Source organism: Talpa occidentalis, unplaced genomic scaffold, assembly GCF_014898055.3.
Source record: "Talpa occidentalis isolate TD23 unplaced genomic scaffold, MPIMG_talOcc4v2.1 talOcc4.16, whole genome shotgun sequence".
NCBI classification, from domain to species: Eukaryota; Metazoa; Chordata; class Mammalia; order Eulipotyphla; family Talpidae; genus Talpa; species Talpa occidentalis.
In genome coordinates this window covers 69722109-69965805 of record NW_023601653.1, presented here as the reverse complement: position 1 = coordinate 69965805, position 243697 = coordinate 69722109, and the positions used below count along the sequence as shown (strand labels likewise).

General features: G+C 49.5%; 15 protein-coding genes, 2 long non-coding RNA genes and 3 other non-coding genes across 66 annotated transcripts; 8 read left to right on the top strand and 12 right to left on the bottom strand.

Annotated features, from left to right (window-relative positions):
* Positions 1-2048: 2048 nt before the first annotated feature.
* On the bottom strand, positions 2049-25251 carry SCNN1A (sodium channel epithelial 1 subunit alpha). The gene is given in 13 exon segments (XM_037514500.2): positions 2049-3464; positions 3810-3885; positions 4026-4081; positions 4183-4240; positions 4369-4447; positions 6985-7102; positions 7312-7413; positions 7858-8021; positions 8362-8465; positions 12704-12894; positions 14063-14202; positions 14205-14320; positions 24669-25251. Coding segments are annotated over 13 exon segments (2007 nt in total). The 5' UTR covers positions 25091-25251; the 3' UTR covers positions 2049-3083.
* Positions 25252-25715: 464 nt separating this feature from the next.
* LOC129145995 (uncharacterized) lies at positions 25716-31516 on the top strand. The gene is made up of 3 exons (XR_008552278.1): positions 25716-25753; positions 28973-29093; positions 31434-31516. It is a non-coding gene; the product is annotated as an uncharacterized LOC129145995 (long non-coding RNA).
* Positions 31517-33146: 1630 nt separating this feature from the next.
* On the top strand, positions 33147-39697 carry LTBR (lymphotoxin beta receptor). Its single transcript, XM_037514501.2, has 10 exons — positions 33147-33426; positions 33563-33659; positions 33885-34010; positions 34088-34240; positions 34580-34676; positions 34803-34894; positions 37274-37381; positions 37686-37711; positions 38224-38443; positions 38764-39697. The coding sequence occupies exons 1-10, from the start codon at positions 33331-33333 to the stop codon at positions 39003-39005; spliced, it is 1257 nt and encodes a 418-aa protein (XP_037370398.1). The 5' UTR covers positions 33147-33330; the 3' UTR covers positions 39006-39697.
* Positions 39698-73144: 33447 nt separating this feature from the next.
* CD27 (CD27 molecule) lies at positions 73145-76384 on the top strand. Its single transcript, XM_054696784.1, has 6 exons — positions 73145-73280; positions 73447-73578; positions 75530-75709; positions 75883-75966; positions 76184-76321; positions 76377-76384. The coding sequence occupies exons 1-6, from the start codon at positions 73145-73147 to the stop codon at positions 76382-76384; spliced, it is 678 nt and encodes a 225-aa protein (XP_054552759.1).
* A 750-nt stretch (positions 76385-77134) lies between these two features.
* On the top strand, positions 77135-83109 carry TAPBPL (TAP binding protein like). 2 transcript variants are annotated; one of them, XM_037514498.1, is made up of 7 exons: positions 77135-77523; positions 78527-78742; positions 78857-79129; positions 80063-80401; positions 80959-81261; positions 82450-82542; positions 82723-83109. In XM_037514498.1, exons 1-6 carry the CDS (start codon positions 77460-77462, stop codon positions 82539-82541), a joined length of 1287 nt encoding a protein of 428 aa, XP_037370395.1. In that variant the 5' UTR covers positions 77135-77459; the 3' UTR covers position 82542; positions 82723-83109. The 2 variants fall into 2 exon arrangements, with proteins under 2 accessions (XP_037370395.1, XP_037370394.1); XM_037514497.1 differs by having other exon boundaries at positions 78524-78742.
* Positions 77973-90410, bottom strand: VAMP1 (vesicle associated membrane protein 1). The gene is made up of 5 exons (XM_037514499.2): positions 90263-90410; positions 87418-87544; positions 87057-87215; positions 86331-86382; positions 77973-80017 (listed from the first exon to the last, which is right to left on the bottom strand). Coding segments are annotated over exons 1-5 (516 nt in total). The 5' UTR covers positions 90265-90410; the 3' UTR covers positions 77973-79841.
* A 519-nt stretch (positions 90411-90929) lies between these two features.
* On the top strand, positions 90930-122468 carry NCAPD2 (non-SMC condensin I complex subunit D2). Of its 9 annotated transcripts, none has more exons than XM_037514495.2 (32): positions 90930-90944; positions 99420-99566; positions 104072-104147; positions 104609-104667; positions 105120-105295; positions 105576-105718; positions 106752-106879; positions 106952-107075; positions 107240-107387; positions 108667-108864; positions 109167-109301; positions 109383-109470; positions 109855-110035; positions 112134-112258; positions 112592-112831; positions 113407-113581; positions 114105-114189; positions 116105-116238; positions 116556-116688; positions 116784-116868; positions 116943-117110; positions 117405-117574; positions 118572-118683; positions 118757-118880; positions 118960-119115; positions 119495-119672; positions 119757-119851; positions 120332-120412; positions 120561-120744; positions 121463-121589; positions 121697-121852; positions 122062-122468. In XM_037514495.2, exons 2-32 carry the CDS (start codon positions 99440-99442, stop codon positions 122145-122147), a joined length of 4197 nt encoding a protein of 1398 aa, XP_037370392.1. In that variant the 5' UTR covers positions 90930-90944; positions 99420-99439; the 3' UTR covers positions 122148-122468. The 9 variants fall into 9 exon arrangements, with proteins under 9 accessions (XP_037370392.1, XP_037370387.1, XP_037370386.1 ...); XM_037514490.2 differs by lacking the exon at positions 90930-90944 and adding an exon at positions 97967-98165; XM_037514489.2 differs by lacking the exon at positions 90930-90944 and adding an exon at positions 97967-98168.
* MRPL51 (mitochondrial ribosomal protein L51) lies at positions 96693-97901 on the bottom strand. Its single transcript, XM_037514496.2, has 3 exons — positions 97662-97901; positions 97469-97579; positions 96693-97033 (listed from the first exon to the last, which is right to left on the bottom strand). Exons 1-3 carry the CDS (start codon positions 97738-97740, stop codon positions 96837-96839), a joined length of 387 nt encoding a protein of 128 aa, XP_037370393.1. The 5' UTR covers positions 97741-97901; the 3' UTR covers positions 96693-96836.
* Positions 104714-105043, top strand: LOC119248529 (small nucleolar RNA U85). Its single transcript, XR_005125959.1, has one exon. It is a non-coding gene; the product is annotated as a small nucleolar RNA U85 (small nucleolar RNA).
* Positions 122469-124751: 2283 nt separating the features above from the next.
* GAPDH (glyceraldehyde-3-phosphate dehydrogenase) lies at positions 124752-128616 on the top strand. Its single transcript, XM_037514485.2, has 10 exons — positions 124752-124812; positions 125044-125082; positions 126692-126791; positions 126872-126978; positions 127088-127376; positions 127546-127697; positions 127780-127858; positions 127967-128050; positions 128136-128233; positions 128323-128616. Exons 2-10 carry the CDS (start codon positions 125060-125062, stop codon positions 128390-128392), a joined length of 1002 nt encoding a protein of 333 aa, XP_037370382.1. The 5' UTR covers positions 124752-124812; positions 125044-125059; the 3' UTR covers positions 128393-128616.
* IFFO1 (intermediate filament family orphan 1) lies at positions 127898-140634 on the bottom strand. The gene is given in 10 exon segments (XM_054696494.1): positions 127898-130403; positions 130724-130854; positions 133793-133888; positions 134128-134248; positions 134362-134519; positions 135417-135557; positions 136243-136338; positions 136432-136492; positions 139811-140426; positions 140429-140634. Coding segments are annotated over 10 exon segments (1689 nt in total). The 5' UTR covers positions 140589-140634; the 3' UTR covers positions 127898-130294.
* A 456-nt stretch (positions 140635-141090) lies between these two features.
* On the bottom strand, positions 141091-152641 carry NOP2 (NOP2 nucleolar protein). Its single transcript, XM_037514483.2, has 16 exons — positions 152559-152641; positions 152166-152275; positions 150904-150949; positions 150641-150729; positions 150234-150466; positions 147697-147752; positions 147444-147589; positions 147141-147340; positions 146904-146993; positions 144753-144840; positions 144536-144676; positions 143840-143979; positions 143607-143696; positions 143357-143479; positions 143017-143245; positions 141091-141900 (listed from the first exon to the last, which is right to left on the bottom strand). The coding sequence occupies exons 2-16, from the start codon at positions 152269-152271 to the stop codon at positions 141233-141235; spliced, it is 2445 nt and encodes an 814-aa protein (XP_037370380.1). The 5' UTR covers positions 152272-152275; positions 152559-152641; the 3' UTR covers positions 141091-141232.
* A 922-nt stretch (positions 152642-153563) lies between these two features.
* CHD4 (chromodomain helicase DNA binding protein 4) lies at positions 153564-182488 on the bottom strand. 7 transcript variants are annotated; one of them, XM_037514482.2, is made up of 40 exons: positions 182408-182488; positions 181367-181544; positions 177756-177877; positions 177336-177551; positions 177007-177125; positions 176647-176888; positions 176341-176468; positions 175957-176092; positions 175646-175824; positions 175221-175460; positions 174358-174561; positions 174035-174240; positions 173568-173699; positions 173392-173488; positions 172372-172563; positions 171694-171894; positions 171397-171534; positions 170759-170880; positions 170451-170624; positions 170003-170144; positions 169788-169919; positions 169558-169675; positions 167924-168048; positions 167344-167581; positions 167004-167179; positions 162074-162254; positions 161903-161989; positions 161727-161815; positions 161507-161640; positions 161012-161156; positions 160733-160898; positions 160368-160465; positions 160133-160262; positions 159786-159857; positions 159345-159482; positions 158998-159106; positions 158754-158886; positions 155252-155447; positions 154359-154522; positions 153564-154184 (listed from the first exon to the last, which is right to left on the bottom strand). In XM_037514482.2, the coding sequence occupies exons 2-40, from the start codon at positions 181464-181466 to the stop codon at positions 154167-154169; spliced, it is 5739 nt and encodes a 1912-aa protein (XP_037370379.1). In that variant the 5' UTR covers positions 181467-181544; positions 182408-182488; the 3' UTR covers positions 153564-154166. The 7 variants fall into 7 exon arrangements, with proteins under 7 accessions (XP_037370379.1, XP_054552462.1, XP_054552463.1 ...); XM_054696487.1 differs by having other exon boundaries at positions 155249-155447; positions 182408-182462; XM_054696488.1 differs by having other exon boundaries at positions 155249-155447; positions 162074-162251; positions 182408-182462.
* Positions 160555-160694, bottom strand: LOC119248512 (small Cajal body-specific RNA 11). Its single transcript, XR_005125944.1, has one exon. It is a non-coding gene; the product is annotated as a small Cajal body-specific RNA 11 (non-coding RNA).
* On the bottom strand, positions 174875-174937 carry LOC119248570 (U7 small nuclear RNA). Its single transcript, XR_005125984.1, has one exon. It is a non-coding gene; the product is annotated as a U7 small nuclear RNA (small nuclear RNA).
* LOC119247786 (uncharacterized) lies at positions 181618-184594 on the top strand. The gene is made up of 3 exons (XR_005125828.2): positions 181618-181779; positions 184135-184223; positions 184429-184594. It is a non-coding gene; the product is annotated as an uncharacterized LOC119247786 (long non-coding RNA).
* An 8082-nt stretch (positions 184595-192676) lies between these two features.
* LPAR5 (lysophosphatidic acid receptor 5) lies at positions 192677-202499 on the bottom strand. The gene is made up of 2 exons (XM_037515339.2): positions 202376-202499; positions 192677-194700 (listed from the first exon to the last, which is right to left on the bottom strand). The coding sequence occupies exon 2, from the start codon at positions 194484-194486 to the stop codon at positions 193350-193352; it is 1137 nt and encodes a 378-aa protein (XP_037371236.1). The 5' UTR covers positions 194487-194700; positions 202376-202499; the 3' UTR covers positions 192677-193349.
* Positions 202500-204755: 2256 nt separating this feature from the next.
* On the bottom strand, positions 204756-213374 carry ACRBP (acrosin binding protein). The gene is made up of 10 exons (XM_037514480.2): positions 213252-213374; positions 212719-212937; positions 212523-212617; positions 211894-212011; positions 209984-210458; positions 209368-209500; positions 207030-207209; positions 206723-206890; positions 205645-205728; positions 204756-205113 (listed from the first exon to the last, which is right to left on the bottom strand). Exons 1-10 carry the CDS (start codon positions 213292-213294, stop codon positions 204991-204993), a joined length of 1638 nt encoding a protein of 545 aa, XP_037370377.1. The 5' UTR covers positions 213295-213374; the 3' UTR covers positions 204756-204990.
* An 863-nt stretch (positions 213375-214237) lies between these two features.
* On the bottom strand, positions 214238-220739 carry ING4 (inhibitor of growth family member 4). 8 transcript variants are annotated; one of them, XM_037514477.2, is made up of 9 exons: positions 220648-220686; positions 218998-219154; positions 218074-218145; positions 216260-216426; positions 215966-216080; positions 215700-215808; positions 215291-215438; positions 214999-215060; positions 214238-214887 (listed from the first exon to the last, which is right to left on the bottom strand). In XM_037514477.2, the coding sequence occupies exons 3-9, from the start codon at positions 218099-218101 to the stop codon at positions 214848-214850; spliced, it is 669 nt and encodes a 222-aa protein (XP_037370374.1). In that variant the 5' UTR covers positions 218102-218145; positions 218998-219154; positions 220648-220686; the 3' UTR covers positions 214238-214847. The 8 variants fall into 8 exon arrangements, with proteins under 8 accessions (XP_037370374.1, XP_054552460.1, XP_037370375.1 ...); XM_054696485.1 differs by lacking the exon at positions 220648-220686 and adding an exon at positions 220535-220603; XM_037514478.2 differs by lacking the exon at positions 220648-220686 and adding an exon at positions 220540-220603.
* Positions 220740-220829: 90 nt separating this feature from the next.
* ZNF384 (zinc finger protein 384) lies at positions 220830-242052 on the bottom strand. 25 transcript variants are annotated; one of them, XM_054696471.1, is made up of 13 exons: positions 241842-242015; positions 241573-241628; positions 240639-240698; positions 234838-234908; positions 233658-233895; positions 233379-233426; positions 232845-233178; positions 231917-232009; positions 228202-228426; positions 227320-227502; positions 225789-225867; positions 224874-225032; positions 220830-224341 (listed from the first exon to the last, which is right to left on the bottom strand). In XM_054696471.1, exons 4-13 carry the CDS (start codon positions 234901-234903, stop codon positions 223973-223975), a joined length of 1794 nt encoding a protein of 597 aa, XP_054552446.1. In that variant the 5' UTR covers positions 234904-234908; positions 240639-240698; positions 241573-241628; positions 241842-242015; the 3' UTR covers positions 220830-223972. The 25 variants fall into 25 exon arrangements, with proteins under 25 accessions (XP_054552446.1, XP_054552445.1, XP_054552444.1 ...); XM_054696470.1 differs by lacking the exon at positions 241573-241628 and having other exon boundaries at positions 241842-242052; XM_054696469.1 differs by lacking the exons at positions 241573-241628; positions 241842-242015 and adding an exon at positions 241179-241379.
* Positions 242053-243697: the final 1645 nt, after the last annotated feature.

The window sequence follows — 243697 nt, the reverse complement described above, 5'->3', positions numbered from 1 at the left end:
TAAAGATTTATTTTATTTATTTATACATGCACTGGGTACAGTCAGAAGCGCGGGAGGGTGAGAGAATTCACCAGAGCCAGAGCGGGGAGCAGAGCAGGCAGAAGGACCGAAGTACACTGCTGAGGGGAGCAGCGGGCGGCAGGAGAGGTCTGCGTGCCATGTGGGACCCTCCTCCGGTGGCCGGGGAGCAGCCGGGGATCGAACCGGCGCCGCAGGGGCTGCGGGCAGCTTCACAACCCAGCGCTCAACCGCTGCGCCACCGGGGAGGCCCGTGACCAGGGATTTTTAATAGTCCGGCACAAAAGGAGAAATTCTTTCATGGGGGGGGCGGTGGTTCAAGTAACTATTATTCAGTAAGTTTAAAGTTTGGAGAAATATTAAATTGTTCAGTAAATTTGTTTTAAAAAAGGTAGTGAAAGGTGAGTAGATGCAGGAATATGAAGAGTTAACTGGTCTCAGAGGAGGTGAGAATATGACTATCATCTCTCAGCGGGAAGAAGAAATATGCTGAGAGGGAGAGAAACAGGAGGTGGGCAAACTGGGAGATGATGGGATTGGTGATCAGGGTTTGTGGAACAAAGGATAAAGGGCAAAGAGCTTGAGAGAATAGACCCCCACTCCCCATCACATCACACACACACACACACACACACACACACACACACACACAGCCACACTGAGCAGCTTGGGGCACTGGCCTCCAAGTCGGAGTGGCGTGGGTTCTGGTTCCAGCCCCACGTGTCTCAGGAGTCACATCGCAGGTCTCACAAGCCAGGAGGGTCATATCAAGAGACCTGGGTTCCAGACTGTGTAAGAATGATGAACTCGGGCAAGCCCCCTTCACCCGCGAACCTCCACGAGGAAAATGAAGCAACTGAAAAGCTTCTCCTTAGCACCCTAACTCCTAACCCTGGGGCCCGAGTATCTGAGGGGTGGAGAGAAGACAATTTCTCAGGGTCAAAATCACAGGCCAGGAGTGAGCGTGGGGAGGCGGGGAGGCAGTGTGACCGGCCTCTGTCATCCACAAGGGGTCCAGCTTGGTCCAGCAGGCCCTGCCAGCCCCAGGCAGAGGGGTGGGGGCCGGGAAGGAGGTGAGCAAGGCGGAGGCTGAGCTGTGGCCGGAGAACAGCAGAGCAGATGAGAGGAAGGCTGAACCTGAGGGACGTGGCCAGGGGACTGTTGTGACATCATTTTCCCTTCATCAGCTTGTGTGAGAAAGGGAAGTCAGAAGTTTGCACACCCGTTCCAGGCTGTGACCTTTGTTTCTGGTTTTTTTTTGTGGGGGGGGGGGCAGGGAGGCTGTAATTAAGGGAGTAGGTGGCAGCAGCAGGGGAAGCCTCCTTAAAGATGAGAAACGGTAACTTCTGAGTTCCAGGTCTGATGCTGGGGTGGGGGGAACTGGGGGACAGAAAACTGGCTTCCACTTGGACACCCCTCAACTTCTCCTTTGTTAAACTTGGGGGGATTCCCTCTGCTTCTCTCTCTCTTTCTCTCTCTCTCTCTCTCTGATGATTATGATGGAGAATGAGAATATATTTAAGACCCCGAGGTTCCTGGAGAAACTGGCCTGAGTCTCCTCTCCCCCCCCCCACTCCAGTGCCATTGATGGGAAGGGAAGTAGGCAGATGGAGAGGTTAGGGTGCAGTTGGTGGTGAGTGGTCTCCAGTGTGGTCTCCAGTGGAGGGGAACTGAGGATGGTAACTCAAGCCGGGACAGAAAAGGAGGTTCAGACATTGGACAGGGGTGTCCTCCCACACACTGCACAGGTCTTCTGAGGGAAACTGCACCTTGTCTTTATGCTTCACCCTGTCATGGTGATGGGCACATGACATAGCAAAGGTTCATCAGCACCAGCAGGAAGGAGCTAGCAGCACAGTTGTCTCTCCTGAGGCTCCTGAAGAATGTCAGTTCCATAATGAAGTCAAGGAGTATGGGAGCCTGGCCCCTCTCCTAGCCCAGAATCTCCCCAAAGCTTAGGCAGTGACTTGTATCCACTGCCCATCCCCTTCATTGTGGCCCCATCCAGCTCTCCAGACAGTCCTCTATGTGACAAACATTTATTGAGCAACTGCCTACTTGTTCCAAGTGGGACACTGGGCTAGACCCTGAGGATACAAAAATGAACAAGGCTCAGTCCCTAATCACAAGGAATTCACAGTCTAGTCGGGGAGAGGACACAAATGAGCAAGAAAAGTGACTGCTACATCAGTGCTCCAACAGATGTTACCCAGTGCTGAAGGAATCCAGGGGAGGGAGAGTCATCAGTTCTACAGAAAACAAGATATGGCATAAACCCTCACATAAGTGGTGGTGCCTGAGGAGGGTTCTAAGGGATGCATAGGAGTTTGCCAGTAGATGGTAGGGGAAGCTTCCAGCCTAAGAAAATAGGTTGAGAAAATATGCTTGGCAGAGGCCAATGTGTCATGAAGGATAGAGGGCAGAGCTGCTAGGGTGTGGCTCTGTGGGGTCATGGGGCAGGTGACACAGGATGAGTCCTGGGGCTGAGTATAGTCATACCTTTACTACGTTATCTGCTCCAGCCCCTGCCCTGGAGAGTTAGGGAAGTGGAATTGACATGAACTAAACAAGATGGCTTTTGGGTGAGGTTCCCCACCCAAGTTCAAGCAGAACAAATGTATGTGTCACGGGAAACAGTGTGACCAGGCCAGTGGGGCTGGCTGCGATCACTCTTGGGCGGGAAACCTGTCCCTGCCTTTGTGTGTCCTTGTTTATGTTTTGTGCTCGACTATCTCATGTCTCCTAAGCAAGCTCCTTGTCACAGCTCCAAGTCTGGCTTGCCTGATCTGAGGGAAAAGGAGAGTTGTCTGCGCTTGGATAAGGAAACCAGAGTGTTCTAGAGGCAGGACCAGGTTGCAGGGGGAAGAAGCCAGGACAGTTCTGGGCAGCTTCCCTGGCCCCGGTTCTGCTGGCCATTTCTATAATCTCTTGTCCATCCTGCTCCCTTCCCCACACCAGAGGCAACTGGACTCTGAGAGAAGCCCAAAACATTCTTTAATCCTGCCAAGGCTGGTCCCGCCCTCCCAGGAGATGCCTGCCTGGGGGAGAAGACATTCTCCCCCTCCTCAGAGCCCCTCTCCAGCAGAGGCAGAAGAGTTGGGGTCCACCAAGCCTGGAGGCGTTGGGCGGGGCCCCAGGGTGGCATAGGCAGGTGGAGGGGCTGTCAAGGCCAGGGTTGTCGCAGGGCCTGGTGGGACTGAGGAGGGCGAGGAGGGATGGGGGCAGAAACGGGAGGGGAGAGAGGAAGTTGGGGTGGAGGCCACCTCCCGGGCACCCCTGCCTCCTCGGCCTGGAGACCAGTATCGGCTGCGGAACCTCCGGAGCAGCATGAGGAATGTGATGACCAGAAGGTCGAAGATAAGCTCAGCCATCTCCACCACAGACAGCACGGAGGAGCCAAACCACAGGCTCCACTGGCTGCCCAGATTGGAGAGGAGGGTGACCATCTGTGAGGGGAGAAAAGCACACTGACCATTTGGGCGGGGAGCTCCGGGTGGGCTCCAGCAGGAGAGCCCATTCCTCTGTACTGGCCACCTCATTCATTTGTTCCCTCGCTGTGTTACCCCCCCACCCCCGACTCTTATCCAAGGCATGCCCGCCTGCACACCCTTCCCTGTGCCCCCAAACTTTATTCCCTCGCATCCTTCTTCCAACCCTCTCAAGCTCACCCTTGCTTCTGGGCTCCTTTCCTTGGTCTCCTGCATTCCAGGCCCAGGCACCTCTACCCCCTAATTTTCCCTGACAGCTAAGACCCTCCAAAAGAATCACAGTCTCAGGGAGCCAGGACATACTGTGACTGAAGGCGACTCGGAATTGGTTTTGTAGTTCAGCTCCTTGAAGAAGATGTTGAGTTTGGCAACTCCATTTCTTTGGGGCGTGGGTGGGAGGGGATAGGAATGACAGAGGATTATCTTCCGGGACTCGCAAATACCTTCCAATCAATGGTACCCACTCCTCTTTCCTTCCCATGGATCCCTTTCCGAGGGGCAGGACAGGGCAGCACTGACCTCTTGTTGTTGATGGTGTAATTGTTCTGTCGGGAGAGCATCTGGAAAACCCAGTCCTAGAAGGAATGGGGGTGTTAATGGGGCCACCCCCATCCTCCTCATGCTTACAGGGCTGGGCACGGTCTCATGGCCCTGACTACTGCCTCCCTCGCTTTACCTGGGATGTCACCGAGGGCCATCGCGCATATCCCGCAGAGAGCTGGTAGCTGGTCACACTGGAGGTACAGAAAGGTGCTCAGTGATAGGGTGAGGCTCTCCCACTCAAGGCTCCTCTGAGTATCCTGTTTTCTACCCAACCAGACAGTCAACAGCCCAACATGCGCCCCAGAAAGAGGACACTCACCTGCAAGGCTTCCGGCACTTGGTGAAACAGCCCAGGCGGTCCGAGGAGAAGGCATCTTGGAGCTTATAGTAGCAGTAACCTGTGGGTAGAGAGAATGCGTATTTTCCTAGGACCCCTCAACTTTCTCTAACCCACATCTAAGAGGTTCCCTGAGCACCCACTTTCCAAGAGCATCATGTGCATTAAAGCAATGCCTCCTATATAACAGCCCCAAAAAATGTTTCAGAAATTTAGCTAAGTCAGATAAAACATTAACAACTCATGCCTCTACATTATGCCTCTGTAAAGATGTAGGCCAGGGGCCTCCTTGGTGGCTCAAGGGATTAAGACGCAACCTATGACACTATCCACAGCCACAACAGCATGAGTTCGATCCCCGGCCAGGGAGCGACCCACCTGGAGCAGTAGACCTCTCCTGTCTCACCCGCTGCTCCCCTCAGCAGTGCATTTCAGTAGATCTGCCTGTTCTGCTCCCCACTCTGTCTCTGGTGAATCATCACCCCACGCACTTCTGGTCTACACCCCAGTTCTTCTACAAATAAATAAATCTTTCAAAGAAAGAAAAGCGGGGCCTCCCTGGTGGCACAAGGGGTTCAGTCTCAGCACTATGAAGCTATGTGCAGCCACTGCAGCACAATTTAGATCCCTGGCCAGGGAGCTACCCACACGGGTGCAGCAGACCTGTCCTGTCTCGCCCACTGCTCCCCTCAGCAGTGTATTTCAGTCATTCTGCCTGTTCTGTACCTCAGTCTGTCTCTGGTGAATCCTTTCACCACCCCCACCCCCAGCACCTCTGGCCTACACCCCAGTTCTTGTATGCATAAATAAAGCTTTTAAAAAAGAAAGAAAACACAGGCCAAGTAAAGGAAGGCAATCCTAAAGGATCACAGACCAAATGATTCTGTTTATATGCAATGCTCAGAATAGGCAAGTGTATAGAGACAGACAGCAAAGAATGCCAGGATGGGGGCAGGGTAGGGAGAGGCCCATGGGGCAGGGAACAGGACGTTTAGATGAATACATAGGTACAAAGTTTCTCCTTAGAGTGATAAAAATTTCTAAATTTGGTTGTGGCGATTGTTGCGTAATTCTATGTCTACTAACAACTACACTAAACTAAACTGAATTGTGCACGCTAAGTGGGTACCTTCTCCGGGCTAGGAATTATCTCTATAAAGTTGCTAAAAAGAGGGAGAGAATGGGTTTATGGAGCCTCCTCCTCCACTGTTTCCCAAGTTCTGAGGTTAGTTTGTCATTCTTGCTCTTTTAGTCACCCCCTCCAGAAGTCTCTCATCTCAGGGCTGGGGACCTGTAGGAAGACCTGGAGGCTGCTGAGCAGCAAGCAGTCCTAAGACACAAGGCAGACTGTGTTTAGCCGAGTTCCTCTCCCTCATCCTACAGCTTCTCAGCAGTCAGTATTCTTAGTCTCCTCTCACGGATCTTCAAACACACAACCACTTAGTAATCATTGTCGTGGGGAGCAGTGAGCCAGGAGCCCCTGATTGTCTCGGGACAGGACATCTTCTGGCTGGGCCCCCACTTGTTCATCCGTGAAGGGAGGAGGTGGGGCCTGGAACCGGATCTTCCCTCCAGCTCTGACGCATCAGCATCCTCCAAGGCTAGAGACACAGGACACGGGGCAATGGTGGGCGAGGGGGCAGGCCCGGGGAAGAAAGTAAGCAGGAGGTCAGTGCGGCCAGAGCTGGGACAAGGGTGGACACTGAATTCTGGGGACTGCAGTACCCCCAACCTGGTCCTCCAGCAAAGGTAAGCCCACCCCCTACTGTGGAGAGATGGGCCCAGGGAGCCCAGGGAGGAGGACCCCAATGGTGCCAGACAAAAGCATATGCACCCCAAAACCAACACTCTAATTTCTCTAGTTCCTTGTTTGAGATTTTCTTCCTCTCTCAGCTTCCTAGGGTAAAGCCTTCCTGATGAATAACTCAGCTGTATTGAAAAGGAAAAGAGGTCTGTCTACTCCTAGACAAGACCAGGGAAGAGATTCCAGGGTTCTCCAGTGTTTTCTGACTATGCCCTTCCCTAGGGAAACAATTCTTAAATAAGCAATTCCAGGATATGGATTTGGTTTACAAATGACAAGCCTACAACTATTGGAGGGTAATAGTACCTGTACTAGAAAACATACATAAAATGGAAGATTTTAGGGAATGAAACAGACACATAAAACTTCTAGTATGTTCTTCCTGCATCCAGCGCCTCAGGAGCAAGCGGGGAAGGGCCCATCAGAGCCTCTGAAGCCTCTGAAGCCTCAGCAGGCCCAGTGCGGAACCAGGGAAACTCCTCATGTGCTCTTCCTTCCTTAAGCTGAAGTTAGCTTTCAACAGGGCTGTTCCATTATAGACACACAGAAGCCAAAACAGAGAGAGAAACTCTGAGGGAGGAACAGAGAGAGAGGAGAGAGACAGGCAGTGAGAGGAAAACTGAGGCAGTGTCTCAAATAGGTAAACAAGAGAGGGAGGAAAAATGATTCCTTCGGGGGGAACCAGCCCCCACCTCCACCCCAAACAGGAGGCCTCGAGAGCTTGGAGGGCTTGGAAAAGTCCTAGCTCAGACAAGAGCCGGGGTGGGGGAGGCAGGAAGGCCCAGGAGTCGCACCCCAGGAGTCGTGCCTCCTGTAGTCACAGAACTCCACACCGTCAGGCCGAGGGTAGAAGATGTAGGCGCAGCCGCACTCCTTGATCATGCTCTCCTGGAAGCAGGAGTGAATGCACACCTGGAGGGGTGGGCGGTGAAGGGCAAAGAGGGTCAGACTGCCTGCCTGAAACAGCCCTGACAGGGCAGAGGAGAGCAGGGAATGCAAACAGCCCACAGTCCACCTCCACTCCTCTCTGCAGTGGTCTCCCCACCCCACACCCTCTGACTCTGCCCGATTCACAGTGCAGGCCTGGGAGGCGGTGCCCCATCAACTGGTGTGGCCCTCACCTGTTGCGTGTACTTGGAAGACTTGTAAAGGTTCTTCACAGGGACGTCACTGCCATCCTTAGTGCAGTCACCATAATCGCCCCCAAGTCTGTCCAGGGCTTCCTGCAAACCCCACAGACACAAAGAAGTCAGAGTTCAGTGCAAGCAGCCCAGCCTCTTCCTGAGTCCTGTCTTCTGTCTGGTCCCAAGTTGTGTCTCTCACCAGCCAGTCACCCCATCTGCCTCCCATTTCAAAACAAGCTCCCAGTGGCCCTCAATGCCTCAGTGCTACTTTCAAGGCCCCAAAAATCTGGACACAGCCTGCCCTGGATGCTTGTCCTGAATCCATTCTCAGCCCTCTCTCTCACTCCAGGTCCACTCCTCTGGGCCCAGCTTCCTAGTGCACATTCTGCCAAACCCTGCTCCTGAAGACCTCCTCATATTCAAGTACCACCACCCCCCCTCCCCACACCTGACCTTCCTCCACAGGCTTTTGGAGGCTAAGTCCACCGCCCTGCCCCTCTCCAATCTGAGGGTCTCCTCCCAGACTTGCAGTCAGCTCCTTGCCTTCCTCATGCTGATGGAGGTCTCCACACCAGGCCGCAAGTTAAAGCCGCCATCATCCATAAAGGCAGGCTCATCCTGGCCGTGCACCATGACCCTGGCCCCGGTCACCGTGGACAGCAGCGGGATGAAGTCGTTCTGCTCTGTGCGCACTGTCAGAGACAGACCTGGAGGCACAGAGGGAGTGGAGGAAGATGGAGCATTAGGGATGGAAACCCACTCCACACCTTGCTCTGTCTCTGATACTCCAAGGGGAGCAAGGCCAGGAAGACCTATAGACCAATCTGGCACCTGCCCCCCCCCAGTTGGATTCTGGAAGGGAGGCAGGAAGAACTGGGACAGGATTCCTATCACACCCGGAATGGACTTTAGGGTGCCTTTCTGGGTTAAAACAGGCATGAAGTGGTGAGGCACAGAGGGGCAGAGCATCTCGGGAATGCAAGCTCATGGTGGGCACATGCAGGTGGACAGGGCCAGCAGGGACAAAGGAAACATGGGCTTGCTCACCATTGTTGATTCCAGGCATGGATGACATCCAGAGGTTGGAGTTATTTTTGTCATTGAAAGTGTAGCAGTTGCCATACATTGGGTGGTGGAACTGAGAGTAATTCCTTATCAGAGAGAGAGCAAGAGTAGGGTCAGAGAAGAGAGTGTAATCACACAGGGAGAACAAAACTTTCACAATAGTTCATTTCCTGACCACCTAGGGGCTCTGTCCACACTCCCACCAATTGCCTACGTGGGCATCTTCCCCACATCACAGAAGAGGAAGCCAGGGCTCAGAGAGGTCAAACAGTTGCCCAAGGTCACACAAACAGTGAGGACAAAATTTCAGCTCCTGGCCCAGGCTCCTCCCACCAGGCCACATGACCTCACTGGCTTGGTGGCCTCTCTCCTTGTGTTGTGTTATGAAGACTCTTGCAATGTCCCCAGCTTCTCATGTATCTAAATCTTAGTTCTCCATTTAGATTGTGATCTTTTTACGGCCAGGCCACATCTCATGTACCTCTATATCATCTCTGGGTGAATTGCACAGATCTTGGCATATGGCAGATATAGGTGGTTGTTATAAATGGTTAATGAGTGGATTAAACAAATGCAGACATGGAAGGGAACAGGGCTAGAGGAGAGAGTGAGTTGGTGCTGAGATGGAGCCGAGAGGAAGAAGGTCAGGTCTCAAGGCAGGGACAAGACCATGTGCATCAGCAGGTCTCCCACCAGCAGGCCACAAGCTGGGCTGTGCAGGTTTTGAAACGGAGAGAAAGAATCACAGAGGCAGTTGCTGAAACAGGAATGCACTTTGTCATAAGTTCCCAAACAGAGAGGCTGTGTAGGGTTGTAGCGAGAGCCCAGACGGGAACCAAAGGGATCTGTGTTCTTAATACTCTGCCTCTTAAAGCTGGTAATGGGAGCAGGGACAGGAGAGAGAAGGGAGAGAAGGAACATGGGGTTTTTAGCCTGTGAGAGGCAGAGGAGGGATGGAAGGAAGCAGGAGGGAGAGGAAGGCTGGCTAGAGATTAGGAGTAGGCCTCTGCTTGTCTGATTTTTTTTTTTTAAAGATTTATTTATTTATGCATACAAGAGCTGGGGTACAGGCCAGAGATGCGGGGGGTGAGAGGATTCACCAGAGACAGAGTGAGTAACAGAACAGGCAGGCTGACTGAAACACATAGCTGAGGGGAGCAGCAGGCAAGTTAGGAGAGGTCTGCTGTGCCATGTGGGTAGCTCCCTGGCCGGCTGGGGATCGAACTCATGCTGCAGAGGCTGCGGATTGCTTCATAGTGTGTTGCTTAACCCCTTGTGCCACCAGGGAGGCTCTGCTTGTCTGATCTTAAGCAAGTCATTTTTTTTCTGTACTTATTCTCCCCTGCGAAAAATAAGGAGATTGGCGGTGCATGATTCCACTGGAATAGTCCTCAAAGAACAAATTGTTCTTCTCAAAGAACAAAGGCACAGAGGTGTGAAATATCAGTGCACATTCTAGAAGTTGCCAGGAAGCCTGCATTCAAGAAAGGATGGAAGAAGGGCTGCAGAAGCGACACAGGCCAGTCCCGAAGGGCCTGTGTGCCTGGCTCAGGGGGACAAGTATAATACAGTGGATACCCCCCATGGGCTGTACGGGGCAGGTGGAGTCAGTGGGCTAGATGGAGCAACAGGGATGAATCACAAAAACAGAGCTTAGGGGAAAGGAGATCTAGACCACAATACATGTATGCACACATGACCTACACATTTTGCAAAAACACAAGGTTAGGCGCATCACGAGAATACATGAGTAATGGCATGACATGAGGTGATGGGTAAGCACACAGACTCCAAGCTAGAGTCCTTCTAGTTAGAGCTAGAATCCTAGCTCTAACAAGTGTGCGCAGGGGGCTCGACCACATTTTCTAATCTCTCTGGGCTGGAGCTTCCTCACCTGTAAGTGGGGATAACAGTGAGGACTGGCCCCTCATAATGTGGGGCTAGTGAGGATTCAGTTACACTTAGGACAGTACTGAGCACTTAATACAAGCAATGTATGTTTGCTATTATAATTATAGGGATTCATTATGATGACCAAGATCAAAAAGACAATAAGGAGTAGAGGTTGTGATGAGTTTGCAGCTTTCACACACTGCTGTAGGGAATATAGATGGTACAGTCACTTGGAAAACAGCAGGGCAGTTCCTCAAAATAGTAAATATAGAATTACCATGTGACGTAGCAATTCCACTTCTAGGTACATACTAAAGAGAAACGAAAATCTACATGTGAACAAAAACCTGCACAGGAATGTTCACAGCAGCTTTGTGCATGATCGCCAAAAAGTGGAAACAACACAAATGTCCATCAACAAAGGAAACAATGGCACAACAAAATGTGGCATGGCTATACGATGGAATAGTATTTAGCCGTGAAAAAGAAGCACTGACACACACTGCAACCTTGAAAACATGGTAAGTGAAAGAAGCCAGATACAAAAGATCCCATATTGTATGATTCTACTTCTATGAAATGTCCACAGCAGGTACTCCACAGAGGCAGAAAGAAGGTGATTAGTGGAGATGGGGAAGGAGGAGGAAATGACTGCTAGTGAGCAGAGGGTTTCTTTGGGGTGGTGAAGAACATTTTCTAAAGTTAGAGATGATAGTTGCAGTTGCACAGTTCTGTGTATATAAAAACCACTGAATTGTACATATTAACAGGATGACTTTTATGGTATGTGAGTTATATCTCAATAAAGCTGTTATTGAAAATTCTAGAGAGAAGGGAAAAGGATTTGGAGGGGGGAAATGAGGGATGGAGTCATGATATAGAACTTCAGCTGGATCCTAAAGGTCATAAGGGCGTCCAGGGAGAGTAAACAGGACAAACTGGAATACTTAAGTCCAAAAAGTGAAGTAAGAAGAGTAAAGCATAAAGAAAGCTTCCTGCAGTTGCAGAATGAAAGCAGGATTTGGGGGTGGCGGGGGTTATAATAACCCAGACAAGAAATGATAAGGCTCTGAGCTAAGGAAATGACCTAAGTGTCAAGATGAACTCTGGACTTTCCGTTGGTGGGGACAGAGGAGCAGGAGGCACGCTAAAGGAGATGGGTGGGAAGGTGACAGGGAGACTTGGTGGCAAGTGTGGGCAGACCCAGGCTCAGGTACTGCTGTGTCTCACCTCCCAGCTGGCATCCTCTGTCCTCAAACAAACAAACTCCAGAGACAAGAACAAAACTAACTGTGGGCTGGGCAGAGCATGTGTACCAGGTGAGGAGTGGGGGTAGGAGCAGGTGACACCTGGCACCACTGTCATTCTGCAGTGACATTGGAGGGAAGGGCGCTCTGCAGAGTGGAGAGGCTGCCTTCTTCCTCAGCGTTCCTCAGCTAGGCAGAGGAAGCCGACAGCGCCTGAAAATTGAGGCACAGAAGTAGGGAGGGGAGGGCAGGCATCAGAGGCGATGGAAGGGGACCCCCCCCCTTACTCCTAATCTCCTAGTCCTCAGAGACCTCAGAGCCATCATGTCCTGTATGCAAGGACTTTATGGCAGGGGTCATAACAGAAAGGATGCCTGGTGGGCACTGCAGTAGAGTGGAGAGGGGCCCTTCACTAGGGTGGCCCAGTGACCTGGGACAATCATTCCACCTGCTTGAATGCCAGAGTCAGAGCCCCATTATTCAATGGCAGTTGACAACCTGCCTTCACACTTTTCTCATGCACCTTGCAAAACTCTTGAGGTGGGTATTATCATCATCTTTATTACTTGAGTAAAGTGCCAAAAGGGCAAGGATTATACACACACACACACACACACACACACTCACACACACACATACATTCCCCTCCTTTGGTGTATCCCAAAACTGTGACCAGCAAAGCCTAGATAGTCAAAAATATTGGTTGAATAAACATTGAATGAATCTCATTTTTTACCCTATTTTACATAGAAATAACCTCACAGAGTGAAATGCCCCTGGAAGGGATGGAGCAGAGCCAGAGCAGGAACTCAGGCTTCATCCCTTGCTTAATCCAAGCCATTTCCACCATCACTGCCCACCTGGCCTGTGAAGGTGGAGTATGGAACCAGATGACTTTCCAGGCACTTCTGGATTAGATGACAAAGAGCAGCCCACCCTCCTCAGGGTATGTGCAGGTAACTGGCTGGTTTTCTTTCAGATGCAGCCTTGCAGTGAGCAGCAAGCCCTGCAGGCTGATTGCTGGGGCAGAGGTTTGGACCCAGGTCCATGCTTCCCCCTCCTACCAGGTTATTTAGTCAACAAGCATTTCCTAGGTACGGGCTGGCCCAGGGAAAGAGTCTCCACCTCACCCCCCACCCCGCTCCTCCTCCCCAGGAGCACAAAGTCAGGCAGGATGGACTCACGCCTGGTTGCAGGATTCCTGGTTGAAGCGGCAGGTGTAGATGAAGTTGCCCAGTGCATCCTCCTCCAGGGTGGGAGAGGTAGCTGACAGCCGCGACAGAATGTTGATGTAGTGGAAGCGGTACCACTCCCTCACCGCGTCCACCCCTGATGAGTACGTCTGGTAGAAGCAGTCCGATTTGTTCTGGTTGCACTGGACACAGAGACCAGAAACTCAGAGGGCCAGCAGCAGGGACCCTCAACAGGGCAGTGCCAAGGAATCAATGGTCTGTGGTCCCCGGGATTGATAGACAGGCATGGGAGCCAGAAGTTAGGGAGATCAGAAGGCAGAAGGAAGCAGACATACCGAGAGAGAGGACCAGGACAGCAGACCAGAGAGTAAGGAATTAAGGGAGCAGCGGGGAGGAAACCAGAAGCTGTGAAACAGCGGTTTCTGCTGGAGGGCAGGGACGCTTCTCTCCCTTCCACTGAAAAGCAATCAAGGTTTGTCCCAGCAACAGAGCTGGAACTAGAATTCCTGTGTCCTGGAATTCTAGGACACTAAAGGGGGCCTTTGACACTAAAGGGGGCCTTTTCTTTTCCGGGGTGGGGGGCTGTTTTGTATGACTCTTTTTATTTATTTTTATTTTTTTTTAAATTCACCTAACCACACAAGAGCTGGGGTACAGGCCAGAGGTGTGGGGGATGAGAGGATTCACCAGAGACAGAGCAGGGAACAGAACAGGCAGACGGACTGAAACACACTGCTGAGGGGAGCGGCAGGAGAGGTCTGCTGCGCCATGTGGGTATCTCCCTGTCTGGCCCGGGGATGGAACCCGAGCTGCCGAGGCTGCAGACAGCTTCATAGGTTGCGTCTTCACCCCTTGTGCCACAGGGAGGCCCTGTATGAATCTTTTTAAAGGGGGGGTTTCTTCTTCCCTCGGATTCTCTCCCATTTCCTCTAATCTCCCTTTTATTTCTATAAACTTTTTTTTTAATTCTCCTTTTTACTGTCTCCTTACTCCGTGTCTTTGGCTGGCAGAGTCTCGGTTCCCCGTGACACCGGAGGGGAGGGTCCCAACGGAGCCCCCCAGTGGGAGACGAATTCAGAAAAGCGCATTTGCTGCCACTGGAGACTTGACTCCCCTGGGCTTCGCCGCTCTCACAGAGGGGAGCCCCCAAGCTGCGGATGCTATTTAATTTGGGCGCCAAGGTCCGTGCGAATAGCGCGGCTGCAGAGTCGGGGTGGGGAGAGGGAGCCCCGCCCGAGTGTGGGCGTCACCAGGCTTGGGCGCGCGCGGGCGCGGGGTGTCTGGGGGGCGGGGAGTGGGAGGGCGGAGGGGCGGGGAGTGGGGGCGGGGGGGCCCCGGGGCGGGGCTCACCATCTGGAAGCCGATCTTCCAGTCCTTCCTGTTCACTTGCGGGCCGTTGTCGCGCACGCTGGAGGCGGCGCTGCGGGCGCGGCGCGGCGGGGGCGGGGCCGGCAGGCGCTGCAGGGGGTGCGGCAGGGGGGCGCGGAGCCCCGGCGGGCGCGGGGATGGGCCCCCAGGGTGCTGGAGGAGTTGTACTTGTAGAGGTCGAAGAGCGTCTGCTCCGTGATGCGGTCCAGCTCCTCCAGCTCCTCTTTGACTTCCTTGTACCTGGGAGGGCGATGCGAAGAGGGGCGCGCTGGGGGGTGGCCTTGCGCGCTGGGGGTGGCCTCGCGCGCTGGGGGTGGCCTCGCACGGGCCCCTGCCCCTCCCGGCCTCAGGGTCCTCACGGTCACCGGGGAGGTGGATCATGACGGAGAGAGCGGCGGGGAGGGGCGCTGGTGTCTGCGGGCGATGGGGGGGGGCGGGGGAGGGGAGATGACAGGCGTGCCCGCGGGGACGTGGGGCGACGGGGAGCCCCGTGGGGATGCCGTCCATTGCCGTCTGTTTGTCGTCAGGGAGAGGTGAGAGGCGCCCGTCAGTGAGCCGCACCCCGCCCACTCGGCCTGGCCGCGGAGGGAACCCGGAACTTGTCTGTCTTTTCCCGAGGTCTGAGGGGGGCACGGGGTGGGGGGGGGTGGGGGGTTGGTGAGAAGCTTGGGCTAGACCTCGGCGGCGGTGTGAGGCCCACCGCCCGGCCCGCCTGATCCCCTCTGGCACATTCTCTCTCTCTCTTTTTTTTTTTTAAGATTTATTTATTTATGCATACAAGAGCTGGGGTACAGGCCAGAGATGAGGGGTGAGTGGATTCACCAGAGACAGAGCGGGGAGTAGAACAGGCAGACTGACTGAAATACACTGCTGAGGGCAGCAGTGGCCCAGACAGGAGAGGTCTGCTGTGCCATGTGGGTAGCTCCCTGGCCGGCTGGGATCCATAAAACTGTGCTGCCCAGGCTGTGGATTGCCTCATAGCGCCGTGCTTAACCCCTTGCGCCACCAGGGAAGCCCTCCTCTGGCACATTCTTAATCAGACATTCTCAACAGCACTTCTTGGATGGCCAGAGGATCTGTACAATTACCTGTGCTCCGCACTCCACTTTCTCTCCGGTTGAGTTTCGGGTGGGGCTCAAACACCCTAAGTTAAACACTGCTCAGTTTATCACATTCCTTCTGAACATAGGCGCTACTGCAGACTCCATTGTGAGAGCTCAAAACACCCTTAGGGACAAAATCCACCAAAACAAAACAAACTCGCCTAAAACTAATAAACAGTGTTGCAGGGCACAAAACAAATGTGCAAAAATGAATGTGTATTTTTACATATTAGCAAGAAAATATTGGAAATTGTGTTTTGTGAACTACAAAAACAGCACCCTGCGAAATACCACATCAAATACTAGGAATAAATCTAATGAAAAACAGCCAAGACCTCTGTCTGCAAACCCTCCTGGCACAAAGGCCAAAATAAGAAGTTATGTATGTTCATGGATCAGAAGTTCAAATAGTTCAGATTTATCCCAAATTGATGTTTAGATTCAACACAATCCCTATGAGAATTTTTTTTAAAGATTGATTTGTTATTTATGCATACAATAAATGGGATGCAGGCCAGAGGTGAGGGAGTGAGAGGATTCACCAGAGACAGAGTGGGGAGCAGAACAGGAAGAATGACTGGAATACACTGCTGAGGGGAGCTGCAGGTGAGATAGGATAGGTCAGGTCTGCTGCGCCATGTGGGTCACCTCCCTGACAGGGATCAAACTCATGCTACAGTGGCTTCAGATAGCTTCATAGTGCTGAGACTTAACCCCTGTGCCACCAGGGAGGCCCCCTATGAATTCAGCAGACATTTTTAAAGAAATTGACAGGTTGATTCAAAGATTTATATGAAGATGGGGGAAAAAAAAAAACCAATAATCTAGAATGGCCCAAATAAGCTTGGAATAGAAGAGCAAAGCTGGAGTACTTATTCTACCTGACATTAAGACTTTCTATAAAGCCACAAGAATCAAAACAGTGTAGTATAGTGTAAGGACAGACAATAAATCAATGGAACAGACTAGAATCCAGAAATAAATTCACCCATATATAGTCAACTGATTTTTGGTCAAGGTACTAATTCCATTCAATGGGGAAAATAATTTTTTTAAACTTGATGCTGGAATATCTAGATACTGAATGGAGGGAAAAAAGAACCTCAACCCCTACCTTTGACTACATACAAAAATTATATCGACATGGATCACAGACCTAAACACAAAATTCAGAACCATTAAGATTCCAGATCTTCAGGATGTTGGAGTAAGCCAAATTTCTTGGAATAAATAATATCTAAGGAAAAACTCATACTGAAATATAAAAACTTCATATAAATCAAAAAGAAAAAGATAAATTGGGCCTCCCCGGTGGTGCAGCGGTTGAGCGCTGGGTTGCGAAGCTGCCCGCAGCCTCTGCAGCACCGGTTCGATCCCCGGCTGCTCCCCGGCCACCAAAAGAGGGTCCCACATGGCGCGCAGGCCTCTCCTGCCGCCCGCTGCTCCCCTCAGCAGTGTACTTCTGTCCTTTTGCCTGCTCTGCTCCTCGCTCTGGCTCTGGTGAATTCTCTCACCCTCCCGCACTTCTGACTGTACCCAGTGCTTGTATAAATAAATAAAAATAAATCTTTTTTAAAAAAAAAAAAAGATAAGTTGTTTCAAAAATGAACCCAGAAATATACTAGAGGACACCAACATAGTCCTCAGAGAAATGAAAATTAAAACTATAATGAAGTACCATTTAAACATCCATTAAGCTAAAAGATAGTCAAATGTGGAGGGGTGGAGAGAAGAAACCAGAATTGCTGCTGGAGTGAGTTTAAAATGGTACAACTAAGTCAGAGGACCAGTTGGTAGTTGTATGAATATCTACTTTATAGCCCAGCAATCTAACCGATGACAATTTTACCCAATTCCACTCCTAACTACTTACCTAAGAGTAATGAAATATAAAGGTTTGGGGCCTCCCTTGTGGCACAAGGGGTTAAGACGCAACCTATGGAGCTGTCTGCAGTCACTGCAGCACAAGTTCAATCCCCAGCCAGTGGTAGGGAAGCAACCCACATGGTGCTGTAGACCTTTCCTGACTCACCCGCTGCTCCCCTCAGCAGTGTACTTCAGTCAATCTGTCTGTTGTATTCTCACTCTGTCTCTGGTGAGTCCTCTCACCCCCCACAGCTCTGGCCTGCATCCCAGTTCTTATATGCTAAATAAATAAATCATAAAAAAAAAGAAAGAAAGAAAGCATAAAGACTTGTACATGAATGTTCCATAGCAGCTTTCGTCACAATAGCCAAAAGACTGGAAGCAACACAAATGTCCATCAATACCACTCAACAATAAAAAGTGAACAAGACAAGCTTAAAATGGGAGAATTTCAGAAACATTAAGTTAAGCAAAATAAGTTAGACCCACTTATTGAACAAGTTGAATTACCAGAAAATTCAACTTGTTTGATCCCATTTATATGAAATCTAAGAACAGATAAAATTAATCGACGCTGATAGAAATCAGAAAATGCTTATGGGAGGACAGTAAGTGGGAATTCAAAGAGGTATCAAGTAACGGAAATGTTCAGTGTCTTGATAGTCAAACTCAATAAACACCTAAGATTTCTGCATTTCATTACATGCAAATTATATCTCAATTAAAGAAAGAGTTGCATATGGTGCTGGACCCCACTCACCAGAGATTCAAGATTGAGTGGATCTGCAGTGGGGTCCAGTCAAGGTTGTCTTTAGAAGCGCCCCGGGGGTCCTAATGTACAGATAGCTACATGGACTATAGTCTAGTCCGATCTTCATTGTGTTCCTCCACAATCTCCATTTCTATCCCTTTCTTAAAAGTCTAGCTAGCTGGGCCCTGTCAGCTCTACCTCTCCCTTCTCTTCTCATAGGAGAAAATGCAACTCAGGTTGAAAGTGCATGTTTGACATTTGGGGAGACTTGCTTGTTACTGGTAATTAAAAGAACAGCAATAATAGCCAGCATTTATTGAGCAGTTACTATGAGCCAGGCTCGGTGGTATTAGAATATACATTATTTAATTTCCTCTCGAGGGTAATTCAGCATGCTAATACCCACTGTCATATTAGACACTAATACCATTGTCGTTACCTCTTCTAGGTGAAAAACCTGAAATAAGGTGACTTATCAAGGTCACAGGTTAGGGAACAGGTCAGAAAGCATTGTGACCTCCACACTCCCTTCCATTCGGTGCCCGCTACCTCCAGCTATTTTAGGAGGTTGGTGTGGGTGCCTAGAAAGAGCACCAGAGCCAGAGTCCCCTGAATAAGAGTCCTGGGGTTCTGGCCTCACACATTCTATACATGTAACATTAGTAAGTAACCCATCTTCAGTTTCCTCATCTTTAAAATGGATATAACACTAGATCTGCCTACTCCCATGAAGTTCTTCAAGAGTTAAATGAGAAAATACACGAAACACAAAGCATCGAATGTCAGAAAGACACAGATAAGAACCTGCAGGCCAGGAAACTGAAGTGACTTCCTCGTGGTCACATAGGAAGAATCTAAGTCTAAGTGGCTGGATTTATTTCCACAGCAGGAGCTACACATCTCTGGCTGGGCCTCCCTTTCCACCACTTCCCCCAAACAGTCTCAAGTGCCTCTGTGCCTTCTTCTGCCTTCTACACCACCCTCATTCACAAACCAGTTCCAAGCTATGTCACTTCTCCAGCACATCACCTGCTGTCCCCTAGGCCAGCCTCTCCCTCAGGGGTCCTCATCACTCCCTCCTGCCTCTCCCTGAAAGGTTCAGGTGAGCCCCCTATCACTCCCCTTCTGTGACAAGGTCCCAGGAAAGGCCAGGCTCCAGACAGAACTCCCTCACTCTTTTCTCTTCCCGTTTCTGGCTTAAGGCAGGAAGAAGTATTCCCTTTTGGTTTCCCTTTCCCTGCCTTCAGTTGACACCTACAGTAAGAGAACTGACCACTGAGTAAAACACACTAATGATACCAGATCTCGTCCTGGAAATAGGAGGGCCCTAGCAAGAGGGTCTGGCCAGGGGTAAAGAATGCCTGCAAGGGGCTTCAGCAAGACAGTCTGGCCCTTCTAACCCTGACCACCTGCCCTACTCTTGGTAGCCTCCTCTATAAGAGCCCACACCCAGCTACTCAGAAACCCCTACGAGAGTTTTCTTTTTTTTTCTTTAAAGATTTATTTATTTATTTATTTATTTATACAAGCACTGGGTACAGTCAGAAGCGCGGGAGGGTGAGAGAATTCACCAGAGCCAGAGCGGGGAGCAGAGCAGGCAGAAGGACCGAAGTACACTGCTGAGGGGAGCAGCGGGCGGCAGGAGAGGTCTGCGCGCCATGCGGGACCCTCCTCTGGTGGCCGGGGAGCAGCCGGGGATCGAACCGGCACTGCAGAGGCAGCGGGCAGCTTCGCAACCCACCGCTCAACCGCTGCGCCACTGGGGAGGCCCCCTATGAGGGTATTCTTAACCAGCATTCTGGAAGTACTAGGCAGAGCTGGGCACCAGAAACTCATCAGCTTCCTCCCCTGCCAGTGTGCATCTGGAAACCTAGCCTTCTTCCTCCTTCCTGCAGGGACCACTTAGAAGCCTTGACTTCCCTTCCTTTCACCTCAGTCCCAGCCCTGTCTCCTCCAACCTGTACACACACAGCCCCAGCGGCGCGCCCCCTCCCCTGGGCCCTATGCACTCAGCCTACACCATAATGTACCCACAGCCAGATTCCTCGCCAGCAGCCCCTGTATAGTCAGTGGTACTGACCTCTCAGGAATTTTATCCTGACTGCGATATTTTTTGTTGTTGTTGTTGTTTTGTTTTGTTTTAGATTTGTTTATTTATACAAGCACCAGGTACAGTCAGAAGCACGGGAGGGTGAGAGAATTCACCAGAGACAGAGCGGGGAACAGAACAGGCAGACTGACAAAGTACACTGCTGAGGGGAGCAGCGGGCGGCAAGAGAGGTCTGCGTGCCATGCGGGACCCTCGCTGGGGGCCGGGGATTCAACTGGCGCTGCAGAGGCTGCAGGTAGCTTCACAGCCCAGCGCTCAACCGCTGTGCCACCAGGGGAGGCCCCTGACTGCAATGTTTTAAGAGCCACAAATGTTCACAAACAAATGATCGGAAGACAGACAGACGGTCAGGGTGGTAATAGCTTTAGAAATCATTTCATCCAAGGAAAATTTGCTGGAACTAAGTTCTAATCCACTTAGCAGATCACATCCGAGCTCGCCACTGTTCACGTAGTTAACCTTAGAGACGCTGCTCTCTTCTGGACCTGTCTCACCATCTATAAAATGGAAGTATTCGTAGTGCTGCTGCATGAGATTGTTATGAAGGTTCAATGTGTTATTGTGTGAAAAGCACTGAGAAAAACAGCTGGCAGAGTAGGTACTGTATAACTGCGGCTGTTGGTATTATTATTATTACTTTATCGGAAAAGAAAGCGAAGCTGACACAAGATAACATAGCCCACTACTTATCTACCGCATGACTTTGTGGTCTTAACCAAAAGTGGAGGCTGAGACCAGATTTTAGCTCTGACTCCTCCACTGAACAGCTGAGTGACCTTTGCAAGCCTCTATGCTTCTTACCTAAACCGCTTGTTAGAAGAATCAAAATGTCATAGTGGACTTTGCAAACCACCACAGTTACTGGGTCGTAGGTGCTTCCTATTTGCCCCTTGGGCAAAGGAGATATCTTTAGGGTTATTTCAAAAACACAGAAGCCAGGCTGGAGCCCAAGCGTTGTGAGGTAAACTACAGCTTTACCTCAGGAAGCATTCTCTCTCTTTTTTTTTTTTTTAAGATTTATTTATTTATGCATACAAGAACTGGGGTGTAGGCTAGAGGTGCAGGGTGGTGATAAGAGGATTCACCAGAGAAAGAGTGGGAAACAGAACAGGCAGACTGACTGAAATACACTGTTGAGGGGAGCAGCGTGCGAGACAGGACATGTCTCCTGAGCCATGTGGGTAGCTCCCTGGCTGGGATCGAAACTCATGTTGTCATGGCTGGCAATAGATAGCTTGATAGTGCTGTGTCTTTAAGCCCTGTGCCACCAGGGAGGTCCCTCAGGAAGCATTTTCTAACAGCGATGCCACAGAGGGAGGGGGTTCCTGACAGGAGGAGTCCATCACTGGGAGGGGTATTCCGCCCTAAGAGCCTGGGCTTTCTGTCCTTGCCAGGCCGCCCACAGAGCCTGTTTCCGGTTCCTGAAGGAAGCCGGTCTCCCTGCCAGTGTTAGGGATGGACAGCCTAGCTCAGAGTCCCCTCTTTGGGGACTTACTCTTCTCCTCCTCCCATTCCTGCTGCCAGGTTCCCTGCTCTGCCAGGAAGGAAGAAACCATGACCTGCTTCATTGTTTAAGAATTTAGGGCTGTTTTCTGTGGATATGGCTATGACCAGCCCTCTCCCTTGGATGCAAAAGCCCTTTGTTGCCCAGAAAGAAAGACCCAACCTTCACAATGGGTTCTTGGCACTTCCCTGCTGCGTATAAGGTCTTCAGCCCTGTCCCCTTCCTGAAGTTACAAAACAACCTGAGACCCACCCCACCCCACCTCCTCCTTTTTCTCCCTCCCCCTCTGCTGGGTCTGTCAGCAGGTAAGCAGCCCTGGCCTGACTTTATCTCTCCAGATATCTCCAGAGTTCCTCTGTCTGTCCACTGATTCCCTCCCTTCCTTGCTCCTCCTGCAGGGCTTCTTCATCTCACCTCGGCTTCCTGCACTGGCTGGTGGTCTCCAGCAGTTACACTTGTCACCCCCCACCAGGCTGCATTAGCCTGTTCACCCACCTCTGCCCTTGAGCAGAAGTCACCAGCCCTGGACCCCTCCCTCCAGCACTCTGGACAGGTACCCCTTCCACTTCCTGCTGCTCTTCTCTATGGGCCCCTACTAGCTGCCAACCCTGATGCTTTGCCTGGCCCCTTCTGACAGCTGAGGGAAGAATGAGTTTTGGGATCAAACACATTTGCTTTGTGACTCAGCTGCTAACCTGGGTAAACTTGGGCAAGTCACTTAACCTCTCTGCGTCTCAGTCTCCTCACCTCTAAAATGGAGGTGATAGGGCCTCTCTGCTGGCACAGGCAGTTGAGCGTCGCCGCACTGTGAAGCTGTCAGCAGCCTCTGCAGCGTGGGTTCGATCCCAGCCGGCCGGCAAGAATCCCACATAGCAAAGCAGACCTCTCCTGTCTTGCCCGCTGCTCCCCTCAGTGGTGTATTTCTTCAGTCTGCCTGTTCTGTTCCCCGCTCTGTCTCTGGTGAATCCTCTCACCCTCCCTCTCACAGAGATCTTCAGTGAGGATTAAGTAATTTAATACAAAAATTTCATTTATATTTATGGTAATTTGTAAAAATGTTGGGCACATGTTAAATATTCAGTGTTACTTATGGTGGTTGTAATTTTTATTATTTCCTGTGTGACCTTGCTTTAATTATTTCACCTCAGTTTCCTCTTCTGCACAATGGAAATAATAATCCCCACCTCCATGGACTTTAGGATTAAATGGAGCATGTTTATAAAGCACCCAGTGCAGTCAGGCACATCACAGGTGTTCAAGATTCTTCCCCGGTGCTGGGGAGCCTCCTTGGCTCCTGTCCTTCTGGGAGCTCTCCCCTCCACCCCCAAATCCTGCAGCAGCCTTCACATAGGAGGACTGCTTTCTATGTGGACTCCTGTCTCCCAAGCTGCAGACCCCCACCCCCCACCCCCCACTCCCGGAGCCAGGAGCTTTAGTTTCCATTTCCAGGAGCATTTTTCCTGGACTGTCCAGGGACTGTCTAAGACTGCAGAAACTATGCAGGTCCCAACCTATTCACCCCTACCCTCTCCATCTCTCACCCACATCTTCCAGCCACAAATATTTACTGAGCCTGCTCTCCTCCCTATGGTCCCTCCCACCTGCCTGCTCTCTGCTCCCTGCTGGGCCAGCACCTCTCCTTCTACCACAACCCCCAGGGAAAGACTAGAGCAGGGCAGCCATGGAGGTCAAGAGGAAGAGGAGAGAAACAAAGCACACAAGCACCAGGAAAACAGAAATGAGGGTAGGAATCAAAGAGAGCCCAGGGATGAGATACAAACATCTGATTGGAAATTTTCCTTCCTGTTCTACATCTTGGGTATTCAGTGGATGGAGGAGTGTGTGATCAGGCAAGCAGGGTGAGTCACAGCTCAGTCACTATCTCTGTGACCTTGAGACTTGTCTCCCTTTCCTTCAGTTTCCTCAAGTGCAAAATTGGGATAATGATCCCGCCTGGCAGGATTGTTGTGAGCACTAGTGGAGATGCCTGCAGAGTACTTAGCAGGGTCCAGTGCAGAAAGCAGCTTCTTAGTAAATGGCCCCTTAGCTTGTACATTACACGGAGATTGAGCAATTATTTTGGGGGGTAGTTTTTTTCTCTTCAAGGCAGTTTGTCCCAAACCCTGGTTTGTCCACAACACACCTCTGAACACAATAGGAAATGTGGTCTCCACCCCGCCAATATTTGACTAGTCCCAACCATCCATAACCACACAAACAAACACGCAATAGGTTTGCTCACGCACACTCATACAATCACACATGTGATATGCACTCATAAATCTCACACTCCTTGAAGCAGACTATAACTCACACAATTTTTATTATACTTATCACGGAGTGCTGCAGTTATTTGTTTCTATGCCTATCTCTTGCATCTCATTTTATATTTTATCTTTCATTCCCTAGCAAAGTGACTGGCCTTCAATAGCGATAGTATGAATGATGAACCAGCCCACCTGCCAGGTGCCTAGCACTGTGTCTGGCTTACCGCAGGTGTTCTGTGCCTGAGTGAACACACATAAAAGTTACGCGTACACACCCATTCTGCCTCCCTTTCTTCTCCATGGTTACCACGCTCTCTGGCTTCTGGATCACAAACTGGCAAAGAGCAGTGATGAAACCCAAAACTTCAGGACACACCCAAGCACTTAAAAGTCAAGCACCTGGGCAAGCGAACTGGGCAGCCTGGCAGGGGTCCCCCTGCTTTGTATTCTGTCCATTTCTCCTTCTGGTTCTGTAACTCCACGCCCAGCTTGAGGCTCAGGGATTGCTCTGTCAACCCCCACTTTGCTTTCTCCAAAACAGCCCCTGCGTTCCCACCATCCACAGCCCGGGGCACTGCCAAGACCTCACCTGTCCACCAGATTCTTCTCTTGCATGCGGGGGCTATTCTTTGCCCTCCTCTGGTTCCAGGAAAGGGAATGAGAGGGTTTCAACCCTGCCCTTTTGGAAGTCATCAGCATCTCACCTCCCAGGCACTCCCGGCCACACCCTCCCACTCCGGCAGGAAGAAGCTGACAGGAGAGGAGGGCATTACCAGTCCACAACCACACTCTGGATAAGCCTGGGGCACTAGGAAGCCTCCTCTGGGCAAAGCTCAAGTCTGGGCTCCCTATCTTGCCCAAAGGGACGTCGGACTGGGTCTTTAGGGGAACACCTTGCATCACCTCCTGCCCCTGGGCCTGAGGGTCTGCCCACCCATGGACACCTTGGTGCCCGGGTATCTCCTGAGTGGCAGAGAGACCACTCACCTGTAGGGATTGAGGGTGCAGACTGTCACGGCCGGGAAGACAAGCTTGTCGGAGTTGAGGTTGATGTTGAGGCTGACGGGGTAGCTGAAGTACTCTCCGAACAGCAGGCCGAACTGCCAGTACATCATGCCGAAGGTGCAGAGCCAGAGCACAGCCCAGAAGGCCGTCTTCATGCGGTTGTGCTGGGAGCACACCAGGCGGATGGCGCCATGGATGGTGGTGTTGTTGCAGAAGAACTGGAAGAGCTCTCGGTAGGAGCGGTGGAACTCAATCAGGGCCTCCTCCTCTTCCGTGGGCTGCCGGGGGGCCTCCGGTTCGGGGCCCAGCCCCTGCTCCTCTCGCTTGTCTCCCTTCATGAGCCCTGGGGTGAGAGCAGGAGGAGGAGGGTCAGGGCCCCGACTCCGGGCAGCCTTCTCTATCATCACCCGGACCCCAGAACAAGGCTGCTCCTGGCCATGCCCACATCCTTCCCGAGGCCACTTGGTCCACTTGGTGCGCTCCTCCCTCCCTCTGCCTTCCTGGGAGGCAGCTGGCCTGCCCAGTCAAGGTTAGAAGAGCTGGGGCTGGGCTCGCCCGGAGCGGTCACCCCTCTGCTTCTCTGATAAGGTCACCTTTTCGTGCCCAGGACCTCCCTTTCTGTCCTGGCAAGCAGTTAGTGTCTGCCTGGCTTAGACAGTGTCTCTCTGGTTTTCTTCCTCCAGGATGTCAGTCAGTGTCTTGGTCTTTCTCCTTTCCTTGCTCTTCTCAGCCCTCTCCTTCCTTCCCTGTCTCCTCTCAGATCTGCCCCTCTTCCTCTTCCTTCCCGCCTCTCCCCGCTCAGCCGGGGCTCTCTCCAGCCTCCGACCCTGGCCTGGGACTGTGTCGCGACTCCCTCACCGTCCCAGGGACCGCTGGGCTCCAGGAGACCTGGGCTCCTCCCGCTCCTGCTCCCGGCTCCGGGGAGTGCTGGACTGGGACTGGTTCCTTTCCAGTTGAATCTGGCAGCCGAGCCTCTCCTCCCCCTCACCTGACAGGTGCAGGGAGCCCGCCCGCCCGCCGGCCAGGGATGGGAGCCGCAGAAGGCCTCATTAGCATCTCAATTAAAGGTGAGCAGGGCAAGGGGAGGGGCTGAGGAGGAGTCTGAGCTGTAAGGTCTCCCCAGGGAGGAGGGCTCCTCAGGGCAAGTGACCTGGAAGTAGGGGCTGGAAGAGCAGGGCCCGGGAGCAGCACTGAGCTGACAGGCAAGGAGACTGGGAGGCAGAGCTCACAACCAAGGAGAAGAGCTGGAGGGCAGAGCAAGAAACAAGGGCCAGCCAGCATGAGTGAGAGCAGGTAGGGAGAGCAGGACTACAGAGAGACAGAAAAGGGGAGGTGGCTGGAGGACTGCGTGCAGGTATGGGGGGAGGGTAGAGAGGAGGATGAAGAGTAGGGAGTCTCAGCTCCCACGGAATCTCCCTTCCGGGCAGGTGAGCAGCTGAGGTCTCCTCCTGAGGCACCCCAGGTCTCCCTCACCCTCAGGTATTGAAGGGCTATCAGTTGGGCTCCTCTCTGTTCACCAAAGAGAGAACACCCGGCACTGGGGGTCTAAGCACCCCTTCTGCCTCTCCTTCCTATTCTATCCTTTTCCCTCCTGACTCCTCCTCAACACCACCCCTACCTTGTTCAGGCCAGGAAGAGGCCCAGGTGAAGCTGGGGGCTAGGCGGGGCCCTGGGACATTCTGTTCTTTTTTACACCGTTGACTGCCAGGCCAGGAATGTGTAATGTCCCCTGTGCGGTCACGAGGTTGCAGGAATGTGGGCACCAAGAGGCAGCACAGGACCAGGCAGGGCACTTGGGCACAGACCTGGATCCCCAGGAGCCTCTGAGGCAGCTGGGGTGCTGCGGTGGCTGAGGATAGCTTCATAGGGTGGGATATGGGCAGCACTGGGTGCCCAGGGCAAAGAGGGTAGGCATAGTCAAGTCTGCAACAGTCCTGGGAAGTGGGAGAAACTCTCTGTTAAGAGACTGGATTTTAACTCCAAAGCCTGGGCCCCAAATGTAATCCAGCAAGTGGAGAGAGAGAGCCTGAGCACCGCGTGAACTTGTGGGGGAAGACAGGCCTGAGATCATAGAAGATAAGGATTCCAATGGTGGAGATAAGAGCCAATTGCCGGGGGAGCCTGAGGTGGGGCGGGGGAGAGGCACGGGCCTGAGATACTCAGGAAGACTTCACGGGAAAGGAACAAGGAGGTTAGCAGGAAAGACAGGCTTGGGGTGCAACCCCTCTGTGGCTTTCACTCCCTGCTGCCTCGTGTTATTCTGGGGTCCACCAGCATTACAAAACCCAGCCACTGCTCTCGGGCCCTGCAGGGGACACCTCCCCTGGGAAGGGAAAGGCTAACTTTCTTCATTTTACAACTGAAGAAACTGGCCCCTCCCAAAGAAAAGCCAGTTTTCTGAGAACTCAAAACAAAAGAACAGCAGAGTTAAAAACAGGATTTGGAATTCTTCTCCTCTGGGGTTATCTATTTAGGGCTTTTGCCCTTTGCTTCCCCATACAAACCAGCCACAGCTTCATGGGGAAATCTGAGCTCCCCTGTATCAGCATCTTAAAAATCAGGAAGATTCACAGAGTCTTCAGGTTCATCAGCTATTGGGGTTCTGGATTATCTCCCTGGTCCTGCACTGAGCCCCCCTTCCATGGGACCCCGACTCCCTACAGGCTCCATTTCCTCCTTAAACTGGAGACTCTCCAACCTACAAATGGGGTATCCAGCTCCTTGTCTAATGGCAAAGGTTCTGAGGCACCTTCCTGCCCTTTCTGTTAGTTAGTGCCCAGCTTGGCACTAACTGGTGGGCAGCTTGGCACACACTTTCCATGTCCAGAGCTCAGTGTGAAGCTGAAGGGCTGGGCTGGGCTGAGCCAGGCCTCCACAGCAGTGTGGATGCAGAGAGAGACCACAAGGGCCAGAGCAAGCTAGTGGTGTGAGAAAAACAGAAATCTGAGACCTACACTTTTGTCATAACTCCATTTAGAAATATTATCTTTTGAAGTGCAGAAATACATTTTGGTCATACACGCAATATAATTTCTCAACAATACGGAGGGATACAGAACAAGAAAAGCCCCCCTTTGTCCCATTCCTTCCCTTCAGCCTAGGGGGGTGGTGAAGGGACAGCATTCTGTGTGTCCATATATCTTCTTGTGCTTTTATAGATTATAGCATTACATGTATTTTAAAAAACCAAAATGTGTCTTTTTTTTTTTTTTTTTTTTTTTTTACACAAATGGGACCATGTTACTCTGACTTCTATTTTGGCTTTTAAATTGTAAGACTTTGGGACCTCCCTGGTGGCGCACGGGGTTAAGCACAGCACTATGAAGCTATCTGCAGCCGGGGCAACACGAGTTCAATCCCTGCCTGGCCAGGGAGGTGACCCACATGGTGCAGCAGACCTCTCCTGGCTCACCCGCTGCTCCCCTCAGCAGTGTGTTTCAGTAGATCTGCCTGTTCTGTTCCCCACTCTGTCTCTGGTGAATCCTCTTGCCCCCCAACACCTCTGGCCTGTACCCCAGTTCCTGTATACATACATACATACATACATACATACATACATACATACATACGTGGTAAGACTTTGAAAAGGGCACTTTCCATATGTTATAAGCCAATGTTATTTCAATTAAAAATTTGTTTAATATCTGAATTTTAAAAACTGACCCAAAAAAAAGGTATTGGCCTTCTCTGGGTCCAGTGGGCTCTTGCCCTTCTGCAAAACAAAAGAGCAGGAGGTAACAGGGAAGGCAGTCCTGATGGTCCAATGAACCTTTCCTGCCCACTTGGCATCCCATCCCTGGCTTATTTCAGGGGGCACCTGAGGCCCCAGAGGGCCTCAGTGACTTGCCCACAGCCACCCAAGAATTCAGGCAGGGCCTGACTGAGAACTGAGCCTCCCCTTTCCAAGCTCAGGGCCACTCCCCTGACTTCCAGAGAAGTGGAGTCTTGCTGTTTGGGGAATCTGGCCTGGAAGCTCCCACCAGTCTCCCCTAGAGCCCCACCCCTTCCTTCCCACCCAGACTGCTTTCCCCCTTCAACCCCAACCTTCCTCTAGCCTGTGGTATGACCGAAAATATGCTAAGGCTGAAAAGAGAGAAGTGGAACTAGAGGGACTGTCATGGATGTGGGTGATGGGTTCAACAGGACCTTCTGTCTCATTCTCTGGGGAGCAGGAGATGATGGAGCCATCCACTCTCTCTGCCACACTTCTAGTGAGCCTTGCTTAGAACTTGATCGCAGTATTCACCGCTGTATAGTATTGTTATTGTGTGTGTGTGTGTACGTAGGCACGCATCATATTGTGACTTCTCGGAGGACAGCACTAGACTCATTCATCATGGTGGCCCCTGTGTCTAAGGTCACTATTTGTTCACCCACTCCACAGAAGACAACAGAATTACCATCTGGGTAAGAACCAAGATTTTTCCTTGACGGAGATAACATGGTCTGCGAAAACATTCCCCCATGTCAATTTCTGTCTGCTTTCCTATGATTACCCATAATTTGTGGCCTATTCCTTTATCTAAATTTCTTTCACCCTTCCCAATTCACTCTCTCTAGGGTAACAATGAGTCACTCAGTTAAAGGCAAGTCTACTTAGAGCAAATTGCCCCTCTATACTGGAGTATCCATTGTGGAGAACAAGTGTTTATCTGCATTTGTACAGTATGAATATCTCTTCAACCCAAAATTATGTACCAGAAAACCCCTCCCTGCCGCTCTTAGCCCAGTCTCCTGGCAGGATGCTTGGGAGTTCACACAGGAGTTCATTTCTTCGGGTTAAGGCCTATTTCTCAACCTTGGCACTATTGACATTTGGATAATGTCAATTATTCTTTGTTATGGGGGATTTCTTGTGTATTGATGGATGGTTGGCAGCATCCCTGGCCTTGACCCACCAGATGTCAATAGTGCCTGAATTGTGACAATCAAAAATGCCTCCAGATATTTCCAAATGTCTTCAAAGGGCAAAATCACCCCAGTTAAGATGACTGAGTCAAGGGATCATCCCTAGTGAAAATGCGATGGCATTTTCAGATGGCATCATCAGTCATTACACCTCACCTGGGTTTACCAGGCCCTTCCTAAAACTCCACTGACAAGCGCAGTATGGACAAGAGGAGAAAAAAAAAAGGTATTCCCACGAATCCCCTCTTGGGTTCTTCATGGGCCCTTGGAAAGAAGGTTATTTCAGCAATCCCCTCTGAAGGAGCCCAGAAGAGCCCCATTTCCACACAAGCTGGAGTGTATGGGGCACTGAGCACAGATCTGGTGTTGCTCAGTGGAAACCAGTATAACTTCAACGAAACTTGAACACACAATGAAAGAAGCAAAAGCAATGCCCTACCTCAGAAGAATTCATGGATTCCCTATACCTGTGTCTCTTGATTCTCCTGGAGATGGTTGGGTAGGCATTATAATAACCACTTTTAAAAAAAGATTTATTTATGTATAAATAAACCTGGATACAGGCCGGAGGTGTGGGGGGTGAGAGGATTCACCAGAGACAGACTGTGGAACAGAACAGGCAGACTGACTGAAGTACACAGCTGAGGGGAGCAGCGGGCAAGTCAGGAGAGGTCTGCTGTGCCACGTGGGTCACCTCCCTGGCCAGGGGATAGAACTGGTGCTGCAGTGGCTGAGGATAGCTTCATTGTGCTGCACCTTAACCCCTTACACCACCAAGGAGGCCCCAATAACCACTTATTAATAGGATTTGTCAACTATGATCCAGTCAGCAAATACTCTTGTCTTTCAAATGGAAGCCATTTAACAAAGGGAATCAGTACATAGGTGATGGAAGAGCTGAGACCCCAATAAGAGACAGTGAGGCAACCCAGAAAATGGCGACTGATGGAAGAGCTGAGACCCCAATAAGAGACAGTGAGGCAACCCAGAAAATGGCGACGAAGAAAGCAGCTAGTTCAAGGACTCATAATGTAGCATTACAGACCCAGAACCTCCAGAGCAATTTGGCAGGAACTCAGAGTTGGGGCTGCCTGGTAGGACATGGGATTATAGAAGGATGGAAGGAAGAAACACAATCAACTGCAGGCGATGTCATATAGCAGAGAGATGGGGATAAAGAGCTTGGATTCTTTCCTCCTCTCATCCACCCGTTAGAACCTACCCTGAGCCAGAGAGAAAAGGAATCTGGAAAATGTAGTTTCCAGTGGTAATCCGGAACAAATGGAGGGAAGCGTGGAGAAGGAATGGGCAAGCAAACCAACACTTAGTTGGCACACAGAAAAAAAGAGGTCCAAAGAGGTGAAGTGAGGGGGCCAGGATTAAAGCCCAGATCTTACGGCTTTTTCTGTAGGGCCCAGAGAGTCCTGAAGGCAGAAGTGGCAGCATGAGACTGGCAGCAGAATGAAGGGGATAGTTCAACCAGTTCTGACCTGTGAGGCAGGGGGTTTTACTAGAAAGGGCATACAGGAACCTTTTGGGGGTGCAGCAAATGTTCTGAAGAACTACGTGGGAATATACGAGTGAAAATTAATTGATCTGTATTGATAAAATGAGTGTATTTTCTGCACTTCATTGTTTATACACATTACACCTCAATTTAAGAAATCGATTCCTCTCCTTTAAAGTAAAATCAGGAAATAGCTTCCAATGAAATGAAATGTGTCTGGGATTTGCTTCAAGGGGCCATTTAAACAGTGGAAGAGGGTGTATGGAATAGAAAGGAATCCTGAGTTGAAGCTGGGAGTTCACCATATGATCTTTTTTCTTTTGTGTATGTAGGTATGTGAATTTCCATAATAAATAAGAAAAGGAAGAGAGAAAAAAGAATCTAAGGACAATATACATTCATACCTTTGTGCTGTTAGGAGCTCAGTGGTGAGTCCAGGCCCAGCCTCCAATTCCCTTGTCTTGGAAAGAGCTGCAGCCCTAGCACGCACACATTTCTGATATTTCTTCCCTTCTGAGCAGCCTTGAACCACTGAATAAACATTTGCCAGAGGAAGGTCCTACGCCTGCACCTGGACAGAAGAGTGAAACGTCTAGAGCCCAGGCAAGCCCATGTGGCCTGTATGAGCCCTCCTCCCCAGATGAGCCATTCCACCTGACTTCCCAGCTCCTCCAAGAGCCTGTCCAGCCAGTTAGACCAACCAGGGTAAAGATGAGCACTGAACAGGAGCCTGCAGGAAGCAGGGCAGGGACAGTGCCGAGAACTCTCTCAAGAGAGTAAGTCAACCTCTTATGCCAGGAGAGGCACCCCTGAGTCACCGGGAGACAGAGTGAGCCAAGACCTGGAAATCAGGAGCCCTGGACTCTGGGCTGGATTTTCCATGGCCTGGCTATATGATGTAAGCAAAACATCATTGCATCATTCATTTATTCCATAACCATGTACTGGGCAAATGGCATGTGCCAAACTTTGTGCAAAGCACTGGGAAACCAGACGTAAAGATTTAGTCTGGGTCACTGCAGAGCTCACAGCCAGGCAGAGCCACAGACAATAGGCAGCGTGTTACTGAGTGTGTGCAGCCTGTAGTGCAGGTGCTTCCAGGGTCCAAGTGAAACTCAGGGACAAGTAGAGTTCACCAGGAGCACAAAGACTTGGAGACCCGAGATCCTGACATTAAGGGGTGGGGGCAGGCAACTGCAAATCACTTGGAGGAGGGTGGAGGGGTCTGGTCTATTGATGATTTGAAGGGAAATGGTGGGAAGAAATGGAGCAGGGACCAGACTAGTCCTTGAAATCAATCCTGGTCTCCACCCAGGATGCTGCCTCCAGTTCAAGGGGATTCAAAGACTCAGTCAGGGCAAGGAAGGCTGTCGACCTTGCCCCTACTCAGCAAGAATTCTGTCGGTATGCCCTCCACACTCTCTCCCTAGAAGGTAGCTTCCCTAAGGACAGGGGAGCAGGGGTTGCTGCTCTGGCATGTCCTGTGGACAACCTAGACCCGCTCGTGTGTGGATGGGGTTGGATCAGGGGAGAGGAGCAATGGCTGGCTTGTTATTTCTTTGTACTTCATCTTAAAAAGTCACACAGCAGGGCAGGAACACAGGAGTCCAGATTGTCAATAGGGCATCTGGCTCCCAGATGCCGTGTCTGGCTCTCTGTCCATGTCTGTCTGTGGGTCTCTGTACTTTCCATATTTGCCAGACCCCTTCATTTCTCAAGCTGGCGCCCTGCTGTACACTGCTCTGTGCCCAGTTCTATCAGCACTGCCCCAGCTGAGCTCTCAGGGGCCCATCTGAGGACTGTCCACTGATTCTGCAGCCCCTTTCCCACCAGCTGGGCCTGGCCTGTCCCTGCAAGCCCTCCTCTCCCCGGCGGCTTCTGAAGAAGGGAGGAGGCCTGGTTCCGGCCCTGCTGCCCTCACGTGCTTTCCCGGCTGCCCCCTCCCGCCCAGTAGGGGCAGCCAAGCCTGTTCCTCTTCCCGATTGCGACAACAGGCCTTAGCTCCCAGCGCTCCCTGTCCCCGCCCAGCGGCAGGCTCTCCACTCCCACTTCCTGAGCCTGGCGCTGGAGCCCTGGAGGCCAGGCCCGGCCGCTGCGGGCCCCCGGGGGCACTTCGGCCCTTTGTTCAGTCCCAGCCCTTGGGCTCCGGAGGCTGCTGCCACCATTGCCCAGGACATCCAGGGCCCCATCTTCCTCCCAGGCCTGCACCCATCTGATTGACTGGCCGCCATGCGCCTCCCCGGGGCTGCCTCCCCCTGCGGCCTGGCCTGGGGGCCACTGGTACTGGGCCTCTGCAGTCTGCTGGCAGCATCCCCAACCCGGCTGGTGAGGAAAGGGCCATGCAGAGGGGTGGGGGTGGTCTTGGGCAGGGAAGAGGAGTCTGGGCAGCCCTCTCTAGTCCCTCTGCCCTTTCATGCTGACTTCTAAATAATTCCCACCCCACCACCGTCTCCCCTTGAAGGTGCCCCCATACCACATGGAGAACCAAACCTGCCAGGACCAAGAAAAGGAGTACTACATGACCAAGCATCGGGTCTGCTGCTCCCGCTGCAAACCAGGTTAGAGGCAAAGGCTAGAGGCAAAGGCTAGAGGGAGCAGGGCTCCAGGGTGGGAGTACCAGTCCACCGGCATGCCTCAGACACCACCTCCCAGAGACTGAGAAACACTGGCTCTCCCGCATTTGTTGGCACTGGGAGGACAGGCCCAGGGTCACACAACCAGCAGCAGACCTGAGGGTGGAACCCAGGCCTCCTGACACCCCTCTGCGGGTTCACGTTTTGCAGGAACGTATGTCTCTGCTGAATGTAACCTCAACAAGGACACAACTTGCACCACATGCCCTGAACATTCCTACAACGAGCATTGGAACCATCTCTTCATCTGCCAGATGTGCCGGCCCTGTGATCCTGGTGAGTGGGACGGGCCAGGGCAGGGCTGGGGTCTCCTGGGCACAGCCCCTCCACTGAGCTCTCCAGTCTCCCCCCAGTGCTGGGCTTCGAGGAGATCCTGCCTTGCACTAGCAAACAGAAAACTCAGTGCCGCTGCCAGCCAGGAATGACCTGCTCTTTCCTGAACCATGAGTGTACACACTGCGAGCCACTCCCAGACTGTGAACCTGGCACTGAAACCCAGCTGAAAGGTCAGAGGTCACTGAGGGGCAGAGGGGGCTCTTGAATGGGGCCAGGAGCATGGTATTGTGTCCATGGTGAGCCCCCAGGCTGTCCTCTTTGTTATGCCTCTTCTCACACCATGTGACACTCCCGGGAAGGATGGGGGGCGGTGAATAGATTTGGGACAGGTGAGGGGCTCCAGAGGGGGCCTCCTTTCTGCACTAGGGAAGCCAGGATAAAGGAGAGATGAGGAAAGATGTGAGCCACAGAATGGAGGGGGCCATCAGTGGGCATAGAGGAAGCTCACCAAGGAGCAAAGGATTCTCTTTGCCTACTCACCCTGGCTCACCTCACTTTTTTCTTGCCAGATGATGTTGGAGAAGCTACCGGCTACTGTGTAGCCTGTAAGGCAGGATATTTCCAGAATACCACCTCCCGCGGTGCCCGCTGCAGGCCCCACACCAGGTCAGTGCGCCCCTGCCCACATCCCCTCCCACTGCTGAAAGCCCGCCCCACGTGCTTGGTTCCCTGGGCTCTGCCGGTCACTTCCAGCCCCAGGCCCACTTAAGCTGGGTTCCCTCCGTTCCACAGATGTGAGGACCAGGGCCTGGTGGAAGCAGCCCCAGGCACCGCCCAGGCTGACACCAGCTGCAGAAATGCACCAGAACCACCTGAGATGACAGGTGAGGGGCCAGGGCTGAAGGACTCATCTGGGAAAATGCCTGTTTTTATTTTTTTTTTTTTATTTTTTTAAAGATTTATTTATTTATTATTTATACAAGCACTGGGTACAGTCTGAAGTGCGGGAGGGTGAGAGAACACACCAGAGCCAGAGCGGGGAGCAGAGTAGGCAGAAGGACCGAAGTACACTGCTGAGGGGAGCAGCGGGGGGCAGGAGAGGTCTGCACGCCATGTGGGACCCTCCTCCGGTGGCCGGGGAGCAGCTGGGGGATCGAACAGGCGCTGCAGAGGCTGTGGGCAGCTTCGCAACCCAGCGCTCAACCACTGCGCCACCGGGGAGGCCCAACCTGTTTTTATTTTTTAAGATTTATTTATTTATGCATACAAGAGCCTGGTGCAGGCCAGAGGTGCAGGGGTGGGGGGTGGTGAGAGGATTCACCAGAGACAGAAAGAGGAGCAGAACAGGTGGATCTACTGAGATACACTGCTGAGGGGAGCAGCGGGCAAGACAGGAGAGGTCTGCTGCACCATGTGTGTCACCTCCCTGGCCTGGGGATCAAACTGGTGTTGCAGTGGCTGTGGATAGCTTCATAGTGCTGTGACTTAACCCCTTGTACCACCAGGGAGGCCCCTGGGAAAATGCTTTAATTCCACCCATCTCAAAATCTTCCTTCCATCTCAGAATTGGAGTAAGAAGAAAAGTTCCTTAAAGAGAAATTGGAGTATCCCTATGCTAGTTTACTTACACACACACACACACACACACACATACACACGGACGCTTCTTTATAACTTACACATTATTATGTGTAACACTCCACACCGAGGTGTAATTGTAACTGATATCGCTGTCATCATTCTGGACATGCCACCATCACATAATCCATGTAATAGACCACTGTATTAGATAACACACTCTGTCCTTAAGAAATGATTCCACGTTTGATGCTTTCTTTTTTTTCCTTTTTCGAGGTGTTATTGTTTTCCTTACCTAATAGACAATTATAGGATATTTGTAATGATGGTACTTGTCATTAATCACAGCAAACTTTATTGTATTGTCTTTTTCAATGGCCAAATATTTATAATCATAGCTTCCATTTATTGAGAGCTAGCGTGTCATGCACTCTGCGAACACGTTGCCTACGCTAAGCTATTTAATCCTCTTAATGATCCTATGAGGGAGTACCGTTAGTATCCTCACTGATTAGGTGAGGAAACTGAGGCTCAGGAGGGGGATGTGACTTGCCCAAGATCACCCACGTGGTAATCGGTATTATTAATGTAACAGAGGCATTGCCATTAAAACAGAGGTTTTTCCTGCCCCACCTAATGAGGGGTGTAGCTGAGCAGCCAGGTCGTGGGGTACCCCGACCTGGGGTACCAGACTGTCCACTGACATTAAGACCTATCCTCAGGTCTTTCTTACTCCAAATGTATGCCACAATACATGTGCCTTAGAGATTAGAAAATTCAGATAAGCAAACAACTCACCCCACAGAACTTTGACCTACTGTATCCATTCTTAACATCTTTTAATAAAGCCCTAGACATTTTTCTATGTCTCAAAGTCCATAGCTATGATTTTTCCCTAAAAGTGGAGTCATTTGAATATGTGATAACCTGATCTTTCTTCCTACTATATTATGCTTTTGCATGTCCTCATTCATTTGTAATTAATGACAAGTAACATTTTAGAAGGTATGAGAAGCTTTTTTATATATATAAAAAAGCTGGAAAGGTGAAATGACTTCAAAAATCACACAGCTGGACAAAAATCACACAGCTGGACAAAAATCACACAGCTCGAACCCATGTGTCCGAGACTCCAGGCCCAAGTTCTTGCCATGCCTCGTCGTCTGTATTCCTGTCAGCCACAGAGTCACGTGCAAACCTCCTGGGAGGAACAGGTCCAAGTCCTCCTGACTTTCCTCAGGTGTGTTTAGTGGCCAATGGACACTGTGGACTCCTTGCAATTGATGACAGACTGAGGCCCATAGAAGGACAGAAATTACCTACCTAGACACACAGGAGTCTGAGAAACTCTCAGCCTTTCTTTCTCTCCTCTCCTGGAACCTGACCTGAGCAACTCCCACCCTCCCATGCAGCCAAGACAGAGTTCAGAAGCAAGGCTCCCCTGTAAACAGCCCTGCAGGTCAGAAGGGCAATCCCAGCTCTTACCAGTGCCTCTCTGTAAGGTGGTCAAGTACACAGAAATGTGGCTCTCCCATGGCCTGAGTCACCTGTGGCAAGTGTCCCTAGGTTTGCCCCAAGGGACTGCCATAGGGTGAGAGGGGAAAGCTGCTGGAAAGCTGGACCCTAACTTCCTTGCCTTCCACCCTTCTCTGGGTGCCATGTCCCTCCCATCTCTGTCCTGGCAGGAACCATGCTGCTGCTGGCCATCCTGCTGCCCCTGGCCTTCTTCGTGCTGCTCACCATTGTCTTCACCTGCATCTGGAAGAGCCACCCCTCTCTCTGCAGAAAGCTGGGTAGGGAGGAGCAGGAGACCCTCTGTCCCTCCCTGGATGGGGGGGTAGGAGAGGGAGGGAATACTCAACTTCCTCAGTGTCAACCCTTCTGCCCCTCCACACCCTCGAGACTCCCCATGCTTGTCCCCAACACAAACATCATCTCCATCCAGCCCCCCATTCTGAGGCTGGAGCTAAGGGTTCCTTTGGGAAATCCCAGGTTGGGAAGCAACACATTGTGGTGGGGTGTGGAGGTCAGGGTAATGTGGGTTGACACTTGAAGGGTCTGCCAGAGGCCCTACACCCATTGCCTTTTCCATTGCAGGATCTCTGCTCAAGAGGCATCCAGAGGTAATGGGGAAGGCTGAGAAGGCAGCGAGGAGGGTCAGAGGATAGGTGGGCAAGGTGGGGGGAGCAAGGAAAGCATGTGTAGGCTTCGACATTCATGAATGCATTCAATTCATCATTATGGAGCAGACCACAAGCCAGGTATTGTGCAAGGCAGTGGATACGGCAGAGAGCAAAACAAAGCCTCTACCCTCCTGTGTGTACAAACATATATCAAGTGTTGATCTTTGCTAAATGAAGCAGACTGGGTGGGGGCAGTGACTGATAGTGGAACACAATGGGCTTAGACAGAGAGGGCCTTACCGATAAGCTGACATTTAAGCTGAAAAATAAACAAGGGAGCTAGCCACAGGGATTTCTGGGGAATGTGCTTTAAGAGACGGAACATCAGGTGCAAAGGCCCTGAGGCAGACAGCATGGTCAGGAGTAGAGTCGGGCGAAGAGTTGTCTAAGCATGGGGTAGAGTATGGAAATTAAAGAAAGATGAGTCTGAGGCCCACTGCTCTCTCCCACAGCAGGTGGAAGCTGATGGAAGCTGGGAGCCTCCAAGGATCAACCCACATTTCCCTGACCTGGTAGAGCCACTTCTGCCCCTGTCCGGAGATTTGTCCCTGGCCTTGACCAGGCACCCAGCAGCCTCAGTTGTGGAGAAGGAGGTGCTACAGCAGCAAAGTCCTCTGGTACAGGCCGGGGAGATGGAGGCTGAGCCTCCAGAGCAAGGCCAACTGGCCCACGGTAAGCTGGGGCAGATGGAAGGGAGAAGGGGTGGGGCAGGGCAGGGAGAGAAAATGACAGGCAGGGAGAGAGTGTGAGCCAGACAAAAGACAAAAGACTAAAACAGAGGCAAGACTTTGAGACTCCAGACAGCTAGCCAGGGCATCGCAGTAACAGGGAAGGGAAGAGACAAAAAGCTAGAAACAAAAATGAAGGTGGAATACCAGAAACTAATAGCAAATGGGAGCAGGGACAAAGATCGGGGGCCTGATGTTGGGGGCACAGACTTCCTTCCCCAGTAGTGCCTCTCAGCCCCTCTCACTCTGCCACCCCTCTCACAGGTACAAACGGTATTCACGTCACTGGCGGGTCTGTGACTGTCACTGGTAACATCTACATCTACAATGGGCCAGTCCTGGGGGGAGGACGGGGCCCCGGTGACCCCACAGCTGCTCCGGAGCCTCCATACCCCATCCCGGAAGAGGGTGCCCCTGGCCCTCCAGGGCTCTCTACACCCTTCCAGGAAGATGGCAAAGCTTGGCACCTGGCGGAGACAGAAACCCGGGGGTGCCATGCCCTCTAACAGGACCAAGGACCCAATTTGTCACCCATGTCTGATGGTGTCTGGGAAAAGCCAGGAGAAGGGAGATTCAAGAGCACCCTCTCCCCAAGCTGCCCCACCCACACAGGATTGACAGAGGACCTGGGTAGGCCCGAGGGGCAGAGCCCTAGGGGGCCAGGCCTCTGACACCTCTCTGAGAGCAAGACTGGCACTGGCTGGGAACGGGGCCGAAGAAGGACTCTCACCACTGCCTGAGCAAGTCGGAGACTTCAATGCAGACACCCCTGCTCACTGGGGCTGTGCCAGCTCCGCTTAGGCACAGGTGGGGCCTGTAGCCCTCACTGCTGCCCACACGGCACTCTGCACCCTAAGCCTGCCACAGAAGAGAGCCGGCCACACGGTCCCTTGTGAGGACATCACTGGGACTTCTAAGGGATTCGTGGTGCTCATCCCCAAGCTTTGGAGGCCCTCGGAGGGCCCGCATTTTACAAGGACTGAGGTAGTCCCTCTATAACGTTGGCATTGCGTGAAGGAACCCCGCCCCATCCCAGAGTCGAAAGGGTTTCTGGACAGACTGGGAGTTTGGTTTGGGATTCTAGGGATAAGGGGGAGTTGCGGAGGGGGAGGAAAATAGTAAGTGTATTTATCAAGTGTAACCACATGCAAATAAAGAAGAGACTGAGATCTAGACTATTTTCTTGGGATTTATATAGAAATACTATTCCATTGGGACAGTGACTGAGGCAAAGGTCAGAATATACTGTAACCCCACACAGGTATTTTTATGTGGGACTGAAGATGTAATTCAGGTGAATTACACTAGCCAGGAATCACTGCAGCATCAAGATGGTGTTCTAAATGCCTCACAGATTTAACTGATAAAATCCTTACAACAACCCCACAGGGTAGATAATTACTAATCCCATTTAACAAGGGAGGAAACTGAGGCCCAGCAAGGGTAAACTCGCCCACTTCTGCTTCCAATGGCAAAGCTGGGATCTGCATCCAGTGGGCCTGGCTCCAGTGGTCTCTGGAGTGATCATCACCTGTCACACCCTGCAGAATGTCTCTGAATGGGTGTCCTGGCTGGCTTCTTTGGTACCCAGGCCTCCCCTTGGAGTCTCAGCCAGCTCACAAGCCCCAACCACAGTGGCTGGAGGAGAAACCACCTTCTACTCCAAATGTGAGAGGCCAAGTTCACATCCACAAGTGAGCAGAGGCCCAGACCCACCATCCCACTCAGAAGGAACACTCACCACTTTTTTTTTTGAAGATTGATTTATTTATGCGTACAAAAACTGGGGTACAGGCCAGAGGTGTGGGGGGTGAGAGGATCCACTAGAAACAGAGTGGGGAACAGAACAGGCGGATTGACTGAAATACACTGCTGAGGGGAGAAGCAGGTGAGACAGGGGAGGTCTGCTGCACCATGTGGGTTGCTCCCTGGACAGGGATCGATTTCATGCTGCAGTGGCTGCAGATTGCTTCAAAGGTTGTGTCTTAATCCCTTGAGCCACCAGGGAGGCCCCCACCCACCACTTTTTACTTTGTTTGTTTTTGTTTTATTTTATCCCCCCCCCCTAAAAAAAGACATTAAATCTTCCCAGGGGTTCTCAGGAGTCAATGTTTGCTGCCCCTGCCCCCCCCCCCCCCCCCCTACCCCCCTGCAGAATTTTTCTACCATCCTGCTCACTAGAGGCTGCCTGGGCTGGAAGGATTTAGAGGGAGCAGCTGCCAGCTGGCTGCTCCTTCCATAAAAGGCCACCCTTTGGGTCTAAAGTCAAGCACTCCATCACTGGGGCTCATCAAGAAGGTGTGGCCACAAAACACAGACCCGGGAGTCTGATCCAACACGGTGCCGGGTTATTTAAGGCTGACGGTGACCATGTGAGATGCAACTTCCTTTTCTGAGAAGTAAATACTGGTGACTTCTAGCTCCCCATACAGAGTTAAATCTTCCTGCTCTGCTATAAAGTCAGCCAGTGTGGCTCCTTAATAATTATCTGATTGCATTTAGATTTTTTTTTAATTCACACACTGTTCAACAAAAGAAAAAAAAGAAAAAAATTTTAAGAAATCGTGCTAAAACTAACCCTTGAAAGCTGACCATAGATCTGAGGCATTCAGAGGGGAGGGGAGGGGTAAGGAGTGGAGGGAGCACATTCCACTGTGGTGGGGGGTTGTGGGTGCTTTTGTGACTGTGCTTTTGGGGGGTTGGAGAGCAACGAGGACTACACTTGAGGGCAGACATCCCATACTGTCAAAAAATTAATAATGATAAAACAGGGGTATTTCATTAAAAAGTAAAAGATAAATAAAATAAAATTGAGAGAGATAGAGCTATAAAGCACACCCTCTGTGACACTGATTAGATCTGTCTGTTTGCTGCAGCGGCCAGACCAAAGAGCCACAGATTGGGCCATTTAAATAGCTAGAAATGGGCAGTTCTTGTCTTTTCAGACTGCCCACCTGAGTCTATGCCAGCATCTCTTTTTTCCTTTTTTTCTCTTTTCCTTTATAAACTTGTGAGGAACAAATAAAAAATAAACGGTTGAAAATGATTTCACAGCTCTGGAGGCTGCAGGCCTGACGGGGCAGGTTGGGTTTCCTCTGAAGCATGGCTCCTGGGCTTGTGGACGGCCAGCCATCCGCTCCGCTGTCATGTGGTCTACCTCTGTGTGTGTCTGTGTCCGAGTTTCCTCTTCTTTAAAGGACCAGCCCATCCCAATGAACTTACTTCAACTTCATCATCTCTTGAAAGACCCTATATCTAAGTACAGTCACACCAGGTTAGAACATCAATATGAGTTTTAGAGGACATAATTCAGCCCATGACGTTACCTTGTTTATTTTGCCAGTGTCAAGGTAATTCAGGCTCCAAGACACATTAACAGAGCACACTTTGTATAGAGAGGAGCTTCTGTTTAGAATGAAAGTAACTAGAAAATCAATAAAGACAGCCTCTTGCGTGGTGTTCAAAAGATAGAACCAGATACTCCAATAGCTGACAAAGGGATTATGAAGTTTGGATCGAGCTAGTCGCTCAAATATCATTTTCAAGAACCCCAGTCCCAATCCATACGGAAGAGAAAGGCAATACTGAGTCCAATCGCCATCAACATAAGTGTAGGGAAGCCTGAGACAAGGCCAAGCAGCAGGCGAGGTGCGAGATGCAGGTACTTGGGCCTAGAGTGGTGACAGTGGGAGAAGGGAGGGATGAAGCCCTGGGGAAGAATTTCTTTTTTCAAAAGAGGAAGCAGTTGACATTGACACTTTCTGCACCTTCCCTAGGAACAAAACCCACTTCTGTACTAAAGCAGAAACCATATCAGGAAATCCAGGGTCCTGCTAAGAAGCCCATTCCCCTTTGCCAGGACCTGGTGCAGGCTAGACATGGGATCCATTTCTGGCTTTCAACAAGTGTGAGGGGATCTTCCTTCCTAGGATAAAAAGCATCATAAGGAGAAAGTTTTTGGCTTTCTTTGTCCCTCTGTTCTTGTTTGAAGGATGTTTGTGTGAGGACATGATGCCTGCCTTATGGCAGCCATCTTGCTCTCATGAGGAAACAAGCCAAGGAAATTAAAAGCCAATCCTCTGAGAACGCAGTTTCTGGAAGAAAAGAAAGAACTCAGGTAGTGAGGCATCAGTGAGGAGCTGAGCCAACAGAGAATAAACAGCTACTTTGGGTCATCTTTTTAAGACAGTCTTCTGTCCCAGCATTCTAACTGTATAAGTAAAGTTTCCTTTTCTTTTTTAATTTTAATTTTACGCACTTCCTTTTTTGGGGACAGGTAATTTATTCAGATGGCTCAAAATTTAAAAAATATCATACAGTTAAACAGTGAAATGTACTCCTTTTACTCCTGGCCCTCAACTTCAGTAATGCCCTCCCTGGAAGCTGTAACTAATGTTACAGCTTCTGATGTTTCTGATTCTTTTCCAGAGATAATTTATGTATATTCAAGCAAATGTATACAAATGTTTGTATGCAACTGGCAGCCCATTCTCTCCATATTCTCCCACTTGCCTTTTCAATTTTTCAAAATAGCTTATCTATAATTCCCTATCAGTAACTAAAATCTTTTGCATTAATTTTTATATTTGCATAGTATTCCATTCTCTAGCTGCACCATTTAACTTGATCCTTTTGGGAATCTAAAATTCATTTCCAGTCTTTACTATTACAAGCACATCTACAATATTAACCCATGCCATTCTGAACATGTGAGAGTCTTACCATCAAAAAATTTGCTAGAAATAAAATAGTTAGTCAAAAGGTTTACATATCTTATTGTGATAAATATTACTAAATTACCCTCCATAGAGATTGAATATAAGCAATTTTTAGGATAATCTATTTCCTACACAAACCACAACCTCAATGTGCCATCATTTGGGGGAGGTGTTGCGTAGAAGAACTGGGGTGTAGGCCAGATCTGCTGGGGTGAGAGGATTCACCAGAGAGAGAGTGGGGAGCAGAAGAGATGGATTTACTGAAATACATTGCTAAGGGGAGCAGCGGGTGAGACAGGAGAGGTCTGCTGCGCCATGTGGGTCAGGTCCCTGGCCAGGGATCAAACGCAGACCATAGAGCTGAGAGCCCTGATACTTAACCTGGAGGCCACCTGGAGGCCCTCAAATATTTTGAACTTGGTCAGACTGAAAGGTGAAAGGTTAACTCAGGGTAATTTTTTACATGTATTTCTTATTGTGAATGAAGTTTTATATTTCATTGTAAGTGAACATGTTCATGTGTTAAAGAGTCATATGTACTTTATTTTTTTTTTACTATTTTTTTCACTTTACTATTTTTCTATTAAACAATTTTCAAATTTTATCTAGCTTTCCTACAATCATCTATTGGACAATAGTTTCTTCATCACCAATCTGAAATACCACCATTATCATAAGCCAAATTTATGTATGAATTTGAATTTATTTTCTAACTTTCATTTCTTTCCCTTGATCTTTTTGATTTGCTAGTCTTTTAATTACTTTAGCTATATATATATATATATATATATATATATATATATATATATAAAAAACCAAATGTATTAAATTACCTTCTAGATTTTCCACTGTGATAAAGTTGCCTACTATTGGGATTTTATTCCTTGGAATCATGCAAGACTCTGGAAAATGTACTAATAATTTCAATTTGTGTAATCATTCTTATATATTCTCTTTGGGATTTTGTTACTTGGCCACCTCGTGTCTTTAAAACTATCCATTACACTGTCCTTTGAATATCTATATTTGTGACTTCAAATGTTCCCAATGCATTCTCCAATATTTTTCACTTGCCAATTTGTTTGCTACAACACTACACACTCACACAAATCCAGAATTCCTTGAAACCCATTCCCAGGACTACAGTCAAGTTAACTTCAACAATGCCACAATACACACATGTAAAAGGAGCTTTTCAAGAGCCTTGAGGTGATCATTGATTACAGAGAGTTTCAAAGAAAGTTAACTGTAATCCAAACCCAAATTTTCATATATCCCACTTAAGGGTTTATTCATTGGTTCATTTAAAGACTTACTATTTGCACATACCTTGAAATCTGTCAGCTTAATCCCCATGCTCCTCATAGACTTATTAGAAATTTGATCCAAAATTCTAGTACTTTCAACTTCCTGGTAGTGGTAGAACATTTTGTAGCTGCTAGTCTTTCCCAACCCTGTCTCCTAACCACAGTCTCTGCTGGCCAAACCTCATCCTGAATGGTTTAGATTAACAATGCCTCTGAAACTTAAGTTTGATTCAAAAATGAAAGCACTTACTTAGAAATTTCTCTGATAGTTTAATTAATTGTTAAATATTTCTACTCTTATTTATCTATATAGATATTAAGATATTTTCTGAAATTAGATTTTACTAGGTTTTATCTTAATTAACTAAAGTTAAATATTTCCACTCTTTTTATTTATCTTTATATAAATTAGGATATTTTCTGAAATTAGATTTTACTAGATTTTATGTTATTATACATAATATCACTGCATTTCCCCTTTTTATATTTAATTAACTGAGTTATTAGTTTTATATATTAATATCCATTGGGATTCCTTTTAATCTTCTTTTCAAAATTTTCCTAACTATATTTCCTTGATTCTATTTCCATATGAACTTTAAATTCAGTTTATCTAGTTCCCCATCAAAAAAATAAAAGCCTCCGATGATACTTGTATTGAAATTGCATCACATGTATAGATAACAAGGAAAACTAACATCTTCCTGGTGTAGTTCTCCTTTTCATGAACATTCTACACCTTTCTATTTGTTGATTCCTATGTGTTCCTGAGTAGCATTTTAATGGTTACTCTTATTTCATACAGATATTGAGTAAGTTAAGTTCATTCTTGTTAAGTTCATTCTGAGCTGTTTTTTTTATTTTTAAGTGCTATAAAAGAAAAGAGATCTTTTCTGTCATTTACTTTTTTTTTAATCCAACCACCTACTAAATCATCTTGTCATCTACAATTGTTTTTCAGTTGATTCTCTTAGGCTATCACCTATAGATAATACAAAATTAATGTCTGCTGTCTAATATTTATTCTTTAATATATTTTAATCTTGCCAAAATGCACTGCCTATGAAGCAATCCGCAGCTACTGCAGCACGAGTTCGATCCCTGGCCAGAGAGCAACCCACATGGCACAGCAGACCTCTCCTGACTCGCCCACTGCTCCCCTGAGCAGTGTATTTCAGCCAATCTGCCTGTTCTGTTCCCCACTCTGTTTCTGGTGAATCCTCTCACCCCCCTCCCCATGCCTCTGGCCTGTAACCCAGTTCTCGTATGCATAAATAAATCTTAAAAAAAAAAATAGTAATGGCATTAATGAACATTTTTATCTTGCTCCTGATTTTAATGGAAGTACTTTTAATATTTGCTCAGGAAGCAGGCATTGAAATAAATGTATTTATTTTTATTATGCTCAAAAAACATCCATATCTTGCTATTTAATTGAGTTTTTCAGTTAACAATGGATATTGAATTTTTCTAACTTGGAGATAGAGTCAACAGGATCTGTTGATGGGCTTGAGTCTCAGCTTTCAAAATTAGCATTTAGTAAGGATCAAAAGAGTTTTAACTATGTACCCAGTATTTGAAGATACAACAGCAAATGAAAACAAACCTGATACCTACCCTTCTGAAGTTTGAAAAAGAATTACAGTGAGGGGCCTCCCTGGTGGCACAAGGGCTTAATCACCACACTATGAAGCAATTGCAGCCTCTGCGGCAAGAGTTTGATCCCCAGCCAGCCAGGGAGCAACCCACATGGCGAAGCAGACCTCTCCTGTCTCGCCCACTGCTTCCCTCAGCAGTGTGTTTCAGTCAGTCTGCCTGTTCTGTTCCCCACTTTGTCTCTGGTGAATCCTCTCACCCCCCACATCTCTGGCTTGTACCCCAGCTCTTGTATACATAAATAAATAAATCTTAAAAAAAAAAGAAAAGAAAAGAATTACAGTGAGATAAGTAACAGGGAGAAATACAACATATAATCAGAGACCTATTATAGGTTGAGGGTCAGGAAATTTAAGATACAACCTGAATAATTAGGATTAGCTAAGTGAATTAGGGAAGGGAAGAATAATCTACTGTTGGACTGACTTGTATGTTCAAAGGCCCTCATAGGAAGAATAGGTTGGCAGGAGCTTGAGAAGAGAGATGAAGCTAGAGAAGTAAGAGGAAGCAAATTTAAACTACAAGAAGGATTTTGGATTTTACCCTAAGGGCAATAGGAAACCACTTATGGGTTTTTTTTTTTTCCCTTTTATAGTTGTTATTCTTTTTTAATTTCACATTTTATTAAGTCATAATGCATTGTAAGTTGACTTTTTACATTTTTGGGTAATGCAAGTACTTGACTTAAGCTTTGATTGTTGAGGCATCCACATCAAAGAGGCACCCACCCCAGAGATGGCTATCTCAAACAAACACATTGCCTGTCATACCACTAGACGGAGAAACAGGCTGCCTCCCCACCTCCTCCTCCACTGAGGCCCTTTTGTCTTACCGATACCGGTTGATTTCATTCACTAGTCAGTTAGGACTGACTGGTGTTTTTCCTTTTTCTTTCCTTTACCCTTCTTTCCTGGCTTAAATTCCCATTCTTAAATTCAGCAATACAGTAAGCCCCAGAAACCCTACACCTCAGTAAAAGCTGGACCCCGAGTTCATTCTCTCTCCCTCCTACCACCCCTGTGACCTCACTATGGCCCAGCTTTCAGTATCTAAAGATACTACACAAATAAAACAGACCTCGTACCTACCCTTCTGAAGTGTGAAGAAGTATTACGGTGAGATAAGTCAAAACCATGAAAGTTGGGCCCCAACCCATCACCAAATCCAGTTGTGCTGTGCCACTTCTAGGTCTTGTAAGTAATAAACCTCTATTTTCAAAAAAGTTTCCTGATAGGGCCTCCCTGGTGGCACAGGGGTTAAAGTCTCAGCACTATCCAGCCACTATGTTACATATGAGTTCCATCCCCTGCCTGGGAGCTACCCACATGGCACAGCAGACCTCTCCTGTCTGCCCGCTGCTCCCCTCAGCAGTGTATTTCAGTAGATCTGCCTGTTCTGTTCCCCACTCTGTCTCTGGTGAATCCTCTCACCTCTGCCCCCGCACCTCTGTCTTACACCCCAGTTCTTATATGCATAAATGAATTTAAAAAATCTTAAAAAAATTTCCTGGTAGTTATTGTGTAAGGGCATCTTACAATCATAAGAAGAGCCACATGGTCCAGTCAAAATACTGATTTAATTATCTCTGGGAAACTTTCAGGGGCCTTACCATATCATCAATAAGTTAAAATCTGATACAAAATGCATAACACACATATAGTAAAGTGTGTAAAATGTACTGATCTTAAGTCTAGAGTCTGGAGAATTGTTACATATGCACAGACCTGTGTAACTATTCCAGGAGCTATGGAATATTTTCAGTACCCTAGAAATCTCATGCCCCTACGCACTCAGTAATCCTTATTGCTTGGGTCTCAGTTTATAATTTGAGATATTTGATATATCTCAATATACCTCAATATATCTCAATATAATTTGAGATAAATGATATTTGCCAGAGACATCCACTATCTGATTTATGACTCATGCCCATGAATGAGCTTTGGCTATACTTGAATTACCTATCAATGGGCTCATACAGTAATCACCCCTTCGTGTTTAGCTTCTTTTGATCATTGTCCTATTTTGAGATGTATCCTTGCTATTGCTAGTATTAGCAGTATGGTATAAGGTAAATGAGATGGTCAGGCTTTTACACCGCTGGTATTTGTGGCTATCACCTGCAGTACTGAATGCAGGAGCGTCTTGGGAGTGTGGGCTCAGAGTATGCACGCCTGATTGTGGACACCTGGAGCATGGTGTGGGCATGCGTAAGTGGGCACACCAGAGCCTGGAGGCTGAGGATATAAGGGTGGCATCACACCGAAGATGGTATGGTAGAATGGCTGGAGAGAGAGAACAAGTGACTATGGAGAGGCAGGAGACATAGCCAGAGAGACCCCAAAGAGAAAGCTCCCCTGGCTTCCCTGCCTTGCCAGACTGCGGGCTTGCCCCACAACATTTGGTGTAGAAAGAGCATTAAATTCTGAATAAACCACTGAGCACTCTGGGACTCTCCTTTACCATCTGCCCAAACCATATACCATATGTGTGTGTGTGTGTGAGTGTGTGTGTGTGTGTATATATATATATATGGCGTTCCACTGTATGAACATAACTAAATTTACCCATTCTCCTAAGTCTTTCCCCTAAGAGTCATTTCAAGTTTTCAGCAATCATGTCCACGGTTACTACAGACATCTCATATATGTCTTTCTATACACACATGCACTCTTTTTTTTTTTCCTTTTTTTTTTAATAGAGGCATGTTCTATTTATTTATTTATTTTATTTGTTTGTTTGTTTATACATGCGCTGGGTACAGTGAGAAGCGCGGGAGGGTGAGAGAATTCACCAGAGCCAGAGCGGGGAGCAGAGCAGGCAGAAGGACCGAAGTACACTGCAGAGGGGAGCAGCGGGGGGCAGGGGAGGTCTGCACGCCATGTGGGACCCTCCTCCGGTGGCCGGGGAGCAGCCAGGGATCGAACCGGCGCCGCAGAGGCCGCGGGCAGCTTCGCAACCCAGCGCTCAACCGCTGCGCCACCGGGGAGGCCCCACACATGCACTCTTGATATACTCCTGGAAGTAGAATTGCTACATCAAAAAGCAGAGATATGTATATATTTTTAGTAAACACTGCTAAAACATTACTAAAATGATGAATATCATTTACAATCCCACCTGTAACACACGCGCATTCCATTGCTTCACATATTCACCAAACTTAGTGTGTTCAATCATTTTAACATTAGCCACTTTAATGTTGTCGTTCTCACTTTGGAGTTGCTTTTCTTAATAAATGGTTTTCTTTGGAATAATTTTAGAATTACAGAAAAGTTACCAAGATAGTACAGAGAGTTTCACCCACAGCTCCCCTTATTTTAATATCTTATATAACCATGACTCATTAGTCAAAAGTAAGAAATTAACATTATTGAAATACTAATTAACTAAACTGCAGACTTTAATCAGATAATGTCCTTTTTCCATCCAGGATCCAACCCAGGATACTGAATTAATATTGTTTAATTAATGAAATGCATTTTTTAGAGCTCAGATTTACATAAAAATTGCACAGAAAGTACAGAGAGTTCTCAGAAATTCTTTCTCCCCTTACACACACAAACACACACACAGTTTCACCTACTAACATCTTAACATTTGTATGGTATATTTGTTACAATTAATGAAACAATATTGGTACATTATTACTAACCAAGATCCATAATTTACATTAGATGTGATGTACAATTCAACAGCTCGACATATGTATAATATCATGTATCCAATATTATAGTATCATACAGAATAGTTTCACTGCCCTAATAATCTCCTGTATTACATCCATTTATACCTCCCTCTCTTTATACCACTGGCAACCACTGATCTTTTTACTGTCTCTAGTTTTTCCTTTTCCAAGATGTCATGGAGTATGAAGCCTTTTCAAACTCACTTCTTTCACTTAGCATAAGAATTTTTTTTCCATATTTTTTCTTGACTGGACAGCCCATTTCTTTTTATTGCAGAATAATATCTTGATGTGTGCCTATCACACAATTTATCCATTAATATACTGAAGGACAGCATGGTTACTTCTAAGTTTTTTTGGTTTTGTCAATTATGTGCAGACCTATGTTTTCAATTCCTTTGAGTAAATACCAAGACATGCAACTGCTGGATCATTTGGCAAGACTATGTTTAGCTTTGTGACTAACTGCCTAGCTGTCTTCCAAAGTGGCTGAACCATTTTACACTCCTACCACCAATGAATGAGAGTTCCCCTTGATCCATATAGTCCCTGACAGTCGATATTGTCCAAGTTTTGTCTGTTTTTGTATGATACTAGATATGTGGTAGTGTCTTGTTCCTTAACTCCATAATAACATAGGATGTTGATCATCTTTTCATATATTTATTAGCCATCTCTATGTCTTCTTTGGTAAGGTATCTGCTCATATATTTTTGCCTATTTTCACCCATTTTTAATTTTTTTTCTTATTGTTGAATTTTAAGAGTTCTTCGTATGTTTTAATATATGTCCTTTATAATATTTGTACTTTGCCAGTGTTTTTCCTATTCTGTGGCTTGACAGTGTTTTCAACAAAACAGAAATGTTTTATTTTAATGGAATCCCATTTATCAATTTTTTGTTTGATATATAGTACTTTTGGTGCTGTATTTTAAAACTCAATATCAGACCCAAGGTCACCAAGATTGTCTTATGTTATCTTCCAGCAGATTTATAGTTTTGCATTTTCATTTAGATCCATGTTCCATATGAGTCAATTTTTGTGAAAGCTATAGCTTTTGTCTAAACTCATTTTCTTGTAAGTGGATGTCCATTTCTCCCAGTACCGTTTGTTGAAAAGACTATCCTTCCTCCACTTAATTTCCTTTGCCAAAAGATCAGTTGACTATTTTTTTTTAAGATGTATTAATGCATACAAGCATTGGGGTGTAGGCCAGAGGTGCGGGGGTTTGTGAGAGGATTCTCCAGAGACAGGGGAGCAGAACAGGCAGAAGTACTGAAATACACTGCTGAGGGGAGCAGCAGGCAAGACAGGAGAGGTCTGCTGTGCCATGTGGGTTAGTTCCCTGGGCAGGCTTCGAACTCATGTTGCAGTGGCTGGCACTAGCTTGATAGCACTTTGTCTTTAACCCCTGCACCACCAGGGAGGCCCAATTGACTATTTTTGTGTGGGTCTATTTCTAGGCTCTCTGTTCTGTTCCACTGATCTATTTGTTTATTCCTTCACCCACCCCCTACTCTCCCGATTACTGTCAATTTATAATAGGTCTTGAAGTCAGGTAGTGTCAGTCCTTTCACTTTGTTCTTGTCCCTCAATAGTAGGTTGGCTATTCTGGGTCTTTGGCCTCTTCATGGCAATTTTAGAATCAGTTTGCTAATGGCTACAAAAATAGCTTGCTAAGATTTGGGAGTTTTTTGTTCTTTTGTTTGTTTTGTTTTTTGGGTTTTTTAATTAATTTTTTTTATTTTTTTACATCATTGTTCATTTCTAAACAATGTTTGCTTCCCCCCACCCCCTCAGGTGCAGTCCCCATAGAGTTTCCTTCCCCAAGGCACCCGTGCACCATCACCTCAGTCCCCTGTGCTCCTCCCTCCCTCCCTCTGATCCCTCTCCCTCCTCCTCCTCTCCACTATGTCTCTGATTTATAATTGTCTGGTTTTGCTTTGTTGTGTTTTGTACTGTCATTATTTTTTTACACTGATGTCTTATTTGGTTCCCCTATATTCCTGCTATAAGTGAAACCATCCGGTATTTTTCTTTTTCCTTCTGGCTTATTTCACTGAGCATAATTCCTTCTAGCTCCATCCACTTTGCTGCAAATGGCATGGGTTTATCTTTTTGATTGCTGAGTAATATTTCATTGTGTATATATACCACATCTTCTTTTTTTTTTTTAATAGAGGCATGTTTTTATTTATTTATTTATTTTTATTTGTTTGTTTGTTTTTGTTTATACACGCACTGGGTACAGTCAGAAGCGCGGGAGGGTGAGAGAATTCACCAGAGCCAGAGCGGGGAGCAGAGCAGGCAGAGGGACCGAAGTACACTGCTGAGGGGAGCAGCGGGCAGCAGGAGAGGTCTGCGCGCCATGTGGGACCCTCCTCTGGTGACCGGGGAGCAGCCGGGGATCGAACTGGCACCACAGAGGCTGAGGGCAGCTTCGCAACCCAGCGCTCAACCGCTGCACCACCGGGGAGGCCCTATACCACATCTTCTTGATCCAGTCATCTATTCTGGGGCATTTGGGTTGTTTCCAGGTTTTACCTATTGTAAAATAATGCTGCAATAAACATAGGGGTATTGCCAAGATTTTGTTTGGGATTGTGTTGAATTGATAAACTTGGAAAGACTTGACATTTTAACAATATTGAGTGGGAGGTATTTTTTAAGATGAGGAGAAACTTGAACATATTTTAAATGTTGGGGTAAGGAGCCAACAGAGAAGACAAGGTTACAGTCTCAGAATCGAAGGTATAATCAATAGCCTAAGACTCCTGGAGAGGTCGTAAAGAATAGGATTCTGGGCCTCCCTGGTGGCGCAGCGGTTGAGCGCTGGGTTGTGAAGCTGCCCGCAGCCTCTGCAGCACCGGTTGGATCCCCGGCTGCCGGGTGAGGGTCCCACATGGCGCGCAGACCTCTCCTGCCACCCGCTGCTCCCCTCAGCAGTGTACTTCATCAGTCTGCCTGTTCTGCTCTCCGCTCTGTCTCTGGTATATTCTATCACCCTCCCGTGCTTCTGACTATACCCAGTGCTTGTATAAATAAATAAATAAATCTTTAAAAAAAAACAAAAAAAAAAACTCCATTATCTGGATCTGTCTTCATTTAAAAAAAAAAAAAAAGAATAGGATTCAGAGTCTGTGTAGAGGAATTGGCTTTAGAGCGGAAGAAGAACCGTATGTTACAAAGGAGAGAAGGAGGTGGACCTCCCCAGTGGTGCAGCGGTTTGAGCGCTGCCCTGTGAAGCTGTCTGCAGCCTCTGCAGGGCAGATTCCATTCCCCCCCCCCCCCCCCGCCAGCCGGGGAGCGACCCACGTGGCATGGCAGACCTCTCCTGTCTCACCCACTGCTCCCCTCAGCAGTGTCCTGGGTCAGTCTCCCTGTTCTGCTCCCCACTCTGTCTCTGGTGAGTTCTCTCACCCTCCTGCACCTCTGACTGTACCCCAGTTCTTGTATAAATAAATAAATCTTTTTAAAAAAATGTTTAAAAAAAAACAAAGGAGAGGAGGGGGTAGCAATGGGTACAAATACAAGTGTATTTATGAATTTGGTGATATTTAGTTTTTTGGTGAATATGGATGCCAAGTCATCTGTTGAGAGTGACAATGAGGCAGGACTTAGAATTCTGAATAGAAAAGCAAATAGCCATTGCATGAATTTGGAAGAGAATGAAGCTGGGTCACGAGTGTTGAAGCCCCAGTCGGCCACCATAAACATGAAGCACCAATCTATACTGGCAGGTGAGACTGAGCATCACACACAGAGACGGAGGTAGTTCATTCATCCGGGAGTGCTGTGTGATTAAAGATCAGAGAAAGAAGGGATTGGATAATATCAGCAAAAGAGATTCAGAAATAGGGGTGGATGATAGAAAACTCTAAGATGGACAGAAAGGGAAGTGAAAATGGAAGGAGCTGATAGCTAGAAATCAAATGGAGGTGGCAGTGGACCAGCTGTGCTGAGTGAACAGCAGGCACAGATGGAGTGATTGAGCAAGAATTGGCGGTTGTGGTCAAAGAGTTCCCCCATCTGTAAAGTGGGGGAATAACAGAATTGTAATGAAGATTAAATGTGACAGAACACGTGCTTCACAAGTGTTCAACACTATACCAATGTTTGTTTGTTCAGTAGACTATATACTGCCTGAAGGCAGGCATCTCAGACATTCCTGCTCCCAGCATGGTGTCTAAAGGCTCATAGGTGCTTAGTGAATCTATGAGTATTAGACAGATGAATGAATGATTTCCCTTTCAGATTTAGGCGGCCAAATTTTCTGTGCTTTCTTGCCCAGAAGAGCTAACCCTTAGATATTCTTATAGTCTGACAACAATGTTGAAAGAACAAACTGTACTGATAATGGCAGTGCAGCCTGTATTGGACTAAATATAAGCATATACAAATTATATCTTAAATATATATATATAATTTAAAACTCTGAACAAAATATAAACAACAGTTGTTTGATGACATTGGAGAGGGATCAAGAGGGCACCAACTTGAAGAGATTTAGTGCTTAAAAGACGGGACACACACTGGGTGAGATCCATATTTAACTGGTTTTTGCAGGTTTTCATGAGGTACATGGGGAAGTGGAGCCCAAGAAGAAATCGGCAGAAACTGGAGCTCTTAGATCAGCTGGTAAGGAAAGAGGATCCCAAAACAAAGGAACAAAGGAGTCCCAAAGTAGCATACAAACTCCTTGAAATCCTTAGCTGACTCCTGAATACCAAACAAGACTCAAAAGAGCCCATCACCCCTCCGACAAGATTAAGACTGTTCTGGGACTCACAGAGGACACCAAAAGAATTCAAATAGCAAAGAGTAGTCTTTTCCATAGATGATGCTGAGATAATTGGACATTCTCATGCGAAAGAATGAAGTTCAACCATACCTCATTCTGCTTACAAAATTAACTAAAAGTGGATAAAACCTAATTATAAGAGATAAGTACATTCCAAAGTCTGGAACAAACACAGCCAACCTACCTAGCAAACTCCTACTCATCCATCAAGTCACAACTCGAATGCTGCCTCCTCTGTGAAGTCCTCTTAAACTAGCAGACACAGCTGGGTTTTCAGTTTTTGAATAGCTTCCATTAAAGCAATTATCTTTACTGAGTTATGGTTGCTTGCCTACCTACCTGTTTACCCCATTATTCTCAACATTATTCCCATTTTATCCCTCATATAAATTCCAGTTCCTGACACAGAGGAAGTGATCAGTAAATGTAAATGAATGAATGCATGCATGAATGAAGGAATGAAATTTTACATCTCTGGTACTTATGTTCCTTGTCTGAGAATAAAGGAATCAAAATAAGAGATGCTGAAGCCCCTGTCATCTCTAAAATTCTTTTTTTCCAATATGCATCAAGTAAATGCTTAAGCAAATGAATAGCACCCAGCCAGAAGAAAATCCCTTTAAAGAGGTGTCTTAAAGGGGCATGGGTCAATCTGTTTAAGTTTTCCTCTAGAAGCAGACCAATGTGAGCTTTTTGAATCTCTTAAATGTTTTGTCTTGCCTCTGGAACCTTCCAGAGACATTTCCAACCATCTTAAATTAAGTTTAAGAGGAATTGCTTTAGGAAAATGGCTTGCCTGTCATCTCATTATGCAAAATACCTATACCTGTTACTTCTCTTTCTCAGATATTTTCACAAAAGAGATGGATGTTTCTTGACACAAGACAGCTGTTTATACATCTTTGAGGCTAAAGGGTACTTCTCTTATGAGAAGAAATTTTATCCCATGTCCCTCCTCTCTCTCCTCATGTCCTTAAGAGAACATGGTCATTCTCTTCAGAAGGCCAGCAGGTACACTGGAGGACAAGTCCCTGCAACATGAATGGAAGCAGAAATATGGAATAGGGACTCTTACAAATGATCTGGGTCCCTGGATCCCCAAAGTCCACAGTCTCCCTGAAATTATACCCACAATAGGGCCTCTCTGGTGACTCAGGGGTTAAGTCTCAGCACTATCAAGCTATTGGCAGCCACTGCAACATGAATTTGACCTCCAGCCAGAGACTACCCACATGACACAGCAGACCTCTCCTGTCTCACCCACTGCTCCCCTCAGTGTATTTCAGTAGATCCGCCTGTTCTGCTCCCCACTCAGTCTCTGGTGAATTCTCTCACCCCCTCCAACCTCTGGCCTACACCCCAACTCTAGTATCCATAAATAAAAATAAATCTTAAAAAAATTATACCCACAATAGTGTGTTTTTCTGAAGGAAGATGGACATTTTCCTTCAGATTCTCAAAGGGCCCCAAGCACCCCACACAGTTTAGTATGTACCCTGGACTACTATCTGAGCTAAAATAGGTTGAAAAGTGCAGAGGGGTTTTAAGATAAGCTGATTCTCTGGCACATCTCATAGATTATAGGAAAGACAGTTTCCGCAACTGTCATAGACTGGAGTCCCAGGAACTGAGTCCCTCCACCGTATCAGTGACCCTCCCTTATGGGCTTCTTCAAATCCCTCGGACACCTGAAACCCAGCCTGCTGTGCAGACACAGGAGAATTTTGGGGACATGTCAGGCAACAGGCTCCTCTGTCCTTACGTTTAATAGCATTGACCTTGGAGCTATTGATAGAATAGTGTGTTTCTGTAAGGCATGGGGACCTTCTGAAGGACAGAGTCACTATTCTGCCACGAGGGGGCGCCCAAAGCCCAGACAGCCGGGACAGGAGCCTCCTGCCTCGCTTAAACCACGTGCTGACTCTGGAGAGCAAAGCGCTCCCACAACACTGAAGCAAAGCTCCAAGATCCTGGTTACGCAACCAGCTCACCATGCCCTTCTACTCTTAGTGCAGTTTGTGAATGTTTCTTGTTAGCTTCAGTGCTTTCCCTGGAAGTGACCTCACATTTCTCCCTGGCGTCTGTTCTGTGTGTGTACTTATAATTGTGAGCATCCTGGGTGAATGAATGTAACACGTCTAAGCCCCCTCCCCAGAGTTAACTCCTGGGGCCCTGTAGGATGCATCCAGTGATGAGGGTCAGTAGGGTGATTTCAGGGTTGTAAGCTGAGCCCTGCAAGATGCCCATGGGATATCATTAAAATATTCTCCCAACGGTTCAAAATCATGAGCTAGAGGGGGGCTTCCCTGGTGGTTCAATGGTTAAGTCTCAGCACTATCAAGCAATTGCTAGCCACGGAGACCTGAGTTAGATCCCAGGTCAGGGAGCTGACCCACATGGCACATCAGACCTCTCCTGTCTCTCCTTCTGCTCCCCTCAGCAGTGGAGTTCAGTCAATCTGCCTGTTCTGCTCCCCACTCTGTCTCTGGTGAATCCTCTCACCCGACCCCCAACACCTCTAGCCTAGACCTCAGTACTTGCATGCATAAGTAAATAAAATAAAACTTAAAAAAATTTCATCCAAACTGGAAAGAAAAGAATAAAAATATATTTTTGTAAATAATATAATTTAATATGTAGAAAACCATTTTTTAAAAAAGTTATAACTAATGAAGGAATTCAGCAATGTAGCAGCACACAAAGTCAACACACATACACACACAAAAAATTTGCATTTCTTTTTTTTTATTTTTTATTTTTTTTTTTTTAGAGGCATGTTTTATTTATTTATTTGTTTGTTTGTTTCTTTTGTTTATGCATGCAGTGGGTACAGTGAGAAGCGTGGGAGGGTGAGAGAATTCACCAGAGCCAGAGCGGGGAGCAGAGCAGGCAGAAGGACCGAAGTACACTGCTGAGGGGAGCAGCGGGCAGCAGGAGAGGTCTGCGCGCCATGTGGGACCCTCCTCTGGTGGCCGGGGAGCAGCGGGGATCGAACCGGCACCGTAGAGGCCGCGGGCAGCTTCGCAACCCAGCGCTCAACCGCTGCGCCACCGGGGAGGCCCAAAAAGTTGCATTTCTAAATAATTAAAAAAGAAACTAAGAAAAAAAATCCATTTGCAATAGCATCAGAAAAAATAAAATACTTACGAATAAACTTAACAAAGAAAATGCAATGCTTATACAATGAAAACTACAAAACATTGCTGAAAAACACTAAAGAAAACAGGAAAGATGTCCTGTGTTCATGAATTAGAAGGCTTACTATAGTTAATGTGAGAATACTACCAAAAGTCACCTATAGATCCAATGCAATTCCTAACAAAATTTCAACTGCTTTCTTTTGCAGAAATAGACAAGTTAATACTAAAAATACATATGGAAATGCATGGGACACAGGACAGTCAAAATAATATTGAAAAGGAAGAACAAAGTTGGAGGATTCCAACAAATTAATCATTTGTTGATTTTAAAACTTACAATAAAACTTACTACAAAGTTACAGTAGGGCCTCCCTGGTGGCACAGCGGTTGAGCACTGGGTTGCGAAGCTGCCCGCAGCCTCTGCAGCACCAGTTCGATCCCCGGCCACCAGCGAGGGTTCCACAAAAAAAAAAAAAAAAGACAGATATTTAGAGCAATGGAGTAGACTGGAGCACCCAGAAATAAAACCTCACAGATGTGGTCAAAGGATTTTTAAAAGGGTACCAAGACCATTCAAAGGGAAAGGATAGATATTTGGGTTTGGTTTTGTTTTTTGCAGCAAATGCCACTGAGTAAACTGGATATCTACAAAGAATGAATTTGGACTCTTACTTAATATCATACACAAAAATTAACAAAAATGGATCAAGAACCAAAGCATAAAACCAAAAACAATAAAATTCTTAGAAGAAATCATAAAACAAAAGCTTTACTAATTGCATTTGGCAATGATCTTAAATATGAAACCGAAGGCTCAGATAACAAAAGAAAAAGTAAACACATTGGATTTAATGAAAATTTAAATTTTTTGTGCATCAAAGGACAATATGAACAGAAAAAAAGGATACATATAGAATGGGAGACTATATTTGCAAACCGCATATCTAGTAAAGGATTAATATCCAGAATATATAAACCACTCCTATAACTCAACAAAAAAACACAAACAAAATGGGCAAAGAACTTAAATAGACATTTCTCCAAATGGCCAATAAGCTCATGAAAAGATGTTCAACACTACTAATGATTAGGAAATACAAATCAAAACTTCAGTGAGATACCACCTCACACCCATTAGGATGGCTGCTATTTAAAAAAAAAAAAAAAAAAAGCCAGAAAACAAATGTTGAGGACTATGTGAAGTTGGAACCTCTGTGCACTGTGGGAGGGAATGTAAAATTTATACAGCCATTACTGAATGTATGGTGGGGTCTTAAAAAATTTTCAATAGACTAACCATCTGGGTATGTATCCAAAAGAATAGAAAGCCGGGTCATAAAAAGACATTTGTACACCCATGTTCACAGCAGCATTAATCACAATAGCTAAAATGTAGACACAAACCAGTTTCAGTTGATGAATGAATGGATAAGAAAAATATGGGATATAAATATAATGGAATATTATTAAGCTTTAAAAAGGAGAGAAACTGCAATATGCTTTGACATGGATGAATGTTGAGGACACAATGCTAACTGAAATAAGCCAGGCACAGAAAGACAAATACTATACAATTCCAGTTGGATGAGGTCCTCAGAATAGTCAAAATCATAGAGACAGAAAGTAGAATGGTAGTTGGCAGAGGCTAGGAGAAGGGGAGAATGAGGACTTTTTTGCATAATGGGTACAGAGTTTCAGTTTTATGAGATCAGAAAAGCACTATAGGCGTGGGTGGCGGTGATGGCTGCACAATAACTGAATGTATTCAATACCACTGACTGTGTCATATAAAATGGTTGATTTTGTTGCATGTACTGGGCCACAATTTAAAAATACCCCCTGAAAGCAAAGATCATTGTCTTTGTTTTACTATAGTATAAATAGTCAAACAAAATCTTACAGATGCAAATTAAATTAAAATAGTAACATTTTCTAACAACAGATTTTGTTATTTCTAACAATAACTGTGATTTTCAAATTTTTATCACATTCATAATAGATTTATTTGACTCAAAATGGTAATTTGAACTTAAAAAGCAGAAGGAAAACTAGATATTGAAAGTGATTGCTATAATCAATATTCTTTGAAAATTCCAGAATCATGCAGTGTAGACTCATTTCTATGCCTTCAAATATCAAAACACAGACTAGCAATATCCTGCTTCTTGCGGTTTCCCCCATTCTTTTGATGTGAAAATATGATGGTGTCTCTTCAACCCCCATAGCTTCCACATTGCCCATCCTAAGGTCCCCATAGCTAACTCTGAGCTCTAAATGTGAGATTTTTCCCTCCTATTTACTTCTTCCAGTTGGATTTCTCCACTTTTCCCCTTTCTTTATAAGCTCTGTGCCACGTCAGGAATCCTGAATTCTTGCATTCCCACCTCATAAGGAAAGGAGTTTGATTATCAACTTATACTCCAGGAAACAAGTGTTCCTGGTAACTTCTGCATGAAGCCCAGTGCAGGGAGATCTTCCGTGCTACCACATTTTTTTTTTAAATTTTTTTAAAGATGTATTTATTTATGCATACAAGAGCTGGGGTACAGGCCAGAGGTGTGGGGAGTGAGAGGATTCACCAGAGACAGAGTGGGGAACAGAACAGGCAGACCAACTGAAACACACTGCTGAGGGAACAGCGGGCGAGACAGGAGAGGTCTGCCTCGCCATGTGAGTTTCTCCCTGGCTGGCCGGTGATTGAACTCATGCTGCAGAGGCTGTGAATTGCTTCATAGTGCGGTGCTTAATCCCTTGTGCCACCAGGGAGGCTCCATGCTACCACACTTAACTGTTCACATCCACCCTGCTAGGCAAGAATTAGCATTTCCATGGTACAGTGGAAACAAACACATCTCCAGGCAACTGACCCAGAGACAACCCAGAGACATGGTCTAGGCAATACAGATTTACCTCGAATGATCTCTACTTGTCAGATTTTCACCATTGGTTGATCCTTACACCCACTCCTCAGAATCCTCTGCCCCACCAGCCGCAGACCCTGACTGTGCCTGTCACTCACAACATTCCTTTATGAACAAGATGCCAAGAAGAGGAGGGAGGATTCTGGTGCAGATAAGAGAGGAGGCTGCTACAGCCCTTGTCTTTCAGGAATGCCTGTCCCTTCAGGAGCTGCCCACCAGAATCCTAAGAGAGAAGGCAGGGCTAGCAGCTTCGAGAGAGGCTGCCACCAACATACTCTCTTCCTCTCCCGGCCAACAGAGCATGAAAAGCAAAGGGAGTGCGGGAAAGATGAGTCAGATACATTTCCCTTTGCATCACAGAATCAAACTCTCCATCTGTGACTTTAGAAAGTCAGAGCAATGGCCCACTGGGTGTGATAGCAACACACCTACACCCCAAGCCATCATCGCCCAACTCTGGAGCAGACAACTGCCTCCTCCAAAAGTTACCGTGTCACATGAACAGCGAAGAGTTTGAAAATGAAACTAAGAAAACAACTCCAGTTGCAATAGCTCAAAAAAAATAAAATACGTAGGAATAAATTAATAAAAAAGTGCAACATTTGTATAATGTTAAAGAAGACAGAAAAGGTATCCTGTTTAGAAGGTTTACTAGTGCTAAGATGACAATGTTGCCCAAAGTCAACTAGATCCAATGCAATTGCTAACAAAATTCTAATTGACTTCTTTTGCAGAAATAGACAAGCTAATCCCAAAATACATATGTAAATTTATGGGACACAGAACAGTCAAAAAAATCTTGAAAAAAATAGAACAAAGTTGGAGGACTTACACAATATGCTGATCTTAAAACTTACCACAAAGTAATAATAATCAAACAGTTGAGTGATGGGCATAAAGACAGACGTATAGATCAATGAAATAAACTTGAGATTTCAGAAATCAAGCTGTACATCTGTGATCAATTGGTCAGTTGATTTTTCAAGGATACTAAGATCATTCAATATGAAAAGAATAATCTTTTCAACAAATGGTGCTGAGACAATGCATAACCTCAAGCAAAAGAACCCGCTTCTCCCCTCAGCAGTGTACTTCAGTCCTTCTGCCTGCTCTGCTCCCCGCTCTGGCTCTGGTGAATCCTCTCACCCTCCCGCGCTTCTGACTGTACCCAGTGCTTGTATAAATAAATAAATAAATAAATAAATAAATAAATAAATCTTTAAAAAAAAATAGTACTTTAAAAAAAAATGAAGTTGGAATCCTACCTCAAATCACATAAAAAAATTAACTCAAAATATCTCAAAGAATCAAATGTAAGATTAAAATTATAAAACTCTTAGAAACAAACAGGTGTTAATCTCTGTGACCTTGTGTTAAGTAACAATTTCTTAAACATCACACCAAAAGCACAAACAACAAAAGAAATAATAGATAAATTGAACTTTATCAAAATTTAAAACATTTGTGTATCAAAGGACATCACCAAGGAAGTGAAAAAAACAACTCATGGAATGAGAGAAAAATGTTTAAAAACCTTGTACCTGATAGTTTAAGAATTAAGAATACATAAGTGCCTCCCTGGTGGCATAAGGGGTTAAGCATAGCACTGTGAGGCTATCAGCAACCTCTGCAGCACAGGTTCTATCCCCAGTCGGCCAGGGAGCTACCCACATGGTGCAGCAGACCTCTCCTGTCTCACCCGCTGCTCCCCTCAGCAGTGTATTTCACTCAGTCTGCCGGTTCTGTTCCCCACTCTGTCTCTGGTGGATCCTCTCACCCCCTGCACCTCTGGCCTGTACCCAGTTCTTATATACATAAATAAATAAATCTTTAAAAAAAAAGAATACATAAGAGTGACTTCAATTCAACAATAAAAAATACAACCCAGTTTACACATGGGGAAAGAATTTGAATAAGCACTTCTCACAGAAGATATACAAATGGCCAGTAAGCCCATGAAAAGATACTCCATATTATTAGTTTAAGGAAATGCAAATCAAAACCATTATCACATATCTCCTCATACTAACTAGGGTTATACCACTTCATACTTTTTTTCTAGTGGAGAATAACGTGTTATCAAGCACGTAGAGAAACTAGAACCTTCATGTACTGCTGGTGGGAATGTAAAATGGCACAGCTACTATGAAAAACAGCGTGGCAGCTCCTGCAGAAATTAAAATTACCTTATGACCAAGGAATTCCACTCATAGGTATATACCCAAGAGAAATCAAAAGATTTTTTTCATACATAAATTTGTGCATGAATGTTCATAACAGCTAAAAAGTGCTAACAAATCAAATGCCCATCAATGGTAAAAGGATAAACAAAATGTGGTATATTCACATGCTGGAATATTACTTATCAGTGAAAAGTAATGGCATACTGATGACACATGAACATCATGAAGATGCCTTGCAGATATGCTGCAGTGAAAGAAGCAAACACAGGTGGACACATAGTCTCTAAATCCATTTGTAGGAAATGTCACAAATAGGCAAACTCATAGGAAGAGAAAAAAAATTAGAGGTTTCCAGAGGATAGGGAGGAAGGATATAAGGCTGATGGCTAACAAAATATGAAGTTTCTTTTAAGGGAATGATCTGCAATTAAATAGTGGTAATATTGGCACAATTTTGTGGAAATACTAATTGCACATTTTCAAATGAATAAAAAGGCAAATGTTATCTTAATTTGAAAGCATCCACATGCACCAAGAACACTTTAGTCTGAGCTCAAAGGGCCTAGGGGCCCACCAAGTCCCAAATGCCATTTTGTAAATGGGGTGAGGGACATACACCCCCCCACGCATGTCTGAAGCCCCCTGAGGTGAGATGTCCCTGCCACGAGGAGGCTTTTCTCCTCCCCAAGAGTAGATGGCAAACACCTGAAGGGATCCACAGGATTAACAGGAGGCCTGCAGGTTGGGTCCGAAAATAGAATTTTTGCAGGGAAAAGACAAGAGTGGACCTAGGACATCAGCAGTGCCACAAGGATGAAAAAGATGTTAGTCACGAAAGAGGAAGTATAAAGAGCCAAGGATCCTGAAGAGGTTCTCGGCCTCACTGGAAATCAGAGGAATAGCCATAGCAGCAACATGAGACAGCATCTCTCCCTAGTGAGTGTCCAAAGTGGTTTGCTGGTGTGAAAGGCTGCCAGGATGTGAGGGAAGATGTGCTCTCAATCCAGGCTGGTGGGTATGGGGGTTGGCGGGGCCACCTTGGAGGCAACTTGCCAATGTCTATTAAAGTGAAAAATGAGGGCCTCCCTGGTGGTGCAAGGGGTTAAGACGCAACCTATGAAGATGTCCGCAGTCACTGCAGCACAAGTTCAATCCCAGCCGGCCAGGGAGCTACCCACATGGCACAGCAGACCTCTCCTGAATCACCTGCTGCTCCCCTCAGCAGTGTACTTTGGTCAATCTGCCTGTTCTGTTCCCCACTGTCTCTGGTGAATCCTCTCACCCCCACACCTCTGGCCTGTACCCCAGTTCTTGTATGCATAAATAAATAAATCTTTAAAAAAAATAAAGTGAAAAATGTATAGACCATATGACTAGTGATTCCAATGCCCAATATTTATCCTAAAGAGATCCTTAGATGCTCTCCACAAACACTGGGAAGTATACCACGTTTATGTGACACCATTTGTCAGTGAAATGTTGGATTAGGAAACATTTTCATGATCAGGAAATGGCTAAAAGTCTGTGTGCCCATTCTCTAACAAAATCTGAGTAGTTCTAAACTCATTCAAAACTGCTTAAAACGTAAATGATGCCCAAGACATATTATTGCTCTTAAAAAGCAAAAAGAAAATTCTAGAAGCTATCATTCTGGGAAAAAACAAACACTGAAACACAAGTCTGCCTGGCAGGCTGAGATGCTTAGACAAATTAACATCCCTTCATGTGGAAAAAAAATGGACTTTAAAAAGCAACAGAAGAAGAATGTCGAATTACCAGACTTGGATTGTTTCATTGCCAGGAGATCATTTTTTCACAAGTGGAAAGAATTAATACAGGTTATGTTCCCTAGGCTTTATCTCTTGCTCTGTTAGAATTACTGTGGGCATGTGCGATATTTCCTTTAGCGCATCGAGGTAACTTATCATGCCCCAAATAACAAGGGGAAAATATTTTTTTCCTTTGAGAAATTTAAAATGACACCTTTATTAAATTCTCTAAATCATTCATTTAAACATAAAGAAAACATAAATTCTAGTCCCACATCCAGAAGCAAGTGTTATTACCGTTTGATCATAGCCCTTTGACTTTTTTCCTTTTATTAATTTTCCATTTTTTTACACTGTTGTTCATTTTTGTACAGTATTTAGTTTCTCCCCTCAGGTGTAGTCCCTATAAATATCCCACCAGCACAACACCTGTGAAACATCACCATGGTCCCTTGTGCTCTTCCTACCACTGTTTTGATCCACAAAGGGAAAATTAAAATGAGTTTTCCTTGCTCTCCATCATCTCAGGTAGAAAAGAAGAGGCAAGGCCCTTGCCAGGGAGTAGTAGTGACCTCAGGCTGTCCATGAGGCTTTTTTTTTATTTATGCATATAAGAACTGGGGTATAAGGCTGAGGTGCAGGGAGTGAGAGGATTCACCAGAGACAGAGTAGGGAGCAGAACAGACTGACTGAAATACACTGCTGAGCGGAGCAGTGAGAGAGGTCTGCTGAGTCATGTGGGCCACCCCCCCAGCCAGGGATCAAACCCGTGCTGCAGTGACTACAGATTGCTTCCTGGTGCTGATACCCAACCCCCTGTGCCACCAGGGAGGCCCCTATCCATGAGGCCTTTTTCCCTCTTCTCCAGAGATGGGGGTCTTCCTTGCTCAGAGAAATTTCAGTAGAGGGTCCTCAGTATCAGAGGAGCTGGGAAATCAGAGTGAGACATATTTGATGGTTGCTTAATAATATTTGATGTAGAAAATAAGAGGAATTTCCATCTGAATTTTTTGCTGACAGATGTCTGTTTCTAGGGGTTCTGAACTTTAATCCCCTGCTGTGTGAAAATGGTTATTAACATAAAATCTAGGGGCCTCCCCGGTGGCGCAGCGGTTGAGCGCTGGGTTGCGAAGCTGCCCGCGGCCTCTGTGGCGCCGGTTCGATCCCTGGCTGCTCCCCGGCCACCGGAGGAGGGTCCCACATGGCGTGCAGACCTCTCCTGCCGCCCGCTGCTCCCCTCAGCAGTGTACTTCGGTCCTTCTGCCTGCTCTGCTCCCCGCTCTGGCTCTGGTGAATTCTCTCACCCTCCCGCGCTTCTGACTGTACCCAGTGCATGTATAAACAAAACAAACAAACAAACCAGCAAACAAATAAATAAAGCATGCCTCTATAAAAAAAAAAAAAAAAAAAAAAAAAAAAAAAAAAAAAACATAAAATCTAGCAAGGGGAGGGGATCATCCCTCATTTGTGAACACAACATCCCTATAATAAAAAGTGCACCTATAATTTATTTGTTTACAAAATTTCTGGGGTTTTTTTGGGGGGGGTTGTGTAGAAGAACTGGGGTGAGGCCAGAGGTGTGGGGATGAGAGGATTCACCAGAGGCAGAGTGGGGAACAGAGCAGACAGATTGACTGAAATTCACTGCTGAGGGAAGCAGTGGGTGAGACAGGAGAAGTCTGCTGTGCCATGTGGGTTAGCTCCCTGGCTGGGGATCGAACTCAGTCCTAGTGGTGATAGCGCTGAGACTTAACCCCTAGGCCACCAGGAAGACACCTGTTTAGAAAATTTCTGGAAGAATAGTCACTAATCTGAAACAGTTCTTACCTCTGAGGAGGCTGGGGAGGATCAGGGCTCGGGGAAGAGACTGATCAAAGGGGATTTGGAATCTTATCTATTATTGTTCAATTTTGTTTCCAATTTCACTTTAAATTTTTAGTATAATATACTTTTAAATGCATATTGGTTACTATATCAAATTTATGCCCTAAAAAAGTATATAGAAATAGCAATATGGGGCATCCCTGGCAGCACAAGGGCCTAAGACGCAACCTATGGAGCTCACCGCAGCCCCTGCAGCACAAGTTCGATCCCCAGCCAGGGAGCTACCCACATGGCGCAGCAGACCTCTCCTGACTCGCCCGCTGCTCCCCTCAGCCATGTGTTTCGGTCCATCTGCCTGTTCTGTTCCCCACTCTGTCTCTGGTGAATCCTTTCACTCCCTACACACCTCTGGCCTATACCCCAGTTCTTATATGCATAAATAAAAAAAGAAAGAAAGAAATAGCCATAAGAAAACCCACTGTGAGACCACTATGGGGAGCCAGTTCTGATTGTGGCCATACACCCTTTCCTCTATAGTTCCAGGGTCTAGACGTTTATGTTTGAACAACAAATTATTCAGGTTTGCCTGTCTTTGTACCTTTTACATATGGACTCTTACTCATGTACTTCCCTGTGACTTGCTTCTTTCATGCAATGTTTTTATTTCTTTGTTTATTGTAGTAAAATATACTTAACATAAATTTACCATTAACCACTTTTTACGTGCAACTCAGTGGCATTGTGGTGCAACATTGTTTTTGAGTCTCATCCTGATTCTTGCACATGGCTGCATGTAGACCATACATTTCCATTCCTAAAAGCTATTCCATTGGGTGAAAATACTACAGTTTCTATCCAGTTCACCATTTATGGACCCAGAAACTCTTTTCTTTCTTTTTTGCTCTTTTGTGTTACAAGTGGTAGTGCTTGAACATTCCTGCATGTGTCTCCTTGGGCACATGTTTGCGAACTCCAGTGCAATATACCTAGTGGTGGAACAGAAGGAGTTCACCGGTTTACTTTTCTCTAGAGACAATATGAATGTCTCACTTGTATAATTAAATTTCAATTAAGAAAGGAAGTCGGGATGGTTCCATAAAGTAAAAGGAGAGGGAACCGTCTCTGTGAAAGAGGAAGCTGAAAGGTAGGGCAGGGCAGGCTGAGTTCAGAAGGCAGCATCAGGGTGAATTCAGTCCAGCACATGTACCAAGCCCCCACTGTGCATCTGGCTAGAGTCTACATAGGCCAGGGCACTCCCAACCCTACCACAAAGGGCCAGGCATGTTGCCTCCTAGGCCAGCAGCTCTGATATCTGTAAAATGAGGGCAAAGAACCCACACGATCAGCAGCCTTCCTCCCTGCTCTCCTGGCTTGGGACTCTACTGCTGGCTGGAGCAGTAAAAGAGGGGCTCCCCCATGTGTGATTCTGAGTAGAAGCCAGGAGAGGGCCTGGGGCCCAGTAGGAAAGAACTCTGCTTGTCCAGCATCCAAAAAAGAACTAAAGACAATTATTGGGTCCCTAGTGAGCCAGTGTAAGTGATGTGGGTATTCAACTGCAGGCTCTCTGGAGTGGAGAGCCCTTGATTTATAGCATTTACTGATTTATATGGTTGTAAATACTCCCACCACAGCAGATTTCAAGTTACCAATGTGTAACCAGCTCCTAAAGTCCTTGAAAAATTAACTATCTGGGGGGCTCTGCAGATGATCACCATGAGTGGGTGGGGCTGATGTAGATGGCTGCGCAGAGGACCTGGGGGCCCTGAGGAAGCAGAGGCCTGCAGGGCTACAGGCAAACAGAGAAGAAAGCACAGGGAAGGAGAAATAAGAAACAGGATTCTAGCCCATATTCTGGATCAATCAGCCCGGCAGGTTAAGTAACTTAGCACTTATAAAGCCCGAGAAAACTAAAGCAGTCAAGAGAATCACCTTATGCAGATGGCAAGATACAGACAACTGAATGGGAATATATCAGAACAAAGTTTAATAGAAAGCCTTGGAAAAGTAAGCCAACAAAAAGAAAAAAAGTTAAACTCGACAGAAGAAAAAAGAATGGACTCTGAAGAAGATGACGATTAGTGAATTTAAAAAGTTTAGACGCTAGAACTTAATGGAACAATTCTAGGACAGATACTAATTGGCAGAAGTTAAGATCTGACTAAATACTTACTTTGATTATTGTCTATAGGACTTTTGAAAGGGAAACTTATCGTGAAAAACCAAAAAGGGAAGGAAGAAGGAAGGGAGAAAGGGTTTGGAAAGGGAGGGAGGGAAACGAACAATCTGGCCTTGGCTTCACAGTAGCTTCTGGCCCTGGCACGGTGCTGGGGAGTGAACTAACTGGCCTGGTTGATGCACCCAGAGGCCAGAGGGGGAAATGACGCATCAAGTCTTTCATAGGAATCCTGGTGCTTTAGATTCTGTGAAAGTTTGGGGAAATCACCAAATTGACTGTGTGTATATTATCCTCACTCATCTGGATGGGTAAGAGGAATCATGCAGGAAAAAGAGCAAATAGCACAGGGCCTAGGAGACCACTGCGAGGTGCAAAAGCCCCTTTCAGCCTATGAAGAACCATTTTGGTATGAATAATACCACAGCAGGTTGCATTTCTCTCCTATTCCTTTAGGTTAGTTCTATCAACTCTATTTTTTAGGACTTGCAGCCTCAAATGCCAAGAAAGAGAGGGAAGGAATGAGCATTTACGAAGTACCCAAATGAGGCAAGGCATTTCATTTATATTCTCACACTTAATTCCCCTACTTGTTACATGTACATGACTCTCTGAAAGTACATTCAGATTTGATTCAGAGAGATTCTGGGGCTTGTCCGAGGTGATCCGGGTAATAACAGGCAGAGATACTTTCAGCATCTGTGTGATTCTGGAAGCTATGCTCTCTCCACCTACCCCAGGAGCCTCATCTCACCCCTTGCCTGTGTCTATGAAAACTTCTTCACTGGTTTTGTCTTTCACTGCCTAGAGCGGACATCAGAAAACCTCAAGAGTCAGTCAGCACTCAAACCTTACCCACATCAATTATATAATATTTGCCTACAGAAATTAGCTTTACTTTAAGCCAACATTAATTCTTTAAACCATCAGTCACATAATATCATGAGAGTGCACAAGCCCTAGAGAATGTGTGTTCTGTGTTCTTCACTCATTCTGTAACCGTGAAGATGGGACTTGCAACTCCTGTAATAAACACCTTCAGGGCCTCCCCCGTGGCACAGCGGTTGAGCACTGAGTTGCGAAGCTGCCTGCAGGATCTGCAGCACCGGTTTGATCCCTGGCTGCTCCCCGGCCACTGGAGGAGGGTCCCACATGGCGCGCAGACCTCTCCTGCCGCCCGCTGCTCCCCTCAGCAGTGTGCTTCGGTCCTTCTGCCTGCTCTGCTCCTGGCTCTGGTGAATTCTCTCACCCTCCCGCGCTTCTGACTGTACCCAGTGCTTGTATAAATAAATAAATAAATCCTTTTTTTATATAAATAAATAAACACCTTCAATGCTCCCAATATTTTTTCCATGAAGAAGTTAATTTCTCAATAAAGAAAGAGAAATACCCAAGAAATACCCAAGAAATGCCCAAGAAGCAGGCAGACACTGGACATAGGGAGCAGGTACATGAGCAGCTGGGGAGGAGGAGGATCAGCCACATAGGGGCTGGGATTTTAATGCCCACGTGAGTCTAGAAGAGAAGAACTTGGAATCGTCAGACAAGAAATTGGAAAAGATACCCTCGGACAGAAAACTAGAAACCTTTAATTTTGACCTAAAGCACCTTTTTTTTATTTTTTTTTTTAAGATTTTATTTATTTATTTATTTATATAAGCACTGGGTACAGACAGAAGCGCGGGAGGGTGAGAGAATTCACCAGAGCCAGAGCGGGGAACAGAACAGGCAGACTGATGAAGTACACTGCTGAGGGGAGCAGCGGGCGGCAGGAGAGGTCTGCGCGCCATGTGGGACCCTCGCTGGAGACCAGGGATTGAACCAGCGCTGCGGAGGCTGCAGGCAACTTCCCAGCCCAGCGCTCAACTGCTGTGCCACCAGGGAGGCCCTAAGCACCTTTTTCATCGAAGTCAGTCATTGAAACCAAACATTTGAACTTAGGCTAGAGTCTACTGGTCGCTATATGTAAAGTGATGAAGCAAGATTTTTTTTTAATGAAACACATTGTTTCATTTTATTATTAATTTGACTATGTGTGTATAATCCTCACTCATCTGGATGGGTAAGAGGAATCATGCAGGAAAAAGAGCAAGTAGCACATGCCAGGGCCTAGGAGACCACTGAGAGGTGCAAAAGTCCCTTGCAGCCTATGAAGAACCACTTTGGTATGAATAATACCATACCAGGTTGCACTTCTCTAATTATTTATTATTAATCTTGAATATCTCCACATTCTCATTTATATTTTTGTGCCTATGTTTCTTTTGAGATAATTCTGTTTATTTCCTTTTCTTATAAGTATACTTCAATGCTTCATCACTAGCCAGTAATAAATGTGAGTATATTTTATTAAAAAAAATGAAACACCTTAGAACACATAGCTCTTACTAAATAAATTACCAAATATTACATCCTACATAATGTTATATATGAATGTTTTAGTGAGAGCAAAAAGGCCTTTTACGCTGTAAGTTAAAATAATATTTCTGAATATTGTTTTCCTCAACTTTGTCCTCCTTTTTTGTATTTCTTCTAGTGATCAAGTAACTCTCATCCTTTTTATCCCATCCTTTTTAATGTCTTCATATACCTACATAGAATTTAATGTTAAATATAGAATCTATGAATGTCATTTATAAAATACATTATATATATTTGAAGATACAGGCTCAAAATCATTTAATGGATGAAGAACAGGGTAAAAAAAAGTTTGGAGACCACTGAATTTGAAATCCACATTTTTTTCAAACAAATATGGAACATCACTAGGCTTCCTAGTGATTCTCAAAGAAATGACAAAGGTTTGCATGTACTTGTAATTTTCTATGACTATAAATTAACCACAAACTTAGATTCGCTATCTGAAGTCTGAAATAGGTCTCACCAGGATAAAATCAAAGTGTGGGCAGGCTGCAGAGGAGAATCCAAGCCTCAGCTTTTTCTGGCTTCCAGAGCATCCGGCGTCGCTGGCTCTTATGTCCCCTTCTTCCATCTCCAAGTCAACAGCATTAATCTGAATCCTTCCCACACTGCCCCCTTCTGTTTCTCTCCTTCTTGTCTTTCTCCTGCTTCTAAGGACCCTTGCTTTTACATTGGCCCACCTGGATCATGGGGGTCCTCTCCCCATCTCAAGGTCAAACTGATGAGCAACCTAGATTCAAACAGCAACTTTAACTCCTCCTTGCCTGGAGAGGACAAAGCAGGGTTTTGCACTTGAAACCCTGCACATCACACCCCTGCATGTCCTCCCACTTGAGAGGACCCCCAGTAGAGCTGTAGAAGGGGGTGGGGAAAGGCAGGGTGGAAAAAATGAAGAGAAAGGAAACCAAAGAGTGAGATAGAGAACAGACCTAACAATGAGATCACAGGGGTGTGACATTTTATGAGCAGCATGGAAACTACTGCGAAGCCCCTGAACGAAAACAGCCCTGGAGACTATGTCACCCCAAACCTCACTCCTTGGGGAAGGAGGAGCATATCTGACTTGTGTGTTTTCAGGACTCAAGGAGAAAAGTCCAGATACTTCCAACATTTCTGAACCAGATTGGAGATTGGAAAGGGCTGACCCTTAGCTGCAGGCCTTTAATCCCGAGAGAGACGCCCCACGTGCTCCAGGGCCGATGGCTGCCACAGCCAGTGGGGAGAGGTGGTACAGTGGGAGGCCAGAAGGCAGTGGGAGTTGCCCTCACACAGGGTGGCACTAAGATTAAATGGGATCATATGTGATTTCCTAGCACAGAGAGGAGACGCAGATCCCTCGCTGTTACTCTGAACAGACCTCAATTGACGCAAGGCTCGCTACAGTCCCTGTTCACTCTGCTTCCTTTAAACATCCAATAGTTTTGCTGCAGAAAGGTGGTGCTTGCTTGTGAGGGCCACCCCAGCCCCCTGAAAATGTCAAATTCCAAAACTGAGCTGACCCCAAAGGTTTCAGATGAATTTGTGGACCCGGATGCAGTGCTGGTCCCCCCTCCTTCCCTACTTCCTTCTCTTAATTCTGTGAAAGAAGAGAGGCAGCGAGAGAGGGCACCTCAGCTGTCAGCTGAGGACTAGGGAGTAACGTGGGCATCTTGGTGGAAAGCGTGGCAAGAGGCAAGGTGGGTGGCTTTTTGTAAAAGAGGCAGCACGGGAGGGGTTACGGGACTCCTGAGTGCAATGCGGGACACCTGGGAGGGCTGGCGCTGGAGAGGCACCTTTGAAGAGTTGCAGGGCTTCTGACAGAGCTTGCCCTTTAGCGCTCTCCCCTGCACTCAGATCACGGAAAAGGGGTGGGGTGGAGGGGTGGAGGGTGCCGCGAAGAAAAAAAAATAGCCACCACAGAGCTTCCACTGCATCTGAGATCAGCTCAACACCTGAAGCAGGAGGGCAAAGAAGTCGCACCAGCGCCCAGCAGGGAGGTGCCAGCTCCAGAGCGTCTCCTGAGTCAGCAACCAGAGCCCAGAAAGTGCTCCCAAGGCAGGAGCCATGGCCCAGCCCCCTCCCTGCTGGCTGTGGGTTCTGGGGGCCCTGGCGGGCCTCTCAGCTACCCCAGCTCCCAAGAGCTGTCCTCAGAAGCACTACTGGGCTGGGGGAGAGCTGTGCTGCCGGATGTGTGAGCCAGGTAAGAGGAGGCCCTGTGTGCGGGAGAGAGGACAGGTCTGAGGTCTGGAAAAGGGAAGCAGAGTAGGAGCTCAAACCGGGAGGGGAGACTTGTACCCGCCCCTTCCTCTCCTGGAACTGGGTGAAGCAGCAGCCTCTGGGGCCTCAATCTTGTGCTCCACTCACAGGAACATTCCTCGTGAAGGACTGTGACAGGCCGGGCACGGCTGCTCGCTGTGACCCGTGTACTCCGGGGGTCTCCTTCTCGCCAGACCACCACGCCAGGCCCCACTGCGAGAGCTGCCGCCACTGTAACTCTGGTGAGATGGAGCGCCCTCAGGGAACAAGGCTGCAGAGCTGGGTGAGGGGAGTTGGAGGCTATTTCCAGGCCACAGCAAGTGGGAGATGGGGGGCCCTGTTGGAGGGCCCTACTGATGCGAGGAGAACCCCACTGTTTCAGGAAAGGGGTGAGCAAAATACATGAGAATTCCTTGCTCACCTAAGTCAAAATGATTGTTCATGGATTCTTTTCTCTTCTTGGCAGCAGCCCCCCAAGGTTTGGAAGTTTCTTGTCAAAGCCTCCCTGACTCACTCTGCAGGACTTTTCCCAGTACTGAGCTGTCTGCTCTCCCTGGGTTCCAGCCCAGTGCAACCCACAATCCCTCTCTACAGGACTCAGTCAGGGACACCCCCCCAACACACTCCAAGCATTCGGGCAGCACATGGCTGCAGAACTACAGGGGATGGCAGGCAGAGGTGGGGTGTTCAGGGGGAGGCTGAATGAATCTGGCCCTCTCTGGACCTCAGTCTCCCCATTTGGGAGAAACACAAGTGCCTGAAATCAGCCTGGAGTTTGGTGCCCTGGCTACACGTGGGGAATAGAACTCCCAGGTCTCTGGATGCTCCTCATTGAAAGCAATGGCATTTCACCCATTTTAACCAATCCCTGCCCTTTCTTCAGCCCTCACCTTTCCCTGTTGGCAGACACACCCTGATCACCCCCACCTCAATCCTCTTCACCTTGGCCTACCTCTTCCCCTCCCCACCACCCCCATGCTGGCCCCCATCTCTGTTCTTCCCTTGCAGATCCTTGTCCAGGCTGGCTCATGATTCCTGGTACACCATAAGAAAGTCAAATTCTAGTAGCAACAAGTCAGAATTTGGGAAGAAATAACTCCAGGGCCTTAAGGGCGGGAAGAAAGAATTTGTGTCCTCTTCCTTTCTTGACAAAAGTCACACACTCAAGAAAATTGTTAGGGTTGATGGTCCTCTTTGGCATCCTCCAATCTCCCTTTCTGAGCCCTTCCTCCCACCTGGCCAGGCTCCTCTCCCTGGGTCCCTGGTCAAAGGCATCACCAGCTCCCACATCAGTGCTGCCACCTTGCCCAGGATCAACTTCCTCTTCTCATCCCCAAGCACCTGTGAGACAGCAGCCCCAGTCCAGGGCCCCTCCCCACCCCAGCAGGAGGGCGGCCACAGGCGAGGCTGCAGACCCCCCCACAACACTGCAGGCCACCACGAATGTGAATAAAATGTGTATTTCAAAGGGAAAGGAAATCAGAAAACAGGTAGCTCTCTAGAAAGCTTCAAACCCATCAGGGACCACAGTGGGTGGCACTATCACTAATTGCTAAAAATGACCCAAATGCTCATTAATGGTAGAATGGCTAACTGGACCGTGGCCCATTCAATGGAACCAATACAGCCACCCGAATTCCCCCTCCACGTTAGACTCCACAGGGATGACTCATAAGGAACCAGGTACACGCAGCCAGACACACACGAGTACATGCTGCCTGAGTCTGTGTGTCTAGTACAAAACCAGGCAAATCTAACTTATGTCAGAAGGGAGGTTGGTGGCTATTCTTGGGGGGCGAGGGGTGGTTAGTGACTAGGAGGGAACTTTATCGATCTCCTGGTTCTTGATCTGCTGCTGGTTATGCCTGTGAGTCCACTTCTCTGGCCTTACACTGAGGACATGTCTACCTTTCTATATTATACTTCAGGGAGAAGGTACAAAAATATCAGTAAGGGAGGAAATCATACAAAGTGTTTTGACTTTTTATAGTGCTATTTCTGAACCCAGGAATTTTCTACAAGTTCCAACTTTTTTTTTATAGAGATGGCAAAGGCAGTGGGGACAGTGAGGTGGGGGCACATCTTGGGGGGGGGTGTAAATAGAAAGGACAGCCTGTCCCTGGAAGTGGGAGAGCGTCTGCAGGTCTCTGAAGCCTGAAGATCTCATGTGCCTCTAACCTCCTCTGTCCCCAGGTCTTCTCCTTCGAAACTGCACCCTCACTGCCAATGCCGTGTGCACCTGCCCCAGGGGCAGGCAGTGCCAGGACAAGGAGTGCACCGACTGTGGTCCACCCCTAAACCCTTCACTGACCACTCGTCCCTCTCAGGCCTCGGTCCTACACCCACAACCTACCCACTTACCTTATGTCAACAGTAAGTTCCAGGCAACCCTCTGTTCACTCCTTGGGGTAAGGTCATAACCCAACCCGCCCCCACAGAACTTGCCCCATCATGGTCAGCCTGCCCTGCCTTCCCATCCAGCCTCTCAGGCCTTCAACCTAGCCTAGCGCCCAGCGCTGCTCTCCACCCTATCTGTGTCTTTCCAGAGATGCCGGAAGCCAGGACGATCCAACAAGTGCAGACTCTGATTGAGTTAAGGTCCACCCCAGCTCTCTCCACCCACTGGCCATGTGAGTCCCCCCACCTCCCAGAAGGCATCCAGGGGCGCCAGGAAGCCAGCCTGACAGCTCCCAGGAGCCAGGGTAGGAAGAGGCATGACATGCAAAGTCTGGGGCTTAGGAAAGGCCGAGTGGAGGGAGGATGGACCTGGAGGAGGGTGGGCTGGGTTGAGGGGAGACAAGGGCTAGGCCTCCCCAAAACGCCCTGTGTGTTGCCTGCCTATGACAGCCCAAAGGCCCCTGTGCAGCTCCAACTGCGTCCGCATCTTTGTGGTCTTCTCTGGAATATTTTTTGCTTCCACCTTGGTCGCAGCCCTGTTCCTCCGTCAAAACAGAAAACATGGACTAAGTAAGAGACTACATCCAGGTCTCCCGTGTGACCCTGCTCCTCACCCCACCATCTCAGCCCTGCCCCCCGCCAGGAACCTAAGGGAAGCCGCCCTAGTTCGTCTTCACCAACCTGTTCCCACCAGCTCTTCTCATCCTCTTCCCGGCCCCTCCCTCCTGCCCTCCCCTCCTGGCTACCCCTGCGCAGCCCTTCTCCCAGCCACCCCTCCCCAGCCGCCAACTCCTGGGGTTCTCCTTCTGCAGACAAAGGAGCCATCGCAGCGGCGCCTGCAGAGCCCGGTCCCTACCGCGTGCCCAGGGAGGAGGAGGGCAGCGCCATCCCCAGGGAGGAGGAGGGCAGCGCCATCCCCGTCCAAGAGGATTACCGAAAACCAGAGGCCGCTTCCTACCCCTAAGCATCCTGTGGGGGGGGGGGGGGACCGGGTCCCGGCCTGTCTCACCCCACCAGCCGCTCAGAGGGAGCAAGACGCGGCACCCCCAATTTCAGCACCCCCCACATCGGGACCCTTTCCTATGCAGATGCAGAAGTGCCCCTTCGAGCAGGACAAAGCGGCAGGGGGTGGAGGAGGGGACTCCGGGGCTGCAGGGGCGCGGGGGTGGGGGGCCCCCCGGGGCACACCTGCGCAGGGACGGCGCCCGCGCGCGGGATCGCTGACCTAGAAACCCGGCAAAATAAAGTGACAGATGCCCCGCACTGCGGCTCCCGCGCTCCAACACACACCGGGCTCCTCGCGCGCCTCCCACCGCTGCCCGCGCGGACCTGGGCGCGAGGGAGGAGCCTCCGCGCTCACGTGGCCTGGGGCGGGAGCGGGCGGGGGTGCGTGGGTGTGGCACCAACCTGCCAGCTCCGGGGGAACGCGAGGCGGTGTGCCAGCAGGTCTTGAAATCGCCAGGGAACTTCTCAGGCCGGGCGAGGAGGGGAGGCTTGGTGGACAGAAGGGCGAGCCGCGTGCCGGGTCTGGCACCGGCGACAAATGGCTTCACCTAGAGGCCCAGGCGGCCCTGTGGCCTCTTCCTCAAAGTGAAAGTGAAAGAGGCGAAAGAACAGAAAAGCGTGTACAGGCGGTAGTCCAACAAAGGGCCTTTGGGGAGCCCCCTACCCCAGGGGACAGTGGAAGCGGAGAAGGGCAGAGTGGAGGGGCCTGCGAGCTGCCCCCATGGGCGCGGAGGCCAGGTGGTGCCTGCTGCTCTGCCTGGTTCTGCTGGGGGCTGCTGACCTTGGTGAGTAGGGGAGTCCCTGGAGGGAGGTGGTGGAGTAAGGAAGGCCAGAGAGCTGCTGTTCCCCAAACCCCAGAAGGGTGGCTTCCACCCTTCTAAGCCTAACAGGTGAAATGCTCGGTGACCCCCAAAGTGAGGAGCCAATTGTCTGTATGGGAATAAGGCTGAGAACTCTGGGTGGGAAGGCTACATGAAGAAACAAGGGGCCCCTTCCTGGCTGTGATGGGGGCTGCTGAAGCTTGGGAAGGGGTTCTCTGCCTAGGAAATCACTTGGGAGGGGTTCCTGGAGTGGGAGGGGCAGGCTCCCTGTCATGGCATAAAGCAGAGCCCTGTGACTAGCTGGGGATGGAGAGACCGTTGCCAACACAATGTCCCATCTGCACCCCCACCCCCCATGGTAGTTTTGTCAGTAATTTGCTGAGAATTTGTTTAACTAAGCAATTTTTCAGAAATAGTTTCACAAACCCTGTGAGCAAGGTAAATCCAGGGCTTTAAGTAATTCACACCAAGAAATATTTATCTGGGGCCTCCCTGGTGGTGTAAGGGTTAAGACCCAACCTATGAAGCAATCCACAGCCTCTGCAGCGCGAGTTTGATTCCCGCCAGCCAGGGAGCTACCCACATGGTGCAGCAGACTTCTACTGACTCACTCGCTGCTCCCCTCAGCAGTGTATTTCAGTCAGTCTGCCTGTTCTGTTCCCCACTCTGTCTTTGGTGAATCCTCTCACCCCCACAACTCTGACCTGTACCCCAGCTCTTGTATGCATAAAAAAATAAATCTTTAAAAAAAAAAAGAAGAAGAAGAAGACGTATTTATCTGGAGTGGCAGGTGCCTCCAGAAAGCTGGTTTGGGAATGACAGAAGACAGGGCCACAGAGACAGTGGGACCCTGGAAGACAACTTTCACCCTCCCCCTGCCCCCACTGATGATGCCAGTTTGTGGGGAGCTAGTATAGAAGTGATTTCTATGCAAGAGGGTGCTCATCCAGTCTTTTCCCTGCAGCAGAGAGGCAGTGGCGGGCAGTGGATGTGGTCTTAGATTGCTTCTTGGTGAAGGATGGTGGGCACCATAGTGCTTTTGCCAGCAATGGGAACATGGTGAAGGCCTTGCTTGTGCTGAGGCAGGTGCCAGTGCTGGATGATGGCTCCCTAGAAGGCTTTGCCGACTTCCAACTGGACACACTGTCCAAGGATGACCCACCTGTTACTTTTGAGGCCTCAGGTAAGAGCCCTCCACCCCACGTCCCTCCTCTGGGGCAGTCCAGTTCCCAAACACCTGCGCCCAATCAGCCTAGGTGTTCTCAGTCCAGCTCAACTCTGACACCTTCTCCCATAGCAAAGCTGATACAGATTCCCCAGGCCGAGGCCTTGCTCCATGCTGACTGCAGTGAGGAGAAGGTGACCTGTGAGTTATCCCACTATGATCTCCAAACCAAACAAGACGCCACTGCTGAGAGAGCAACCTGGTTCATCACCAACGTGCAGGTGTCTGGCGGGGGACCTGGCGTCTCCATGGTCCTGAAGACACTCGGGGATGCTGAGAATGGGGCTATCTTGCACCCCACCCTAAACCTGCCCCTGAGCCCCCAAGGGACTGTGCAGACTTCAGGTGAGAACATGAAAAATGGTAGAAAGTTTTTTTTTTCAAAGTAGCCAAAAATGGGCCAGAAGGAGAAAGGAACAACTCCAACTCCATCAACATTGGTCATCTTAGAGTACCTCTAGGCCTCAGCCCTTCCTTCCTAAAGACCCCAAATGGCAATAGTTTCTACCTCACTGGGTGCCTGAGGACATACACTTGGTGCTGCCCATTGCTGTCCAGAGGAGTCTGGAGACAAGCCCAGTTTTTGTCCAGTGAAAAGCTAGCTAGGTTTTGTGCTTCAGGATAATTAGAGCAAAACACAGAATTTGTTCATTATCTCTTACAAGTAAAATCCAGGGCCCTTTCCAACACAGCCCATCCTAGAGGACACAGAGACTTGAGAACACGATGTCAGGTTTCTCCCGTGTTCATCGAATCCAACCAAGTCCAGAGATTAAGGGGATATCTTCCCATCCTTAGAAAGTCCCAGAATACTCAAACTTCCCTCTGGGCCAACCTAGTTGTACCCTGCTCCAGATTTATCCTGCCATGTCCTACCCAGTGTCAGCCATGGTCCCGGAACAACTAGGCATTTCCCATTTTTGGGGGGGGATATTTCATACCACAAAGGTGAGAGAAGAAGCTAATGAGCCCGCTTGTCCTGCCACTCTCTCCAAGGGTCAGTGGTAACCCCTAATTCTGCACCTGCATTTTTCTGGTGAGAGGTCCGTAGCTTTCATCAGATCATCCCGGGGTGAGCAACTCCAAAATGGTCAAGACTAGCCGTGGCCATGCTGCCTTTCCATAGCCCCATTTCTTTGTGGCTCCGTCTGATGGGGCCTGAGCTCAGTGACCTCGCCGTCCAAGAGAGAAGGCAGGGGCAGGTGTGTGTCTGCAGCTCAGAGATCAGGTGACCTGGAGGAGAAAGCAATCCACGATCATCCCTCTTTCTCACCACAGTGGAGTTCCAGGTGACAACACAGACGCCGTCCCTGAAGGGCCTGCTGGGGTCCTCGACCTCCTTGCACTGCGGCTTCTCCATGGCACCAGGCTTGGACCTCCTCAGCGTGGAGTGGCGGTGGCAGCACAAAGGCAGTGGCCAGGGGGTGTACCGCTGGGCCATGGGACAGGGGCAGGCCAGGCGGGAAGGCGCTACCCTGGACGCTGAGCAGCTACTCGTGGCCGGGGATGCTTCCCTCACCCTACCCAGCCTCACTGTGAAGGACGAGGGCTCCTACATCTGCCTGGTCACCACCTCTATGTACCAAGCTCAACAGATCATCCAGCTCAATGTCCAAGGTGAGGCCAGATCCTGGGGAGAGGGGTAGAGACAAGTCTATTGGAGTGTTTTGTAGGATGGGAGCCTACAAGGGCAACTTTCCGAGAGGCAGCCGGTGTCCCCACACCCTCAAGGCCATCTCCATCCTAGAAACACAGATGGCATCAGATTAAGTGTCCTGCCAGACTGCAGGATAATTCCATCGAGAAATTTGCCAGCCAGGACCCTGCTGCCCTGCCCTGGCTGTCTGTCTCCAATCACCCCTGTCCTTTTGGACCACATTCTAGAAGGAGCAGCAGCAAACCAAGGAGGGGTGGTGGGAGCAGTCCTGACAGAAGCGACGTCCTATAATCACTGGCCCGTAGTGAGCCTAAGAAGCAGGCCAACCTTGAGTTGGTTCTACTGTTGTTTTTCAGTGACCCTTAGGGCCTGCATCCAGGGTAGACCTGGCATACCTTGACACACCAGTGAGGAGGAAGCTTCAGCCTCCACCATCTGCTCGAAGCAGAAAGACTTTGGTCCCTCTGCTGTCCCTTGGATCCCTCTGGAATCTTAGTGCTCATTTTTTTTCTTCCAGCTTCTCCCAAAGTACGACTGAGCCAGGCAAGCAATGCTCTGCCACCCACCCTCATCTGCCAAGTCGTTGGCTATTACCCCCTGGACATGGCTGTGACATGGACAAGAAAGGAGCAGGGTGGAGCCCCGGTCCAAGTCCCCAAGGCCTCCTTGTCCAGCCTCCGGCAGAGCCCCGCAGGCACCTATAGCATCTCCTCCTCCCTGACAGCAGAACCTGGCTCTTCAGGTGCCAGTTACACCTGCCAGGTCACCCACATCTCCCTGGAGGAGCCCCTCAAGGCCAGCATCTGGGTTGCCCCGCCAGGTAATGGAAATGCTCTCCTTTCCCCACCTCTACCCTTGGGCTTGTGGCTCTCCTGCCTCCAGCTCGTCCTAACCCCATTCTGCCTCCCACAGCCCTGGCTTCGTCTTTCCCAGGATGCAGCCTGGGAAAAGCCCCCATTGTACCCCGACTCCTGACACTCCATGTGGTATGCTGAGAGCTGGCGATCGGGTTGAATAGTTGCAGATCCTGCCCTCAAGGAGCTCAGTGCTTGGGAGAGACAGACTAGGCCATCAGGGAAGATGACCTGGGGGACAGGTATCAGCTGGGCTAGCCAGTTCAGGGGCAAGGGAACCCCAAAACAGAAAGAACAGCATGTACAGAGCCCTAATTATAAAACAGTCCAGAGAGATGTGGGGAACTGCACTGTTAGAGGCAAGGGATATGGGGGTGGGAGCGCTGAAGTTTGAGAACTATACTTATTGAGCATTTACATGACGCAAACACAGTACTGAGCACTTGGGAGTAGGACCACGAGGATGATTGTGCCTCCCTTAGATCCAGGAATAAACTGGCACTTACAGATGCTAAGTAGTATGTGCAAGGTCACCTACGCAGTCAGTGGTAAAAAAGAAAGTGTGAAGGAACGGGCAGCCTGATTCACCTACAACCTCTCACCCTGTACTGCTACCAGCGGGCAGATCACGCTGAGCCTTCAAGCTGGAACTTGATCCCGGAGCCCCAGAATGTCACTGAGAGGTTTTAAAGAGGAAGGAACTGGCACCTGGACAGGCAAATGTCCAGGAGCACTGGGCATTAGTGGGTGGCTCACTAGACTGTAAACCTTCCCCCAAACTGGGACTTCCTCTCAGCTTACATCACTCCCCAGCTCCTGATAAAATTCCAGCTTAACTATCAACAGCTACTGGAAGCTAAACCCTCTTCCAAAGCAATAGGAGAAAAATAAGGTTCCAAGGGAGGAAGAAGGAATTGTGTGTGGAGCAACACAAAACATCCAACACCCCTGAGCAAGTATGAATGCTGTGCCCCAGTTCCTGGGGGTGCGGGAGAGGACAGCACTTGCTAGGCGCTCCTGGACAGGGGTCTCTCTCACACCCATGCACGCGTGTGTGCGCGCACACACACACACACACACACACTCCCTTGAGGAAGAGGAGGCTCCCTGATCCTCTTCCCACTGACTCCTGCCCACGCTGCTCTCACCCATAGAGCGGAGAGTGACTTTCAGTGCTTTTGGTGTCCTCATTGCGAGCGCCCTCTTCGTTCTTACCCTGTGGTTCCTGGGGCTACACAGACGATAAGGTAAGAGCCCTGCCCTTACCTGGGGTCCCACCTCACTTGTAGAGCAACCTGCTCTAAGCACCCAAACCAGGGGTAAAGCCCAGGCATCCCCAATGCCACCTGCCACCCGTCCCCCTCGATCCCCAGCTTTTAGGGTTACCACAATTAAAACCAACCTCATTCCCTTTTACTTTCTCCTAGCTACCTCCCCAGGGTCTGCCAAGGCTCTATAGGACTCAGGGAAGCTGCTCTCCTGCCTCAGAGTGAAGAGAAAGAGTGGTCAAGTTCTCCCAGAAGGACTCTAAACCAGCACTCAGAAAGGCCCCCAGAAAAACAAGGAGCTTGGGCCTGCTTTCCTTCACTGTGCACCTTCACCGCCAAGGGAGCCGCGAGGAGGTGACAAGGCCACTGGAGAGCTGCATGGCTGGGGGAGGTTAACACAGACCTGAGGGGCAGCGGCAGGAAAAGAAATTAAGGGAGGCATGCTTGAGGGCCGTGGGAAAGGGATGGGCCACGGGCCACCTGCACAAACCTTGAACTCCATCCAAATAAAAACCCTGGTCCTCGAGGCAAAGCTGTTCCACTTTCCTGTCTGTCCCCATGCTGTCCCCACGCTGTCCCCAAGCCCAGCTGCCCCATCTGTAACGTGTTCAAGCTGTGAAACTCCAGCCCTCAGAGGCTGCTCTGGTGCCCTCCCAGCTGTGTGACCTTGAGCTGCCCCCCAGGGTCTGCTCCTTAGACAGTCACTGGGTATGTCAGTGACTGGGTATTTCCTCACTCCCTCAGCTGCAGGGCAGAGGTTTCCTTCCCTTCAGTTCTAAAATGTGGCCGGGCAGTACAGCGGCACTCGTCACAGGAGAAGCACGTGAGGATGAGGGGACCATGGCATGTGGCCTGAGTGTGGTCTCTGGGGCAGGCAGACCGCATTAGAAGGAGGTAGATGGAGCTGGCTGAGGAAACCTGCAGTTGTTTGTCAGGTGAGGGGCCCACTCAGCTTCCTGTCATCACTTCCTCTCATGGCACCTGAAAGGGCGGCTGCCTCCCGTAGGGTAGGGACGCTGAGAGCAGAGACCACTTCCTCTGCCAACACAGCTCTTTCATCTCCACCAGACCATACAGCACACAAGCCAGTCCTTCCAGCACCCCCCACCCCCAGTTACCCCAACCCAAACAACAGCCAAGTCAGTTTAGTGGTAGGAATTTGTATTTTTTGCCTTTGTTGAGAATACATGAAATCGGTAGATATGCACATGCCTTTGGTGGAAGTACAACTGTTATCGTTCTATACAAGTATGAGATTGGGGGGTAGGAAAAAAGACAAAGAGGTGACGACAGACACACAGTGGAAACCCCACATCATCTCATGGCAAACTCAAGAAGGGGATGTGGGAAGCTCGGCTTTGCTGGGCTGCAGAGTCCCAGGCTTTAGTTGCATATTTGCTCATGCACATGGCGGGGGGAGAGAGGGGGGTGTTAGGGGGGAGACAGCAAGGACACAGAGAGGATGCACGGTGGGGTGAGAAAGAAAGTGGAAAGGCTAAATCCCCCCCAAAGAACAAAGCCACTAGATCTGCTGAGCCTCAGAGGGAGGAAAACCCAGGAAAAAATTCCTGTGACAGGACTGGGTAGGCCAAGAGGGCGGATGTGCTCCAGGCCTGGGCCACATCGAGGAAAGTGGTGATTCTTCTCCAGCGGTGACCCCCTGCACTAGGCAAGGAGGAGCCCAGGGGAGAGTGGAGACCTTCGAGGGGGCCGCTGGGAGGGTACACTGACTGCTTTCTTCCAGCTCTTCAGTCCTGCCCTGGGGCAGGACGAAGGGAACGTGGGGAACAGGGCCAAAGGGAGAGGAAGGATGGTTTTGCGCCATGAAATGCTGCTGCATGGAAAGGGAGCCTCCAGACCCATCCCAGCCTGGCCTGTCTCTTGTTACTGGTGGACCGGCGGACAGACAGAACAAAGAGTCATGGCATTCCCCGCTTCCGCCCCCAGCCTGCCCCACCCTTGCCCCTGGGTCTGCCCTACTCAAAACCCTGGCCTGAAGCTCAGCAATGGCCCCCAGGTTGGGCCCAGCAGCTCTCATTCTTAGCTTCCTCTGTACCCATGATCCACGTGAAGAGGAGGGAAGAAAGGAGACAAAGTGGGGTTCAGGTGGGCAAGGGCACTTCAAAAGGGGAGGTAGCATAGGAAGGACAAAGAGGTGGCTCTCGACGAGAGGGCCTGCCCACCCAAGACCAAGCTGGTGCACCCTGGGCTCCTGTGAATACTCAGGATCAGCCAAGCCTCAGGCAGAACCTCTTGCCTCATCCGTCTTTGCCAAGTACACAGGGATATACTCAGGGGGGCATGAGGACAGGACTCCCTGAGAGTCTAAAAGCCTCACTTCCAACACCCTCACAGGTGTCGGAACAGGAATAGAGGAACAGGACTCTCCGTAACGAGAGGGCAAGAAGCGGCTTCCTCTGCGCTTGTTTTCCAATTAGACTCTTGACTTGCTGTTTGTCGCAACTGACAGGCATCCTCTCTTTATCTATTTTCTATTCTCTCTGTATCTATTTATCAATTAAAACTAACTGTGAGTTGGCTGTGTGAAATTACTTGTGCCCTAATGAACAATCCAGGATGCTGCTGAAAATGTGGACAAGACCTTCTGCCACTGAAGGGACAGGAGACGGCTCCTTCAGGTCTGAGTTTGTAGGGCGGGATGCCGCCAGGACGGGAGAGAGAGCCCTGCATTTTCACAGCATGCATTCTCCTGGTCTCTGGAGGACCAAGGAGAAAGCTGTAAGATCCCTGAAGACTTACAAAATCTTGGACTACCAGATTAGAAATAACTACAAAAAACAGGCTTGACTCTCTGAAAGGTATTGCACCAGGACTGCACTGGACCACAGGGTCCTCTTGAGGCCTGGAGAAGGAGAGGCGCTCCCAGCAGCCAGGGCAGCCCAGGCGGGCTGCAGTTCTCCAGCTGTCCACCGCCGTTTCCTGCAGCACCCTGGCCTTTTCGGACAGCACCGCAGACAACAATCCCATTCTCCTCCCCTGATCTCCGCACCTTCTTGGACACATCACCTCAGCTATGCCCCTCAACCCTTTCCCTGCCTTTCAGTTATTTTTGGCCTTGGGAAAACGTAGAATATGTAAGAAGGGAGGAGGTGCCAGCTGTTGCTCTTCAGGTTGTTACTTCAAGACTGCACCACGAGCAGCATTTCTAGTGTTCAGGGACATAGTGCAAATGAAAGCAACAAAAAAAGAGGAATGGGCAATGGAGGAGCCTGGGCTGGGATGGAGGAAGGTGGATGAGGAAGTTGGTTGAGAGAGCAAACAGAGGGAGAGGGACATGGGTTTGGATGGCAATGGAGAACAGGGGAGGGGTGGCACATTCTCAAGTAAAAAAGTAGACTGGACACAGGAATCAGGAAGTCCCAGATGGAAAAGAGAAAGAGACAGGAGAAAACAAGAGGGCAAATTACATCAAGTTACTAGACATTTGCGACTTTCACTCATTGGTGGCCCCATCCCTGCAGTCTCCCTCTGACCCAAGCCGGTGACAAACAGCATAGCCCTACTTCCTCAGAGTGGGAGGGACCATCCTCCCACAGGATCTTGCAAAGGGAAGGCTTGTCCATCAAGGAAGTCCTTTGTCTCTGCCCTTCCTCCCTCCCCACCAGGTGATGACCCCGCAGCAGCGATCTCCATACCTCAGTCAGAGCAGCCCCACTCCCCAGGCAGCAGGCAGGCAGGCAGGGCTGGGAGATGACTCCGGGACCTTCCCACCTCTTCACCCCACCAGCAACCTCAGCGATACTTACTTACAATAACTACCACGATGATGGCACAGATAGCTCCCAGCATGATCATCATCTGCGGAAAGAGTGACAAAATATGAGCCTTTGGGTGTGGTCAAGGAGGACATGAGCCAGGGCCAGAGACATGGGAACAGAGCATCTTCCACCCTTGGGACAGTAGAAGAAAGTACACTTCACCCAGGAGTCCGCCAGCCTTTAAGGGAGGACCTGGCTCTCGTGCTCCCATCAACAGGAACCCCTGTGCCACAGCTGAAGCATCTCAGAAGCATCAGTGAGCTCTGCAGCTTACTCCTTTTTGCTTGGTTCATTGCCTGAAGACTTTGAAAGGAACCCCAAAAGTGGGCCAGGCAATTGGATCATTTCAGCTAATTGCTAAAAGTCAGGTATTTCAAAATACAGCTATCCAGTCATTGTATTGACATTGGGGTATCTGGGGAAGGAACCAGGTGAACTTTTACAGGGGAGTCCTTTGGGGGAAACCAGCCTGACAAACCATTCCCCAAACCCTCAGGGTATTAGGCTCCACTTACAGGGTTCTAAGTACTCTAGCCCACCCTAGTGGCCACTGCTGATAATACACCTCAAAAAGAGGAGATAGGCCCTTCCCTTCTAAAAGTACTACCCCTGCTCCTGCACCATTAGAGGGAAGGAAAGTAGAACCTGAGGGTTCTCTTGCTTTGCATGAATTGAGGCTCAAGTAAATAATGGGGAGAAGAAAAGAAAATCCACCTTGCAATTTTTCCACCAATACTTCCTCTTTAACTTGGCAGCACTGCTCTCAAATTGTGATGCTCCCGCCTGCAAGGCGTCAGCTCGGTCATCCAGCTCTGACAGCTTCTGGTCCCTCTCCAGGACCTTGTCCACATTCACACGCATGATGTCCACCACCTAAGAGGGGGGTGCAAAAACAAAGCTGCTAAGCACCCTGCTAGAGGCCTGGGAAAGAACAATGCCCAGAGCATGACAGATCTGGCCCTGGATAATTCTAAGGGATACTTGCCTCCCACCCTTTAAAAGCACCTCCATAAAAAAAGAGGCACTCCTAAGGGTCTATGATTTGGAAACTCTCAGAGAAAAAGTCATCACCTACCTCTTCCACTTGTGCCTGGGTTTGCTGGAGTCGTCTGTTACTGGTCATATTAGGGGGAGGGCCAGGGGGACCTCCACCTGGGGCAGCCCCTTCTGCCCCTTCAGCAGGTGGCTGAGCTGGAGCAGACCTGTGGAGAGAAGTGGACAGAGTACAAAAATAACAGAGACAAGACAGGAGTCACATGTACTCTCCCCCCAGACCACCAAAGCAATGGTGACTTGGTGATACACAAATAGAAGTGAGTCTGCCTCCTTGGCAGTACCAAGTGGGAGATGCGGCATAAAAAGCAGCAGCAAATGATGAAAGATCCCATTAAAACATTTAGACGGGACTCAGGGACATCTAGGGGGGCATCAAAAGGACTTGTTTGGGCTATTCTCTGACCCAAACTCAAACACATCCTCTGGCACAGTGGCACAGAGGGACACATGGCACACAGCCCTGGCCAGCTGGCTTCTCCATGACTGTCAGAAGCCTTTCCCTGAAGTCAAACTGGAAAACACCAATCTAGGTGAGAAGAAATTCATACAATAGGCTAAACCTCAAGACAAGTCTATGAACTGAACAGCTCTTCTGTCCAAAGTGTGAATATAAAAGAAAAGGGCAAGCTGACAGACTTGACGCAGGGGATTCAGTTATCAGCTAGATTTCACCAATGATTAGTATATTGGGGGTGCTGTAAGGACAACTTGGAGAATCACCAAAGGCAAGGCCTCTGTAGGTGGAGTGAGTCAGGACTGTTCACTTGCTCTGTTTTTGGCAGAGAAGATGGGGGTTTCAATTAAATGAAATTGAGGCCCAAAGCAATCATATCAGTTATGAAAATGTTCCAAAAATACAGACAAGAAACAAAAATGCTGGAAAAGGTCTTCAATGTATATGCATGATGGACATTTCGTCCCTTTCTCTTTTAGATTTAGCGTCAGGTCTCAGGAGATCCCCTAATCCCTTACATCACAAAGAGAAACCTTGGTTTACACTACTATACAGTTCTCTTTCCATTAGTCTTAGTGAGAAATAATCTCATGGAGGGTCTTCAAAATAAACGCTTCTCCATTTCCTAACACATGGAGGATAAATTCTCCTCCTAAACAATTCCCAGGAGTCTAACCTAAGGCATGAAATTTTCCCTGTCAAGCAAGGACCCACAGGTTCTTGGGCAAGCTCTCCAATATGATGGTGAATATAAATTACAACAAGAACCAGAAGCAAAATCTCACAGAACATATTTCATAGAGTAGGCCAGAAGTAAATGCACTACAGATTAAATCATCACAAAGTCATCAAAAAAGAAATGCCTTGACTACTCACACTAGAATACCCAGAAGTTCCTCCTCCCTAACTAAGTGAATTTTTTACTGTTTAAAAGATAGAAAAAATAAGCTCTCACAGTGGCTATACTAGCAGATTGCATACACCCGACTCACCCCTATTTAAGGAATTGCTTTCTCATTTCCCTCTAAGGCACTAAGGAGGCAAATGAAGGAAAAAATACCAAGCCATGGATGCCACAGGACTCTTGTGCTACTACTGAGCTAAGCAATCTAGTTCTCCAGTGAAAGTGGAAAATTCAATGAATAGGTAGCTGCTGGTGTTTGGCCTTGGAAGCAGTCCAGGATGGTGGCACCAATGACAAGATTAAGGTCAGAGACCTCGTGATGCCCTGCTAGTCACCATGCTTTCTCCATCTCCTTCCCTTCATCCCACATGGGTGCTAATGGGACAGTCAGCTGAGAAGGATCCCCCTACCCAACATGAAAACAAATGAATCCTAGGACTTGGCCAAAATGCCTAGAATATCATATACGGTTAAAAGCACATAAATAAAGCAGAGAAAAAGGGAATTGGTTATAAAGCACTTAGAGGGAACATTTTGATTGCTACTTGTTGGGAATGGGGAACACTCAGGAGTAAAATATCCAGGGGTAGTTATAACCCTTATGTAACATAAGCAAATCACTTCCCCTTTTTGTCACTAAGAGAACACAAAATACATCTAAGACCAGGCCAGGACTTTAGGCAGTAATAAGAAAAATAATAAACATATTTGGGTCCTGATAGGACAGTACTTCATGAACTATGCCTAGCTATAGTTCTCCCTCAGAAGATGTTCAAGATGGTTAGAGACTAAGCTAAACACGTTGGGGAAAGCCAGGGGAATTTCTTACTGTCTAAAAGATAGAAAAAAGAAGCTTCCAAATACTTGGTTTAGACTCAAAGACAAGAAACCCCCTCCAATACGGGTGGCCTTGGGATGAATGGCTGCTGGGAATCACAAGCTACTGTCCCTTGAGTCTTTCTGAGTTGCTCACCTGGCGCCACAGAACTGACAGATAAGTTTCTGGAGCTTTGCTCACCGCCAGGGTTGAGGAGTAGGGGGAGTAAATGCCACAGTTGGGGTGATGAGCATACACAAACCCAGAGATTGCGAAGCAACTCAAGTTACTAACTCGCCTAGGTGCACCGACAGAGCTCGCAGGTACTGATTCAGTCAGACAAGAAAGACCCCAGAAGCGCCTCTCCATCTAGGGTTTCCACACCCTATCTTCGCCCTCTCCCTACCCCGAGTCCCGAATGTGGAGCCCCGCAGGCGAGAGGAGGAGGTGCAATGAATGTGGGACCCCCGCGCCCCTGGCCCGCCAGTGAGGTGCTGACTGTGGCTGGTGCAGTAATGGGGTGCTGTCCCCCCTCGCCGGGGGTGGCCAGGTCTGGGGGCGGCGGGCGGTGGTGGCTCCCCGCATCGCCGCAGCTGCTGCAATGCGCCATTTTCCGTCCCGCAGAGTCCGGCGCGGGGGGTGAGAGTTGGCAAGACGGTGTCCAGTCCCCCACACCAGCGTCAACTCACATTTTTCTGACAGGGAGTAGGGGTCCGTCTCCTCTCCGGAGGCTGCGGCGAGACACCCAGCGAGGGGAAATCTGCAGCTGAACTGCACGGAACCGCCGAGCTCCGCCTGCTGCAAAACACCCGGAGCTCTAGCTGCGGCGGAACTTACCGCAGCTGCCCCGCCGCTCCCGGCTTTATTAGCGCTGGCCACGCCCCCCGGCTAGAGCGGCCCAATCCACGCCCAGGACAAGCGTCCATCCAGAAGGCACACCCTACTGCGCCCAAGCCCCGCCCACCCCTGAAAGTGGCCAATCGCAGCGTCCTCCTCATCCTGACTCCAAAAAGTAGTGGTGGCTGCAAGTGTCACTCACTGGCCAACACAACTAAAGCTTGCGCACCTGTCTAGCTACGCGACAGGGCGGGGTGGACATAGGCACATTCCCCTGAAAGGGGCGGCCCCAGCAGCTGGCGGGGCGGCTGCTGTGGAGCGGTAGGGCGTCCAGTGGACTTGCCTGCCCCGGGCGTGCAAAACTGGCCTGCACGCTCTGCCCCCGAGAAACAGTTCTGAAGAGGTTGCATCCATCAAGGCAGAGCCCAGGGCTCCTGGGCCAATTACCGGGCGCGGGGTCCCGTCCGACAACAGCAAATGCGAAGGCTTGGTTCGTTTCCTCCGTCCCGAGCCGGCTCCTCCTGTCCATCCCAGGTAAGCTGCCACTTTGACTTAGTTGCGCAAACCAGAAACCTGAACTAACCATCGTTTCCTCCCCATTCATTTTTATTCTTCCACTGGTTTATCAAAGTTGAGTCGATGTTTCTTAGTATTTCAAGGATTTTCTCCCCTAGGCTCACTGTTCTACTTGAGACGACAGCTGCTTGCCTGCATGCATTCTATCACTTGCCCAATTCTATTTTGTGTTCCGCTAAGAAAAAAGATAGCAAATAAAGTGACACAATGCATTCTTCTTACTTAGAATTTTTATATTTCTTCAAGATTTTGGTTTATATGGATACAGGTTTTTAAGTCGTGCGTACACAAAAAGGAAGATGAGGAGGAACAGCTAGCGGTATTCCTAAAACTTTACTTTTAGAGGCTGATTTATGATTTTTTTTAAAATTCAGTCTTCAGTATCCAAGATTTTCCACAAAATGTAGTCCTCTGTACATGCCATCAAGGGCTTTGGTGATGCAGCATTTCTTAAAGTAGTGTTCCTCTTCTCTCTGGAGTTTTTTCCCAAGCCTCAGACACTTAGTTGGCAATTTTAGATTTTTATAAGCTAGTATGACAAATGCAGTATGTCATTTGTCTGGCTAATAGGGAAACATAGCAAGTTCGATGTTAACATGAAAAAAAAAAGGTACCTCTTATAATTAATGCAATATCATATCTTTCATATCTAGTTTGCCCTTCCTTATAATAATCCTCTAAGAACCCCCACCCATCTATCCAAATGACACAACACTGCTTAAAACCCTAAGCGAATTTTGTTAGAAACATCATGTATTAATCATCACATGTGTTTATCCTATTCCTTTCCTGAAACCACATCAAACTGACAATTTGTAAAAACTGAAAACAAATTATAAGCCCTCACAAACTAAAAGGAGAATTTGTTTCTGACAGTATGATTGCCTAAGTATCCCCACCAGTTCTCCCCAGAAAAAACTTAAGATCACTAATTTTTGTTTTAACCAAGGTATTTTTTAAACTTAAAAAAATAATTATTTCACATGAGATGGCAAAAATAGATACAGGGAGAGTCCCCTACACCCCAAATGGTAACATTTTGAGTAACTATAATACAGTATTAAAACCAGGAAATTGAAATTGGTACAGTCCACAAAGGTATTCACATTTCGCCGGTTTTATGTTTTTTTGTGTATGTGTGTAGTTTTATAAAATGTGTGCATAGATTCCTGTCACCAACGCTACAATCAGGATACAAAACTGTTATATGACAAGGCACCCTCCTGCTACCCCTTTATAGCCACATCAATCCCATCCCTTACCCTTGGCAACTGTTAATTTGTTCTCCATCTCTATAACCTTATTTTAATAATGTTATATAAATGAAATCATACAGTAGGTGACCTTTTAAGATTGGCTTTTTTCACTCCGCATAAAAGCCTTGCCAGCTAGCCAAGTTGTATCAATAGCTTTCATTGCTTTTATTCTGTGGTATAGATATACTACAATTTGTTTAGCCATTTACCTACCTACGGGACATTTGGACTGATTTCATTTTGGGGCTATTACAAGTAAAGTTACTGTACAGATTTGCATGAATGTAAATTTTTATTTTTCTGGGTTAAATGCCCAAGAGTACAATTGCTGGGTAGTAAGATGGTTGCATGTTCAGTGTTATAAGAAACTGCTAAACTATTTCCCAAAAGGGCTGTACCATTCTAGATTCCCACCTGCAATGTATGAGGAATCCAGTTTCTCTACATCTTCCCCAGCATTTTGTGTTATCACTATTTTTGTATTTTAGCCATTCTGATAAGAGATATGGTTTTAATTTTCATTTTTCTAATGATGTTGAGATATTTTGATGTGTTTATTTGCTGTCTCTATGTCCTCTATGGTGAGCTCTGTTCATGTCTTTTGTCCATTTTCTAATTTTTTACTATCAAGTTTTGGGATTTTTATTTCCATTCCATTTAAACAGAAGATAAATAGCGTGTTCTGCAGTCAGAATGAGAATTCTTTAAATAGCCTAAGTGAAGTATTTTGTCAGATGAGTGGTTTTTCCTAGTCTGTCATTTGTCTTTTTATCTTCTTAACAGGATCTTTCTAGAGCTAAGGTTTTTAATATTGTTATGATTCAGTTTATCAATGTGTCCTTTCATGGATCACACTTTTGGTGTTGAGCCCAATAACTCTTTGCCTAGTCCTAGATGTTTTTCTCCTACTTTCTTTTCTAAACATTATGTAGTTTCATTTCATATCTAAGTTGGTGATCACTTTGAGTGAATGTTGTATGAGGTGTGAAGTAGATAGGGGTTCATTTTTTTGCCTATGGAGATCCTGTTGTCCCAGGAACATTTGTTGAAAAAGCAATCCTTCCTTCATTGAATTGCTTTTGCACCTTGTCCTAAATCAGTTGAGCAATTTGTGTAGGTCTATTTCTGGGTTTTCTATGAAGTTCCAGTAAACTTGTGTTTGTCCTTCTACCAATAATATGCTGTCTTAGTCACTGCAGAGTGAACTTTAACACTGGATAGAATTAATTCTCCCACTTTCTTTTCCAAAACTGTTTTAACTATTTGTGCTCCCTTGCCTAAAAGGTTTTTTTTAAATGTATTTATGTGCTATCAAGAAAGTAATGCCAGGGTGGCAGCCCCAGAAAACGAATACAAATGTCTTAAACTTGTTTATGTGTTTTATACCAAAACCAATTGCAGACATTTTACATATACATTATACTTACCTGTGTGATGGGTGGTAGAAACATCAAAAGGGACTTGTGGGTGTGCTGAAGGGTTTGACTTATGATAAATATTGATAAGTTTAAGAAACCAACAGGAGTAAATAAATATCAGTGCTTCTTAGAATAGGAATCACCCTCAACACAAAAAAAGAACTTTGATTTTCTAGGTACAGAAGGTAATGTATTACTCAGTTCATGATACACTATTTTCACTTATTCATAGAAGGACCTGCCTTGTTTCATTTTTATATTCTTTTTAATTTTTTTCCTCTCCAGTCACAGACAGTATTGATTTGTTTGATATTTATAATTTTGCTTTTGCAAAATATGTACTTTTTGGTGCATGTAATTTTAATTTCTGTAAGTTATGTTTTAGATCTTGTTTCTTTTTTCCATTCAGCACTGTTTTAAAGATTTCTAGTTTGGGGGCCTCCCTGGGGGTATAGGGGTTAGTCTCAGTGCTATCACGCTATCACCAGCCACTGTGGCATGAGTTTGATCCCCTGCCAGGGAGCTAACCCACATAGCACAGCAGACCTCTTATCTCACCCACTGCTCCCCTCAGCAGTGTATTTCAGTAGATCTGCCTGTTCTGCTCCTCAGTCTTGTCTCTGGTGAATCCTTTCACTCCTTGCACCTCTGACCTATACCCCAGTTCTTATATGCATAAAAATAAATCTTTTAAAAATTAAAAAAAGGGCCTCCCTGGCGGCGCAGCGGTTGCGCGCTGGGTTGCGAAGCTGCCCGCAGCCTCTGTAGCGCCAGTTAGATCCCTGGCTGCTCCCCGGCCACCAGAGGAGGGTCCCACATGGCGCACAGACCCCTCCTGCCGCCCGCTGCTCCCCTCAGCAGTGTACTTCGGTCTTTTTGCCTGCTCTGCTCCCCGCTCTGGCTCTGGTGAATTCTCTCACCCTCCCGCTCTTCTGACTGTACCCAGTGCTTGTATAAATAAATAAATCTTTTTTAAAAAAATAAATAAAAATTAAAATTAAAAAATAAGATGTTTTAGATGATAAAAAAAAAATTTATAGTCTGTAAACAGTAAGTTTTATCTCCTCCTTCCAATCTTCATAGCCTTGCTCTCTTTTTCTTCCTTTCTTTTCATAGCTTTGACCAGGATCTTCAGTTCTGAATTAAATGCAGCAGTAATAGAGGGCATCCATGTCTTGTTGCTGAACATAAAGGGAATTATTTGTCCATTTAAAATTTGTTGTTGATCTTTAATATAGCTTGCCAAGTTTAGGAAATTTCCTTTTGTCAAATTTTAACCATCAATAGCTGTTGAAATTTTAAAAATTTCCTTTCCTATATTGAGATAATCATGGAGAGCTTAACTCTCAACTTTCATAACTGGATGCTATAGAGGTCAAAAAATTATAAATCATGACAAATTTTAATATATTTCCAATTATGATGATTAATACAATAGTTTAAAAAAGCGTAATCTAAAAATAGATCTTCATCTCACACCAATTTTTAAAAACTGAGATATAATTCATATACCATTTAATCCACTCATTTAGTATGTAATTAGATGAGTTTTAGTACATTTATAATGTTGTGCAACTAGCACCACTAATTCCAGAACATTTTATCACCTCAAAAAGAAACCCCATACCTAGTAGCAGTCACTCTGAATTCCTTAGGCCTTACCCCATCCTCCAGCAACAACTAATGTATGTTTTCTAGGTTCATCCATATTGTAGCATGTCTCAGAACCTCATTCTTTTTTATGGCTGAATAATAGTTCAATATATGAACATAACACATTTTGTTCATCCATTCACCAATTGATGGATTTTGATTTCTTCAATGCTATTGTGAATAATGCTGCTAACAATTATGTACAAGTATGTGTAAATATGTTTTCATTTCTTTTTTCTTTTTTTAAAGATTTATTTATTTATGCATCCAAGAACTGGGGTATAGGCCAGAGGTATGGGGGGGTGAGAGGATTCACCAGGGACGAAGTGGGGAACAGAACAGGAAGATTGACCGAAGTACACTGCTGAGAAGAGCAGCGGGCCAGCCAGAAGAGGGCTGCTGCACCATGAGTTGCTCCCTGGACAGCTGGGGATCAAACGTTTGCTGCGAGGCTGCGAACACCTTCATAGATTGCATCTTAACCCTTTGAGCCACCAGAGAGGCCCACCAGCAAATGTTTTGATGAGAATAGTGCGGAAGTGTAATTCCACTTCTCTATTACATTTCATTCCAGTGTGGAAGGATCTTTTTTTTAAAGATTTAATTTATGCATCCAAGATCTGGGGTATAGCTCAGGTGTGGGGAGGGGATAAGAGGATTCACCAGAGACAGAGTGGGGGGCAGAACAGGCGGATTGACTGAGTTACACTACCGAGGGGAGCAGCAGTTGAGACAGGAGAGGTCTGCTGCGCCATATGGGTTAGTTCCCTGGCCAGCAATCCAATCAGTGCTGCAGTGGCTGTTTATAGCTTCATTGTGCCAAGACTTAACCCTTTGCACCACCAGGGAAGCCCAGATTTTTTAAATCACATTTAATATAACAGCAGTGGGGCCTCCCCAGTGGCGCAGTGGTTGAGCGCGGGGTTGCGAAGCTGCCCGCAGCCTCTGCAGCACCGGTTCGATCCCCGGCTGCTCCCCGGAGGAGGAGGGTCCCGCATGGCGCGCAGACCTCTCCTGCCGCCCGCTGCTCCCCTCAGCAGTGTGCTTTGGTCCTTCTGCCTGCTCTGCTCCCCGCTCTGGTGAATTCTCTCACCCTCCCATGCTTCTGACTGTACCCAGTGCTTGTATGTATAAATAAATAAATAAATAATTGCAGTTATAATAATAAAAAAATAATAATAATAATATAACAGCAGTGTAGGGGCCCTTAAAAATGACCAATTTCAATATATGAAGTCATAGAGTGCCAACAATAATTTTTCTTTTCCAAAGACCAAAGTTATGGTTAGACTGCAAAGGACAAGTGGTAAAGTCCAAACCTAAAACTTTGGGGATGAATCAGACTTGATTGATGAGTGAGTTGAAACACCATTTAAATGAAAATAAAAGTATGTAAATAAAGATTTCAAAGATGCCCCATTTTATTAGAGAGAGGATACAAATCCCTTTCCACATAAGGAAAAGTATTATTCCCTTGTCTAGGGTGATAGATGTGTCACTTCTATAGCTGACAGTTTTCTCTTCTACCGGTACTTTCCATGTCGGTTAAAATATTTGTAAAGATAGCGGATGCGTTTGTTAAGGTTGTGCAGGTCATCAATAAACATTCGATTCCCAACCATTCTTTTCTTTCGGATACAACGCTGCAATTCATTCCCCTTCCAGCCTCGAAGCCATCTGGGACCTCTGATCAGTTCTTTGGGATGCTTTTCAAAGTTTCCTGTGTAATATGAGAGAACATATTAGTTTCAAGATGAGAGACTCCAGCTTCAACCTGCTTAAACCTTCACCCAGGCTGCATGTCTCTGAGCAGCACCTATAACGAGACGAGACAGATTATAGTACATTATCCAGAGTACAGAACCTGGAATGTCAGACTGCTGAGGGCTTAAATTCCGGCACTGACATTTACTGGCTTTCGAAAAATTACATAGGTTCTCTGTGCCTCAGTTTCTCACCTGTAACGTGAAAAGCTTATTATGAAGATTAAACAAGTTCAATACGTAGGGCACTTAGAACAGTGCAAAACACACACTGTCAACAAACACACAAGTGTTTGCTCTTACTATTGAGCATGGAATTATTCCTACACAGGGGAAAACAGATGCGGCATTATCGTCACTCTGAAATTCTATACCATGAAGTCAAATCTTACCCAGGATTCCGATATTGTCATATACCCCAAACAAGGCCCTCTTCTCGTTCCAACGATCAACCACTTTGGGAGGCGGGAGCGTGAGCCTCACACGGGATAACCAAGGAACACCTAGGTGTAGGAAAGAAGAAATGAATCCGACCGCCTACTAATAAAGGAGTTCTCCCAACGTCTTTCTATATCTGCAACTTACCCACAGAGAAGCTTCTACAAGCTACGGGCATCCAGGCCCATAGGCCCCTGCCTGCCCCCCAAAATAGACTCCCTGTCATTACTCCAGTCTCTCCCCTACAATAGCACACTGCGGGCGCACAAGAGTTAGGGCCAGTAAGTCGTGGCCTTCAAGGAGGTACCGACTGCTACAGTCCTCACTGGCCTCAGGCGAGCGCTAGGTGGGGGCAGCCATCTTGGGCCTTTCCCAGGTAGCTCCGGGCCTTGGCCCCGCCTGCCGCAGCCACAAGCCCCGCCCCCCGGGTTCCGGCGCACCCAGGCCTGCTCCCCAGCCCCACCCGCCGGGATGCCGGAAGCGCGGAGGAGTTGAGGGCACTGTCTTGTTGCCGTCTGGCGCTCCCTCAAACCGAAATTTCAGGAAAATTCACCCTTTCCTGAGTCCGTGAGCGTCCCTCAACTGTGAGGGAGATGAAGAGCCAGAACGCGGAACCCAGAGGGTCCTGTCTCTGCGTCTCAGCCATTTTGCGTGGTAGTGGTTTGTATGAGTAGATACCACAGTGGGGCGCTCAGGCCCGCAGAGTGAGTGCTCATCTGGACGGCACCTGGCAGAGAGAAGGGAACCCGGGTTAGCGCCTAGGCCGCCCAGTTCCCGACCTGGGCGCGCCGCCAGTTCTGAGAGTTCCGGGGTGGGCACTGTCCCCGGGGCACGACCTCCGCCCGGCTCGAAACGCGGCACCCCCTCCCACAACATCTGGGGGGGCGGGGCCCGTGGCCCAGGCCCCGCCCCCTGGGCGCGAGGCTCCTGCTTTGTGATTGGTCAGTCTCTTGCCGCGGGCGTCGCCATTGGCCCCCTCGTGGCGGTTGAGATTTGAACGCCACGTTGGTGGCTTTGCGCGCGCGCCGCCTGTCTCGAAGGCGGGTTTTTGCCGGCGCCTCCCTGGGGATTGGAGGGTTTCCCTGCCCGCTTGCGTGCTGCTGCTCTGATTGGAGCATCTGTTGTGCGCGTGTGTTTTCCCCCCCCCCCTTCATTTCGGCCCACGACCCGGTAAGGAGGCACGGGCGAGTGTGGTTCTCGGGTAAGGTGTGCGGAACGGGGAGTGGAAGGCGGGGAAAGTCGGGTACGGAGCAGGGTGGCGCATCAGGCTGCGGGTGGGTCGGCGGTGCCTCCTGGGTATAGCCTCGGGTCGATGTGGCGGGAACCGTAAGTCTGACAGATCCTGCGTGGAGTTTGGGCAACTCGCTTGAGCTCTCGTGGCCTCCCGGTCCTGCTCTGTACATCGCGAGCGCACGCCGTGAAGCTGGGATTTGCAGCAGATCAAATAGTGTATGCTCAGGTAGCTTGACAGAACCTGGCTCGGGGTAAACAGGGACTCAATGTTGGTGTTGCCCCGTTCTGGATCCAGAAAACCCGCCGTCCCGCGCTGGGCCACTGTTCTGGCCGCTGGTGAGACATGGACTCTCTACGTTGCCTGTAACAACGGAAATGATAATGCTAACGTCACACCTCTGTATGCCAGCTTACAGCTCTTTAAACAGTCGTACCCCTTGACTGCTAATCCTCAGAGCAACTTTGTAAACTAATGGAGACCAGTAACCCCAATTCAGAGACAAGGCACTAAGTGACATGATCACGTGACACAACTAGTCCACCCTTGATCATACATCAGCTTAATGGAACACTAAAAAACTTATTTGGGGGGTTGGAGGGGCTGATACTGAAACCAGATGAAAAGGCAGGCCTTAGTTGTAGACCCTGACCTAGTCTGTGTTTGGTTTCCAGCCCTGTGCCCTGAGAAAAAGATGTCTCCCCAAATGTATGAGTTCCATCTACCCCTATCCCCAGAGGAACTGTTGAAAAATGGAGGGGTGAATCAGTATGTTGTTCAAGAAGTACTGTCCATCAAACATCTTCCAACACATCTCAGAGGTAAGTCTCCATAGTTGTCACCATGACTAACACTTCAAAATGGTTGTCCCACACGTTGAGCTGAGACTATAATAGTCAAGGGAAAGCAGCATGGAGGCTAATTAAGAGGATTAATGCAGTAATGCGAGGTAGTTGGGGGTGACAGGAGATGATCGGAAGAGATTAGAATCTGAATATAGTTTGAAAGTAGAGCCAACAGGATGTTGATGCATTGTAAATGGTTTGTTGGGTTAGCAAAAGAAGCATCTAGGGTGATTACAAGACTTTAACTTGACTAGAAGAATGGAGCTATCATTTACTGAGATGAGGTAGAATATGAGAAGAGAAGTTTAGACTGTTGATTATATGATGGTTATGGGGGTTTTATATTCAGTATGTAGAGGACATTTAAAGCATTGAGATTTCAGTGAAGCTAGATGGAGAAGAAAAGCAGTTTGAAGATGTAAGACCTGAGGCAGTCCAGCATTTGGAGACTTGGGAAGATGAAAAAGAACCAATGGAAGAAACTAAGAACTAATCATTGAGGCAGAAAGTGAATTAGGGAGCTAAATGGAAGCTAAATCATTTCAGATCAAGAGAACATTTCTAAAAGGAAAAGATCAACTGCAAATTAAGTACTGGACTTAGCAATGCAACATTTGCTGGTAACCTTGATGAAAGCTCTCAGGAATGATGGGGACAAAAATCTGACTGGAATGGGTTCATGAGGAAACAGGAGAAGACATATTAGAGAGGATAAGTTTGGGCTTCCCTGGTGGCACAAGGGTTAAGATACAACCTATGAAGCTGTCCACAGCCACTGTAGCACAAGTGTGATTCCCAGCCAAGAAGCTACCCACAAGAGCCACAGACCTCTCCTGACTCACCCGGTGGTCCCCTCAGCGGTGTATTTCAGTCAATCTGCCTGTTCTGTTCCCTACTCTGTCTCTGGTGAATCCTCTCACCCCACCCCACCCCACCTCTGGCCTATACCCCAGTTCTTGTATGCATAAATAAATCTTTTTAAAAAATAAATAAATACATAAAATAGAGATGATAAGTTTAAGTTTAATAACCCTTTCTGGTTGTTTAAGGAGTAGGACAGAAATTGGATGATAGCTCGGGGCAAGGAGAGAGTCAAGGGAGGATTTTTTTTTTTAAAGATGGGCAGTATTACTTGTGTGTATATGCTGAGTGGGAATGAGACAAAGGCAAAAGCTGATGATGCAGGGAGGGACAGGGAATAATTGATGGAGCAATATCCTTTAGTGAATAAGAGAGTATATGATTGGTGCACGGGATAAGGAGGTGGTTTATTAGAGACGTACAGTTTATACACAGCAAAAAAGAAAGTTCAGGCACACCTTAGAGATAGTACAGGTTCCGTTCCAGACCATCCCATTTCAGGTGAGTAGAGCAGGTTTTTTTGTTTGTCTCTCAGTGCATACGAAAGTTATAAATATAATTTTTAAATATAATTATACTGTGGTCTAGTGAGTATGCAATAGCATTATGTCCAAGAAAAACAATATATATACCTTAATGAAAAGTACTTTACATTGAAAATCTGTTGTCAGTGATCTTCACTGGATCATCTGGACAACTTGCTGCAACTTCTCCATCAGCACTTGCAGCTTTACCTTGCATTTTTGTGTGATGGAGTTGGCTTTTTTCCTTAAACCTCTGGAAGGGGCCTCTGGGAGCTTCAAACTTTTCTTCTGTAGCTTCCTCACCTCTGTCAGCTTTCAGAGAATTGAAGAGAGTTAGGACCTTGCTCTGGGTTAGGATATGGCATAAGGAAATGTTGTGACTTGTTTAATATTCTATTCAGACTCAGACTTTTTCCATATCAGCAATAAGGGTGTTTTATTTCCTTATTTGTCTGTTCACTGGAGTAGCACTTTTAATTGCCTTCAAGAACTTTCCCTTTGCATTCATAACTTGATGCACAAGAAACCTAAACTGTCTTGGGCTTTAGACACACCTCCCTCACTAAGCTTAATCATTTCTAGCTTCTTCCTTTCACTTGAACACTTAGAGGCTGTTGTAGGGTTATTAATTGGCCTAATTTCAATATTGTTGTGATCGGGGACTAGGGGAGTCTCAGGACAGGGAGAAAGATGGGGTGGGCAGTGACCAACTACTGGAACATTCAGAACACAAACAACATTTATTAAGCTTGCAATCTTACATGGAGGTAGTTTGTTGCACCCTGAAACGTTTGCTATATACCATTGGAGATCACCAACCACAGGTTAGCCTAACAGATACAGTGATGAGGAAAGAGTTTGAAATGTTGTAAGATTCACCTAAGTGTGACAGAGAGACTAAATGAGCACCTGCTGTTGGAAATGGTGCTTGCTTGATGCAGGACTGTCACAAACCTTCAGTTTGTTTTTTGAACACACTATCTGCGAGGTGCAATAAAAAGGAGATATGGCTGTCTGTAGAAATAAATGCAGGTGGTCTGAGTAAATACATAGCTTGGGGCAGTTCACAGTTCTCTTCTATCTAATTCTGTTTTCTTATTGAGCTAGCATGTAAATCCTTTAGCTGAGGGTAAGTTGAGGAAAAAGATCTTGATGTTGTGAGCAGAGGAAAGGTGTGAAATAATTGCCTAGAAGATAGAGACCTGGGAATTTGAATAGGCTCACCAGGAAATATGAAGGGACCACTTGAGGTTGGTGGCCAGAAGTTTAAAGTGAGAATAGTTGGCATGGTTTTGTGTTTTTTCTAAGCAATTTTTATTTGTATGATACATAAATGGAATAAATTTAGGTGGATTTAGTCCAGATTATGTAGCAGACTTAAATGTTAGTTAATGGAAAAAATTAGAAATATCATTAACATTTAACAAAAGGGTAATAGTTAATCAAGATACATTCAGTGGAATGTTAGGTGTTACTAAAAATTGTTTACAACAGTTTTATAATGTTTTTATTGTAGTATGCTTAAAAGCAGAACCGAGAAGTGAATATGTGATACAACCTTAACAACAGAAGTATGTATAGAAAAGACTGAAAAAATAGCCAAATGTTAATAGTATCTTTTTCCTTCCATTTTTCTATATTTTCCAGATTACAGAAGGAAGTTTGACAGAGTGGTAAATAGCTTACACATATTGGGTTATCTCGTGTCCTAGTAAACATTCAAGCCAAATAAAAATGTAAAGCAATTACACTCTAGATTAGATCCATGGACTGCTGCAGCTGAGGCAATGAGGGATATGGACTGAGAGAAGCATAGATGTATAAAAAATAGACTGTTGGAACTCTTTGAAAGAATAGTTGGTCAGTCCTAAAAACTAGATTTCTGGAAAGGGCCTCCCTGGTGGCTCAGGGGTTAAAGTTAGCGCTATCAGACTATCCAGGAAGTTAACTCACATGGCGAGGCAGACCTCTCCTGTCTCAACTGCTGCTCCCCTCAGCAGTGTATTTCAATATATCCACCTGTTCTGCTACCCACTCTGTCTCTGGTGAATCTTCTCACCCCCACCCCCGCCTCTGGCTTACACCCCAGTTCTTGTATGCATAAAAAAAAAATCTTACAAAAAAACAACTAGATTTCTGGAAATTGAGAAAGATTAGACACAATTTAAAGAGGATATGATAGCAGGATCACATAAAAGGCATTAAGCTTTTTTGTTTTGTTCCTTTTATTTATTTATTTATTTTTGTTCTGTTCCTTTTAAAGAAGAGAGACGTGTACATGTTGGCAGGATAAGAGAATCCCTGGGGAAGATAAAACCAAGAGTGAAGGAGGGGGGATAAACCTTTGGAACAGTGGGAAAGGTTAGCTTTAGAAGAGAGTATTTTTCTGTTTGCAGGGGACAAAATGAGACTGAAGCAAAGAATGGGAAGATGTTAGCAGAATGATTTGTTAATAGGGAGGCAGGGTTACATGAGGGAACCGATGCTTTGGTCTCATTCTTTTTGGTAAAGTAGAAAGAGTCATCTATTAGAGGAAGCGAGGCAATGGATAAGAAAAAGCATAAAGAAAGAGGAGAATATGCTCTGCGTGTGGTGCTGTGGAGTCAGGAACAATAGAATCACTCGGTAAAATTTTCAGACCTGATTGCTATGATGAATCAGGTCAAGCCATCATTGATAATAGAGTAGATGTTTCTACCTTTGCTTTCCAGGCCAACTTGGTATTACAGAAAAAAATAATTTGGTAGAATTCTTTTCCTCCCCAGCCACAACAAGAGCTAAATATAACATTTAGTTAAAAAGTCATCTAATTCCCATTTTGCCCTGTCTCTTGCACATTTAAGACATAATTGGCTCTACTCCTATTCCCCTTTATATTAATATTTCTATCTAAAAGCAGTGCAATCAGGATGAAAAGAGCACTAGGTTTGAAAATTAAAAGGTGCTGGGTTTTCAAAATGTAATACAAGTACTAACATATATTATCGACGTTTATTCTACCAATAAAAGCAATTAATTAACTTGATTTTCTGCTATGAATAGAATATACCAAAAAGTTGTATCCCCTCTATTCATAAGTTTCTTTCATCTTTATAGCTTTTCAGGCTGCGTTCCGAGCTCAGGGCCCCCTGGCTATGCTGGAACATTTTGATACTATCTACAGCATTCTACAGTAAGTAAAGGACCTGACCTATATTCGAAAAAGAATTGATGACTCTTTGCCCTAACTTTGCAAGTTAGTCTTAAAATTCCAAATAGATTCACTGATAAATGGTTCTGGGTGCTGATATCTCTACCCCAACATGCCATCATAGTTATTCAGCTGAGCAATTTCATTTATTTTTAAGCATTAGAAACATTAGATTGTCTCTCTCTTTTTTTTTGGAAATGCCAGGCTACCAGATGTTACAAGGAAAATCAGGGTGCTAACCGGTGGCATAAGGTGAAAGAATTCACAGGCAATAGTGTGAAGTAAGGGAAAGGCAGATTTATTGAAATACCCTGCAAGGGAGCAGGGGCAAGACAGGAGATGTCATCTGCACCTAAGCCTTAGATTGTTTAGATTCAACCTGATTTGTTAGAATGGGTTCTGCAGATTCCTGTCTCACCCCCTGCTCTTTCCTTCCCTCCTAGTCATTTTCGAAATATAGATCCTGACCTCAAGGAAGATACTCTGGAATTCCTGATAAAAGGTATTTAGGGGAGGGGTTGTTTATTTCTGTTTCCTACATTTTATCAGCCACATGATGATATCAAGGCTGTGGTGATTCAGTTGGTTTGGCTAAGCCCAGGAGCCTTTGATCTATTAAGGTCTGTAATCTTGGTGGGCAATACAGAGTTATGTGTGTTCACTGTAAGGGCAGACCAACAAGAAATTCTTCCTACTTTTCAGCTACCTCTTTTTAATAGAGGTGATTCTTCCAGCTGCCAGTAAGAAATTATGGTAACTGGAGTGAAAGGAGGGACAGGGCATATGAGTATATGGTATTTGGGTCAAGGGTTCAAAGGACTTAGCCCATGTAATGGCCACTGAGAGATGAAACACAGATCTTTGGTAATCTGATGGCTGCAAATGCTGTGTGTTTTGAATTTGGGTTATATGAGGGAAGTAAATGAAACTGACGCCAGATTCTACCCCTCTCAGTGGTAACCCATCACTCTCAGGAACTTCCAGCTATCCTGGATGATGCAACCTTGAGCATATCAGATAGAAGTGCCCACCTAAATGCCCTCAAAATGAACTGCTATGCTTTGATACGCCTCCTGGAATCCTTTGAGACCATGACCAGCCAGACTGTGGACTTAGACCTTGGTGGGAAGGTAATTTGGAGTCCTCGCTCACAAAATGTGGGACCTGGGGGGATGGGGCGGAACAGGCCAGTGATCCCGAGGCCTCTTTCTGTCCTGTGAGGAAGTAGGAAAGCTGTGAGGAAGAATACCACAGGATCTTTTCCCCAGAAATGCAGCCATTTTGCAATTTGTAATACGTCTACATTCCTGTCTTTGTCTCAATGCTGAGTAGTTGATACACTCAGACTAGCAGATACTGACCCTCTTTGTTTCCTTGTTTTTTCCTACATGTATACATGATCCTTTTTAGGGTAGGAAAGCGCGGTCCAAGGCAGCTCATGGCTTTGACTGGGAAGAAGAAAGACAACCAATTCTTCAGCTTTTAACACAGCTGCTCCAATTGGACATTCGTCACCTGTGGAACCACTCAATAATTGAAGAAGAATTTGTCAGGTGGGTAGTTGAGATTGCTACAGATAGTATTGTACTGGGTGGGCTCTGTTGCTAGAGATGCCTTTTAAATACTTCATTCCTGCTTCAGTTCTCTCTGTAGTGTATAGAGGTAGGCTCACAACATTGAGTTGTGGGAAGTAAACAGTGGAATACTAGAAATTGCTATCAATGTCTCATCTCCTATATCCTTTGTTCACGAAACAGTATTTACTGAGATTCTCCTAGGTGCATGTGGCTAGTATCATTGGAGGCATTGTAAACAATTGGAGCTTATATTAAAGAGTAGAAGAAAAACTTTAAGTAAAGTAGATAGTATGCTTTATGGTCTATTGTTTCGGAGAAAAATGAAGGAATAGGTAGTTTGATGGAAGAGGATTGTGATTTTATTCTTTTCACACAGACACAGTTTTAATGAGTAACTTTATGAGAAGACAGGAAGTGGTTGTGGTGAGGCAGTGAGACCAGGACCCCTGCACACCAACTGGACAGTTTACCATTACCACGTCTTCCGTGCTTTCTGCCAAGCACTGAGCCAGGTGACTCACTGTCCAGCTAGGCCAGTACAGGAACTTCCTGGCACATGGGGCAGCTTCTGTAGGGCAGGGGCCCCCTCCACGAATGGCTGCTCCTCGGTGCTAGAAGTTCCGGAAGGGGGGGGTTCTGGCTAGAGGTGTCATTGCAGGGATTGGGTGTGGAACTCTGGGTGCTCTCTGGCCCTGGGGAGCATCAGGTAGGTGCATCCCTGGCCCCCCCACCTACCTCCAGGTCAGGCAGGAAGGGTATCTAGGAAAAGGCTTCATATCTGTCTGGCATCTGATGGTAAAGCCCTCAGGGGTCACGGTGTGCTCTGACCTCACCTGGACTCTTGGCCAGGGAAAGCAGGCAACAGCAGCAGCAAAGCAACTTGGTGTAGAAGGTGATAGAATGAAGAAAGCTAGGACACCCTAGCTTTGAGGGCAACAGAGCTAGAATAAATGAGGCAGGTCCCTAGTAGAAATACAGCTGTTTTCATCTCACTCTTTTCCATTCTCAGTTTGGTTACTGGGTGCTGCTACCGCCTCCTGGAGAATCCCACTATTAGTCACCAGAAGAATCGCCCCACCCGGGAAGCCATAACACGCCTGCTTGGTGTCGCCTTGACTCGCTATAACCATATGCTCAGTACGTTGGCCCTCTACTTTGCCCCACCTTTTTCGTTTTGTGCTTAAATTCTCATGTTCAGTACTTCCACAGGTGCCACTGTGAAGATCATCCAGATGCTGCAGCACTATGAACACTTGGCACCTGTACTGGTAGCAGCTGTGAGTCTGTGGGCAACTGATTTTGGAATGAAGAGCATAGTGGGAGAGATTGTAAGGTAACTCTTCCTTGTCTAAATTTCTAATTGTTAATCTCAATGAAAAGTTAAGATTACAAATATATTCTCTGTGCAACACTAGGTCCCTTCAGATATTAGACACCAATTTCCTTTCTTACCGGGAACTGACAGTTGAATTATCTTGCTGTTTCTTCCCTGTATAGAGAGATTGGACAGAAGTGTCCCCAGGAGCTGAGTCGGGACACTTCAGGGGCAAAGGGTTTTGCAGCCTTCCTGACAGAACTAGCAGAACGAATCCCAGCTATCCTGATGTCCAGCATGTGCATTTTGTTAGATCACCTGGATGGAGAGGTAGGTGGTCCCCTGAGAACTTCAGAGTTTTCCAGGGGTTTTAAGTCTGTTATTGAAAGGCTGTATGTTAACAAGATGGTAGATCTCACATGAAGTCATGTTCACATTGTCTAGGCCTCTCACTGTAACAGTTCCTTCTTGTAGAAAAGCAGGTGAAGTTTATTGAGTAAAGAGCCCTTTATTAATCCTATTTCAGTATAGCAGTGTTTTCCAGGTCTGGCAGGGGAGATGACAGTACCACAGCTTACATCTAGTAAGAGTCACTCAGCTATGATTCTGAGTGCCATCCTTTCCTCAGGATACAGCTTCTTCCTGCCATGTGGCTTGCCTTGTTTTCTCCAGTCAATTCCTGTCTCTCTTGCCCCTGAATGCTAATCTGGCTGCCCCCCAAACTGATGCTAGGTGGAGATCAAGGACAAAATAGTCACTCATTTATTTATTTTCCTTTTAACTTCTTGTGCAGAATTCCATTCTCTGACTCTTAGCCTGGCAAAAACCCTTAGCCCTGGTCTCCACTGGACCCTGTAATGGATTTGCTTGGTCCTCATGGACTGTTTTCTGCTTTTCTGTGTCTTGTTCTCTGTTGGTAAAGTGTGGGAGAAGGGGTTTTTTTGGTAAGGATCAAAAACTTTGAAGCCTCAAATAAAAGATAGTAATTAATGTTTTTCAGATATGACTACATATTTAGCTACTACCATAGTTACGTGGGTGAACCTTACAGGGAAATTGTTTTGGCTCTTGTTTGTTTTGTCCCTACATTCTCTGAGCAAAGGCCCTCTGGGATTCAGCTTATTCCAGTGATCTTGCAGGCATTTGACCCAAAAAAGTCATAGTTAAGACAAGCAAGCTTAACCTTGACTAAAGGCCTTGCCCCTTCTGTATGCCTGGGTGGGCGCACGAGTTTAGAACTGAAGACTTAATACTGGAGCACAGAAATTCATGCCAATTTTCTTTTTTTTTTTTTTTTAATTTAATTTTTTTTCCTTAAAGATTTATTTATACATACAAGAACTGGGGTACAGGTCAGAGGTGTGGGGAGGCAGGGTAAGAGGATTCACCAGAGACAGAGTGGGGAACAGAATAGGAGGAATGACTGAAATACAATGCTGAGGGGAGCAGTGGACGAGGCAGGAGAGATCTGCTGTGCCACGTGAGTAGCTCCCTGACTGGGGATTGAACTCATGCTGCAGTGGCTGAACATAGCTTCATAGGTTGTGTCTCAACCCCTCGTGCCACCAGGGAGGCCCCATCTCATGCCAGTTTTCTTTCTTTCTCTCAGAATTACGTGATGCGCAATGCTGTGCTAGCAGCCATGGCAGAAATGGTACTGCAGGTTTTGAATGGGGATCAGCTGGAGGAAGCAGCCCGTGACACCAGAGATCAGTTTTTGGACACCTTACAAGCCCATGCCCATGATGTCAACTCCTTTGTGCGGAGCCGTGTTTTGCAGCTCTTCACCAGAATTGTCCAACAGAAGGTGAATAATCTTCTACCTGATAAAGAAATACATTATCCCTCTGTGTACAGGCTGGAGAAAAGTGTCAAAAATAGTATCCCAAGGAAGAGTAGAATTCTGGTTTTTACTACCAGTAGCAAAAGTCTTCTAAGAACAAAGATGTCTGTATTGTCTTAACCGCTACAAAGGGTATTTCTTTATTTATATACCATAAAAGTTTCTTTAGAATGAGTGGTTAGTTCATTTAGAATATACCTCAAGATCACCTTGATCAGAATGGCTATGTGAGATGTGAACTGATCCTTTTGTTCTACCCCACATAGGCTCTCCCCCTGACACGTTTCCAAGCAGTGATGGCTTTAGCAGTGGGACGTCTGGCAGACAAGTCGGTGCTAGTATGTAAAAATGCCATCCAGCTGCTGGCCAGTTTTCTTGCCAATAACCCTTTTTCCTGCAAGGTAAGTAGAAGAAGGAATTAAATGGAAACAGGGATGAAATTGTGTGACTCAGTAACCCCAATATTCATTTTACCTTGATAGCTTAGTGATACCGACCTTGCTGGACCACTGCAGAAGGAATCCCAGAAGTTACAAGAGATGAGGGCCCAGAGGAGAACTGCTCCTGCTTGTGAGTAGTTTATTGGGTAGGAGTCCTCACCCCAGACAGTCTATAGCGGACATTCCAGTGAAAGAATCTAAGCGAGGGCCTCCCTGGTTGTGCAGGGGTTAAAGTCTCAGCACTATCAAGCTATCGCCAGGCACTGCGGCATGAGTTCAATCCCCAGCCAGGGAGCTAACCCACATGGCGAGCAGACCTCGCCTGCCTCTCCCGCTGCTCCTCTCAGCAGTGTATTTCAGTAGATCCATCTGTTCTGCTCCCCACTCTGTCACTAGTGAATCCTCTCACCCCCTGCACATCTGGCCTGCACCCCAGTTCTTGTATGCATAAATAAAGAAAATCTTAAAAAAAAAAAAAAAAAAAAAAGAACCTAAGCAAGATCTTCTCACTTAGCTGCAGTGCTGGACCCAGAGGAGGAGTGGGAAGCCATGCTGCCAGAGTTGAAGTTTACCCTGCAGCAGCTGGTAAAGTTTCCCCAGGAAGAAGAGGAGATTAATGAAGAAATTGCTGACAGAGAGACCGCTGAAGAGGTGAAAGGACGCATCCATCGATTGCTTGCCAGAGCTAGTTACAAGTATGTAAGAGCGATATCCTCCAGTGACATGTTTCGGTTCAGAGTTAACCTTTCAAAAATATTACTTCAAAACAAAATGCTCTTACGGTAGACTGCCATCAAATGATGGTGGGTGTTTTCATTGTAGTAATGATATGAACACCAGGTTTATGCCAAAGTTGTAGTCCACAATTAAGCATACAGATATTTAAAGAGGCTTCTAGCAAATCAATATAAACAGTATTAAATTAAATATGACAAAAGTCCTCCTTTTGAAGAAGAAAACCTGTAAGTATAATTCAAGTTCCATAATCTAAAGTTGCTTAAACTTTATGGACCTGTCTCATTAATTGTAAAGTAAGAAATTGACTACATTATGTGATCTCCAATGGCTTTCTGATGCTAAAATCTGCCCCAGTAATATCAGACTTGCTTAATCCTACCTAATCTTTAAGCCTTTATTTAAAAAAGATTTCTCCATGGTTTTGTGAGTACGACTTCAGAGTAGCTTGGTAACAAAAGTCCATGTAGCTGTCATTGGTTATTCTTAAACCTACCCCACAAATTACTTATTTTTTTTGCTTATTAGACTGTTTGGAAATGGCTGATCAAAAGTTGGCTAATTAGCTCTCCCTTGTATCTTTCTTTACTTTGCTAACGCATAAAGAGAAAGTATAGTTATAAAACTTATTTTTCCGCGTCAGCAATTGATACTGGGTTCAATTTTTGGTAACCGTAGTGTTTGCTTCCAATTACAAATTTAGGTTAGAACAAAACATTTTAAAATAATTTTGTTATCAGTTTAATAACAAACTTTTTTAAAAGCAGAGATCTACTTGGGCCTCCCTGGTGGCCTAGGGGTTAAGTCTCAGCACTATCACCACAACAGCCTAAGTTCAATCCCTGGCCAGGGAGCTAACCCACATGGCACAGCAAACCTCTCCTATCTCGCCTGCTGCTCCCCTCAGCAGTGTATTTCAGTAGATCTGCCTGTTCTGCTCTCTATTCTGTCTCTGGCGAATCCTCTCACCCCCACCTGCACCTCTGGCTTACACCTCAGATCTTCTATGCAAAAAAAAAAAATAGAATCCAAGTCCATAAAGAAAAGGCAATGTTTGGGGGCGGGGGTGGGGGGCGGGGAGGAAAGCAGAGATCTACTTTTTAAAAATTAGACTATATATCCTCAGGGTATAAAACTTGAAATTACAAAAAGGTCGTGCCATGCAAGTCCCTTCCGTACCTACTTTCCATCCACTTGGTTTCCTTCCCAAAGAGAAGCAACTTTAGAACCATTGAGTGTCCTCCTAGAGATGACTTACAGATGTACCATCCAACGTACATTATCCCTCCCTACCCCCTTTTTACACAAGTGATAGAATTCTCTATTCTCTGATCTGCCATTTTGCTTTTTTCACTTTATTATTTATCTCACTGAGTTTTTAATATTTACACATAAATAGCTGCTTTGTTGTTTTTTACTGCTACATGGAATCCCTTTTTATAGATGTACCATTAATCAACCAATTATTAAAAGTTTGTTTCCAAACTTTAACTTAGCAAAACTCTTAAATAGATGTTTGGAGTAGGTTTTGATTTTTAAATTTATAAAACCTTACGAACTTTTTTTTTAAGATTTATTTATTTTTATACAAGAATTGGGGTACAGGCCAGAGATATGGGGGGTGAGAGGATTCACCAGAGACAGAGCAGGGAACAGAACAGGCAGATGGACCAAAGTACACTGCTGAGGGGAGCAGCGGGCAAGACAGGAGAGGTCTGTCCCGCCATGTGGGTTTCTCCCTGGCCGGCTGGGAATCGAACTCATGCTGCAGTAGCTGCGGGTTGCTTCATAGGTTGTGTCTTAACCCCTGCGCCACGAGGGAGGCCCAAAATCTTATGAACTTTTGAAGCCAATAATAAAGCCTAAAGTTGCTTTAGAACTAGGCAGTGGTTTGAGCTCCACTCCTTAGATGGTGCTTTGCAAGTGTTTGAACATGAGAAGTGTTTCTTTCCTTTGGGCAGCAGATCTGTGTTCTTGAGATCATGAGGTAAGTTCCCTTACAAAAGGCTGCATTGACACTCGGGGTGGTGAATTGATAACAGGTTGATGTTCTTTCAGGCAGGCCATCATTCTCACTCGACGGGCCATAGGCCACTTTCAGGAGTCTGAACCCTTCAGTCACATGGACCCAGAGGAATCAGAGGAGACCAGATTCCTGAATCTTCTAGGAACTATCTTCAAAGGTAATCCCTTTACCTTCTTCAGTCAACAAAAAAAAAAAAAACCTTTCTACTAGTATTTATGGGCCATTTACTTATGCCAGACACAGGCCTACCTCTCAAATCCTGGTGCTGAAAAAGACCAGTGAGGAGTTGACAGTGTTTTTGCTGTAGAATGAAAGCCAGCCCATGGCCTATGATTGATAGTCACGATTGATAGGTATTTTCAAACCATGGAGGACTTGAGGAATCATTTCAGAAATGAACCAAGATAGTTTTTACTTTCCTGTTGTGGAAAGAAATATCCCCACATACCTTTGAACAAAAACCATCCTGTAATTCTCTTTGAATCCCTAGGCCCAGCAGCTTCCACTCAAGAGAAGGATCCCCAGAGGTCTACAGAAAACATGGACCCAGAACAGACTAACTGTAAAGACAAGCCCACTCTGTCTGAGCCCGTGAAATCCAGGGAAAATGATGAACTGGTAAAGCAGGAGATGCTGGTGCAATATCTTCAGGATGCCTATAGTTTCTCTCTGCAAATCACACAGGCCATTGGCATCATTAGCAAGATGATGTATGAAAACACAACTACAGGTATGCAGAGTGCCTTTCTGTAAGGACTGGGTCTTGAGCTTGGAAAAACTAGTCCATATTTTATTGACCTCAACTGCATCTTTATTTTTTTTTATAAAGATTTATTTATTTATGCATACAAGAACTGGGGTGCAGGCCAGAGGTGTGGGGGTGAGAGGATTCACCAGAGACAGAGTGGGGAGCAGAACCAGCAGCTATACTAAAATACACTGCTGAGGGGAGCGGCAAGCGAGGCAGGAAAGGTCTGATGCACCGTGTGGGTTAGCTCCCTGGCTGAGGATCAAACTCATGCTGCAGTGGCTGGCGATAGCTGATAGCGCTGTGTCTTTAACCCCTGTGCCACCAGGGAGGCCCTCAACTGCACCTTTAAAAGGCAGAGATTCTTTATTTGTTTGCATTCCATAGCCCCATTAAGTTTATATATTTTAAGGCCTCTAATATTTTATAGGAGGAGTTGACATTTTCAGAGAAAATGAGAAAAAGCTTCATTTGCATGTTGTTACTTTAAGAAAGCTGCTATCTTTAAGTATTGCGGGAGTTTTGCCAAGCAGGTGACATTGTGTCCGTCCCCTCAGTGGTACAGGAGGTGATTGAATTCTTTGTGACGGTGTCCCAATTTGGGCTACCCCAAGCCCTGGTAGGGGTACGCCGCATGCTGCCTCTCATCTGGTCTAAGGAGCCTGGTGTCCGAGAAGCTGTGCTTAATGCCTACCGCCAACTTTACCTCAACCCCAGAGGGGACTCTGCCAGGTATGGAGCACTTTTACCTGAGCTTCTCACAAGATGTTTCTAATTCCATGAGGAGTTGGGTGGGGAATGGGGGGTCTTTCTAGAGGAGCTCTGAATCCATAAGCAGTATAGGTCTGTAATGAGACTCAGGGTGGAGCTGAATTGCCAGTGAAGTCTGTCCTCCGTAGTTATTTGACACTGTGATGGGAGAGCCAGGTTCAACTTCGTCTTTTTTTTTTTTTTTTTTTTTTTTAATGCATATAAGAACTGAGGTGTAGGCCAAAGGTGCAGGGAGTGAGAGGATTCACCAGAGACAGAGTAGGGACCAGAACAGGCAGATCTACTGAATTACACTGCTGAGGGGAGCAGCGGGCGAGACAGGAGAGGCCTGCTGCTCTATGTGGGTTAGCTCCCTGGCCAGGGATCGAACTTAGGCAGCAGTGGCTGGACATAGCTTGATAGTGCTGAGACTTCAACCCCTGTACCACCAGGGAGGCCCAACTTCCAGTTTTTTAATGATCACTGATCTTTGCTATTCCCACAGAGCCAAAGCCCAGACTTTGATTCATAATCTCTCTTTGCTGCTCGTGAATGCCTCAGTTGGGACCATTCAATGTCTTGAGGAAATTGTAAGTATCCTCAATTCTGCTTTATTCATTCAGCAAGTAATAGTGAGTGATTACTTTGTGTTCAGCAGCTTACCTCACCCCACAAAGAAGTATTTGTGTTTTGGGCTTTCAAGTTCCCAGCTTTAAAGGAACAGTCTAGTTGGTAGCCAAAAACACAAAACATTTACAAAACAATTCAGCAGATATTAAAGTGCCGGAATAAGTGACATAGGTATTGATTGTTATATCAATGGTAATAAAATAATAGTAACACTGCTTTAGACTTTAGTCATATTAACTTAAGTTGATGCTCACAAAAATCTCATGAGGTAATATTATATATATCTTACAATATATATACATCTTACAATGAGAAACCTGAGGCAGAGAAGTTTAAGGAATGTAACTAGTTACATCTAGTTAGTGACAAAGTTGGAGGTGCAAACTTAGATAACATGAGCTCCAGGAAACATCCTCTTGACTTCTGTGCTATCCAGACCAGTAGAGTGTGAGAAAGAGCAGTGTGTGTGGGACAGTCAAGAACAGCCTCCTAAGGGTGGGAGGATTTGTTAGGTCTTGATGTGTAGGAATCAGAATTAGAGGGGAGAGGAAGCATTTCAGTGGAAAGTCAAGAAAGATCACAGGGCCTCCCTGGTGGTGTAAGGGTTAAGACACAATCTGTGAAGCTGTCTGCAGCCTCTGTAGCACAAGTTCAATCCCCCAGCCAGCCAGGGAGCAACCCACATGGCACAGCAGACCTCTCCTAACTCACCCACTGCTCCCCTCAGCAGTGTATTTCAGTCAATCTGCCTGTTCTGTTCCCCACTCTGTCTTTGGTGAATCCTCTCAATCCCCACACCTCTGGCCTGTACTCCAGCTCTTGTATGCATAAATAAATAAATCTTTAAAAAAAAAGAAAGAGAGAGAGAGAATAGCTTGTGTGGTAGAATGAGGAAAAATGTGTTCATATCAGAATTGTTACCTGGAAAAAATAATAAAGCTGTAATTGTAGATTGCAACTAAATTGTGATGGTCTGTGAATGCCTTTCAAAAGCCCAGAACTCTAAGCTTGTTAGCCAGAGACCTTAGCATTTTAGTGAGACAAATCGCCCTTGAACATTTGGATTGTGGGACAAGTAGTGAAGCTGGTGCTGACCCCCAGCTGCCACTCAGGAGCACCACTGCCACCACATTGTCTTCTGCCTGGGGAAAAGAGCGAGCCTGGTAGTGGCGACTGGCCAGCGATCTGAGAGGCCAGGGGCTAGTCAGGACCTGCCACCACAGGCAAAGGACAGCTAATTGTAAATGACGAGCAGAGGCATGGCAGGGAGCAGTAGGTGCGTGGGAGACTGATCCAGCAGTAACATACAGAGTGGCTGGAGAGGAAGCTAGGAACAGGTGTTCCCAAAGGTTGCTGTTGGTGTGCAGAGTGGAGGCTAGACTTCAGGGGAGGGAGGAAAAACTAAAGAATTGCATTTAATGGAAGACAAATATTAAAGGAAGAATAGGTAGGACCAACTGAGTCATTAAAATATTAGGTGACTGAAGTTGTAAACAAATGTAACTAAGAGTGTTGGTACCATTTGCAAAATGAAAAGGTAGGGGTGAAGGCTTCCATTTTAGACATGTTAAGATTGTGGTAAGAGCAGGAAAACAGTTAGAAACCTCTGAAATGTAGTTAAAACTATAGACCCACACGGACACAGTATCAATTTTGATGTTATGTTAATAAGTGTAGTTTTGAAGCATGAGAGTAGAAAGGTAGCAGAAAAGAAGACAGAAGTAGCTCCTCAAACCTACTTTTTTAGCTTGCTGCTTCCATTTACATCCCTAAGTATTGCTTTTGCCCATTTCAGGTTCTCAGCATTCTCTGTAGAGAAGTGGCCCGAGGAACAAGGGAATTGTTATATTTTGGCTAAGCACCTTCTCTTTTCAGCTCTGTGAGTTTGTGCAGAAGGATGAGTTGAAACCAGCAGTGACCCAACTGCTGTGGGAGCGGGCGACTGAGAAGGTCCCCTGCTCTCCTCTGGAGCGCTGTTCCTCTGTCATGCTCCTTGGGATGATGGCGCGGTAAGGCGCAGGTCCACGTGGGCAGTGGGAGGGGAAAGGAAGCTTCCCTTTCCTTTGCTAACAAGTCATTGAATTCTGCATCTCCTAAAAAAATTTAGTGAAATTGCTGCCATCTTCCTGCCCCTAGCAGAAATTGTGGGATTCAATAGAACAAGGGTTCCAAGGGCCAACCTGTCTCAGATTAGTGTCTCTCTGTAATGCTGCCAGCCTCTTGAGTTCCAGCATTTCGTGCTGACATCTAGTCCCCTCACCCTCTGACATTGTCCCCCACATCACCCTATCCAGGACTACCTTAACTCTAAGGCTTCCTTCCCTAGAGGAAAACCAGAAATTGTGGGAAGCAACTTAGACACATTGGTGAGCATAGGGCTGAATGAGAAGTCTCCACAGGACTACAGGCTGGCCCAACAGGTGTGCCATGCCATCGCCAACATCTCTGACAGGAGAAAGGTAGGTGGAGTGGTTATGTCCCAACTGCGGAGAGTGGAGGCCCTCTTAATCCTGCCTCAGCACATACCCACATTTGCCTTTCCTGTTCGCCTCAGCCTTCTCTGGGCAAACGTCATCCTCCTTTCCGGCTGCCTCAGGAACACAGATTGTTTGAACGACTGCAGGAGATGGTCATAAAAGGTGAGTTATTGTGAAGGACCTTGGGCAGAATTGAGTCCTTTTTCTGTGGTGAACAACCTTTCCCTTCTCTACAGGCTTTGTCCATCCAGACCCCCTCTGGATCCCATTCAAAGAGGTGGCAGTGACCCTCATTTACCAACTGGCAGAGGGTCCTGAGATGATTTGTGCTCAGATACTGCAGGGCTGTGCGAAGCAGGTGCTGGAGAAGCTGGGGGAGAAGAGCACCAACCAGGAGGACCCAAGTACGTGCCCAAGAAGACTGATGGGTCCATTGGGTAGTCCAGCTTCTGCTACTTCCCTGCCAGGCCAGAAGCCACTGCCACCCCCAGTTCCTATAGTAAACCCTGACCCCCTCCTCCTGCACAATCTCATTTTTGTCACTCAAATTGAGCCAGTCACCATCCCAGCCCCCCATCCTAGTGAGTTTCTGCAGCACATGAGCATGGAGACAAGCACCCACCATGGGGTACAGTTGTGTGTGTCTTAATTGTTTTTCTCCCTGTCATCCCCATCCTCCCCCCGCCAACCCCGTTCAGAAGAGACCCCCAGGCTCCCCACTCTCCTGTTGATGAACCTGTTATCCCTGGCTGGGGATGTGGCTCTGCAGCAACTGGTACATTTGGAACAGGCAGTGAGTGGAGAGCTCTGCCGACGCCGAGTTCTCCGGGAAGAACAGGAGCATAAGATTAAAGACCCAAAGGAGAAGGTAAATGGCATGCCTGGACATTTCCCAGATTTGTTTCATGCCTATTCACACTTCCTTCTGGGGATCTCTGCTTCTTGACTATTCAGTGAGGTGGTAAACATCCTGCCCCCTTGCTGCTGATACTCTGGAAAAAATTAGTGAGAACATGGAACAGTCTGACCATCATCAGCTAGCAAGGACAGTTTTAGGTAAATAGAGAGCGTTGAGTTAAGAAAAGTCAGCATAGGGCCTCCCTGGTGGTGCAGCGGTTGAGCGCTGGGTTGCAAAGCTGCCTGCAGCCTCTGCAGCGCCGGTTCGATCCCCGGGCTGCTCCCCGGCCACCGGAGGAGGGTCCCGCATGGCGCGCAGACCTCTCCTGCCGCCCGCTGCTCCCCTCAGCAGTGTACTTCGGTCCTTCTGCCTGCTCTGCCCCCCGCTCTGGCTCTGGTGAATTCTCTCACCCTCCCGTGCTTCTGGCTGTACCCAGTGCTTGTATAAATAAATAAATAAATCTTTAAAAAAATAAAAAAAAACTTTAAAAAAAAAAAAAGTCAGCATAAAGTATAGTCTGTATGCTGAGGGGAGTGCTTGTCAGAACATGCAAGCACTGGCCACTCCTTTCCCATTAGCCTTGGTGCCTGGGACTGGCACCTGATGGGGAGGGGCCTTGAGTTCTCTCCACTAGAGTCAGCGATGTCCTGCAGACAAGACAGAGCCTTGCAGCAGTGGGATGAGGTCTGACCTCCTCTACCTTGGCATGATCTGTGTTTATACAGGAAATTAGATGTTTCTGTTTGGATGAGTTAAGAAGAAATGTAGGAATATGTTTTGACAACAATTTGTTTAAAAACAAATATAGGGGACCTTATTCTTGTTCAATTCAGGAGTCCTTCCTCAGACACAAATGACAATTTTATGAATGGTTTTACGGAGTGACCTTTCACATACAACGAAGTATAGACTGGCATTAAAACTAGCTTCTCTGACCACCCATGACCCCCTGCTTCTTTCCCATTAGAATACAAGCTCTGAGACCACCATGGAGGAGGAGATGGGCTTGGTGGGGGCTGCTGCAGATGACACAGAGGCAGAGCTAATCCGTGGCATCTGTGAGATGGAACTGTTAGACGGTAAGAAAAACCGCTGAGTGACCCCCCCCAGTTGAAGTAACCTGTCCCAAACCTAGAGTTGTTCTTCCAATAGGCAAACAAATACTGGCTGCCTTTGTTCCACTTGTGCTAAAAGTCTGCAACAACCCTGGCCTCTATAGCAACCCAGAGCTCTCTGCAGCGGCTTCACTTGCCCTTGGCAAATTCTGTATGATCAGGTAAGCCCTGGATTTGGTACTGCCTCTTGGGAAGGAATGGGTAGCAAGATTTCCCTGATGTTCCTCTCCTTGCCTCTAGTGCTACTTTCTGTGACTCCCAGCTGCGCCTTCTATTCACCATGCTAGAAAAGTCCTCACTCCCCATTGTTCGATCTAACCTCATGATTGCTACTGGGGATCTGGCCATCCGCTTCCCCAACCTGGTAGACCCCTGGACACCTCATCTCTATGCTCGGTAAGAGACACCCCACAGGCTCTAGCAGCTCCTGCTTGCTCTGGGAGGCTGTGACTTAGGTTGTGACTTAGGCTGCTAAGTCAGCAGGAGAAACAGTAGAGCTGTAGCCCCTGGTTTTCAGCATTGCCTGTCCATCTACTTGATACTTGACCTGTGCAGCCCAGGCTAGTGTGGCCCCACAGGCACTGACACCTCCGTCTAAAGCCTTGGCTACAAGCCTGAACTCGTATTCCCAATCCCAGCTTTGAACTCTAGACAGCTTTCTAACTGCTTCTGGAATGATACATTAAGAAGTAGATTTCTGCTAAGGTAAGGGCCTTACCTTTTAGTGTCAGTGTAGCCTGGCCTTGGTCCCAGTGACTTGAGGTTTTATTCCTAGCCTCCGAGACCCAGCTCAGCAAGTGCGGAAAACAGCAGGGCTGGTGATGACCCATCTGATCCTGAAGGACATGGTGAAGGTGAAGGGGCAAGTGAGCGAAATGGCGGTGCTACTCATTGACCCCGCCCCTCAGATTGCTGCTTTGGCCAAGAACTTCTTCAATGAGCTTTCCCACAAGGTGAGAGGCTAAAAGGCCATTTTAGGCTTGTTGCTGAGGGAACATATCGGTCACCTATCTCTTTAATATGACTCTCTCTTACAGGGCAATGCAATCTACAATCTCCTTCCAGATATCATCAGCCGCCTGTCAGACCCTGAGGGAGGGGTGGAGGAAGAGCCTTTCCACACCATCATGAAGTACAGTTCCCGGGCCTTGAGGCACAGTTATCATGTAGCGCAGTGTTAGGAGTCAGACAAACCTGTATTTGAATTCTCGTTCTGCTAATTTTTTGCTGTCTGGTCTCCAGCAGTAACTTATGGCCCACCTGTCCTATTTTTCCTCTATAAAGTGAGGCTGGTGTTACCCTTAGTTCTTAAGAAAATTCAAGAAGATAAAGTTACTAATGTGGTGGTAGGCACATGATAGTACTCGCTGAACAGCTGTTTTTGTTACAAATTTCTATTCAGCATGAAAATTCCTTGGGCATGGGATAGGCCCTTTTCTGAGGCAAGGGAAAGGGCAAGAGGAAGACTGAGGGTGGCATGGGCTGTACAGAGAAAACTTCTAAGGCAAGAGGGTGACAGAAGGTTGGTGCTTCCGGGAAGGTACAGGATTATTCTTAGAGGACAGTATGGAGTTGCCCCTGGGAGATGGCACAACTGCATCTTCCCCTGCAGGCAGCTCCTCTCCTACATCACCAAAGACAAGCAGACCGAGAGTCTGGTGGAAAAGCTGTGTCAGCGCTTCCGCACCGCCCGGTATGCTGCCCCCTTAGGTTCTGTGTGCTTGGAGGGGCCTGCTAGGGAAAGGGCCCCAGGGGTGTCCCAGGGGTATGGAAAACTGAAGAAGGATGATCCACTTCTTCCTGGATCTCTCAGCTCCTCACCAAGCCTTTCTCATCTGCAGGACCGAGCGGCAGTATCGGGACCTGGCCTACTGTGTGTCACAGCTGCCCCTCACAGAGCGAGGCCTCCGCAGGATGCTGGACAATTTTGACTGCTTTGGAGACAAACTGTCAGACGAGTCCATCTTCAGTGCCTTTTTGTCAGTTGTGGGCAAGCTGCGGCGTGGGGCCAAACCCGAGGGCAAGGTGAGCTGCACGGCAGCTGCCAGCAGGAGTGAGCGCCTGGCAGAACACAGACTTCACCGGTTCTGTGCGCCCCACCTTGCTGCCGTGCCCCAGCCTGAGGGCAGCCAAGTAACAAGAGGAGCCCAAGACTAAATCTTTCTGTCTCCATTTCCTATTTCTTTCTCCCCTTCTTAAAACAGATTTTATATTTTAGAGCAGTTTTAGGTTCAAAACAAAATTGGGTAGAAATCGAGAGAGTTCCCTCTTTTGCCCCATCCCCACACATGCACATCCTCCCCCACTGTAAACACACCCTTCCAGAGTGGCACACTTGTTTGTCACAATCAGTGAACCTAGCCTGACACATCATTGTCACCCAAAGGCCATAGTTTACATTAGGGTTCACTCTCGGTGTTGTGCATTCAGAGCTTTTAGACAAATAATGACCTGTGTCCACCATTGCAGTGTCAGTCAGAATAGTTTCACCACCCTGAAAATCTGTGCCCACACACACCTGCCTACCCCCTTTACCTCTGGCAACTATTAGTCTTCTCAATGTCTCTGGTTTTGCCTTTTCCAAAACGTCGTGTAGTTGGCATCACAAAGTCTGCACCTTGGGTGCGTTGCACTTGGTGCCCTGTGCATTTCAGTTTCACCGTTATTTTTCATGGCCTTGTTTCTTTTTAATCACAGAAATAACTGCACTTACAGGCCTGCTCTTAATCTTTTTTCCCTATAGGCTACAATAGATGAATTTGAACAGAAGCTTCGGGCCTGTCACACCCGAGGATTGGATGCAGTAGAGGAACTTGAGACTGCCCAAGGCGACAGCCAGCGGGCCCTGTCAGCCAAGAAGCCACCCGCTGGTATGTGAGGCAGCCTCACAGAATGGCAGGGAGACCCAACTGGGCACTGCTCTGGGATGGAGGTTACTTTTGTTTTGGACTCATGGCTCCCTGCCTGCCCTTTCTAGTGTCCAGGCAACAGCGTCTGGCTTCTGCAGCCTCAGACAGTGACTTCGTCACACCGGAGCCTCGGCGCACTACCCGTCGGCATCCAAACACCCAGCAGCCAGTTTCAAAAAAGAAACCCAGAGTGGTCTTCTCAAGCGATGAGTCCAGCGAGGAAGGTAGGGTGTGCCCTCCTGACTGTACAGGGAGCAGCTTGGCATGGGCGAAGCTGGTTTTGATGGGGTGCTCGCCACCTGCCGCTGTGGTCCTCTTCCTCGCTGTGCACTTTCTGCGGTGTGGTCCTGGGCTGTCCCATTTGTTCTCTGACATCTGTTTTTCACCATCTTTGTGACTCAGCTTTTTTTTATTCCTCCAATTCTTTGAATAGAGCTTTCAGCAGAGATGACAGAAGATGAGACACCCAAGAAAACCACCCCCATCCGCCGAGCATCTACTCGCAGATTCAAGTCCTAGGAGGTGGTCTTGCCTGTTCCCATCCCTGCTGTGCAGGGTACCTTGTGGGGTCTCCTTGACTTTATTCCCCTTGTGAAATTCCCCTGCCTCCTGGTTTTTTAATACATAAATAATCTTTGTAATGAAAGGCATTTCTCTTAAACTGGCCTAACGTAATGGAGTTGAGCTGCCTTTACCAAAACGTTTGCCAAGCCTTGATTTTTATTTAAATACTTTTAGACATTTTTCCTAAGCTTGTCTTTGGTTTATCTTTCACGTGAGCCCAGATTCAGGCAGCAGATGAATGGTTACCAGCACTCAGAGAAGATGAGGCAGGAATCGAGATCTGATAGTCGAGATCTGATAGGCTGCGCGCTCCCTTGGTGCCCATCTTCCTCTTCCCAGCCTCCCACATCTCCCTGCACCAGCCAGCATCACGCCCCTGGGGAGAAGAAATCAGCCTAGACTCGGCTCAGCACTGCTTAACTCCTCCAGGGGACATTTGGCAGCATCTAGACTTTTTTTATTGTCACAATGTAGGGGGGGGTGGGTTACCAGCATCCAGTGGGTCGAGGCCAGGGCTGTTGCTAAATACCTTACAATGCACAGGGAAGCCCCCACAACAAAGAATGATTTGGCCCAAAATGTCAATCAATAGTGCCAGGGTTGAGAAACCCTGCTCGAGATCGAGGGCGGGCTCTCTGTGTCCTACCTCAGCCCCACTCACACTCCTGATCCATCTGCAAAGACTGGTAACTGACCTGGCCAGGCTGGGGGAAGGCAGGCCACAAACCCCTCCAGCTCTTGACAGTGCCTACCAGGGAGTCATGTCTTACAAAGCTGGCAGGAAGTTGAGCCCCTAAGATGCAGGTGCTGGCAGTGTGCCACCCAAAGCCTGCCCACCTCCAACTCCCCAAGTTGTCTCTGCTGAGTCACCTGAACAGGAGGTGGTGAGCTGCTGTCATGACAACAGCAGGCTGCGTCAGTAGTGCTCCCTGGGCACTGAGCGCCCTCTTTGCAGGCAGAGGACAGTAGTAAAAGGTGACAAGCGTGAGGCAAAGGGGAAGTGGCACCTCAGACATACGTTTTGGATAGTGCAGGGGGCCCTTAATCAGAAAGGGTTACAGTCCTGATGGAGCCTAAGCAGGATGTAACAGCAACAGCTGAGTTTCCTCCACCTCCCCCACGGGTCTGCCCTGTGGGCTCCCCACCGCCCTCATCAGGCGCCCTCCCTCTTCTCTCCAGAGAAGCCTGCACTCCAGCCCGGCAGGTGGCTGACAGAATCCCAAATAGCCCTGGCTCTGGGGCCCAGAGGGAGGGCAGTCCTACAAAGGGAAGGGCCTGGAGCTGGAATGGAGGTGCGGGATACAGCAAGCTCCCTGCCTTTTAAGCAAAGGTTATCTATCACCAGGCAGGCTAAACTTAGCTACAGGCTTTTCAGCTGGAAAAGGGGGCTGGTGTCAGGTTGCGCTGGGCTGGGCCAGCAAAGAGGCCCCAGGCGCCCCCATTCCTGGCACCTGTTGATGGGGCAGGTCTTTCACCCTACCCACTTCTAAATCCTCCAAGGGTTGGAGAGCCAGGCGTCATCAGCCCACAAGCCTGGCACAGCCCACCTCCCGGCCCCTCTTGAAGGGGAATGAGTCCCTCTATCCCACGTGAGGAAGGCACAGGCCCTCTTCTAACATTTGCCCAAAACCTTCCAGTTTTCCCTTCTCTGGACTCCACCCAGCCCCAAACATCCTCTGGCCTTAGTGAAAGGGAGTCCCTGGCTCCAGGGCTGGTTGGCACGTCCCAGGTTGGGGAGGGACTTCCGCCCTCACGTCCAGCGCTGCCTCGGAGTGGAGGAGGTGAAAGGCGCATTGTCTCCCAGCCCGCGCGGCACACCTCCCTCGGGCTGGTCCCCGGGCTGGGGGAGAGCGGTGAGGCACACAGGGCTGCGGCGTCCGCCCCGGTTATCAGGCACTGCAGGACATCGTGATCACGGTGTGAAAACCACCTCCTGCGCCTCCTTTCCTACCGGCCCCCCGCAATCCAGCGTCCTGCCAGGCCCCTGGTCCAGAAAGATCCAGAGCCAGGGGACAGGGAGGAGGACCAGGGAGCTGGGGAGGGCCTGGAGGAGGCGGGTTGCCACCCCACCTCCGCCTTTGCTTCTCGCCGTTCCAGTGTTTACCAAAGATTCTGGAGAAGCGCCTCCGTCTTGGAAAGAGGAGGCGCGAGGCCACGATCAGTCGCGAGCCTCCCGGGGCTCCGGCCGCGATGTCCCGGTCTCATCCGAGCAGCAGCTTTAATGTCCCGGGCTCCCGGGGTGCTCGAGTTTCCACCGGGGCTGCCGGCCTCGAGTCCATAGTCTCCCGAACCAAGCCCGGTCCAGGCTTCGCCCACCACCTGCTGCTTTGGACCCATCTCAGCTCCTCTTTCCACCCTGAGCCCCCCGCCCCCTTCCCCAGCCCAGACGCGTGGTGCGTGCACTTTTGAAAAACGGGGCGGGGCCAAACCCCCCAAAAACGGGGCGCTGCTATTCGCAGGGCTACGGGCGCACGTAGCTCAGGCCTCCGCGCCCTTGGGCTGGGACTCGCGCGTCACCCCTTCCCCGCCCCGCCCCGCCGCCATAAATAGGCGCCGCAGCCTCCCCCGGGCGCTCTGCTCCTCCGGGTTCCCAGACGGCCGCCTCGTCGTGCAGTGCCAGGTAGCGAGCGCGCGGCGGGGACCCGCACCCGGCCGGGGGCCGCTCCCAGGGCGCCGGGCGCGCGGGGCCGGGCCGGGCCGGGCTGCGGGCGGGGGTCGCGGCGGGGGTCGGGCCCGAGGCCCGCAGGGGCGGGGGGGGGGCGGACGTGCCTGCGCGCGGGGTGGGAATGGAGGCCGGGGGGAGGGGCGGGCGGCGCCCCACGCCCGGCGCTGATGCCCGCCTCTCCCGCAGCGCGTCCGCGGACACCATGGTGAAGGTCGGCGTGAACGGGTGAGTCGGCCGGGCGGGCCGGGGGCGGCGGGGGCCCCGCGGGATGGAGCTGCGCGGCGCGCGCGCGGGGGAGGTGGGTGGGCGCTTGGGCCCCTCAAGGAGACCTCAAGGTCAGCGCACAAAAGGCCAGTGTCCCCCAGTTGCGCCTCCTGTAGCCCCGCCCCTGCGGGGACGGTCGCCCGGGAGCCTCCTCCGCAGCGGCCCCGATCAGCACCGGCCCCGGCGCTGGCCGCCGACCCATCCCCCTAATCCCTGGCTGGAGCTTCTTTATGTCCTTTCGCGCCCTGCGGGGTCACGTGCTGGGGAGGAGCCCCCTCCCCGCGGCCGGGACGGGCTGCGGGCTGCTCCCCGCGATGCGCAACCGGGTGCGGTGCCTTTTGCGGTGCCCGGGCCGCCATGTTGCAAATGGGAAGGAAATGAATGAAGCCCCGTTAGGAAACCTCCTCGGGCTCCTCGGGCTTCCTGGCCTGTGACTCATCCTCCCGCTTCCCTGGCGGGGTGGAGCCGCTTTTATCCGGGAAGCCAGGTGAGGCCGGGCTGCCCCGCTGCTTGCTCCGAGAAGAGAGCCGGACCTTGCAGCCCTGCCCCGTGGGCCGCCGCTTCCCGCGCGGTCCTCTGGTGACGCCCAGACCAGGGCTTGTGGGGGTCCTCGTGTCTTTTCTGCCGCCCCCCTCCGGGAGCGGTGTGGTGGCTGTGGCCGGGTGCCATCCTGAGGGAGCTGAGTCATGGGTAGTGAGCACATTTCCACCACAAAATGGCTCCTGTTGCGGCAGCCCCTTCTTCACCAGGCCCTCCTCAAAGCCCCTTCTGCCTTCCGCGCTTACGGCGGATCCAACCCTAAAGGCCAGGCTGTAAAGGTCACAGGGAGGATTGGGTGTCTGTGAGCCTTGGGAATCCTGCCCTTCTCCCCGTTCTGTCTCCTAGAAACCAGATCCCCCACTCTCCCCTCATCCGGGGTTAAATATAGCTGCCTGACCTTTCTGTGGTGGGGACCTGGCCTCTCCCTTCACTTCCTTCTCCCCCCCACACGCATCTGTTGCTACTACTCCTGAGTTTGGGGAAAGAGCTGGAAGACCAGGTAGCTTAGCAAACAGACTAAGGGTTTGAAAAGCTCATTTTCCCCGTCTCTTTCCCTTTGGTAGAGCCTCGGGGACAGGGTGGGCTGGCCTGTCCAGTGAGCTGCGACCTTTACTCTTGCCCTTTGAGCTTGATGATGCTGACTGCACAAGTCTTTGCTCCCCAGAGGGTGTAGCCTGAAGCTGGGCCAGACGGGAATGGGCGTTCCCAGGCACCCATAGTGAGGGTGGCAAATGCAGTGTGCCCGGCATGTGCCAGACAGGCAGCAGTGCCGCACTGCCTTGTCCTTGAAGGACCTCAGGTGATGTGGGGATTGGGCAGGTCTTTGAGCCCAGTCACCTCTTGGGCAGGTTAGGAGCTTTCATCTCTTGGCTGTGCTTTCAGAGCCAGGCAGGTCTGACGAGGCCCCTGGAGGAAGGGAAAGTTAGGCCTCGAGGCTTTGTGGTGGTTGGGAGTGTCACCTTCCCTCAGAAAGAGCCCCGGAGAATTCTCTCCTCCTGCTTCAGGCCTTCCAACCTCTCGTCTCCCGCAGATTTGGCCGCATTGGCCGCCTGGTCACCAGGGCTGCTTTCACCTCTGGCAAAGTGGACATTGTTGCCATCAATGACCCCTTCATTGATCTCAACTACATGGTGAGAGGCGCCCCTGCGGTTAGTGTGGGGGGCAGGGCTGGCTGAGGCGCAGCCCCTGATGCCCTCCTCTGCCCCTCCAGGTTTACATGTTCCAGTATGATTCCACCCATGGCAAGTTCAACGGCACTGTCAAGGCGGAGAACGGGAAGCTTGTCATCAACGGGAAGTCCATCTCCATCTTCCAGGAGTGAGTGAAAGAACCGAAAGCCATTTGCTTGGGGTGGGGGGGTGTACTAGGTTGGGGTAACCCCCTTGGGTACCCCACGTTCCTGAACTTGATGTGTCTCCTTTTGCAGGCGAGATCCCGCCAACATCAAGTGGGGTGATGCTGGTGCCGAATATGTTGTGGAGTCCACTGGCGTCTTCACTACCATGGAGAAGGCCGGGGCTCACCTGAAGGGTGGGGCCAAGAGGGTCATCATCTCCGCCCCTTCTGCCGATGCCCCCATGTTTGTGATGGGCGTGAACCACGAAAAGTATGACAACTCCCTCAAGATTGTGAGCAACGCCTCCTGCACCACCAACTGCTTGGCCCCCCTGGCCAAGGTCATCAACGACAACTTCGGCATCGTGGAGGGGCTCATGGTATGAGAGCGGGGCCTTCTCCCTGCCTGGAACTGGCCGGGGGCTGTGGGGGCTGGGGTGTTGTAGTTTCCCCAGGAGTGGCTCAGGTTACTCTACCACTCCATTGCAGCGGGGGAGGGGGGCAGGGAATGGGCACTGCAGGGCCTCACACCCTCCTCCCTGTTCCTAGACCACGGTCCACGCCATCACTGCCACCCAGAAGACCGTGGATGGGCCCTCTGGGAAGCTGTGGCGTGATGGCCGAGGGGCTGCCCAGAACATCATTCCCGCTTCTACCGGCGCCGCCAAGGCTGTGGGCAAGGTCATCCCTGAGCTGAATGGGTGAGGCTCTTGGCTGCTTCTCTGCCCTGGGGATCTGGGGAAGCAGGAGGAGCAGGTATTGACCCTGTTCCTGTGTCTACAGGAAGCTGACCGGCATGGCCTTCCGCGTCCCCACCCCCAACGTGTCAGTCGTGGATCTGACCTGCCGCCTGGAGAAAGCTGTACGCAAGGGCTGGGCGTGGGAGGGCTTGGGGGGGCCGGGGTCTGTGTGTCTGGTGAAACGACGGGAAGATTGGGGTTTGAATCCCTGTCTCCTTTTACTTTGTTAGGCCAAATATGACGACATCAAGAAAGTGGTGAAGCAGGCCTCACAGGGCCCCCTCAAGGGCATCCTGGGCTACACCGAGGACCAGGTACTGATAGGCCGGGGAGCTTGGCCTCTACCCCTCCCGCCGGGCAAGACTGGGTTCCCATACTTGGTTTTCTTTCCTTCCCCAGGTCGTGTCCTGCGATTTCAACAGTGACACCCATTCCTCTACCTTCGATGCTGGGGCTGGCATCGCCCTCAATGACCACTTTGTCAAGCTCATTTCCTGGTATGTGGCTGGGGTGGAGACAGGCTTGAGAAAGTGATGGCGGGTCTGGCGCCCCCTGGCGCCGGCCTGTAACTACTGCTCCCTTGCAGGTATGACAATGAATTTGGCTACAGCAACAGGGTGGTGGACCTCATGGTCCACATGGCCTCCAAGGAGTAAGAGCCCCCGGACCACCAGCCCCAGCGAGAGCACAGGAGGAAGAGCGGCGCCCTCAGCTGCTGGGGAGTCCTTCCCTCACTCATCCACACCGAGAATCTCCTGACCTGTCACAGTTCCATCCCAGACCCCCTGGAGAAGGGGAGGGGCTTAGGGAGCCCTGCCTTGTGTCATGTACCATCAATAAAGTACACTGTACCCAGCCAACTCTGTTTTCTTATTCCAGGGTCTGGGAGAAGGGGGAGGGAAGCTGGGCCGGAGCCAAAGGAAAGATCTGGTGAATACCAAGAGGCTGGCATACGTGTGCCAGGCAGTCTTGTCACAGGTGCACCTCTGCATGCTGTGGCACCCTTTCTTCCACCTGTCCTCACCTCTTTTCTTCCCAGGCCCCTGGGTGCTAAGGGGGCCTGCCCTAGGCCTAATAGCTTTTGGTTATTGGTAGCCTCCTGGGGGGGGTGATAGAGTAAGAAAACTTTGGAGTTGGGCTCCTGAGACCATGTGGCCTTGTCCTGCGCAGCCAAGCCTCAGTAGAGGGCATGGAGTGCAGCCAGACCGCCTGGTGCAAATTCCAGTTCTGCCCTCAGCTGGGAAGCTTCCAGAAATTTCTTTCCCTTCCTGTATCTTCATTCCACATGCAAAATAAGGATATGATGGTTTCCAGCATGTAAGGTCTTTGGAAAGACTACAATTAGGTCAGTTATATCAGCATTTAGAGCCACACCCAGTTCCTGTTCCTAGTAAGCACAATAAAGAAATCGGGAAGATAGTCGTGCCTACCTCAGTTCCGGGGAGTGCTCTGTGGGTGAGGCACTGGGCTGAGTGGGCAGGAGCGTGGCTCTGCATGGTGACCTGGCTCTGCCACTTGCTGTACTTTGGGCAAGTTACTTATTCTCTCTCCTGCCTCCCTTTGTACTTACACCTTGGATATGAGGAACCTCGTGAGACCTGAGTCAGGATTGTGTAGCCACCACCAGAAAGTGCTGGAAACAGTGATACATGTGTTCAATAAATACTCGCCAATTTCATTATTAAAGATTCCATTCATATGTCAGCTCGCACAGCCTCTCCCAAGCAGTTACACTGAGGTCTTCTCGGTCACGTCCCGATCTCTCAAAGCTTCTCCAAGTCCAGCATGTCTTCCTCGGCCTGTGGGTCTCAGGACGTGACAGGCACAGGAGGCCCATCTTCCACTGACACTTGAAGAAACCGAGACCCTGAGCTCACGCACACACACACCCATGTGCACACAAATAGCTTCGCTGCCTTCTGTCACTCAGCAAGGGCTGAGGGAGTCTTGGAGTCTCCCTCATGACCCTGCACCCGTCAGACCCAGAAGCCACCTAGAAGGGGCATTCGGGTCCCTCTAACGCCTGGCACTTCCACAGGGAAGGGTCATGACCCCATCTCTCTGCTGAGAGGACCAGCCGGCCCTGCAGTCCTCCACCTGCAGCCCAAAGAGCGCCCTCTCGACGCACCGCAGGTGCTCACAGTCCAGGCCTCCTCATACCAGTACCCGGGCCAGTTAGCACCAGTACAGAACCAAAGAGTGAGCCGGCTCTAGGCCCCAGGCGTGGAAGGAGACCGACAAGCACGTTCCTTACTCAGTGGAGGTGAGGGGTCGCGATCACTCTGCAGTGCTCCGCAGATGGGAAAGCAGCAGGCACCCAAGCACAAAGGCAAGAGAGCCCCAGCTGGGAGTCCCCCGGGAAGGGCACCCCAAGCCTCGCTGCAGAAGCCCAAGAACCCGAAGACCCAGGACCAAGGGAGGAAGCCCAAAGGAGGAGCACCCCAGTTCTTATGGTGTTGGGTGCAGTACGACAAATGATGTTCCCCTCGGTGAACCCCCAACCCTGTGCCTGGGTGCACTCCCAGCCGGGCGCCTGGAGCCGAGCTGGAGGCAGGTCCCTATCTCATGGAGCTGTCAGATGAGACATCGCGATCGGAGTCCTCAGTCTCGCTTGGCGGCGGCGGCGGCGGGTCGCTAGGCGGGACCGCAGTGAAAGCAGGAGACTTTCTAGAAGAAAACACCAGTTGTCACCTTGGGGGGCAGGAACCCCGAGGGGGAATTCCTCTCCCTTGGCCTTACTCTCTGGGAGGCAGCAGAGGAGAAAGAAACCTCTCCCGCTTCCCACCGTCCCAGGAGAGTGAGGGGGCCAGTCGCCATCCTCGTCCTGGGGCATCTGAGAGGCTGGGGGCTAGACTGCAGGTGATACACCCCCCACCCGGGGTGCTTCAGAGCTTGCCCGCCCAGCGCCACTGCTCCCTTGCTGCACGCAGCCACGGAGGGGGCCCCGGAGGCTGGTGGGCGGGACGCGCACCAGGGGAGGCCCTCACCGGTCTCCGGACTGCGTGATGAGCCGGCGGCAGGTCTCCATCTGCACATCCAAGCCCCGCTTCATGCTGCACATCTCCATGTACTCGTGCAGGTGCCGGTTCATGTCGTTCTTGGCAGTGGCCAGCTCCAGCTGTGGGGGGCAGGGTGGGGGCAGCAGTCAGGGGGAGGGCCCCTGCTTGATGGAACCCAGGAGCCGGCACCCTGCAGGAGCCCAGCAGCGTGGTGGAGCACTCAGACTTTAAAAAATCAACCTGCTCAAAGCGGAAGGCACCGGATACACTATCCCCAGCTTCCTGAGAATCTCTGCCTACAGGGATGCCCAGGTACCAGCTCCAGGCCTGCAGGCACCACCAGACTGGAGGGGGGCGGGGAGGCACACAGGGGCAGGCTGGAGAGATGGGCCTTCCCCAGGGCCCCTGTCCTCCTGGGTTCCCACCAGTGCTGAGCCCTGCTGGGCCCTGCGTGTGTCCCTCAGAAAAGGCGGAGCCCTGGGAGCGCTGGGCACAGGGCTACCCGCCTCTGCACGTGCTCACCAGCACTTGATGGGAAATTCATTCATTCATTAACAAGGCGCAGAGCACAGAAAAGCTCAACCTCATTGCTGAGTCTCCTTAGTTCTCCTTTGAACTTTCTCACCTCTGAGGCATTTTCAGGGGCAACACGCCACACAAAGCGTCCCACTTGTTAAAAGATGTGTTCCAAATTTTAAAATCCTATTTGTGAAAAACTGTGGGGCTCCGAGGCGAGGCAAGACAGGCTCCCCCCACCACCCCAGCCCCAGCACGACTCTGCCTGCGCATGTTGCGTGCAGCTGAGAGGCAGGGCAAAGGCGGTGAAAGATCTGGGCCAGAAACAATCGCTGCCTCTCTTTGTTTGGGTACAAAGGCCAGGGGGCCAAAGGGGAGGAAGAATAAAACTGCTTGGCAGTGATTTGCTGGACGGCCTGAGAGCAAAGAGAAAGCGGAGGAAACTACGCGTGAATAATCTGAATTGGACAGAGGATGGGAACGGGAAGAAGTAAATGGGTCACAGCCTGACAAAGGAGAGGGGGCAGGGCCGCGGCCCTGGGGAGGAGAGGGTGGCCGCCGAGGGCCCGAGGCCCTAGTGAGTGCAGCGTCAACGGCAGCCTTGGCCCAGAGCTGGGCTCCATCCGGGTCCTGCCGCGGCAGCAGCCAGAGGGGCAGCAGTGCCCACCGTGCTCTCACGGAAGCAAACAGGGGGCCACCAGCTCTTGTGCGATCAACTGCCACTCACACCCCAAGTCTTCACTTCGGGAGAGCCGGAGTGGGGGCGCTGGGTTCTGGAGCCTCTCACCCAGAGGGACAGGAAGGAGGAAATGAACCACGGAGATCCTCAAAATACAAGGCGGGGACTGCCACGGTTGTCTCTACTGACTTGCAAGTTGTCCAAATTCATTCATTTAAAGCAGGGAAGAGGTAAAGAGATGGCCCCCAAGCAGCCCAGCCTCTGTGACCCCCGGGGGGCAGGGCTGGGGACATGTGGAGAGAGGAAAGGATTGGAGACAAAGGGTTCCCTCCCACCCTCCACCCTGGCCTTGGTTATACCATCAATAACAGGACCTGGTCCTGAGAGATCAAAGGTCACAATGATAATGGACCTCAGGTGCCCCAGGAGGGTCACTGTACCCTAAGCCATGCATCAGCTCCCCGAACCCCCTTAGTGGCATTCCACTGCAGAGGAGGGGGGTGTGGGATTTTCCTTTCTTTTCACACCATGTTTTGAGCAATGGAAAAACTGAGCAGACAGGCAGCCTCAAACTCTGCCCCAAGGCCCTGACTTGGTTGAGGGGACAGTAAAGACATAAAACTTTAAATTCACCACCCACAAGAGATGGGAAGGGCAGGCAGGAGGCAGGGAGGCAGGTGGGTGTAAATGGAGAAAATGGGAGAGTGGAAACCAACCCCCTCCTTAGCGAGTAGCATGAATCTGGTTTTAGGACTTCATATAAATCTGCCTTTAAGACTTAGCAATCATTTCGGCCTCCCTGGCGGCGCAATGAGTTAAGACGCAGCACTATGAAGCGATTACCAGCCACTGCAGCACGAGTTCGATCCCTGGCCAGGGAGCTACCCACAAGGCGCAGCAGACCTCTCCTGACTCGCCAGCTGCTCCCTTCAGCAGTGTATTTCAGTCAGTCTGCCTGTTCTGCTCCCCACTCTGTCTCTGGTGAATCCTCTCACCCCCTGCACGTCTGACCTGTACCCCAGTTCCTGCATGCATAGATAAATCTTAAAAAAAAAAAAAAAAAAAAAAAAAAAGACTTAGCATTCACCTGCCAAAGTCAAAAACCAAAAGCAGGTTTCGCTGAAAGAGCAGAACCTTTGATGTATGTCAGGAGAATGATTATGTAGAAAAATCATTTCTCAACTTCCTTCTCAAAATACAGGCATGACTACTGTGGGGTTTGGGGGAGAGAAGAAAAAATGCAGGCGTGTGAGCACACAGTGCATATGTGTGCCCGTGGGCTTGAAGCAAGGGGATGTGACAAAGAAGCATCCCCCGCCTGGTCCCCACACAGTGCCTGAGAGGGGCCTCACGCCACAGGCAGTGGGGCTCACAGGGGCCACAGCCAAGCCTCCCTCACTGCTCCCCCCATCAGGGGTGCAACCCCTAAAAGCCTCGAGTTTAAATTAAAGCACCAGCTGCACTTGCCATCTCAAGAAGGTTCCTCAAGGCTAAGGAATAAGGGTACCCCCACTAGCTCAGAGGCTGAGCGGAAGCAGCAGCACAGCGCAAAGCCAGCGTCACCACCACCAGCAACTATACCAACTCCCACAACGCAGACACTGCCCTGAGCGCTAAATGTTCATTATTTCATGTGCACCTCAAAGCCACCCTATGGAGGAGGTATTACTAAAATCTCTATTTTACAAACAAGGCTTAGAGAGGGTAAGTAGCCTCCTAGGAGTTAGTAGCTGAGCTCAGATTTGACCCCAGCCCCAGAGAGTGAGGTGCAAGCCAGGAGAGGCCGTACAGCCCGGGGAGGCCTGACGTCTGGGTCCGAGAGGTTGGGGCCACCACACCTTGGCTTCAGCTCACGCCCTTACCTCTATCTGGTCGATGGTCTCCTGATATTCCTTCTCCCGGCTTTTGAACAGTGACTCAGTATCTTTAATCACCTTTTCCAAACTGTCTTCCTGCTGCTGGAATCGAAAGGAGCGGGGTGTGCATTCCACAGGGCCACAGGGGAGGGGTGGAGAGAGAGAGTGTTCGATTAAAGGAAGCTGGAGGAAGCCTGGAGAGGATAAAGGAAGAGGGAGCAGGGCGAGGATGAAGCGGGGAGAAGCAGGCCACAGAGGGAGACAGAGCAGGAGTGAGAGGAGGAGACAGGGCATTGAGCTGGGGAGCCAGACTGGGGGCCCAGGCCAGGAGGGGCAGTTACCTCTCCCTGGGCCTCTGCCGCTGCCATGGCATAGCCTGAGAAATCCTCCCACAGCAGCAGGGTCTCCTCAGTCTCCTCCCAAGTCAGGCTGTCACAGTCGTCCTCAAAATCATACTCCCTCCTGGAGACAGGGAACCCGCGTGTCAAGGCAGCTGGGGGCCTGCGTCCTGGCCAGGGCACTGTGGGGGCTCCGGCCTCGGGGCGGGGGCACTGAGGGTGGCCTGCGGGACTCACAGCTGGTTGAGCATGCGCTGCATCTCCTCGTTGATGCTGAGGGCTGTGCTCTCCTCCTCATCCCCATCGGGCTGGCGGGGCCCGTCACTCTCAGACAGGGAGGTGTCCTCCTCGACGGCAGCCTTGCGCTCCCGCTTCCGCCCCCCCATGGATGGGACCTTAAGGGGAGACAAGTGCAGAGACTACAGAGACGAGGCCGGGTGCATGAGGAGAAAGGGCGGGTGGGCACTGGCAGGGGCAGGGCGGGAGGGGAGAAGCGTGAACCAGCAAGGGGTGGGCGGGACAGAGAGAAGACACAGTTACGACGACAGGAACAGAACCCCAGGGCCGCCGAGAGGGGCAGACAGACACGAGGGGGACAGGGCTGCAGCCTGAGGAGGAAGAACAGAAGAGACAGAACCCAGAGCATGAGACAAGGGGAGAGAGGGCCGTTGGGCCCAGAGGATTTCTTGTTCTAAGAAAGTTTTTCTAATGAAATGACTGAACTGAAAAGAAAGTTGTAGGCCGCAAGGAGGAGGAAAACACAGTGTTTATGAAGAAGAATCCGAATCACCGCATCTGGAAAGCCAGCGGGAGGAGGGGCAGAGAAGAACATAGCCAAGAGAAAGGAAAAAAGGGGGTGAGGGGGAGCAAGGAAAATCGACAAGGGGAGAATCTGTGCTGAAAAGCCCAGCAGGTCAAAACCGACAGGTAGTTTAGAAACCGGGACTGGGACGTTAATAAGCTTGCGTGAGAGCAAAACTAACCAGCTTCTTCTGTGGAGAAAGCCAGACAAGGTGAAAGGAGAGAGGAGAGAGAGGGAAGGGAGAGACGGCGTTAGAGACGGCGTCCAACCTTCTCCACAGTGGCTGTTTCCTTGCCCCCCCCCCGGCCTAGTCCCCGAGAGCCCCCTTGCCCAGGCAGGGTCCCCCAGGCGAGGGTGGCCTGTGCTCCGGCAGCAGCGATGGACGCTCCTCGGCCGCCCCCACCCTCCCTGAGGAGCCGGGCACCAGGGAGGCGCGGGCCGGGGCCGGGGCCGGCCTCCTCCCGGGTCCAGGGCAGCCCAGCGCCCGTACCTGGAACATCTTGATCATGTCCTCGCAGTTGCGCTGCTGAGCCACATCGCAGAGCTTGGCGGTGATGTCGATGCGGCGGCAGATGTCCATGTCCACCTTCATGGCCTTCTCCTGGATCTTCGTGTCCAGCTCTGTCAGGTTCTGTGCAGGGAACACGGGACCGGTAAGGCGGCACCAGCACCCCAGACATGGACCACGAGGCCTGGTGGGGTCCCTGGGCCCTCCCAGCCACATGGCCCCATCGCCTCCTCCAAGCAGAAATGTCACTTATCTGGTGTCCTCACTGCACTCAGCACACGCCGGGCTGCTCCGGCCACTGGCTCCCTGGCTGGGAAGCCACGAAGGGTGTGCCCCCCACCCCGAACTTGTTTCCAAAGAGAGAGAGACTTGTGGGAGTTACAGGAGCGGGGCAAGGCCAACACTGCTCAGCACTAAACATCAGTTTGTGTGTCCTACACCTGCTATGAGCTCCACAGTCCTTCTGCAGAGAATAAGCCTCTACCGTCCCGCTGCAAGTGAGGACGTGGAGGCAGGGGGTCAGGCCACACTGCAGGGCGCTGCAGGCCCGGCTCTGGGCTCCTAGCTAGAGGCTCCACGCCTCTTAATAATGGCAGCCTCACTGGCCCATGGACATGCTGGGACTTTTGTTCCTTTTTTCTATCGAAAGAGGGGGTGGCGGGAGAAAAAAAGGGAAGCACATCAAAGTGGCAGGGAGGGGCAGTGGACAGGAAATCAAAGGGCAGGGCCAGAACCAAACAGGCCTAGCAGCCCGGTTTTAGGCAACCTGTGGTCAGCGCCTGGGGCAGAGTGAGGTGCACACACTCACGTTGCTCATGAGCCCCTTGAAGACCACCAGCTCCGCTTTCAACTGCTCCACCTTCATCGCCAGCTCCTCCTGGCAGGCATCAGCCTCTTGGGCTTCCTACAGCCAGGGAGAAAGCCCCAGCATCAGCAGTGCTGCCAAGCCGGGGAGGAGTCCAAGGCCAGGAGGGGTGCCAGGAAGCAGGGGCCTCACCTCCTGGAGCTCTGTCACACGCTCTTGCAGCTGCACTCTCACCGTGTACTCCTCTTCCCACCTGGAGACGCAGGGAGGAAGAAGGGCGCTGGCGACAGGGTCCTTTGGGCCACTGGGGTGTCCACTCCCCTCCACTCGGCTCAGGCCTCAGACCCCGCAGGGATCCAGCTAGGGGTGGTCAGAGCGGTGCACAGACCCCTCCGGCCTCCCACCTGCAGCTGTTGGTCGGCACCACCCTTCCTGGCCGGTGCCAAGCTCATCAGCTGCCTTCCCGACACCAGGACTAGATTCTACAACAGCTGCTTCTCAGGCCGGCTCCCCCCAATCCTGCCCCCACCAGACCACAGGCCCACCCGGCCCGGTCTCCCACCTTCAGTCCACAGATCCGGTCTCCCGCCTCCTGCCCGCACCAGCACTGAGCTCCTCTAGCCCGCTGCCCTGCCTCCTGGGGGACCATTTAACCCTGGAAAAGCAGCTGCAGGACACACACCGCAGCAACAGAGATGGTCACGAGCCTGGCAGGAAGCTCAGCGTCCACCCCCACAAAGCCCCAGACACTGCCCACCCAGAGCCCCCTGAAGAGGCGATGGGGCTGGCCCTGAGGCACTGAAGCCACAGAAAGCAGGGCCTGGGGTTACAAGTACCCCAACCCTGAGCAAAAGAGAAACTGAGGCACAGATGTGCCTTGTTCATCTGGCAGATGGGAACTAGAACTGACACCTGCTGGGGTCTTTTCCCTGGGGGACAGTGCATGGCCAGTTGGGGCACATTCCAGTACATCCTGAGGTGAGGTGAAGGGCGGGGGTGGGTCTAGGCCACTGCTGAGGACCCCAGGGCCCTACAAGGCTGGTGGGACTGGCAGAGCTTCTCAGACCCTAATCGTAGAACCTATCACGTCTTGTCACAGTCCGCAGAGAGGAGGGGACTGCGCCAAGAGAGAGGCCTCAATGTCAGAAAGGCGCTTAGGAGGTGGTAGAGGTTGGCAAGTCAATGACAAGCCCAGAGGGCACATCCTGGATCCAATCTTTTCTTGCCCTCCCTCCATCTCCCCCACCTGTCCTCTGCTCTCCACCCTGGGCCCGCCCCGTCTCCTCTCCTGCTCTCCCATGTTCCTCACCCACAGCCGCACTGCAGCATTCCTAATAATAACTCCTCTGCATCGCCGGGCCGCCCCTCCCGTTGGGCAGGGAGGAGGCAGGCAGCCTGGCCACCGCCCTACCGCCTCATCATGAAGCCCAGCTCCCTGCCTACCCCTCCCTGCCGGCCCCCCCAGATTCTTCTACCACATGAAGCCACAGGATGTGGTCCCCTCACGCCCCTGGAGACCCTGGGGGAAGAAAGCAAGACGGACAAGGTGCATCGGGAAGGGAGGGGAGCACTGTTTGACAGAGCACTTGTTCAGGTACAGAACTTCAGTGAGGAAGTTTTACAGGGTAAAAAAAAAAAAATCAGGACGTGAACTATCTAGAAGCTCACTAGAATTTTATTTGCTCTCCAGCCAGAACCTACTTTTCTACAAATAGGTTCATTCTGACCTCCATTCCAATCTGGTCTGACAAGGTTCCCTTAACATGGGAAGAACTGGAGTAATTTCCACATATTCTACATTTACTAAATAACTCTCTTCCAAACAAATGGTACCCTTGAGTGACTTGAGGAAGCATGGGCCACTCTTACATTAGGAGACCCGAAAAAGAGACCCCTCTCCTCAAGGCCACACAAGGTGGGAGAGCTGAAAATGGAACCCAGGAGGCCTCAGCTCCCTCCCCGTTTAGTGCTTAAGAGATGCCCGAGCTCTGCAGGCTACACACAGCAGCGAGTGTTGCTATAAAGAGAAAAGAACTAGGGCAGGGACCTGGGGTGGAGGAATGAGTAACCGCTGGTGACACGTCCCAAACACTCAGCTGCCGGCCCCTCCACAGCAGTGCTGCAGAGCCATGAGCTCATCCAGCCCCAAGGAATAACTCCTTGCTGCCCTGGACAGCTGGGCCAAGGACAAACACCCTTTCAGTTTTGTTTTTTTTTTAAAAAGGGTCCTGAGGACAGCAGTTGTCTCTGTGGTTATGGACGCATTCCAGAACTGCCCATGTTCTGCTGCTGACCGCGTGAGTTAACTCCTGCAGGGCCAGGCTGGGCTGGGCAGGCTCTGGCGGTACAGTTCTAGTATAACTAGACTCCCAGCCACTCCTGGACCACCACTAGAAAAGTCACCCTGAAGGCGGGATGCCACCCCAGAAAGCCTGCTGCCTGCAATCTGCTGCCTCTGGTGGGTTACAGATCCCTGAAGGTTGCCCCCAGGCCAGCAATAACTTCCCAGAGCATTCAGGCAATCCCCATGGGCTGCCAAAGACAGGCACCTGGGTGACTCGGCAACTGCAGTTCCCAGGTCTGTCCACGAGGGGTCAGAGGAGGCACGAAGAGGTTAAATCTGAAGGCTCCCCAAGCAAAGCCTTCTTCACACCTGTCACCTTCTTCCCAGGCCACCAAGACCTGGGGCATGGAGTCTATAGAGCAGGCTGTGCGTGCTCCTGCTGAACTGGCCTGGTCAGGGCCCTCTAAGGGGCCCACTTGGTACAGAGCATGGCATCCCTTCCTAGATCCTTGGAAGGTGGCAGCCCCCACCCTCTGCTGTTGCCTGATCCTCAAAGGGTGTGTCCATGCTGCCGGGTTCTTCCTGCTCCGGTCCTCAGGACCTTCACTGGCTCTGTTCACACTTCCTCCACTGCCGGCTCTGCTGGGTGGCATTCCCCTGGCTTCCAAGAGCCTGTGACAACTCCCAGTCCCTTCCCTTTCCCTAGGGAATGCCCTCTACTCTTTCTTGCGCCATTCTTTTTTACCTACCTCAAGCAGAGCCCTGAGGTCCCAGAGCCTTTGGTAAAGCACCACAGCGGGCACCCAGTTTCCACCAACCCTGGGCTGGGTGGGAGACACTTGGGCCACGGTGGTGCAGCCCCTCCTCGCGGTCCCTTCTCATTTCCTTTGGCCTTCCAAATTAAAGCTAGAGCTTTTCCCTCTACCTTTGGATCAAGCCATGGGGCTAACTGTCACAGAATTGCTGAGGGCTGAGCGTGGTGTCGATAAGCCGTACCCCAGACGTGACTTTCCAGACCTGAGCCCCTTTTAACACAGTCATGCCAACACCCGCCCCAGGATTTGGAAGGCGAGCCAGTGGAAAGCATGACTGCCTCACAGGGTGCTGCCCCAGGGCCCCTGTCAGGACTCCCACTTCTGCATTCTCTGGGGAGCGCAGTCTCCCCCTTCCCCCCTGCTCCCTCTTTCTTGGGCCGGCTGCTCTCCTCTCTTGGCGCACCTGTGTCCCTGCGCTGTGTGGGATGACACGCCCGGCACGCACCTCCCTCATCTTCTTCCCAGACCCTACCTCCGCTTGTACTCGTCCCGCTCCCGCTTCACTTTGGCCAGCACGTTGTAGAGGGCGCGGATCTCGGGGGTGATGGTGTCGATCTGGACGCCCACCCCGTCGGGGTGCACCCACGACAGGCCAGGCCCCTGCACCAGCGTGGGCTCCAGTCCCGGCCCCAGCCGGCGCGCGTGCGAGAAGGACCAGATGGTGCCCGGCATGAAGCGGGCCGACGAGGAGTAGGCGGTGGACGAGGCTGTGGAGGTGGCGGCCGACGAGAGGCCGGCGGCCGAGGGCGCCGGGGGGCCGGCGGGCGAGCGCGCGGGCGAGCCCAGCACCCGCGCCGACGGGGTGCAGACCGCGGCCGGCCGGGCGCCCAGGGGCAGCCCCAGGGGCCGGATGGGGCTGATGAAGCCGGTCTGCACGGCCTGGTCGCGGCGAGCCAGGCTCCGCCGGCCCTGCTTACCCTCCTCCAGCGCCTGCTGCAGCTGCTTCTCCAGCAGCCGGTTGCGGCGCTCCAGCTCGTGCACCTTGGCCAGGAAGCAGCGGAAGCGCAGGTTCAGCGTCTTGAGCACGTTGATGTTGGAGCCCAGGTCGTTGCGGAGCGCCATGGCGGCGGGGGGCGGCCGGCCCGGCCCGGGGGCGAGTAGGGAGGCGGGCCGGCCGGGGAGAGCGGCGCGGGGGGCACGTCCCCGCCCCCGGCAAAGTGGTCGCTTCCCAGAGGGTCGCCCAGCGGCCCGGCCAGGCCCTGCTGCTCCTGCTGCAGGAGGAAGAGGTTGGGGCCGAATAACGGATTCATGGCTGCGCCTTCTGCTGGGAGATGGAGCCCAGCGCAGGAGCGGGGATGGAGGGCGACGGCGCCCAGCCAATGGGGCGCCCGGGGACGCCGGGCAGCCAATCGCACGGCTCGGCAGGAGGGGCAGAGGTCAGGGGGGCGGCGGGGGGCGGCGCGGAGGCCAATGACGGGATGAATGGGAGGCTGGCACCGGGACCTTTCCGGGTCTGAGTCGGATCCTTCCTCTCAGCGCACCCCAGACGGGGCCTGGAATCCTGCCAAGACCCCTGGGGCCGAAAACCCAGGCCCTCCGTGGGTTCGGCCGGTGGGAAGCCCATCTTCCCTACACTCCTACCCCCCCAGCCCGTGCACCTAGTTCTGACTCCCCAGGGGCCCTAAGAGGCCACCGGCTCCCGGGAACCTTAAACCGAGATGATTCTCAGCAGTTCCGAACACCGCCTCTGCCAGGATCCTGCGCTCCGCCCCGCCCCTACCTTTAACGAGCAAAACCAGTACACAGTCCCCTCAAAAGACACACAGCAGCCAGAGGTTGTAAAAATGTATATTAAATGTCATGTTTACGCAGCGAGGAGGGCGTCCTCATAGAGGTTAAGAGTTCTAACCAGGGACGGGGCGACGAGGGACTCCAGTCTATCACCAACCATCCCTCAGGACAGCAGTGGCTGGCCATTGCCTCTGGACTGAGATTTTCTCCTCTTTGCCGGTGGGGGTCGGTTGGAACTGTTGGGGGACATGGTGGGAGTCTTAGGTCCCTTGGGGGTGCCATTCTGTTTCTGGAAGGCAGCCTGCTTGAAAGGCTGCTCTGGCAACTGCTGCTTTATCTTCTGAGACCCTTGGGTCCTGCCAAGGGGCAGAGCACGGTGCTCAGGTTTCGGAGTGACCTGGGTCTTGGAGCGGGATGGCCCAGCAGGTGCTTTGGCGTCTATGCCCGTGGAAGGAGCGGTCTGTCTCAACGAGGCCACTGTCTGGGAGGCCTGCAGTTTAGATGGCTGCTGCTTTCGCTTCCCAGTCACCTTTGGTTGGCCGGTCACTTTAGCTTTCTTAGCTGGCCGAGGGCTATCCTGGAGCTTAGATGACGTTTGGGCCTTTGTGACGGAAGGCGCAGAGGACAGTTCAGAGTCTGTCCCTGTGGAGATGCCATTCTGCTTCTGGAAGGACGCCTTCTTGGGATGCGACTGTTTCTTCAACTGCTGCTTTGTCTTCACAGCTACCCTGGCCTTCTTGGCAGGCTGGCCACTGCTCTCAGGCTTAGAGGTTGCCTGACCTTTCATGTCAGACAAGCCTAGGTTGGAAGGGGTGGATGCTGTAGAATCTCCTGTGGTTAAAATTAAACAGAGTTTGAAAAAAATGGGCCTCATCACTGGGTCCTGACCTTAGTGGAGAAGTAAATAGAGGTATTAAACACAGAAGCTGCTTAGAAACTGTCCTGTGACCAAATGTTCCATACAGTAAGGACAGCACCTAAGAAGCGATTACCTAGGTTCTTATTACTTAGTATCACCTGGCCTTTACTCAACTTGTGTTTGAGCCTTCTGTTACAGAGACGGTATCTCCACCCATCCTTGGGCCAAAAGGTTTTCAGAGGAAGCTGCGCCCTCTTGAGGACACCAAGGTAACACACACCTAGGAGGAGGTGATTGCTACAGAAACCTGAAGCATCAGGCTTTTTTTTTTTTTTTTTAAATCAGAGCATTTTTGTAAATATGGATTTTGGTGAAATGCAGACATAGAAAGCACAAACAACAATGAGGAACAAGCCTCTAAGATATAATGACATTACTTTCAAAGTTAAGGCAATTTTTGCTCTTTTTCAAGGTTTTCAGTAATAGCCAAATGTGACTTTTTAAAGGGCATTGAAAAGAAAAACAAATCAACTGGGTAAGTCACACAGCTGTATTCAGAGAAGCCTGCCTCTCCTCTCCCAACTATCCCAGCATGAAGAGCTATTTCAGATACCCTATTTCAGATACCCCACCCCTTCCCCTGAAGAACAGGCCAGATTCCTCAAGATGGCAGAGAAGACGGCCTGCATTAGTGGGCTGGGCTCAGAAAACTGCTGAGAGTTCTCAGTTGTCTTGTGCCAAGGCAGTGTTGAGAACACTGGCCCAGCAGAAGGCTATCAGCAGGAAGGCAATCCTGGGCCAAGAAGGAAAAGAACCACAACCCACATTGGAGCGGCACTCAGTGCCGAATGACTGCAGTGGCTTGGCAGAATTAAGGAAAAGACCCCATCTTGAACCCTCTAGCATCCTCAAAAGGGATCCAGGCCGAGGAAGGATTTCAAGTTGGGATGAAAGGGTGTCTTCGCGCAGGAGTACAAAGACTGCAGTGAGGGAGGCAAAAGCCCTTCCTTTCCCTGAAGTCACGCTGGGAAGCCTCTTGGAAGGCAGAGCAAAGATAATGCTGAGGATAGAAAGAGCAGGTTACCGACCTGTTTGGGACTGGGGGATAGAATTGGAGAATTTCTTGAACTTGGCAATGAAGAAACCGTCCATGTTGTGGGTGTGAGGGTAGAAGCGGCGGGTGGATCGCAGTGTGGGATGGAAGCGTCTCTCTCGAAAGCGGGTAAAGCCCTCCTGGCCAAAGTCTAGCCCTGTGGACACCAGCCGCACATTCCTCTTTTTCAGGGCGTAGTCTACCACCCACTCATTCTCTTCCACCTGGACACAGGGGGGGACAACGACAGAGGAAAAGCACAGGTGGAGATTAGGGGGCTCTGGGGGGCAGCCTCCCAGCCATGCCCACCCTGCCCCGCCACCCAGAGGCCTCACCATGATGGAGCAGGTGCAGTAGACGAGGTAGCCACCCGTCTTGGAGGCGGCATTGACAGAGTCAATAGCGCTCAGGAGCAACTCCTTCTGAAGGTGGGCACAGCGCAGGATGTCCTTCTCATCCTGTCCCAAGGAGAGACCCAAGGGTTGGGATTTCAAAGACTGGCCTGAGGAGGAAAGGTGAGCTACTGACTGCTCAGTGCTCTCCACCTCCCCTCCTGACTTGGCCAGCCCCCCACGGGCTCCTCACCTTGTTGGTCTTCACAGCTGGGTCCTTGGAGATGACCCCAGTGCCACTGCAGGGCGCATCCAGCAGGACTCGGTCAAATCCCCCCACCACCTGGGAGAAGGAGTAGGGCAACCAGATGAACCACCCAGACATGCCATTTATTTCCTAGGAGGTCCGTACACTCCATTCTGATGTCAGGAAGGGGAACGGTGAGCTGGGAGGTGCCTCAGGGAAGCTGCAGCAGGGGGACCCACCTTGGGGAACTGACGCCCATCATAGTGGCTGATGATGGTGTTGGTGACGCCCAAACGGTGCAGGTTGCCCACAACGCTCTTGAGGCGCTCAGCATTGGCATCGTTGGCAAGGATCACACCCGTGTTCTTCATCAGCTGGGCTGGGGGAGGGCACAGCGCTCACCAGGCAGCTCCTCCGCCTCCACACCAGCCAGCCCCCTACAGCCCAAGGTCCCCAAGTGAAGTCTCATCACTTCATGGCAAACTTCACTCCCAGGACGCCTGCACCCCATGGCCTACGGAACAGTTTGTCCTGTCTACGTTGGCCCCTGGTGATGAGAAAGGCTCCCGATGTGGCTTTCCAGTCTCCCTGGACATCTTTCTGACCCTGTTGTTACTTCTTTTACATGATAGTTTAGGAAAACAGTTAGGACAACTTAGCACGTGCCTTCAAGAGCACCGTCTTACCTCAAGCCCAAGTCCAGTGTAATGGCCAACCCAGTGCAATTACAAGCCTGTATCACACATGACAAAAGCAGAGCAGGGCTGTCCAAGGCCGTATTAGTAAGGGGCACCCATGGGGCCAGAACCCGGGCCGACTCCAGAGCCTGCTCCTCTCCTCTCAGTTCTGCTAGCTGCCTGAGCACGAGTCTCCAATCCCATCTACCTTCAAAAGCAGAGCACCAGCTGAGGCTGGGCCCGCTGCCCTCCTCATACCTATGTAGCTGGTCTTTCCTCCAGGGGCACAGCACATGTCCAGGATCCGCTCATGTTCCTGGGGCGCCAAGGCCATGACAGGAAGCATGCTGGAGGCGCCCTGCAGCATGTAGTGTCCGGCCAGGTACTCGGGAGTAGCTCCTGTGGAGAAGGACCTGCCTGTCACATGCTGGGACAAGGGCAGGGGCAGAAGGGCGAGTGGACAGGAAACACTCACCAATGGGCACTGAAGAATCATACACCACCAGTCCGGTCTTTGACCACTTGCCCAAGGGATCCAGGTTAACCCCACGATTGATCAGCGCCTGAAGATAAGGAGGATCAAGACTTTAGAACCGTATAGGTCACAAGACCCAGAAGACAGAGGGAAGAGACAAAAATCTGGTGCCATCAGGAGGCTGCACACCCAACTATTCGAGCTCTTCTAAAAGGAGTGTCGCGGACTTGCTGGACAGTCGCCTCCCAGCCCGCGCCCCCCTATGGGATCCCATCCTTCACCTCACACTCCAACTCCACGCCGATGAAACAGACTGCCAGCTCCCTTTCTTTTACTTCCTAGAAGTAGACTGATTTTCCAAGAGATTCAGTCCCCTTACCGCTCTGAAATTTAATGTTACTGCCTATAGCTCTTTTTTTTTTTTTTTTAAAGATTTTTTTTTTTAACAGAGGCATGTTTTTCTTTATTTATTTGTTTGCTTGTTTGTTTGTTTTGTTTATACATGCACTGGGTACAGTCAGAAGCGCGGGAGGGCGAGAGAATTCACCAGAGCCAGAGCGGGGAGCAGAGCAGGCAGAAGGACCGAAGTACACTGCTGAGGGGAGCAGCGGGCGGCAGGAGAGGTCTGCGCACCATGTGGGACCCTCCTCCGGTGGCCGGGGAGCAGCCGGAGATTGAACCGGCACCGCAGAGGCCGCGGGCAGCTTCGCAACCCAGCGCTCCACCGCTGCGCCACCGGGGAGGCCCAAGCTCTTAATAGATAATCATCAGCTTATCTCCCCACCAGGAGGCTGGTCACAGACCCAGCATGCCACCAGGTCTGTCTAGGCTTGCTTCCTGGGGTAATGCCTATACATAACACTTGCAAGACCACCCACTGACTTTGAACAGGGGTCTTACACCCACATTCCCCAAACAGTTCAAAATCATGAGCTTGAGGGGGGCCTCCCTGGTAGTACAAGGGTTAAATCTTAGCACCATCAAGCCACTGTGGCCTGAGCTCGAGCCCAGGCTAGGGAGCTACACACATTGCGCAGCAGACCTCTGCTGTCTCGCCTGCTGCTCCCCTCAGCAGTGTATTTCAGTACATCTCTCTGTTCTGCTCCCCTCTCTGTCTCTGGTGAATCCTCTCACTCCCCACACCTCTGGCCTAGACCCCAGCTTTTATATGCATAAATAAAATAAAAATAAGTTTTTAAAACAAAAATCTTGGGCCTCTCTGGTGGCGCAAGGGATTAAGCACCACACTATAAAGCAATCCGCAGCCTCTGTAGCACAAGTTCAATCCCCGGCCAGCCAGGGAGAAACCCACATGGCGAAGCAGACCTCTCCTGTCTTGCCCGCTGCTCCCCTCAGCAGTGTATTTCAGTCTGCCTGTTCTGTTCCCCACTCTGTCTCTGGTGAATCCTCTCACCACCACCTCCCCACCCCCCCCCCATCTCTGGCCTATACCCCAGCTCTTGTATGCATAAATAAATCAATCTTTGAAAAAAAATCTTGAGCGCGAGAGAGCGTGTGTGCATATCTTCTTCTGGGAGTGGGAATCAGTTCCCCTGGATTGATTGATTGATTGATTGATTGATTCATTCATTCATTCATTCATTCATTCATTCATTCATTTATTTATTTATGCAAGCACTGGGTACAGTCAGAAGCGCGGGAGGGTGAGAGAATTCACCAGAGCCAGAGGGGGGAGCAGAGCAGGCAGAAGAACCGAAGCACACTGCTGAGGGGAGCAGCGGGCGGCAGGAGAGGTCTGCGCACCATGTGGGACCCTCCTCCGGTGGCCGGGGAGCAGCTGGGATCGAACCAGCGCTGCAGAGGCTGCGGGCAGCTTCGCAACCCAGCGCTCAACCACAGCGCCACCAGGGAGGCCCTCCCCTGGATTCTTAAGGATCTAAAAAGCAGACAACCACTCTCATTTCTGCCTGAGGAAGCAACTTTATCCCAAAGCACATGTCTTAAGCCTGTCACAGGAGCAGAGGCTGGTCACAGACCCAGCATGCCACCAGGTCAGTCTAGGTTTGCTTCCTGGGGTAATGCCTGTACCAAGAAATGCTTGGGTGCTAAGACCCCACTCAGAAGAATCAAAAGGTCAGCAGAAGTCCACACTTTCTTGACATAAGCCAACCTTAAAGCCCACCCCATCACCTGAGCAAGGTCTCGACGCCGGGTCTTCAAGGTATTGGTCCTGAGGGTGATGGGTCGAGGCACCTCATTAGCTTCTAGGAACTCCACCAGCTGGGAAAACAAGATGCCAGGGAACAAGTCAGGTTGGCCAAGGAGCCCAGCCAGAAAAGAAGGGAGTAGGGGGCTGACTACTTTCTTACACGGGGTGAAAAAAGACAGGATTAAAGAAAAGCAAGAGTGTCAGACTGGTAATTTTACCTCAGACAGAGGGAAGAGGTCCATGAGCTTGCCAAGCAGGAAATCTCCATAGGAATAATAAGTGGCCAGATCCTTCTGAAGTCGGTTCAGATATTCAGCACGAGACCGACCTTCCTCACGCTGAGTCCCAAAATCACGCAGCACTCCCACTATGTCCTGGATGCGCTTGTGAACTCGTTGCAAGTCTGGAATCTGGGTATGTGGGTCTATTAAGGAACTGTTTCGGGATGTCTCAGGTCCTGGAAGTCCCCTCCTCCCCACAGCACCTTGCCTTTATCCCCTCACTCTGCACTGGAAGGATATCATGCTCCACCTCCCCATCAGGGGGCAGCACAAAAGACTCCTCCTCCAGATTGATCTGTAGACCCCCATCAACCTCCTCATCCTTTTGGGTGCCTGATTTGGGGGATTCATCCTCCTCATCAGTCTCCTCCTCACTCCATTGGACCCTAGAAGCAGATCCAGAAAGAGAATGATTCACAGGTCAAAACAGATACCTCTGCCTTCCTCACAGCTTCCTCCTAATTCTCCATCCTAAAGAGTTTCCAAAACTCACCCAGCAGCAGCTTCCTGGGCCTTCTGCTTCCGAGCAGCCTTTTCAATTGGCAGCAACTGAAAGAGACAGACTAGGAATACAAGCCTGCCCTTCCACCATCCCACCTAGTACTTTCTATTCCTGCATTTTCTCCCTGAATTAAAACCTAACACTTGCTCTCAGAAGGAAATACAGGCCCTAGAGAAGCAAGTAAGATTGGCACAATGCTGATCATTGTTGAAACAGAGTGGTAGATTGAAAGGGTTCACTTTGCTATTCTTCCTTTAAAGTGCATTTCTCGGGCTTCCCCGGTGGCGCAGCGGTTGAGCGCTGGGTTGCGAAGCTGCCCGCAGCCTCTGCGGTGCTGGTTCGATCCCCAGCTGCTCCCCGGCCACTGGAGGAGGGTCCCACATGGCGCGCAGACCTCTCCTGCCGCCCGCTGCTCCCCTCAGCAGTGCACTTCGGTCCTTCTGCCTGCTCTGCTCCCCGCTCTGGCTCTGGTGAATTCTCTCACCCTCCCGCGCTTCTGACTGTACCCAGTGCATGTATAAACAAACAAACAAACAAATAAATAAATAAAATAAAAAACATGGCTCTATAAAAAAAAAAAATAAAATAAAGTGCATTTCTCTTTTTCACTGGAAACATTACAACGTTAATACACATACACAAAACGTTAATACACATAAACAAAAAAATGTCCTTGGGGGCCTCCCTGGTAGCCTATGGGTTAAGTCTCAGCACTATCACCAGCATGGCCTGAGTTCGATTCCTGGCCAAGGAGCTAACCCACATGGCACAGCAGACCTCTCCTGTCTCACCCACTGCTCCCCTCAGCAGTGTATTTCAGTAACTCTTCCTGTTCTGTTCCCGCTCTGTCTCTGGTCAAGCCTCTCCACCCCATACCTCTGGCCAACACCTCAGTTCTTCTATGCAAATAAATCTTAAAATATATGTCTTTGGGCATCCATTTTGTCAACATTAAATCTACTCTATCATTTTTAGTTAAAATGATGATGCATTTTCAAGCCTGTTTCCTACCCTTTTACATTCAGTTAGATCACACACATTTTCAAATATAATAGCCAAATATTAATTTATTATATGAATGACCCATAATTTACTTAAACATATTTGGTATTTTGGAAGTTTCCAGAGTTTGGGCAGCACAGTTCATGATATACTTGGAAATCTCATTCGTAACTGTAGAGAAAAGGGGGGGTTGTACGTGAGGAGTGCAAATGTGAACTTTTTTTATACTATACCGTTCCACAGTGGTTGAGTCTTTCTACTAACATACTCATATACTAGTTGTATTAATACATACACAATGTATTACACCTCATTAAATCAATCTTCATCCACATTCTGGGTTATCTTCCTAAATGGAATTACCAGATCAAAAGAAAGACACAAGAAGCACCAGCAGCATGGTGGGCAATGTTTGGAAGCCAGTGGTTCCAGAGACCCCAGAGGTCCTGGGGTGGCACCAGAGCAGAGGGCTCCCCTACTAGGTTAGCTCCCCAAGTCCAGGAGGCAGCATTTTCCCCAAAGTAGGGTACAGAGGCCTCAGTCTTAGCAAGTGCTGGATCTTGCCCTCAGCATGCCTCCTGTCCTACATGGAGACTGAGGTGGTCAGCAGAAACCTGAACTCCTTGCTCAAACAACTTTCCAGAGTAGTACAGGCCATGCAGCACTTTGCACCCCCAGTTTTTGTTAAGCACTGTCCAGGAAAAGGGCGTTAAGCTGCAAGAATGTCCCATCCTAGACAGTGCATCCTTCCCTAGGACCTTCTGTTTTGAGAAGCTGCCATTTTATAAGTGGTGGGGGTGAGAGGCTAAAGGGCCTGGGAGGCTGACTGTCTACCTATACTGGTCTTCGGGCACACTGCCCACTTGTTTTGACTTGTGCTTAAATGTTGGTTATTGTACACAATAAAACTGAACTAACACTATACTTTAAAAAAATAAAATCAAGAAGCTTTCTAAGGTTCTCAGTTACCAAATGCTCATCTGCGAGGCATGTAAGTGCCTACTTTACCACACCCTCACCAGCACAGAGCATTTGCCTATCTTAAAATCTGTACCCTACAGCTCTATTGCACTTGAATGTGAGCTGAGAGTCCACAGCAAGAAATTGTCAGCAAATTGATGATGGACGGTCTTCCTGGTAGCACAGGGGTTAAAGATAGCCTATCAAGCTATCACCATCCGCTGCAGCAGGAGTTCAATCCCCAGCAGGCCAGGGAGCAACCCACATGGCGAAGCAGACCTCCCCTGTCTCACCCACTGCTCAGCAATGTATTTCAGTGAATCTGCCTGATTGTTCCCCACTCTCTCTGCTGAATCCTCTCACCCCCCTGCATCTATGGCTTACACCCCAGTTCTTGTATGCATAAATAAATATTAAAAAAAAAAGAAAGAAATTGACGATGGAACACCAAAATTCAATTTCTCCACTCAGGTGTATCTTTATCACAGAGGGATCTGCTGAGGAAACTGGAAAGAGTCAGAAAGGCAAGGATCCCTCCCTGAACACTGAAGAAAGACAAATCTCACCTCTTCCCCTTCATCTTCATCTTGATCTTCTGTGTTGGAATCAGCTCCATAATCATCTATCATATCAGCATCACTGCCCTCAGAGTCCCAGAGATCTCCCTGGTTCACCAGACCATCCTCTTCAGAGTCCTCTTCCTCCTCCTCACTGCTATGGGCTGGGGCTGGGCGCTTCTTGCCTCGAGCAGTGCTTAGCAAGGCTGGGGAAGCCTTCTTACCAGGTGTCTGAACAGCCCCTGCAGATTCACAAGAGATTGATGGATGTCGACCACACCCTGACACCTGTACTTCCCATCACTAACCAAGAGTTCTTTGGCTGTTCCTTTCATTCCAGAAAAGCTCAGCAAGACCTTCCCTATCTGGGATACAGAGGACTCCTCATGCAGCACCCAGCTCCTATTTTCACTGACCTTTTGGTAGCTTTCCAGGCAATGGTTTGGCCCCAGAAGACTTATTCATCTTAGGGGTTTCAGCAGAAACCAACCTCCTCTTGGCTGCCCTGAAAAAGTATCAGGAGTGGAGAAATGGAACACAGCTCTAGGTTCTGCCACTCCCCATCATAGCTCTAAGATGTGCAAATTCCCACACAGCCCCTTCCATCAACAAGACCACACGTGGCTAAAGGTGACCAGTACCAATTTAATCTAGGAGAAGTCTGGACATCTACACTCACCTCTTTCGAGCACGACTGGACAGTCTCTTGGAACTTTCATCACCAGCTGTAAAAATAGGAAAAAGGAAGGAGGTGAGGGAAACACAGGAGGTTATAGGGGGAAATGAAAAGGAGAGAAAATAAAAGCAAGAAGACTTAGCACACTAATTAAAGGGAATAGGTGATAATACTACTGTGCTTTACTAGGAGCGAGATAAGAGTGATATAGATGATCTTAATTTGGCTGTTGATCAACAAAATCCAAACTGGCCCTCTTCCAAACTTTTTTTTTTTTTTTTTTAAAGATCCATCCATTTATGCATACAAGAGCTGGGGCACAGGCCAGAGATGTGGTGGGGAGAGGGGGCGCGCACAAAAGGATCCACCAGAGACAGAGCGCGGAGCAGAACAGGCAGGCTGACTGAAATACACTGCTGAGGGGAGCAGCAGGTGAGACAGGAGAGGTCCACCTCGCCATGTGGGTTTCTCCCTGGCCGGCCAGGGATTGAACCCGTGCTGCACAGGCTGCGGATCGCCTCATAGTGTGGCGCTCAATCCCCTGTGCCACCAGGGAGGCCCTCTTCCAAACTTCCGATTTCAATACATAGTATCATCACCATTCTGATAACAGATTCAAAGCTTACCTTTTTTTCTGCCCTTTCCTTTACTCTCAATCAGTTCCCAACTGCATAAAGGGTTCAAATCCCTGTAATAACTGTGCAGCTATTTAAAAGTGTGGCCATCACAGGGCCCTTAGAGGATAGTGGTAAAACATGCCCAAAAAGTTAGGCAGAGTCCCTAACCCCGGCTAATATCCCAAACTGCATCTTCTAACCACTGCCCAACACAAACTACCTGTCCATAATCCTCTCCCCCCCAGCTGTCCATGCAGTAACTACTCACCCCGTGGGAACTAGACCTGTGCTTTCCTGCACGATGCCGTTCACAGTGATTGGTCTACCCCATTCCCAATTTCCACTTGCTAGGTATTACCCATTTTCCGCCTCTTAAAGTACTCTTACACTCTCTAACTTGGTTAGATCCCCCTTCCCTGAGCGCCCTCGATGTTAAACTACAGCTCTCCTTGCATGGGTCCCTGCGCAACTTCCACAAGTTCTGAACACTGCTGACAGCATTTCATTCACACTTATTCCCTAAGTAACTTCATGCAAAGAAAACTCAACAGAAAACCAACGCAGAAAGTGAAGAACGTTGTGGCTTACGATACAGAAGAAAGAATGTGACCAAACTGGAGGGGGACGGGGCGGGGCACTGCCCCTTACCTGCAGGCAAGAATCTGGCGAGCTCGGTCTCAGCACCCTTCTGTTTGCGGGCCTTGCGGCCAGGCCCGCGCTTCTCCTTCTTGGTGGGGTCCAACTTGCGCCCCATGGCACTGGGGAAAAGAAGAATGGGAGAAGGTAGAGTCGCGCGTGCTGGAAAGGGCAAGGCAGAACGCAGGCTCACTGTAAGCGCGGGAGAGGGCATCGCCCAGGCCAGACCCTCACCTCGGCATCCCAACAGCCCCCCGAGGCGCGGCCCAACCCCCAGGCCGCGCTGTGCCCCGAGCGACTCACACGCCGTTTCCACAGCGTCCCCCTGCCCTCCGCCCAGTGCAGGTGCGTGCACGCACCCTGCTTCCCCGACTTCCGCCAGGCCCACCCGACGGCTCGGCTCACCTAAAGGCGGGTGCGGGCCCGAGACGCCCCCGGGCAGCCGGCTCCGCGCTCCACGTGCACTCCCGGGGACAGGTCCAGCGTCACACGCCACCGGAACGCCTCGCGCAAGCGCAGAGCGCGCTCGTCGCGAGGCCCCGCCCCTTCCGGTGGCGCTCAGTCGGCGGCTGGACCCGGAACGCGCGCTCGCCGGGGGAACGCGCGCGCGGCTGGCGGCGGCGCGCCGGGGCTAGTTCGGGGGCGGACCCCTGCAGTCACACGCGCCGAAGGCGGAGTCGGGGTGGGCGGTGCCGTCCTCGGCCTCGCCGCCCTTCCCGGAAGGCGTTGCCTCGCTCGCGGCTTTGGGTGGGACAAACTAGCACCTGAAGGCGCCTCCTCCCCTCAATGTGGGCAAGAGCAGGGTCGGGGGGTGAGGGGGGGGTCCACTGCCCTACATCCACTCAAGATCGCAAGGTCGGGTCAGTTACTATGCCCAATTCTTTCACTAGGAAACCCTCTTCCCTGACCCAGGCCTCTACCCAGACCAGTCAGGGAAGGTTCCTCGCTGCCTAGGTTCACACCTGGAGGTCGGGGCTAAGCTATCTTGCATCCTCGTTTCTCACAAGTTAACCAGAAATGACTATTTTGGTTTTCCTTCAAATGAACATTAAGGTAGTGCTTAGCTGCTACAAAGTTCCAAGCACTTCACTGGTTTTATCTTCACAACTCTGAGGAAGGTGTGTTTATTTTATGCATGAGAAATAGACAGCCCACAACACTTAACTCCCTCAAGATCACAGACTCTTTAAAGGGAAGAACCACCCAGGTAGTTTTGGAGGCCCTTATGTTGCACCCAAGCCGTCCATCCTCAGCCCAGAGCACACAGGGCACATGCCCACAGACGTAACAGGGCTCCCGCGGAATAGAACATAAGGTAATCCCTGCCTTTCAATTGCACATTTCCCAAGGCTCCTGTCATACACACTCATCCACCTGCACCTACACCCACACTGAACCAGAGCACTAAAATACAAGGAAACTTTTATTTTCAATTTTCATCAAGAAATTTGCTGTGGTTTTTATGCTTTTGGTACTTTTCCGGTTTTTTTTTTTTTTTCCACTTTATTTCATTCTAGCCGCTCAGTGGCTGGAGCCGCTGGGTTCCTGGTATTAAAAAGATGCCAACAGAGGTAGCTGTGTCTCGCCCAGGGGCCCGGCCCACTCTGAATACCCCCCAAAAAAGGAGAAAAGAAAACACAAAATAAACCAACAAAATAAAACCAAAAGGAGGAAGAAATTCAGATCATTTTCTTCAAGCCTGGCAGGAACCCACAACAGTTTGTGTGTAACAGACGTTACAGTGGGGGAGAAGCCAGGGCCCCGAAGAAGGCCAGCCTGCCAGCTCCCTGCAGATGGCGCCGGCGCTACTGCTGCATGTCTCTCCAGCAGGAAGGGCACCACTGCCCCTCACTCCCTCCCCTCCCCCAGTGCACAGGGGGCTGTTCCTTTACAACATGGAAGTTGGGGCAGAAGGAAGGAGAGGGTCTCTCAGGCCCCAGGGGGGAAGCTGGACAAGGGAAAGTGAAGAAGGTCACTGCTCAGCGGTGGAGGTGTTATCATCAATCTGGATCTTCACTGCTGCTGGGCTACCTATATGGAAAGAAAGCCAAAGGAATCAAAATTTCAGACCTTAAAAATCTACCCCATCCCCAGAGAACTCACTGGTAAGACAGTGCCCTGCCCAGTATGTAAAGTAATAGAGAGCAAAGTTACAAGTTCCAGAATGGCTCTGCTAGAACAGGTGCCAGAAGTAAATGGTCCCACCTGCTGTGGAGTAGGTTCAGGTGCTCGGTTTGCCAGGCGACTGAGAATGTTACGCTCTGACATCTGTAGCCTCACAGCAACTGGGGGAATTCGAGCAATAGTAGCGGGGAGTCGAGTCACATCGGCTTTCATGTCACTCAGCAGTTCTTCCAGCTGTTTTAGAACTGCACAGGGCAAACAGAGGCGGTAAGCTGTGGTAGCCAAGACTGAGATCCTTCCTACCACAATGGGCCAGCCTCTCATCACTTCTCTGTGACTAAGTGATGTGCTCAGTGCTGGGAGTACTGTCTTTTGTCACTGAGTAATCTGACCTGGCCTCAACCACACTCAACCACCATTCTCATACCTCAGTTCTGGCTGTCCCTGATTCTACTCTTTTTAAAAGTCCCCCTTTTAAGGGGGACTGTCCCTTGCTCCCTACTGTCTGTGTTGCCACCTCTTCTTGAGCAGCTTAGTCCCATTGTTTCCTTTCCTCTCCACCTTTCAGATCTGTCTCCCCCTTCCTTTATAACATCCTTTTCCTCATTTCACCCTCCACCCCACCTCAATGTTTTAACTTTAATTAGAAACAAAATGTTGAAAGGGGTCTAGAATTTGATGGGATCTTAAATCACCTAAAGTAACCTCTAAAGTATCCCAGCTGACACTACATTATTCTGCTTTGCTTTCCACCTCCAAGAACTTGAATATATTAGGAGTTAAAAGAGGCAAAGAACTGTCCTTGATTGCCTCTAAGACATGAGCATCCCAAGGAGGAAGGCAAAGCTCCCTGGCACACCCTAAGCTCCCAAAGGAGCTCTGAAAAAGGCCTGGCAGTAAGAAGTAAATGTGCACTAAGGAGGTTAGGGAGGAAAGAGGCTGAGTCAGCAGGAGGCAGGGGAGCCACTGGCTACCTTTGTGCAGGACCGCATTGGCTGGCTTGTTTCCTGCCATTGACTCCTTGGACAGGTGCTGATGGCTCTCTGCCAGACACTCGACCTCAGCAAAGCGGGTGTTCAGGGCCATGGAAGGGTGTGAGGGGTCCTCGGACATGTTCAGATACGCTGCCCGGCGTAGCTGTTCCTCAATCACCAGGGCTTGTTCTAAGAGCTGGGCAAGAGACAAAAGAGGAGACAAGAGTTAGACTGACACACACTTTGCTGCTTTGGGCCTCGAGGAACCTTAAAGTGTTCTTTACACACCCAAGCAGATCAACAAGCCATTGCTTTTCTTTTTAACCCCTCTTCAGAGGTCCAAGTCTTTATAACTTAATTTTCATTGATACTTTAAATAGAAACTCAACTTAGACTATATAAAGGATTAAAATCCCAAGTAATTCTACCTTCTAGAGATACTGTTAACACTGAGGGTTTGTTTTTTTTTTTTTTTGGTGCCTATTGCTTACATAATTAAGGTCATTTTATATAAATATTATTTTTCACTCAGTTACATAGTAAGCATCTCATCGTCAAGTGCTCTTCAAAAAGCCCAACCTTATGGGGCCTCCCTGGTGGCGCAGCGGTTGAGCGCTGGGTTGTGAAACTACCCAAAGCCTCTGCAGCGCGGGTTTGATCCCCGGCCGCCGGGCCAGGGTCCCACATGGCACACAGACCTCTCCTGCAGCGCCCGCTGCTTCCCTCAGCAGTGTACTTCATCATTCTGCCTGTTCTACTCTCCGCTCTGGCTCTGGTGAATTCTCTCACCCTCCTGTGCCTCTGACTGTACCCAGTGCTTGTATAAATAAATAAATAAATCTTTAAAAAAAAAAAAAAGATTAAAAAAAAGAAAAAAGCCCACGCTTACAGCTGCGTGGCAGTCTGTCCTATGGGTATCCCTACCATGTAAGCTGTTCTGCTTTATCCTTTATCAGACCCGGACTCCTTTCCTCCCCAACAGGCAACCCTCTAATATACTCACTGTGTGTTTTTGTGGGTGTCTTTGATGACTGAGTATTGTTTCACATACGCATTTGAGTTACACGATGCTGTTCTGCGTTTTTTTCCTTTTCCCACTATGTATCTTTCTTATGTTGTTATATATTTTTTGTTGCTTCTCGCTGCTGCTTTATGCTCCGTGATGAGAATCCACGTTTACCTATCCACTCTCCCAATAACGCCTGGGTTGCCTCCAGGACCCATCACCAAAAATTCTACTGCATTCAATACTCTTGCACATGTCACCTAATAAGAGCTTTGTAAAAGGGTCTTTGAAATATATTCCAAGGGACACAATGCTGATACAAGAGTTATGAGATTTAATTTGCTGAAGTATCCACTGTTTTTTAAATAGAATAAATCCATTAGGGAGCAGAAGGAGGGAGAGTATCAGATAAATAGGCTGTTTTTTTCCATAAGACATATGGCTCCATCAGTCTACTAATTTACCCCCAAATGTATCACCTGTATCGCCCTCTTGAAAGCCTTTGCTTTCAATCTATATACCCGGACTCCTTCACCAACTCCCTCTTCCTGCCCCAAACTGTGAGTGTTCCCTAAAATCAGCCCATGGATTGCTGCCTTCTGAAGCTTTCTCTCAAGAGACTGCTCCTCTCCTGTCTCAGCCAGCACCTCTATGCAAATGACCTGAGGCTCTTCAAACCTGCCTCTCAAGCACTGACTGTTCTGATCCCACTCTTGCACAGCTGATCACGCTTTGATCCCACTTGTTTGTGGTGATAGTAGTGGGAAGATATTTACTTGTGAAAATACCAAATGACTAGTCTAAAATTGAACTTTTTTTCTACAAATCACTCTCTCTCACTTCCCTGATCTACCAATGATGACTTAACTTTCTCAGTGATTCAGGCTTGAAGCCAGTTAGTTTTAGAGTCTCACTCCTTTTATCTCAAATGCAGTTAAGTTGGCAAACTGTGGCCTGTGGGGCCAAATGTGCCTACTGTCTTCCAGTATGGTCCAAGAGCTAAAGAATGGTTTTTAAATTTTTAAGTAGTTGAAAAAGTCAAAATAAAAATATTGAGATACTTCATGAAATTTTATGTAGTTCAGATTTTAGCACTCATCAACAATAGTTTTATTGGAACCCATTTCATACTCACTTATTGCCTGTGGCTGCTTTCACACTATAACAAGAGCTGGGTATTTGCAACAGAGGATACATGCCCCAGTGTCTGAAACAGGTACCATCAGGCACTTTAATAGAGGGTTGCTGATCCCCTTGGTCAATCACAAATCCTGTGAACATTTTGATGTTTTCTTTATCTTAACCCTTTATTTTCCACAACCAGCATCACCGTCCAGGCTCTCACAACCATAAGACTATATACTCTCTATAATCTCATGAGTAACTATTCCATTTCCCTTGGTCGTAGCAAACTCTTCACAAAACTTTGATGGCTGCCCTTTAATTGCAGGCTGTAGTTGAGACTCTCTTATCTGGTGAAAACCCTACCTACTGACCTCCAGCCCTTGCTTCTCTTTGCAACCTACCTCCCCCACCACAAGGCTTTTCTACAGCCCAACTAGGGTATTTACTGTCTCCAAATACCCTAAGCTTTGTTTCCTCGATGTCTTCGCCCAAGCTAATTCCTTTAGCTCAAACAACATTCTGTGTCTACTCCACAATTTCTATTACACTTCATGGAATTAATTCCAATGACATCTCCATGAAGTCATTTGTGAGCTCTCACTCTGCTCCCCAAATTCCCACTGAAGAAACTGCTAATGAATTCACCAGTTTCCCTAATACACAGAATGGCATTCATTTGATGGATGACTTTTGCCCCTCCTGTAAACAGAGAGCTTACCAAGCACAGGCAGCAAGACTTATTTGCCTTTACCTCCCTCTAGCACTCACTGCAATATTACTTGTGTGCATCTGTATGCCCCCATTATATTCAGGTTAAGATGCATGTGTCTGGTCTTCGAAGAAGACCAGCGCCCTCAATAGACATTTGCTAAATTCTTAAGTGACACTCCCTTCAGGCCTGGGCTCATTATCTGTAGTGATTCTGAACCTCTACACCTCTGCACCTTCTCTTTGCATCCACTCCACTCCTTACCTAAGCACACAAGTGCTCAGACCCAGAAAAAGTACCACCAGCCCACTGAGATCCCTACCACCTTCTCAGAGATCCAATTCAACCCCACCTCTGCATTTTTCCTGAACACTCCAACCTACGGTGTTCCCCCAACGCACCTACTGCCTAGTCTGTCATTCCTTAGGCACATAGTCATCTTCAGCCCCTGAACAGCTGATTAATTTTCAAGTCTGATTATGTTGCTCTCTAATATTTAAGATATTTCGGAGGAAAGCCTTTCACAGAATACAAATAGTTAAGTCAAATACACAGAACATAAGAAACAGGATGGGTGAATGAACAGACTCCCTCCTTTGCAGTCCCTTCTGCACTTTAAAGTCTGTTCACTTCAACACTGTGTTCCTCCTCATCCTGCTCACCTTGAACCTTCGGGCCAGAAACTTATTCTTGATCTCTAAGAAATTGCCACGGTTCATTTCACCCTTGAAAGGCTCATTGAGGATGGCATAGCGTGGGTCATTCTGGATGTCCTGCCACCGGGCATAGCCATGGCTATGGGAAAAGAGCTCAGGAAAAACAAGGCGAGGAAAGTAAAAACCTCAGACTGTGAGCCCTTCAGAAACCTTCACCCAGAACCTCAGCCCAGACTCAGGCAAAGGATACTTTATGATGCCAGCCAGCAGCCAGTAGTCATGCCGTCGATGCCAGATCTCATAGGTTTTCTTGGTGACTGTGGCTGCCCGCTCCTCATTCTGCCAAAGGGAGTGCAATTCTGAGGAGGGATTTAGGCAAAATTAGGAGAAAAAGGCAAACATCTGTGCAAATTCAAACAGCTCTTTAGTCCTTCCCCAACATCATCTCAGTAGAATGCCTCTGGCTTTCTAACATGGACCCAGAGGCACATGCAGTCAAGCTGGCATTCCCTCTCTGGCAGTGGTAAAGTCTCTGCCTGGGTTTCTGACCAGAACCAAACTTTCTCCCTCAGATCCTTTTAACCCCTCATTTCATACCAGTAAAACCACCATCTGCAATGTTGAACATGAAACGCTGTTTAATGTTTTTCTTCTGTTTCTCATCATTCATGTCCTTGGGGGTCTCTCCATTCTGAAGCATCACCTCTTTTTTGTCCTCCTCCTCCTTCTTCTCTTCTACAGAACATTCAGAAGGAAACTGTCAGCTCCAGACAGAAGCCTAGCACTGTGATTTCTCCACGAAACTACCTGCTACAAGATGCCCAGTAACCTCCCCCTTCTCCACGGTAGCTCACAAACCCAGAAAAAGGTGTCCCTGGCCCACTGACAACTCAATGGGAAACAGATGGAGTCTTTTAGCTTGGGATAAAACAGCTATAAGGGTGCAGATGGGGCAGGGTGGATGTTCCCAGAGATAAAAGCCCTTGCATCTAGTCTGAGAGTCCTTCTAAACCATGATCAGCTTCCCCAAACACCAACCTTTGTCCTCTACTACAATGGGAGTGAGATCTATTGCTGATTTCTCCTCCACCTTTTCCACTTCAGCAACACCTGTGGGGAACAAACAGCACTGAGCGTGTATTTAAGAAGCATGTTCTCTGTCCCTCTATCCAACTGGAACAGTTCTAAACCTAATCCCTATAATCAAAGTCAGAGGTGTCTGAAGGGAGAAATGCTGTAATTTAAAATCAAGATTTTAAAAGTTAAAAAATACAACAAACTCAAGGGTGTAGAAGTCATCAGCGAGTCCTGCTGTCTCTGCAGCCTGGCTAGGAGTGAGAACTGCGGTCCCCACAGTGATCTGGTGGTCTTGAAAATGTGGATACCTTTGGGTTCAGTCTCCATAGGCTCCTCTGTTCTCTCCTTCACCTCTGCCTTTTCCACTTTCTCCTCTCCCTCAGGAGGTTCAACAAGGACCTTCTCATCCTCTGAAGCAGGGGCAGGCGGCTGTGTACTCTTTGAAGGAAAAAAAGACAGAAGCTGAAGAAGCCAGCACCCCAAAAGCAAAGTGGGTTTGTTCATTAGCCATTAGTATGGTACCAAGTCACCCTCATGTGTTACCTCAGGGGTGGTTTCAGGGGCTGCAGATTTAACCTCCTTTTCTCCTTCTGCATTCTCCTCTTCTTTGAGGCTATTTTCTTCTATTTTTACCCCATCTTCTGCAGGCCAAATGAGAACAAAATAATTAGGAAGACGGTCCTAACTCAGAGCGAATGTCATGCCTTGTCAGTTTAACTCAACTTAAAAAAATGTCCTCTCGTGCCTTTAAGAGCCAGCCATATTCTCAGGACAGCCCTCCTAAACTGAGAGGGAGATTGTTGTGTGGCCTGCCAGACACCCCTGTTAGAACTGAGCACAGGGGAACAGAAAAAGCAAAGGCCAGGACAAGAAGGAAGGCCAGGAAATGAGTGTGTGGGCAGACTTACCAGCAGCTGGGGCAGGGGCAGGGGTGTTGGGCTGCGTGTCCCCTGGAGTGGAGGGTGTAGGGGTCTTTGGGGAAGGTGACCCTGGCTGGGACATCTTCTTGCTTTCCTCTACTTCAGCAAGTTCAGGCATGCTCCAGCGCCCATTAACATGTTCAAATTCCTGAACCTAAAGCAAAAGACGAGAAGTTAAAGACCCAATTCTAGCTCTAGGCTGCTTTCCTGGAAACTGCTTCCAGTTTCCCCTAGAAACCTTGAACTCAGGTGAGGCTCAGGCATTACCTTCTTGCGAATCAAGGACATGACACCAATCCTTGTAAGAACATGCTGCCGAGACAGGCCTTCTCGGGGGACACCATCAGCAAAGGTCTCAGCCCCATCTGCTCCAGGCTCACATAAATGCCGCATAAAAAGAGACACGTAAGCTCTGCAGGAAACAAGTACAGAAATGAGTTAAGACAATGATCATGCCAACTTCTAGGATCAGATTCTGCCCTATACCCACTAAGGCATTATCCCAGACAGTGACTATGGTCCATATTGAGGTAAGGCCCACATACACTGTAGGCTGATGTCTACACTCCACACCACACCATAGGTTCTCTCTCAAGGTAGCTAGGGGACACAAAGAACCCTACTACTACTAACAGTTTCACCTGCCAACTTCAGCAGAAGACACGGCCAACTTCCCTGCACAGCCCTGACTGGCAGTGGAGGATAACCAGAGGCTAGAATTCTTTGCTCTAGTTACGTCAGTCATTCCAGCTTTCCACTTACTTGAACTCTTTCTCTGATTTGCCACGCAGATCCCTCACCAGCCACTGAGTGGTAAAAGCATCCTGAGGTGGCATCCCATATCGCATAATAGCATTAAGAAAGGCTTTGCGCTGACGAGCATTAAAGCCAAGTACCTAGAGAGAGAAGGAACCTAGGTGAGCGGGAGCAGGTCTTTTCCCATCAGCATTCATTACCCCTCCCCAGAATTATGTGCACTTACTTCAATATTTCCACCAACACGGGCCAACAGAGGAGGCAATGGCTTATCTTTATCATTCCGCAGGCCCTTGCGACTGGGCCTGCGGGGAGCTGCAAAAAGAAAAGGATGCATGAGCAACACGGGTGGCAAAATTAGAAAAAGTATTTTCAAAGCCAGCATACAGGCACAGCCCTCACCTTCTGAACGTTCATCAAAGTCTTCATCACCTTCCTCTGAGGCCACTGAATAATCGGACTGGTTGTCGGACTGGTCGTCCTGCCAATCTGGAGGGAGAGAGGGCAGATGAGCGGGGCCCACTGCTCTAGTGGAACGGCCCATGGGTGGGGGGCGGGGCCGGCCACACACACCTCGGTCCTCCTGTGAGCCATCATTGTAGTTGACCTGTTTACGGATTCTTTTTCCTTTGCCCAGATTTCGGGCCAGATCTTCTTGCTGCTGCTCATAATGGTGCCGCAGCAATTTCTCCCAGTAGTCAGGATCCACACTTTCTTCCTGTTTTATGATTTCCCGTTCTACCTCCTCTTCCTCCTGGGACAGAGGGAGGGCCAGGACTCAGGGGTGCTGAAGTCAGCACCACCAGCTACCCCTGGTCCTCACAGTTCCCATTCTGCTAGCTCCTTTTCATGACTTGACTCTGAAATAGTTGGTGTGCCTGCTTGGACCTAAGAACTTGAAAGAAATTTAATTGACAGGACGTGACTCCTCATGATTATTTATAGATTAGCAGCCAACGGAACTGAAAGAAATACATGGGAGGCGCTATTATCACAAGAGAAGGTTAAAGAGAAATAATGTGCTTTCTTATAACCTCTTTCATTGACACATAGTTATGAGATGGCAAAATAAAGGAAAGAGAGGTTAGAACCTTGGTAAGGCAGAACACAGGAGCTTCTGAAATACTGCAAAAGTTTCATGAATGGGCCTCCCTGGTGGCACAAGGTGTTAAGGACAGCACTGTGAAGCAATCCTCAGCTACTACAGCTGGAATTTGATCCCAGGCAGGCCAGGGAGAAACCCGTATTACACAGTAGACCTCTCCTGCTTCGCCCGTTGCTCCCCTCAGCAGTGTATTTCGGTCAGTCAGCCTGTTCTGTCCCCCACTCTATCTCTGGTGAATCCTCTCACCCCCACACCTCTGGCCTGTACCCCAGCTCTTGTATGCATAAATTTTTTTTTTAAAGTTTCATGAGATAAAGTCAAAGGATCATAAGCCCTACTGTTCTTCATATACTCCTTAAAAGTTTACCAACTATGAGGGCCTCCCTGGTGGCCTAGGGGTTAAATCTCAGTGCTATCACCCCCAGCCAGGGAGCTACATATGGCACAGCAGACCTCTCCTATCTCACCTGCTGTACCTCTTAGCAGTACATCTGCCTGTTCTCCTCCCCACTGTTTCTGGTGGATCCTCTCACGCCCTGGACCTCTGGCCTACACACCAATTCTTTTATGCAAAAAAAAATATGTAATTTTTCAAATACACGTATGTATATCTGTCTTGTCCATCTAGATCTAAATACCTAGATCTCCTCTTATGTCCCAGTGTTTAAGTTCCTCTGAAAGTCATCGTTTTTTCAGATACTTCAGGGCCATTAATTGATTCCAAATACCTTACATTACAGTTAAACTGCTGCCAGCAGCATATTATAAACAACTTAAATGTCCATCATGACGGAACTAATAAATTGTGTGTGTTGCGGGGGGCAGGGAACGACACACAGCAAGTGGAAGTAGCTAAATGGTATGAAGTACCAACTATAAACAAGTCAGTCACGGGGATGCAAGGTACAGACTTCAATTGATAACCACATGACATATTTAAAAGTTATCAAGATCTTAGAAGTTCTCTCCACAGGAAAAAAAATTTGTAATTCTCTGTGGCAATGGATGTTAACTAGTCAATTCCCAGTACATCCAAATATCAACTCATTATATTGTATACCTGAAGCTAATGTTATCCATCAATTATATGTTCATTTAAAAGTAATTATAGTGGCCCTCCCTAGTGGCATAAGGGGTTAAGTCGCAGCACTATGAAGCTGTCAGCAGCTACTGCAGCACAAGTTCGATCTCCAGCCAGAGAAATGACCCACATGGCACAGTAGACCTCTCCTGCCTTGCCCGCTGCTCCTCTCGGCAGTGTATTTCAGTCAATCTGCCTGTTCTGTTCCCCACTCTGTCTCTGATGAATGCTCTCACCCCCCGCATCTCTGGCCTGTACCCGGGAGTTCTTGTATGCATAAATAAATCTTTAGAGAAAAAATAAAGGGCCTCCCTGGTGGCCAAAGGGATTAAAATACAACCTATGAAGCTATCAGCAGCCACTGCAGCATGAGTTCGATCCCCGGCTGGCCAGGGAGCAACCCACATGGCGCAGCAGACCTCTCCTGACTCACCCGCTGCTCCCCTCAGCAGTGTATTTCAGTCAATCTGCCTGTCCTACTGTCTCTCGTGAATCCTCTCACCCTCCACACCTCTGGCCTGTACCCCAGCTCTTATGTGCATAAATAAAAAAATCTTAAAAAAAAAAATAAAATAAATAATTATGGTACCTCCAACTAAGGACATAGCATACAAAAAAGGCAGAGTAGAAAGCTCTTTTTGTACTGATTTGCATTTTATCTTCAAGATATATTAAGTTAACAAAGGCAAGGTAAAGAATACTATATGGAACTACTTGGTGCTTAAAAGGAGGGGCCTCCCTGGTGGTGCAAGGGGTTAAGCACAGCACTATGAAGCTATCCACAGCCTCTGCAGCACGAGTTCGATGCCCGGCTGCCAGGGAGCAACTCACATGGTGCAGCAGACTTCTCCTGTCTCGCCCGCTGCTCCCCTCAGCAGTATGTTTAAATCAGTCTACCTGTTCTGTTCCCCACTCTATGTCTCTGGTGAATCCTCTCACCCCCACACCTCTGGCCTGTACCCCAGTTCTTGTATGCAGAAATACATAAATCTTTAAAAAAAAAAAAAGAGGGACCTCCCTGGTGGCACAGCAGGTTGAGCGCAGCACTGTGGAGCTGTCCGCAGCTTATGCAGCGCAGGTTTGATTCTTGGCTGGCCGGAGAGATACCCACATGAGAGGCAGACCCCCTCCTGTCTCGACCGACCTCTCCTGTCTCACCCGCTGCTCCTCTCAGCAGTGTTTTCAGTCCTTCTGCCTGTTCTGCTCCCCGCTTTGTCTCTGATGAATTCTCTTACCCTCCCATGCCTCTGGCCTGTACCCCAGTTCTTGTATAAATAATTAAATCTTTAAAAGACAAAAAGGAAAAGGAAAAGGGATGTGTAGAGGCAAAGGCATATACAGGCACACATCCTCTAACTGTACTTCACACATGGTGCAATTTAAGGGATTGAAAGGTATGTGGCCACCCCACAAATCAGTGAGCCCACTGGGGCCACATGCCCAACATCACGTGCTCACTTTGCACCTGTGTCACATTTAATCAAGGTTCTACACTGTATTTTAGAAATAATGCCATTGCACACTTAACCAATTACAGTAGAGTGCACTAAGAAACCAAAACACGTGTGTGACTCACTTTATTGCAATATTCACTTTATGTGGTGGCCTGGAACCAAACCCAAAATATCTCCATGGTGTGCCTGTATACACCTGTATGGATTTATATGTATTATTTTTAGAAGATAGGGTTTCCCTTGTGGCACAGGGGTTAAAGACACAGCACTGTCAAGCTGTCGCCAGCCACTGGAGCATGAGTTCGATCCCCTGCCAGGGAGCTGCCCACATGGCGCAGCAGACCTCTCCTGACTCACCCGCTGTTCCCCTCAGCAGTATATTTCAGTCAATCCACCTGTTCTCTTCCCCACTCTGTCTCTGGTGACTCCTCTCATCCCCCATACCTCTGGCCTGTACTCCAGTTCTTACATGCATAAACAAATCTTTAAATATATATATATTTTTAGAAAATATATAAATAACAAAAACATCATTTATTACTGCTAGTGAAAAAACTAGAAAAACAAAGGACGGCGTGGAAAAGATGTACCTTTGCTTTTTCTGAATTTTGAACCATGGAGCTGCTAAGAAAAAAATTTTAGTAATAATAAAAGTGAACAGCAGCTGCAGTCTTAAGAGAGGTCCTTCGGACACCTGTGAGGTCAGAAGCAAAGGTTAGCAACAGGAGAGAGAGAGCACCACCTCTCCCCTGCCCGACCAGTCAGCACACGCTGCCCCGGTGGATCACTCCTGGCTGCAGTTTCTGCCCTGAAAGGTCAGTGCAGCCGGGCCAGAAGCACACTCCTCATTGAACACTACTGGCCTACAGGCCTAGGCCAGACTTCCAGCCATAGTTACGCAAAACTGAGGTTAGTAGCATCACCTTCAAAAACAAAGATAACAGGTATCAGAAAAACACACAGTTAAGGCCAATATTTTTGAATTGGAAGGATAAGAAAGATGGCACAGATCACCAGAAACTGGCGCCAATTCAAAGAACCCCAAGCTGAGTGGCCTAAAGGGGACCACTAGAGCGTAAATTTTTTTTTTTCATTTTATACCAAATTTATTTCTTGGGGGTGGGGAAGAATTACTGCAGAAGCTATGCATTTATCATTGCTTCAGTACCTTGTTATTTTACTACAAAATACTAAGAAAAGGACAGGGAGAAGAAAGGAGAAACAATTCTAATGTTTTTAAAAGCACAGGAAGATAAGCTGCCTAGGTATGTATCTTCTGCCTTTCCTCCAAAGAGACCTGAAATAGCAGTTATCTGTAGTTAATAAAATATAAGAGAAAATAAAGAGTTAGATTCTGGGGCCTCCCCGGTGGCGCAGCGGTTGAGCGCTGGGTTGCGAAGCTGCCCGCAGCCTCTGCAGCGCCGGTTCGATCCCCGGCTGCTCCCCGGCCACCGGAGGAGGGTCCCACATGGTGAGCAGACCTCTCCTGCCGCCCGCTGCTCCCCTCAGCAGTGTACTTCGGTCCTTCTGCCTGCTCTGCTCCCCGCTCTGGCTCTGGTGAATTCTCTCACCCACCCACGCTTCTGACTGTACCCAGTGCTTGTATAAATAAATAAAAAAAAAAAAAAAAAAAAAGAGTTAGATTCTGATAAAGAGCTAGTTAATGTAACTGTTTTGAATGTGAAATTCGGCTGTGAGTTTCCTGACTACCATGGCAGAGATGAGAGTATGACTGGCCTACCAATTCATCGATGTACTATTTTGTCTACAGATGTTTTCCTTCTGTCTCAAATACCATCTTGGTCTCAATTCCAAGTTTTGGACCGATCACCAAGCACAGTATTACCTTGGACTGATACTCACCCCCATCTCTTCTTCCCGTACCACATACTGGGCCACTTTAAATGAGCTCAAATATTCATTCATGCCCTGCAATTCTGTGTCTTCAGTCTCATCCTGATTACGGTCCAACAGTCGTTCAATGGCCTTATCATCATAGTGGATAACGCTGCTGTCCTCTCCCTCTTTGTTGTCTCCTCCTAGAAAGAATCAGGGGTCCATACCCTCAAAGTTAGCTTCAGCAGCTGCAGTGGAAAGAGCAAACACCACATGCCCCTTGGTCTAAGTCCCAGGAGCCCAGGTATCAAAGAAACCCTTTAGAAAGGCTAACCCCAACACCAAAGCAAGTTCCCAACTAGCTCACCTCCATCTGTGGCCTCATCCTTGAATAGTTCCTCCGTGCCAAACTTGAGGATGTCATCAAGCTCCTGTTTGGACATGGATCCAGTCTTGGAGCCTAATCCAGGTCGAACCACTAGATGCGTCAGCATCATCTTCTTCTTTGCCACCTGCGTGATGCGCTCCTCCACTGATGCACGGGTCACAAACCGATAGATCATCACCTTCTTATTTTGCCCAATACGGTGAGCTCTGCTAAAGGCCTGGAGTTGGACAATAACAAAGTCAGAAGGCAAAGGAACCATAGTTGCCCAACACCACTTTTGTCCAATTTCCACATAAGGTAAACCTAACACAGGGCAGGGACTACAACTTAACTTCATACAAAATTTCTCTGCACCCTGCCCCCAGACACCACCTCTATCATGTTACCCAAAACAGGACCATAGCTAACCCAAACTCTCTGGCTTACAATAAGGTAGAATCTACATCCAAAGAATCTACTGTTTCCTCCTGAAACAACTAATTCCAGATGGTGGAGCACTCACAAAAAGCACTGCGCTTCCAGTAAGTTACTACATACCAAGGCAGCTACCTCTGCTCACCTGGATGTCATTATGGGGGTTCCAGTCAGAGTCATAGATAATAACTGTGTCAGCAGTGGCCAGATTGATTCCAAGGCCTCCAGCTCGTGTGGAAAGCAAGAAGCAGAACTGCTGAGCACCCGGTGCTAAAAACAGAACCAAAAATCCCATTAAAAGTGTCTCCTGAATTTCCATTAATAAATGTAGAAGGAATGTCAGAAATAGAAAACTTCATTATGCAATCACAGTAATAATTGTTGGCAGCAAGGTCTACCTGTGGATACTGAACCCAGTGTCAAAGTATAAGGAGAAACAGGAGATTACTATTGTCTCAAATACCTCCCTCAAGACAGTTAGCAATTACAGCAGGTAAAAGTAACTTTACAGAGAAGATACTCTGCACCACCTTAACCCAGCAAATCAAGGTATATCATCAGTAAGGGACGTTATCGACACGTCATGTCCTCACTGTTATGATGCAGTTATGATGCATGAAAAAGAACTTTTATGGGATTCTTGTCCAAATGACCAAACTCAATTTAATCAGAAAATATCAAACAAACCTAAACTTGAGAGTCTACAAACTGACCAGTACATGCTTAAAGTTTCAATGTCATGAAAGAAGAAAAAAGAATGAGTAACTACTACAGACAGGAAGAGAAGCAACAGACAATGCAATCTGGCATCTGAGGTTGGATTCCTAAAAAGGCATTAGGGAAAAAAGTGGTGACATTCAATTAAGGCTTGTAGCTAAGTCAACAATATTGTACCAATGTTAATTTCCTGGTTTTGATAATTATACTGTGCTTACATATGTTGTTGTTATGAAGGGAAACAGGGTGGGGGGTATACATGAACTCTATTTTTTGCAACTTAGGTTCAAAATTATTTAAAAATTAAACGTTAAAAAAAAGAAGGGTTGGGCCTCCCTGATGGCGCAAGGGGTTAAGACGCAACCTATGAAGCTGTCTGTAGCCTCTCCAGCTTGAGTTCGATTCCCTGGCTGGCCAGGGAGCAGTTGCCAACATGGCGCAGCAGACCTCTCCTGTCTCACCCGCTGCTCCCCTTAGCAGTGTACTTTGGTCAGTCTGCCTGTTCTGTTTCCCACTCTGTCTCTGGTGAATCCTCTCACCACCCCCATTCTGCTGGCCTAAATCCCAACTTTTGTATGCATGCATAAATCTTTAAACAAACAAAAACAAAAAAAAAAGAAGAAGGGTAGCGGTACGGAGACAAGTCTGCCACTAACGTGCTATTGAGATTAGAAAAGTCCTGGTCCCTCTCAGGCCTCAAAATACAATGAGGAGAGTTACGTAAAATGCTCTTCTTTCTAGCAGAAAGAATAAGAACTCCAAAGGGAAAAGCTCTCCTAAGAACAGTCGAATAGTCTTCCAATCAAGACATTCAAAGCTTTCCTCTTCCCTATCAACTGTCTGAGACCTAAAATCAACTACACAGAAAAGCAAATGCATGAGAACATGATGATAAGAACATGCCAGGCCCCTGGCATCAGGTTTCTTTAGGCCTTGCTTGCTCCTGTCACAAATGCCTTGAGGCAGAATGTGGGAAGGAGGAAGAACCGCTCTGCAGACTGGCAGGCCCAAAGACACAGGCAAACGGAGATGCCTGGGTGGAAGCCCCTTCTCCTCGCTCACCGTTGAAGCGGTCAATGGCCTCTTGACGCATGTTCCCAGTAATCCCACCGTCAATACGCTCATACTTATAACCTTCATGTTCCAGGAAATCCTCTAGCAGGTCCAACATCTTAGTCATCTGGAAGAGCAAGAGTCTAGTTACAGTGGAGCCAGAGGACTGCCCCTTTCCCCATGCCATGATGAGGCTTGTCTACTGCTGACCTGAAGCCCCCAGCCCCACCACACAATACCTGGGAGAAAATAAGCACACGGTGCCCTCCCTCCTTAAGGTTCTTGAGCATCTTCTGTAGCAGCAGCAACTTCCCAGATGCTCTGATTAGGGCACTGCCATCATACATGCCATTAGGCATCTTAGGGGCTTCCTAAGGAGAGAAGCAAAGAGAAAAACATTGAAAGCAAGCCCAATGGAGAGGTTCCAACCCAGGGAGGAAGGGGCCCAACATACCATTGCAGCCACAGGGAAGAGATACGGGTGGTTGCAGCACTTCTTAAGATCCATCACCACATTTAACAGGGAAACCTGGTTGCCACCACCTCGAGCATTGAGTGCTTCAAAATTTCGAGTGAGAATGTACTTGTAGTACTTCCTACACGGGCAACAGAAAAAGCAGTCAGACTCAAGGGTCTCACATGACTCCTGATGCACTCCCCCCAAGGTATGCGAACTTCCTGCAGAAGTATCTCACTAAACACCAACGTCACCATGTTGAATAAGGGAAGGATAACTAATAAGCACATGGCTCCAGGCCTCTGGCATGAGATTTCTTTAGGCCTTGCTTGCTCCTGTCACAGATGCCTTGAGGCAGTGTGGGAAGGAGTAAGAACTGCTCCGCAGACTGGCAGATGTCTAAATTTGCAAAATGGAGTCACTGCTTCTGTCCCTTCCGACTCACTTCTGCATGGGGCTCAGCTCCACACGCACAATCAGCTCTGTCTTGGATGGCATATTCTTGAATACATCAGCTTTGAGCCGCCGCAACATGTGGGGCCCCAGCATGTCATGCAATTTTTTAATCTGGTCTTCCTTGGCAATGTCAGCAAACTCCTCCAAGAAGCCTTCCAAATTGCTTCAAAAAGAGAAAGAAAGGAAAAGTTGTTGGCAAGAGCAAAAGGAAGAAAAGAAAGTGATGTAGAAAAGGGGCAACAGGAAGAATTAAAAGCAGCCAAGTTGCAAGCTGGTTATGGGTAAATACACACTTACTGGAACCTCTCGGGGGTCAGAAAGTTGAGCAGATGAAACAACTCTTCTAGATTGTTCTGTAGCGGGGTTCCCGTCAGCAACAGCTTATGCTGGAGTGAGTAGCCATTTAAGACCCGGAAGAACTGGGAAAGCAGAGGAAGATGTTAAATCCAATGAGGAGAAAACTCCAGGATCTCTGCACCAAGTTCCAGCTATTTCACTGCCCATTAGTTTAGCCCCACCCAGCGCCATCTCCTTAAGGCGGGCCACCAAGGTTCTCTCTCACAAGAAGGCAGAGGCGGGCCTCCCCAGTGGCGCAGCAGTTGAGTGCTGGGATGCGAAGCTGCCCGCAGCCTCTGCAGTGCCGGTTCAATCCCCGGCCCCTGGAGAGGGTCCCACATGGTGCACAGATCTCTCCTGCCGCCCGCTGCTCCCCTCGGCAGTGTACTTCATCATTCTGCCTGCTCTGCTCTCCCCTCTGACTCTCTCACCCTCCCGCACTTCTGACTGTACCCAGTGCTTGTATAAATAAATAAATAAAATCTTAAAAAAAAAAAAGGCAGAGGCCACTTTTCCCTTGCCTCCCCTCCTATGCCTCTGCTTAATGAGTGAAACTAGAAAACTAAAACTCAAGGCCAAAACCACTGCCAAGCCCTCACCTTAGACTGATTGTTCTTGAGCCTATGGGCTTCATCCACAATGAGGCAGGCCCAATCAATGGAACCCAAGATGGCCATATCAATGGTGATCAACTCATAAGATGTCAGCAGCACATGGAATTTCACAGATGCCTCTTTCTGCACAAGAAAGCCAGCGGGTCACTAATGTTACCTCCCCCAGTGTCAGCACACCCAGGCACATGTAGGGTGTTCTCTCCTCCGAGCTGTTATCCAATTTGTCTCACCCCAAAGACTAGGTCCCATCCCTCTAGGATGATCTCCCTCCCACAGAAATACCTTCATACGGGAGGCCTTCTTGCCACCACGAATGGCATTGTCTTCAAAGGAGAACTCATTCTCTCGGATGATGGCACGGCTGTCTTTGTCACCCACGTAGGTCACCACATACATATCTGGAGCCCACATTTCAAACTCCCGCTCCCAGTTGATGATGGTAGAAAGAGGGGCACTCACTAGGAAGGGGCCTTTGGAATGACCCTTAGAGAAAGAAGAGTAGCAACAGTGTAAGAACCAAGGGTCACACCACACTAGAAGGCCAGCACCCCCCTGTACCCCTATCCCCCAGAGCTAGCTGAGGTCTGGTGTATGGACTCACCCTCACCTCTCTCTATGCGTGGGAACACGCTGCCTACTCCACTCCACAAAGTCAAGTCTGCTTTTACAGACAGCCTAAAACCTTACCTCTTCCATTAGGTCTTTCCATACTAATTCCACGGACAATTCCACTTATCACAACTCAAATCCATTGCCCCAGGACTGAGGCTCTCTGCACCCACCACCAATTTTACCCACAGCTCCATCTCATCAAATCTTCCTCCAAGTACATGTGTCTACCTTTCTGCCATTCAACAGTATTCATCAAGATCAGCAACCAATTTTTTCTTCCTTTTACTCTCCTCAGAACTAAGACCGTAAACTAAGAGCGTAAAATACCTAACAGCCTAGCTCTCCTACCTCCTTGTAGAGAGAATAGAGGAAGACCGCAGTCTGCACAGTCTTCCCCAGACCCATCTCATCAGCCAAGATGGTATCGGTGCCCTGAGCCCAGGAAAAGCGCAACCAGTTCAAGCCCTCCATCTGATAGGGGTGCAAGGTTCCACCTGTAGCATCCAGGTACTCCGGCTGCCGCTCATACTTCACAGTTGGCTGAAAGATGATATAAGAAGTCAAGAGCTAAGAAGGAATCACTTCCTTCCATTAAAAGAGCAATGCCTCTTCTTCACACATCTTCAAGAGCTCTTCCTTGAGAGTCTTAAGGAAACTGTGAGGAAAAGACCCTCAATGATCACTGAAACTTTGTGACTGATTTAAGACCCTCCAGGAAGTAAGGCAATTAATCTATCAGGCATACAGATCTGAGGAAAGACACATCACAGCCTGCCTGGCAATCTAGTTGTCTAGGGTCCTTCTCAGTAATCCAGTAAGGCTCTGCTAGTCAGATAAATAATCCTCTATTTCCACTAGATTCACCTTTTACTTGATTTTTTTAGCTGAGGTGTAATTGACATTTAACGTAATAGTTTCCGATGCATAAATATTACGTTTGGAAATTGTGCAAATTGCTCACTGTAATAATCTACTGATAGATTCATCTTTTTAGCCTTAACCATTTCATTCTCACATTAATCAAGAAAGACCCAAGCAATTGAGCCAGAAAATAAGGGTTAGAGGGCCCAGATTCCAACGTGAGTTTCACAAAGCTTGGTTGTGCGACCCCTCACTAGGTAACACTTCCTCAATCGTTTAAAACACCACACCTTCCATATTTCCATTTTTCTGATGAAAAGAGAAAGTAATGCTAGTATTTCCCGATTTACAGAGAAATGGGGAGGAAGGGCAACAGGCCTCACGGGGCATCCTCAGCTATAAAGTCAGGACCTGCAGATCAAGCCACCAAATCACATCACTAGGCTGAAGCACACGTACATCGTCCTACACAACAAATTGTGCCGTCCCAGTTTTGCCCCAACTCACATCAACTGTTGGTGTTTCAGGAGGCCTCTCCAACTTCCTCAGCTTTACCTTCTTGAGTTTCTTGCCTGGCCGTCCTTCCTCACCCCTCATTAACTCTCTGAAAGAGACAACATCACACAGTTGTCAAGGGTCCTTCTCAGTAAAGAGCTACTCCACCCCTCACCCAAGCCACTCACCTGTGATTCCAATAGCTCTGCTTAAACAGGTCATAATCTTGTATCTCCACATCCTCACTCTCCCAGGATGCCTGATCATATGGCAAGTCCCGCCACTTAATCAAGTAGTGGACATGGCCCTTCTTGTCCACGCTGTAAGGTCAAGGAGAGAACACAGTCAGAGCCAGGCCACCCTCCTCTTTGCCTAAGTCAGCCCTGCTCTCAAAACTGTCAGTAACCAGACTCTACGGAGGCCAGACATACAATTCAAAGCCTCTACTATACCAGTCTTTGAACCAAAAATGACCTCTAATCTATAGTTGCCTATGGCTCAGACACCAGGATTCAGTTGGTTAATAACATGTAGAGGTCTCTTCCAAGTCTAAATCCATTTTCTTACTCCCTTTGGTAGGGATCTCCCAGTGGATATACGGCCTACCTCCAGGATTCCCAAGACAAACACCAGTCTGGCCCAGCTCCATTCGTACCTGTGGTTGAGAATTCGGTGGATCATCATCCACTCAGGTTTTATCCCATAGCGGTAGAAGCGCTCCTCCATCTCTGCAAACTTGGGGTCCTTGTTCTTTCGCTTTCGGCTCTTTTCTTCATCTCCACCAAAATCCCCAGAGGGTGGTTCATCCATATCATTCTTCCGCTGATAGTTTCGGAACATCACTTGACAATGCAGCTCCAACTGCAAGCAGAAAGATAAGTAAGTCAACCCAGAAGTTATATACACCTTCTCTCCCCGAGGCTCTTTTCTCACTACCCTCTTCTCGAGCCCCCTATCTCTAGTGCATTCCAGGTTTACCTGCAATTCGGACACCCAGGAGCAGTGCCAATAAGACATGCCTTGCCATTTCACAAAGAACTGCCGCTCTGGCCGCCCCTCCAAGGGTTTGGGGGAGGGAGTATTGGGATCAGCATCTGGAGGCCGAGGCACTGGTGTGGGAGATGGTGGTTGACCCCATTTCCAGATGAGGATCTTCTGGACTTTGCCCTTAAGAGCTGGACACTGTGGGAAAAAAAGAGAATCCAACATCAAATCATTATCCTGGGGAGGAGATGATAGAGCCCACAGCCTCAACCAAATCAAAGGATTACTAAGCTTCATTTCAAGTAAGATCTAATTCCAGGACACTTCTACTGAAAGAGTAATATAAGTCCCTCCCTACTTCAGAATTTCATTCCTATTTACTTAACAGAGCCAATAGTTAGACTTCGACAATCCAAAGCAGACCACAAGCACAGAACTCCTCTTTCAACCAATCTGAAGGCAGCAAGTCGCCCTATTTAACCATTCTTTTTCCCTTTTTTTTTTTTTTAAGTGGGGGTCTCCGGGTGAGGACCGGAAAACCTGCTAGACAAATTCTAAAAGAGCTGTAACACTCCTATTTAACCATTCTAAACTACCAGCGCCCCAGGACTGGATGGCAAGTCAGGGAGAGATGTTCTGGGCTATAAGAACACTGCTCCACCCCCTTTAAAAGAACAGGCAAAGCATCAATTTCTTTGTTTGACGTTAGTCCGACATTTTCCCAGGATACCTGTCTCAGGGCTAGGTGGTCTATAGTTCTCCATCGGCCTCTCCTGCCCCTCAGTCTCATGCCTGCATTTAACCCTAATGTTGGGCTACACTTCACATCTCCCACCTGGCTGGGGGAAGTCACTCACCGTACAACGGGGACACAGCCATTCACCGTTGGGGATCTCTGGAAGTGGGGGGTTCAGGCAGTGAATGTGGTATGAAGAAGGACAGGTGTCACAGCAGAGCAGCTCCCCACCATCCTTGCAAACCCGACAGAATTCCATATGGTGGTCATCCTCCTCTTCGGGGTCACCACCAACCTCTTCAAGGATCTCCTCACCCTCCGAATTGTCTTCTTTAGCCTCCCACTGGATGCCTTCCTTCTCCTGCAGAGGAAGACCAGAGTCTGATTATTCCCACCCCCCACCCCTGAACCACACCCATCCCCCTTCTGAATGCTTCCTGAAGCCCACACCAGGACCATCACCAAGTCTACTCCCACCAGACCCATAAAAGCCTTCTCGCCCCACCCTTCCAGGGCTCCCAAGGGCCACAATGGCCAAGTACTCACACAGTGTGGGCAGCTCCACTTGCCCTCAGGAGCCTTCTCCATATCCGGATCCAGGCAGACCATGTGGTAGGCTCGGGGACAGGTATCACACAGGATGATCTCACCGCCTTGCTGGCACACCTCGCAATAGTCCTGGTGGTCTGTCTCATAACCATCCACAGCAGTCACCTCCTCCTCGCCTGGGCAAGGAAGAGGGAAAGCCCAGTTATTAGAAAAAAACTACCTCCCCCCAACCCCTATCTCCATAGGGAGATTTTCCCCAACCACTCCCACCTTATCCCACCACATACAGATACAGAAAAGAAACACACCTTTCTTCTTCTTTTTAGTGGTTCGGAGTTTCTTGCGACTGCGGCTACTGCGGCTGGTGGAACCATCAGAAACAGAATAGCTATTGATACTGGCATCATCGAAGTCAGACTCCACATCTAAGTCATCATCCTCACTCTGGCAGAATGAAAAGGCACATGGTTAGAGGTTCAAACCCAAGGGAAGAGAGTGGCAGAGAAGGAATCACTCTTACCAGGGAGCCTAGAATCCCAGCAAGGTCTGTTCTACATGGAGCCTAGTCAGACCTTGTTCTGCGGCCAGCCCCCCCCCCTCACGTGCCCACCATGAACGCTAGATCCTGCTATAAGGTGATGTCCTCTTGTTTAGACAGGGCCCTCCACCAAAGGGCTGCACTGGGCTCTCACCGAGGATCTCTTACGCTTAGAACCAAAACCTCCCAGCTTGATTTTCAGGGGTGCGACTTTCTTGGGTTTAGGCTTCTTGGCATCAGGTACACGAGGGCTACCCTTGGGTTTTCTCCGAGCATTGGGACCTGAAGTCAGAAGAGTGCAAGTTAAGATCATCCAACCCAAAGTTCCCTTCTAAATCCAAGGGCCATTCCTCCCTCCAATCTCTAGCTTAGTGCTAAAAGAACAGAATCTCCATGCTTTCTCTGCCTTCAACATCCTAAGCCCACACTTGTCCTTCCCCTCCATGGAGCCCCATTTCACCTTTGCCCTCCTTGGTCTTGGCCTTGCGGATAGGCACCTCCACGGGGGGAGGTGGTGGTGCAACTTCTGTGGCGGTCACCATGCTCTCCACCACAGCCACTGCCGCCGCGGCCGCCGCTGCCACTGAAGCCCCAGAACTGCCTTTGAAGGGGTTGTTGGTACTGAATTCCCGCCACTTTGCACCCAAAACCATCATCATCTTGGAGACAGCAATCTTAGGGTTTTTGGCAGCAATAAGGGGTCTGTGGTAGAGAAATAGGGTAAGAACAGAAAAAAGTTCATGAATAAAAGAGAGGGAAGGGAAGTGAGAAGAGATTGCATAAGTACTCTCCTCCCCCCGCGCCCCAAACTCTTATTTACCGGACAAACTGGCTGAAGGCCTTGTAGTTGGTGAGGGTGCGGTAATCCTCCTCTGAGAACACATGGTCAATGTCTTCCATGCCCCAGTCTTCCAGGAGCTGAGCAGATGATTTAGGTTCCTGCAGAGAGAACAAGGTCAAAGACCTGACACCTACTGCCCACACCTGCTATGAGAATGAGTTGAAACTAAGGTTTGCAAACCCCCGGGTAAGAGAGCTGAGAGGAAATCATTAGCAGTAAGTGGAGAAAACGTTCCAAAGAGCAGAGGAGTGTCTGTGAAACAAAGGACAGGAGTTAACACACAGAGAAGGGGATGGAAGTCCAGGCACCTTTGAATCATCATCGTCATCATCCTCCTCTTCCTCCTCCTTCCGCTTGGATTTGCTCTTCTTTTCTTTCTTAGGTCCAAGCTTCTTTTTCTTCTTCTTGCCAGGGGTGTAGTCGCTGCCCTCACTGTCTGAGCGAAGAGCCACCTCTTCTTCCTCCTCCACAAACTCGGGCCCCTCCCCAGAGCTGTCCCCCAGCTGCCGGCATAAGAGCACACGCTGGAGCAGGGAAGGGGGGAGAGGGAGACAGACACACATGCTACACACATGCTGACCTCAGGACAGCCCTGAGGCTCATCCCCAGGACCTGACCCACCTCTCCAGACTCCAGAAGCAGAAAACAAAAGCCCCCAGCCCTGCAACCCTTCTCAGAGCTCCTCCCTTCTTCCTCTTATTCCCCATAACACCCAGTCACCCACTCACCTCCTTTTTTTGGCGCTTGCTCTTAGGGATTTTAGGGTCCCGAGGTTTTTTAGGTTTCTTCTTCTTCTTGAGCTTTGGAGTTTCTGCTTCTGACAAATCCTCTTCTGGGTCCTCTTCATTTTCTACATATATTTGGCAAAGAAGTAGGCAGGGAAAAGATCAATAGCAAAAGGTTAGAGCCTAATCCAGAGGCTTTAGACTTTATTCCCCCACCTCTTGTCCCAGATTCCACTGAAGAGAACAGCTATACTCTCCACAGAAGGAAGCTGATACTCAGTACAAAAACAGACAAAGAGAGAGCTGTATATACCCGAAATAGGCCTGCCAGGCCAGACCAGGCCCACCTCGGGCAGCTGTCCAGACCTCTACCTCTTCACCTTCATCCCTAACAGGAGCTTCTATATCTTCGCTGTGCAGTTGAATTAAGCCACCTAGAGTTAACCAAATACGAGAAAGAGGTCTAGTCCATCTGTATCTGCCCACCAAATACTCTCTAAACCAGGCAGTGAGAATGAAAGACCCTACCAGAAAAGGCAAAAACTACAGCATACACTCTCATCACATTCCCAGAATATCAGTTCAGGGGTCCTAGAAACTACACCCTCTGCTAACCCCTTTGGGTCATCACTGCTCAAAACAATCACAACTTCCAGAGCCCAGGTCCAGCTGCCAACTCAATCTCACGCCCACTCCCAAACATAATTTCCTTTCCCCATCTCCAGCTCTGCTGTTTCTCCTCAGCTTCTCCTGGGTCAGTAGCCTCTTCTCCCCAGGGGCCCAAATCAGCCCAGCTGTCACCATCTCCTCCACCCTCCCCTTCCTCCTCCCATCTGGCTCCACCTCCTCCCCTGGCTGGGAGCACACACAAAGCCTGGGGTAACACTAAGAGCTCCTGGGCAGGGATAGGTGGGAAGGGGCACAGGGGGGAGGAGAAGGCCAGGAGGCAGCTTCCTTTGTAACAGACATTTACACCAGCACACCAGCTCCCTCCTCCCTCCTCTCTCTCCTTCTTCCCAAGCCACCCCCGCCCAAGGAGGGGGGAGTGGAGAAGGGAGTGGAGAGAAGGAGGGAGTGCCTCACCCACTGAGGAGAAGGAAAATGGCTCCTGACCGCAGAAGCCAGCCCAGGGCACCCAGCTGCCAACACAGGACAGACAGGAAGTGGCAGGGAGGGGGGGATGTGGGGGAGACTACCCTAACAGAAGACTTTCCAATTATTACCTGGCCCCAGGTCCAAATGCCACCTCTCTTACACCTATCCTGGGGTGACACAGTTCTCAGGAGGCCACTCTAATGTTCCAGGCAAGGAAATCCAAGACAAACATAAAGGGTAATACTAAGAGAGGGACTGGGTTACTCCCTAAATCAGTTATCTTTCTAATCATCAGAGTTTAGCTTTAACAAACGCTCAGTGAAGCTAGGATCAGAGCATACAATCTTGTCTTCAAATTTTTGATACCTAAAAGATTTACCTGGAAGAATGAGAGCCCACAAAAAGTCTCAAACTCAGTTCCTCATCACCCCATCCAGAGTCCAAACCATACAGATCCTAAACCACCTCTTCCAGATTAGAGGCAGCAACCTATGCAACATATAGGAGTCAATCCAGATCTAGAAAAAAGGTGCAGCAATAGGTAGTGGTGGACAATATGCTTCTCCAAATCCTACAGAGGTTCTTCCCTCCTGACCCCCAGAACTAGCCCTAAAATGCCTCTGGCTCCGCCCTGAGGCAGATACCAGGGAACATGAGACATTAGGCTGGACAAAGCACCATCAGCCTCCCCCTTCCCACTCAGCCCAGGATCAGGCCAGGCACAAGAAAGCCCCTCCCATTCCCTTGGGATTGGAACACCAGCCTGAATCTCACCAGAAAGGATCATTTTCTGAAGGACTTCTCCCCAGCAATCCCCATGTCACCCCCCACTCCCACCCCAATCGGTTACATCTTTCAGTTGTTCCTCTTCATCACCTCTATAAAAGCTGGAAGTAAAAACAAGGACAAACCCACGGATGCAAAAGGAACACACTTCCACTCACATAAGACCCCCGAACTTCTCAGGCAGATACTGTGCTGACACGGCAGGCAGCACTGGCTGAGATATAGAAGATTTGGGAAAGGGGCAGGAATGGGGTGTGGCAAGTGGAAAAACTGGGTCATGCTACAGCTTGGGGCAGAGTTTGCCCTGGGAGCCCGCACAGCTCCCAATCAACACAGGAGCAGCCCCAGACCAGGGGGCCAATGGGAAGTCAAGATGTGGGCCCCACACTGGACAGCACTACTATTTCTCCTGCCCCTCACAGAAAGTATAGGATCACCTCACCACTACCGACCACAACACTACCCCTACCCTAGGCCACTGCACCGAAATCTGCCACCTTGCCCTCCACACTGATGAGAGTCAATTTTAAGTTTCTTATGTCAAGAACAGAAGACTCAGGAACAAGACTGATGCCTCTCTTAAATGGTATCAGGTTGAAATTGCAGACTTCCAACCCAGGAAATGCTGTAACATCTCTCCCAGACCACCTCAACTTGCCCCTGGAGCTAAGGAGAAGTAAAAAACGTTGGATGGGAAACAAAAACAGGACCAGCAGGCTCCAGGATGAAAAGAAAAATATAAAGAAATGATGAAGATATGGCATCCAGAAAAAAAATAAAGCTTAGAAAAGGCTGAGGAAACAAGTGGGCTCTGAAAAAAGACAGACAAGAGAGGCACAGCCACCTGAAAGCATGACATCAATCACCATCTGAGACTAGACAAGGGTTACTCCAATCAGGCATGGTGATTATAACTATACGGGTTTGGCCAGTCCAAGGAGCCACCCCAAAACACAAATAGTACAACCCCCAACACACCTACACAAACACTTCACTCTACCAGCCCAAACCCCAGGCTACCTGCACAGAGACAGAAGCCTCTAGGAAAAAAAAAAAAAACACGGTTATGTCTACTTGCCAGGGGAAGAGAGGAGCCCAAAGGGTCACCTCCCTTCTTCTGCCCCCCTCACATATCCTTCAGGGTGACTATGTCCAACCCTTAGCCCCCATCACTCCCCCACTGAAAACATTTCAGCAATCTGCCTAGCTAATGGCGCTCTAGATCCCAGCTGAGGAGCGCAATTCAAACTTCACACAGTTGAAACAGCACAGAAAACCAGTAACTGAGCAGAAGCTAAAATTCATCAGAGAGAAAGTAACCAGCGCTCCCTCTTTCCTAACCACAGTAGCAGGCACAGGATCCTTAAACAGACAGCCTCAAACCCCACCAACCTCAGGACCACAAAGCTTCCAGGGGTCCCAGGTACTGCATTCCTCCAAGGACCCACAGTGGGTCATGCCTGCCAGTCCAGAGAGCTCCCTCAATGGGAGCTGCAGAGCATTCCTGAAGACAAACAGTGCAGCGAGCTTGCATCTCGGTCCGCGGAGCCCAGGAGGCACATGGCTTCCACCCCCCTCACACAAGAGCTCCGCAGAAGAGAACCACTCCCTTCGGATGCCCTCTGCCTCAGACTGCACAGAGCAAGCCGAGAAACTCAACCCTGCCTCTCCGGAGTCACTAGGGAGGGCCCAAATGCCTCCTTCCTGCCCCGGGCCCCTGGGGAAGATGTTACCTGGGTGGGGTGGGGGCAGGCTGTTGTTCAAAAGTGCATCCATATCCTCCTCCTCACTGCCCGCAGAGCAGGGGGACGGGGAGCCCAGGCCCGACGCCATCCCCTTCCGCTCCCGGCCAGGGAATTGGCCCAGCTGCTCCTGCCGGCGGCCTGGGGCCCTCTGCACTGGCCCGAGTCACTGTGCGGGGGAGGGGGGAAGAAAGAGAGAACAGTCAGTGACGCGCACGGCCCCCCTCCCCACTCCCACCCGCTCTTTCCGCCCACCACTACCACCGGCCCCCCACCCGGCCACCCTGGCTGGGCACCCGAACCACTCAGGCTGAACTTAGTTCCACACTCCTCGGGGGCAGCCCGGAAGCCGGCTCCCCGAGCGGAGCCCCCCAGATTGGTCGGAGGGACGCCCCTGCGGGCAGGTTGGTGCAGGCGTGGGGAGGGGGAGGCCGGGCTGGACCGAACAGGGTGTGACGCGGGGGAGGGGTCCGAGTGGCCGCGGCGTGGGGGAGGGGGCCGGGGGAGGCGGCGGGCGGCGAGGCGCTCGGGGACACAAGGTCATTGGGGGTGGGGGGGCGCCTCCCTGCGCCTGGGGAGGGGCCAGTCCCCAGACAGGGCAGCTCTCCAGAGGCTGTCCTCTGGGACAACTCGGGTTCTCCTGGAGCCGCGGGGACGAGGGGGCGTGGAAGCCCGGGCGCTCCGGGGGGTTGCAGCAGGGACTTGGGGGGCCAGTGGGCGCCCACCAGGCAGGGGGCCGAGCCACGTGTCCCGGGGGGCAAGTGAGCAAAGGGCGAGGGGGCGGACGCCGGGCATTGTGGGAGCCCGAGCCCGAGATGAGAGTCTCGGGGCGCAGGACTCCGGCCGGGTGAGGGCGAGGGGGGAGGGGAAGCAGGGCGCCCTGCAGGGAAGGGGAAGGAAGGGTCGGCTCCTCCGGGCAGGGGGCGGTCCGCGGGTCCGGGGACCCCAGAGGAAGGGGCGAGTGAGGGGATGACCCTCGGGGCCGGTCGGGCTGCGTGGGGCGCCTCCTTGGGAACCCCGAGGTCTCCTCACCCCGGAGCCGCCGCAGGTCGCGCTGGGTCCGGCCCGGTGTCACTCCCGCTCCGGCTCCTCCTCGCCGCGGCCGAAGGGGGGAAAATGGCTCCGGCTCCGGCGTCGCCTCTTAAAGGGCCCGAAACACCGGCCGGGAAATCCCACCGCACAGGCCCCGCCCCCCCACGGACAGCCCATAATAACCTCAACCAACTCCAACCCCCCCTCCACTACCGCCACCCTCCTCCCTAGGTCTCCCGGGCAACCCCCGCCCCCTCGTCGCTCAGGCAACCATTGGCCACGCCCCCTTTCGAGCGCGCGCGTGTCACCCGGGCAACCACCCACCTCCTGGCCATCCCATAATACACACGGACAACCCCCCCCACACACACACACACACTCACACTCACACTCACACACACTCCATACACATATATGCCAAGGCTCTTGACATCTCATAATATTGCAGACCTTTTGCAACTCACCCTCCCCCCCTCAGACATCCCATAATAGCTAGCCTTTGCCAACTTCTTCACTCTTGGCCCCAATGCTAACATCCCATAATAATTCGTCACCTCTCCCTCCCCAAGGCCATCCCATAATAAGCACCCCTCCCAGCACTTCAGCCTCACATCCCATAATACTCAGCCCCATCCCCCACAGACATCCCATAATATACACTCTTCATCCACCCCCAGTTTGATATCCCATAATAGTCAGAAACTCACACACACACTCCCCACTACAACAACGGACACTTTGGCCTCCTCCCACACACATCCCGTAATAATCAGTCTCCCACTTTCTATATTGACATCCCATAATAACTAACCCCGGAGCTGCCCTCGCCCCGCAGGCTGGGGTCTAGATCCTCACACCACCACCCCCAGGCTGCGCACACTCCTTCCAGCGCCACAGCCAGTCACAACCACTCCTCCCCTGTCCAGAGATAGCCCATAATGATCAGCAGCCCTACTGCCACCCCACACATGGACATCTAATCTTCTTTTCTCGAACGCTGAAGGATATTCCGTATTTGTACTCCCCCATCCACACCCTAACATCCCATAATAATTGCAAGGAGCCTGTGGTCAACCAGATATACCATAATGCTCTCAGCACAACCCAGTGTAACACCCCATAATGCTTTCACCACCTCTCTACCTTTCCAGCCAGGCAGCCCATAATACTCATAGTCATAGCTCTCCCATCTCCAGAGCTATCAATCTATTCTGACACCCAGAGCGACAAGGGTGAAGCAGGCTCCCCACACTGCTCTGTCCCCGCCCCAGCTTGTACACACCTTCATCCTCTGCTTTCTGGGCCAAAGCAGTGTCTTGGCATGAAGTCTCCTGAAGTCTAGGAAGGACCCTAACTTCCCTCATTTCGTCAATGCCAGACACACAGGAACTGAGAGTCAACCTAGGGCCTCACCCAGTCCCACCAAAATCCAGATATTCATTAGATGCTTGCCTCCGGCTCTAATGTTTTGAGTAGGATCAACCAAATACCATGCTGGCCAGGTGAGCATTTTCCATAAAGTTTAATTCATCCAGAGCCGCCCATGATGAGTGCAAACTCCCATTTAAGACTATGTCTCAACATTCCAGCAGTCTCTCCACCTCCTCCCCAGGTCAGGGGATCCAGTCATCCACACCCCTGAGACCAATTCCATGGATGGACAGTATACACGCAAGAGTCAGGACCTGCTCTCCCTCTACTCACTGCTACTCGTGTTCATTCAACAGATTCTGACGGCATACTTAGCAAGGCACAGCGCTGGGCACCATGCGGCCTGCAAAGACTTCAGGAAGCATGAATAAACAAACAAACTGAGGTGAGACGGCATGTGTGGGGTCAGGGGAGAACTACTGAGTGCTATTTCCCAATTTCCTGTTTCAGAAACTAAAACAAATCCCACCTGGTCTCAGGAGAGATGATATCCCTGTAGAGTTTCTTGTTGATCCTTCTAGAGGCTAGAAGGTATTTCAAAAGGATATACAATGTAGCTGGATGGTCGACATACTTTATTTCTTGCCTAGGTATAAGCAATGGTGATTGGAAACCAGTGTTCATCCACCGAGTGTCTCTCCTACTAAAAATTCTGTGATGTCATCATGTGCCTCCTTAAGAGAGACATCCACATGCCAGAACTGTTATCCTGGTTGTTGAACATTAAATGCTGCTTACCCTGAATATCCCAAGATTTTTAGCCACTTGCTCTTTTTTTTAAAGATTTATTTATTTATGCATACAAGCGCTGGGGTACAGGCCAGAGGTGTGGGGTGTGAGAGGATTCACCAGAGACAGAGTGGGGAACAGAACAGGCAGACGGACTGAAGTCCACTGCTGAGGGGAGCAGCGGGCAAGTCAGAAGAGCTCTGCTGAGCCATGTGGGTTGCTCCCTGGCCGGGGATCGAGCTCATAGCTGCAGAGGCTGCGGACAGCTTCATAGGTTGCATCTTAACTCCTTGCATCTTAACTGCTTGCGCCACCAGGGAGGCCCCACTTTCTCATTTTATATCCTGAAGTTTCACAATACTTCCTAACACCCTCATCCTTGTCTTGCCAGGACCCCATTCTCGGCTCCAAGAAAAACTTCATTGTATAATATTCACCGTTTGCTCCTACCCATGTACAAATCAACATTCCAGATGCTTTCTTCATTCAGTGATGCCACAGGGTAGCCACTCAACATATACCATCCCTTCCCTAACTGCAGCCACCCTAGGGTCCCAGTCCTAGTAAGTTGCCCTTCTTTAGTCCTCAGGTACCCTGAACCCATGACCCTGTCCCAGAGGTCCTGACCCTGAGCATAAACCATGACTCAGCACCACTGTCTTGTTGCCCTGTGGATGACCAGCTCCTCTGCTCTCATTCCAGTGACTTTTTCACATAGATCCAAGCCTGTGGCAGTGTGACAGGTTGAAGAGAAACCGGAACTTCCTCTTAGGAGGGGCCCCTCCTGACCAGAAGTGAGTGGGAAGGCCCTCACACACCATCTCTGCACTGCCCTCCTAATCTCACTTCCCTAGAGAAGGGGCCTGGCCAGATGACTCTCCCCTCCTCTGGGAACCCCAGGACTGGAGAACCAGCAAGGAGAGGTGAATTCAGGAGAGGCTATAGTTGGCTTGGTGAAATCACCATCCTTTGCTTGCCAGCAGAGCACCAGTGGTGCTGAGCAGTCCTCACCCCAATTCATACCTGACTTCACTCCCTGGACCATCCTTTGCAGTGCGCCATTCTGCAAGGCCGTCGTCGTCTTCCTCATTAACTTCTCTTGACCTCAGCATTGGGTCCCATTCATGTGTCCAGACTCTCCACGTGCTTATTCTGAGTACTGAGTATGAACCTTGTGCTCCAGGGGGAGAGAAGGCAGCTCTTTGAAGAGTCCATGATGTGGGCATCCCTTCTTTCAAGGAAGTTTCTCTATGTATAGAGCTGCCAGAGTCCTATTACGCCCTCTTCTCTCCCCATTTCTCTAGGGGATCCGGTGAGTCTTTGGGTCTCAAATTCCCTTCTGTAATAGCTCCATCTGCCCTATTCTCGTTTCTCCTCAAATATACGGCATGTGATGACAGCGATTTGTACTATAAACCAGGAACAGAGTTTTATAACTGGGGAATCGCAGCCTCTTGCCTGTGGTTACAAACATTGGTACTTTTTGCCCATAACAGCCCTCTGCTCCTATCCCTGTATATCCTACTCATTGATCCCCTCGCACCTCTTACTCCCCCCCATACCACATCAAGGAGATTAGAGTCTTCTCCTCTCCTCTTGAGCTCCAGGGAGGAAGAGGATGTGTGTGTTTGTGTGTTGCTTGTGTGGTCTTGGTGCTTCGCTGCTCCCTCTCCCTACCCTGGCCCCATGCTACCTTCCCAGATAAATTATAAATAAACCACTAGCATGATTGGCCCTCAGAGACTAAGGGTGGGATAATCTCCTGATTAATGTCCCCACGGGGACAGTGTCTCTAGCCTGTTACCTTAGAGTTCTGTTTCCATCCCATGCTACAGAAGAACCTACAATAACACTCAGAGTGGGTTGTCCACGGAGTTTTCGGCAAATGCTCTATCATTCCTCTCTCTATAGCTCTGCTCTGTGTGAGCCCCAGAAACTTTACTCATAAGAGGTCTAAGGGGCCAGTGTTCTGCTCTGTCAGAAAAGGGGGGTTGGGGAGGCAACATACGGAACAGTGCACTCTGATGGCTAGACAAGGTGCAAGTCGTGCAGGGTTTGGGCAGGGGTGACAGACCAGGCCTTTTTTTTCTTCAGGTGCCCACCCAGCCTCTGTTCCTTGGGTGTGACTGCAAGGTGGCAAAGCTCCCCTGGCCCAACCCCCTCCCCAGTCCTGGGTCCAAAGCTGGAATCCAGGAAGGCAGGGAGGTAGGGTAGTACTGGGGCCCTGTGGTCACCCAGGAGCACTATACCCTTTAGTGTGTCACATGGACAGAACCCTGGGTTCTCACTGCCAGCCCACGCTGCAGGCCTGGAGGAGGTGACCCCTAGTTCACAAGCTGTGAGAGGACCCAGGTGTCCAGCATTCTGCACTGGCTCGCTCTAACCTGCCCCGGGGGCCCCTTCACACAGCTGTCACCAAACAACCTCTCCAGCCAGTTACTCTTGCCAGGCCCTAGGTCTGGGCTCCCCCCACGCTCCCCAGCTCCTTCCCTCCTCTTCCTTCCTTTCTTTCCCCATCCCCCCTCCCCAGAGTTTCACCTACTCGGGACAGCCCCACCCAGCGTGCAGGGTACAGCCCACAATAATTCTCCTTGCTAGCTCCCACCTACCCCAAAAAAGAGAGGCGGCCATCCCATAATAGCCACCCACAGGAGACATTCCGCAGTGACCGCCCCCTCCCTGCAGAGCTGCCGGGAGCAGCCATCCCATAATAGCTGGCCGCCTGTTTTACTGGTTACGGCTGTGGAGGGAGCTGGAGAGGAAATGGAGGGGCGGGGGGGGAGGGGAGAAGGCTCAAGGGCCCCCACTCTGTGGCCTGGAGGGAGAAGAGGAGAAGAGTAGCCCAAGGGGACGGGGCGCCAAGGGGACGCTGCAGGTGGGAGGTGTGGTCCACTGGTCGCCACAGCCCTGCTTTGGGCTCAGAGCCTTCACCTCATTCCCCAGGGGCTGCCTTTCCCCCTCAGCACCCAGGAAGTGGCTGCTAGTTAGGGGCCATGCTAGGATGGGTTGAGGTGTCCAAAGTGTGTGTGGTGGGGGACGGGTTTCAGGTGTTCCCCTTAGGCCATCTGGGAGTGAGAACAGACCCTAGAGAAGGGATGGCAAGAGAGTAAGGGGTGGGGGCGTTGGAGAAGAGCTCCTGAGGCCCTCCCCAAGCTGCACCACCATCCCATAATAATCCCCCCAGCCCCACTCCCCCTCCCACACACGACATCCCATAATATCTTCTGGAGAAGCAGTCCCCGCAGTAGGTACAAAGAGCTATCCCATAATAAGCTCCCCCACCCCCACTCGCCACCCCCCCAACTTGGCCCCCCTCAGTCACATGCAGCCGGTGCCATCCCCCGCTGCTCCCCCCTCTGGCCACCGAAGGCCTTGCCAGCCCATAATAGTCTTGCCTCTGGTCGCAGGAGGCCTCCAGCCCATAATATTCCCTTCCACCACCACCCCCCCTTCCCGCCCCGCACCCCTTCCTCCCGCCTCCAGTTGGAGCCGGGCCTCACCAGCCCATAATATTCCCCAGTCTCCTAAGGCTGTTCCAGCCCATAATACTCTCCCTGTCTCCTAAGGCCTCTCCATCCCATAATACTGCCAGACGCCTGACCTGTGGGCCAAACCCCAGCCCGTTCCACACATCGAGGCTGTGTCAGCGCGCCGGTCTCCCTCCCTGGCCTCCTCCTCCCTTCTCAGCCTCTCCCTCCCGGGCTCGCCCCCCTCCGCCCCTGGGCCCCTCTCCCAGCCCCACCCAGTGCCGCCTGGGCCCTTACTTCCCCTCCAGCCTCCTCTCAGGCCCGCTCTCCTTGGCCTGGTTCTTCATCCCATGCCCCCTCTCCTCTCCCTTTCGGGGCACTCTTCCGCCCACTCCCCCGCCTGTGGGGTGGACGTGGGGCCAGCAGGGCGAGAGTGCCCCCAGAGGGCAACCGGCCAAGCACGGCCCCAGAAGTTGTCAGCTTGACCTGCACCTTGGAAACTCGCCCAGCCTGCCTTGCTCACCCATTTCCTTGGCCCTGGTTCTCATGGCTGTCAGAAGACTTGCTGGTCACTCTCACCTGGAACCCTTGCTGTCTTCCAGAAACACCGCCGGTGGGCACCACGGACTTCACCAGTGTCATCTCCTCCCTGTACCCTTGCTGCGAAGACAGTGCCCACTTAGGGGCTGCCTCTCAGCAGCCTTTCCAGATGATCTCCTTGACCCCGCAGAGATATTCTGATCCCCATGTCCCAGGGGAGAAAGCAGAGGCTCAGAGAGGGTGACTTGGTCAAGTTACATTGGCAAGAGGTAACAAGTGAAATTAGTAGCCAAGTTTGTTTGATTCCCAAGTTCTGAGAGGCCGGGGGATTCCCCAAGCCCCTCGTGAGAAACGTCACTTCTCAGTGCTTGCAGGTAGTAAGGTGACACTTACCTGGACTCCAGGCTCTCCTGAAAGAAAGGAGAAGGAAGATCCAGGGAAGGATGAACCTCTCCTTCCCCATTTTTCCCGTGGGGCCCCAGGTGACATCTCTGCAGGAGTCGCCCCACCCCCAAGAGGGTTCTGGGCCAAGAGACAAGCATCCCTGCCCTTTGGGATCTCTGACCTCTGCCCTGGTTCTCCTGAATGGTTTTTATTTCAAGACCAATGAATGTTACTCTTTGCCCAACTTCTCACATGAAATGGAGGGACCATGCTGGCAGAGGGGACAGACCGAGGCATGGAGAACCACCATCAGTAGTAGGTGGACAGTGGTGAGTGCTACCTTGGAGACTTTGGGAAAATCCAGGCTAGGCCAGGAAAGTCAAAGCTGTGCCGCCCATCTGTAGGTGCCCGCGAGGAACCCAACACTGTTGGAACACCAAGGAAGCCCAGTTCTGGGATCTCACACTGGCACACACAGGGACCTGAGGCAAGAGGACAGAGGGGAGCAGGTGTGCAGTCTGTGGAGTAGGCAGGTTAGGAATGTGGAGGAAGAGCAGAGAAAGAGGGACAGAAGTGATACAGCCGATTCCAGGCAAGCAAAGCAGGCTCCGTGAGGAGGGGAGAAACAGGGAAACCAGGGGAGGATGTAGCTGAGGGAGCCAAGGCTGAGAATGTGGGAGACAGAGCAAGATATTCTTCACAGCAGGAGTCTGGAAGCCCAGTAGATACTGTGCCACTCCCTGGTTGTGTGACCTATAGGAGCGCAGCTTCTCTAAGGTGTCATCTGTAAAATGGGGAGAATCAGCATCCCTAACTCAGAGGGTTGTTATCATTAAATAAGATAAAGCATTGTGGGCACTGCATTGACATCGTGGCGTACAGAAATTTTTTTAAAACCTGCTAACCCTCTTCTCTCTCCATCTAAGGTTTTTTTGTTCTCCTCCTTTGGGTTTTCCTAAATCAGAAGTGGGGTGAGGACTCTGAATTCCCCACATCTTAACCTCAGCCATATTACCCAATCCTGTGAAAATGGCAGTGGCTACAGATTTTCTTAAACTTCCCCAGCCCGTTACTAGTCAGCATCTGCTCATCTTTGCTCTGCCTGTAACATCTAATTGCTCCTCTCTATACTCCTGATGGAAGCCCCTGGATACGCTGATTGTGGGGTAACTATCCACCAGAACTTAAGCAACAGAGCTTTCATGCTGGAGACAAACCATTTCCATCTGCTTCCCAGACCAGGTCACACCTCTCCTGTACTATTTTCTTTCTTTTTAAAAGAATTATTTATGCATACAAGAGCTGGGGTGTAGGCCAGAGGTGTGTGTGGAGGGGAGAGGACTCACTAGAGACAGTGGGGAGCAGAACAGGCAGATGTACTGAAATACACCGCTGAGGGGAGCAGCGGACAGACAGGAGAGGTCTGCTGCACCATGTGGGCTAGCTCCCTGGCTGGGGATCTAACTCACGGCTGCAGTAGCTGAGGATAGCTGGCGATAGCTTGATAGAGCTTCTTTAACCCACACGTCTTTAACCCCTGAGCCACCAGGGAAACCCTCTCCTGTGCTATTTTAATAGTTCCCAGACCACGCTTTCTTTCCCTTCAAAGGTCCCTACCTCATTTACCTCCATCCAGTTTATCCCACACAGTATGATAGGGTGAGCAAAATCCACTCACAGACCTTTAGTGGCTTCTATTGCCCACTGAATTAACCGCCCACACCGTAGCTTGCATTCTTGCATCTTCTGTTCTGCATGATAATTATTGTTGAGTTGTTCTGTGGTTCCTCACTAGTTTATTACTTCACAGAGAAATTCAACAGTTCGTCATTCAACAAATATTTGGTGAGCACTTTTTAAAAAATATTTATTTATTTATGCATACAAAAGCTGGGGTACAGGCCAGAGGTACAAGGGGTGAGAGGATTCACCAGAGACAGAATGTGGAGCAGAACAGGCAGATCCCCTGACATACACTGCTGAGGGGAGCAGTGGACAAGACAGGAGAACTCTGCTGCGCCATGTGGATCTCCTTCCTGGTTGGCCTGGGGGAATCAAACTCGTGCTGCAATTGCTGGTGATAGCTCGATAGCTCTGTCTTTAACCCCTGTGCCACCAGGAAGGCTCTGGTGAGCACTTTTTTTTATGCAAGGCGCCCTTCTAGAGTCTGAGAATACATCAAAGGACCAAACAAACAAAAGTTCCTGCCCCCCCAGGGAGCTTACTTTCTACCTTGGTGGGGGGGGACCCGGACACAGATAACAAACGACAAATTATAATAAATACATATGCAAATTACACAGTATGTTAGAAGGTGATACTTTGGATCTGATTTTTACTTTCATCTGAACGCACGTATCTATATGGAAAAATACGCAAGTAACTTTTTTCAATTGTGTTCAACTTGGTTCGGTTTGGATAGAGCGAAGTACAGAAACTACGCTCTATCCAAACTGGACTAGGATGATGCTTGCTGCTCCCGGGGCTGGAAGGACAAAGACCCCACACCTTAAGAATGGAGCAAGTGCTAACCACCTGGCCGCTTCCGGAGCAGCAGGGATAGGGCCCTGGCCTAGGGCTCTAACCTCCCCCGGGAGGGAGGAAGAGCGGAGCCTCGCGCTCACTCAGAGGAATTTGGGTCAGTTCTCTGGTTTGGCCACCAGGGGTCATTTTACCCCTGTAAATCTCCATCTGGATGCGCCCAGAAAGACACAAAAGGCTGACTCCCAACTAACACAGACCCACGTTCTGGGGAGAGCCTTTCTCGCTCCCTCCCTCCTTTCTCTGTCTCACACACACGCGCGCGCACACACACACACACACACACACACACGCATGCACAATACTGGTAGACATAGGAAATGCATTTAGGACACTGGAATAACAACTCCCTCAAAGACTCAGGATGTCTTGTGCCAATTCTGCAACCCCTCCTGCCCCGTGACTCTGGTGCCCAAGATACCGGCAAACCCGGAAGGAAACACGGTGGCCTGTAAACCAGTCTTCCATTTCCCTGGTCTCCACCTTGTTAAGAACAGCCGGCCTGTTCCTGTCCTTACATGGCACTCATTTCCCTGTAAACGCTCCTTTCCGGGTGGAGACACACAGTTCCCTTTTCCCTCCCCAGGGCAGCCCCACCCCCTCCTCCTGAGTATTCCAGGAGCCAGTCCCCCCCCCCCCCAGCCCCAGCCATCTGGGAAGTCCAAGGTAGTCTTCCATTTGGTGTGCAGCTCCTACTTGCCCCCCCCCACCCCAACTAATAGCAGTTCGCTTGTTCAACATTGCTCTCTCCCTGCAGGAATTAAAAACAAACAAACACTGTATGTAATGGCTTGGGAAGTCTAATACTTGGGTACAGGTATGGTTCTCAAAGTGTGATCTGGAGACCAACTCTATGAGAACATCATGGCATCAAACTATTGTCCTAATACTACTGCTAGGCTGTCTTCACACTCACTCTCCCACAAGTACGCAGTGGGGTTTATGAAGTGTGAGAACATTATTGCTCTCGCAGCTAACAGAATGTGTGCTTGTGTATTTATTTTGAAAACTTGCTCGTTTTCATTTCTAATATAGTGACCATCAAAAGAACAAAGTATAAGCAAAAGCTCTTTGGAATGCTCGACTTTTCAGAGTGTTAAAGTGTTTGAGACCAAAAAGTACGAGAACTTTAGTACAAAGAATTTTCTCCATCTTCTGGAAGAAGAAAGGATGAGAGAGAGAGAGAGAGAGAGAGAGAGAGAGAGAGAGAGAGAGAGAGAGAGAAGGACATAGAATGGAGACTCTCCTAAAAGGGAAGTGAAGTGGCAGACAAAGCAATCACCTAGAAAGGGGAACAGGCATGTCTGGGAATGGGGGAGGCCATCAGTTTTGCTCTGCCCCCATGCTGACTGTGAGGTCTCAATTCCTACCAAATAAGATAGGAAAGGATGCTGTGAGTATCAAATAGCCTCTTGTATTACTCCTCTATGTCTGCCCAAGGAAGCCCTGGAGAAAGAGGCTGGCGTTCAAGGTCCTGAGACTGTTGGGGTCAGTCTAAGTCGAGGACCCCATTTTCTGCTCCATGTACTAGCTTTTGGGAGTGTTTCATGCCTCCCGTCCAGGGCACTTCATCCAGTCTTCTGTCGCTGCGTTGGCAGCATCACTCCTACGACTTTGGGGAGGGGTCCTCCGCATCCAGGGCCAGCATCACCGCCAACTAAAAGTAAACACGTCCACCAGCTCTCTTCCTCCCCTGTGCCCCCACTTCCTTCTCTTCTGCATTTATGAGCTGGAGCTACCACGGGGAAGTCCAAATGCCCAACCCACCTCCTGTGCGCACCCCCTGCACGTGTGAGTGCGCGAGGCGCAAAGGCCTGGGGAGGGTCACCGCGTTCTGGCTCAATTTGCCTTTAGAGGGCCGAGTCCTCGGAGCGCAGGCTGAAGGGTCCCCCGGGGTCTGGATCGGAGGACCGGAGCAGCCCCTGGCTGGCGGGAAGCTCGCTGTCCGTGTGGGTGTTCTCGGTGGACTTTTCGGCTAGCGTTTCCGGACCACCCTTGGTGACCACGGTCCTGGGGCGCAGCTTCGTGCCCAGGTCGCGCAGGGTGTTGCGGAAGCCATCGGCGCTGAAGTAGTACACCAGCGGGTCCAGCACGCAGTTGGAGCTGGCCAAGAGCACCATCACCATCAGCACGTCGCGCACCTGCTTCGCCAGCTTGCGGGCCTCCTGGTTATTCTTGTCTGAGTAGCCCCGCAGCAGCCCGTAGACGGCCAGCGTGGTGTTGTAGGGCACGAAGCACACCAGGAAGATGACGAGGTTGGCCAGCAGAAGGCGCACGGTCTTCCGCCGCCGCTGGGTCCGCCTGGCGTCGGGCTGCGCCAGGGTCCAGAAGACCCGGCCCGACGAGTAGACCACGGCCGCCAGAGGCAGCAGGAAGCCCAGCACCTCGGCCAGCAGCACGAGCGGCAGCAGCCGCTTTCCCTCCCACATAGCGCCGAAGCCCTCGAAGCACAGGCGCGTCGTGTTGTTGTCGCCGTACCTGCAGCGCGAGGGCTTGTGCACCCTGATGGCGGGCACGGAGAACACCAGGAGGAGCGCCCACACGCCCAGGCAGAGCCGTCGGGCTAGGCGGGGCCGCCGCAGGTGGCGCAGCCGCAGCGGGTGCACGATGGCGACATAGCGGTCCAGGTTGATGAGGGTCAAGAAGACGCAGCTGCCGTACATGTTCATCTGGAAGATGGCACCCGCCACCTGGCACATGAAGTCCGGGAGGGCCCAGTAGTGCAGTGCGTAGTAGGAGAGGCGCAGGGGCAGTGAGAGGGTGAAGAGCAGGTCACTGGCCGCCAGATTGCACATGTATATGCTCACCACTGAGTGCACGCGAATGGCACGCGTGAAGACCCAGAGGGCCAGTGCATTGAGAGGCAACCCAGTGGCCAGCACCAGGCTGTAGACCACCATGTGGTGGAAGTGGGTGGTCTGGTAGTCTGGGCACTCAGGAAGAGCAGAGTAGTTGGAAGAGCCATTGGCAGAAGTGTTGCAGGTCATGGTACCCAGAAGTGAGGATGAGCTAGGTGGTGGGCGTCACAGGGCACAACAGGATCCTGGCATTGCATTCGTCTCCAGGGGGACCCTGGAGGCTGCACGGAGAGTCCCAGGGCAAGCAGAAGCAGGGCATGAGGATGTGGGGTATGGCTGCAGGACAGAAGGCCGCAAGGGTGGCATGGATGCCTTTGATCACAGCACCATCAGCAACGGAGACCTGGAATAGGACGACAAGCCAAAGGTCAAGATTTTGCCAGGACAGGGCCTCCCTGGTGGCACAGGCAGTTGAGTGCCACGCTGTGAAGCTGTCTGCAGCCTCTGCAGTGCTGGTTCAATCCCGGCCGGCCAGCGAGGGTCCCACATGGCGTGGCAGACCTCTCCTATTGCGCCTGCTGCTCTCCTCAGCAGTGTATTTCGTCAGTCTGCCTGTTTTGTTCTCCACGCTGTCTCTGGTGAATCCTCTCACCCTCCTGAGTATCTGGCCTGTACCCTGGTTCTTGTATAAATAAAATAAAAAATCTTTTTTAAAAAAGATTATGCCAGGACAGTATTCAAGACACAAATATTTATCTAGCTGAATTGTCCAGTGTCTTTTCTCCACCTCAAATCTTTTGCCCACCACCCATCCAGCCAGAGCAGTTCTCTACGGCAGCGTTCTGTAGCAGTTAAATGCCCTGGCTCTGGAGTCAGATGCCCTGGGTCTAAATCCTTTGAACTTGCCATTTGCCTGTTTGACCTCAGAAAAGTTATTTAACTCTCTGCGCCTATTTTCCTTACCTGGGAAAAAAATAATGAAAGGAGCTAGGGTCATTGCTTCATGAGGTTGTTGGATTAAATGAGATAGTCACTGTAAAGTGCTTGGGTCACTGTTATTGTCTAATAATATCTCTCCCTTTATTCCCTCCACAAATGCTTACTGACCCTGTAGAAGCTTCCAGGCATGTTCACAACAGTGAACCTGTTTTCCACTCTCAGGAGACAGGTAATAAAGTAAGTAGGTATTGTGTCAGGTGGTGGAGAGTACTAGTGGGGCAACTCCCCTGGAACAGGTGCTGTGCTGGCTCCCCATTATCTCAGGAATAAAGGTCGAACTCCTCCGTACAGTACAAAATCCCAGCCTCACTCATACATACAGTGGGGTTGCTCCTGCGTGGGCTAGGTTTGTGATCAGAGCCACCCGGTTCAGTTGGCTTATCTGACCGCGCTAACTCAGTTTTTTCATCCGTAAAATGGCGATAGAATATCATGGGGCTCTCAGAGACTGAATGCGCAGGGCACAGGGGAAGGACCCTGGGTGGGTCTTCTCAGGTGCTCCTTTGGAGAGGATGATGGGAGCTTCCCAGTTGAGGTTCTCTGATGGGGGGAGGAGGTGGTTTAGGAGAGAGGGCTCAAAGGGGACCCTCAGCCTGAGAGCCTGCAGGGAGGTGAGGAACTCACACAGGGGCTGATGGAGCTGCGGGAGAAAGCAGACCTCAGCTGCTGCAGTTCTCAGGTAGACAGAGGATGTGACCGAGAGAGAGAGGAACCAGAGGACAGGACATGGTCTCACGAGCCCACCTTCTTTAATGACATGAGGCCACAGAAGCCTCTATCACAACCGCCAGGCACCATTTTGTATGTGTGAGGTAAAATAAACATACCTCAAAATTTACCATTTTCACCATTTTCAAGTACATTGAGTACATTCATAATGTTGCACAATCGTCACTATTTCCAGAACATTTTCTTTTTTTTTTTTTTTTGATTTATTTATTTATTTATATACTGCACTGGGTACAGTCAGAAGCACAGGAGGGCGAGGGCAAGAGAACTCACCAGAGTCAGAGCGGGGAACAGAACAGCCAGACTGACGAAATACACTGCTGAGGGGAGCAGCGGGCGGCAGGAGAGGTCTGCACACCATGTGGGACCCTCGCCAGCCAGCCAGGATTGAACCGGCACTGCAGAGGCTGCGGACAGCTTCGCAGCCCAGCGCTCAACCACTGCGCCACCGGGGATGCCCAATTTCCAGAACATTTTCATCATCCCAAACAACAGCTCCATATTCATGAAGCCATAGCTGCCCATCCCCACCCCACCCCCATGTCCCGGTAACCTCTATTCTTCTTTCTGTCTCTATGAATTTAATTTTCCCTAGAAAGCCCAATGAATGGACTCATGAAGAGTCCTTTTATGTCTTACTTGGCATGAAGTTTTCAAGTTTCATCCATGTAGCAGGGATCAGAATTGCATTCTTCTTTTTTTTTTTTTTTAAAGATTTATTTATTTATTTATTTATACAAGCACTGGGTACAGTCAGAAGTGCGGGAGGGTGAGAGAATTCACCAGAGCCAGAGCAGGGAGCAGAACAGGCAGAAGGACCGAAGTACACTGCTGAGGGGAGCAGCGGGCAGCAGGAGAGGTCTGCGCGCCATGTGGGACCCTTGCCAATGGCCGGGGATCAAACCAGCGCTGCAGAGGCTGCGGGCAGCTTCGCAGCCCAGCGCTCAACCGCTGTGCCACCAGGGGAGGTCCCCAGAATTGCATTCTTTTTTATGGCTGAATAATATATTTATATATATGCACACACATATATACACATACACAACAGACACACACATACACACACATATACAATATTTCTTTAATCCATTCATCTGTCAATGGCTGCTTGAGTTTTCCCACATTTTTCTTTTGTCTATTGGGAATAACACTGTGAACATGGATAACCTAATGCCACTTTAAGGGGAGAAGTTGCAGATCCTGAGCCATTATCCTTACTCTGAGAACTGCTTCACCTTCTCATGGGTCCAAGCGGTAAACCCACCAACTATTACATGGTTCCTTGTGGGGTTTTGTTCATTTGTTTGTCCTCCCTCCAACCACGACTAGCAGCAGTTTAAGGCTTGTGAGAAGTAGAACAGAACAGTTCCAGGTAATGAAAAAACTGCCCTCTAGAAGATACCACTTTCAACAATGAAAATAATACCAAATGAGGGCCTCCCTGGTGGCGCAGCGGTTGAGCGCTGGGTTGCGAAGCTGCACGCAGCCCCTGCAGCGCCGGTTCGATCCCCGGCTGCTCTTCGGCCATCGGAGGAGGGTCCCACATGGCGCGCAGACCTCTCCTGCCGCCCGCTGCTCCCCTCAGCAGTGTACTTCGGTCCTTCTGCCTGCTCTGCTCCCCGCTCTGGCTCTGGTGAATTCTCTCACCCTCCTGTGCTTCTGACTGTACCCAGTGCATGTATAAATAAATAAAAATAAATCTTAAAAAAAAAAAAAGAAAAGAATACCAAATGGGGCTTAAACTCGCGCTGACAGGTAAAACCCGGCTTTTCCCAAGGGCCTTTGTTCCAGTCACATCAAGCTAACAACAACCTCGCACATACCTTAGGTTTTCAGGCTCTTTCTTTGCACATACTTTCTTCAACTCAGATGCCCTTTCTCCATTCTCCAATTGGCAAGCTCAGTACAGCTCAGGACTCTGCAGAACCTTTCCTCACTCCCACTCTCCCCTCAAGGTCATGCTAGTCCCCTCTGCATAGCTTCCAGAACACTGTGAGCTCAGGTTAACCTGGCCTGTTCCTTCTCACCTGGACTGTTAACTAGATGTTCTTTACCCGCCCCTACCAGTCAACTGTGAGCTCCTTGAGGGTGGAGCTGTGGACTGTGACTCATTTGTCTTTGTATCTTCAACAGTAAATGTTGAGTGGCATGTAATAGCTCCCATTCAGTGATCATTTACCATAGTCTCTGGGGTATTTTATGTATAATATAATCTCTAATCCTTCTAATAGCCTTTTGAGGTAGGTTTTTAGCCTCACTTTTATAGGAAAGGAAAAAAAGTAGCTCGAGGGTTCATCAGTAAGGAGGGATATCAGAATTCAAAACCAGAACCACCCCGCTCCAAAGTCCAAGCTGTCCTGGGCTGAAGCTGGGATATAAGGCCTGATGTTGCCCAGCACACTGGGGTCTTCATAGCCATCTACAAAATCTGTGTCCCTAGATCAATTTACTTCCTCATTTGTCCAATGGAAATATATACTCTTTAACAACCCACTTCCTTTTTACTTCCCTTTCAAACACTGGTAATCCCAAATCCCTCTTTTACACACACACATACAAATGTGGCCCTCCCTACCAGTTACCCTCTCTTACTAAGCACTCAGCTGCTCAGGTTAAACTCCTCAGACTGTGTCCTGTGTTTTCATTCCATTTCCCCAGCTAGGTGCTGAGGTACTGGCCTGCAGACCTCGCCTTCCACGGCTTTTCTGTCCCAGCTCCCTGGTCCTCATCTCTGCACTCAGCACGTCCTGTGGCACTCCTGGGTTGTCTGGCATGAAATCTGCCCACAACCACCCCCACCAGGTTCACCCATCCTGTGATTTTGTTATATAAGATCTCTTGTTTTGGGCTGGTCACCCAGCTGCTTCTTATCACACTCCTGTCTTGTTCATGTGCATAATCATGTCTCCTAGAAGGCCTGTTTGGAAATAGCTTCCATTAACCCTTCAATAATAGCTCACATTATAATTACAGCCACACTTTACCATTCTTAACCATTACTTGGAGAATCAATAGCTCTTTACAACTGGGAGACACATACTAGACACCGAATGAGTAAATGAATAATTATTTCAAAGAACCCCAAGTCTTTCTGTCAATAAAGTAGCAATGCTAAACAGATCAAAGTGTATTAGCAGAGCTGCTACTGAAAGGTAAAGTTAGGATCCTTTAGTAAAGCAGATGGCGATGCTCTCACTACTCTCTTCCAAAGGGGAGAAAGTCCTTGGGTTTCTGTCGAGTGGAGCCGATTTGTCAAAAAGCCACCCCTTCCTGACAGACTCACAAATAAGGGCCCAAGCTGAGCGCTGAGAGCTGCCAGGCCCAGGCTCTGGTCCCCACCCCATCTGCCTGCTTCCCCAGGGCTCCTGTCACTGGAGCTGACTGGGCACAGTGCCAGGCCAGATGGCAAAGATGGGAAAAACTGCCAAAAAGGAGGCAAACAGGAAATGGAAGGAGGGATCTAAATGTGGGGGGAGGGGCAGCCCAGGCCCTCTCCCCAATCCTGCCTTGAGAAAGAGGTTAGGTTGTGGGGAGAGACGTATGAGGCAAAGAGACAGCAGCTGCCCCAGAAAAGAACCTCCACCGGGGTTTCATTTCACACGGATGTGGTAACAGAAGCGTCCCCTCTACTACACACATGTGCATGATCAAGGCCATACAGAGATCTAGCTACACTGAGAGACGCACACACAAGATGCCTAGTAATGTGCACATCCACACACATGCACTCACACAGAGGCCCCAGCAGCAGCTCAGGGGAAGAGCGGGGCTGCCCCTGCGGTCTGGACAATGTCCTGATGGACAAACACATGGAATCAGGGGGCCTCGTGAGCTCATCCCCTTGCAAATGTGCACAGGGCGGAGCCCTAGTCCCACACACGGAGGCACCCGGGATGCCTTCAGTGCCCACCCACTGCGCTGCTCACACACCAGAGCATGCACACCCTCTCTCTTTCTCCCCATGTCCTGCAGGATCCCACACGCACTTCCGGAACCCGGGCTCATGTGCCCTCAGTGACTCCTGGACCTATCCCATTGCCCTCTGAGCTGGGCAGGGCACCTTCTTTGTTGATTAGTCCCAGGGGCAGGTCTGTTTTCTGCCACAGGCAGAGGAGAGAATGAGAGAGAGACAGTGGGTAGGAGGCTAGGCTCTATCACTCCCTTCCTTCTCTGCACCACTTGCCCAGGCTGTCCACCCTGCTGGCCAATGACACGGAGGAGAACTGAAGAGGAAGGAACAGGTGATTCAGGACTAGGTGTCCTGTATTCCCTCCATGCTCCCCCTGCGCATTTATCAAATGACTAATTCTTTTCCTCTACTTTTTAGAGTAGAAGGAGTAGTAGTACTTTTCAGGAGTTTCAAAAGAAATAACCCAGATCTCATCCTTCTGGCCCCTGAAGAGCCACTCTAGAGTAGCTTCAAACTCATTTTAGATGATTGAGGCCAGAGCTGGGCTTGGTGGTGGCCACTCAACCTGTTCCACCTCCACGCAGTGTACGTGAGGCCCTGCGTGGTCAGTGAACCCACATCCTTTCTCATCGTGCTGAGCAGTCTAATGGGGACTTGGGAGGATGCATCCTTCATCCACAGCTAAATTTATCTCTAAAGACCTTTGATATCTGCAGAGTCAAACAGCGCTGCGTCTCCAGGAGAAGCTAATGTGGATCTGAAGACTTCATGACAGCTCTGTCCCACCGCTGCTTTGGGACATGGATGAATCAGTTTGTCCTGGGTTTGGGATGAGAAGGGAAAGTGTGAGATAGTGGGGGCTACCAGAGTGGAGGAGGTCTCCTCTTGCCCCGGGGGCACGTTCCACTCTGGGAGGAGCCCCTCTGGCATGCCCTGTATTGCTGGTTTTCTTATCTCCATTCCCCTTCTTCCTGGTGCTGGCCTGACCTGCTCTCACAGCCAAAATTCCTGCTCCAGCCTCTCCCGACACTTCCCCACCTGAGCTATATGTTTCTGCTTCTTCAGACTCATCCTCAGCCGTGTCTTCTCCCTCCCCAGGTACTCCAATCTTTTTTTTTTTTTTTTCTCCCTGGGAAAGGGCAGGAATCAAAGGTAGCCTACAACTCCACGATTAGTTTCCCCAAAGTGTAGATGTCACCTCACCTCCACGCACATGTCCTTCCACCCCGCTTTCAAGAGCTGGAAAAACAGGAAATAAAGTCCCATCTATTGATAGAAAAGTCACCCAGGCAGGATCATCCCTCATAGATCTGTACTCTGAGCGGCCTTCACACATCTTACCTTACTGGGCCTGGCCGGGTCCTGCCGGATACTTCAAAGTCTCCCCCAGATCATCTGATCTCCTTGACCTCATTCTGCACAAACCGCTCGCATGTGCACCGCTGGCTTCAGCCCTCACCACTCCTGCAGTCTCCCTCCCCTTGGGTGTGGGCATATAAAGTTTCTGTTTCTGGGGTTTACCAAAGGCCCCATGGGAGGGGAGAGCTGACAGCATCAGACAGAGATGTCAGCTGACGGAGCTGATGGAGCTGGGCACAGTGGCTCTGCGAGGTCAGATCAGGCTCACGGGAATGCTCCCATTTTCCCCTCGATCTTGTTTTCATCTCCCCTTTGAGCTACTTTTAGTTCAGCCTAAAAGGAGCCAGAGACACACTTGGGTGGGAGGTCCCCTTCTTGCTGTGAAGGCCCACGGGTGGAAACATTGGTTATAGCGAGGTAGCCATTGGTACGAGACAAAGGTAAGGTTGTGAAAGGTTGTGGAAGTGCTCCCCTCACATCAGTCAGGAGTCTCATTTTCTATCAGAGCCACAGGGACATCGGAGACCATCGAGTCTAATCCTCATCTAGTCTAATTCGTTCATGTAGATGAATGCACTGGGTTAAGACCTACTCTTTCTGGAAGATCCCATTAAAGGACACTGGTTAGTGGGAAGAATAACAGTAAGAACCTACTGAGCCAGTGAACGCATTAGTGCTGGTTAAATAGATTTGTTCACTGGCACCTAGCAGAGGGCCTGTCCGGCCATCGTGAGTGAGTGGGTGTGGTACTGGAGTGGGAATAGTCTAGAATAGTCTCCAGAGGACCCTCCTAAGGGGTCTTGGGAAACCCAGGATCTGGCAGGACAGTGAGGCTCTTAAAGGGTGAAGGGGGGAACACAGCTTCCCCTAGATGCCCAGTCTGGGGGCACCCAGCCTCAGAAGGGCCCACCAGGGAACGACAGGGGTGCTGGCTGCTTCCCCAACTCTGTCTGAGAAGGTCTGTCTGCTGAGGCAGCCCCTTTGAGCTTTCCACTCCATTCAAAAGGTTTCCACCTCCACCCCGACCCGTGTCCCCAGGCCTAAGGGAGGGCCCCTTGTGCCCCCATAACACCCCCCATACCTGTGTTCCCTGTGACTCTGCCACAGCTGCCTTGCACCAGCTTCCTTCCGCTGCCTGCTCTGGGCTGGGCTGGGCTGGTAGGACCGGCTCCTGGGGCGGGCGAGGACACACCCACTCGGGTAGATCCCTGTAGATCCCAGCTCCTCATACTCACGCAGTCCCGCAAGGGACAGGGAGAGACACAGGAGGAAGCTGCGTCCTCAGAGGCCTCCACGGTCCAGACAGAGAAGAAAATCCAGCAGATAATGGCACCTGGTGCAACCCCAACCCTTGCCAACTAATGACACTCCTCCACCCATTGCTCACACACTCCCCAGTTTCCGGGAGGTTTACTGGCACACCCACCCCTGATGCCTGATGACTAACCCGCCAGCCTCTGGATTTTTTCACCAATTCCCCCTGGGGTCTCTTGGCTTAGGCCAGGTGGTTCCGCTCAGGCCCCACACTATCAGCTTATACCTCACCCCGCCTGGGGCCCGCCCCTCTGCCTGCCAGAATACCGCCAGGTCCCCTCTCCCTGCGGTGCATGCTGCTCCTCCATCGCAGCGGTTACCAGACTAGACGGTTCCTCTTTGCTGGGTCCATTTCCCCTGGGCTGGCAGCCCTGGGAGGGTGGTGGGGGGCGGGGGGGCAGAGAGCCCAGCTGACAACTCTGTCTCTGTAGCCTCAGGCTGATTCCTCTGGCTTTTGTATCAACAGGGCTGGACACATCCATGCTCAACACATAAAAACAAAGTTTGGGGGTTTTATTCTTTGTGCATTTAGTTTATTTGGAAGTGATCCTGGAAGATAGAAGTTAAAGAGTGGAGAAAATGAGAAAGGGATGAGCAAAAGTCCAAAGGAATATTCTAATAGGCAGATTTTGACGGAGTGACTAGAGCTCATTTTTTGCCACAGAAACTCCGAAGAACCATGTGGAAGGGACCTGAGGAGAATGGCACCTGTATGGTCTAACCTTCACACCCCATTGGTGGAAGTGTGCCCCAGGGTGTCAACTCCTGTGCAAGGTTGTTTGTACCTGTGCCCAGCCCAGCGATCTTCCTGGCTTTGTAGAGGGCAGAGTTCATGACCCCCATTCTTGAAAGGGCACTGACAGCAGTGCCTAGGCCTGTCCACCGGGTTTGTGCTGTGATCGGGAAGGTAAGGACATGGCCTATGAGCGTGCAGCACCATCAAAGATCCTCTTCTCACATTCTCCTGACTCGGCTGCATTTCCAAGGTAGACTAGCATGCGCACTTCCTGCTTTTCACGGAGGTGTTCCGCCCTGAATATTTGAGGGGGCTAGCTAGTCATTCGAGTGAGAACAATACCACTTTTTGTCCTCATAAGACAAGTGAAGTTTTTTGAGTGGCAGGTGAAAAAGGATATTGTGGTTGAGTAAGTTTGGGAAACGCTGGGTGAAGAGGGTTTCTCTATTAGGGACTCCCTAGAGTCTTGAACCTGCCATTTGAAGCTTGACCAGTGTGATGGTTACATTGGACTGATCCATTTTGGTGCATGTTTGAGCTTTTCCATAATAAAGCTGTTAATCTGTTGCAACTACAGAAGAGGGAGAGAGGGTGCAGTTTCCCACCATATGTTTCCCCAGAGTACACTATGAAAGGGCCTCAGTTACGACAACCAAGGCTAGAGTCAGGCCTCCATGTTTGTTGTCCAGATGCAGCCACCTCAACATTCAGGTCATCAGGTCCATTGCAGGACAAATTGAGGGTTTCCTGAGCCCCTAACCCAGTCCTCCCACACTCTCACCTCATGGAGTGCAAGCTCTGCCTTACCTCCCTGGGGATGGGCCCTGGGTCAGGAGTTCAGTCAGGCTAAGCTGCCTACATGCAGCTCAGAGGTGGTGAGGCCCAGGGTTTCAGAAATGAATACACACACACACACACACATGCCCCCATGGCCCTACCACCTTTAAGACCCCAGCCATGGGCCTCCCTGGTGGCGCAGCGGTTGAGCGCTGGGTTGCGAAGCTGCCCGCGGCCTCTGCGGCGCTGGTTCGATCCCCGGCTGCTCCCCGGCCACCGGAGGAGGGTCCCACATGGCGCGCAGACCTCTCCTGCCGCCCGCTGCTCCCCTCTGCAGTGTACTTCGGTCCTTCTGCCTGCTCTGCTCCCCGCTCTGGCTCTGGTGAATTCTCTCACCCTCCCGCTTCTGACTGTACCCAGTGCTTGTATAAACAAAACAAACAAACAAATAAATAAATAAATAAAACATGCCTCTATTAAAAAAAAAAAAAAAAAAAAAAAAAGACCCCAGCCATGACCTTCTTTAACCTGGCATATGGCTGCTTTCCTGAGTACCATTCCCATGAGGTTCTCCCACCTGCCGATGGGTCCCTAAACCATGGACTCCCATGGGGCAAAGGGGCAGGATATAAAAACAGAATAGGCCACATGGGTTGAAAATAAACATTTTATGTAAAGATATCCTTCAAGGTGGGTGGAGTCCCCATATGGGCTTCTCTGGGGCATCTGCCCCAACCCCAGGGAAACGTTGAAGAGGGGCCAGGAAAGAGACCCATAGGGGCAGCTGGAAGCCAACGGGCAGATGGGGTCTCAGAGCGGTGGAGAGTGTGGAAAGGTGGGGCTGGGGTGGTGATGGGTGGGCCCTGGGCTCAGCCAGCTTGGCCGAGAGTCAAGGTGCTGAACTCCTGGCTCCATCGCAGCACAATGTCCTCGCTCCTGGCCTGGCTCAAGATGCTGTAAGTCTCATTCTGCAGACACCTCATGCGGGACACCTGCACAGGGATGGGGACACACAGGCTGTGCCACAAACCAGCGGTCAGGCTGTGCAGGTGGGCAGGCATCAGAAGATCCATCAGTACCAGAGGCAGAGGTGGGTAGGCATGGGCACAGGATGGTAGAGGGGATGAGGAAACTGGATGTGGGTTGTTATCACTGCCAGAGACTTCCAGTAACCCAACCCTCCCCCACCCCCCTTGCAGAAATGAGGATGCTCAGCCTAGAGGAGGAGCAAGTGATTTATCCCAGATACCTGCTAAGTTGAAGCTGAGACCCCTGGCAAGCTATTCCCAGCCCAGCTGGGGGTTCTTCCTGTGCTGCTGTCCAGACCCTCCCCTTTACCTGCAGCACCCCTTCCAAAAGAGTAGAGAAGAGAGCTCTGGTTGAGGCCTCTGCCCAGGGATGCAAATAAGGAGCTTATCTCAGTGTCCCTGATGCCTGGGGGGCTCAGAATAGACCCCCCTCACACACAATGGTCACCAATGGAAGGGTGGGTGGGGGGAGGAGGGCCGAGGGGAGGGGCTCACCTTCCGTTCCCGGTTTCTCATCAGACACTGTTGACTTTTGAAGGCACAGAAGTTGGGGTACTGCACATAGTCTGTATCACAAATCTAAACCAGGAGCCAGGAATGGGGTCGTGGGGAGAGGTCAGAAGGCTCTCAGAACACCAGCACTGGGGGTGGGGGAGGGCAGGGTGTGGCCCTCAAGAACCAGACCTTCGACAGGGAGTCCCCTCTCCGAGATTCCTTTCTCCCTCTCACCCCCAGTCACAGCTCAGTCGTTGGGAAGAAGCAGCAGGTGGAGAATGGGAAGCCGCTGGCCAGCTGGTCAGCTTGCTGGGGAGGTGGCTGAGGAATGGAAAAGGGAGGCGGGGGACGGGGGCACTAAGGGTCCAAACCATGGGAAGGGGAGCCAATCGGTGATCCAATGTCAGGGAGTCTTCTGGGGATGGTTAAATGAGGGTGAGGGTAAGAGAGTCATGTGTGACCTTGGGGTCCCCTCTGGGAACCCTGCCTCCCCATTGATATATCCAAGGGAGTAGCCAGATGATCTCTCTCAGTTCTAGGGTTCTGGAGATCAGAGGGCAGGGATCCTTTCTGAAGCTTCCTCTACTATCTGTTCTGATAAGCCACAGAAAGAGGGGGCTGGCACCCAGCTACTTCTACAGGTAGTTGCAGAGGGGAGGCAACTTTGGGGTGATGCAGTGCAAAGTAGATTACACTGAGCAGGGGAAGCCCTGGAACAGTCGGTAAAGGGGCTGTCGGAGGCAGGGAAGTACTAGACGGCAGCTCAGCCATCACACCAAGACATTTTTGTAGGGATGAGGAGAGCTTTGGCCCAGAGTGGGAAGAAACCAGAGCCCCTCAGCAGGAGGCGGAGCTGGGACCGGGTCTCTGTCCCCTCCTCCCAGCCCTGCCGGTTCCTATCCCTGGACCAGACACAATTCTGCTCTGGGGGGCGGGGGGGGCTGCTAGAGGAGGCCAGAGGCCCTCGGAGGACAGGGCCTCAGAAGCCAGCTACCGCCTAGGGCTTTTAGAGCCAACAACCAGAAGGAACTGGGGGAGGGGAGGGACAGGGGCTGAGCTTTGGGGGGACGACGCTGACCTTAGTGGGGAAATCCCCATCCTGGAAGCTCAGAAACTCAGTCTGGAGCCAGCCGGCCACTCGATTATCTTCACAGCCCTTGGTGGCAAGCCGGGCACACCAGAAGTCCATGCGGAGCCCGCCGTACGTATCCAGCCCGTAAAAGCGGCCTGACGCGGTGCCTCCCACCTGCGGCCCCGGGACAGAGGAGAGGTGTGCGTCCCTGTCCCTGTCCCTCCCCTGCCTGGTCCTGCTGGAACCTGTGCCCACACCCCCTCCCACCCCCCACCCCACCCCACCCCCCCCTGCAGGCTGCCCGACTAGGTACCTGGTTGCCAATGGACAGGCTCTGGGAGGTGAGCAAGGGGCTGACGAAGACAGTTTTGTGGGACCTGTCACACTGCTGGCGCTGCAGGTTGGCCTCCGAGTGGCACTGCTCCAGCTTCAGGGAGCAGAAGCCACAGAGGTCGCAGGTAGCTGCGTGTCGCCGCCCAAGGCTGTCGCAGACCTGGGGCAGGAATGCAGAGGAGAGGCTGAGGCCGGCCAGCCCCACAGGCGGGCTTTGCATGAAAATGCTCTGAGAGCTGCCTGCTGGCCTCCCCAGGGGTCCTCTCTTTGTCCTTGCCTCAGCTCTCTATTTCTCACCCTTTGCCTGAACTTTACCTCCTCCAGGTAATCTTCCTCTCTCCACAGGTGACACCCAGATCTTTACCAAGAGCTCCAAATCCTCATTGCCAAGTGCCTGACAGATCTCTACCCTCAGGTCACCAGCAGCCACCTCTAGCTCAGACTCTGAGAAGGACTAATGATAACTCAAGCGGTCACAAAGAGCTGACACAGTGCCCGGTGCCCTGACTATCAAAAATTGTCATTTCATTGGGCCTCCCCAGTGGTGCAGAGGTTGAGTGCTGGGCTGCGAGGCTGCCCACAGCCTCTGCAGTGCGGGGTCGATCCCCAGCCCCTGGGGAGGGTCCCACATGGTGCGCAGACCTCTCCTGCCGCCCGCTGCTCCCCTCAGCAGTGTATTTCGTCGGTCTGCCTGTTCTGTTATCCTCTCTGGCTCTGGTGAATTCTCTCACCCTCCTGCCCTTCTGACTGTACCCAGTGCTTGTATAAATAAATAAATCTAAAAAAAAAAAACAAACCAAAAAACTGTCATCTCATTGAGTCTTCGTGAGAACCCCTGGGTACTGAGATCACCCCCATTTAACTGGTGAGGAGACTCGGCTCAGTGAGGCTGAGTCACTTGCTCAAAGCCACGTGTCTAGCAGGTGGCATGAGCTGGGACATGGGTAAACCACCACTCAGCCCAAGCCCTGACTCCAAAGCTCCAAGTTCTCGCAAGCCACTCCTCAGCGTGGTGCTACGGCCCCGGCCCCCTAGGAACAGAGTTGCCCACCCCCTAGCTGGACTCTCTGCCCTGACTGAGCTTCCTCAGCATAATGGGGAGGGTGGTGCTTAGCAGTATGTCCAGTCGGTGCCACTGTCCTTCCCTGCCCCCTCCCAGTCCTATCCCCCACGCCCTGCACAGCACCTCGCTGCACAAAATCTCTCCCATCACCTTGTTTACGCCCCACAACAGCACATAGGGTAGCTTTGTCAGGACCCTGAGCAAAAATGGATACCAAATCCTTTTTTCTTACCAAACTAAAGGAATGCTTCAGACTGCCATGTTCGAGACTATTCACGTCATGACCCTATCGCCTTAGCTCCTGCTGCTCTGCTCCAGATAAAATGGGTTCCTGATGGTTCCCTTAAACAAGCTCTAACATCCCGTGAGCTTGCCATGACTCCTGGACATCCTCCATTTAAACAAACCTGACACCCACCTCTCTCCTTTTATAATGCTGCCAAACCCCTGTGGGCTCTGGGCACCTTACAGGCAGGGGTGTCAGGCTCATTCTTGGTTTCTCATGCAATTTCTACTTTCTTGCCTCAGAGCCTTTGCACGGACAATTCCCTCCTCCAGCAACATTTCCCTAAGCCTCTTTTTCTTCTGGCTGATTAACCTCTTCTGTCTTCAGCTCTCAATCTCAAACATCAGCTCCTCTTACGTATTCTCTGCTCCCGCCAACCACGGACAGTTGTGCTTCCCATTAGATCCCTGTGTGCTCGGTGCTTCCTCATCACAGCATCAGCCATCCCGCTCTTCTGCCCGTTTTCCCAAGTTGTCTCTCCCACCAGACTCCAAGAGGAAGAGGATCAGGCCTCTAGGACTCAAGGCTGACATCTCAATGCCAAGTGGAGAGCTGTTGCCCAATGGATGTTTGTTGACAAACGGATGCATGAACGGCAAGCTGGCTCTCAACCAATGCTTGTTAACTAGAAGTACTTGGAAGCATAAAGGATAGCTTTCTGAGAATAAGGAATGTCCAGGTGCTGGAGACAGGGCGAAACTGGATCTCTCTACGGATTTCCTGGGATGGGCTCTGACCTGGAGATCAGAGATGCATCTAAAGTAAAGCCAGGGCCTCCCTGGCTCAAGACTAGGTCTTGAGCCTTCCTCCTTTAAGGTGATCTGGCAATGTCCCTTCAAAGAAAGGATTCTCATCTGGAAAGACTCTCTCCAGCACTATACTCTCACTTTCTCACTCTAGTCCTGCCTGTCCCTTACTCCCAAGGCCCGGCAGAGTACTAGAGGGCACCTGTGAGCATGATGGGCGTACCGACTTCCCGAAACCAAGGGTCTCATCTTCCAAGTACTGCCAGGCCTTGGCTGTGGGAGTGAGGATGCAGGTGTTCTCCACAATAGAATAACACAGAATCAACAAGGCGTCCACGTGGGGCAGATGCAGGAGGCTGCAAGAAGACAGTGCTGGCTGGTGGGGACGGGCCAAGGGGCTGGGGCGGAAGCCACAGCCACTCTCTTCTCCTCCCCTTAGCATGTGGCCATGGGCACAGGCTTTCAGCATGCTGGATGAGGCCTCTGAGGCCTCTGGACAAACTACCTCCTTTTACAAATGAGGAACCGAGGTCCAGGAAGGGGAAGTGATCTCCTCACGGTTTAATGCCAACCAGGGCCTGAGATAAGACCAGAAGCCCAGCCTGGAAGCGGCAGGTATAGGGCTCTTTGCACTATGACACAGAGAACTGGCAGCCCGGACAGGGGTTAAGCCAGTGATGGGCCCCGAACAGGTAAGGCTGGCAGTTGCCAGGTGCACCTGAAGGCCAGGTAGGGCTGAATGGGTTGAAAGCCGAAGCTGGGAATGTGGACTTCTCATTCCCAAGCAGGCAGCAGGGAGGGCGGGGCCGGAGGGAAGGGGTGGTCAGAACTTCCTGTACCTGCCAGGGCTTTGGTTTTTCCAGATAGAGTCTTCATCGTACATGTCACTCACTTCATCCGTTTCCTGGGCTGATCGAATAAGCTCCTGGATGTTCTCCATCATCAGAGGAGAAGAATCCACTTCCCGCACCCGGGGAGTGAAGGAGAAAGGTTTGGAAGACATAAATTCAGCCCGGAGCTTAGACTTGGCCTCTTTCTGCAGCCCAGACATGGATTCCTGTTTCTCCTCTGTCCCCTGTCCTTCCTCCTGCTTGCCCTCCTCCTCCTGCTCCTCCTCTTGCTCTTCTAGTTCCAGCCCCTCCTCCTGCTTGTGCTCCTGCTCCTGCTTGTGCTCCTGCCCCTGCTCCTGCTCCTGCTTGTGTTCTGATGGTTGCTCCTGGCCTCCCAGGGACAGGGAGGACTGCAGCAGCTCCTCCACGTTGTTGTTCAGCCGCTCCGGCCAGGGCTGGAAGACCTGTCGCTCTGTGGCAGGTACTGCAGGGTTTGGGAGGGACCGAGAAAGAGAATGGAAAGGGACATCAGGCTCCAGACTCCTGAGTGTCTTTGTCACCTAAACATAAAGGCAGAGCAAAGCAGCCCAGGCCACAATTTTTTACAAAGTCAAGTATAAAAGACAGAGAAAATAGGAACACAAGTAGGAACACAAAAGACTACCACCCGCCATGGAGGTGGATGGTGATGGTGATGGGCGGGGTCACCTTCCCACCAGCTTCCTCTTCCCTAACGCCCACCTCAGACACCACCTCCTGCCCCTCTCACTTAGGAAAGCCCGAGTATTCTGAATTCTCAGCCACTCATCCTTTCTAGGGTGAAGATGCTCCTTCTTTATAAAAGTCCCAGAAGAATTCCAAGTGTAGGGGCTTCCCCTGGTGGTGCAGCGGTTGAGCGCTGGGCTGCGAAGCTGCCCGCAGCCTCTGCAGCGCTGGTTCAATCCCCGGCCACTGGCGAGGGTCCCACATGGCGCGCAGACCTCTCCTGCCGCACCCACTGCTCCCCTCAGCAGTGTACTTCATCATTCTGCCTGTTCTACTCTCCGCTCTGGCTCTGGTGAATTCTCTCACCTTCCCGTGCTTCTGACTGTACCCAGTGCTTGTATAAATCAATCAATCAATCTTAAAAAAAAAAAAAAGAATTCCAAGTGTAGGAATGTCCCTGGCAGCTAGGAAAAATGGAGCTGGGGCTAAATTGTAAGTCACATCAGGAGGAAAATATCTGGAGACGAGACAGCTCGCTCTCAGATTAATAAGAGTAATACAGCAGGTCCTCAAATAATGTCATTTCATCCAATGTCGCCATTTCACTATAACACTGATGAGTAAACAAAGCAGTGCCCCCAGGGGCTGCTGTCTGTGTGGAGCCTGCATGCTCCCCCATGTTGTGTGTGGTAAACTATTTTCCTCCCACATCCCAAAGACGTGCACGCTCACATCTGGGTTGCTGGGGTCTGAGTGAGTGTGGGTGTGCATGTACGTGCCCTGAGAGACTGGGTTCAGCCTTGTGGCCCCAGCCGCAGGGACGGGCTCCAGCCCCTGGTGACCCTGAACTGGAAACAGCGGGGTGGGGAATGAATGAGCACAAATAATTGTTCCATAGCACATGTGTTTGGGGTCTTTATTGAGAAGTTTGGTGATGATTCTGTGACCATAAACATGCCGGAGGAACTTAGCTCTTGTTTTTTATCAGTTGCTCTATGGTCAATTTGGTTTCATTATAGGTCGTCTTGGCTCAAAGTTGCAGCTTCCAAGAGCCTATCCACGACCTAAGTGAGGACTTCCTGCAGCTACCCACGGGCATCCCTCCTCCCCGCTCACCATTGTTCCCCCTTCCCTACCACTGCTGCCCTAAATCCTGGGCTCTGGAATCGCGGAAATTGGTGCTGGTGGTGCCGCAGGTACCGGGAGGGTCTCACCTGTGGCGTGGGAGGAGGCAGGGGAGGTCAATGTGGTGGGCTGGGCATCAACAGAAGTGTCCAGCTCCTTGAGAGTGTTAGGTGAGAGAATTGAGACAGGCTGGGAGCACCGGACTCTCTGCAAGAGAAGGGAAGAGGCAATGCCTTTCCAAAGCGTGGACTGCTCCCCCTGCCAGCTCACCCCTCAGGCCCCCTCTGGCACGTTTTCTCTCCGAGTTCTGGGCAGGGATGAAGGGTGGAGGTCCCTGGTGCCGCGCTAGACCTGAGGAAGGGTTTCCCCTGCCAGAAAAAACTTCCTTTGTTTGGGTCACGCCCCTGACTTCCCTCTTTTGCACTGGACTTGAGTGAAGTCACTGGCTTATGGAAGGGCTTATCTATTTGCTGCTTCCTATCCCTCCCCTGGATTTTTCTGGGAGTAATGGGGTTGTTCTGACAGTCTGAATGCCCAAGGCGAGGCTGTGTTCATATATAATCTGGGTAAATGATTGACAATCTGGGTAAATGATTCCCCCCCTGCAGAGGGGGGGAACCCAAAGACGGCCCTTGCTGGTGCGTCCCCACCAGCTCGGCACAGCCACCACCTCTGCGGGCCCTGGGACTCCAGACCCAACCTTTGTCCTGGGCCTCACCTTGGCATAGTAGACGTGGTTGGAGCAACGATATTGAGTAAACTGGCAGAAGGACTCAAACCAGGAGGCATAAGGAAGGTCAGAGCAGACAGCGCCTGAGAAAGGGAAGGGTGGAGATTGGGGCTAGGGAACGGCGTCAACTCTCCCCGCACCCAGTCTCCAGGGCACGCGCGGCTGCCCCCCAGCCGGCCCTCACCGTCGGGCACCAGGCCGTGGTTTTCGTATTGGTCCAGCTGGACCAGCGTGGGGTTCCGGCAGCCGTGCGTGGCACGGAGACGGCAGGTCGTCTCTGCCTTCCAGGTTGGGGTCAGCAGCGCGAAGAAGCGTTCATACTCGGTGGGAGAGAGGGGGCTGCCCGGCGTGGAGGTCAAAATCGAATCCTGGGCTGGGGCGGATGCCGGAAGCCGGAGCAGAACTGCGGGCCGGGGGAACACAGCGATGGATGGACCCCAACTCCAAAACCCTCCCGGGGCTCAAGTCAGACCCAGCAAGTGGGGCTCCGTGTCACCTAGGAATGACGGGCACCCGACGGGCCCCCCCTGCTAATAGGGCTGAAAGGTTCCAGGGGCAGGGGCAAAGGTCCGACCCCCGGGGACTGAGATGGGGGAGCTCAGAAGTTGGGGAGCACACTCAACGCGACCAGCAGAGGAAAGCGGTTCAGAGAGCGCGAGGGAGGGGCTCTCTGCAGGTGGCGGCTTGCGCGGGGAAGCGCACTCAGGCACCCCTCACCCATCAGCAGAGGCAGCGGGACGCCAGCAGCGAGCTTTCTCATGGCCCCAGACCACCCGCCCGCGTCCTCCGGACCGAAGCTGCTTCTAACGGGCCAAGCCGGAGAGAGCCCGCAGGCAGGCGCGAGTACTAGGGTGCCGCCCCGACGTCACAAAGGGCCGGGGGGCGGGCCTCGGGGGCCCCAAGGGCGGGGCCTCGGAAACTGCCTCGCTAGGGTCTCCGGGGTCTTATTCTAGCTCCAGAAGATAATGGCAAAAGCTACCCGGACTTGAACCTACAATGGCACACGTGCCATGTGGCTCTTTATGTGTCACTTTGTCGTATTGCCAAGGTCATCCCATAAGGTGATGACCATTTTATCCCTATTTCACAGCCGACCAACTGGAGCTTAGAGAAACGCTTGCTCAAAAGCTGGTGAGGACCACACGCGCCTACAGGCGGGGTCTGGAGCAGGCAGACGTGGGGCGGACAAAACAAAGTGATGGGCTCTTTGGGTAGGAGGTAGAGAGGAAAGCTCCAGAGAAGAGATGAGCCAAGGCGGGAAACACCCGCGGGGTGCAGGCAAGGAGGAACACAGGTGTAAAAAGGGCTCAGTCTAAGGACATGGCTTCCAAGTGGAGATGAGCAGGAAAACCCACTGACATAGGGGGAAAAATACTTGCTTTTGTTTAGAATAAGGAGCCAAGCTAATATTTAGTATAGGATATGTATGAAACACGAATACACATTTATTGGAAATGAAGGGAAAGATGGAGAAAAGATGCAAGATTTGTAAGGTTTTGGAACCCCCTGGGCCGAGGCATCCCCCAGCAGCTTAGATCTCCCAGAGGTGAGAAGTTGCAGATTTAGCACTGAGGTACCACTCCTGGTTCCACACTTATCCTACGATCGGCGTGTCATCCTCCAACCTCTTATCTCACCCGGAGGATGCAAAGGATGCTTAGCATGTGTATTAAAATGGTGTCTCTACAACAAACACAGGCAGCCAACACATACTTTATTCACCTACCCCAACGCTTTTACATGTGAGTTATCTGCATTTCACCTCACCCCCACTCCCATTCGCAAGGCCAGGATGAATCCATTTGGCACAGAGGAGGGGATGCCCCTTCAACTCAGGTCAAAGCCCAGGTGATCTGGGGGAGCCCCCACCATGGAAAAAGCAAGAAGAGAATGAAAAGTTTATCACACCATAGTCCCCCACGGGGGTGGGGGCGGGGGGTTAGGAGGGCCGGGGGAGTGTCCCCACGACACTGCCCCAGTCCTTAAATACAAAGCAAGGGGAGTAAGGAGGATCATCTCTCGAAAATACAGCACCAACCTCAGCATGGAGGCAAAAGGACAGTGGGCAAGACCCCTTCCCTCTGAAGGGGTGGGCTGAATGACAGCACATACCGTTAGTGGCTGCAGCACCCCCCACCCACCAGGGTTTGGATGCAGCCTCAGCACCAGGAGTGGGGATGGGGGAGAAGGGAGGACCACACTACGCCATCCACTTCTCCCTGAACCCCCATGGCCTCAGCACAGGCTTTCCTCTCCCCACGAGCCCAGGTCAGGGGATGCGGAAGGAACTGTGTTGGAATCCAAGGCCTTTATCTATTTCTTCTTCCGTTCTTGAGAGCAGCGTGGGCAAAACCTAAAAAGGAACGTAAGAGAGATGGGAAGGGAGAGTGTGAGTGAAAGGGAAGAAGCTGTCCACCTCTCAGCTTCAGGGCCTTCCCCCTCCTACCACAGTCCTCTCACTCACCATTTCCCCCGAGGCTTGGTTGTCAGCCCCACACAGGCAAAATGGAACCACTCAATGGAACACTGGTAAAGGAAGAAGTAGCAGTCAGGGGCAGAGGAAAGGAAAGAGCACGCCCCAGAGATTCCTCAGGAGCATTTCCTTATTCTGTCCCTCTGGGGAATTCTTGGGGGTCCCAAGGCCAACCAACTTATATCACGAAGTTCCACTCGTCAATCATTTCTTCCCCTCTTGTAACTGCATCCTTCAAGTCCCCAGAAACACCGCCCCCATCCTAAGGCAAAATGGTCCTCACATCAGGGTTGTCACAGCCAATCATCTCTCCATAGGAGACCTGGTGACAAAGGCAATAAGTGGGTTCGTTGGGGTCCACAGGCATATCCAACACATCAGAGGGGTGGACACTGCCAAAGGTCACTGAGGGCATCCCGTACTCAGGACTTCTGCGTGCCGAGAGGAAGAGAAAGTGTCATGTGCAGGAAGGGAAGCTGCCACTTGACTCTCAGAGGTGACAGGAGGAGACCCTGAGTGATGTTGGGGCAGGTCACTTGTGCTTTCTCCCCTTTACCCAGCAGATACCAGAATGGTGAGGCACCGAGTTACTGAGACAGACAGCAAAGTGGCAAGGGCAACGCAGGGCGGGAGGGCAGCGGGATGGGAGAGGGCAGCGTGTCATTTGGCGGGGTGCCCCCAGTTTCACTCACGAGCGCACAAGCTTTAACTTCTTCTGGGCGGCCTTGGGGGCTTCTTCGTCTGAGTTTTTCCCTTTGGAACGCGCACGGGCAGCTTTCTTCTCCTTCTGAGTCCGACCTTCTAGGAAAAAGGGGGAAAGCCAAGAGGCAGGGACACAGAAAGATGGGTTAAGTCCTCCTCGTCCCCACTCCTTCCAACCCAGTTCTCCCCCATCATAGCTGACGTGCTGGCGGCTTCTCCCTCTGGCTCCTTGTCCCAGCCCCACCCCCCTCCTCACTCTTTTTGCCTTTGCTGGAAGAGCTGTCATAGTCACTTGACTCAATCTGTTTCTCCTTCAAATCAGCCTCAAAACGGGCCAGGTCTGTGTCTAGTCGCCGAATGTGTTTGTCCACCTGGGTGGGAAGGAAAGAGAAAGGAGAGGTATAAGGCGGGTCCCAGCAAAAGTAAACAGGTTAAGGCAGAGTCTATGGATCTCCCAGACCCAAAACAGACCCCGACACAGCCGAAGGAGGGGTCCAGGACCCCGAGGATTAGATGGGAGGTAGGTGGGGAGCCATGAACAGGGCCATACCATCTCATAGGTCTGCATGGCAAGCTGCACCTTGTCGTCACCAAATTCCTTGCACTTGCCATAGGCTTCCTGGATCTGTTTGAGAAGGGCCAATTTTTCCTCGGAGCTCAGGCTGCGGGCGCTACTCATATACTCAGTGGCCAACTTGTCAATTTCAGCCTTCAGGTCTACAACAGAGACAGAGGCCTGGTCACAATGGCCCCTGGGTGGCTAGGTGAAACACATTTCTTCCTCTTGTTCCTCGGACCTTTTCCATGACCATCATAACCTTCAAATTAAAATGTACCAAACGTTCACAGGTACTGTGCCATGTACTCAAGTAATGCAACACACTGACAATATCTGCTTTAAAGGCGCCTTCAGATGCTGACAGCATTGCTATCACAGTTGAACTTAAATTACTAAAACATAATGAAGAGTCCTTTGCATACTGCACTAAGATGAAGTATACTTGTCGATGTCCGACGTTTCTTGGCAGAGCTCGCCATTTCTTGAATCATGAATTTCGTCTTGAAAGTCACTTAGCTTCTCAAAAACATCCCCGAGTAGCTCTGAGCACTACAAGGCAGGCTGGGTTATCTGGGGCTGGCATCCAGGTCTGTACACCTGTATCTCATCATTTACAATGAGGGCCTACTTCATTTACATAATAGTTCTACTTATTGTCCACCCTATTTTGCTCATCAGTTGCAACTTGCTTATATTTCTCATCACTTTGTCTTCCATTTGTTCATCTTAGCTACTGCTCCAAACTCTGGTGATGTCCGAAGACACTCAGTCTGTAGACGTGTGCTGCCTCATATTTGGCAGGGTTCATAAAATAATGTTGATGGAAAGAGACACAAGGACGACCGTTGCAGAGTGCAGCACCAGGTGACAGGGAGGATCTGCGCATATGCTGTGTTTATGTCGCACATCATTTGAGACCCTTGAGGAAGCTGAAAAGCGTATATAGTTCGATAATCGCCAACTGCTCTTTCTGTGCATCAACTTAAGAGCTGGAACTCTATTACAAGGAAAGCATTCATCTATGTCCAGGGTTGGAGATGATCACCTTTTCATGAGTCAACTTACCCAGAAGAGTTTAAATAACAGCTTTAGGTATTCTAACACCAGCTTGCTATCTCCTCAAGCATGGCTACCTAAGGATGGAAGAACAGACCTATATATCCTTCAGCAGGTATGGGGGTAGTTCCCACAGACATCTTTGACCTTGAAGAGACCAACCTGACCACTGTAGTGTAGCCTCAGGCTCCAAGTGAACGCCTCCGAGCAGCCCAACATGCTCAACGTCTAAGGCCACAGATGGTATCTAGTGCTTCTGCAGGGCTGAAGGATAGTGCAGAGATCCTGATGTTAATTGCTGCTTTTCCTTCTTCTTTCTTTCTTTTTAAGAACGCCTCACACAGCCAAGCTCCTGTCTATCACCGTGAGTTGCAGTCTAAAGTCATATGGAATTTTGTGAGGGTAACCAAGAGTTACAGTGGAAAAGAGACAGCCTAGTCTTCCTATAAATACGTTGCATACGGAGAACAGAAATGATCTAAAAGTTGACTTTGGCTGTTTGAATTCTTCTTGAGGAAGATATAAGAAACAAAGCATCTTTGAATTCATGAGGCATGCTCACAACATTTCATTTCTTATGGAAAGGCTGAGATAGAAATTCGGATCATCATTACTCTCCTTTTAAGAGAGAATTGCAAGAGAGAGCGAGAAGCCACAGTTCTCCAGAGCAGATGAGCTGATACGGTAACACCAAAGAGAAAAAGAATCACGCGCGCTCATTACACACGTCCACTCTACTTGCTACATACCCTCCGTTCTTTGGTCCAGGTCCCTCATGAGCTGGAAGTTTCTCTGCAGTTCAAAGGGGAGGTTTTCAATGCCTAGGGAGAAGAGGGGAAACTGAGAATCACTGCAGCTCATAGGACTACTAGCTAATTTGCAAATCTGGGTCCTCCTTCAACCTGTTGGCTTTATCTGTGTCAGTATTCACCACTCATTCATCTGCCTCTCTCCATAACCAACTTCTCCATCTTTGCATGGTTTTCCCACCCTCTCCCTTCCCATTCAATCTCTATCTCCATGTTCTTTGTCCTCAACTTGCAAATACATTCCAGGTATCCTCCACTGCTCATCACACACACACTGCCAACTAGAAGCCAGAGGTGCTTTAAAACATGCAAATCTGATCAAGTCATTCTGCTTATAAGCCTCTAGTAACTTATCATGATTCCTAGTCCAATCCTGCATTTTCTAGCCCTTGCTTGCCTCATACCCAGGCCCTCTTGTGCTCTCTACTCTGATCACACTGGCCTTCTCTGAGTGTCTCAAATCTGCCAGTGTTCTTCCTGCCCCTTGCTTTTCCACAAGCTGCTCTGTCTGGAATGCACTCTTCCTCATCCCACCTCCACTATACCTCCTGGCTGATAAATTCTTGTTCATTCTTCCAAGTTCAGTTTAACCCTGACTTCCCCAGATTCCTGAATCATGTCACATGATTCTACTCTACCCTTTTGACACTTATCCACTGTCATTAAATACATAAATGTGTGATTAGTTATTTGGTATCTGCCTCACCAGCCCTCCAGGAGGGCTGGACATTTGTCTTCTCTCCTATTCCCCTTGTTTTTAGAACTATGACTTCTATACAGAGGGTCCTCCAAACTTTTTACATGCCCTCGCTCCTTTAACCTATAAACCACCAGTTTACTGAGATTAAGTCACCAATGACTTACCTAGTGAAATGATCTGTTATTAGTTCTATCCTACAAAATATGTCTGCAGCAGCTGGCACCATCTTCTCTCTTTCCAGTAACTTTCTTCCTCTTAGGATTCCAAATCTCCTCATATACTTCCTGGTAACTCCAACATTGAGGTTTTCCTAGCCTGTCCCTTAAATGTTAATGTTTTCTTGAGATTACACTTTAATCCTCTCATTTTCTTATTTTTCCTGAATGACCTCATACACTCATGGATACAAGGACCATTCCTACATTTAAGTCTAAATTGAATCAAATATATGGCTACCTGATATTCCCATCTTATTGACGATAGACTATCAACCTCACTTGCCAACTAGGAAGTCAAAAAAGTCACCTTAGATTCATCTTCTTTCAATTGCGAGGTCATTCAGTCAATCCTGTCATTTGATTCCTAAATACTGTCTCTCCCACACATTAGTCCCTTATCTCTCCTCTGAACTACTGTCACCAATCTCCCTATTTTCCCTGTTCTCATGCTCAATTTACTGTACTATTTAAAAATCTGCTGGTTCCTCACTTCTGAAAGTAAAAACTCTTCTTGGCTTAAAAAAAAAGAAGTGAAAACCTCTTGCACAATCTAGCCTCTGTCTCTTTCTCTAGTCTCAGGTCCCATTCTCCCCACCTCGAGAAGTCCCATTTATCAAACACTCTGATCTCACTTTTTCTTGATTTTGACATGGTGCTACCTTTGCTGATACTTCCCCCAAACTGCAGCTTCCTTTCTCTCTCCACACCAATAACTAAAACACAACCTCCAAGACTCTGTTCACACTTCACATCCTCTGTAAAACTTTACCTACATCCCCTGGTAAGCATCCCCTTTCTCTGGTGTAACCCACTGTTCTTTTAATGTATTTCCATTATTTCATTTGTCACACTGCTTAAAAATTATTAGCAGAATTTGCTTCCTTCTAGCCCAAAAGCACTTGAGGGCAGAGGGCAGAGGCTGTGTCTTAGTAATTTTTGTACATCCTCAGTACCTGCCCTTGTGTCTGACCCACAGCAGGAACCTCAAATTTAAAAAGTGAATGAACGAATGACTGGCAACACTGAGACAAATAAGGGGTTTTGTGAGGGGGTGAGTTACACAAATGGCACGAGCAAAACACCAGATTTCCACTTGATGGGAAATTGGATCTTTACTCCGAGAAGTGTTCCAGTTCATTTGTCAGCGATCACTCATAAGCCCCTTTCCCCAGGAGAAGCGGCTTCTGAGAACTGAGGAGGAGCCGCGAGTATGTCTTTGTCACTGCTCCAAATAGCAGTGAGTGATATACTAAAAGGACCGATTCTGAACGATCTGGGGAGAGGGTGGGAAAATCCTGAGGCTGGAGACCTTGAAGATGGGAGCAGCAAATATCTTCCCGGCTATGCCCATCAGCCCTTCAACAGACACCCCTCGGTCCCACCACTCAGCCCCTCCCTCGTCTACATCCCAAAGCGAGGCCTCGACCCTGCTGCCCCGCCCCCTCTTTCTTCTCACCCTCCAATTTTTTTTTCACAGAACCACCTTACAATTGTGACCTTCTAACCACCGGGACTTCGGGGCCACAGATCTTCTCAGCCCCGATCCCCCCGCCACCACACTATGACCCCTGACCCCCTCCTCCAGCCTGCTCTTACTGTCCAGATAATGTTCCAAATACATCCCCGCGGCCATCTTGAAGCAAAACAAAGCAACTTCCGATCCGCCCCCGGAAGTGACTGAAAGCTGCAGGGGCTGAAGTTATTATACTAGGGTTAGAGCCTTTCCGCCCTTACAAAGAGAACTTCCGCCCTTACTTAAGTATCCGCAGGGACACATCCGCCCAACGTTGAAACCTTTCCTTTTGCGAAGGGAGCCAGAAGCGCCCGTAAGGAGGCACCGTTAGCCACTTCCGCCCTTACTGAAACCACAGTACGCGACCGAGGCAGGCATGACGTCACTCGAGGTCGCCATTTTGCCTCTCAAGCAAACTTTTTTTTCCCTCCAAAACGGGTCCGTGAAGTAATGAAGCAAAGAAAACTTTTCACTTTAGATCTGTTATTTCATAAATATCTCTTTTCCCTTTTGCAAAATATGAATCTGGTGACCAGAGCAAGTCCCGGCTGAATCAAGACTTTCCCCAGGGTGGTGTCTTAAAGAAGTTTAGGAGGAGTATCTGGTTGATTTTAAACCTTCACATTTCTGTCCACTCACACAAACATCATCTCCCCGAGGTTATTTTTAACGTGGAAAATTTTTGTTATTTATATATGAATTATACTTATAAAGAATCACAAAGCCGTAGTTCTCCACATTTTTCATGGTTCCTTTTACATTTGCATATATTCTCACATGACATACAGTACTTCCAGTCATATCTTGTTTTTGCCTCCCTTCTAATTCGAGTGTACATGTGCTGCTAATTAGTACCACGAGTCTGAAAGAATTGGGACTTGGAGTTCTGTTTCCAAGTTGTGACTGGGCCAATTAGATGCCAGTTATCACCCTAGTCACCTAGGGTACAATGAACACTAGGCTTTTCATCAGGATGTAAAGCAATCAAGCATATTACAGAGTGGTATCACACTAGGGAAACAGAATTCAAAACCCATAACCTAATAGTAGTGTAAGTAAAATAGTGTCTCAGTTAGCGCCCCTAAGTCACAAGTTCTAGACAATTACCAGTGTCACATGGCAGGTTTTTAATTAAAATCTTTAGCCACATAATTTAGACCAGAGTTGAAGGGTAAAGTGAAACCCCATTTACTACTGAACAGGTGGTAAAATACAGCAAAAGAATCTAGATGACTTCACCCTATAAATGATGAGTAATTTAATCAGTGCCTATTCTGCCATAAAATGAGTAACAGTATTTAAAGGTTGTTGCAGTAACTCTTTCCTTAGATTCTATTTCTAATATCTGTGAAGGCAGGGCTATAAGGACCTTTCACCTCTTAGAGGGGAGGGCAAAAGAGCAGAGAATATTCAAAAAGCTAACAAATATTGGCACATTTGGTCCTGTGATACATTCAAGTGTCACAACAGACTGAGACACTATTTTGGATGGACATGTGAGCCCCAGCCCTAACATAAGCATATTTGACTATTCACACTCCACTGGGTAATGAAGTTACCCAGCAGTCCCATAGAAAATAGCCCTGTTGTGAGATGTGGGTGCTTTGTCACCCCTTTTCGGTAAAGGTTATTTTTAAAAAAGTAATCTTGGAGGTGATCTAGTCAAATTCCTTCATTTAACAGCTGAAGCAGCATCTTGGTCACCCAGTTGATGGCAGACTTAGAGCTGAAGATCGTGTTTCCTGTCCATGTTCTACAACTCAACCATTAATTATCCTGCATCATTATTCAATCCTAGTTAAGATTTCCATTACTGGAAATGTCTGGTTTTTAGGTGCGCAAGATAATGAACATACACCAAGATCTGGAATTAGCACTGAGCCCACTGATGCTCAGGCAGTACAGAAACTTCCAAAAACGTACAACCATCTCTTAGGGAGTTTAGCTGTTTTGTTAACATGACTAGCATTCTGCTTACTTATTTAGACAACGCAGTCCCCAGGACAGGATTTGTATGTAGAAACCCTCATTTAACAAAAATTTCATTTTAGAAATACCAAGCTATATATACCTTTCTAGGTTGATACACACGTGGAGCCTTATTACCACACAACATTCATTCTACACACACGCAATCCTGAACTTCCCTCCAAACAGCTTTTTCCCATGCTCACATCAGTAGCTCCATTGCCTCTGATCCTTTTACACGAATTTATTTCTATACAAGGTTCTAAAAACACCCCTTGGTTTGTACATAAGTTTTTTTTTTTCTTCATTTTAAATTGCTTTATAACAACCGGTTTCCTGATTTTTTTTCATTTTCTCTTTTCTCTGAAATCTGCCATGGTTTAAAAAAAAAAAAAAAAAAAAGGAACTAAAAAAGCCATTGGCCAGAAGACAGGGTGGAGGAAAAAAAGAACAAAAATAAACAAAACGTCAAATATGAAAATTCTCAGAGATAATGCATTTATAAACACAGAAATGGTTACAACAAAGATGGCCGTGATGAGTGGGTATATATATATTTATATATATATATTTATATATAAATCCATGTCCGGCAACTGACCGTGGCACCTAGGGAGCTAGTCCAGTCCTCGTGTTTGCCCTGCACTCCCCCTTCTCTGCGATACCCCTCATTCTGGGGTTTTATAAAGAACACAAAGCTCCCACAGCTCCTTAGGTTTTAGGATGGGGAGACTGAGAAGATAGGGCCTTGGTTGTCAGAGAAGGGAAAAACCATAACCCACACTTCTAAGCCACCCCTGACCATCTTGGGGATCTCCGGCCCCTTGGGGACCACATCTCAGCCCTTGCCCCCTTACAAATAAAGGGGGTCTGACACCCACCCAGATCTCCTCCTTCCAGCATTAAGTAGGAAATGAAGTGAGACCACGGAGGGGAAGAAAACGGCTCCCAGGGGCTGGGGTACGTGAGATACCTCTCTGTTCTTTCACAGGCAAGAATAGAACAGAAGGCTGGTTGCATACAGGGCTCCCTTCTCTCTCATATCTGGGAAGGCCAGCCTCTAGTCATCTATCAGCCTGAACTCTGAGGATTATGAGGGTAAGGAGAGGGTAAGTGCCCACACTGGAAAAATTTCTATGAGGTCATAGCAACTCCCTCCCTTGAGCACCAACCCCCAATTTTTAAAAGCTATGCTTGGGAGGGAAGCTGCTGGATTACACTACCAGCTCAGTAACCTTTGCCAATCAGGAGGGCTGATATTCCTTGTGAAGAGGAGTTGAGAATAAGGATGATATCCTGTGAAGGAAGGCTGTGCCTGAGGCCCAAGGAGATGGAGCCAAGGCCTGTCAAGGAAGAAGAGGACTTTTCCCACCAAGAGAAGTTGGAGAGAAAGGACCAGAACTTCTTTCCTCTCTTCCCAGTGGGTTGCAGCACAGGTCTCTATGAGCTGGCCAGATGCTCCACCTGGATGGTGCTGGTGGTGACAGTGAGGCAGATGTCCTTATGATGCTCCGCCGTCTTGTAGGGGGTCAGGTCAAAGGAACACTGGGGTGGAGGGTTGGGGTTGCTGTCCCCACCACCACCACCCTGGGGTGCTGCCCCAGGGGACTGGAAGTGCGGTGGCTGTGGCGGCTGCTGCTGCTGCTGTTGCTGTGATGCCTGAGAGGCCTGGGCCTGGGCCTGGGCTTGGGCCTGGGCCTGGGCCTGGGCTTGAGCTTGAGCCACTGCTGCTGCTGCTGCCGCTGCCTGCACTTGTTGCTGGAGATCAGGAGGGTTGTGTTTGCGCATATGTTTCATAAGATATGTTTCCTGATGGAGAAGGTAAAAAGGGAGTTGAGGGAAGAAAGAGAAGCAAAGAAGTAAGTTACTTGTAACCAGTATCCTGGGCTTTTTTTTTTTTTTGCTTTAAATAAAGTAATACTGATATAGAGATACTGTGGAGCACTGATAAGAGTCAAGTCACCTTAAACTGTCACATTCTCACACACCTTTGAATTGAATTTTATAACCCTTTTCTGGAGTCTAACATCTAGCTGAACCCCTCCTCCCCGCCCCGACACACACACACACACACACACACACACACACACACACACACAAAATTTCAAGCTGCTTCCATTCTGTCTTATGTTTAAATAAAACGAAGCATCACAGTTCAGCAGTCCTATTGGTCTAAGGGATCAGGCAACTCCCAAGTTCCTATCTAATGTCTCTTCTCTTTACTGATTCTGGTAAGTTGGAGCTAGGAAGGTGGTACATTCACTACACAGATCTATATTCAGAAAGATAGGGGAGCTTACAGGCCTAGACACAGGGAAGGAACGGGTAGGCTTGCACTCACCGACGTGTATGCCCGACTACAGATGGTGCAGGTGTACACCTTGGCATGCTTCACCGTATGCGTAGACAAGTGCACTTCCAGTGAGGCTGCGTCTGTGTACGCCCGATGACAGTTGTGGCACTTGAAGGGTTTATCTTTGTTGTGCTGCCGTCTGTGGGACTGAGAATATTGGGAGAAATCAGGAGCGCACTGAACTCTTCTCTCCTCCTTCTTTGACCTTAGTGGAAATCACTGAACTGGGTGTCAGGCCCCCCAAGATCTCTTTCCATCTAAAGGTGGCAGCCATTGCTTCAAATGAAACTTCAGGAGCTACTGGTTAAGGGAAGAAGCAAACCTCATGCAGCACATACCAGGATCCTGAAAGTGAGAATGACGACCATGCCTGGTCCTACTAGGCCCGTGGTTCTCAAAGTGAGGCATGGGGATTCGCCACGGAACACCAAGACCTTTTCAGGGGGCCCACAGGTCAAAACTATTTTCAGAATCATAATTAGACAGTTTGCCTTTTCATTCTCAGTCTCTCATGTGTACAGAGATTACAAGACGTGTACTGTCACAGTAGACTGAAGGCAGAGGACATGACGATACAGCCATTTTCTGAAAGCCAGACACTGATGAAACGTGCAGCAATGTAAAAACATTCTTCTCAACATGGGGGCCAAGGTATTTGAAAATATGTGATTTATATTAGCATGCAAGGGTTCTGCTGGTTTTACTTATTTTTACCACTACCACATATGTTTTTGTTTTTTTTCCAGATATGACCCCCATCAACACAAGCCCACTGGACTCCCCAATAATTGTTAAGAGTGTAAAGAGGTCTTGAAAAAGTTTGAGAATGATTGTACTACTTGTTAGTTGGCACTGTGACCCCAAGTCTTAGATTCTAGGCCTCGGGCGGAGGGTAAACTTTACCTGCAGATTGGAGAGCTGTGTGAAGGCTTTCTCACAGCCTGGGTGTGCGCATTTGTATGGTCTATCTCCGGTGTGGATTCTGCATGGGATGAGAAAAGAAAGGGAGAATGTCAGCCAGGCCACTCAGGGACTGACTCCTCAGCAAACCTCAAGGTCATTCCTGTCCTCCTATGAGATGGGTCTCCAGGAGGCACCAGCCTGAGCTCTGACCCGGCTTAGGCCGTGATGCCTGCCTTCTGCTCACTGCCTGCCACGCGGGGCTCCTCTCTGCTGGGGGAAGAGGGACTGTGGTCCAGCAGCGAAGGGACAGGCAGTCCACAGTTTACCACACAAGTCAGCTCCTACAGTAACTGTCCCTAATAAATGTTCAGAAACATAAGGAAAACACAAAGACAAGGAAAAAAACACAAAACACTTCTTCCTTGGCCCCCACGCTACAGTCAGAAACTAGCCCCTCAGCTTTGAGAACCACTCCCAAAGAAAAGTTCTGGTATCAAAGCAAAGCAGAGTCACACTAAATTACAGAGAGTAGCAGTGCTACCAACATTCGTGGAACCTCCTTGGGGCTTTTCCCAGTCCAGCCCCCGAATGGCAGGAAATGCCTAATTTAGTGCCAATTTGACCTCTTTTCAAACACTATAGGCCCCTGTGCTGAGACGAGTCAAGGACTTGAGAACATGTGGACACCCACTCCTCCTCAGGGACTTGAGACCATCTTTGTGACCGGGTGCTTTACTTGACCTCTGTTGTAAAACCTTGCAAACATGGCGCGACACATCCCATCTCCTCCTGTGAACAAAGCCCAACTCTCAGGGACTGCCACATCCTGAAGCAGCCGGGTGACGAGAACTCTGGCTGGTGAGAGTGCACATTCCAGCTCAACCTGAGATGTCATTGAAGGTGATCACCAACTCTCCCCGCTGGCAGCTTCATTTCCTCTTGGCCACTCCAGGTTCACGGGCCAACAGCAGGCCTCCTTCTTTCCAATGTGCCAGTTCTCTCTATTTCACATGTGCTTTGTTTCGTTTGCTACTCCATGCATCCCGTGAAGCCTTGCTCTCTAATTAGGTGTCCCCAGGCTGGTGCCCAGCCAGTCTCTGAGCATGTCCGCCATTCACAATCAGTGCCTCCGGGGCTGGAGGTGGGGTCTTCTCCAATCGTCTTCTCTAATCCAATGCCCCTGCTTTGGCATCAAGGAGAAAATCTTGCATGATGTGTGCATGGATGATTTCAGGGAAAGAAATGAAGGAAAAAAATCGTCTCTGCCCCAGATGTCTCTCTTCTCCACAAATGAGGGAATGTCACAGTCACTGCGTCTCCCCGGTGTAGCTTTTGCCCCAGCCAGACTCTCTGAGATCCACTTGTGTTTCCAGTGTTGTCGCTTGTTCCTTCTCCCAGATGCCAGTCGTTCTCTCTCCTCCAGTCAGGCCTCTCCCCCGCCCCCCGCATGCGGGTTGTTGTGTGTGTCCGGGGCGGGGGTGGGGAGGGCATGCCAGCGGGGCGGGGGCAGTAGCCCGCCACTCTCCCTTACCGTGTGTGCTGCTGGAGGTGGGAGAGCTGGCGGAAGGCCTTCTGGCAGTAGGAACAGTTGTAGGGCTTGGCCCCCGAGTGGATACGGAGGTGCTGGGCCAGGTAGGAGGTGTTGGCGAAGGTCTTGGAGCAGTGCGGGCACTTGTGGGGCTTGATGGTCTCGGTGTGCATCTTGGAGTGGATCCTGCCGGAGAGGAGAGGAGGGAAGGGGGGGAGGAGGAAGCAGTTCGACACCAGGGGCTCAGCTCTCTGCTGGGTGAAATGATGTTGCTTGACGGATGAGAGCACCCCCTCCTCCCTCCTCCCAAACACACTCCGGCCTGGAGAGGCTAATGAAGAGGACACCCAGATCTAGGTTGTTGCTGATCTTAAGTCGGCGGCTAGAATGGCAGTGAGATGATGAAGAGCTGCAACCCATGGCTCCTGGTAACCTCACGTGTCCAGTCTTGTCAACCCTCTGCTTTGTTCTAAGGTTACATACACACTCACCACAGATACCCTGCTTCCAAATAGAAATTTGAACAAAGACAATACCGCCTGTCCCCATGGACCTGAAGTTGAATGCACACCTTGGCTCTGAACTGAAGCAGAGAGTAAAAGCAGGGGCTGCTCTGCAGAAGATTTCCAAACACAGACACAGAGAGAAGCCACAGAAACCGCTCCAGACTTTGGGATTGGAGACCACCATTTTCCAGGCTCCCCCAAACTGCTAGGAGATATGGTTTTATTTTTCATAGACAGTAATGGGAAAGAATCGAGGCTCCCAGACGGCAAGGTCGAAAGGGGAAAAAGAAACATGGAGAGAAGAGTAGGCACAGACCATGTGGCCTTGGGGTGAGGGGTTCACAGCCAGGAAGTGGGGTGAAACTGAGAGCAGCCTTACCGGGTGTGCTGCTGGAGGTGAGAGAGCTGGCGGAAGGATTTCTCACAGAAGTTACAACTGTAGGGCTTGGCCCCTGAGTGGATACGGATGTGCTGGGCCAGGTAGGAGCTGTTGGCGAAGGTCTTGGAACAATGTGGGCACTTGTGGGGCTTGGTCTCGGTGTGTGACTTGGAGTGGATCTGCATCTCCGACTTTGAGTAGAATGTCAGTGAGCACATCCGGCACCTGGGCCAAGTGAGGGCAGCAGTTAGAAGGTTTCCCATCAAGAGGCATTGCTAAATACCTCCCTCCACTTCCACAGAAGCCAACCTAGCTGACTCTCCTAGCCCGACAGCACTGACACCCCGAGAGCAGACGCTCTGTTTTACTCATCTTTATGGCCTAAGCGCCAAACACAGATTATTAAGAGTATTCAATAAATGCTTGCTGAATGACTGGACTCCCTTAATGTGCACAAAACCAAGAATTCAATCAGGTCAGACAGGAAAATCTCACTGGCTTTGATCTGATAAGAATTTCAGGGAACCAGGAATATCAGCTAATTTCTGCTTCAAACTATCAGGTTTTCCTCAAGTCCCAAGATGATCGTGAGGACAAACTATCTAGATTCCCCAGAAGGACTTCTCTTCTGTCTCCTCATATAATTGTCTTCTCCAAGATTCCCTTCTACGTCCTTTCTGCCAGTGATTCCTTGAGGGATGAGGGTAGGATTACCTGGAGGGGCTTTCCCAGACTATGTCTGTCTGCCCTCTGCATTATAACGTTTCACCAATCACCCCCACCTCCCGCCTGTTGGCAATCAAGTGAGCACCCCCTTTCCACAATGAGCCAACATAGTAACTAACCATGACAAGTGGGTTATATTCCTCAAATATTTAGGATTTGCAAAAATGCTGAACTTCCATGCTAAGCCTTTCCTCTTTCCTAGTACATGGAGCTGTGGTGGCAGTTTGGGTAGACAGCAATAGCTTCTGAATACACTTAAACTCATCATCTGAGTTGATAATCCTTCCTGCTACAACATTGCCCCAAACTATCAAATAAGGAGGTCTCTGAGCAAGATAAGCAACTGCTACTGGGTAAAAGCTATCAACATGTGATCTAGAACCCTATCATTTTCCAGGACAATTCACCAGCACAGAATTTGGGCTAGTAGGTAGGGATATGGCCTAGAAGCTAGGGAACTGGGGCAACTCACTCTATTTTGGGGACTTCCCCAATTTATCACTAAAGAGGAGCTTTGGATATTGTGATGATTTGTTTTTCTCTGATCCAGGAGGATCTAAAGAATAACTGAGACCAAGACTAAAAACAACTCTAAGCTCATCAGAAAAACAGAGGACTAGGGCTGTTCATTGAAGAATGATCTTTTATATGTCAATGCTTCTACTAAAATTCCAATCATTAAAGCCAATTTCTATTTCTCTAGTCACCTGATAATCCCAAAAGAAATCTAATGACCAGTTTACCCATCCCTGGCTGTTGTCCAAGATGCCCCACCATTGTACAGGAGGTAGGAAGCGTCTGTTTATCATTTATAGCTAGCATGGTCCAAAGGACAGTCGTGAAGTCTAGACACCTGGGCTTTACTCAGAGTACAGTTATAGGCTGGCTCATCAATCTAGACCTCAATTTTCTGGTCTGTAAAATGGAGAGATAAATATCGGTCCCTTAAGGGTGAGCAAACAGCTGGGCGGGTCGGAGGTAAGCCAAGTGTTCGCTAATGATACACTGCACTAATGCAACTGGCATCAGAGCTGATGGATGAGCTCATGCTACTACATCTTTCCCTGAGACCAGGGTTAGAAACTCGACACATTGTCACTTGGAGGTGAACTATATACTAGAGTTACAAAATTTCCCTTGGTTGCTAGAATTTCTCATACAGGTAGAACAACACTTCCATTTAAACTCAAAATCTCTAGTATGTGTGACTACTGAAAAACAACTGCACCCATAACAGGAACTTAATTATAACCCTCTTCATCAAAGTTTTCTACTAGAGAAGAATCTGCAAAACTTCAGTTTATTGATTATGCACTTGCAACAGAATGAGTCAACTCCAAAGGCACCAAGTATCATGATGACAATAACAGTTGCTGTCAGGCACAGTCTGGCACTTTAAAAACACATTGTTTCTACTCATCACAACAATCTGGTAAGTATTATTCCTGTTTCACAGAAAGGAACACAAAGGCTCAGGAAGTTAAGTGATTTGCCAAAGGGGAAAGTCACACACAACCCTGCTTTGACCTGAAGTTAAGAAACCTCACAGCAGAGGTACTCCAGCCAAGACTGGACAGTCATATGTCAGCAATGCTTAGGAGACGAACACTGCACAGAAGGAGCTGGCTCAGGCGCCCATTAAAGCATTTCTAGCTCTGACATCCTAGGAAGTCAAGTGCAAGAGTGCAAGTCCTTCAATGCAAAGTGCTGGGTGGTCAGAAAGAAATCTAACTTAATAGTAGTGATGGCATGGCCATGGACAGTGAGCAGGGGATAGAAAAGCAAGCACTCCAGTTCATCACTCGGTGCAAAACCCAGGGGACACCATTCACAGCCAACACGAGAAAGGTGCCCTTTGGCGGCATGCAACACAATGGACCCTGATTATTAATGAGAACCACTTTGAATTATCACCCCATTTTTTCCTAAGGTGTTCATAAACCATTTTCTATACTCTTGATTTATATATTCTTGCCTACAGTTCTGTTTCACAGCTGAAAGTCATGAGCTAGAAATAAGGTGACTTGCCAAGAATAACAGCACCCATTTCCACTGATACCCAAGGCCACTGACCACAGGCACGGACGTGGCTGACCCACACAGGGATCAAAACAGGGATTCTCTGTAATGAAAACGATCCCTCTAGAACTTCAGAGTTCTGAAATTCCATTCACCTGGAATATAATCAGTCTCCCTCAATTTTCAGAGTTCTCTTTAGTCACCCAGGCATGGAGCCTGTTAAGAATCCCCAAAACATGAAAACAGCAAGGGCATGGCAAGTCCTGTCATTGGGGCTTCCTTCCAATGGCAAATTACCTTTTCCCCATATACAGTCTAGGAAGTTCAGATGTAGCTCTAATGAGTGAAACTTAATCAAAATCAGAGGCTCCTGATCCATGTGAAGGGAGCCACCAGGTGTCAAAAAGCCTGCCCACGGCTCCTACATTTTCTACAGGTGGAGCTCCAAGTCACATCAACCTCACTTCAAGCAAACACTTAACCATTCATAATTCTACAAAATAAATTTAAAAGGGATTTTCATTGTATGAAATGACATGTAAAAGAAAGCCTTTAAATGAATCAAACTTGTCAGGTACCTTTATAATATGATATGATGTAAACATTTTCCAGGAACACTTTTATTGTATAAAGTGGGGTACACCTGTAATAATAAAGCTGCAATGAACTTTCAGATTATGAGCTAAAATTCTGCAGTGCTCAATACTGTCTGCATAGCAATACTCCCCTCGTTTTCACTTACAAAGAGGGATTTCAAAAACTCTGTAGTTGAGGCTACGCTCTCCACAGTGGAAGTATACCACACAAATAAAAAAAATGCTAAATGAGGACTACTTCTTATCTCTTCTGAAGTTCCCAACATTTCAGGTCTTAATCTGAGATATACTCCCAACAGGTGGGAAGCATAAACAGAATTCTCCCCATTTTACAGATGAGGAAACTGAGGCCCAGAGAGGGGAAAAGGACTTGCCCAGGGTCACACAGCAAGTTCGTGGTGGAGCCGGGAACTGAATCCATGAGCCCAAGGCTCTGTCCATTTCCTGTGCCGCAGTTCCCTTCGCTCCTAAAATGGGAACAACATTGCCCATCTCGGTACACTAAGGACAGACCCAGTCTCCCAGCCATGCACACCTGCGTCAGAGCTGTGAAGGTGGTTAGGCCACTCTGCACACTGGGACCAAACTCCCCAAACCCACTGGGGCCCTGAACAGTTCTCAAGGGGATTAAAAGGTATCCAAGTTTCAAAGGAGGGAGTTTACTTAAGTAATGCTCTTTGTATAGTACCACATGCAAATATGCATATAATGCTGGCTGGCAATGGACAATTTAGAGGAAGTAAAGAATCAAAATGACCTCCATGAATTAGAAAGTGAACAAACAGTCATTTTATAAGTACTGCAATGAGGGGAAGGAGAGGTGTCCTATTCCTCCCACCTTTTTACACAGACCCCTCCCATCATCCCAACCATGCAGGGTCCGGCAGGCTCAGGGCTCAAACATGGCTCAAGAACTCATAGATGGCAAGCAGGTTAAGGTTTGGGGCTTACCAGAAAGGTTTCTTGGAAAAAATAGAAATGAAAAATGTAGAGAGCAAAGAGGAACTGGAGACATAGTCTCAAACCCAGTCTAAAACCTCATTACAAGCATGAACACCATTATGTCACTCAAAAGCAAGTCAATGCTGATGACCCCAAGAGGAGAGGTGAGAGGGGTCTGCATCCTGGGGGAGGAGGCACCAAAGCAGCACTACAGCTCCCCCTTCCTTCCCCACAACAGAACACCTGGCAGGCAGGTGGCTCTGATGTGGAAGGCTGCCTGAGTGTAGAGCCTGACTGGGACAGGACACAACGGGAGTAGGGTGATCCTCACCCCTACCTGTCCCTGGCTCTGCTTCTTACCGGTAGGTCTTGCCATCTTTCTGATGGTCATCATCCTCCTCAGGGGAGAGGACATACGGGTCATTCATCTCAGGCAGCCCTGACTCCAGCATCCGCTTCTTCTTTCGCCCCCTAGGGGGCTTAGGCGCCACACTGCCACCTCCACCACCTCCTCCACCTCCTTCCTCCGTTAGGGTTGATGCTACCTTCTTGGAGAGGTCGGGGACCACCTGCAGGGCTTGTGAGCCAGGGGGAAGAGCTGAGACAATCATGGGAGCCGAAATGGGGAAGGTCTGAGCTGATGAAGCTGTGGTCACAAGGGAGCCTGAGGGGGACGTGATTACCAAACCCGGACCTAGGATTGGGAGAAAAAGGAGATGGTGTCATGTTGTCCAGTCCTGATGCTAATCCTATGTCACTTCCCCCAGATCACTGTCAAATGAACCCCTCACCACCACCCCCAGCCCGCAATATACAGGAAATCCCAAACCCTGTAGCAAATAATGGTCTCCTAACCCCTGTCCCCACCCCACCCCCGGTAACAGTGAGATTTACCCCTTGATTGACTCCCTTCTCTTCTCCACCTCTGAGAACAGGAGACTCCTTGATTCAGAGAAGGAAAGAATGTCACCTCCTCAAAGGCAGGGACCGCATCTTCTACTTCTTTGTATCCCCCACAATGCCTAGTGCATTGCTAGGCATACAGTAGGCACTTAATAAAAATTTGAGTAATCAAACACAAATCCCGCTCCCCATGTCCTTGGTGCCCTCCAGCCTGGGGTACTGATCATGGGAGATCAAGACCTCAGATTGGAGAAGAGCAGAGGTGCTCACCAGCAGTCATCAGTCCTGTAGACGGCACAGGGACCACCGTGATATTCTGGGTAACGGACGCCTGGCTATGTGGAGTCAGCTGGTCTGACTTGGACTCCGTATCCATACTGATGCCCGAGGGCAGGGACACTGAGGCAGGCACTGTCAGCAAGGTAGGGTAGTGGGGTGGAGCCAGCCCACAGCCCTTCTCTGGCAACAGCTGATCCTTCATCTTGTTGATGAACATCGTGTTCTCAATCTGAAAGAAAAGGACAGGGGAAGAGGTGGCCTCTTCAGGAAAAATCTGACTTGTTTGTTCCCTAAATAATCTGTCTAGTCTGTCCTCCTCTTGGAGACCAAGGAACGATCAGTTAACACAGGCACACCTCAGAGACATTGTGGGTTCAGTTCCAGACCACCACCACAAAGTGAGTATCACAACCGCGTGAAGTCACACCAACTTTCTGTCTCCTGGTTATATATAAGTTACATTCACACTATAGTGTAGTCTACTAAGTGTGCAATGGCATAATGCCTGAAAAAGCAAAGTATATATACCTTAATTAAAATATACTTTGCTGGGCCTCCCCGGTGGCGCAGCGGTTGAGCGCTGGGTTGCGAAGCTGCCCGCAGCCTCTGCGGCGCTGTTTCGATCCCCGGCTGCTCCCCAGCCACCGGAGGAGGGTCCCGCACATGGCGCACAGAGCTCCTCTGCCGCCTGCTGCTCCCCTCAGCAGTGTACTTCGGTCCTTCTGCCTGCTCTGCTCCCCACTCTGGCTCTGGTGAATTCTCTCACCCTCCCGCTCTTCTGACTGTACCCAGTGCTTGTATAAATAAATAAATCTTAAAAAAAATATATATATATATATATATACTTTGCTGCTAAAAAATGATAACCATCACCTGATCCTTCAGGAAGTTGTAATTTTTGCTGATGGAAGTTTCATAGAAAACAAGTTATCTGTGGTGTGCAATAAAGCGTTCAGCACAGTAAGACAAGGGTGTGCATGTATCTTTGTGCTTTCAGATAGAAGCTAGAACTTAATCCTCAGTAATGGGGTACCAACTGAACCAGCACCCAGTTTGTCTTGCTTCAGTCTCCACGGTAACAGAGACTCATGGTTATCGGATTGCTCAGAACTGAAGAATGAAGGACACAATGGCGAACCAAAAAAAAAAAAAAAAATCAACTAGCACTTACCTGTCCTGAGACTGTGGGAATAGAAGGCCAGAAGTACGGGTTAGAATTGAAGTGAGATTCTTCCATTCTACCTGAAGAGAGAGAGAGAGACCATGTCACACTCAAGAATAAATCTGAAGAAAGTCAGCAGAAGGGGAGTGGAGGAGTTCCTGGTTTCTTCTCTGTTACCTGACCATGTGCCTGGGAATCAGCAGTCAAGATCTCGGAATCGAGAGCTAGTCCCTTTGGTCAGAACCACTGACAGCGCCATGTCCCCTCCAACAGAGGCCCTCCAAGTTCAGATGCTTGTGGAAAGAACCTACACACATCCCATTTACCCACAGGCTCTTTCCTACACCCCAAAGAACAGAACTGGCATTACTTTCCTTTGCTGACAAAAAGAAAAACTGAAATGAGGAGAGGGGACAGATTATGTCCGAGGTCACCAAAGCAAATCACCGACTGGCTTGGAAACAGGGTACCAATCACTGTTCCTCTTTTCTCAAAATATCCCTCAAACCCATCTTCCTTAAAATAAAAAGCTTCACTGAGTTCCAATCGACATACCTACAATTCTACACAGCTTGAAAATGTTCTAGACTAGAACACAAAATGCCTAAGGGAGTTAAAGAATGAAACTGGCAAGAATCAGAATCAATGTACTTCTTGAGTGCCAGGTGCTACGTGGGGACCACACCCACCAATCCCACCAAGGTCTAAGGACATGTGTGGTGCTGCACTGGGACCACACATGCTGGGCTGAGCAGTGTGAACCTATATGTTCAAAAAAGGGCTCAAGCGCTAACAGTCTAGACTTCCGCCCATGAAGGGATTCAGAGTAGGGGCAACAGTGGACCAAAGCACCTACACAGTTTGGACTCCTGCTTCAGAGCATTCAAGTTCTTCTCTGTAAGTAGATGATGAAGAAGCTTAAAATTTTAGCAGTGAGGAACAAGGAGAAAAGTAATTCCTTAGACTCGCACAGCAAGTCACAGACGGGTACAGCACGCAGGCATCCTACCCTCAGCTTTACACTGTGATCACTTCTAGCAAAGTTTACTTGGCAGCACGCTGGTGAAGAGTAGCTTCCCCACATCCCAGACCAAGAAAGACTGGTCCAGCAGAAGAGGAAGTGGGAGGAAGGAGGAATATGAAACTGATAAAATAGAGAAAAGAGGAAAAGCAGTAGTAAACAGTATAAACATGCTGCTACTGTGAGCCAAGACCTAGCGAGTTTTAGGTGGGAATAAAGACTTGACTTTCAGCTCCAGGTACCACCAAGGATCTGCTGGAGGCAGATATCACATACAAAGAGTTGGAGGGTGGACTACAGCACAGAAACTGGGTTCCAAGCAGTGACTATAAAACTAGCATATCTCTCAACATAACCCCGGTCCTTAACCTTCTCCAGAAAACTTTTCACATTTTTTGCTCTATTAAACAGCATTCTCAATTATCATAAAATACATAAAGAGAAGCAAAACTGAACATCAGCCTACCTTTTTCTAAAAAGTAACAAAGGAGGGCCTCCCTGGTGGCACAGAGGTTAAAGTCTCAGCGCTTTCAAGCTATCACTGGCCACTGCAGCATGAGTTCCATCCCCAGCCAGGGAGCTACCCACATGGTGCAGCAGACCTCTCCTGTCTCGCCCACTGCTCCACTCAGCAGTGTATATCAGTAGATCCGCCTGTTCTGCTCCCCACTCTGTCTCTGTGAATCCTCTCACTCTCCACACCTCTGGCCTAAACCCCAGTTCTTGCATGCATAAATAAATAAAAATAAATCTTAAAAAAAAAAAAAAAGCAGCAAAAGAGAGGTGAGGAATGCACCAAATCTGTGACTACAACTTCACACAAACGTGGCTCAGCATCAAATGACTTGAGGATCAAGCACAGCAACTGCCCCCCAAGTTATAGGACACAGTATAAAAGTCTCCCACTCAGATGCTAATCTTTTTCTTTCCTTCCAGCACAAGCTTCATAAAGAGATCTCAGCTCTTCCTTAGGAAACAGACAGAAATCAAGAAACAGATCACAATATAAGGGGATCTAATCTTACCAAGCTTTCTGGGAGACAGGGATCACATCCTGTACCTCCCCACAGTCTCTAACATAGGACTTATCACCCGGTAAGAAATTCCACATGTAACGAACTGAATGACAGCAGACTGCACATACACAGATTTTGAAAACAGTGCTAGGGACTCAAACCTTAACCCACAACTCATCTGTCTGACCTCTTAGTGGAAAGGAAGTAGAGAACTAGGCTGGAGGGTGAGAGAAAGGAAGGTCTGATATATATAATTTCCCCCTTAAAAAAAAATCACAGAAATATACACATTACCAATGTTAAAATTTAGGAGGAACTGAAAGCCTGAAAGAAAGAATGTCCTCAGATAGGATTTCTATAAACAAGGCTCCTCCCCTCAAAAAAGATTACATTCATTCATAATTTCCTACCAGGGGCTCAAGTGAAGCAGCTTTGAGGGAACTAGTCCCTGTAGGTCCTCCTGCAGGGGACACACAAAATGACATGGTGGGCGGCATCACCACCACCATCCCTAATATCTACTAAGTGCTGTTTTCTAGGTACTATTCTAAGCACTTTACTAAAACTATCATGTTATTTAATCTCCACAACAAATTCAATGAAATAGATACTGAGATCCCTATTTTTAATATAAGGAAATAGGAGGCACACAGTCAAACAGTAAGTAACAAACAGGGATGTAACGGTTGGGGTCAAAGAGCAAGTCAGAAAAAGGGTTGTGATGAAGAGACCAAAGTCACACAACTGATAGACACACTCTCTGGATGCTCTGGCTTAATTCATGAATTACAATTTAGAATATTCCCGGGCTGAACAATACATTTTTCAGTCAGCTCTCAGTAAATGAAGTTTCTGGTAACAGCAGAAGGCAGTTATATGATATTCTTTATTTACATCCTTGGCCACCAAGATAACTGATGTCAGAATGATGGAGTCTGAGAAAAACATCGTGACTATCCAGAGAAGGTAGACTGAATAAAGGCACCCCCCACACATATCCTGGGCACCCAGTCTATCATTGTTTGGGTTCTTATGAGAACAGAGCTGAAGATCAGAACCAGTCGTTCCAAAAACAGATCACCACACTTGCCTTGTGGGCTTCACCATACTTATGTCAGCACCAAAGGTGGTGGTGGTGGGGGGGGAAGGGTGGGTACATGGAGAGCAATGCTCACCCAAACTAGAAGCAATATTTGCCTGCAAAGGAATACCCAAGAAATGCTACTCCACTATTCTGATAAAACTGACCAAAATCTCTGTATCATGAAAATGAAAGCAAATGGAGAGTCCAGAATAAATGCTATTGCCAGAGTATAATGTAACTGATGCCTGCCCACCCCAGTTGTGAAACAGGGTGCCCTGGGTGCCAGATCACTCAGCACCTCTCTACTATCCATTTTCCCACTTTGCCACTTCTCTAACTTTCATGGAGAGCAGAACGCTCACCAAGCTCCCCAATATCCAAGCTGGGAACATAATGTTCTTAAAACACAAAGACGCTCAATGATACCAGAAAGGAACCTCACAGCTAGAGAGCACAGGTTTTGATAATTATGCTAACATACAGGTGTGTGTGGCGGCAGGGGGAAGGGGGGTTGGGAGGGGGAAGGCCCTGTCTATCCTAGACTGGAGTAGAAGAGGAAGGATCTATTTTGTCCCAAAAAGCAGGAAAGAAAGAAAGACACTAATAGGTGGAAAGAAGAATCTTGGCAGATTGAAAATCTGGGTTCTAATTTTAACTTTACCAAAGCACCCTGCCTCAATTATTCTATTAAAAAGGGAGATTTACTATAATTAAGCTGGACGACACATTTCTTTCAGGAGGCTCAAGAAACTACATATTCCTTTTCCAATCTCAAAAGAATCTCAGAAGCACTGAGGACATGAAGGGGAAAGATAGTATTAAGTAATACCCCTGAGACATATAGTAGGACTTGAACTCTTGTGTCAGAACTATGTCCACCTGTCCATCCTTCCACAGTGCACAGGGAGAGAGATGTCACAACTTCCAACACGTGGTTTTGGCAAACATGGCGAAGACTTTCTCAGTACAAACTATAATTTTTTAGTTGTTTCTCAAATAAAGCATGATTTTCTTTTCTCAAGAAAAGAGCACTCTCAACCAGCCTTTAGAAAATCATGAAGTACTTGCACCAACCAAGTTTAGTGGCGAGAGCACAGATGGAGGAATCAAGACTTCTGGAATCTAATATCCTATGCTAGTAGATGACTGAATAATTTATTATTCTACTAAGTTCCTAACTGGGTAGAAGATGGAGGAGAATAAACCCCTTCAAACAGACTCAGAAAACACGGTGATGGAATGCAGCAGCACAGAAATGAGGAAGAGAAAGTTCGGGTGCTCTCCAGATGAAAACAGAGAAAGAGTTCCATGTGATGAAAACTTAGTGGCAGTTAGTGGGAACTACATAAAGACCACATTATTACAAAGGAACCACCCCAAAGTATCAGATCTATAGCCCCTGACTTAGTAATCAACTGGAAGCACTAGTAAGAAAGAGAGGTGCAAAAAACAATTGAAGCTTCACCCAGAAAGAGAACTTGGACCCATGGATCTCAGACATTCCACTGAGAACAACTGTTCCTAAATGCTCAACTACAAATGTTGCAGTATCAGTTAAAGATTTGAAGTGAAGATACACAGAGAACATTTTTTTCTCTGTAAGGAGACAAAATCTTTTCTTCAGGTCCTAAGAACATTCAAGAAGGGCCATTGCAATAGGATGTGGAGTCTTCCTATTATTTGTTAACTCTGCCCAGTGCAAAATTTAGAAAGGGTTTATTTCGCACTGGGAAAGACCATCAGTCCACCCTCAAAAAGACCAACAGGGTCCACTACCACTACATAGCTGGCAACCTGGGCCAGCAATGTCTACTCTGGGCACTGCTGGACCACTGTACCCTGCAGGAAAAAAAGAGAGTAGTTCCCCTTGTCCTGTCCATTCCATAGGAATGAAGGAGTCGGGCAATCAAGAGGGGAGAAAAAGAGGGGAGGTTATGCATCCAATATTTAAACATTACGTGGCTCAGAAACCTGTGAGGAATATCTTCCGTGAATCAGAAAAGATCTCTAGGATTATAAACTCTGAACTCACACTCTTGGGGACATACATTGTCATTTCAGGCTGCTTAAAACTCTATCCCCATCAAGTCTGATAATTTGAATTTTGCAGACGTACTTTTGGAGTCCACTTCATATAGTTTTATCCACTTTACTTTAAACTGCCCACGAACCAAGTTTTTCCTGAAAACTTCACCCTGCCATGCCAAAGTCAAATAACACTGTGCCACAGATTCTAATCACTCAACAGATCCAGTGCAAACACCCCACTGCAACATTAAGGATATACACCCCGCTCTCACCTCAACTCTGCTTGTTCCAAATTCAGGAAAGCAATTCCATAAACTATGCCACAAGGACTTTACTGGCAGCTAGGGCCCATTTGTCCCAAAAGCAGAATAAATTTCTCCTTTAAATAGATGCAACATTACTTAATGATTGGCCATTTCAGTCCTGGTGAAGGCTGCTGGGAATGGAAGGTGATGGGACACAGCACCAACTTCTTACACACAAACTTCCTGGACACCCTCAAGAGATAACAGGAAAAGGCTGATTTTCCTTCCACAACAAACACCAGTATTATAATAGCTCTTACTTGGAGAATTCTGTCCCACTGTCCAAAGAAAGCCCATTTGATTATGACCCACTCTCCCCCCAAACCAGAAAAGCCATTAACCCAAAATTGTCTTACCCTCTCTCTCTCTTCCTCCTGTCGTCTTATTCCTTCTCCTTTCCAGGGCTCCTGAACTTTCTGTAAACAAAGTGTCTGAGTTACAGGGGCCAGGGAAGGTGCAGCCACCAGAGAATTGTGAAGAACTTCAGGAACTCTCTGACTGTCAGCAGTTAGTTTGGAAGGCAGGCAGACCCCCAAGCAACGATCCAAAGACGCACGGATTATTAACAACAGGAGGGCTGTGCCACCCCCTATGTGGACACAAGGGCAATAAATCCAGTTCCTAGCAATTAAGGTGAACTCTATCACCAGTGTCGGGGTTTCACTCCTGGGCTCAGACACTACTTCTTCGTTCCCCAGGGCCACGGGTAACCACGGGTCAAAGGACAGAAGAGTTGGAGGAAGAGAAGTGTCCCTGCCCCCTGAGGATGGGCTCAGAAGGCAAAACTGAGGACTGGGGGGTATGCACAAGCCTTGTGTCAGGCACAGTGCCAGTTCAGGCCCAGCCACTTCCTCTGGCCTCCCCCCCACTTCTGCGAGGACTTCGCTCCTGCCTACCCAAGGCCTTGCGCCAAGAAGTACCTCCCTCAGCCTGCACAGTGTTCTATCTATTGGAGACCCCAGTGGTCCCCACGAAACCTTCGCTCCCCGGCGACAGGCCCTGGAAGCCTTCTCCTGAGGTCGTCCCCCACCCCTTTCTCAAAGACCCTTCTTTGGGACGCCCCTCCTTCCCCTCCTGGGAGCTGAACTCTGCCACCCACCAGACAGACACCCGCCCCCTAAGCCCCCCCATTCCTCCCCATCGCCCGCTCCTGCACAACCACTTCCGGTTCCGGGACGGACACACATACAGTCACACCGAGGACCCCCCCTTCCCCGCCCCCCCAAGGAAAAGGGGAGGGGGAGGAGCAGAGAGCTTGGCGCGCGCCGGCTGCAGCGGCGCGAGACTCACCCGGCGGCGACGGCTGCGGCGGCGCCAGAGCCAGAGCGCGGGAGGGGCGGCGTTTGCTGGGAAAGGAGGGAGCCGCGCGGGGTGGGAGGATCAGGAGGGGGCGAGGGGAGGGGGGAGAGCGCGAGGCGGAGCGCGCGGGCACGCACTTTAGGCGCGAGACAGACCCACACACTCACACGCACGGAATGCGCGCGAGACACCCGCAGGGCGGGGGCGCCAGGCGGTGGGTGGCCCCCTCCCTGCTCCCTCCTCCCTCCCCTAACACTCACCCGGAAGTGGTGCTGCAGCTCGTGCTCTCTAGAACCCCAATTCCTCCACGCCCCCTCCCTCCCTCCCTCCCCCCACTGGCTCGGAGTCGGGCGGCCGCGGAGAGAAGGCGGGAGCGCCGGAAACGAAAAGGGGGGAGGGAGGGAAATAGCAACGTAGGGGGGGCGGTAATGGGGAAGGGGGGAAATGCAAAGGTCGAGTCACTTCCGGGAGCGGCTATAGCACATCCGGCGTCTTTAGCGCCCGAGGATACTCAGGGCGGAAGTTACGACAGCAGGGGCGGAAGTGGCTTCTGTAGTAGACTACTACAGTAGACGCCCTCCATGGACGTGACGTCACGGCGGAAGTGAAGCTGGGTTAAGCTAAGGGCAGAAGCTGAACCCTCCGAACTTCGGTCCCGGGCTTCCGGAAGGGACTTCTGGGGATGTGGGGGGTGGAGACGCGACGGGTTCATGAATTATGCATCAAGGTACGAGGGGACATATGGATTCCTAAAATACGGGTCCCGGACCCCTTCCTCTGGGTGCCATTGACCGATACAGGCAGTTACTATTATTTTTCCTTATACTCTCAGGAATGTCTCTATTTGAATATGCATTAAAGGTTACGGTGTGTAGGTACTTTTCTGAGGTCGGTACTTAATCCATCCCAAAGAGTAATGAATAATCTTTTCAGCCATCAGAATTGTACCCATCTCTTCCCTGACCATCTTATTCTCAACACCCCGTATTCTCTTAACTTGATGTCATTTCTTTTTAAAGATTTATTTATGCATACAAGAACCGGGGTACAGGCCAGACGTGGGGGTGTGTGTGAACGGATTCACCAGAGACAGAATGGGAGCAGAACAGGCTGATCTACTGAAATACACTGCTGAAGGGAGCAGTGAGCAAGACAGGAGAGGTCTGCTGTGCCATGTGGGTAGCCCCCTGGCTGGGGATCGAACTCCTGCTGCAGAGGCTGAGGACAGCTTCATAGGTTGCCTCTTAACCCCTTGCGCCACCAGGGAGGCCCCTTGATGTTCTTTATGTTCTTCTTGCTCTCATCTCTATCTCCTCACCCTGCTTTGCTTTATTTATTTTTTTTTAAGATTTATTAATTTATGCATACAAGAACTGGGGTACAGGCCAGAGGTGTGGGGGGTGGGTGAGAGGATTCACCAGAGACAGAGTGGGGAGCAGAACAGCCAGACTGACTGAGCTATACTGCTGAGGGGAACAGCAGACTAGACAGATCTGCTGAGCCATGTGGGTACAGGAGGAACTGGCTGGGGATTGAACTCGTGCTGCAGTAGCTGCGAGTAGCTTCATAGTGCTGCCTCTTAACCCCTGTGCCACCAGGGAAGCCCCAGTTGTTGTTGTTGTTTTTTAAGATTTTATTTATTTTTGCCTAGAAGAGCAGGGGTATAGGCCAGAAGTGGGGGGGGGAGCAGAAATGAGAACATTCGCCAGAGACAGAGTGGGGAGTAGAACTGGTGGACCTACTGAAATACACTGCTGAGGGGAGAAGAGGGTGGGACAGGAGAGGTCTGCTGTGCCATACGTGGGTTAGCTCCCCGGGCAGGGTAGCTAACTCAAACTTTAGGGCCTCCCTGGTGGTGCAGCGGGTTGAGCGCATCGCTGTGAAGCTGTCCCCAATCTCTACAGGCAGACCTCTCCTGTCGCACCCACTGCTCCCCTCAGCAGTGTGTTTTGGTCCATCTCTCTGTTCTGCTCCCTGCTCTGTCTCTGGTGAATCTTCTCACCCTCCTATGCCTCTGGCCTGTACCCCAGTTCTTGTATAAAAATAAATCTTTAAAAAAAAAAAAAAAACTTCAGCTGTGAGAGTGTGTGTAGGGTAAGGTAAAAAGTATCAGGCT

What these genes read in the sequence shown, in the direction of transcription:
- LTBR (XM_037514501.2), top strand. Translation starts at nt 33,331, where the DNA reads ATGCGCCTCCCCGGGGCTGCCTCCCCCTGCGGCCTGGCCTGGGGGCCA. An exon ending in AGAACCACCTGAGATGACAG is followed by an intron (nt 34,895 to 37,273) that starts GTGAGGGGCCAG and finishes CTGTCCTGGCAG; the next exon opens with GAACCATGCTGCTGCTGGCC. An exon ending in CTCTCTCTGCAGAAAGCTGG is followed by an intron (nt 37,382 to 37,685) that starts GTAGGGAGGAGC and finishes TTTCCATTGCAG; the next exon opens with GATCTCTGCTCAAGAGGCAT.
- CD27 (XM_054696784.1), top strand. Translation starts at nt 73,145, where the DNA reads ATGGCCCAGCCCCCTCCCTGCTGGCTGTGGGTTCTGGGGGCCCTGGCG. An exon ending in CTGCCGGATGTGTGAGCCAG is followed by an intron (nt 73,281 to 73,446) that starts GTAAGAGGAGGC and finishes CTCCACTCACAG; the next exon opens with GAACATTCCTCGTGAAGGAC. An exon ending in CCACTTACCTTATGTCAACA is followed by an intron (nt 75,710 to 75,882) that starts GTAAGTTCCAGG and finishes GTGTCTTTCCAG; the next exon opens with AGATGCCGGAAGCCAGGACG.
- TAPBPL (XM_037514497.1), top strand. Translation starts at nt 77,460, where the DNA reads ATGGGCGCGGAGGCCAGGTGGTGCCTGCTGCTCTGCCTGGTTCTGCTG. An exon ending in GCTGGGGGCTGCTGACCTTG is followed by an intron (nt 77,524 to 78,523) that starts GTGAGTAGGGGA and finishes TTTTCCCTGCAG; the next exon opens with CAGAGAGGCAGTGGCGGGCA. An exon ending in CATCCAGCTCAATGTCCAAG is followed by an intron (nt 80,402 to 80,958) that starts GTGAGGCCAGAT and finishes TTTTTCTTCCAG; the next exon opens with CTTCTCCCAAAGTACGACTG.
- VAMP1 (XM_037514499.2), bottom strand. An exon ending in CCCAGGCACAAGTGGAAGAG is followed by an intron (nt 87,216 to 87,417) that starts GTAGGTGATGAC and finishes CCCCCCTCTTAG; the next exon opens with GTGGTGGACATCATGCGTGT. An exon ending in CATCGTGGTAGTTATTGTAA is followed by an intron (nt 80,018 to 86,330) that starts GTAAGTATCGCT and finishes TTTCTCCTCCAG; the next exon opens with GTCACCTGATCTCTGAGCTG.
- MRPL51 (XM_037514496.2), bottom strand. Translation starts at nt 97,740, where the DNA reads ATGACAGGGAGTCTATTTTGGGGGGCAGGCAGGGGCCTATGGGCCTGG. An exon ending in TTGTAGAAGCTTCTCTGTGG is followed by an intron (nt 97,580 to 97,661) that starts GTAAGTTGCAGA and finishes TCCTACACCTAG; the next exon opens with GTGTTCCTTGGTTATCCCGT. An exon ending in TGACAATATCGGAATCCTGG is followed by an intron (nt 97,034 to 97,468) that starts GTAAGATTTGAC and finishes CATATTACACAG; the next exon opens with GAAACTTTGAAAAGCATCCC.
- NCAPD2 (XM_037514486.2), top strand. Translation starts at nt 99,014, where the DNA reads ATGTTGGTGTTGCCCCGTTCTGGATCCAGAAAACCCGCCGTCCCGCGC. An exon ending in TCTGGAATTCCTGATAAAAG is followed by an intron (nt 104,668 to 105,119) that starts GTATTTAGGGGA and finishes TACCCCTCTCAG; the next exon opens with TGGTAACCCATCACTCTCAG. An exon ending in ATAACCCTTTTTCCTGCAAG is followed by an intron (nt 109,302 to 109,382) that starts GTAAGTAGAAGA and finishes TTACCTTGATAG; the next exon opens with CTTAGTGATACCGACCTTGC.
- GAPDH (XM_037514485.2), top strand. Translation starts at nt 125,060, where the DNA reads ATGGTGAAGGTCGGCGTGAACGG. An exon ending in GCATCGTGGAGGGGCTCATG is followed by an intron (nt 127,377 to 127,545) that starts GTATGAGAGCGG and finishes CCCTGTTCCTAG; the next exon opens with ACCACGGTCCACGCCATCAC. An exon ending in GTCATCCCTGAGCTGAATGG is followed by an intron (nt 127,698 to 127,779) that starts GTGAGGCTCTTG and finishes CTGTGTCTACAG; the next exon opens with GAAGCTGACCGGCATGGCCT.
- NOP2 (XM_037514483.2), bottom strand. Translation starts at nt 152,271, where the DNA reads ATGGGGCGCAAGTTGGACCCCACCAAGAAGGAGAAGCGCGGGCCTGGC. An exon ending in ATGAAGATGAAGGGGAAGAG is followed by an intron (nt 147,753 to 150,233) that starts GTGAGATTTGTC and finishes TGTCTCTTTCAG; the next exon opens with TTGCTGCCAATTGAAAAGGC. An exon ending in TGATTCTTCAGTGCCCATTG is followed by an intron (nt 144,677 to 144,752) that starts GTGAGTGTTTCC and finishes CCTTCTCCACAG; the next exon opens with GAGCTACTCCCGAGTACCTG.
- CHD4 (XM_054696486.1), bottom strand. Translation starts at nt 181,466, where the DNA reads ATGGCGTCGGGCCTGGGCTCCCCGTCCCCCTGCTCTGCGGGCAGTGAG. An exon ending in TCAAGAACAATCAGTCTAAG is followed by an intron (nt 170,881 to 171,396) that starts GTGAGGGCTTGG and finishes CTGCTTTCCCAG; the next exon opens with TTCTTCCGGGTCTTAAATGG. An exon ending in CTGACCCCCGAGAGGTTCCA is followed by an intron (nt 170,625 to 170,758) that starts GTAAGTGTGTAT and finishes CTCTTTTTGAAG; the next exon opens with CAATTTGGAAGGCTTCTTGG.
- LPAR5 (XM_037515339.2), bottom strand. Translation starts at nt 194,486, where the DNA reads ATGACCTGCAACACTTCTGCCAATGGCTCTTCCAACTACTCTGCTCTT.
- ACRBP (XM_037514480.2), bottom strand. Translation starts at nt 213,294, where the DNA reads ATGAGAAAGCTCGCTGCTGGCGTCCCGCTGCCTCTGCTGATGG. An exon ending in ACCACGTCTACTATGCCAAG is followed by an intron (nt 212,012 to 212,522) that starts GTGAGGCCCAGG and finishes CTTCTCTTGCAG; the next exon opens with AGAGTCCGGTGCTCCCAGCC. An exon ending in AAAAACCAAAGCCCTGGCAG is followed by an intron (nt 209,501 to 209,983) that starts GTACAGGAAGTT and finishes GTCTTCTTGCAG; the next exon opens with CCTCCTGCATCTGCCCCACG.
- ING4 (XM_037514474.2), bottom strand. Translation starts at nt 220,684, where the DNA reads ATGGCCGCGGGGATGTATTTGGAACATTATCTGGACA. An exon ending in TTTGGAACATTATCTGGACA is followed by an intron (nt 218,146 to 220,647) that starts GTAAGAGCAGGC and finishes TCTTCTCCCTAG; the next exon opens with GCATTGAAAACCTCCCCTTT. An exon ending in CCATGCAGACCTATGAGATG is followed by an intron (nt 216,081 to 216,259) that starts GTATGGCCCTGT and finishes CTTCCCACCCAG; the next exon opens with GTGGACAAACACATTCGGCG.
- ZNF384 (XM_054696470.1), bottom strand. Translation starts at nt 234,903, where the DNA reads ATGGAAGAATCTCACTTCAATTCTAACCCGTACTTCTGGCCTTCTATT. An exon ending in TTCCCACAGTCTCAGGACAG is followed by an intron (nt 233,896 to 234,837) that starts GTAAGTGCTAGT and finishes CTTTTCTTTCAG; the next exon opens with ATTGAGAACACGATGTTCAT. An exon ending in CACCTCCAGCAGCACACACG is followed by an intron (nt 225,868 to 227,319) that starts GTAAGGGAGAGT and finishes CATCCCATGCAG; the next exon opens with AATCCACACCGGAGATAGAC.